The 229,759-nt window shown below is 47.3% G+C and overlaps 2 protein-coding genes, 2 long non-coding RNA genes and 1 pseudogene across 6 annotated transcripts; 2 read left to right on the top strand and 3 right to left on the bottom strand.

Moving 5' to 3' along the window:
• The first annotated feature begins 24,028 nt into the window (after positions 1-24,028).
• On the top strand, positions 24,029-38,447 carry LOC117079257. Its single transcript, XR_004435338.1, has 3 exons — positions 24,029-24,126; positions 36,541-36,640; positions 38,197-38,447. It is a non-coding gene; the product is annotated as an uncharacterized LOC117079257 (long non-coding RNA).
• A 95-nt stretch (positions 38,448-38,542) lies between these two features.
• On the bottom strand, positions 38,543-45,824 carry LOC117079258. The gene is made up of 4 exons (XR_004435339.1): positions 44,877-45,824; positions 42,263-42,339; positions 41,295-42,089; positions 38,543-40,001 (listed from the first exon to the last, which is right to left on the bottom strand). It is a non-coding gene; the product is annotated as an uncharacterized LOC117079258 (long non-coding RNA).
• A 32,534-nt stretch (positions 45,825-78,358) lies between these two features.
• On the bottom strand, positions 78,359-78,866 carry LOC117079412 (annotated as a pseudogene).
• Positions 78,867-104,085: 25,219 nt separating this feature from the next.
• On the top strand, positions 104,086-164,347 carry NDRG1 (N-myc downstream regulated 1). Of its 2 annotated transcripts, XM_033202628.1 has the most exons (16): positions 104,086-104,251; positions 117,084-117,164; positions 121,461-121,496; positions 137,284-137,389; positions 139,727-139,847; positions 142,644-142,706; positions 143,451-143,511; positions 145,043-145,129; positions 147,265-147,321; positions 150,981-151,084; positions 152,748-152,804; positions 153,592-153,643; positions 154,847-154,894; positions 157,113-157,148; positions 159,468-159,519; positions 162,398-164,347. In XM_033202628.1, exons 2-16 carry the CDS (start codon positions 117,102-117,104, stop codon positions 162,637-162,639), a joined length of 1,185 nt encoding a protein of 394 aa, XP_033058519.1. In that variant the 5' UTR covers positions 104,086-104,251; positions 117,084-117,101; the 3' UTR covers positions 162,640-164,347. The 2 variants fall into 2 exon arrangements, with proteins under 2 accessions (XP_033058519.1, XP_033058520.1); XM_033202629.1 differs by lacking the exon at positions 121,461-121,496 and having other exon boundaries at positions 104,098-104,251.
• A 10,119-nt stretch (positions 164,348-174,466) lies between these two features.
• On the bottom strand, positions 174,467-212,727 carry CCN4 (cellular communication network factor 4). 2 transcript variants are annotated; one of them, XM_033202626.1, is made up of 6 exons: positions 212,091-212,727; positions 191,125-191,404; positions 183,608-183,868; positions 181,782-181,799; positions 178,638-178,831; positions 174,467-176,786 (listed from the first exon to the last, which is right to left on the bottom strand). In XM_033202626.1, exons 1-6 carry the CDS (start codon positions 212,157-212,159, stop codon positions 176,487-176,489), a joined length of 1,122 nt encoding a protein of 373 aa, XP_033058517.1. In that variant the 5' UTR covers positions 212,160-212,727; the 3' UTR covers positions 174,467-176,486. The 2 variants fall into 2 exon arrangements, with proteins under 2 accessions (XP_033058517.1, XP_033058518.1); XM_033202627.1 differs by lacking the exon at positions 181,782-181,799.
• Positions 212,728-229,759: the final 17,032 nt, after the last annotated feature.

Here is a 229,759-nt window from a genome sequence, read left to right as displayed (position 1 = left end):
CAATGATCCTGTCAATGCTGCAGGCTGGAATCTTTGAAGCTATTCCCTGCAGGCTGAGATCTCCTGGAGGACCACTGAAGTATGAAACTTTCCAATGGTGCCTTGGGCAAGCTGAATTAAATTGGAAGCCATAGCTTCATCCAGGGAGGTGGGTCTATGTTGCCCTTGGGTTAACCCAGGAGAAGGAGATTTCAACTTCTCTAGAGGCTTCATCTACCCAACTTGTCTAGAGGCTTCATCTACCCGTTAGTGGCCTCATAGCCAAAATCAAACTCCACTAACACTTAAGCAAGCCTCTCCACTGAGCCACTCCTGGGGTTAGCCCCTCAGAGTACAGAGATGGTTATTTCCAGTTCCCAGATTTTCAGGAGCCATTGGTATACTGCAGGAGATGAGGGAGACAAATCCTGAAGTTAGGATTATATTCCAATTAGGCTGTTGAGCCCATTTGTGGATGGGGTTTTTGTTTCAGTTTTTATAGTTTTTCATTCCAAAGTCTCCATCTGATTCTTCTTTATATCTTTTACTTCTGTTAATCCAACAGCCAGGCCTTCTCTTCAGTCAGGACACTCCTGCAGAGGGCTTAATATTCTGAATATTGGCCCTGATACTTATCATGTTTACATAGTTGGATCAGAAAAAGCCTTTAAGCTACAGTCGAGTGGAGTAAAATCAATAGGTACATAAATAGCCATTTAGCAGAAAAGTGGTGATGAGGTACGTTGTAGAGGTTCTGAGTATGACGAAGACCTGGGGAAGAGAGAGAGGGATGGACGGGAGGGCGGGGGGAATTTCGAGGGTGAGTTTTGGAAGTTTTCTGGGCTGGGGGATTAATTCACGCTGAGTGTTTTGGGAGCAAACCTCCTGGTTTGCTGGGTTTTTTCCAGCTGTGTGTCAGAAAAAGTCACAGAAGGTCTTGGAGCAGGGGGTGGGAGTGCTCCAAGCTGCCATTAGCCGGGCCCTGCAAAGGACAGGTCAGCAGCAGGAGAGGCCATTGCCAGCCACGTCCGCCAAGGGAGGGAGAAGAAAAGTGACAGGAGATGAGGCACAGACAGGTGGACCAGAAGCATGGGGAGAAGGCAGGATGGGGAGATGGCTGGTCCAGCGGCAGGCCAAGGAAAAAACATGGCAGGAAGCCAGTTGGCAGGTTGAGGAGGAAACCCATTTGGATGTGCTGGGTCTGCAGAGCCTGCAGACATCCAAAGAAGATGGCAGGAAAGGGCCAGGTCCTGGAAATCTACAGCTTAAGAAAGCCTGGACAGCTGCTTCCAGAAGAGAGGTTCAGGGCTGCTAGTGGTCCCTGGCTTCTTGGCTACATCAAGACCTGGACACCCAGCTGTGTGTCTGGCCACAGCAGCTGGAAGATGAGTGGTCCCCAGCCCAAGGCGAGCCTGGCCACCATTTCCGGTTGTCTCCCACGGGCTCTGTCGGCTCCTGCTCTGGACGCTGGCCTGGCTTAGACCCTTGACCTTTGGGAGCCTTGACTTCTCATGGATACCAGTTTTTGAGTCCTTATTTGAAGGATTCCTCTATTTTGTCTACTTCCCACTTTTTCCCCTTACCCTTGACTTCCCCCTACCTCAGGCCTCCTGGACTTTGTCCCCACTGAGCCCTTGAGGAAAGACTTTCTGTGATTACCACCAGTAAAGACACACGCATGGGTATGTTTGTTGCAGCACTATCCAAAATAGCAAAGACATGGAGTCAACATAAATGCCCATCAGTGATAGACCGGATAAAGAAAATGTGGTACATATCCACTATGCAGCCATAAAAAAGAATGAGTTCATGTCCTTTGCAGGGACATCAATGGACCTGGAGGCCATTATCCTAATAAACTATCATAGGAACAGAAAGCCAAGTACCACATATTCTCACTTACAAGTGGGAGGTAAATGATGAGAACACATGGACATGTAGAGAACAACACACACTGGGGCCTTTTGGAGGGTGGAGGATGGGAGGAGGGAGGGGATCAGGAAAAATAACTAATGGGTACTGGGCTTAATACCTGAGTGATGAAATAATCTGTACAACAAACCCCCATGATACAACTTTACATGTAACAAACCACACTTGTACTCCTGAAATTAAAAGTGAAAAAGAAATAGTAGTTGCCACTTAATGAGTGCTCAGTTGGAACGTATTTCTGCCAAGCACTTTATTGCATTAGATCATTTGATCATCACAGCAGCTGTGTGAGTGAGTGAGCTCATCCCCATTAACAGATGAAGAAAACTGAGGATTCAAAGATGAACTGGGTTATTGAGGTCCTGGTCTCTGTCCTCAAAGAATTCATGTAGCAGCAGAAATAGATACATGAATACCTACAATATCATCACATTCCGAGTGAATCCAAATCCTGTGATTTTGATGTCATACAATGTAAAATGACAAAACATTCTCAGTTTGCAAAATCTGAAGTATTTCAAATTTCCCACTCCAGCCCCACCATACACGAATCATATAATTTCTTCTTTTTCATTATGATTACACTATAAGTTCTAGGGTACATGTGCACAATGTGCAGGTTTGTTACATATGTATACATGTGCCGTGTTGGTGTGCTGCACCCGTTAGTTTGTCATTTACGTTAGGTATATCTCCTAATGCTGTCCCTCCCTCCTCCCCCCACCCCACAACAGGCCCCAGTGTGTGATATTCCCCACCCTATGTCCAAGTGTTCTCATTGTTCAATTCCCACTTATCAGTGAGAACATGCAGAGTTTTGTTTTCTGTCCTTGCGATAGTTTGCTCAGAGTGATGGTTTCCAGCTTCATCCATGTCACTACAAATGACATGAACTCATCCTTTTTTATGGCTACATACTATTCTGTGATATATACGAATCACATAATTTCAAAGTTGGCACGTGGAGTGAGCTATGAGCTGTGTTTATGCTGCCCCACATGACTGTGCTGCCATAGCTGGGAACAGATATGCTCATCCCCACTCTTTGCAGCACTGATCTTGAATTAATTTCCTGTGTTTACAATTATGAGTGATCTTTACAAACGCATCTCTCCAATGATATCTTGGCAATGAGTGCTGCAGATGTGCTCTGTGCCTGTACAGGCCATTGTGGGTGGTGGGAGAGCGAGGCCATGCCTATCTGGGAAAATTGGCACTTACTGAATAATTAGTATGTATCTGCTCCTTTGCATGCATTTTCTCTTATAAACCCTTCCCTAGCCCTATGACTCAGGCATTACTGGTATTTTATAGATGGAGAAATTGCACTTCAGCTAGCGAAAATGACTAACTTGCTGTGTTGGTTTCAAAATATGTCCACAAATTCTTTGATCCTCCTTTTTTCAAAAGGTGGGGCCTTTTGAAAATTCTCCTCCATTTGAGTGTGGGCTGCCCATGGTGACTGTAATGGATAGAATATTGCAGAAGAGATGGTGTTAAAGACTGAGTTATAGGATGTGCTGGGCTTCCCCTTTGCTCTCTCTGCTGGATCTCTTATTGTGGGGATGCCAGCAGCCATGTCATGAGGACACCCACACAGCCCTATGGAGACATCCACATGGTAAGGAACTGAGGCCTTTTGCTAACAACCATGTGGATGAGCCTTCCTGGAATCCATGGTCAAGCCTCTTGTTGACTATAGCCCTAGCCAATGTCATGATTACAATCCATTCCATGAGAGATCCTGAGCCAGAATCACCCAGCTACGCTGCTCCCAAAATTCCTGACAGCTAGGAACAGTGAGATAATAAGCACTTGTTGTTTTTAGCTGGTAAGTTTCGGGATTATTTGTGACACAGCAATAGATAACTGATATACTCTTGCTAGGTCACACAGCTAGGAAGCTATGGCACTGGGGTTTCAGTTCATGTTTATAGGCCTCCGAGTTCATATCTTGATTTCTATGGCAGACAAGAGTTGCCCTTCAATATCCATTCTCCCCTTCTTTTAGAATTGCAGAATTTTTACCTAAGCAGAACACTCAGCTAAAATATACATTTCCCAGAATCCTTTGCAATCAGATCACGGGACTAAGTTCTCATTCGTGGGATGTGAGAGGAAATATTATGTGCAACTTTCTCTTTCTCCATGCGCATTATATGGAATGATGATATGATAGATGGAACTGAAGCAGCCATCTCAGATCATGAGATGTAAGTTACATATTCAGAATTCTAGAACAATGAGACAAAAGAAGCTTGAATGCTGATTACTGTAGAGTCACTGTATGAGTCCTGGGTCACTTCCCCAAACTTTTATTTCTTTTTTTTTTGAGACAGGTCTCACTCTGTTGCCCAGGCTGGAGTGCAGTGGCATGATCACAAATCACGACAGCTTTGACTTCCCAGGCTTAGGTGATTCTCCCACCTCAGCTCCCCGAGTAACTAAGACTACAGGCATGTGCCACCATGTCCGGCTAATTTTTTTTTTTTTTTGTAGAGATGGGGTTTTACCCAGTCTGGTCTTGAACTCCTGACATCAAATGATCCTCCCGGCCTCCCAAAGTGCTGGGATTACAAGTGTGAACCACCACACCTTGCCCACCTACCCAACCATTATGGGAAAGATAATTAAATTTAAATTTCTGCATTATTTAAGCCATTATTATTTTAGGACTATATGTTACAGCAGCCAAACTGATATGCTAACCAACACAATCAGTAGGTTCTGCTGACCTGTGGCAAAGTTTGCCAAAGCATTAGAGAGTAATGGAAGGGGTTCCTAAAGCTATATTGCACTCAGCATGGCATGTACTCTAAATGAACCTTTTCTCACACAAAATGTACTACCAGTTTTCAAATATACATAGGTATGACTAGTCAAGCACTAATTTATTTAGAAGTGCCACTGAATTCAAAAGTCTGCAAGAGGAGCAGATGAGAAAAATAATGTAAGAAAAGCACTTGGCATAGAACAAGCCTTCAATAAAGAGTATCACTATGAGGATATAAACAACAATGCTTCCCAATCAGCATTTGGTTCCATATGAGGGTTAACAAAGTGTATTGGTAACAAAGATAATGGAGCCACCTTACTCCAAGGACTAGGGCCACTGTACCTAGGCCTAGTTGTTATAGACATCATCTGCAAGAGGCTCTGTTGTTGCAGACATCAGCTGTTTATCTGAGATCTTCAGTAACCCACACTCACCCCAGCAAGCAGAGATCTTACAACCTGGAATCCTCCTGCTCTGTCAAAGCAGAGGTCAGACTGCTAACTGATCACTGGCATGGAATAGTCCAAGCCCATGGGGGGCCTATGGAGCAAGACCTTAGAAGACAAAGTTACAGCCTGATGGGGCTGAGGTAGAACAAGGGCAGTCCAGTATTCTCTCCACAAAGCAAAGGCAAAAATCTCAACTCCCCGGTGGTCCCTTAGATGGGGTATTCTCACCACCTGTGCAGTTTGTCCCTATGAAACCTTTGCGTTGTTAACACTAAATACTTTCTGAACTGTTTCATTGTTGTATTCTATAAGAATTTGTGAAGAATTTTTCAGGGAGGCAAAAAGAGGGTTAGTACCCCCGTTTGACACAGCAGGGACCTGACACTCAGCTTAACTGACTTGCTCCAGGTCACACAGGTCACCAGAAGGCAGAACCAGGACAAGACCTCAGGTCCCTCGCCGTTTTTCCCCGAAATCTGTTGCATTTGTCCTATCATCTATTGGCTTATATAAAGTGCAGTCAGCCAAATACAGGAGAGAAGAACCCAACCTGGGGCCCAACCCCCCTGGCTTGGTAACCTTATGGGCCATCTATGCATCACTGGATTTGGGCAAAGGCCCAAGAGAAGCTGTCCCAGTCAATTCAGGCTGCTATAACCATGTACCTTAGATTAGGTAACTTGTAAACAACCAAAATGTATCATTCATAGCCCCGGAGGCTGTGAAGTCCAAATTCAAGGCATGGGGCTGGGTGCAGCGGCTCACGCCTGTAATGCCAGCACTTTGGGAGGCCGAGGTGGGCAGATCACCTGAAGTCGGGAGTCTGAGATCAGCCTGGTCAACATGATGAACTGGTGATACTCCATATCTACTAAAAATACAAAAATTAGCCTGGCATGGTGGTATGCACCTATAGTCCCAGCTACTCAGGAGGCTGAGGCAGGAGAATTGCTTGAACTCAGGAGGTGGAGGCTGCAGTGAGCCGAGATCACACTACTGCACTCCAGCCTGGGCAACAGAGCAAGACTGTCTCCAAAAAAAAATAAAAAATACAAATAAATTAAAAAATTCAAGGCACCAGCAAATTCAGTGTCTGGTGTGGGCCCATTCCTCATCAATGGAAACTTCTTGCTGTGTCCTCACAGAGTGGAAGGGGCAAAGGGTCTCACTTGAGCCTCATTTATAAGGGAACTAATCTCATTCATGAGGTTGAAAGCATCATGATTTGATCACTTCCCAAAGGCCTTAACTTTTTTTTTTTTTTTGAGATGGAGTCTCACACTGTCGCCTGGGCTGGAGTACAATGGCATGATTTTGGCTTACTGCAACCTCTACGTCCCAGGTTCAAGAGATTCTCCTGCCTCAGCCTCCTGAGTAGCTAGAATTACAGGCACCCATCACCATACCCAGCTAATTTTTGGTATATTTAGCAGAGACGGGGTTTCACCATGTTGGCCAGGCTGGTCTCGAACTCCAGACCTCATGATTCATCCACCTCGGCTTCCCAAAGTGATGGGATTACAGGCGTGAGCCACCACACCCGGCCAGGCCTTCATTTTTAAAACTACCACATTGGGTATTAGATTCCACAATATACATTTTGTGGGGACACCAACATTTAGACCATAGCAGACACTTTGGACCCCTGAGAACTGTATAGAGTTTTGTGCCTTTTCTGATCCATATTCTTCATGTATTATTTTCTGAAAATTAAAGCAGGACCTCAGTCACCCAGGAAAAACAGAGAGAATGTTCTGTGTATGTGCCCAAACCATGACAGGTGGAAATACAAGCAAGGGGAAAGTCCACAGGCACTTGCCACCTCCAGTGGGCTAAGCATTTTATGGAAGTTATTTTATTTTATTCACTGTCTTGCAGACACCTTTTGTGTAGGTACCATTCTCTCCTCTTTCTACAACAAAAAAATGAAACTGCAAGGAGAAGTGACACAGTCAGATTCCCTAGCCACAGGTGATAGAGTTAGGATTCCAACTCAATGCCCTCTGCTTTATACCTCATGCTCTTTCTACACCAAAGTGCTGCCTGCCTACCTTTTGCTGTTTAAGGTTTAATTTCTACAGATTGACCATTCATTTTTAACCTTTATTTTGCCACCAAATTACCTAATGTTTTAATAAGAGGAAAATTTAATTGCTGTGATCTCTCTCAGTAATGACCAAGTCAAGCAGACTTTCTTAGAATGTTGGGAGGGAAAAGCAGCTAGAGCTTGTGCTCCTTCCAGTTCTTTTCTATATTATCTCAGACAGAGAGTGAGAGAGAGGGACTCATGAGAATGTGACTGACTGTGCTTTTGAGTAAGGAATATTTCCAGAAAAAGCAAACCAACATTTAGAGCAGAATTGATTTCTTCCTTTGGGTGAGAACAAGCTGCCCTCTTCCTCATCCAACTTTATTTCCAGTTATGTCTCTCAAATGACATTTTAGCCCCACCAGCATGCTTTCTTCTCCCTCCAAACATCCCTCTCCTCCCTCTGAACATTCCTCAAGTGATGCCCTGTGGCCATCACGCTGGATTCCCAGATCACCCCAAAGCTGAGTTTGTCAGAGGATAAGCCACACCTCTGCGAGATGTCCCCCAAACCCTGGATAGCAACTACGTTGAGGTCAAAGACCATGTCTTATTCATCTTTGCATCCTCAAAGCTATGCTCCTTACCTAACCAGTAGCATACACTCCACATGTGAGAAGTGTGGAGAGCCCCAAAGAGACAATCCTCAATGCCTTTATCTCCAAGTGCCTGCCTTCGTGAGTCCTACCTGTCCTTTGGGAAAGTAGACCAGTTCTCCAGTACCCAGAAGTCAGAACAGAGAGTAGCAAGTGAAGTTTCAAGAAATCAGAGTGGAACACAACGTAGGAAGAACATTCTAGCAGTTGATACTCTCTTTTTCATCAGATATGTTCAAGCAGAGATTAGTGGAACAGTTTTTAATAAAGATTACTAGCATATTCTTTCAACAAATATTTACTGCTACAAAATACAGGAAAATAGGGGTGTGGACCTCAGATTCTAATCAGAAGGATTCTGGAGCTATTGTTGGCTTTGTCTTTCTCTGTTGTCTTTGGCACATCATCTTTCAGGACCTCTCTTGCCTCATCTATAAAAGGAAGGGGTAGAGGAGACGTAAAAGGGAAAGGAGCTAGTCACCCCACTGTGGACGTCTGTGCTAAAAAATAAAAGCATTATTGGCAAGGCTATTTGTACCAATTGTCTATTGTAGCAAGGTTTACGTTAGTTGAAAAACAACTAGAAACCTTCTCAGTATAGCAATAGGACAATTATTAAATGAATTACGACGTATAATTGGCTTACCTGTATTTTCAGAGGAGACTGGACCTAAATTTTCAGGTCAGCTCTTTCACTATCATTTCTTGAAGTTCGGGTTTTCAGGGTCTTTCTGGGCTAGAGAGTTCTTTCCAGGTTATCTTGTGGCAATTTGAAAATCTGATATCAGTTTCTGCTGGGTTCCAAAGACCCAAGAGGAGCTTAGTGCTGTGTCTAGATTGCCAATGGACCCATCACAGAAGTTTAACCCAACCTTGATCCCAAAGCCTTCAAAAATGCTCACTGAAGAGAATTCCCAGGACAATTCAGGGCCTCTCATAACTTCTGCTCCGAGACATTGATAAAGAACCTTAAACTTGTTTCTCAACTCTGGTATCAAATTCCCTTCCTCTCTACCAGAAGGTTCACTCCAACAACAGGAGAAAAGAAAAATGATCTTCCAGGACATCAAAGATGGCTTACCTTACAGGTGGAGGGAGTAAGAACATTGCTATCTGTATGGAAAGAAATGATGCTAAAATGTAGATACGTGTCACTCAGCAGGTTCCCTAGGCTTGAAAGAAAACAAACACTGGGTCTAAGGGAGTTCAGAATGATCAAGAAGTGAACCATTCAAATGTGGCTGTGGTTTCTGTGTGTATCACAGATGGGATTCTTCTGCGAATGCTAGAATAGGGAATTATGGCACCGAACCAATTCAGCCAGAAAGCTTATTCTCACCCTTTTCTTTCTTGCTGACAATTTTATGTAGCAGGTTGAGAAAACTACTCTATGGTAGGATGGGCTGTATACAAATAATTTTGAAAATGAGTTCTATGATATGTTTTTCTTCTTGTTTTTTTTTCCTTCCTACCATGAAATCAGTGATGTATAAGAGACCTGTGTATGTAGTTTGAATGTATTTGAATAACCTCAGTATACTTTACATTTACTCACTGTTTTGACCCAAAGAAATACCAAAAGGACATAAGTATTCCCATGTATTTTAGAAGTCTACAGTCAGTGAGACAAAACCCAATATCGAGAATCTGATTCAAGGTCACTTGTGGGGAAAGAATGTAATGAAAACACTGGGTAGCTGGGCTAGAGCATAATAATTAGATTTTCTGGTTTTCAAAAATTTGGATACCAATAAAAGGAAACTTTGATGTGCTATTATTTTTGCAATATTCAGTATCAAATAAATGTGTGTATAGAGAAACAATAGAGTTGACATATTTGAGTAACTTTAAAAAAAATAAAATAAATTATAATGTATTCATACTATAATTGTATAGCCTAATGTTAAAAGGATTAGGTTAGAAAACTGCATACCCTGATCTGGGAATTTTATCTTGATACATATATGAGTAAGCGATGAAAAAGTATGGTATAGAGCATGATACCATTTTATACAAGTGTGTACATAAATATATCTTTGCTATGAGCATAAAGAAACGTGTAGAAAAACACAATTGTTAATGCCAGTTATGTCAAGAGGTGGGACTAGAAGGAAAAAACATGTCGTCACTTATAATTAGATTCAGGTTCCTACAACAGAAATCCCCAAAATAAGTGGTTGAAGTAAAGAGGAAGTTTGGTTTTCTCTTGTAAAGGAAGTTCAGAAATAGATGGTCCTGCACGAATACAGCTGCAGCTCTAGGTCATCACTCAGGCTCTGTCTGTCTTTCTGTTCCACTGCCCTTAACAACAGCCTTCCATCTTCAAGCCGCCTGTGGTCTAAGATGACAGCCAGTGCTTGCAATATCATGCCCAGGCAGGAGCAAGGAAGAAACAGTTTATGCCTCTTTTAGGGAGCTATCCCAGAAGTCCCACCAACCATGCCTAGCTGCAAAGGAAGCAGGGAAATGTAGTTTTATTTTAGCTGGCCACAGTAACTGTGTTATATTGTATTGTATCATGTTGTATGGTATGGTATTTGGGCAGCCCAGATAGTATAATAGTTTTATTACTAACACAGAAATGAATAATGGATGTTGGATGGCCAAATAGCATTCCCTGCCACAAAAAGGTTATCAACATTTTTTTGAAATAGACTTTGTACTGTTTAACTAAATACAATGAAATTGTTTCACAATTTAAAAAATCCAATTAGGAAAGTTTCTTAAAAGAGAGGAAAGGAAATAACTTTGTTTAAAAGCACTTATCATGAGCCAAGCTCATTTCCTGAGCATTTCACATGCAATCTCATTTCACCCTCACATAATCTCATGGAGAGGTGTGACCACTCCTTCCCTTTCACAAGAGGAGGAGCCAAGATGCAGAGGGATGACACGGCTTTCCCAAAGTCTTGTTGTCACCAAGAAGCGCAGCCAGTATTGAAATTCAGGTGTGTGTCTGATTCTAAATCCTGTGGGGGCAATCTCTAAGGTCATTTTCAGGAGGGAGGAAATAAACAACAATTCATGGATGATTCTAGAATCCCAGATTTGATGGAGGCTGTATTCCCTAACCAGATCATTAAGCTGAGAACAGGAAAGTGAATACTGGTTCTTCCCCAGCTGCCTGATCTCTGATGGACATTATCCAGTGGGTAGGCTTACCATGCCAGCCTATTTTTCTCCTTAAAATGTATTCATTTCCCAGCAACATGAATCAATCTTTCTTTCCTTTTCTTCTTCCTTCCTTCTTTGATTCCTTTTTGTTATTTTTCATGCAAACATACTTACCCATGCAGAGAAAAGGAGTTGAAATTTTTTTTAATTCTTTTTTTCTTCATTTCTTAACTAATTTAATCAAACTTCATAAGAGGAAGAAGAATAAGATCAGGGTCTTACATAAACACTGGACTCCTCTTGGATTTTCATGAGGGTGAATTTAGGAGGAAATCATGGAAGGAACCTACAGAATAATATTATCCCAATCAAGATGCTGTCTGCTGCCTGCTGTGTGGGGAAACATGAGTGCCTTGGGTATTTTCCTTAGAGCACTTTCAATTCCAGACAGGACAGAAACAGACGCAAGAAGATATTGCATTCCTTCGTCCTGAGCTAACCTGGGGCTGGATTCTTAGTCTCTCTATATCACCAGAGATACACTGTAGTCCCTGAAACGCAAGCATTCCTCAGAAATACATGAGCTCCCCTCCATGGAAAGTCTTCTCCGTATTAGATCTCTGTTTGTTCCCTCTAAATCCCAACCAAGGATGTAGTCCTCCCCTCTGGAATCCCAGAGAGGAAGGCAGAACTTCTTCCCCTCAAGGGCCCGTCAAATATTAGCACACAGCTGTCATGTCTGCCAAAGTACATTCTCTAGTGGCTTGGGAGCATGGAAAGGAGGCAGCCTGACCTGGGTTAGAATTCCAACTTTACCCCTCCCTGCCTGTGGGACCTTGGGTCAATTTCATGCCTCTCCTGATATTTCATCATCTGGCAAAAGGAGAAAGTGAAATTATGGCCTCATTTTTCCTTCTCCAGTAGAGTATAAGTCCTTCAAGGGCCAGTGAAGGTATCTTACTCATCTCTGGACCCATAAAAAATTGCTTTGAAAATTCAGAAAAAAGAATAACATTGAACAAGGAATGTTCGTCTATTAGTACCATGCAAAACGATTCCCTTAACCACAGAAGAATTGGCTACAGGCTGGCTTGCGGAAGGCAGCAGGGTAGGAGGGTTACTAGAGAACACTATGAAACCAGAAAGCCCAGGTTCAAACTCCACCCAGCTCCACTGCCTGCTAGCTGTGTGACCTTCAGCAAATTATCAGACCTCTCTGTACCAGTTTCCTCATCTACAAATGGGAATAAGAATAGTGATTATCGGGTGTGGTGGTTCATACCTATAATCACAGCACTTTGGGAGGCCGAGCGGATCACTGGAGGTCAGGAGTTCAAAACCAGTCTGGCCAACATGGTGAAACTCCGCCTTTACCAAAATATACAAAAATTAGCTGGGTGACAGAGTGAGACCCTGTCTCAAAAAAAAGAATAATGTTTATCTCACCCAGGAGTGGACTCATGCAAAGTGCTTAGAACAGTCTTAATAATAGATTCTATCATCATGGGCTGTTGTGTGTTATTATTCCTGAAACTGCTGAGGGAAGGGTGAGGTCTCGCCCTCACCACATTCTCTCCCTCACCACATTCTCTCCAGGCAATAGCCACTCCCAGAAAACATGGTGCTTCTGTGGCCAGAGCTCAGAGTTTCAAACCAGTGAGAAGTGTTGCCAGGACTCGGCCTTCACCTCCCCACTGTGCCTATGGTGGTACTTCAGGCTCAGACAAAACATCAGTTGAGTAAGGCAAACAGCCTGTCCAACCATTTTTCTCAGTGGGAAAGATGTTCTTGGAGTGGATTTTCAGCTCCTCTGGGGCTAAGTCAGGACACTTGAACTTGATGCATTTATTGAGCATTCTGGGGTGTTGGATTACGCATGGCTTTATCTCAAGAAAATCTGCCAACAGCCCTAAAGGGCAGCTCCTTTGAGGAGCTACACACTATTTATTAAACTCCTACTGAATACCACATGTTGCCTTAGGTTCTTTACATACATCACCTTCTCTCAACTGCCTCAGTTGAACATTGAATTCCATCAGTTCGATAAGTAATTATTGAACACATGTAGTACCAGTGTAGTGGGGAGGTTAAGCTGGCAGGTTCTGAAGGCATCAGCCCGGCTGTGATTTGATGGCCACCATGTCCTAACTCCATCTGGGGCATGCTGACTTCCCCTCTCCAAGCATCTGCCTTTTCATGGGTAAAATGGAGATATTAACTGGGCCAGTGAGAGTAACATGGGAAGGTCCTTGTGGGGTGCCTGGCATGCACTGGGCACTCAACAGTGCCAGTAAATGGGGTACCTGGAATGGCCCAGGCCCTGGGGAAAGGGAGGTGATGGAGTTGCCGTCTGCAGTACTTAGATGCTCAGAGTTTAGGGGGAAAGGCGGTGAAGTGAGCCCGGAATCCCAGTGCTCTCCTTTCACCAAAGAGGACCCTGAGGCTCAAAAGCCTCGGCAGCTTGCCCCAGACTACCCGCACCACCAAGTAGAGTACTAAGACCTACCCTTGGAGAGCTGTATGCTGACCCCATCTTCCCTCATGAGCCAAGCCTGAGTCCCCAGTTACACACCTTCTCCACCTATTCCTGCCCTCCTTCCCCACCCCAGAGCGGGAGCATCGCATGTGCAGAATCTGCTTGGGAGACCCTGCCTGGTTGAAGAACATATGCTTTCTGAACATGCTTCTCTCTGAGCCTGGGCGAGCCTCCAGGGTGTGTTCAAGGAACTGGAGAGGCCTTGGCACATTTGCCTTTGATAGAGGAGATGGAAAGAAATCATTTAGGCAGACAGTAAGGGCAAAAGAGTCCTCGGCAAAGTTTCCTTTTTAACAAAAAACAGCCCCCAAATCATTTCTTTTCTAACAAAGAGGAGCCTGAGAAATTGAGCTGCAAACGTAGGTGAGCAAGCTGCAAACTTGCACAGGTGAATGCCGGCAGCTGGACCAATAAAAAAAGGGCTACCTGGAAGCCAGGTATGTTCAACATGGAGGCTCCATCTTCCCTTTTCTTTGTCATCACATGCACAGCAAAGGAACAGACAACATGACACAGACCAGGCAGAAAACCCATCTGCACAGTAAAATATTAGGCTGGGGTGGCCAGCTTCTTCATGCACAATGCAAACGGCACACCTAGTCCTAACCAGTTTTTCGTGCACTATGCAAATGGCACACCTGGTCTGACCAATCTTTCGTGCCCTATGTAAATCAGACACCGCCTCCTCAAGCTCATCTATAAAACCTTCTGCATTTCACTGCCAAAGCAGCAACCCTTTTCTCCAGACCCCTCTCTCTGCAGCAGAGAGAGCTCTTACCTTTCTTTCACCTATTACACATCCACTCTGAACCTCACTTTTTGTGTGTTTGCATCTTAGTTTTCTGTGGCCTTGAGACAAAAGATCTCGGGTGTTTATCCCAGACAACGACACCATTTCACCTTAATCAGGAGGCCTTGTGTTTTGCATAGCACAGTGCTGGCAGCCCATAGCCCCACTGCTTTGCCCCATTGCTTTGGAAGAGGGAGGGGTGGGGGATGGGAAGTCTCCATCAGAAGAAAGCAGCCAGTGAGCCTGGCCTTGTGTGGGAAGCATGAGAAGGAAACTCAAGAGAAATGGATTGGGAGGCCAAGGCGGGTGGATCACGAGGTCAGGAAATCGAGACCATCCTGGCTAACACGATGAAACCCCATCTCTACCAAAAAGAACACAAAAAATTAGCCAGGTGTGATGGCTGGTGCCTGTAGTCCCAGCTACTCAGACAGAAGGCTGAGGAAGGAGAATGGTGTGAACCCAGGAGGTGGAGCTTGCAATGAGCTGAGATGGCGCCACTGCACTCCAGCCTGGGTGATAGAGCGAGACTCCATCTCAAAAAAAAAAAAAAAAAAGAGAGAGAGAGAAATGAAGAGGGATAGTTTCTAGTGTTCACTGATACTTGGGCCACATCAGTCCAAGGCTTCAGAGTGACTCAAGGATACTTACTGTGTTGGTTTTGGCAGGGAAACAGAAAAGAAGGCACAGGGGTTCTGACATCAGGACTTCCTCTAACTCCCTCAAAGTTTGCAAGCCAACTAAGTACATACATCAGTTTCTCTTTTGAGATATCTTGGCACCCAGCTTTCCTCTGCCTCTGGTCCTCACAAATCTGAACGTATGGAATGACCTGAAAGTTCTCCAGCTTTCTGATTTCCTCTGGTCATTATCCAGGCTCATGACTTCCCGGTTCTACCTCCATCCCGTCTGGACTTCAGTATGGGACCTTGGCAAGAAAGAGCCAACCCCCATGCCACCTCTAATTCCTAGCAGTATGATGCCGATGCCCTTGGGCAAGCTACCTAATTTCCCTGCATTTTAGTGGCCCCACCTGTAAAATGGGAATAACAACAGCATCTCCCTGAGCTGTTCTTTCAAAAATGAGAAAATGTGAACAGCTGGACTCTCTTGACCAAGCCATGGTCTCGGTGCTTCCTAAGAATTAAAACATTTCATCCTGAAGACAGACCCTGAGGTAGGTAGGATTGTTGCTGTCTGCATTTTACAGAGGAGGGTAATGAGGCTCAGAGAGCATAGTAGCACTTAGGTGCCAGTGGTGTGGTAGTAAAGAAAAGGATGATGGAGCTGGAAGCTTATAACTGGGACGTGCAGGTACTGATTCTTGATCTTCACCCAAGGAAGGAGGGTACGGAGCCTGGATCCTCATCCAAAGCAGGAAGGTACTGAGCCTGGATCCTCACCCAAGGCAGAAGGGTAGAGAGTCCAGGGGTCAGATTCAACCACTGTAACTGGAAAGGCATTGAGCTCTCTATGCCTCAAGCTCCTCATCTGGTGAGAAAAGTGGAGCCTTGAAGAGCTTGAAGCTAGCGGGGGACACAATCTCAAGTGTGGCTAACTAGCCCGGCCCTGAGGGACTGCTGTGAGGATTATCTGCCTAAACCCAGTATGGTGCCTGGGCTTTGTTAAGGGCTCCCTAAGGTCAGTTCAGCAGACAGGTTGTTTTTCCAAGTAGATTTGGATCCATTGAAGACCCCCCTTCTCTTTTGATCCCCAGATGCTCTCTGCACTTGGCTGGAGGAGAGATGAGCAATGCTCTGGAAGTGCTGAAGCCCCGGGCTCTTGGAGCTGCCTGCCTGAGGCTGAGCTGTGTGGGAGGAGAAGAAGAACACAAACAGCCTGGGGAGACAAACACACAAACAAACCTAGGAACAAGGGATGTGTTTGTTACTGAAAGAGAAAAGGCCCATTCAGCTCTAGGCCCTAGATGCTCAATGCTTCCTCCAGGCCTGGAGCCCAGGCAGCTGTCACATTTATCTATCCCCAAAGCCACCTGTGACCCCTGGCTGCTGCATGGGAGGTCCCTGAGCCTGCAAGGGTGGGGGTGGTGACCCTTTCCCTCAAGGCTCAGGTGTTGGCTCCTCAGGCCCTGTCCCATGGCCTCGGTGGGGTCTCCTTCTTCTTCCTCTTCCTCCACTCGGCTCTGTTCTTTTCCTTCACCTCTGAAGTCCCAGGAACAAACAATGGGGCCCTCTGGATGAAGAGAGGGCTTGAAATACTGATGGCTGGAATGGAGAGAATTATTCCAACCATCCTGGGGCGAGAAAAAGGAGAAGGCTAAGTAACATTTTTTGAGCACCTACTATGTGCATGACACACTGCTGAGTCATTTTATCTAGTACTTCCAGCCAAAAGGAGCAGAGGCTTAGAGAGCTGGAGCGGCTGGCTCTGACGGACAGTGCGTTTTCTTTCCAGGAAAAGATCCACCCTATAGGGCTGTGATGACAGGAAACAGGACGGGGAAGCATAAAGGCTACGGTGAGTGAGGGAGCAGCTGACACACAGTAGTGTTCAATAGATACTGTGCCCCCATCCTGAGTCTCTACGCATTTTGCAGAAGACTTGTTTAACGAACAGGAAAAAACAATGCTATAACTGATCCATTTACTTCATTCAACAAATATTTGCTGAGCACCTGTTATGTGCCAGAAACTGTGTAGAGGCTGAAACACATCAATGGCCGAGATGGAACCTGGGATAGTGCCCCTGCCCTCGTGCAATCTGCATTCCGGTGGAATGGCCAGGAGAGGGACCCTTGGCGGGCACCTGTCCAGCACAGCTGTGTTGAGCGCTGACTGTGTGCCCGGCTCTGTTCTCCACATGGCCTTCTTCAACCTGAGTGTCAGGCTAGGAAGCAGCACTGCCCTGGGCTGTACTGAGCCTCTGTGGGGATTTCAGAAAAGGTGCGCTTTCTTCTGACATCTGCCAGAAAAATGTCTCTCATCCGTGTGCAAATTGATAATGATAATAACAACACGAACACCAACCTCTGGGGTTGCGCAGTGAACAAACTGCCCAACTGTCCCCAACGGGGCTGCTCAGAACCACCCGGGAGCCCCTCAAACCCTGCGTGTATGTCCCTCCAGTGTTCTTCCACACACTGCAATAGCTCCCTCATGATGCATACGAATTGTGATGAATGAAAATAAGAGCTTCCACTGGCTGAAGACTCACTAAGATTCCATAAACCACTAATTTTCCAAATCCCCGATTCCATTCAGTCCCCGCATCCCCCTAGGAGGTAGCATTTATGGGTTCAGTCATATGCCCCCGATATGCATATGTTGAAGTCCTAAGCCCTGATCTCGGGATGTGACTGCATTTAGAGATGGGGTCTTTGAAGGTGTAATTAAGGTAAAATGAACTCATTAGGGTGGACCCTAATCCAGTGTGGCTGATTTCTCATAAGAAAAGATTTGAACACAAAAGGGTGCAGACCAAGTGAGGGCACAGGAAGACGATGGCCAGCTACAAGCTAAGGAAAGCGGCCTCAGAAGAAACCAGATATGTAGGGACCACCCCTTGATCTCAAACTTCTAGCCTACAGAATTGTGAGAGAATTCATTTCTTTTGTTTAAGCCACCATGTCTGTGGTACTTTATTGTGGCAGCCCTTGCAAACTAATACAGACAGATTCTATTATTTCCCCCATTTTTACCAATAAGCACACTAAGTCACTGAGACGTTATGTGCCATGTCCAAGATCACAAGCTAAGAAGTAGGTAGATGGGGTTGGAACTCGGCTCTGATTCCACACTCATGCACTTAGCCCCACTGCACTGCACAGATTTTTCTTCTTTAATCCCTTTTTGGCCCCTTCACAGGGGCATGTCTTAACTGGATCTCTGCAGGGTGAGCAGGTCAAAAGAGGGGGTTGGCACTGAGACTCTACACATCCACAAACCCTTGCCCTGGGCCAACCCTGCAGAGCCCTGGGCCGCGGGCTGTCTGCCCAGGCATCTGGGACAAGCTAAAGAAGTTCTCTACTCATTCTGTTTTATTTTCTAAACATTATTGGTCTTTGGAAGTAGTGACCTTTGAAGAAAGAAAGAAAAATTCCAGATATTCCAAAGATGGTGAGTCATCTCTGCAGTCAACCCTAGACCAGGGAAGAGCCAGACAGCAAACCTCCCAGGCTCTGCTGGCCAGAAGCACGTGGCAGCCACTGTACTCCGCCACCTCAGCTCAAGGCCGCCATAGTCAGTGTGCAAATGAGTGAATGTGGCTTGCTTCCAATATAACTTTATTTATAGATGCTAGTATCTGGATGTTGCATCATCTTCCCGTGTCACAAAATATTCTTCTTTTGATTTTTTTCAACTATTTAAAAATGTAAAAACCATTCTTAGCTTTCGATCCTTACCAAAAAGGGCTTTGGGCTGAATTTGGGTTGGGGTAGATTGTTGTATTTATCATTTCTCAGAAGCAATCTCTCAACTCTCAGAGCTGGGAAGGCCTAGTGACTGAGTGAGCCTTAGTTTGGTTTACAGATGGAGACGCAGATGCTCAGAGCTCTGGTGACTCCAGGATCATGAAGTCTTGAGGGCCATGGTTCCACCTCCAGTCTCATGCTCCAATCCCTTCTTCACACCCTGAGAACACAGGCCCCACTGGGAGAGTGAGGATGTTTCTTTCCAAAATAAACTCTAAACCCAGGGGCCCACTGGCTCAGCTCTTATCCGACAAATTTCCTGAAGCAGTCCACTACTAAGGCTGCAAGGCAGTACGTTACAGGAGGCAGAAGCTCAGAGTGGTGCAAGGTGCACAGCATGTCCTATGTACAGGTTTGTGGTGATGTCAACACAGTAACTCGGGCTGAACTCAGCCCATGCTGAGCTCTGCACAAACACCTCCTGAAGCATTAATGTATCATCACCATGAATCCCCCGGACAACCCTACAAGGTGAGTGATGTCTGTTTTACAAATAAGAAGATCAACACTCAGAGGTTAAGTCACTTCGCCAAAGACACACCCTAACAAGTGGCAGCCCAGGCCTCAAATCCAGGCCTGACTGGTTTTCTTGCTGGGTGCTCAGGGGTGACAGAACCAGGCCCCCCTCTGCCCTGCTGGCCCCAGGAGCATGTTCCTTCCTGTCAGACCACCAGGCCTTCTGTTGGGGTTGGTCACGTGGTCACCCTCGCTGTGGGACTGATGCAGGTGGCGTGTTCCTGGTGTGTTCACAGGGAAGTTTCTCAGAGAAGATGAGTCACACAGCACTCCATCACTGAGATGCCCCTACAGGCAGGAGACCCAGAAGCCAAGATGACATCACCTCCATCTTCCCTCTCTCCTGCCCAGACTGTTTAAAACTGATCCTGACAGATAAACAGTCACGTAGAAAATGGCACGCACATGGGGATGCCTGTTGTGTTGTGTCTGAAAACAACATGAAATCAACCCAGATGCCAAAAGAAGGGCTGAGTTTGATGAATGATGGTCTATCCACGTGGCAGAATGACTCACAGCCATTAAAGTGGTCCTAAGGAATATCTGTATTTATCGCCCTGGAGCAACAGTTACAGTATATCAAGAGATGAAACTGATTATAAAAAATCATGTGTCCTGTAGAATCTCATTTAAATGAACAAAGTACGTATGTGCATGGAAAGTAACTGGAGTTTGGCCGGGCATGGTGGCTCATACCTGTAATCCCAGCACTTTGGGAGGTAGAGGCAGGCAGATTACCTGAGGTCATGAGTTCAAGACCAGCCTGGTCAACATGGCAAAACCATGTTTCTACTAAAAAAAAAAAAAAAAAAAAAATTAGCTGGGTATAGTGTCAGGCGCTTGTAATCCCAGCTACTCCGGAGGCTGAGGCAGGAGAATTCCTTGAACCTGAGAGGCAGAGGTGGCAGCGTGCTGAGATTGTGCCACCGCACTCCAGCCTGACAAAGCGAGACTCTGTTCCCCACCCCGCAAAAAACATCCTGGAATTGTACACACCTAAATGTTAATACATTATTTTGGGTTTATTTGTTTATTCCTTCATTTACCCAACTAACATTTATTGAGCTAACGGCCCATTTATGTGCCAGGAAGCATACTAAATGCTAGGAACAGAGCAGTAAATACAACCAGGGGATGGGATGATCAGTGATTCTTTTATCAGACTATTTTTGCAAGCAGTTTTAAGTCCACAGCAAAACTGAGAGGAAGGCACAGAGATTTCCCATATACTACCTGCCCCTACACATGCATAGCCTCCCCCATGATCAACATCCCTCATCAGAGGATACATTGTGACAGCTGATGATCTTACAGAGACACATCATCATCATCAAAGATCACCATTTACATTAGGATTCACTCTTGGTGCTGCCCATTGCATGGGTTTTGACAAACGTATAATGATATGGATCCAGCGTTAGAGTGTCATGCAGAGTTTCACCATCCTAAGCATCCTCTGCTGTCTGCTTATTCCTCCCTCCTCCGCTCTCACCCCTGGAAACCACTGATCTTTTTACTGTCACTAGTTTTGCCTTTTTCAAAATGCCATATAGTTGGAGACATACGGTATGTAGCCTTTTCAGATTAATTGCTTTCACTTAGTAATATGCATTTCTGTTTCCTCCATATATTTTCATGGCTTGATAGCTCATTTCTTTTTAGTGCTGAATAATATCCCACTGTCTAGATGAGCCACATTCTGTTTATTCATTCACCCCCTAAAGGACATCTTAGTTGCTTCCAAGTTTTGGCAATTATGTACAAAGCTGCTACAAACATCTGCACGCAGGTTTTCATGAGGACATTTGCTTTCAATCCTTTGGGTAAACACCAAGGAGCACAATTTCTGGGTAGTGTGGTGTATTAGTTCATTTTCGCACTGCTATCAATACCTAAGATTGGATAATCTGTTAATAAAAAGAAAAAAGGTTTAATTGGCTCACAGTTCTGCAGGCTGTTCAGGAATCATAGCGGCTTCTGTTGGGGAGATCTCAGGAAACTTTTACTCACCTTTGCTGGCAAAGGGAGAGCCAGCATTTCACATGGCCAGAGCAAGAGGAAGGGAGGTGCCCAACTGTTTTAAACAATCAGATCTCATGAGAACTCACTATCGCGACAACAGCACCAAAGGGGGATGGTGTTAAACCACAAGAAATTGCCTCCTTGATCCAGTCACCTCTTACCTGGCCCCAGCATTGGGGTTACATTTCAACATGAGATTTGGGTAGGGACACAGATCCAAACCATATCATATGGTAAAACCATGTCCAGTTTTGTAAGAAACTGCCACACTGTCTTCCAACATAGCTGTACTATTTTGCATTCTTACCAACTGATATGGTTTGGCTGTGTGTCCCCACCCAAGTCTCCTCTCCAGTTGTAATCCCCACGTGTCAGGGGAGGGACCAGGTGGGAGGTGATTGGATCATGGTGGCAGTTTACCCCAAGCTGTTCTCGTAATGATCAGTGAATTCTCACGAGATCTGACGGTTTTAAAGTGTGGCACTTCCTCATTCTCCCACATACTCCCTCCTGCTGCCTTGTGAAAAACGTGCTTGCTTTCCCTTCGCCTTCCACCATGATAGTAAGCTTTCTGAGGCCTCCTAGCCACACTTCCTGGTAAGCCTGCAGAACTGTGAGTCAATTAAACCTCTTTCCTTTATAATTACCCAGTCTCAGGTGGTATTCTATTTATTTATTTATTTATCTGAGACAGAGTTTCATTCTGTTGCCCAGGTTAGAGTGCAGTGGCATGATCCCTGCTCACTGCAACCTCCGCCTCCCAGGTTCCAGCAATTCTGCCTCAGCCTCCCAATTAGCTGGGCTCACAGCTAATCTGTAAGCTGAGCTTACACCTGCCATCACGCTCAGCTAATTTTTTGTATTTTTAGTAGAGATGGGGTTTCACTATGTTGGCCAGGCTGGTTTAGAACTCCTGACCTCAAGTGATCTACCTGCCTTGGCCTCCCAGTGTGGTGGGATTACAGGTGTGAGCCACTGTGCCCAGCCTCAGGTGGTATTCTTTATACCAGCAACAAATGACAAACAACTTTTGCTCCACACATCCTCTCCAGAATTTGGTGTTGCCAGTGTTTTGGATTTTGGCTATTCTAACAGTGACATCTCATTAGACTTTAGTTTGCAAGTCTCTAATGACTTATGATGTTGAGCACTTTTTATATGCTTATTTGCCAACTGTGTGTCTCCTTTGGTGAGGTATCTGTTCAGGTCTTTTGCCCATTAAAAAAATTGTGTTGTTTCTTTATTAAATTTTAAGAGTTCTTTGTATATTTTGGATAACAGTCCTTTATCAGACATGTCTTTTGTAAATATTTTCTCCCAGCCTGTGGCTTTTCTTCTCATTCTTATAATGATAGGTGATTTTAAATTTCTTCTTCTTGATTATCTCATTTTAATAATTGTTTTGCAATACGTGTGCATCACTTGATTATTGATTATTAATCTTCTTAAAAAGCATTTAAAAGTTGAGCTCAAAGCATGGAAAGGGAAGCTTTATATGTATGCCATTTAATAATATTTACATTAACCCTGTGAGGCAAACATATACTACTCTCGTGTGTGTGTGTGTGCGCGTGCGCGTATGCGTATGTATGTGTGGGTACATGTGCATGCATGCACAGGTGCAGAAAACCAGAGTCTAGAGAGGAAAATTACCTGGCTCAAAGTCACACAGCTCGGAAGGGCCACTGGTAAATTTGAATGTGGCCCTGTCTGACCCTAGAACTTGCAGCACTCATTTTACACAGGAGCTCACTCACAGAGGAGCCAGGGCTCTGCTGGCCCCTCTGTGGCACAAGCTGCCCCTTCTAGGCCTCTGCGTCCACCACGACCAGCTTGGCATTGTCTTGCCTCTTGCATCTCATCACTTTCTTCTCAGCTCTAACTCCTAGAAATGCTTCCAGATTCTTTGCAGTGACAAGCCCAGCTTCAAATCACTGATGACTGTCTGCAGGATGAAAGGCGAAGCTAGGTGGGGTGGAGGAGAAGCAGACAGGAATGGCCAGCACAAAAAATAGGCCAGGAAGCCCCTCCCCTCCCTGCTTAGGGCAGTTCTCCCTGCTATTTCTGCCAACAGCTGGGCTAGACCGGCCTGCAGCAGGCAAACCTGCTCATCACCTTGCTCATGGCATTGAGCTGAGCTTAATGTGCCTCACCTGAGACCTCAGCTGCGCTAGCCAGATATTGTGACTTAGCAGACAATGTTCTCCTCGCTTGACACCTCTGTAAAGCCCTAGCCCAGGGCCTGGTCCCTAGCAGCCCCTGAATGCATGTCAGATGCAGGACACCCGGTGATTGACTGGCCTCACAGATGCTTCCTCACCTCCTTCCATGGGTGCCACGTTATTACGCTGCATCGTTGCTTTCTTGTTGCCACCCTTTCATTCATTCATTGAACAGAAACGTATGGAGCACCTGCTATATGCCAGGCACAATTCTAGCCTCCGAAGGTTCAGTGGTGAACAAGAAAGTCCAAAACATTCCTTCTCTTGTGGAACTTAGTTTCCAATGGAAGAAGATAGCCTTTAAGCAGAATTAAATTCGTATCTTACATAAAGCCGCATTTGAAACCCTGATCAGTGCCACAAAGGAAGAGAAATGGGAGAGAAGAACAGGGCATGAGGTGTGTGGGAGGTTTGCAATTTTAAATAAGTAATTTCTTTAAATAAGTATTTTTTTATACTGTTACCCAATAAAGCTGCTTTCAAGCCTTCTTCAAAGTTAATCGTATGTCAGTTTTTTACAAGCAGAATCACCTGACACTTTTTATTTGTTTTCCCTTTAGGGTTTTGTCCGTCTCTTAAAGCAAGTGTTCACAGAGTCATGACCAGATGGAAGATGCAGGCGGAAGCATCTTCCCTGTCACCGTTGGTATGTCTGGTTGAAACCTGCGACAAGGTATGTTTGGTGTCCTTGGTTGGCTGGGAAGCTACAGCTGTGGCTTGGAGTTAAATAGGGGGCCTCAGGCCACCAAGGGCAGAGCCATGTGGAAACCCTGTGCCCTGGAGCCTCCCGTCTGCAGTCTCTGTGTCCTCCTGTTGGGTCACCAGCCCTGGGCAGCAGCCTGTGGCACCACAGGGGACTCCTCCCACAGACCCCACCTGCTCCTCATCGTGCTCCTTTGCCTCCACAACGTTCTGCATGGGCCTTCTTGTTCCTCCACCTGGCAGTGCAGCTGCCGCCTGAGAATTCCAGGCTGTGTCCCTTCCCCTTCTTGTGCCAGGGCAGCATCTTTGCACAGCCTGGCTTTGCAACCAAGTCCTCTAACTAGTCATTCTGTTTTTCCCTCTCTGTGACTAGTGCCTGGCTATTAAGCGGCCTCCTACTGCACGCCCCCGTCCTGAGCTCACCCCAGCTGTCCCTCCCCAGGCCTCAGCAGAGCCCTCTCCTAAAGCTCCCACGGTCCCAGCTCAACACCTCCCAGTGGTTCCCAGTGCTCAGAGACTCAGGCATCACCCAAGGCGCTCAGTGACAGGAGCGTTGCTGACTCTGCACGCCCCACACACCACTCAAAGGCCACTCACATAGTAACAAAGGTCAGAGTCCAGTCCCAGACCCTCAAATGCAAACCCCAGCTCTGCTGATTTCTAACCAGGAAGCAGTGGGCAAGGAATTCAGCTTGTCTGTGTCCCCTCATCTTAGAACTTTAACACTGGTGTCCTTTTCCCTTAGGGAAGTGGATGGAATCATTGAGGTAATCTAGGCACAGCACTGGGGGGTGGACCTGCCATGTAAGCACTTGCGACTGTGACTGAAGCACAAAGTGGAAAGGGATTTGGCAGACAGTCAGGGTGGCCAGGTTCCCTGGCGTTGCCACTTCCTGGCTGTGTGTTCTTGGGCAAGTCTCTTGACCTCTCTGAAGTTCAGGTTCTTCTGGAAAGTGGAGATGTGGATCTTGGTGAGTTTTGAGAATCGAAAGAGCAGATGGAGGCTATAAACTGCTCTGCAAGTGCTAAAGCATGGTGCAAATGATGCTGTGTGTCTTGAAATATATCCGCTGTAGACAGTATTGATATGTTACATTTAAATTAAAATTAAATCAAATGAGATACTCAGTTTCTTTGTCACATGTCAAGTGCCCCATAGCCACATGTGGCCTGTGACCATCACATTGAAAGAGCACACTCAGCACTACTCATTCATTCACCGCACATTCCTAGGACAGGGGGTCCGTCCCAGCGTCAGCCACAGTGTCCTGGGGACACAGAGAGCCACCGTGCTGTCCTAGGACAACATTATGCCGCTCTGTCTCCCCCACCAGTCACCTCCCTTCCCTGTGCCTCAGTCTTCCCTCCCCTTCTGTAAATGGGCAAAAGGGGATAGAGTTTGTCAATAATCTCATTCAGCATGGCTCATGAGAGAGAAATCGCACAGTCTTTGGAGTTAGGCTGAGCTAGGTTTGAATCTCGGTTCCTTGCATAAGTCACAAACCATCTCTGAGTCTCGGTTTCCCCACTTGGCCTGGCAGGATTGCAGAGAGGATTGCAGGAGGTAGCTTTTGTGGCACCATCAGCACAGCAAACCACCAGTCCTGCATTTAATGCCTGTAGAGCGAGGTGAGGGTTGAATGGAGGCAGGAGGAACATGTGAGGTCCCCACAAAGAAGAGGAGAGAGATTGGGAGGGAGAAGCAGCGGCGGCTGGCTGGCTGCTGCAGGGGTGCACGTGGCAGGTGGCACGTTCCCTCCACCCACTGGGCTCTGCATCTGGCAAAAGGCGGGGCACAGCTGGGACAGCTTAGCTCACATGTTGCTGAGTCACCTCTGGGCCTTGAGGGATTCCTGGGAGGGGCATGAGGCGCTGCACGTCTCCATGTGGGAGGGAGATGGGAAGTGGCTTCCAGCCTCAGCCCTCCCTTGCCTTCAGCCTTCCCACTGCCCTCCTCTTCTCCAGCCTGGAGCAGCGGCCTTGGGATTGTGCCAGGCACTGACAAGCACCCATGGCCTGGATAAGCCCCAGCAGGGAAAAGACCTTGGTTTCCCAGGCCCCAGCAAAAGGCCCACTTGGGGTTTAGGAGTTGAACCCAGACCCTGCCCCAGCCCTCCTGGAGCCCAGGTCAGTGGAGGAGATAAGCCTATAATTCTACCCCAAGGTGCATGGATGTTAGGTGCCAGGCCCTGCCACCAGCAACAGTAACCCTGGGTGGGACTCTTTGCTCTCTGAGCCACAGCTTGCAGGTCTGAAAACTGGATATGAACACCTGCTCTGCCCAGTCTCTTCTGGACCTGAGAACGTGTGCTGTACAGATGGCAGGGCCTCTGTGAAGTCAGAAGCTGAGGCTCAGAGGAGGCTGATGGCTGCAGTGGGCCAGCCTGGAGCAGGGAGGGCACAGATTCTCACTGGGGAGAAGCCTGGCTTTGCCATTCAGAGGATTTGGACGCTGGAGGACTTGGGACCTCATTTAATACCCCCGGCTTAGTTTGCTTCTCCCTCTTAAGCCAAAGTGTGTGCTGAAGGTGAGAAGAGAGGATGGCTGGGAGCAGCACGGGCTTCCTGGGGGCCCAGGTGATCTGGCTTCCCCCTTACATGGCAGGTGCCTGGGTAATCTATGGAGTCATATGGTTTCGTACCTGGCTACTGTGTGTCTCCCATCTGGACCGTCAGCTGCCTGAGGGCAGGGGCCTTGAGGCCCCATTTGCAGCTGTATCCCCAATTCCTGAGCCCTCAGGAAATGTTTGTTGAATGAATAAAAGGGAGTGAATGGCAAAAGGCAGGCTGAGAGTAGGTACGACCGCACCTCGCTGCCCCAGGAGGTCTTGCGTTTCCACAGGGGTAGTAACAAGGGTTGCTGTGAGACCTCAGCTGGGCACCAGATCCCAAGGAGGTGGGTGAGAGCAGAAGGTGAGTGACAGCAGAAGGTGAGTGACAGCAGGCGAGTGACAGCAGAGATGAGTGAGGGAGTGGAAGTTTCCAGCAGCCCAAAAGCACTGAAAAAGAGAAGAGACTCATATTTTCTCCCCAGGAGGCCCCAAAGAGTAACTGTGACGTCAGGTGGGGGCAGTGCTGGTGAGGGACCCCCACCCCTGACTGCAGAGCAGGACACTGGGCCAGCTCAAAGCAGTCAGAGCTGAGGAAGGGCACGGCAGACAGGCTTGGGTCTGGCTACATGACTCCGCCTGTGCTCTGCACCTCACCACATGGGCCTTGGTTTCCTCCTCTGTCAAATGAGTGAAGATTGAGATGAATGAATATTATTAGGGCATAGAGAAGACAGCTAATTGGGTTCAAATGGCAGAGTTTTGGTGCCATGAATTATCCTTGTTATTGCTGTTTAATTGAGGAATGACTCACCCAGAGAGAAAAATGCAGTGTGTACATCTTAAGTGGACATGTGAGAATTTTTTAGATATGTATACATCATGAAGCCACCACTGAAGTCAAGACAGAGAACGTTCCCCAGCTTCGCAGACTCCTGATGCCCCTTCCTGGTCAATATACAGCCCTTCTCTGAGAAGCAGCCCCAACCTGTCTTTCCATGAGCTTGTTTTGCCTGATCTTGAACTTCCTACGAAAGGAATCCCGCAATGCCTGTGTGTCTCTTGTGTCTTCTGCCTTCTTTTCCACCAGCCCATCTCCCACACCCTCTTTCTTTGGTAAAGGGGCTTTGTTTGCCTTTGGGTCCTGCCCCTCCTTCACACTCAGTCCATCTAGTTTGGGGGACTCTCTATGTCCCCCAGCCCCATCTCCAGAGATGCACATGTGAACCAGCCTGGTGCATGAGCTTCCCATAGCTACAGTAAAAAATTGCCACAAAATTAGCAGCTTACTATACCACCTGTGTATTTTCTTTTCTTTTCTTTTCTTTTTTTTTTTTTTTTTTCAAGATGAGTTTTACTCTGTCACCCAGGCTGGAGTGCAGTGGCATGATCTCAGCTCACTGCAACCTCCGCCTCCCGGGCTCAAGTGATTCTCCTGTCTCAGCCTCCCGAGTAGCTGGGACTACAGGTGTGCCAACAGTGTATTTTCTTACAGCTCCAGACCTCAGAAGTTTGAAATGGGTTTTGCTGGATCAAGAGGTGTCAGCAAGGCCAAACTCCCTCTTGGAAGTTCTAGGAGAGAATCATTTATTCGCCCTTCCCAGCTTCTAGAGGCTGCTCACATTCCTTGCTAGAGCCATTTCCTCCATCTTCAAACCATGGCTCCAATTATGCTTCCAAAGCCACCTCTTCTTTCTCAACTTCCCCTGATAAGGACTATTGTGATTATACCAGGGCCACCCAGACAGCTGGGGAGAACATCCCCATCTCAGGATCTTCAGTTTAAATCTATCTGTAAAGACTCTTTTGCCATAGAAGGTAACGCATTCCCAGGTTTCAGGGATTAGGATGTGGACATAGGGGAAGGGGATGGTGTGTAGACATTATTCAGCCAATGAGTGCATCTGGCCATTGGGAACATTCCATCCCCCGGTCATCGTGACTGACTCTAACTGGAACATGACCCAAACCAGTCCAGTGAGAGCTGCCCCAAGGGCTTTTGCTGAAACTCTATAGTAAGTGGTAAATGGGTAGGGTACAAGCCTGAAGCTGCTGTAGGACCAAACCTTAATTATTGCTTGGGAAGTTTGCCTGACATTGAAGACAACATAAAAGAGAGTAGAGCCATGGCCCGTAGACATGGCTACATGCATGAGCACATGTGTGCACACACAGGCACACACATGCACATGCACACACACACACATGCACGTGCGCACGTGCACCACACACACATGCTATTCTAATGACAATGTCTAAATATCTGAATCCAGCCCTGCCTGAAACTCGCAGCCCTTCAGAATTTGGGGCCACATGAGCCAGAGTATTTTCCTTGTGTCTTAAGTCCATTTGAGTTGAGTTTCTGACATTTGCAATAGAAAGAGACCTTAGAAACACATACCTATGATTCTTTTCCCCCAAGCCTCTGGAATTCAAAATGAGAACTTCTCAGACTGTGGCACTAGCCACATCATCTCTGGTGCTCAGAACTTTCTGCCATGCAGTTTTAGGCTCCCTGGTTTGTGGATTTCTCCTCCACACTCCCCACTGCCAGAGCTCCTCCCTGCTCCACAGGTCACCGGATCACCCAACAAATCCCATCCGTTGGGCAAGTCCTGGCAAAAGGAGCTGCACGTCCCAGGCTGCATCCACACACCTCTGAGCTGTCAGCATGCTGCTGCAGGAAGAGAGCTACCATTGTCCTAACACCCTCCCACCTTGTGCCCCAAACTCTGCTTCCATCATTTCATTTAATCCTGGTAAGGATCCCTCTGGCTTGGGAATTACTAGTCCTGTTTCAGGGTGGAAGAAATAGGGGCTCAAAGGCCCTACTAGCCTGCTCACAGTCACACAGCCAGCTGGTGCCAAAGCCAGCCTCAGAATCTGATCTGGCCCACAGCTGGGCTCCCCATCACGTGTGGTACCAGATCCTAGGCAGGTGCAGGTTTCCACCAGTAAAGAGCCTGCTGGAAATAGCTTCTCCATGGCTGACCTGCATCAGCCACACAGGAGCCTCTCTGTGGGCCTGGAACAGGGGCACCTAGAAACAAGGCCCTGGGAAGCCAGAGCTGAGCTGGAGAAAGAGCTGCCCAGGAAGGCACATTTGAACCGCAGTCAACCCTGTTTTCACTGTGCATTTTATACACATTAAGCTTCCTCCTTCCTTTCTGCTCTTCTTCTTCCTTCTGCCCTTTCTCCTCTCTCCCTCTTCCTCCTCTTCCTTTCTCTCTTTTCCTCCTTCCTCCTCCTCCTTCTTCCTCTTCTCTTCTCTCCTCCCTCTCCCCAGCTTTCCCAGGTTATGGAAATCCCCTGCCCCCTCCCTCAGCATGTTCCCCTCCTGCCTATGCCCCCAACCTGTGGTTTGGAAACTGTCAGCCTCAACCTAGTTGTGGCTAGGAAAAGTCTGGCTAATAGAAAGAGAAGTGGTTTTTTAAATGTTTTGAAGTGAGGACAGACCGCTAGGGAGATGAGGCAGAGACCTAAATGACTGTGACCCAGGGCAGAGCGCGATAAGGTCCGGGAGATAACAGACTTGCCTCTCAAGCCAAGGTCTTGGACTTTGGGCAGCTCCAGGTCAGGGGAATGGAATGGAGACATAAACAGGTAATCAACGGTAGTTTTCCAAAAGGCCGTAATAGAGCCATGTGCAAGGTCTGCGGGAGCTAAGGGGAAACCTAAAACTCTGCCAGGGCCCACGGGAAGCCCTCTCAGAGAGGGTCCTGTGAACTGGGGCCTGCAGGAAATGCTGGAGCTTGAACAGCCAGGAAGGACACTCCAGGAGCAGCAGCTTGGGATGCACGAATGTGTCTAGAAATGGCCCAGGCACCACGTCTGTGGAATCGAGAGGCTTGGACTTCATACTTTTTGCAGCTCCATACTTTCTGGGTGGCCCTGGACACACTACCTCTGTGTCCATACAATTGGGGAGGATAATAGCCCCCTCAAAGCTACTGCTATAATAAGGGCATGGGGGCTGAGTGTGAGACGTGCGTGCATGCAGGTGAATGTGTGGCCACAAAGGTGTCTACATTTTCAATGGGACCAGCTGTCTCCCTGCAAAGGAGCGAGTTGCTAATACCAGGGCCTCCTGGGCCATGGGATGCCAGCAGAGATACCCTATAATGTCAGAATTTTCCAGAGCTCTCAGACCTCTTCATGTCTGAAGGAATGACGACAGCTAGCATTTATTGAGCACTTCCAGTATATGAGGAACTTTGTGTGCCTTATCTCTGACCCTCACAGTAACTGAATTCTCACTTTGTAGGTGAGGCACAGAGACAAGCTATGTTTCCCAGGTTGCACAGCTGGCGAGAGACAGAACTGGGAATGGAAGCCAGCCCCGTCTTTGCCTGGCACCCAGGGGCACTCAGCGAATGTTTACAGACTGATTGGCAGTGAATAAACAAGGAGATAGACACAGAATTCAGGCATTAGACCTTATGAGGTTGGAGACTGGAGGTTGACTGGTCTCGATTCTCCCTGACCATCTCTATCTTTCCACGGTCGATCCTTGATTACCTTTAGCGATAGGAGACTCAGTCTGGAAACCTGACTACCAGGCCTGGTGGGACCTGAGGGACCTTGAGGAAGGCCCCTTTCCTTTCCCATCTGAGGCATTGTGGTGTAGATCACTCCAGTTATCCGGCCCTGCCCTGTTGGAATCCGGGTGTGAGCAAACATGTTATTGTGGGCAGGGTACCTGTGGTCGAGGTTATCAAGTCAGCAGCCTGCTTTGGCCGTGGAAAGTGGGTCATGGGAGGAAGGAGAAAGTGCCTTTTGTTATCTTGCAGGTAGGGTGGAGCAGGGAGGGGAGGGTGCAAAGTGCTGAGAGGCGGGTGCAGGGCACTCATGTGCAGTCTGAGGGGCACGCAGAGGGGCCTCCGCTGGGTGCTCAGGTGGCCAAAGGCTTGGGGTTGGGGGATGGTTCAGGGAAAGCTGCCCCTGTCTCTGCCTGGCATGGAAACTTCTATAAGCTCCCTGCTATAGACAGGATGCCAACTTCCTCGCCTCTCTTCCTCCCCTTCTGCCCCTTCCCTTCTTACTTTCTCACTCTGGCAAAACCGAAATTCTGTGCCTCTTTACCCCCCACACCACAGGCACGGGGCTTCCTGTTCCCACTCCAGCTGTTGGGCTGCCTGGGACACGTCCTGTCCCCTTCTGCCCTGGTTAGTCCTCCTCTGCCTGCCACTTCCTCCAGGAAGGAACCCGGGCCTCCTCTGAGCCTCCCCATCCCCTTGGGCCTCTGTCTGTCAGAAATTTGGCTCCCTGCAACTGAACTGATGTGTGTGTGATGTCTCCCTCCCTGTGGGCTGCATCTCTCTTACTAGGGGTGGGGCTGGGCTGCCACAGTTCTCTCTGAATGACCAGTCCCTAGGCCAGTGCTCGGGAACCACTGCCAAAGTAACCCATGGACACAGAGAGCAGGGGGCCTCCACGGCTCCCACTGGGGAAGTGGTCCCTTCGCCACAGGGACCAAGACATGCGTGTCCAAGAACCACGGAGTCTCCTTGCAGACTGTGGATCTGGCCTCAGCTGGCACATACGGCATGAGAAGAAAACCAGCAGGGGAATCACAAGTTCAGGGAGCCTGTGCCAGTTTCCTGGGCTTTCCTGGCAGTGCTGTGTTTCTTGTTTAAGGTTAGAGTTTAAGGCCCAACAGCTGTGAAGTGGGAGGAAGTTGAAACCAGCTTGGCAGAGGAGATTCTACATTGCCATGGGGCAGGGGGAAGCCTCATGATGGGGACCCCTTGGACTCAACCCCTGCACATTTGCCTGTGGCTGCTGGGCAGAATGGGACCCAGGAGACATTGCTGAACATATGGCATCAAGGAAGTTGTGCTTTATGCTGCAGTTAAATTATAACTGGTTATATCGAAGTCTTGTATAATCAAAATTACCCTTGGGAAGCTTGTAAGTTGCCCATGCCACACAGTTGGGGGAAACCACACCGTGCAGGGATTGCCCATGTCTGTTCTTATTGCCTCATGACTACCTCTCTGGTCCAAGTTGTCTTCTTCCCAAGCCTGGGGTACTGCAGTCACCTCATATTTTGAGTCTTCCTGCCTCTTCCCTTTTGTCTATTTCCTGGTTGTAGCATGGAAATTACCATATACCAGGATTCCTTTTCATCCTGCACAAACTGGGCCAGCTGGTCACTCTACACCACATCTTCTCAGGTTTAAAACCAAGTCCTTTCATAGCCCCTACGACCCCATATGCACCGATGCCATCAATGCCCCATGGCCAACCTAGACTCTCTCCAACCTCATATCCACACCTTTGGCCTCACATCTTCTGCTCCAGCCCCACTGGACTCCGTGCTGGTCCTCAGTTATGCCAAGTATGTTTCTGACTCAGGGCCTTTTGCACCTGCTATTCCCTTTGCCAAGAATTTTGTTATTTTTTGAGATGGAGTCTCGCTCTGTTGCCCAGGCTGGAGTGCAGTGGTGCAATCTTGGCTCACTGCAACCTCTGCCTGCTGGGTTCAAGCGATTCTCCTGCCTCAGCCCCCCACATAGTTGGGACTACAGGTGCATACCACCACACCCAGCTAATTTTTTTGTTGTTGTTGTATTTGTTTAGTAGAGATGGGGTTTCACCATGTTGGCCAGGCTGGTCTTGAAATCCTGACCTCAAGTGATCTGCCCGCTTTAGCCTCCCAAAATGCTGGGATTACAGGCCTGAGCCACCATGCCCAGCCTGCCTAGAATTATTTCCTCCCACATATCCATATTGCTGTCTCCCTTATTTTTTTCTGGCCTTGCCTTATGTGCACCTTTATCAGTGAGGCCTCTCCTATATAAAAGAGTCCCCCTCCCTGTGAAGGGTAGTTTCCAATAGTGGCTGCCTCAAGCACCTTCCCTCCTTGTATGTGCATGCCACTCCTTATAGCAAAAGACAGCAAGGTTTTTCCCACCCTTTGACTCTGGGCTGGATTTTGACTCCATCCACCAGTACACATGGTGGAAATAACACTGTACCTGCCCATGTCTCATATTGAGAGCTTTCCCTTCCTCCCTCTTGAAATCCAGCTTCCATGTAAGAAATCTGCCACTCCTGAGACCACCATGCTATGAGGAAGCCTCAGCAAGCCTGGTGGAGAAGCCACTTGAAAAGGGATGCCCAAGAACCCCTAACTGTTCTAGCCATCTCAGGTTAGGTGCCAGACAAGTGAGAGGACATGCCCACTCAGTTGGTGCAGCACCAGCAGGCTCCACATGGAGCAGAAGAACCACTCAGCTGAGCCCAGCCCAGATGACAGAATTGCAGAAAATGATAAATTATTGTTGTTTTAAATTATTACATTTGGGGTTTGTTATGTGGCAATTGATCACTGAAACCTCCCTTCAACCTGAGTCACCAGATCTCCCTTAGTCTGCTTTATTTTTCTTCTAACTAACTTCCAACTAACAAGCTGTTTAGTTCCTTCTTTATTCCTTGTGTTTCTCGGCTCCCCCTGTTAGAATGTGTGCTCCCTAAGGACAGGGTCTTTGCCACTTTGTTCTGCCTATACCACGGCCTGGCTCATGCTTGATGTTCAACACATATTTACTGAAGAAGTGTTCAATGGCTCTGCACAGTTATACACAATACATAGCAAAAATGGTTTATGCCACATTTTATCAAAATATGCTTGGCTAAATCCTGGAGTGGCACTGGTGTTGTGAAAGGTCCCACACCATGTGAGCACTTGGGAACTGAGGGAACAGGCTCTCGTCTCTGTTTCACACCCACTGGGGGTACACTCTCATGGAGGGAAGGAAGAGCAAGCAAAACCACCCACATAATTCAAGTGGCAAGTGTGGATTATTTTCTCTTATTTTCTTCTATAGAGCAGGTACTGTTTAGGTTATTTTAATGTATGTACAATGTGTCTTCATTCTACATATGCAGATGAAAATATAGATAAGAACTTTATATGCCCAGGTATTGTACCCATCCAGCCTTCTTCCTTGGAGATTTCCTTTACTCCCAGCTTCCCTGGGTTCTTCAGTGGTAATTGTCTTCCAGGCCTGCTGGGAGGGCCAAGCTTGATGTTGATGAAAGAACTGGAGCTCCCCAATCACATGCATCACCCGGCAGCTTGTTAAAAACGCAGCTGCCCAGGTCCCACACCCTAAACATTCTGGTTTTGTATTTCTGGGGTGGAGCCTGGGAATCTGAATTTTGGACATATTCTAGGTGGTATTTCAGAGCAGTAGACTTTCGGGGGATGGGTATTCTCTCATGAATTCTAACTGTGCTTGGCGATGCTTTCATTCATTTTCTAGAGCTGCTGTAACAAACTACTACAAACTGTGTGGCTTAAAACTGCAGAAATGTATTCTCTCACAGTTCTGGAGGCTAGAAGTTTAGAAATCAATTTCACTGTGCCAAAATCAAGGTGGCTTCAGGGCTGTGCTCCCTGCAGAGGGTCTAGGGCAGAATCTGTTCCTGGCCTCTTGCAGCTTCTTGTGGCTGCTGGCACTCTACGGTATGTGGCCGCAGCACTCTGATCCCTGTATCTGTGGCCACATCGTCTTTTCTTCTCTGCCAAATTCCCTTTGCATTATAAGGACACTTGTGATGACAATTAGGGCACACTTGAATAATCCAGAATGATCTGTCCATCACAAAGTTCTTAGCTTGGCCACATCTGCAAAATCTCTTTTGCCATATAAAGCATCATTTACATGTTTAAGGGCTTAAGACCCAGATTATCTTTTGGGGCCATTACTTGGCTTAATACAACTCTTTTCCCCATTCCTCAGGAAGAACGATGGCTCAGAGAAGCTAAGTGACTTTCCCAAGGCCACACAGCTATACAGAGACCCAGTTTGAATTCACCTTCATCTACACCACAATCAATTCAAATGTGACTGAATTTATAACCCCAAGGTATTTTTGTGCAAGATTTCAAAGATCATGCAAGCTGTATATAGTGATGGGATAATTCACAGTAAAGGCTGATCGAGATCATGCATTATCAGGAAATAAAAGATATTTTCATTTTCAATAAAAGAATATGGACACCAAAAGTAATTACCCACCCACCCTCAAAAACAAAAATCATCATCATTACAAAGGGACTAATGCTTCCTACACTTGGACGAAGTGAAGGATCATATTCAGACCAGTGTGCATGTAACTGACTCTTGAGAAAGAGGTGCCTATCTCCAGGGTTCACATTTCACCCAATTCTTGCAGGGCCATGTGAAGTTACAGCTAATTTCGGTAATCACCCCATCTTAATAGCATGTTCTACAATCTTGGGCAGTGACTCAGAGAAGCAGCCAAAAATAAATAAATAAATAAATAAATAAATAAATGATAAAAAGAGAAAGAGAAAAATGCAGAAGGCTTATATACTAGCACCACTGCCCACCCCAATCAGCTCTACCTTCAAGAAAGTAAAAAAAGGTGAAATAGCCCCCTCCGTAATACTGAAGGAGGCTAAGGATTTCTGTGCCCACTTAAGACCATCTATGGTTTTCATTTTAACTTGATTTTGTCTACATAAAAATGCTGGGGGACAGATGTGTTGGTGGCATGCATGGTTTTCTGAGCCTGGCAGTCTCCAGGGCACTTGGTAGCTAACTTGAGCATGTATCTTCTATGTTCCAGAACCTACTATAATATCTCACAAAAGCTACAATGTTTTTAGCTACAAGAAACAGCATATAAATACAACAACCAGACTAAATGATGAAGGGGATTTGTTGATGTAAGATCTGAAAATTTTGGCAGTTAGAAAGGGCTTCAGGAAAGGCTTGATTCAGCATCTCCATGGCTATCATCAAGGCCCAGTTTCTTCCATGTCTCCATCGTTCCCTCCACTGTGTTGGCTTCATCCACAGGCTCATTCCCTTCTGATCACAAAGTGGCTGCCAGCAGCAGTCTGGGCTGCATTCTTCATCTTTCACATCCAGTGCGGATGAAGCATCATCATCATCTGAGGTAATACCCAAGGTTCGTTCCCTCATGCCAAGGAAATCAAGGATGTGGACGCACAAGAAGTGAGGTTAAGAGCAGATATTTAATAGGTGAAAGAAAGAGAAAAGCTCTCTCTACTGCAGAGAGTGGGGCTCCCGAGTGGGTCTTCCAGTCTGTGGCAAACTGCAGGAGGTTTTACAGATGAACTTGAGGAGGTGGTGTCTGATTTACATAGGACACAAAGGATTGGTTGTACCAGGCAGGCTATTTGCATAGCAAGGGAAGAACTGGTTTGGACTAGGTGTGCCATTTGCATAGCCTGTGAAGAAGCTGGCCGCCCCACCCTAATCTTTTATTATGCAGATGGTTTCTCTACCTGGCTGATGCCATGTTGCCTGCTTCTTCACTGTGCACGTGGAGCCTGAGGAGAATGTTTCAAGGAAGAGGGAACAAGCAAGTCAGCATCTGGAGGAACAGGGATGTGAATAGGGATGCAGGGAATCGAAGAATGATTCTGTCTTATCCCAATAAAGGGTCATTTGGGGTATTAACCTATAAACACAGACAATTAAATGGATGCATATACATACATAAATAAATACAGAAAACCCACCTATATAATTAAGGGCAGACCCCCTTTGTAGAAGGAAGTTAAATTATAGCCCCAGATAACCACCTGGAATATCTTTTCTCCTCCCCACTTCTTTTTGACATTGCTGTTTAAACCTGTCTTCCTTCCCCTCCCCCTACAGAGAAACTTGTTGTGGAGTGAATCTTCACAGGACAGTTGGTGATCAATTATCAAAGAGTTGACACCGAGGGCCAGTAGGACGGAGGCTCCATTTCAGAGGCAGTGTGGCAAGCACTTGTGGGTGCTAAGTGTTTATATCAGGCTCAGTTTTTGTACACCCAGTACTCAACGTTTCAGTGCATACCTTTGCACACCTCCTGTTCACTATGGCACGTCTTTCAGCTCACTGACCAATAGCAGAAACCTAATACTTTAAGGGAGAAGAAGAACTAAACCTGGACAATGAGTGGGGACTTTACAAAATTCCTGATGTTTCAACCCTACCACAAACAAATTAAATTGGTTTTTCTGGCAAAAAGGCTGGAACATCAGTATTAAGAGCCTCCCCATCTTCATCCTCACCCCTCCTGTGATTCTGCTGAAAAGTTAGAATTGAGAATAATGGATCTAATTCTAGAAGGTTTGCAGAGAATTTTGATGGGGTAAAAGAATTGTCCACAAGGAAATATCTGTATCTCTTCAATAAACAAAGGAGGGAGGCAAGATGATGGAGTAGGACTCCTTACAGAGAATGGCTACACAAAACTTAATCTAAAAGAACGAAGTAAAAGAGAATAGATTGCATTCATTAAATGGCTGGGTTTTAGCTGAATACAAGACTGCCAAGAATAAAGATCACACATCCCAACCTCCATTGCAGCCATCTAAGGCCATGGGATGGTTTTGGTCTGTGGTTTGTGAGCAGAAGCGAGGTGCACAGTTTCCAGGGTGAACCCTAAAAGGGAAAGGATGTCCTCTTCACACTCCTTTCCTGTTTCTCTCCTCACAGAGGCAGCACTGTGTTGCATGGCTCCAGAGAGCCCCACTCTCCTTGTGTTCCATGCAACATGCCCACGAGTTACGCATTGGGGCACCTGGCTGCAAATCATTGCCAACCCCGTGAATGAAGCAACACCATAGGGAAGGTGGAGAACTACAGAGGAAGGAGCCAGGGCCCCGACGAAACAAACATTTCTCCCAGAAATTTCCCAAGCCCAGACCGTTGCATGAAAAGAGAAATAAAATACTCTTTTGTTTCCATCACATTGTTTTCGGTCTCAGTTGGAGCAGCCGACCCTATATTGCAACAAATAGACTCAATCACCCTCATTATTAGCAAAGTCAGCTCTGCAGCAATTCTTCCCTTAAACACCACAGGGTGTTTTGGGCGTTAAAGGAAAAGCCTTAGAAAAACCTTACATTTAGAAAAACTAAATGTGACAGAATTTAATTGAGTGAAAAATGGTTCTTGAATTGGGCAATCCACAAAACAGGATAGGTTCAGAGAGGCTTCCAGGCTACCGTGTGGTCAAGGATGATTTATGGGCAGAAAAAAGAGAGTGACATATGGAAAATGGAGGTAAGGTACAGAAACAGCTGGATGGGTTCTAGCTTGGCGTTTGACTTGTTTGAACATGGTTTGAACAGTTGGCCGTCTTTGATTGGCTGAAACCCAGAGATTGGTACTAGAGTTGGTTATAGCCTGTTAACACATCCAGTTAGGTGATAGTTCACTATGTAGGAAGAAACATTTAAACTAAACTGAATTTAACATGGGTAAGACAAGGCCTTTTGTGAAAGGGCCATGAGGTTGAAGGCAACTTTCACCTCCAGAGCCCCTGCCTCCTGGATGCCCAGAGGGTCATCAGCCTGTGACGTCACATAGGATATCATCCATCCTCCTCTGAGAACCCCAGCAGGGTAAAGATATGGCAAAACCCAGACTGCTGTGTTCATCGCTGTGTACCTAGAGTCCATCAATGTACTAGCACACAGTAGGGCTCAGAGGTGCTGCTTGCTCAGTAAAGGACTGAATGAACACATTGATGGCTATAGCCAGTGAGTGATGCACCAGGAGGGTGCTCACATTCCTCCATGCTTTGGCTCCATCCGACCTATCTGCTTCCTCTACAACATCTTCTTCCTGTATGGACCAACAGCAGCAACAGCGCCTGGGGACTTGTTAGAATGCAAACTCATAGGCTGCTCTCCAGACTGCCCAAGTTGGGAGCTCTGGTGCTGGCACAGGGTGCAGTAGTCTGTGTTTTAATGCACCCATCAGGCGATTCCAATGCTCACTCGAGTTTGAGAGCCACTGCTCGCCATGACTGTTTCACCAATTGCACAGCACAGCCATTCCTTTGTTGTTCCCTCTGCCTGGGATGCCTTTCTCCCTATCTCTGCCAGTAGCAGCCTCACTCATGTTTGGAGGACTCTGAACATACCACCTCCTCTAGAAAGTATCCTCAGATCCCCCCAGTCTGGAGAAATAACTCCCTGGGGATACTCAGAGGCTGTGCTCATCTCTTCAATCCCTGGTTTATTCAGGCCAGAGCTTCCTGCCTCTCCAACTGGGATGTGAGCTCCTTTCCGCAGTACCAGGTTTTCCTCAACTCCCCAGCTCCTGGCTCCATCGGGCCAAACCCACAATGGTATTCAATAAATGCTGTTGGTTTGAATAATACCACAGAGCATCAATCTAGTCCGCGCCTAGATATAGACTCACAAAGAAGAAAGCCAGGTGGCACACAGCGATTTTTGTCACATTCTCAGGAGCAACCTCTTACAAACGCACATCTCTACTCAAATGCATTTCTGAAAAAGAAACAGATAAAATTACTCCTAACAGTGAGGAAAGGAAAAAAATTAGCATAAATCAAGCATTGCCCATCTGTCAGCACTGTCTTTGCTTTTTTCTGTCTTATTATTCCTCACCACTCAGGTGGATATGTGTAATTATTCCTCTTGAAGACGGTAATACTCAGAGATGATAAGTGACTCTCCTGATGTCACGCAGCCTAAACCCAGGCACCTGTCATTGTAATGCTCTTCCAACATGCCAGTTCATGTAAAAGGAATGGATACAGTAAGATGAGGGGGAAAAAAAGCTTTTGGGAGGCCAGGGCGGGCGGATCACAAGGTCAGGAGATCGAGACCATCCTGGCTAATGTGGTGAAACCCCGTCTCTATTAAAAATACAAAAATTAGCCAGGCACAGTGGCGGGCGCCTGTAGTCCCAGCTACTCGGGAGGCTGAGGCAGGAGAATGGTGCGAACCGGGAGGTGGAGCTTGCAGTGAGCCAAGATTACGCCACTGCTCTCCAGCCTGGGAGACAGCGAGACTCCGTGTCAGAAAAAAAAAAAAAAAAGCTTTGCAGGAATTGACTTTTTCTACCCTTGTTTATGTCATTCCCAAACTCCCATCTCTTTTACAAAGGGGCAGTTTCTGTCAATGGGAGGCGTCATGTGTAGCCGTTGCTGAGGCCAGCAGAAATGTTTGTCATTCCATAGGCTGTTTATTGGGTTGGGCCTTATCAGGTTAGACGCCAACCGGTTTAAAAGTGAGAGCCGGCCGGGCGCGGTGGCTCAAGCCTGTAATCCCAGCACTTTGGGAGGCCGAGACGGGCGGATCACGAGGTCAGGAGATCGAGACCATCCTGGCTAACACGGTGAAACCCCGTCTCTACTAAAAAATACAAAAGAAAATTAGCCGGGCGAGGTGGCGGGCGCCTGTAGTCCTAGCTACTCAGGAGGCTGAGGCAGGAGAATGGCGTGAACCCAGAAGGCGGAGCTTGCAGTGAGCTGAGATCCGGCCACAGCACTCCAGCCTGGGCGACAGAGCGAGACTCCATCTCAAAAAAAAAAAAAAGTGAGAGTCACAAAACAAGTGCTGGTGAACAGTCTGTTACTCACTTGGCATTAAGTAAACTCCAGCAACATTATAAACAGCCCAGGGGTAGACAGCCCGGGGGAAAGGACATGGACCCCGGCAGTGCCTGCCCCGACTCTGTGTTTCTGAATTCTCATGTAAACACTCCAAGCTCGTGGGTTGTGCTGCGTCATAACCTAAATGGTCAAATCTAGCATTTATACATGTCTGCCAACTCACCTGGGTTGAAAATCCACTCACAATGCCATTCTTGCGTTGTTCAGAACTTCAGTTTTCTGATTGGGCAGCTGTGATGACAGTAACAGGGTCTACCTCTGGGTGGCTGTGAGGATTTGGGATATGCATTAATGTACCTGTTCCACTGCCTGCCTTGGGGCAAACTCAGTGAATCTTCGCTGCCGATGTCTATCCAGTGCCCAGTCTGAGCTAGGGTTTTTACACATGCTGCTTCCAAATTCTCATAGCAAAACCAAGGCTGAAATGTGATTCCTGAGGCTCAGGGAGAGAACACAGAGGCAAGGCTGGCAGGTAATCGTGCCTCTTCTGACTTCACGCCACTGCTCCTTCTCTTCCAGACAAGGTCTTCAGGCCTGGTGAGAGTTGGTGTCATTTGTGGGACAAAAGAGCCCAAATCAAGCTGAGTTGAAGCAATAAATACCCTATCCTGCTTCCAGATCAAAGTCCTTATTTAAAATGCATATGCCATGCGTAGTAGGGCAAAGCCCGCCACCTCCAATGCCTCCCCTGTTCCCCCAGCAGTGCTGTGAGAGAGGTGGCAGATGCGGCATGGTGGCCCACACACACATTTGCAAGCTTGAGTTCTGATGTCAGCTCTGCTCCTTATCTTCTGTATATCCTTAGGCAAATGTCTGCACCTCTGAGTTTCCACTGTTTCCTCCCCTACAAAATGGGCAGAAGGAGAAGAACCAAGCTTCTTTGTTCTGAAGATCCACAGGTGCAGAGCAGGGCAGAGTAGACACTCAGTAATGGTGGCCACTTATCTCCCAACTCATGCTAAAGAGGGAAAAGAAAAGCAGAGATGTTAAGTGCCTTACCCAAGGATATTGGCTTAGTGAGAGGTGGGACTAGGAACTAAACCCTGGAACTGTTCCATGATAAAGCCACAACTCCAATGTCCCCATCTCACCATCTGCCAATGCTCCCACTCCCATTACACCAACCTCTACCTTTAGGAAGTTGCGAGTCTCCCAAAGAGAATAGAAGCAGCTCACAGGTGGTTGAAGTACAAGGGGAATCAAAGCACCTGCAAAAAAGGCACAAGCTGAGAGATGTGAGAGGTCTTAGGAGGGAATAATCCTAGTTTGGAGAAAGGTTCTAAGCTTCCAGGAGGAGGTGGTACAAGTGTTGGCTCTTGAATGAGCAAGGTTGGAAGTGCAGGAATGCTGGCCTGGCATGTGGGAGCCTGCCAGGGACTGGGCATTGGGATGGCCCTGGGGTAGGCCTTCGAGAGGCTGGCAAGGCTGCACTGGGAACCAAATGTGTGCTTCTCTCTCCCACCTCCCACCTCCCTCCTGGGGAATGACCCAAACCCTCACCTTCTATCCTGTGCTGAGTCCTAATGCCCTGAATTGGGAGAGAAACCAGTATCCACTGTGCAGTTCCTTGCCAGGGACACTGCTAGCTCTCCAATATAGAAACAAAATTCTTCACAGTCGCCGGGCGCGGTGGCTCAAGCCTGTAATCCCAGCACTTTGGGAGGCTGAGACGGGCGGATCACAAGGTCAGGAGATCGAGACCATCCTGGCTAACACGGTGAGACCCCGTCTCTATTAAAAATATAAAAAACTAGCCGGGCGAGGTGGCGGCGCCTGTAGTCCCAGCTACTCGGGAGGCTGAGGCAGGAGAATGGCGTGAACCCGGGAGGCGGAGCCTGCAGTGAGCTGAGATCCGGCCACTGCACTCCAGCCTGGGTGACAGAGCGAGACTCCATCTCAAAAAAAAAAAAAAAAATTCTTCACAGTCAAGGTGAGATTGGCAAAGGGAGTTACCTGAAGTCACAAGGATAGAAGGGAAAGAAGCCAGGACTCCAACTCCATTATCTCTGGTTCCCAAACTCAGCATCTTTCCATCAAAACACGCTACCTTGAAAGCCTAAGAAAGTCTTTGTATTTGGAGAAAAATAAAGCCTTGGGGCGGAATGGTAGCGCCTCCTTAAATAATGGTACAGTAGGATTATTAATTGCTTAGTAGCAAACATCTATGGAGTGTTTATTATATGCCAGGTACTCTTCTAAGGGCTTTTGATAATTTAACTTAATTCCTCACTGCTGCTGCTGTGCCCTATAAGGGAGGCACTATTATTATAATCAGCTTCTATTTCACACTAGGAAATTGACACACAGAGTTTAAGTAGCTTGCCTAAGGGCATATGGTTAATAGGATTTAAAGATTGGATTTGAGTCCAGGCAGCTGGGATCCAGCTTACAGCTCTAACTAAAATAATGTGTAAGGTTGGTCAGGCTGTGCACTGCACAAGGGCGCCTGGCCACGGGGGCACAGAAAACCTGAAATCCAGCCGGGATTCTGCTCTCTGGGGCTGCTTGGAGGAAGAGGTGCCACTGTGTAACTTACACACAAGAACTGCCAAGCCAAGCCTAGCCTCTTGGAAATGCCAGCTGCTGACTGCACCGTGGCTGTTGCTGACAGCATGATTGATTTCTCTTTTTTTTCTCCTTTTTAGATCATGACCTTCCCAAAGCCATCTAGGAGTACAGATAAAAATGCACAGTGCATGAAAACTGTGAAATGGAGTCCCACCACCAGCTATGGTGGGGAAAAGCCTTTGAACACCACCTGGCTCTGACATTCTTCCTTTAGGTGATGAAAATGAGCCCCGGAAGTCTTTGCAGGGGCCTCTGGGCAGGTATGCCACGGCGTGCAGGTCCACAACACTGACCCAGCCGGCCCTCTTCCAGGAATCAGTCCTGATGCAACTCTCAGCAACCTCTGCCGAGATCTCTGTAGAAGCATTGTTTGCAAGCACAATCAGAAACCACCCCAAAAAATTATAAAGAAGACATTGGGCAAATCGACAATGGTATGCTGAGATTTGGATTGCCAAATTGACTTTGAAGTGAAGGAGGCAGATTTGCTTGTAATAACAGTGAAAGTGATACAAGATCTACTTGAAGTGCAGAATATCATGTTCACCATGAGACACTGGTAAATAATGTTTTCATGTAAGTATATATACGTAATCATTAGGCTGAAGGCAGCAAAGAGTGTGGTTGAGTCCAAGTGTCATGGAATAAGACTGCTTGGGTGCAAACCTTGGCTCCTACACTAGCCAGGTGAGGATGGGGGAGTTACTGGACTAATTTATTTTTTTGAGACAGGGTCTTGCTCTGTCATCCAGGCTGGAGTGAAGTGGCACAATCATGGCTCACAACAGCCTCAAACTGCTGGGGTCAAGCAGTCCTCCCACTTCAGCCTCCTGAGCAGCTGGGACTACAGTCGTGCCACCACCATGCCCAGCTAATTTTTAAATTTTTCTGTGGAGATGGTATCTCTCACTATGTCACCCAGGATGGTCTTGAACTCTTGGTCTCAAGTAATCCTCCCACCTCAGCCTCTTAAAATGCTGGGATTACAAGCCTGAGCCACCATGCCTAGCCACATTTCACTTCTTGCCTCTCAGGAGTAAGGGCTCGGAGGGAGCCTGATATCCTGGGTTTGAGTCCTGGTTTGCTATTTCCTTCCTACGTGATCTGGACCAAGTGACTCATTCTGAGTGTGTCTCAATTTCTCTGCATGTACACTGGAGATGCAGATGGTACTTACCTTAGTGAGCAGTTGCATGCTGCCTTCTCAGGAGGTCTGGGGCACATGAGGCCCCAGGAGTGTTAGTTATGCTGAAGCCTGCAAGAAAATGCTGAAGAAATGCACACAGCCAACATTGGTTATCTCTGAGGAATGTTTACTGTTGGACTCACATATTTCATAGCATTTTTGAAAGTAGGAATAAGTGAGTCTTGCAATTAGGAAAAAAAATTCACGAACTGCAAAAGAATACCTTTACAAAAGGCCCTCTTGGAGAGGTAACTATGTCCTTCTAGTGCATTCCCTAGAATAAAGGGCTGGTGCACTCAAGCAGCCTGAAGGCCACTCGTCTGCGTCACCATCTCTACCCTATGGTGCACTGGGCTTTCCATTGTCATTGTTCTTACCCCTGGGGGCTGTCCCTTGATAGGTCAGCCTCTCCCACAGTCCTGGGAGCTGTCCAAGGACAGGGATTATAGCTAATTGATCCTCTCTGCATCTCTGGGTCCTGGTGCAGTGGTTGGTACACAGTAGTAGGTGCCTAATGAAGGTCTGCTGAGTACTTGAGGGATTACTGAAGGAAGTTACTTCTGTAGCCTGACAATAAACACACTCCCTTCTGACCCCTCAGGAATGCTCTTGGCACCCGTTCCCAAGTCAGGCCCTAAAAATGAACACTGTGTTAATGACACAACAAAACAAGACATTCCAGACTCAGCCTCGGGCGGCTGACTCTTGGGGCTGCCGTGCCTTTGGCCAGCAGCTGCAGAGGCTGTCCTCAGGGAGGGGATCTCCAGCCCTTCCAGTCCAGAGCCACAGCCTCCTGGGACAGGCAGCAGACCATGAAAATGAGGAGTGCAGCCGTGGCCACAGATTCACTTTGTATATTAACAGGAAGAGTTTTCCTTTCCATACATGCATCAGTGTGCCCTCCCCCAAAACAAACATAAACAAATAAGCAAAGATAAAAGAAAGAAAAGAGGCAGGACAGAGAGTGGGACATGAGAGGGAGGGAGGAATGGAGGGAGGAATGGAGGGAGAGAAAGGAAGAGAAAGAAAGGAATAGGCCGGGCGCGGTGGCTCAAGCCTGTAATCCCAGCACTTTGGGAGGCCGAGACGGGCGGATCACGAGGTCAGGAGATCGAGACCATCCTGGCTAACACGGTGAAACCCTGTCTCTACTAAAAAATACAAAAAACTACCCGAGTGAGGTAGCGGGCGCCTGTAGTCCCAGCTACTCGGGAGGCTGAGGCAGGAAAATGGCATAAACCTGGGAGGTGGAGCTTGCAGTGAGCTGAGATCCCGCCACTGCACTCCAGCCTGGGCGACACAGCGAGACTCCGTCTCAAAAAAAAAAAAAAAGAAAGAAAGAAAGGAATAAAGAGAGAGAAAAAAAAGAAAGGAGAAGAAAAGAACAAGGGAGGGAGAGAGGGAGTGAGGAAGGAAGAAAGAAAGGGAGGGAGGGAGGGAGATGTACTTTTTGTAGACAGACCCTCTATCTGACTCCCCCGACATTACTTTAGAGAGATTAAATATTAAGCTTTATTCATCTTTTGTAAGAAACACCAAGACAAGCTTGTGGACCGTATGATGCCTGCAACTTCAAAATTCCTGAAGCTCTTTTCCATTTTACAGATGAGTAAATGGAGAGGCTACAGTTTGCCCAAGGTCACTGGGAGTGAGTGAGTGTCCAGCAGAGAGATTTCTGATTTCCCAGTCCAGACCCTTCCCTCTGCTCTGGCCCCTTGAGGCCAAGGGTGTGAACACCCCAGAGGCAGGATCTGTCATGGGAGAAGCTGGGCCTATCGGCTGGCTCCTTCAGATCCCCAGTCCCACCTTTTCCCAGGACCCCACTGTCATAGTGGGAGTCCACGTGGCCTTTTTAACAGATACTGCCAAAAGCAGTGCTTCCAGCCCCAGGAGGGAGATCAGGGATGAGAGACTCAGGTTACTGCAGAGCTAGTGGGGTCGGGGAAGACTGGGGCTTCTCTGAAATTGTAGGTCAAGGGAAGGGATACTGATGCTGATGTCAGCATTGGAGCTAGACCAGTGCGACTGGGAATTTCAGTTCTTTTTCTTCTCAGTGGGGTGAATTTTGACAAGTTATAGAACCAGTCTGGGCCTCAGTATACTAAGGTCTAAAATGGGCTAACACAGAAGGCTGTATGCAAAGTCAGCTTAATATAAATGAGGCCCTAGCCCCAAGTAGGTAGTCCTTGGCACAAGAATTCTGGCTGGGCTGAACTTGGCTTTTGTAGGAGAAAATTGAGTTCTGTGGGTTTAGGAGGTAAGTCAGCATTTGGCTGTGGGTCAGCACAAGGAGAAGTTCTGCCCTTCATGTCAAGACAAAGGCCAGCTCAGGCCTTATATACTCAGCTCCCCAGATGTACAGGGCAGGGAGAGGGTTTTTTTGGGGGAAGGCTTTAGGCTAGGGTTCTTTCTAAGAACACAGGCCCAGGAAACAAGCCCTCTGGTCCTGCCTCTTCCTCAATTAGCTGTGTGACTTTGGAAAAGTCACCCAATCTCTCTGAAACCCAGTTTTCAGAACTGGGTTTTGCAGGGAAAATAGCAACTCGCAGGCTGCTTATATAGAGCAACTGGGTGTGTACAATGCTAGTGCATAGGGAGCCCATAATAAATGTGACTCCCTCCATCGGCCCAGCTCCACCAAATATTAGCTGAGGGGAAGCCCCTTCCAGGGTCTCACTTTCTCCCTGCCTGGATTCCTGTTTGTGTCCAAGTAATGTTTCCAAATGGTAGTTTTTCATGTGCCACAGTTATGATTTTTGCCATAATCCAAGTACACTTTTTAAAACTCATTCCTCTATATTTTTGAAAATTTAACGGATCCCTTTGTATAAATTGAAATATAAAAATTAAAGGAAAACCAGTGTATAGCTGTTCTAAGTGGAGAAGCAATTTGGCTGGCCTGGGTAAAAATAAACACAATCAAAAGCAAGCAAGACATTAACTTCCAGCTAGGTCCAGGTGCCTGGGGAGGTGCCCAGCCTAGAGGCTATTGTTTCTCGATTAAAAGGAGAGCAGAGGAAGCGTTAGCATCTGCCCTGGTGCGAAACTGAGGCCTGCTCCTCGATGTAACCAGAAGGATCAAAGGAACTGGGAAGAAATTTTGTCTGCTGTGGTTTGATTTTATTTAACACCTTATGCATGTGCCTCGAAAATGATGTTGGTGAACCCCAACTGCATCCCTCTAAGGCTGCTCTCTGGGATACGTAGGCCTTGGTGGTCTTGTTGGTCATTTCCTCTGTAAAAGGTGAGTGGGTCTGGGAGGGCCTCGGATGGGGTGGGGGAAAGGGGAAGGCAGAGTGGAATGGACGACATAACGGGTGTGTGGTTGGTAAGGTGGGGTAGGGACCACCTAGAGCTCAGCCCCTTCCCTAGTACGTCCCAGCTGGCAGAGTTTCCTCTCAGCAGAAGCCCATGGGTCAAGCAGAGCCTGATCCCCATCAAGTCTGTTCTGGGCGGCCATGATGCTTGGCTGAGGGCAGCAGGAAGTGAGTGGGCGTCAGGCGAAAGTCTTTCTGAAGGGCTGTAGGGTGGTGTCAATGACAGCCATAACTCACAGTAACAAGAGCGGAACAGAAATACTGAGATGCTCACATGAAGTGTGTGGTCAGGAAGCAGAAGACGACTGGGACCCTAACAGAGAAAATAACCACAACCAATGATCCAGACAATGCCTTCACTGGTGGCATAGGCATGATCTAGGAAATAAAACTGGGAGATCCACCAAATCTGTTTTTCCCCATCCTAAAGCTTGCAAGAAGCCTCCCACACAAAGTTTAAGTAACTTTTATTTTGTCACAGATGTATTTTGATGTTAAAATTGCTGCCCTTTATTGGGTCCTGACCGTTGTATGAGCTCATCTTGTTTGCCCTTCACGGCAGCCTGTGATTCGATTATGATTATCCTTACCTTATGTCTGAAGAAAGCAAGACCCCAGGATTTGATGTGACCAGCCAGGATCACACAGTCTCTAAGAGCCAGGGCTGGGATTCAAACCTCCAGGCCAAGTGTGGTGGCTCACCCCTATAATCCCAACACTTTGGGAAGCTGAGGTGGGAGGATTGCTTAAGCCCAGGAGCTCGAGACCAGCCTGGGCAGCATGGAGAAACCCCGTCTCTACATAAAATAGAAAAATTAGCTCGATTCACTGGTGCACGCCTGTAGTCCCAGCTACTTGAGAGCCTGAGTTGGGAGGATCGCTTGACTCCCAGAGGTTAGGGCTATAGCCTGGACAACAGAGCAAGACCCTGTCTCAAGAAAAAAAAAAAAAAAAGAAACGCTAATACAAATCTCCAAATCTCTGACTCCATGGTAACCTGCCACAGGATGGGAATGGAACAGGGGACTCCCATACCTGAAGGGACAAGTGTGACATGGACTTGCTTTGGTAACTTAGAGAGATAAAACTGAGAAATAAGGGTGGACATTGCTGAAAATCGAACAGAGCATCTGGGTGTTGGAATGGACTCCCTGGGAGGCACGGGAGATACCCCTACAGGGACTGGATCACCCCCACTGTGGATGTCGGGCCTAGTGCCTGGCCTGGGGGACATATATTGGATGCTCATCATCACTACCCATGAATGTGCCTCCATGGGATGCTTTCCACACGTTACTTCCCCGTCTGCCGGTGAGCTGTGCTTCCTGATTCAGATTGTACAGACTTCTTAGCAAGAGGCCAGAGACATGAAATCACCTCCCCAAAGTCACCTCACCACCGTGAGGCTGAGCAAGACTTGAATCCAGTTTTCCTTTATATCTTCTGTCTCTCAAATCCTCCATCCACCCATTTGACAGCATGACTGTCATTTCTGTCTCTAAACTTACCCCGCCCCAGCCACTTCTCCCCACCTTCCCCTTCCTGCCCTGGTCCAGCCACCATCATCTGTCCACTGGGCCACTCCAAGGGCCTCTTCTTTGTTTCAACCCTTAACCTCGTGGAAGTTGAGTTACCACACAGCAGCCATGGGGATCTTTTTCAAAAGCAAGAGTGCTTTTTCTTTTGGCTGAAAGGCTTCTGCTGGTCTCACAGCAACTTAGAATAAGGTCCAAACTCCCTCTGAGGCTCTGCAAAGCCTTCCAAGGCCCTGCCTGTTATGGATAAACTGTGTCTCCCAGAAACTCTTATGTTGAAGTCCTAAACCCCAGGACCTCAGAATGTGACTGCGTTTAGAGAGAGGGTCTTTAAAGAAGTAATTAAGATACAATGAGGCTGCTAGTGTGGGGCCTAATTCAATATGACTGTTGTCCTTATAAGAAGAGACTGGGACACATACAAACAGAGGGAAGACCCCACGAAGGCACAGGGAGAAGATGGCAAACAGGCCAAAGAGGCAGGTCTCAGAAGAAACCAGTCCTGCTGACACCTTGGACTCAGATTTCCAGCCTCCAGGATTGTGAGAAAATAAGTGTCTGTTGCTTAAGCCCCCAGTCTGTGGTACTTTTTTATAGCAACCTGAGTGGCCTAACACGCTGCCCTGAGACTTTCCCCTTGCTCTCTGCTCCAGCCACACACTGGCCTCCTCCAAGTTCCTAGTACTGACTATGAACACTCCTGCCATGAGGCCTTTGCATGGGCTGAACCCTCTGCCTGCCTTGCCCTCCTGTACACAAACAGAAAGATAACTCTGGAAGCAGGATGTGGAATGCATTAAGAGAGAAAGTTAAATGGATTTAATAAATATTCCCTTAGCACTCGCCCTGGGCCAAGCACTGAGCCAGCTCCAGAATTGCAGAGAGAGATGAAGAGGTTCCTGAGCCCCTGAGGAGGGTGCTCAGGACCCATGGAGGAGACAGACTGATTTTGACAATAGGGTGGGAGGGGTGGGATGGAGATTTTGCAGTTGGGTGAAGAACCAAAGAGGCACAAGGTATATCCCAGTCTTGGGGAGGGCAATGGACTGAATGTTTTGTGCCTCCTCCAGATTCATAGTTAAAGCCTGAATCTCAATGTGATGGTGTTTGGAGGCGAGGTGTTTGGGAGGCAATTAGGATTAGAGGAGGTCATGAGGCTGGGAGCCTTGTGATGTAACTGCCCTTATAAAAGGAGGAAGAGACACGAAATCTCTGTCTCCTCCATGTGAGGACACAGCAAGGCGGTGGCCACCTGCAAACTGAGAAGGGAGCCCTCATCAGACACCAGATCTGCCAGTGCCTTGATCTTGGACTTCCCAGCCCCCAAACTTGTGAGAAGTGAATATGTTCTTTAAGCCACCTAGTCTGTGGTATTTGTTTATGGCAACCCGGGCAGACTAAGCTGGGGAGGATAAAGCCCACAACTGGCTGTCAGGACACTGAGTTTACATCCCTATTCTACTGTGGTGACACTAGGTAGGGGTTTCCCTTCTCTGGGCCTCAGTTTCCCCATCTGTAAAGAAGAGACAATAAACCTTCCCTCTAAGCGTTTGTGCTCTGTAGAAGATTCGTTCACCTCAGCTGTTCAGTGCTGAGGGTCTGGAGAAGTTTTCTTTCCAGCAAAAGATGGATCCTGCACCTTTCAGGCTTGCAGCTGCCTGAAGACACCCCCAGACCACAGTGGTGGGGGATGGGGAGGCAGATGCAGGCAGAAATCTCACAGAGCACTTTTTCCAAGTACCTGGGGTCATCGCTGGGGCTGAGTCGTGCAGGTCTGGGGCAGCATGGGACCTACCCGTCTCCTCCCTGGTTAAATATTTGCCAACTTTGGCCCCATCTCCAGAGGAGTTCGACCAACCAGCCTAGCAAATCCATCTGGATATGGCCTTGTGTGCACGAAGGCTTAGGGCTTAGGCAGCACTTTTGTTATTTGAGTTTTTATTTAACTAGAAGAGAAAAAAAGCAGATAACTGGTTCTCTCCCTCCCATATCCCCCACCTCAATGCCCAGCCGACCTTGGCTCCTCTCAGGCCCAAGGTTGACCAGGGCTGGCCAGGTAGCCCTTGCAGAGGAAAGGGCAGCAGGTTTTTTGTTTGTTTGTTTGTTTGTTTTTTGAGACAGAGTCTTGCTTTGTCACCTAGGCTGGGGTGCAACGGCGCGACCTTGGCTCACTGCAACCTCCACCTCCCAGGTTTAAATGATTCTCATGCCTCAGCCTTCCATGTGTCAGGCGTGTGCCACCACACCACATCCAATTAATTTTTTGCATTTTTAGTAGAGACGGGGTTTCACCATGTTGGTCAGGCTGGCCTCGAACTCCTGGCCTTAAGTTATCCACCTGCCTCAGCCTCCTAAAATGCTGGGATTTCAGGCATGAGCCGGCACGCCCAGCCAAGAACAGCAGGTTCTCATGCAGAGAATGCTGGGTCAAAATTCTTGCTCTGCCACTGGGGTCGTGCATCTTTGACAATTCCCTTCACCTATCTGGGCGTTGCCCCACCCTGAGCTAATGGAGGCTCCAGGCAAGAGCCCCTTAGGTCTCCATCCTCCCTCTCCGCCCCACCACATCTCACTGTTTCCCCTGCCCTGCCACACTCACTGCAGCTCTGATGGGCTGCTCTTTCCCTTCTCAGCTTTTGAGTTTCTGTCTTAGTTGCATCTGCCCCTTCCTGATTGCCTGATGGTAGTGGCTGGACTTAGGGTTGGGCATCTGGGTTCAGGGTCGGACATCTGGGTTCAGATCCCATCTGCATCATTTTCTTGTTAGGAAAAATTACCCCACCTCTGTCAACCTTGATACTCTGTAAAATGAGGGCTGAGAATTAGATCTTCTTGGTGTTCTTAGGAGAATAAAGATGATGGTGCATGTGTTGTATTTGCATGAGCAGGAACCTAAAGACCAGCACTTCTATTAATTAGACCATCCTGTCCCCCTGCCCCCTTTCTTCCCTTCCTTCACACTAGGTTGGTTAAGATGCTGACTTCTTATTCCCCCAGAGCCATGCCTGGCTCTGCAAAGCACACATCACTGTGGGTATTTAGTGTCATGCTTGTTTGTGTTTGGCCAGAAGTGTCTAGAGGGCGGAGACCAGGTCTCATTTATCTTCCAACCCCCAGGTCAGCAAGCACTTGATCAGAGTCAGTTTCTTGTGTGAGTGAATGCATGGGTGAATGAATAAATGAATTGCCAATGACCTTTTCTGCCCTGTGAGGAAACGCTCTTGATCTTCACCAATCAATAGTGATCTGTGTCCCAGTTTCTAAGTCATGCCCTAGAAAACAATCTCTGGGCTTCAAATGCATGATACAGTGTTGAGTGGACCAGATGCTGGCAGGGTAGGGAAGGGAGGTCACAGAGGTAGTGTGGGCCAGCCTTGGCACCCTGGATGCTTCCTGCTGTGGGAAAGGAACATCACACACACGTGTCTTTTCACACCCACACATGTCTTGTCTTTCTGCCCACCCCACTAGTGGACTTACAGCACGTCCACTCAGAGTTGGCCCTGTCCCTTGGAGAGGGTCCTTAAATTACATCTGAGGGCCACCCTGCATATGTTTGTATGAATCACAAGACCTAGAGTTCAGATCCCATGAGGAAGAATACTATACCTAGGCCAGGGGGATGCAGCCACCGACCCACTTTGAAGCTCAGCTCTGGAATGGAGCAGCACCCTGTAGTACCACAAGGTTGATTGGCATCTTCTTAAGGAGCTTAATAAAATTCTAAATTATTAAAATAATAAGAGGATTCTGGGAGATTATATCTAAAAGCACAAACAGCATCACAGAAGTTTCCAAACAGATTTGTTTTTCTATTTACTGTTTCCACTTTAATTTGTTCAACCCATATTTCCCAAGGGCCTACTAGGAGCCAGGCACTGGGCTGTGCTCTGAAGATACACAGCCCAGTGAGACCCAGTCCCTTGGTGGCCAAGAGACCTCTTGGGGGAGAAGGGGATGCTGCTGAGACCGGCCCAGAGAGCAGAACTGCCCTGAGGACTCCTGTCCTGAGGCTTCTGAGTTACTGAGTACCCCTCGGGGCCAAGCTCGGGGCCATGAGCTACAGCTTTTGTCTCCTGAATTCCCACAGTTACCTCACAAGGTTGAGGGCAAATGAGTCTTCTCCATGAGGAAAATGAGGCTCGGAGAGGTTAAATAACACCCATCTTCACACAGCAAACCCACAGCCAAGTCGCCAGGAGCTCAGATCCTGACCAGTTTAACTCCAAATTCCATGTTCTTAACCCCGACATATGTGGCCCAGACAGGACGGAAGTGTTGAGTGAGGGAGGGGTCATTTACTGGTTCTCTCAGGTCCAGAGAAAATTTCACAAGAAAATGGGGCAGAGGGCAGGAATCTTATACCATTCCCAGTCCATATGACATTCTGAGTATGTGGGTATTTCTGTTGACATTTTTTGGAGGAGATTTTGGTGTGGGGTTTGGAATAAGATAGTTTTTGGTCTGAGCTTCTGCTTTGCCATTTGCTAATAGGATGACCTTGGGCAGGTGACTGAATCTATTCTAACCTCAACTTCACCTATAATGTTTAATGATAAGGATTCCTAAATGCTGGGAGTATGTCACAGATTAACTGCTATATTAGTTTGCTTGTGCTGATGTAAGACATAACACAGACTTAAACAACAGAAATTTATTTATTTTCTCACAATTCTGGAGGCTGGAAGTCCAAAATGAAGGCTTTGGCAGGATGACTTTCTTCTGAGGCCTCTCATCGTGGCTGGCAGAGGCTGCTGATAAAGACATACCTGAGACTGGGCAATTTACAAAAGAAAGAAGTTTAATGGACTTATAGTTCCACGCGGCTGGGGATGCCTCACAATCATGGCGGAAGGCAAGGAGGAGCAAGTCACATCTTACGTGGATGGTGACAGGCAAAGAGAGCTTGTGCAGGCAAACTCCCCTTTTTAAAACCATGAGATCTCATGAGATTTATTCACTGTCATGAGAACAGCACAGGAAAAACTCACCCCCATGATTCAATTATCTCCCACCAGGTCCCTCCCACAACACATAGGAATTCAAGATGAGGTTTGGGTGGGGACACAGCCAAACCATATCGGATGACTTTGGACAGGTGAGTTAATCTGTTCTAACCTCACCTCTTTCACCTATAATATGTAATAATAAGGAATTCCTGCATGCTGGGGGTATGTTAAGGATTATCTGCTATATTAGTTTGCTTGTGCTGCCGTAAAAACATACCACAGAACTAAACAACAGAAATTTAATTATTTTCTCACAATTCTGGGGGCTGGACTTTGAAATTAAGGCTTTGGCAGGGTTACTTTCTTCTGAGTCCTCTCATCGTGACTTGCAGATGGGCTGCTGATAAAGACATACCACAGACCAAATCTGGCTCTGAAAATGACCATGTCCAAGCCCAACTGGAAACCAACTGCAAGTGGATGAGGAGGCAGCAGACAATTCTAGAGGAGACAATCTTTGAGACATCTGGCTTCTCTCCACCAGTACAAAAATACAAAACAATCAAGGTGCAGGCTGGAGACATGTCTCCAGGTTAAAAGAGACTTAAAGAGCATCACACACACAATATACTGTATGAATCGTGGTTAGATCTTACCTTGATATCCAACCATGATAGTTAACTTCTGACAGTTAATACCTTCAATACATAAATCTTCATCTGTAGAATTCTTACACAATGTGAGTGTTTTGGGTTTTTAATGGTAGTTTGGTGTGTAACAAACTACCCCAAACTAGTGGCTTGAAACGACAGTTGTTTTACTTATTTGCTCTTGATTCTACAATGTGGACAGGGGATGGCAGCTCAGGTGGCTGGGGGAGGCTGGGGGACCCTTCTCTGAGATGGCTCACACACATGGCTGTCTGCAAGGAGTTCACGCAAGGCTGTTGACTTGGGCCTCAGCAGTCTTCCTCGTGGTTTCTCCATGTGGCTGCTTCGGACTTCTCACAGTCTGGGGTTGTGAAGGTAGATGGACTTGGTACATGGCTGCTGGCTTCCAACAGAGCAAAGGCAGATGCTGCCAGGCTTTCTGAAGGCTTAGCCCTGTAACTGTCCCAATGTTACATCTGCCACATTCTACCAGTTAGAGTGAGTCACCCAAGCAGCCTGGCCAGATTCAAGGGGGATGGGAACAAGGGCACACACACCAGGGGACATAGTTCATTGGAAACCCCACAGTGACATTCTGCCAGGAAAGAACTAAAGCAAAATCCCAGTGGAAAAACGGACCATGGAAATGAACAAATAATTCACACAAGAAATACAAATGACCAACACGCATGTAAAAGTATGCTCAACGGAACTAATAATTGAAGAAACACATGTTGGCATTTCACATGATTTGTCCCTGCTCAAGGATCGAACAATGTGTGACAAGGATTCAGAGGTCCCTGTTGGAGAGAAAATTTCTGCAAATCTTCTAGAGGAAAAAAATCGATCATATATATACATATATATCAAAAACTTCTAAAAACAGTGAACGTTTTGATTCAGCCATTTGTCATTTAGGACTTTCTAGAGCTATTTCATAGGAAAATACTCAGAAAAGTGCACAACATTGTTTACAATAGTAAAGGATTGGAAGGAGCTTAACCAGCCATTAATAGAAAGTGGATTAAATGAATTGCTTCATTGATTTGGTGGAATATAATGCAGGAAATATCTTAATCAATTGGGCTTTTAAGCCACTGACCTTGCTTCAGAAAATATTTGCCAACCCTTTCCAACTCATATCATTGAGATTCGAGCACCCAAATATTCATTTACTCATTAATTTCAGACATGTATTTAGTGCCACATGAGAGCAGTAATTGTGTATGATATTGTCCCTGCCTCTAAAGTGTTTTCACAGTGTTTGGCGAAAGTATTTAAAAACATTAATTATTAAGTAAGTACAATGAAAACAGAACAGCTGAATGCACATTGACACCACAATCTCTTTCATCCAGAAGTCACCAGCAAGGTCCAAAATGAGTAAAAGAGTACCTAGTTCTAGTGAGGATGAAGGATAACAAGCCCAGGAGTTGAGAATATTAATTGGCATGTCATCCTTGTCTTCCAATAGAAGCTTGGCCAAATAAACTATTATATATATGTAAAAAGGAACTCCATAACTCTGAATAGAAAATGATGTGGAACGATCTCCATGATATTGTTAAAAGAAATGAAAATATTTCTTTTTATTTTATTTCTTTTATTTGAACAGTTTGTGCAGCATGCCTCCTATTGTGTCAACAATGTAAAAGGGAAATGTCTCAAAACAGAAGAAGATGCCTGTGGGCAACAGCATCTGGAGAGTGATCCTGGGAGCTGGAAAGAAGACTCACTTTTCACTTTACAAACTCGGGCACTGTAAGGATACTTTGGGCTTGGTATGTGTGTTTTATAAAAATAACTTAATAGGACATTTTTAATGTCTCAGAGATAGTGTGTTCATGACAGTTCACCTCACTAGCATCTTTTAAATCCACTCATTTATTCATCCATTTGTCCATTGATTCAGCATTTTGGTGGCAGTCATTTTAGGAAGGAAGATATGAAGGCAGAGAAGACTAGGCCCCCACTTCCAGGACAGGATTCTCAGAGTCTAGGGGGAAGCCTGTGGGAGCAGGTGCTGAGAGGAGGAGGGTCACCCCAGAGCTGAGGAGGGCTCAAGAGACAGTGACTGACCTCAGCTAGCTGCATGGGTGCAGTGGGGGCATGGCTGGGCAGCAGGGAGGGTCCAAGAAAAGGAGCCATCTAAGCTGGGCTTTGAAAGGCACATGAACTTGGGTCAGATGAGGAAGGCCAGGCAGGAACCTTGGCATCCACCAGAGCAAACAATTAATGTTTCCAACTCAACCAACCTATTTGGCAGGAATGAGGAATTTACGAGCCAAAGGGAAGAGAGAAGGAAGGAGGCATTCAGACTGGGAGACTATGAGAGAGACTTTTTGGTTTTTCATGGAAGAAATCATACCTCGTTTTATTATTTTTTATTTGTGTTATGTTTACAAAACAAAATCTCTACCCATCTTCAGTCACATGGCAACCAAAGACCCTGCTGCTCAGAGGAGTGAATTTCATCTCTCCTCTTCCAGAGTAGCTCATCATGCTACAGGGTCCGGTCCAGGGCTGCCAGGAGGACAATGCACTCTCTCTTAGATGCTGAAATACATTTCAATGGCACAGCAGCAGGCCACTGAGAGCTTCTGGTAGGGCTTCTCAAACTTCTGTCCTTCCAGGTCCCAGTTAATATAGGGCAGTTGTAATCATAGCTGGATTCCTGGAGGTGTGAACTTGGGCAAGTCACTTTCTCTCTGAAAATCCAACATCCCAAAGCAACCAACTTTCAGGATTGGCACAAAGACTAAGGTGACAGTGTCCTATATCAGTTGCCCATCATCATCTTATATTTCAGATGCCTTACATTTATCCCCTACATGTCTGGGCAACATTCCCTACCCAAGGACTTGCTGACAGCAGCCACCCAGACTACCCTCTAATCTCCCTTTTCTCTTCTTCCTCCTATAGTATCGTTCAGATCAATCTTGCATTGACTCCCATAGCCACAGTCGTGGTTCAATTTTCATTCTCTCTCACATTATCTCCCTGACTTGGTGCTTCTGCACATAATGGAAGACATCAAGGTCTTTTGAAAACACAGATCTGACTATGTCAGCCTCCTGTTTCTAATTCCTCAATGGCTCCCAATTGCCCAAAGACCAATCATGACTCCTTGTGAGAGTATACAAGGGCCCTCCTGGCCAGCCCCTATCTACTCAGCCTCAATTCTAGATTTTCCAAACCCCGTATTTTATGCACGACAGATATGATTATTAATCATTCCTAAAACCCACCACATTTTCTCATGCTTCCATGCTTTTTCACAGGCTGTTCCCACTGCCTGGAACTACCATGCTTTCCAAACCTTCTCTTTTTTTTTTTTTTGAGACGGAGTCTCGCTCTGTCGCCCAGGCTGGAGTGCAGTGGCCGGATCTCAGCTCACTGCAAGCTCCACCTCCCGGGTTTACACCATTCTCCTGCCTTAGCCTCCCGAGTAGCTGGGACTACAGGCGCCCTTCACCTCGCCCAGCTAGTTTTTTGTATTTTTTAGTAGAGATGGGGTTTTCACCATATGAGCCAGGATGGTCTCGATCTCCTGACCTCATGATCTGCCCATCTTGACCTCCGAAAGTGCTGGGATTACAGGCTTGAGCCACCGCGCCCGGCCCAAACCTTCTCTTTATCTAGAAGTATTATGCCTCCTTGGCAATTCTCCTGACATCTATGTGCCCTGGCTGGGTGAGGTGACGCTGCTCTATACTCCCTGCCATTGTTGTCTGAGCTACCTCAGTCATCACAGTTAGCACAGAGCCTGGGCTCAGCTTTTCTCTGTATCTGCTTCCTCTGATGACCTAGTGTGGCCTAAGTGGTGCACCCAGCACGGAGCCTGGTTAGAGAGAGAATATGTTAGTCAAATGAGAGAATGCATGTCCCTGGTACTAACCCAGGGTATGAGTGACAGCCCTTCGCCTGTGTCTCAGATACAATGTGCCTTGTCTAGGAGCTTCCGTAGTATGTGGAAATGACCCACCGTCACCTTCCACTAGGAGATGATTTCTTCCAATGCAATTCCCAGACATGTGGAACAATTGGGGCTTAGCTTCCTTCCATCATTAGAATAGAATGTATTATGGTTTTCCAAAAAAACAGAACCAATAGGAAAGATATATAGATATAGATATAGATATAGATATAATTAATGAAAAGATTGTGAGGAATTGACTCATGTGGTTGTGGAGGCTGAGAATTCTCACCATCTTCTATCCACCAGCTAGAGACCCAGGAAAGTGAGTGCTGTAATTCCAGCCTGAGTCTGAAGGCCTGAGAACCAGGGAATTTGATGCTATAAGTCCCAGTCCAAGGGCAAGAGAAGATGAGATGTCCCAGCTCAACCAGGCATGTAGGAAGCAAAAGGGATGAATCTTTCCCTCCTTCCTCTACCTTTTTGTTCTATTCAGGCCCTCGATGGATTAGATGGTTCCCACCCACATTGGGAAGGGCCAGCTGCTTTACTAAGTCCCCCCACTGAAATGCTAGTCTTATCCAGAAACACCTGCACAGATACACTCAGAAAAAAAATGGTGAATAAGGGCATTAACCCCTTGGCCCAGTCAAGTTGACACAAAATTAAACCATCACACAGAAACTATCTCTTCTGAATAAATATATTTCTCGTTTCCATGGGCAAATCTACCTTTAAATTAATTTTACAGGGCTTCTGTGGGCAAAAGAACCTTAGAGTTCATCTAGTTCTGCCTCTGTGCCTGCTTTGCAGGTGGGGAAACTGAGGCTCAGAGAGCAGACTTGAGTCCCAGGGCCTGCTGCGGGGCAGAGCCAGCCTGAGCTCCTCCCAGCAAGCCTTGCTCTCCAGGAGGCGTGATTTATTCTTTCCAGGGGCTGTGGTCTTGGCCCTCCTGGGCCTGCTGCCTTGTTTTCCTGTGGCCCCTTACAGAGCTCAAAACACTCCCCTCTCAGAAATGAGATGATTGCTCTCACTTTTGCAGATGAAGAAACAGAGGCGCAAATGCAGTGTCCCAAGGTCACAAGCCAAAGACTCAAACTGAGGTCCTCTGTCTCCTCACCCAGTGCTGTTTCTTCTAAAACAAACAAACAAACAAACAAACAAACAAAAAACCCAAACCCAAACCCACTGGGATACGAGGACCAAGAAACGTAATTATTTCTAGATAATTTAAAAGAGAAAGGTGCAAGGATACTGCCTGTGTCTTAGAAGCTGGAAGAAAATACAGTTCAGAAGGCTAGGGAAGAATGATAGAGGAGCACAGGTTAACGTCTCTAAACGCTGTTTACATACCTGGAATTCCACCACACCCTCTGCCAGTGCAAGCTTCCTCTTTCTGACCCATTTATTTCCTAGAAAATAAATAAATTTATGACTCCATTCCCCTTTGTAAAGTAGATATTCTTTACTATCCGAAATCCAAATTGTAGATCCTATGATCTCCTTACATATATAATCTTAAGACGATAGATTTGATGCACTTTTACATATAAAGGAGAAATGGAATAAAAATGATTTGTAGTACATTTCTAAATATGCAGGTGCTTGGGCATGACCATACTGGAAGACATGATGAAACAATCAGATCCCCAACACGTATAAATAAGAAACCACTGGGAATGCACACTTATAAACACAGACCAACCTGAGCGTGTTTTGCTGGTGATTCAAAGACTATGAGTAGAATTGCTGTGAGTGTTGTAATTTTCCCAAATAGCAAGAAACTCTTGAAAGAACTCCAGACCAAACAAAGCACAAGCTTCTCTCAATTTACACTGTAGATGCTTCCTAGAACATTTAGGAAATATTAAGTGTGCACAAAAGCCCTTCTGAGTGCCTATGTAACATGTAGCTAGGTTCTGAGCTTAGGTCATCATAAACAACTGTTTTTCTTGCATGAATGTCCATTGGTACATTTTTTTTTTCATACCCTTAGCTTGACCTCAGTAGCACATTTTTAAGTGGGGTGGGATATGAAGTAATTTTTGTTGTACAGTAAACAAATGATGGATGCAGGGTAGGGTGGCACACCTATGTAACTCACACTAGCGAGACTGTGGTTCATACACGGTTTGGCAGGAGATGGGTAGATAAAATAATAGCTAGCAGTTGTATAATTTGTGCCAGGAGCTTTTTTTTTTTTTTTTTTTGAAACGAAGTCTCACTCTGTTGCCCAGGCTGGAGTGCAGTGGTCTGATCTTGGCTCACTGCAACCTCCGCCTCCCGGGTTCAAGCAATTCTCTGCCTCATCTGCCTCAGCCTCCTGAGTAGCTGGGATTACAGGTGCCTGCCACCACTCCTGGTTAATTTTTGTATTTTTAGTAGAGGCGAGGTTTCACCACCTTGGCCAGGCTGGTCTTGAACTCCTGACCTCGTGATCCACCTGACTTGGCCTTCCAAAGTGCTGGGATTACAGGCGTGAGCCACTGCACCTGGCTGTGTCTGAGACTTGTAAATGCTTCCTATATATTAATTTATTGATTCCTCACAACAATCCTATTAGATTGATTGCAGTGTTATTCTCATTTTACAGATATAGGAACAGAGACATGGAGAGGTTATAGGACTTTCTTGAGGTTACACAGGTAAAAGGCGTTTAGTTCAGCATGACAAATGCCCAAGAATACCTCCTACCTGCTGTCTGTAGGGGCAGTGTGGAAATTGATCATGTTCTGAGTCCACAGGAGAGGACCTAATACATACACACACACACACACACACACACACACGCATATATATGGAGAGAGAGAGAAGAGAGGTTTATTACGAGGAATGGCTCATGTGATTACGGAGCCTGAGAACTCCCATGATATGCCATGTGCAAGCCGAAGATCCAGTTTCAGTCCAAAGGCCTGGAACCAGGGGAGCCAATGATGTCAATCCTATTCTAAGGGCAGGAGAAGGTGAGAGGTGATGTTACAGCTCAAGCAGTAATGCTGTAAAAATGGGGGGAAATTCCCCATTCCTCTGCCTTGCTCTATGCAGGCCGTGGATGGACTGGATGGTGACCACCCACACTGGGGAAGGCCATCTACTTCACTGAGTCTGCTGATTCAAATGCTAATCTCATCCTAAAACACCCTCACAGACAAACTCCAAAAGAATGTTTAATCTGGGCATCTCGTGGCCCATTCAAATTGACACGTAAGACTGACGATGCCAGATCCAGTTTGGGGCCATATGTTTATTTCTGGCCAATGGACTGTGAGCAGAGTGGCTTTTGTCAGTTACAAGTCAATCTGCTGCCTCCCTTTTCTCCTGTTACAGCAGCCTTACAGGCTATGTGTCCTGATGGCAGAGGTACAGTATGCAATAGAGCTGCGTGACTCAAATCTGACTCTGATCTGAGCACCAAATAAATCTATCTTAGATTGGGGAATTTTTGTTGTTGCCTAAACTAGCTAAACTGACTAATGCAATAAAATGTATCAATCTTTACCCTGAAAAAAGAAATTTCTAGGGGTTAAATTTTAGACTTTGTGAGTAAGGTCATTTGGGGTTGGGTGGTATCAGTCAGGACACACTCTATTATGCTTCAAGAAAAAACAAAATCTCAGTGACTTTAACCAATAAAAGTTTATTTCTTACTTTCCCTATGTAACTGTCATGGAGCAGGTGAGGGTTCACACGCTTGTCCTACCTTTAGGGCCCAAGCTGGTGGGGGCACCACCATCAGGAGCATTACTGTTCAGTGTTGCAGCAGGAAAGGGGAGCCTGCAGAGTGGACACTGGAGATGCCAACTGCAGGTGCCACCAGTCACTTCTGCTCTCCATGCCTAGTCACGTGACATGGCTTCAGGGGGCCCGTCTACCTGGGGCCTTGGAGGAGAAGGGAAAATTCTACCTGGGGCCTTGGAGGAGAAGGGAAAACTATGTGGGCAGCATAATGAGAGAGTCTCAAGTCACCTAAAAGGCCACTCTGTGTTTTCTCAGCTTTCTCATTTTGACTTGAGCATTCCAGACAAGCTTCTTTAGACCAACTGCCTCCATTTCTCTAACTCTATAAGATTTCTGTGGTTGTTAGAAACCCCACAAATGTTTTTCCACCTATTGCCATCACCGTGAAGCTGTCCCCCGTGTTTGCCTCCATTGCCAGACTGTGAACTCCTCAAGGTCATGGACAGCATCTTACTCCTCTGTGTCCACATCCTTCGACAGGAGGGATGCTCAGGAAATTATTTTTGAATGAATGAGTTCTTGTTGAGAGTTGGGCAGAGGAGAATGCTTCCTGATAGCCAACACTGGAGCAACCTGGGTAGACTCAGAAACAGCTTTGAGCCACCATAGATTGAAGGATGCTGCATTCATGGGGCTGTTTTGAAAGACAATGCTGCAATTTTAGTAACAGGGGTGTGAACGAAAAGGCCAGTAGGAATGACCTTCTAACAATTAAATGTGATTTTAAACCTTCTGCAGGCCGGGCGCGGTGGCTCAAGCCTGTAATCCCATAACTTTGGGAGGCCGAGACGGGCGGATCACAAGGTCAGGAGATCGAGACCATCCTGGCTAACACGGTGAAACCCCGTCTCTACTAAAAGATACAAAAAACTAGCCAGGCGAGGTGGCAGGTGCCTGTAGTCCCAGCTACTCCGGAGGCTGAGGCAGGAGAATGGCATAAACCCGGGAGGCGGAGCTTGCAGTGAGCTGAGATCCGGCCACTGCACTCCAGCCTGGGAGACAGAGCCAGATTCCATCTCAAAAAAAAAAAAAAAAAACCTTCTGCAGTCCTGGTACCTCCCTCTCCTTACCTCTCCCTGTGCCTTGGGCAGGTCTTGCTCCTCTGCAGACGTGGATATTTTCCTGAGCAGCAAGGAAATGGGCTTACTTATCTGTGGGTGCTCTTTTAGTTTCCACCAAGCAGGAGCCAAGTTCCAAATTCTTCTACACTAAGAAGACCAGGCCAACAGCACCTTCTGAGGTATGTGAAGCTATGTGCATCTTCCCTCCCACAGTTTCTTCTCAGCTCCCTCCAGGGCTCTGAGCTCCAGGAGCTTGGCCTTATATCTAGATCTGCTCTAAGTGTGTGCTACCCCAGCGGGATCTTTGTGGCCAATGGGCCACCTCCCCTGCCTCCAGAGGGCTGTGACTATAGCTTTGCTCTGACAGGTTTTTGTTTGTTTGTTTTGTTTTTAAACTGGGACAGAATTATTTGTGTATTTATTCATTTCATGTGCAAAATATGTATCGAGTGCCCACAATATTCTAGGCAGTGTTTTATGCACAGAGGATTCTAAGACAAACATGTCCCTTTTCCTCCTGGTCTGACACTTTGCGGGGAAAGCAAGCAACAGGCCAGCTATCAAAGATAGAAACACCATCATGCTGAGTGCCATGGTGAGCATGAGACAGATTCATGCGATTGAGGTAGGATGGGGGGTAGGCATCTTTAAATAGAGGTATTGGAGAGCCCTGCCGTACAGCCAAGAGTTGACGTGAGGTCTGAAGGCCACTGTGTCTGCCACCACCTGCCACCTGGGTCCTGGTTGAGGAGGGTTGGAACGCCCAAGTTTCCCATGGAAATTAGATTTCTAAGGCAGGAGATTTGTAAGAGAAAAGAGAAAAAAAACTAACATTGGCTGAGTACTTATTATATACACATTTTAATGTGTAATTAAGTATCCTACAAAATTAATGAGGTAAAGATGAATTATGCCTTTTTAAAAACATGTTTCTGAGACAGAGTTTTGCTCTTGTTGCCCAGGCTTGAGTGTAGTGGCGCAATCTCAGCTCACTGCAACATCTGCCTCGCAGGTTCAAGCGATTCTCCTGCCTCAGCCTCCCGAGTAGCTGGGACTATAGGTGCCCTCCACCACACCTGGCTAATTTTCGTATTTTTAGTAGAGACGGAGATTCACCATTTTGACCAGGCTGGTCTCGAACTCCTGACCTCAAGTGATCCGCCTGCTTCGGCCTCCAAAAGTGCTGTGATTACAGCTGTGAGCCACCACACCTGGCCTGATTTATGCCTGTTTTTAAAGATAAGAAAACTGGAGCCTGGGTGAGCAAGTAAATTTCTCAGCTGGTCACCCAGGTGGGAAATGGGATTTGAGATATGATCTCAGTTGTCAAGGTAACACACTGAGTGCTTAATCATTAAGATCTCACTGTTGCTTTATGTGTCAGATCACTTTATTGATAACGTGAACATAGTTCTTTGTTAAGAGGGCTGCCCTATGCATTGTGAAATATTTAGCAGCATCTTTGGTCCCTACCCACCAGATGCCAATAGCCCCTCTCATCAATTATGTTAACCAAAATGTCTCCAGATATTGCCAAATATTCCCTAGGGGCAAAATCATCTTGGTTAAGAACCACTGGTCTAGAACTTTTATGACTATATCTTAGGAAATACATTTCTAATCTACGGAAGGTAAAATATGTGCCCTGCTTTCAGATGCCACCTACAATATGCTGATCACTCCAGATCAGATATTTTCCTGCTCCAGAAATATATAACCAATCATCTAATGGACATTTCCAAGGTGTTTCCGTTGCCATGTCCCCAAGGCATCTGAACTCCTCTGACACCAGGCCCACATCTCCCCTGGTGTTTCTGGTCTCTGTGAATGGCTTCTCCAGGCTCATACTTGCTCAAGCCAGAAACCCAGCGAGTCATCTTAACTTCTTCCTCTTCCTCATCTATGTCAGTCAAACAACTGAGTCATGTCATCCTTTGTCTTAGAGCTGTTCACTCTCCATTCCACTGGGACCAAGGGTTCAGTTAGGTACGAGGTAGCCAGCAGAGGGCACTTAGCCTAGGGACAGAGGGCCTGGCAGGAGCCCTAACCCACATAGATGCTGATATGGTTTAGATCTGTGTCCCTGCCCAAATTACAAGTTGAATTGTAATCCCCAGTGTTGGAGGTGGGGCCTGGTGGGAGGTAATTGGATCATGGAGGTGGATATCCGGCTTGGTACTGTCCTAGTGATGGTGAGTTCTCATGAGTTCTGGTTGTTTAAAAGTATGTGGCATGACCAGGAGCAGGAGCTCACATCTGCAATCCCAGCACTTTGGGAGGCCAAGGTGGGTGGATCACCTGAGGTTGAGAATTCAAGACCAGCCTGACTAACATGAAGAAACCCCATCTGTACTACAAATACAAAATTAGCCAGGTGTGGTGGCACATACCTGTAATACCAGCTACTTGGGAGGCTGTGACAGAAGAATCACTTCAACCTGGGAGGCAGAGGTTGCAGTGAGCTGAGATCACACCATTGCACTCCAACCTGGGGAACAAGAGTGAAGCTCTGTCTCAAAAACAAAAGCAAGCAAACAAACAAACAAAAAAGTATGTGGCACCTCCCCCACTCTCTCTTGCTATGGCTCTGGGCATGTAAGATGCACCTCCTTCCCTTTAACCTCCTACAACCATGATTGTAAGTTGTCTGAAGCCCCGCAAGAAGCAGAAGCCACTATGCTTCCTATGCAGTCTGCAAAACCATGAGCCAATTAAACCTTTTCTTTATAAATTACCTACTATCGGGTTTTTTTTTATAGCAGTGCAAGAGCTAATAGAGAAAATTGGTACCAATGAGTAAGGCATTACTAAAAAGATACCTGAATATGTTGAAGTGGCTTGAAACTCAGTAATGGACAGAGGTTGGAAGAGTTTGAAAGGCTCAGAAGAAGACAGGAAGATGAGGGAACATCCTAGAAACTTGTTGAATGGTTGCAATCTGAATGCTGATAGTAATATGAACAGAGATGGCCAGACTGATAAGGTCTCAGATGGAGATGAGGAACTTATTGGGAATTAGAGTAAAGGGCACTTTTGCTGTACCTTAGCAAAGAGTCTGGCTGCATGGTGCCCCTGCTCTAGGTATCTGTGGAATGTTGAACTTGAGAGTGATGATTTAGGGTATAGGGAAGAAATGTCTAACCAATGAAGTGTTTAGAATGTGGACTGGCTGCTTCTAACAGCTTATGTTCAGATGGATGACCAAAGAAGTGACCTGAAATTGGAACTTATATTTAAAGAAGAAGCAGAGGCTGGGCGTGATGGCTCACGCTTGTAATCCCAGCACTTTGGGAGGCCGAGGCGGGCGGATCACAAGGTCAGGAGATTGAGACCATCCTGGCTAATATGGTGAAACCCTGTCTCTACTAAAAAATACAAAAAATTAGCTGGGCGTGGTGGCGGGTGCCTGTAGTCCCAGCTACTCGGGAGGCTGAGGCAGGAGAATGGCATGAACCCAGCAGGCGGAGCTTGCAGTGAGCCGAGATTGTGCCACTGCACTCCAGACTGGGGGACAGAGCGAGACTCTGTCTCAAAAATAATAATAATAAATAAATAAATAAAAATAAAGAAGAAGCAGAGCATAAAAGTTTGAAAAACTTGCAGCCTGGCCATGTGGTACAAAAAAAAGCCCATTTACGGGGAGGAATTCAAGCAGGCTGCAGAAATTTACCTGAGTAAAAAGGAGCCCAGTGCTATTAGCCAAGACAATGGGGAGAAGGCTTCGAAGGCATTTCAGAGACCTTCATGGCAGCCCCTTCCATAACAGGCCTGGAGGCCTAGCAGTGAAGAATGGTTTTGTGGGCCACGCCCAGGGCCCTGCTGTCCTCCATAGCCTCTGGACAATGCTCCCCGCATCCTGGGAGGCCTCAGCTCAAAAGGCCCCAGATACAGCTCAGGCCACTGCTTCAGAGAGTACAAGCTGTAAGCCTTACCGACTTCTAAATGGTGTTAAGCCTGTGGGTGCACAGAATGCAAGAGTTGAGGCTTGGAAGCCTCTGCCTAGATTTCAGAGGATGTATGGAAAAGCCTGGATGTCTAGGCAGAAGTCTGCTGCAGGGATGGAGCCCTCACAGAGAACCTCTACTAGGTCAGTCAGAGGGAAATGTGGGGTTGGAGCCCCCACACAGAGTCCCCATTGGGGCACTGCCTAGTGGAGCTGTGAGAAGGGGGCCACCATTCACCAGAATAGCAGATCCACAGGCAGCTTGCACCCTGCAGCTGCAAAAGACACAGGCATTCAACATCAGTCTGTGAGAGCATCCACAGAGTCTAAACCCTGCAAAGCCACTGGAGCAGAGCTACCCAAAGCCTTAAGAGGGCACCCCTCACCAGTGTGTCCTGGATGTGAGACATAGAGTCAAAGGATATTATTTTGGTGCTTTAAGGTTTAATGACCGCCCTTCTGGGTTTCATACTTCCATGGGGCCTGTAGCTCCTTTCTTTTGGCCAATTTTTACCATTTGGAACAGAAGTATTTACCTAATGCCTATACATTCATTGTATCTTGGAAGTAACCTACCTGTTTTTGATTTTACAGGCTGATAGGTGGAATGGACTTGCCTTGTCTCAGATGAGACTTTGGAGTTAATGCTAGAATGAGTTAAGACTTTGAGGAACTCATTAGGGAGGCATGATTGTATTTTGCAATGTCAGAAGGACATGAGATTTGGAGGGGCCAGGGGTAGAATAATATGGATTAGATCTGCTTCCCTGCCTAAATCTCAAGTCAAATTGTAGCCCTTAATGTTGGAGATGTTACCTAGTGGGAGGCGACTGAATCATGAGGGCAGATTTCTCCCTTGGTCCTGTCCTCATAATAGTGAATTATTATGAGATATAGTGGTTTAAAAGTGTGTGGCACGTCACCCCTCTCTCTTGCTTCTGCGATGGCCATGTAAGCTGTGACTGCTTCCCCTGCCCCTTCCACCATGCTTGTTAAGCTTCCTGAGGCCTCCCCAGAAGTAGAAGTTTTTATGTTTCCTGTACAGGTTCCTGCAGAACTATGAACAAATTAAATTTCTTTTCTTCATAAATTACTCCCTCTCAGGTATTTATAGCAATGTGAGAACTAACTAATGCAGATGGAATTGAGGGCCAGAATACCAGCACATCTTACCTAGATGAGTGGAACTGTCCCCTCCCTGTCCTTCCTGGTCTTGCCACTCTCCTCAATCCATTGCCCATCCTGTAGCCAGAGTGACCAATATAAAGCCCCCATGTAACTAGAACATTCTGTTTATAGTCTTGCAGAAGCCCCTCACATCCTGTATCATGGAGCCCAGCTCCTCCCTGGCTCCCAGGACTTTACAAGACATGGCCTTCATCTGCTTCTCCCACTTCTCCACCCATCATTCTTCCTTTCTATAGCCATATGCAGTTTCTCAAACATACCATGCTCTTTCTCACCTCCAAGCCTTTGGGTTCATGCAGTTCTTTTTGCCCGAAATGCCCCTGCCTACAACTTTTCACTTGATTTCATAATCTCAATACCGTATAAAATTTAATAACATTCAACATTCAACTTAATTAAAGTCTCTGCCTCCATGAAAACATCTTTGATCCTCCTTGGTTCCTGCGTCCTTCCTTGGGGCACTTTGGTATTACGTGTTTACATGATGAAAGCACATACCACATGATGACCACACATGGGTATTTAAGGATAATGTGTGTGACTTACCTATTTTTGGCATTACTTTATGTTTAACCAAGAGAAAGCATTCATTCAATACTTTTAAAATAGTAATAATAATTACAATGATTTTATTTCTGAAGATGAAATTATACACTGAAACATATGGTTCCCATGCATTAGCTCAGGAATCCTCACAACCACCCTATGTGGTAGAAACTATTAAACATAATTTGTGAATATTGAGACTAACGTACTTATTTTCCTTAAATAAAAGAAGACTTGAATCTACATATTCAAAGGATACTCTGTATCAGAGAAAACTGATCCAAAGTAGTCAACACTGATAATATATGCCTATAAAGTCATTGAACTTAAGGTAAAGAAATAATTATTTGGCCAGCCAGGCAAAAAGCTCAAGTCACATATAATAAGGGGTTAAAAATCAGGCTGATTTCCTACAGGCCGCAGCAACTCAATATCAGAAGATTCAATATCAGAACGTAAAGTGGAACAACACAACACAACAATACCTTCAAGAAAAGAATGTGTGAGACAAAGATTTATACCCAGCAAGGCTGGTCTTAAAGACAAACAGGTTTAACTATGCAAGAACTCAGGAAACGTTCTCATGAGTCCTTTTTGAGGGAAAGAAGTACTGAAAGATGAACCTAACTTCAGCTCACCACAATGTCATGGAGAACTTTGACAAAAGATTGATTGTGAGCATGGATGTATTTAAATATATTTAACTGGTAAATTGAGGCTAAAACAAAGATGGAGTTTGGGTGACAGAGCTGAACACAAATACAGCCAACAAAAAATGGGATGGGAAGTATTGTAATTTTGCTGATATCTTCATCTGCAATACTTGGAAGTGTAAGAATTGTTTACGTTTGACATATCAAATAGTGGAGTTCTAAGCATAGTTAATAATTAAAAGATACTGCTAAGAAAAATAATAGTCTTAACTGAAATCTGATCGGGAGTGTGAATTTTATTATTACTTATGAGAGTGAACTAAAAGAAACTAAAGAAATAAACCAAGATGTAATTATGCAGATAGGTATTATAATAACAATATTAACTTTCCAAATGTTAAGAATCACTCACTCACACACACACACAGATCACCTGTTAAATTTTTAAACTCTTAAAATAGAAAACAGTACACAAAATCATATGACAAAAAAAGACTAAATGTTATTTGTTATATCAGTCACCGTAAATGAGTTTAGCTTGCCTATTAAAGAAAAAAGTTCCCAGATTGAGCTACAGAGAAAAACTCAACTTATAATGTATCACATTTAGACATATCAAATAAAGTTGTTCATACAAATGGAAAATGCAAAGATGTGCAACATTTGCAGGCAAAAACAACCAAGAGAAAGCAGTGGTCACAATCTTAATATCAGACAAAGTGGAATTCTTGCAAAAAAAGCATTAAATAAGACAAAATTGGAAACTTATAATACTAAAGGGTATAAGTCATGATAAAAATTAAAGTTATAAATATTGATAACTAAATATAATAGTAGTAATAGCCATAAAGTACAATTATAGGAGCTAAAAGGAGAAAGAAACAAAAACACACTGGTTATTAGGAGAATTTAATCCATTTTAGTTTAAGTCCCCGATAGATCCAAAAATTCAAATAGAGAGTTAAAAATATAATGTATAAGCTATATTTGGCATATATTTCAAATGCCGTACCCTGAAAATAGAATATATTCCTTTTTTTACTTTTTAGGTTTTTTTTTTTTTTTTTTTTGAGACAGAGTTTTGTTCTTGTTGCCCAGGCTAGAGTGCAGTGGCACGATCTCGGCTCACTTTGACTGCAACCTTCGCCTCCCAGGTTCAAGTAATTCTCCTGCCTCATCCTCCCTTTTTAAATGTTTTTGAAACATCTTCAACTGAACATACTAGGCCAAAAAGAAAACCTTAATAAATTCAAAAATGTCAAAACAATACAAACCATTTTCTGACTATAATTCAATAAGACTAGAAATTAATAATAAAACTATAGGCTCTTTTACTTGGAAACTCTGAAAAGTGTTATCTTCTAAATAACTCTTTGGTCAAAAAGGAAATACAAACCCAAACTGCAGAATGTCTAAGGAATAATGCAGCTGAACATATGGATAGAGATAAAAAGTGCTCATAGAAAAATTCATAGAGTTAAATAATTATGTAAAATTAAATAAAATAAAGAATGCATTAGACACAAAAGTTAGAAAAAGAACATTGAAATATATGACTAGAGAGAAGTAACTTTAAAGATAAAAGCAGAAAGCAAACTAATAAGTGAAACTGACATGTATTGATTTGAAAAACAATAAGATAAAATAGATGAACTATAATCCAACCTGCTTAAGAAAAAAAGGAAAAAAGATTCAATAAATAAGAAATGGTAAGTAGGAAATAATCATGAAAAGAGAGAAAATTAAAAGAATCATGAGACCACATTGCTCAACTTTCAAATAAATTTGACACACTACTACTTATAACGTACTCTTAGCCAAAAAAAGAACCTGAATTTGATCTAGCCTTCAGACAGACGAATGCAGGGGAAATAAGAACATGCTAAATGATACCTAGAGAGAAAATCAGCACATTTCAGATTATAGAAAGTCTACCAGGAAGGCCAGGTTTGGTGGCTGACGCCTATAATCCCAGCACTTTGGGAGGCTGAGGCACATGAACCACTTGAGGTAGGAGTTCAAGACCAGCCTGGCACACATGGTGAAACCCCCATTTCTATTAAAAAATACAAAAATTAGTTAGGTGTGATGGCATGCGCTTGTAGTCCCAGCTACTCAAAAGGCTGAGGCAGAAGAATCACTTGAACCTGGGAGGTGAAGGCTGCAGTGAGCCGAGATCATGCCACTGCACTCCAGCCTAGGTGACAGAGTGAGACTTCATCTCAAAAAAAAAAAAAAAAGTCTACCAGGAAGATGACTTTGTTTATTCAACAAATAAATTCTGAGGAAAGATATCTGGGAGAGGAGGAGGTGAGATTTATAGAAAAACCTATACATGAAGAGATTTAAGACACATATCCAGCAGGTGTAATTGCCTAGAGCTTATTTGGACCCTGATATCAACAAATAACTGAAGGACTTCCTGTTTAAAAAACAATACTTATGTTTTAGTGACACAGCCTGAAAGTTCTGCAAGCAAAAGAATACAATATCCCAGCATTGCTTCAAAATACTCCAGACTCAGGAGGAGGGTGGGGGGAAGTAGCGTGGGATTCCACATGCAATAGGAGTGACTGTGAACTGATAGTTGCTGGGTCCTGGGTAGCTGGAGTTCAGTATACTATTCTTTCCTAACCTTATATATGTCTAAAAATTTTCATAATACAAATAAATTTGAAAAAATGTTTGGAACCCAGGTGAAATAAAAATCTTTCCAGAAAAAAAAAATTATGAAATTTGACTCCAGAAAATAACAAAAATTCAAACTTTGTAATTACCAGAGAATAAATATAAAAAGTTGCCAGAAAGTTAACCATCTCTTCTTCCCCACCTCCCAGCAAAAGGAAAAAGATGTTTTCACAGAGGACGTCTGCCCAATCCTTAGAAGGTAAACACTTCCAACATGATTTATATTATTCTAGTACACAGAGAAAAGGGAAATTCTGTAATTCTTTCATGAAGTGAAAAACACATCAGCACCAAATATTGAGAAAGATTTCACACAAAAAAATGTCTCCCAAATAGATGTTAAAGCAAAAATTTTAAATAATATATTAGCAAATAAAATCTAGCATGACACTAAGAGAATTAAACATTATGACCCAGTAGAATTTATGCAAGAATTCAAGAATGTGTTCCATATTATACAATCTGTTCACATAATTTATTATAATTATATAAAACACAAAGGTACACTTGAACAAAGGAAATGATGTAATCTGTTCTTGGTGAGGGAAATTCAATTGTGTAACAATGTCAAATCTCTCTAGGTTGGTTTCTAAATTTAGCGTAATCCTAACAAAAATATCAAGTTTTAGTTTTGGTTTTAGAAGTAGACTAGATAGGCCAGGTGCGGTGGCTCATGCCTTTGGGAGGCTGAGGCTGAGGGATCACCTAAGGTCAGGAGTTTGAGACCAGCCTGACCAACATGGTAAAACCCCATCTCTACTAAAAATACAAAAAGAATTAGTTGGACGTGGTTGTGGGTGCCTGTAATCCCAGCTACTGGGGAGGCTGAGGCAGGAGAATTGCTTGAACCTAGGAGGTGGAGGTTGCAGTGAGCCGAGATAGCACCATTGTGCTCCAGCCTGGGTGACAGAGCAAGACTATCTCAGAAAAACAAACAAACAAACAAAAAAAGTAAACTAGATGATTCTAAAGTTTATATTGAAAACAAGGACAAATCTGAACAAAACGAACAATGACTAGGGGTCTACTCATATCAGATATTAAAATATGTCATGGAGCTCAATAATTAATGAATTTGATTAACCATTAATTAAATTAGTATTGCACTGTTACATAAATAGTCCAATGTAACAGGAGAGAAAGTTGATTAATACAATAAGATACATTCTGTAATGTAGTATAAAATAAGATAAAAGTGATATCTTAAGTCAGCAGAGAAAAGATATTCAATAAAGAATAGTAGGTCAACTGAATATCAGTCTAAACGTAGCTCACTTCATACACTAGAATAAATTCCAAACAGATAAAATAGTTAAATATAAAATTTCAAACTATAAAAATATTACAGGAAAATATGGAGTAAGAAGGCTTATTTAATTCCAGTTCAGAATCCAATATTCATAAAAGAATTGATTGATAAATTATACCATATACAATTTTTTTAAATTTCTACCTAGCATAATAAAACCATTAGCAAAATCAAAAGACAAAATCAAGCTAGGCAAAATATTTGCAAGTCATATTACAGATCAAGCTTTTAATCTTCATAATATGTAAAGAGCTCTCAGAAATACTAAAAAGAGTAGTAACAAAAAGAAAAATGGGCCAAAGATATGAATAGAAAGTTCACAGTAAAAAACATACACAGTTTTTAAAATACAGAAAGACACAACATAAGAGATAATCAAATTAAAACAATAGTGAGATACCATTTTTCATCTATCAGGTTGGTAAAAAAACTAAATATTGACCATACATTGTGTTTGTGAGGTTAGGTGGAAACTGGTAAATTGCTGGTGAGAGTGTAAATTGGTACAAACTCTATGGAGGGCAATTTTGGAATACTAGCAAAGCCATAAAAGCATATACACCCTTTGAGCCATCACTCTCATTTCTGGGAATTTATCCAACTGATAAGCTTGCTCAGTTACTAAGTGACAAATTATTGCAATATTGCTTGTAGTAAAACATCGGAAACATACATAACGTCCATCAAGAGGAGACTAAATAATCTTACTATATCCATTAAATGGCATATATGCAGATGCCAAAAAGAATAAAAATATTTTTATATGTTATAAGAGATATGGGATATATTGGTATTTGAAATAGGATGCCAGAGGTGTTTATGGTATGCTACTTTGTGTGACGGAAGTGCGTGGTGATGAGCATATACCTTTATACATGTTTGTTTTCTGTAGGAATCTCAGGAAGGTAATAAAGGTGGTTATTATGGTGGGAGTGGGGAACTCAATGGATGGCAGGCAAAAATGGAGATAAGAACTTTTCCTGTGTGCCTTTCGAAACTGCTTATTTTGTAAGCTATTGAAATGTATTTCCTATTCAAAGATACTTGATAAGCATTGAAACCTTTGCAAAGTTAGCACAAAGTCACGTGGAGATGGAGGGGTACAAGGCAGAGGTGAGGAATGGCTCCTGTGTTCCAAGGAGGAGCCTGGATAGGCCCCTCAGAGTCTCTGCTCACAAGTAAGGGGCTGGCCGACAGACCGCAGGTCGTAACACTCCCAGTTGTGCAAGAATAAGCAACCTCAGACCATCCAGGCAGCCCTGAGTCAGCACCCGGCCCTGCCTCTGCATGCAGAGAAGGGGCTTTCTCAAGGTGAGTCCATGAAGAACATGCTTCTGGCCTGAGTTGACCTGTCTGGGGCAAAACGCAGGCTTTACCAACCTTTCCCAACGGAGGACACACCCAGCTGTCTGGCGAAAGCCAAGGTTGTGTCCCACAGTCAAAGCCAAATAGAGGCCCGAGGAGGTTGTCCAGACAACCCAGCAACGGCAGAGGAACAAGAAAGCTTCCGTCAGCCATCACCTAGTCAGACTGTCCGCTCCCTTTCCTTCCTGAAAGCACAGTGTAGCCCAAGGAAAGACAGTGTGGGTTTCTGTGTTAGATAGGGAAGCAGCTTCCAGCTCTGATGCTCAACAGTTAAGGGTAACTCTGGGCAAGTCGCTTAAGCTCGTGAGAACTCAGTTTCCTAATCTACGGAATGGGTACACTTGTGCCCAACTTACAGAATTCTTGGGAGGATTAGAAATAATGCATGTAAAGTGCTTGGTATTTTGTGCTCAGTTCAGGGTAACCACACGGGACCCATGTGTTAACATATCTCTCACTTCCAGCTCTGCCTAGTGGAGACTTTCACCAGGGAGAGATCTCTGAGCAACTACCTAGCTATTATCTAGCCTCACTAGATAATTGGTTATGTTCACGTAGTCTAGGTTTAGCCAGATGGGGCAAAGGGACTAGGTCAGGAATGGCAAATACCCTGACCATGTGTACATGTCACATTTGTACACTATGTCTAGGGTAGAGATTGCTAGTCTACCGTAGACATAGCTAGTCTACCCTATGACATGGAGAATTCTTCTCAATGCCATGTTCCAGACAGCCATTGTCCATTGACTGCCGTGCAGGAGAGGTGAAATCCACTTAGTAATTCTAGATAGATATCTAAAGCCCCATCACAATCCTGCTTCCTCTGATTTCTCAGATTCTATCAAAAATGACAATAGAAAGCACTTTTAATATTTAAAGAACATTAAAATAGATTACCACTTTCACATTATTTAACATCAAAACATTTCTCTTTGATGTGATGTGGACCGGGTCAAGGGCAGAGCTTTCCCACAAGGTCCTGCTGTACCTTGAGGGACTGGCATCTGGCATGAAGTCGACCCCTGCCTGGCTCACCTTTCGTCAGGAGATTCTGTAGGACCAACCATGTTCTTCTGCACTCACACTTTTTATTTTGTTTCTTTATTTTGGAGACAAGATCTTGCTGTGTCACCTAGGCTGGAGGGCAGTGGCACAGTCACAGCTTACTGCAGCCTCAAACTCACAGGTTCAAGCAATCCTCCCTCCTTAGCCTCCTGAGTAGCTGGGACTACAGGCATGCACCACCACATCCTGCTAATTTTTTTGTATTTTTTGTGGAGACGGGGTCTCACAGGCTGGTCTCAAACTCCTGGCCTCAGTTATCCTCCCACCTTGGCTTCTCAAAGTGCTGGAATCATAGATACGAGCCACTGCACCCAGCCTACATTTACCCACTTGAAATAAACCCTGTGTATCCAGTTCACTCGGCACTAGTTCTCTAGGCTCTGCTGTGGTGGCCCTGTGGGAAAGGGAAGGGACAGAAGATATTTATTAAGTACTGACTGTTTGCTAGACAATCTATTTAATCTCTTCTTTTCAGTCATCTTTTGAGGTAGATGTTACTACCCCCATTGTACAGTGGTAAAATTAAGGCTTAGAGAGTTTAAATGGCTTCTTCCCAAGGTCTCAGAGCTAGTAAGCTGACTGAGTAAATTTCCTGCCTGTTTGAACAACAGTTATGAGGCAGAACAAATCCTCCCAAACGAAACTTGTCTGGATCTGATTTCTGTTTGTTCCTTAACTTGAAGTGTTGGAACATATTTGGGGCCATAGAGTGGTAGAGCTGTTTAATTTGGATGCACAGGGCACATGGTTTCACTATTATAGCTCGTTTTGTTTTGTTCTGATTTCTGCAGCACTGTGGAATGGTCAGCCCACATCCCTGTGGAACCACCCACCTTTCCAAAAACTCCTCCAAGCTGGTAAAGGCTGGATTGTCCAGGAAGTCCCCTACTATGCCTTATTCTTCCTGGCACCCCTCTGCTCCACTGATGAAGGTTCAGCCAGGAGTCCTGGGCTGCCCCTCAGTCAAGACCAAGCTGGCTCACGGTCACTTGTGACAGTAAGTAAAGCATCCTCATCCTCATCCTCATCATCATCCTCATCATCATCCTCATCTGACAAAAACTGATCCCACACCCCCATGCTGGGGTCTGGTGCTAAAGACAAGATCTCTGCTGAGCACACCACCACTGCCTGGGCCTCACAGTGAGCTATGCGCTTGTATTTTATATGATGTATCACCGTTTATCCACACCATGGATTATGCCAATCTCATGGGATAAATGCTATTTTTTTTGGCAGTTTTTACAGTTTTATTTAAACACAAAATGTACACATGAGCTGTCTACTCATTTTCTTTTTTGTTGTTGTTGTTTTTTTTTGAGACGGAGTCTCGCTCTGTGGCCCAGGCCGGAGTGTAGTGGCGCGATCTCAGCTCACTGCAAGCTCCGCCTCCCGGGTTCCCGCCATTCTCCCGCCTCAGCCTCCGAGTAGCTGGGACTACAGGCGCCGCCGCCACACCCGGCTAGTTTTTTTTTTTGTATTTTTAGTAGAGACGGGGTTTCACCGTGTTAGCCAGGATGGTCTCGATCTCCTGACCTCGTGATCCACCCGCCTCGGCCTCCCAAAGTGCTGGGATTACAGGCTTGAGCCACCGCGCCCGGCCTGTCTACTCATTTTCTTTGCTGCGTTGCCTGACATTAGTGTTGGTGGCTGTGATGGCTAGCTGGGCGGCTCTTTCCATGATGGCTTTGTGGTTCTTGGAGGAAACATTGTGAGCGATGTCAGCACGGGGAGATTTGTTGCAAAAATCAGCAGCACTTCCAGCTTCTTGACGTTGTGGATCAGGAACTTCCAGAAGCCACTGGGCAGTATGTGCTTTGTTTTTTGGTTGCTCCCAATGTTGGGCATCAAGATCTGGCGTTTGAACTTTCTGTGAACCCTGTTGTCAATACCTCTGGGTTCCCGTCAGTTACACTTAACTTTGACGTATCAGTCTGACTGGTGATGGATGAACTTCTTGGTTCTCTTTTTGATGATCTTGGGCTTCACAAGGGGTCTAAGGGCGGCCATGATGCTGAGGAGATGGCTGCCACCTCGTAGGCAGCACTGAGGAACAGGATAAATGCTATTATTAAACCCATTGTACGGATGAGGAAACTGAGACTCCAGAGAGTGAAGTAGCTTGTATAAGGTCATGCCCTTAGCAAGTGCATCTGGATTTACATTCTGAGCTCTTGACTAATCTACATTGCCTCTAATGGGCTCCCTCATTACAGACTTGCAGTAGTTAGATTACGTCTAATTATGAGTAATAGAAAAAAACCCAAATAACAGCCGTTTAAGCAACATAGGCGTTTACTTCTCTGTTGTGTCCAAGGCATCCCGAGGAGCTGTCTGGGCTGGTATGGAGCCCCAGAGTGTCAATTAATCAGGTTCCTTCTCTCCGTTGTTTTGTGCTGCATTGGTTTCATGCCTAAGGTCACCTTGTGGTCCACAGTAACTGCTGGAGCTCCAGCCATTGCATTTCACTCTGATTTGTTTTTTCTAAGACCAGCAGAGAGCGGGCACAAAAGAACCAGCGAGTAGGCAAGGGTAGGAGCAATACTGCAAATTTATTTTTGGTCACCTAGCTTCAGGGAAGTAGGTGGGTAGGGAGAGCTCTGTTGGCCTCCGGCAAAGGAGGCCGACAGAGTCCCCCGGTGGGGCACGGGCGTGTCGGGGGGCGTTCCGCAGGTGCGACCAGGTAAATCTTGGTCTCTTTGGATTGACGTCACCTGGCGCATGCCCGGTTGGTCTGCACCTTCTCGGGTACCGGCTGCATTTTCGCGCGCACAGGAAAAGTTGGTGAAGAAGAACCCGGAAGTGCACCATCTTGCCTCCCTTCGTCCAAACACACTCTTGCCAGTATAAAGGAAGAAACAAATTAACTTGTGTATGCTTTTTCTTGAAGCGTATTTTCTAGGTTTCAACCACTTCTAATTAGATTGCATTGGCCAAAACACAGTCACATACAAGAGAAACCGGGAAATATTTATTTGGGCTGGTTATCTGTTAAAATTTGGTGTTCTATTATGAAAGATGAAGAGGAGATTGAATACAACCCATTATTTCTTTATTTGAGACCAAAACAAGGGCTTGGGCTGGGAATTAATGTATTCATTGTTGAATAATTTATTAATTCTTAAATATGTAGAAAGGGTTTTCTCTGTGCTCATTTGATTCTCCATCCTGGGGACCCAGGGTAACTAAGACAGACACAGTCTCTGCTGCCGTGGTCTCACAGTTCATAGCCATACAGTTAGAGTCATGCCTCTGACTTGGATGCGCTTTGTGACTCCAATATACCACATCTTCCTCTGAGCGTTGGTTTTTTTATCTACAGGACTGTTGGATCCTGTAACTGATAGGGACCTTCTAGCTAGAATATTCCCTGATGAGGTGTGTCTGAGATTTAGGAGAAAGGTAGGATGATAAAGAACCTGGCTTCCATTTACTCCCTGGGGATAACAATCACTAACTTGCTGGGTTATTACTTAAATTGTGTGGGTCCCGTGGGGAAGTGCCCAGAAAGGTGCCTGGCAGAGAAGGGGGTCTTTTGTTTATCTCTCCCTGTCTCTTCTAAGGAAGAAGGAAATTCCCTGGCCATGTAAGGAGAATGCATTTGGAGCTTTGGGACATCCAGGGCATATGGGGTGCCCAGGGCTTGGAAGCTGTCAGGGGAGGTTGGAGGGTACCCACAGTCTCCCACTCATTCCCCACAGTACCCTGACTCTGGAAAATTTTCTCTAACCCTAGGGCAGAGGATCACTGCAGACTTTTTACCCAGGGTGGAAAGCCTCTCTGAGACGCAGCACATGGATTTGGGAGCCCGTCAGCCTGAATTTAAATCCTGACTCTGTCACCTACTAGCTTATAGTATGGGCTAAATTGTGTCCCACAAATTCGTAGGATGATATCCTAACCCCTAGCACCTTAGGATGTGACTGTATTGGAAGATAGGTCTTTACAGAGGTCCTCAAGTTAAAATAAGATTACTAGGGTGGCCTAATTCAATGTGACTGGTGTCCTTAGGAGAGGAGAAAACATGGCCATAGGTACAGAGGGAAGACCATCTGAAGACACACAAAGGAGACAACCATCTACAACCCAGAGAGGCCTCAGAAGAAACCAACTCTGCCAACATCTTGATCTCAGATTTCCGGGCCCCAGACCTGTGAGGGAATCAATTTCTGTTGTTTGAACCCCACAGCCTGCAGTTGTTCATTTTGGCAGCCCTAGCAAACTGCTACAAGCTCTGTGATGTGACACTTTTTTCACTTCAGCCGTCTGTGTTCACTTTCCTCATTTACAAAACTGGTAGCATAGTAACATCTCCCTCATACGAATGTTCTGAGGCTTTCAATATGGAGAGTCCTTAGAACAGGGCCTGGCACAGGATTTGCTGTCAGTCAGTATAAGCTACAATTACGATGGTGAGTACCTGTCCACCTCCTCTCCAGACCTCAAAGGCCGAGGTTCCTGTCTATGCTCCTCCCTCTAGCATTCAGTGGAATGGGACGCTGTGCTCCTAGTAGGGAACACTCCCGGACAAACCAGGTCTGAGCTAAGTCAATGCACGATGAATGAATGAATGCAGCCTCGAATGTTTACTGGAAACAGGCGTTTCAATCAATACTGGTGGATATCTCAACTGTAAATGCTTAAAGGCAGAGATAAAACTGTCTGTAGTCAGTATGGTACGTGAGTGCCTAAGGGTGAAAATAGGGGATTTCTTTTAGGGGAGAGGCAGTGATGCTAACAGTCACCTACCCAGCAGGTGAGCCAGGCCAGAGACACCTGGCCCCAGGCCAGAGGCTTACCTGCATCTTGGGAGGCTGACGCAGCTGCCTGGGGAACACGGCCGACGAGGAGGACGTGACTGAGCACGCGGGCAAGCGGGTGCAAGGTGGCAAAGCTGTCAGGGAAGCTACGGAGACACCTGTAGGGATGGGCCGCCTGGCAGAACAGCACTCTGCACTGGCATCCTGCAGAGAAGCCCCCAAATGCTGCCAGCAGAGCCAACGGGGGTTGAGCAATGCCCTCGGATAGGGGGTCACCCAGTTGCCTGGCAGGTCGCCCAAAGCAGGGCCTACCCTCCAGGCTTGGGATTGACTCCTGGGCCTGGTTTCTCCTCCTGCCCTGCCCTGGGGAACTTTATAAAAGGCTTCTCCAGCACCTACCTGCAATGAAATTTCTGTTGCTTGGATATAAGATGCATGTGAAATATTCCATTGTATTCTCCCTGCACAAATTTTAAAAGATTCTGAGCAACACACAGAGGTGTCACCTGGTACTTACTTCCCCCTGTTGCTGGGGAAACCCCTGGACAGAAGGGCCTGTCCACCCCCAGTGTACCCCATGAGGCTTTCTTCTTCCGCCTTGTCTACTGAGTTTCTATCTGAGCCCTCCCCTTCCCAACCTTCCCCGTTTTCTGGTTATGGATCCTTCAACTCTTCCACCTATTATACCACAACCCGTTCTGGGAATCTAGGAAAGCAATCACGGAATCTAGGAATACCATTGTGCCCAGAGTTGGGGGTTGGAGTCCACAAAGATATTCCGGAGAAGATGAAGTTTACACCCAGTTTTGTTGGAGGTCAAAGACAGCCACCCCAATTCAGCCTCCCATCTGCCAACGTGCCCATTCATCTCATCAACACTTATTCAACCTCTACTGTGTGTAGCCAGGCTCTGGATGCTGGGGATACACTGGAGATGTTTCTCGAAGAGCTAACCCCCACAGAGGAGAGACAGGCCTGCAAACAGAAAATGGGGCTCACACGAGACACTGCTTTTCCAAAATACCTTTTTTCAGAGTCATCATCGGGAGTGGCTGGGACACGTGGGCAGTGGAGACTTGGCCAGAGAGGCTAGCCTGGAAGGTCTCCAAAGGAGGGCCCTACAGATGTGTTTCGAGGAACAAAGTGTCCACAAACTTCCTGTGCTTGACAGGTAGAAGTTATTTGCACACACGTCCTTCCTCCACACAAATTGTATCCACCCCCCATGCGTAATTGCAGGCCTCCTCCTCCACATTGACTGCTAGAAATCATTAAAACTGTCCCTGAAAACAGAGGTAGTCTTCACCTGTTGTGCAGAGGAGTAAAGAAAGTTTTCTCCCAGTGTTTTTTGGGGAATTGTTCCATGTTACTTACTCTAGATAGAATTGTCTAGACAAATAAACCAGTAGACCAAGAGAACATTCTGCAATGATAGAAGTTTGTGCTGGCCAGTCTCAGCAGCCACTGGTCACAGGGGTTATTGAGCACCTGAAGTGTGGCTAATTTTTAATTTCATTTCCTTTGAATGAATTTAAACACACACCTGTGTGGCTGCCGGCTGTTGTATTAGACGGCGCAGGTCTAGCCATCAGGGGTTGCCCCTTCGCAGAACTGTAGCCACTGTATTATCACGGACATTTCTTCTCAAGACCTGTTTTCTACATGGCAGCTTCATGCACTGCTGCTCTGGCCCTTGCAGTGGTGCAGAGGTCCCCCAACACGGTGGGGGCGGGGGGTGGGCAGAGATCTGAGGCCACAAGTTCAGGTGTGCAGGAAATATCCATTTTTCTTACTTGTTTTAAGTCCGTGGGGACTTGCAGCCCTCATTCCGCTGGCTTAGTGGGAAATTCGGTCTCTGTCGTGAGTAGGCACCCAGCTCCCCTGCACCAATGTCAGGCAAAGTTTCACATGTTCTTTCACAGAGCGGGCAGGCATTGGGGAACTCAGGGTTTCTTTGGAGCAGGGGTTGCTGCCTGGGTACCAGTCTCTCCAGACAGGGTGGGTTGAGGACATAGCAGTCCCTCTACCTCCCCAGGGCAGGAGCAAGGGTCCCTGCTGCTATAACAGAACCCCAGACCCCGCCCCCAGCTCAGGCAAAGTGTTCTTTCTTCTCCGGCTTTAAGTTTCTCTCCTTCCCTTCTGGGATTCTTGATCAAATCTTTTCATGCCTTAAGTTCTATCAAAACAAAAGTCAAACTGTGTCTTGCTTTGGGCCCAGTCACCCTAACCTCCAGGTCAAGAGGGCTCAAATGGCCAGGTTTCTTCCCAAGAGCCCTGCTGAAAAAAATAAAAAGAAGAACCCCACTCTCTAATACTGCAACGCATTATTCTTCCACATAGGACCATCACTCTCCATGTGGAGAAAAGGGGGAAAGACCTGGAAAAGACATTTGCAGCAAAGGAACAGTTTTGTTAGGGTCTGTGGCCAGCAGGTTCCAGCGTGGCAGACTCCGAATGATACTAGTCACAATGGTGGCAGCTTCCTGAGTGCCTGAGGTGCAATCATCTCCATAAGTCCTCATGACCAGTTGGAAGTCGGCATGCCCGTTTCAAAGATGAGGAAACTGAGGTCCCAAGAGGTTAGACAACGTAGCTGAGATCTGCAAGGAATACATCCAGGTCTCTGTGCCTAGAAGCTTCAGTCCCTGCAGGCAGCCTGGAAACAGATGACGTAAATGAGTGTAAGGAGAGAGGCAAGGCAGCAATTTGCCTTGGGAATGGGGTGTCTCAGAAGTAAGAAGCTAAGCCCTCAGTCAGGAGATGAGTCAAATCATTCAGGTGACTCCGCAAACCAAGAGACCAAGCCAGCCTGGCATCCCAAACTGCTGGCCTGCTGCTAAACACGCACACCTTCTCCAGCTTCCATTAATAATCAGCCAGGAAGCCTCCCACGGTTACTCACATAATAATTAAACACACGATCACTCTTTCAGAGAGAGTCCTGGCCCACCACCACCAAGGGGGCAGGGAGAAGGTGAGATCAGCAGCAACACCCTTTCTCCCTGTGAGTAGAGGCGGTGTGGGCTGGATTGTGGTAAGACTGGATCTGCAGTCACAAGACCTGGGACCTAGAGCCAGGAACACTCTCTCTGGGTGTCAGGTTCCTCAAACTACACAGGGAGAATGTTGACTTCAAGCATTTCCCCACCAACCTTTGTATTTAGAAGGCACTTGGTTGCTTAGGAAAAAGAAACCATGGAGGTTTGGGGTCATCCAGACATGGTGGTTAGGGACAAACTTGGCCGACTGCCTGGATTTTAATCCCAGCTCTACTTACTAGCTGGGACATCTTTGGCAAATTACTTTTTTTTCCTGCCTTGGTATTTCCATTTACACAGTGGGGATGATAAAAACAGTACCCTACCTTTTGGAGATGTGTAGAATACGATTATTACATGCAAGTGGTTTATAACCATCCCTGGTACTTATATGCTGAATAAGTATTAGTTGTTCTCATTAGCCATGAACTCTTGGTTCAGAACTTCACCTGCCGGAAGCTCAGCTTACCCATTGGCAAAATGGGGATATAATAATTCCTAGAGTTGGGGTGCTAATTGCATGAAGTGATGTAGGTAAAGTCCCCGTGTAGGGTTGACATTTAGTCATGGCAAGCCCTCTCTTCTTGTTCTTTTCTTCTGAAAGTCCTTCAGGTTAACTCTGAGTTTTTATCATGGAGAGCTTCCTGGACAGGTGAGACTCAGAGAAGCCAAGAGAAGGTGGAGAAGGTGGTGGTAACAGGAAGTCGAGACAAAGAACGGAGCCAAAGGAGGGATGAGACTCCTATCATTTTTGCAGAGCTTAACTAAAGTGGGCTCTGAGTCCTGGGGAGGTCTTCCAGCAAGCAACAGTCCCCACCACATTCTGGAGGGGTGCATGGGACAAACAGCAATGGGACCACCATAGGGGGAAAAAAGGGATTCTCCAAGAACATTTCTGATAAGACGTGCTCTAGACACCATTTAATGATAGTCATTCCATATGCCTGTCCAGAGATGTTGATGGTGCTGCGTCCTCCCAGAAAGAGCAGATTCTTGGGAATCAGCCAGGCCTGTTAGTCTTCCCAGCGGTGGGACCATGGGCAAGTCACTTCACCTCTCTGAGTCTCAGTTTCCTCATGTGTAAAATAGAGATTATAATACTTGCTTCACAGGGTTGTTGCAAAATTCAGAAATGAAGCATGCAAAGTGTCAGGCCTCTGAGCCCAAGCGAAGCCATCATATCCCCTGTGACCTGCACGTATACATCCAGATGGGCTGAGGCAACTGAATATCCACAAAATAAGTGAAAATAGCCTTAACCAACGACATTCCACCCTTGTGATTTGTTTCTGCCCCACCCTAACTGATCAGTGTACTTTGTAATCTTCCCAACCTTTAACAAGGTTCTTTATAATCTCCCCCACCCTTTAGAAGGTTCTTTGTAATTCTCCCCACCCTTGAGAATGTACTTTATGAGATCCACCCCCCGCCCCCAAAACATTGCTCTTAATGCCATTGCCTATCCCCAAACCTATAAGAACTAATGATAATCCCGCCACCCTTTGCTGACTCTCTTTTTGGACTCAGCCCACCTGCACCCAGGTGAAATAAACAGCCTCGTTGCTCACACAAAGCCTGTTTGGTGGTCTCTTCACATGGTCGCGTGAGACACGAAGTATCTAGCACAGTACCTGGCATGTAATAGATGTTCAACATGTATTAGTTTATTAAAGTTAGAGTTCATAATTCTATTCCACTTCCATGTCAGCTGAGGACCATGAGGCTCAGAGAGGGGAGTGACTTAGCCCAGTTCCCAGTAGCTGCTTATTAGCACAACCAAGGACTTTGCAATGAGGTCAGGTTTGGCTTCAAGTCTAGGAGCCGATAAATGGCTCCAGATGTGGAGTGGGGAAGAGAGAGGGTAGGGTGGGATTTTTATTACTTATGGATGGACATAGAGATAGGACAAGCTCTTGAGATTATATGTTTTAATAATAGGATCTCTCACTGGTAATTCTTGGAGGACAAGTATAATTACATGACATAAATGATGTCATTTCATCAACAGAAAAGACACGCAAATGCATTGAGACAATGAGATACTTTCACCTACCGGATGAGTAAACATCCACCAGGCTGAAGGTCTGGTGAGACCCAACCCTATAAAAAGGCAATTTGCAACAATGTATCAAAAGCCTTAAAAATATGCACACCCTTTGAACCAGATATTTCCCTTCTATGACTTTACCCAAAGAAATCACTGAGAGACACAAGTAAGTATGCAGAAGTACCTGCGAGATATTCACTCCAGCAGAAACCAGAAACACTCAAAATGCCCAACAATTTGACACATTACATTAAATGAACTGTGGTTCATCCATGTGAAGAAGCAAATATTATATGTTCTTAGAAAAGATCATGTGGCCTTATGGGTGGTGGTGGTGGTCCTGGAGGGAGTCCCTGTGGAGTGGCCATGTTCTCCATCTTATCCCAGGTAGCTGCTGTATCCTTGAGAGTTCATTTTATATTTATTCTGTTATAATGTATACTTCAGTTTTACGCATGTTGTATTTTAAAATAAGAAAGTTTTTTAAAAGTGTGGTCAGATTTTTTAAAATGCAAAGATGTTCATCATGTACGGTTATGGGAAAAAAGAAGGCAGGTTATTAAAAAGTTGATATATTATGAGAGCATTGGGAAAGTCATCCACAGCATGAAGTCATCAACTGCTTGTGTCTGGTTATGACATCAGGTTTGATGAGCTTCTTGTGCGGCTCATATACTAGGCATGAGACTTGTCCCCTGAAATTTATATTAAGTTAACTAGCTTTAACATTTAGGACTTTAAGAATAGAGCAACTTTTGTTCTTAGTTGGAGAACTGTGGCCGAATATTGGAGGCAATCAAGAAAATTCAGGATCTAAGTCCACTCTACAGGTAAATAACGAGAATGTAGAAACCACGTACAGGGCTACAATCTACCAACAGGATGTATTGTAGTTTTTTCTCTTTTTTTTTGAAATGAAGTTTCACTCTTGTTGCCCAGGCCGGAGTGCAATGGCATGATCTCGGCTAACCGCAACCTCCACCTCCAGAGTTCGAGAGATTCTCCTGCCTCAGCCTCCCGAGTAGCTGGCACTACATTTCGTATTTTTAGTAGAGACAGTTACTACGCCTGGCTAATTTCGTAGTTTTAGTAGAGACAGGGTTCCTCCATGTTAGGCCAGTCTCAAATTTCTGACCTCAGATGATCTGCCCGCCTCAGCCTCCCAAAGTGCTGGGATTACCGGCGTGAGCCACCACCCCCGGCTTAGTTTTTTCTTTGGAGTCAAACTTGTTTCTCTATAGACATCCTGATTTATATCAATCAGAGTAAGACATTTGTTTTTTAGATAAGCTTAGTTTTAGCAAATCTTGTCCATGAGAATAGTGATTTGACCACATATTATTCTCAGATTACAACCTTTTGAGGGCTGGGCACGGTGGGTCACACTGGTAATCCCAGCAGTTTGGGAGCCTGAGGAGGTGGGATCACCTGAAGTCAGGAATTTGAGATCAGGCTGGCCAACATGATGAAACCCCTTCTCTACTAAAAAAATACAAAAATTAGGTGAGCGTGACAGCACACACCTGTAGTCCCAGTTACTCAGGAGGCTGAGGCAGGAGAATCACTTGAACCTGGGAGGCGGAGGTTGCAGTGAGCAGAGATCTCGCCACTGCACTCCAGCCTGGGCAGCAGAGCGAGACTCTGTCTCAAAAAAAATAAAAATAAATAAATAAATTGAAAACCAAACAAACCCTTTTGTCCCTAGGAAGCCAAACCAAGGCAGATTTCGACCTACAGTACCTCTAAACAATTTAAATACGATATTTTAGCCAAATATTGGTAATTTAACCAGTATTTTCAACTGTATCCTGTTATAAAAAGAGCTGAATCTTACTGAACTTAAGTAAACAGTTATATTTTCATAAAAAATGAGAAGACTTATGAAGAGTTTTCAAATTTTGGAAGAATCAAGTGTGCAGAGAAAAAGTAAATGTTCTCACTTTTGTTTACAAAGGTATACTTTACTAAATTGCTGCATACTCTTTTATTTATTTGTTTGTTTGTTTATTTTGAGACAGAGTCTCTCTCTGTTGCCCAGGCTCACTGAAGCCTCGAACCCCCAGGCTCAAGGGATCCTCTTGTCTCACTTCCAGAGTAGCTAGTACTACAGACAGTTGTCAGCATGCTCGACTAATTTTTGTATTTTCCATAGAGTTGGGGCTTCCGCATGTTTCCCGGGCTGGTCTCCAACAAACTCCTGGTCTCAAGCAACTGGCCTACCTTGGCCTCCTAAAGTGCTGGGATTACAGGTGTGAGCCACTGTGCCCAGCCTGCTGTAAATTATAGGTAGTTTAAGACAGAAAGTTTTCTTAAATCTGGAAGGCAAAATATTTAAATAAAGAATCAGCATTGTGGTTGGGTGTGGTGGCTCACTCCTGTAATCTCAGCACTTTGGGAGGCCAAGGCAGGCGGATCACTTGAGGCCAGGAGTTCCAGACCAGCCTGCCCAACATGGTGAAATCCCATCTCTACTAAAAATACAAAAATTAGCCAGGCGTAGTGGTGGGTGCCTTTAATCCCAGCTACTCGGGAGACTGAGGAAGGAGAGAATCGCTTGAACCTGGGAGGCAGAGGTTGCAGTGAGATCACACCACTGCAGTCCAGCCTGGTCAACAGAGTTTATAAAAACCATACTTTTTTCATTAGTTCAGTTAGTTTTATATAATTTATTTTATTGTACTTGATCTTGGCTAGTATTTTCATGAATTTATCAGGTTTTTTAAAAGTCAGAATTGAAAAAAATTTTATTTAGTCCATTGATCTTGAAGTTTCTAGAAGCTTGTATTTAAATGTACTTGTTAGAGTTTTTTTTCATGAATCTGACTACAGATGCCTTTAGAGAAGTATTTTAAATAATAACTGTAGATAACAAAAACTTAGAATAACCATGGTTAAAAACCTGATGAAAGTTTATCAGAACCAGAAATCGAAAAGGAAATTTGGTTATTTTGTGGCATACAGCATAATAACCAGAATCAAGTCTGATAAAATATTTTTAAGAGTTTTCTATAATTTTAGAACATTTATATCAATAACATACCCATATATGCAATTACAAGAAAATCTAGCATCACTTATCATTTGGCAATGTTTCTTCCCATACAATTTACAAAATAAACCTAATTATTTAATATCTCTACAAAATGAGAGATATATCCTTTCAGATTCTCCAGGGCCCCAACTGGAAAATCTCAAAGTTAATTTTAGGTCAAAATGACTTAATTTAGAACTTGGTCCTGGAAAACCCTGTCAGAGAAGTTGAAAGTTTCAAAACATTTGATCAAACAAGTTAACAGGTCACAGAAATAGTAGTCATTTATTTAACCAGTGTGACAATCAAAGACTTCACAAGCAATACAGAAAGTTACATGGATATTACAAACTGTCATGTGCGTCTGTGTGAAGAGACCACCAAACAGGCTTTGTGTGAGCAACATGGCTGTTTATTTCACCTGGGTGCAGGCGGGCTGAGTCCGAAAAGAGAGTCAGGGAAGGGAGATAAGGGTGGGGCCGTTTTATAGGATTTGGGTAGGTAAAGGAAAATTACAGTCAAAAGGGGGTTGTTCTCTGGCAGGCAGGAGTGGGGGTCACAAGGTGCTCAGTGGGGGAGCTTTTTGAGCCAGGATGAGCCAGGAAAAGGAATTTCACAAGGTAATGTCATCGCTTAAGGCAAGCACTGGCCATTTTCACTTCTTTTGTGGTGGAATGTCATCAGTTAAGGAGGGGCAGGGCATTTTCACTACTTTTGTGATTCTTCAGTTACTTCAGGCCATCTGGGCATATACGCGCAAGTCCCAGGGGATGCGATGGCTTGGCTTGGGCTCAGAGGCCTGACAGAAAACATAACCCTTATAAAGCTTAGTTTTTTAAAGTAATCAGAAAAACTAATAAAAGCAACATGAAGCACAAGAAATTACAAATTCTTTATTTTATAGGCCAGTTACCAAAAGGTAAAGAAAAAACGTACAGTGTGATTGTTTGGCATTACGGAAAGCCTGCTTAGATAATCTGTAAGTCAAACCTGGTGAAAAGGTACTTAACTTTTTTTTTTTTTTTTTTGAGGCAGAGTCTCGCTCTGTCGCCCAGACTGGAGTGCAGTGGCGCAATCTCGGCTCACTGCAAGCTCCGCCTCCCGGGTTCACGCCATTCTCCTGCCTCAGCCTCCCGAGTAGCTGGGACTACAGGCGCCCGCCACCTCGCCCGGCTAGTTTTTTGTATTTTTAGTAGAGACGGGGTTTCACCAGGTTAGCCAGGATGGTCTCGATCTCCTGACCTCGTGATCCGCCCGTCTCGGCCTCCCAAAGTGCTGGGATTACAGGCTTGAGCCACCGCGCCCGGCCGGTACTTAACTTTAATCAGGCACAAGAAAAGTATGTGTCTAAGGTTCAAGTTTACACCGTATCTTAGAAGAAGTAAACAAGAAAACTACTACCTTAAGCAGAGGAGTACATGGCTCTTAAAAAAAGTAAGTGTGTAAAATTTCCTGCTAAACGGAACAATCAAAACATACCAAGAAAAGTCAAGAGTACAGAATCAAGTTATACTGGAGGAAAATATTGCTTTTTTAGGCCTTTCAGACAAACATTTCACACTGGGCCACACCAACAGAGTTGGGACCAGAGGAAAAAGTTACTGGGGCAGACAAAAAAAGTTGAAAGACAGTGTTATCGCCCTAGCCAAGCAAAGAGATGTATCTGTTTAAGGAGAGAAAAAGGAAGAACAAAAGGCAATAATGTACGACCTGTAAATTCTGTGTTGTGAGATACAGCAAGATTGAATTGAAACCTTTTAAGAAAAAAATTCTACCTCTAGAAATGAAATTGCATTTTTAAGTGAAGAAGACAGTATTGTTAGCCTGAAACCAGGGACATTAAACGGAGACTATAAAACAAATAAAAGCTGTGGTTCAGATGATGGCTGAAAATGTTCAGAATTAAAAGTCAAAACTTGTAACTTCTTATAAATATTACTAGAGAAGATCAATATTGTAAGAACTCTTTGTAGTTATAACAGAAAACTTGTATCTGTGTGTGTGTATGTCTCAATCTTTAGAAAGACTTAAAAATAATTTTCTTTTACTTTTACTCAACTTGATTAAACGCAAGTTTATTTATTTATTTATTTTTATTTTACTTTAAGTTCTGGGATACATGTGCAGAAGGCGCAGGTTTGTTACACAGGTACATATGTGTCGTGGTGGTCTGCCGCACCTATTAACTTGTCGTCTAGGTTTTAAGCCCCAGATACATTAGGCATTTGTCCTAATGCTCTCCCTCCCCTTACCCTCATCCACCAACAGGCCCCAGGGTGTGATGTTCCCCTCCCTGCGTCCATGTGTTCTCATTGTTCAACTCCCACTTATAAATGAGAACATGCAGATTACACACACATTTTTAAAACTAAATTTATCCTTTAGGAATCTTCATGACCTGTGCAGATCTTTGACAACAGGCTTAAGTCTTTAGTTTTGTTCCACTTTTCTTTTATAAATAGCCACTCATTTTACCATAGAACAAATTTTTAAATTATTTTGAAAATTATTTTTTCTTTTTAATTTTTCTTACCAAAAATACATTTTTGTATCTGTAACAGTGGTTTTCTTTTGTTGTTGTTGTTGTTTTTACCTCTCTCTCTGTGTTACTGATTAGCTTCCTTATGTCTTGGTTTGATTTTCTTTTTAAATTCATATTTTGAAATAATCTTTAAACAACTTATGAATTAGAAAAAAAGGTTTTTTTCAATAAAAAGCATGTTTTATGTCTTCCTTATTATTTTTCTCATTTAAAAGATATTTTGCTTTTTTGGTATACTTTGTATATAGTAATATATATAAATTAATAGAATTTTAATTCTTAGTAACCTTAAATTTTAGTGAAACATAGGAAGTAAGAAAGTTGAACTTTCTGTTACACATCAATATTTTATTTTATTTTATTTTTTGAGGCGGAGTCTCGCTCTGTCGCCCGGACTGGAGTGCAGTGGCCGGATCTCAGCTCACTGCAAGCTCCACCTCCTGGGTTTACGCCATTCTCCTGCCTCAGCCTCCCGAGTAGCTGGGACTACAGGCGCCCGCCACCTCGCCCGGCTAGTTTTTGTATTTTTAGTAGAGACGGGGTTTCACCGTGTTAGCCAGGATGGTCTCGATCTCCTGACCTCGTGATCCGCCCGTCTCGGCCTCCCAAAGTGTTGGGATTACAGGCTTGAGCCACCGCGCCCGGCCACATCAATATTTTATAGATGAGAATCATTTTATAACATTAGAAACATATTTCTCCATACCATAATTTTCAAGGAGTATTAATAGACATAAATATAGTCTTTTGATAAAATTTGAAAAGCCAGGAACAAATAAATTTATGTTTAGCAATGTATGTTTTAGTATTTGATTTGAAAATGACCCAGATGCTTAATGAGTATTTATTTCTTAATTTAATATAATTTTAAGATTTAAAGTTACCAAAAAGATTTTTTGAAACTATGAAGAGTTTATAAACATTTGTGCTATTTATGTTTACCTAATTTATTTATTTTTCACAATATACTTAGATTATTTATGAAAACTGAGATATTAGACAAGGCTAGTCATTATCATACACTATTATTTTGTTAACCATTTTTATAGCCTGTGACTATCAGGTGTTTATCACCCAAGTAAGGACCTTAAAGTTAAATATTTGAGTATTTTGTGGATAACTTCAAAACTATAGCTGTTTTCATTAAATCAATACTATTAAATTAGTTTTACTTACCAAAGAGTTACATAAACAAAGATCATTCTGTTTTTAGGCTGGGTTTATAGTTTTATGACCTTAGTGTCAAACCTTGCCTATCATGTTAAAACATCTAGCAAAGACAAATATAAACTGATCTGATAACTAAACCCAGGGAAAAACATATGTTGACAATACTGAAGACATTTCTATTTTTATTTTACCAACAATTTTTAAATTATTTTATTTACCAAAAATTTATCTAAGTTTTATGAACTTAAAACCGAGTTAGTATATTTTTTATGAAATACTTAAGTACTCAAGGTTTCCTTTTAAGTCAGTTAATTAATTAATTAATTAAGGTTTTTGAATATATTTTGGTAGAAAAATATACTAACAAAATGAAAGACAGACAACACAAATACATACACGAAAGCAGATTCTCAAGCAGTAAAACATAGCAATATAAATTCACTGATTTATATAAGGACAGTTGGATCCAAATGATATTTCTGATCAAATGGAACCTGTTTTTCCGGCTACATTTTACTTTACTCAGTAGGTAATCTCATGAAGGCTGTGTATTGAAGCTTCAAGCAAAGAGGTTTTTATTGCAGTTTGATTTTTAAAAACCTCTTTTTATCTTAAATGAGCTCAGGAGTTAAATATTTAAATGTTTGTATTTTAGTTATGACTGGCTAAATTGTACAAGGGAACAATATCCAGGTGGCCTTGAATTTTAGCAACAAATTTATCTTTTTGTTTACAGGTCTGGTTTGCTTGATTAGTTGATGTGGGCAGGGAAAGTTTTAGAAAAAGATGTTTATAGTTTCGGGGTTTTTTCCTTGGCTTTTGCTGGTGTATGTGTGGCAGACTAAGCAAAATTTTTATGCTGCATGGAGAAACCTTATATTATTGCTCTGTCTCAAGACTTTGACCTGTTTGATCTGAGAACATAACTTTTATAAACAATGCTATCTTGTTCTTTCTCTTTTAGACTATCAATCTTTTAATTAACTGTTTCATCACACTAAGTGATCATAGCACAGTATGCCTAAATTTACATTTCCAAAAGGGATGACTCTTAGGCGTGCAAGGTTAGGTTGTTGGTTATCATGGAGCTGTTGTAATTTGAAAGCACTCTCTCTTTTTTAAAAGTCTTGGCTGAAGTGCCCTAAGAAAAACCTTTTACTGTTTTTGAAATTAATAGCAGTAGATTATCTTAATAACAGTGAAAAAGAGAGCAGATTTAAAGCAATCAGAGAGGAGGTAAAAAAAAGGAAAATAAAGCGAGGGAGATAAATTAGGAGATTTCACATGCTGGCATTTTATTTTAACCTTGTAGTTGCAGTTTTAAAATTTGGTACCAAGGAAAACAAGCTTGGGGAGTTCTAGTAATTCCTATAATGGCCACTGATTTAAAAATGTGCATGAGGAAAAGCCATGTAGCTGGATGGAGTCCCAGAAAACCTGGCATGCCTTAATATTTGAGAATTCTGTTTCATTTCTTATTCTCTCGAGAGCAAAGTAAATCCTATAAATCCTGACAGGGAATGTCAAGAGTTTAGACCAGTGTTTTAGATGATGGCAACCTCCCCAGTGGCTTTTAATTTGTCATCTCACATCCACCATTTAGAATGTTTACTTTTGTTCTCAGAAAATGCTCAGAAACAAGCATGGGGGAAAATAATCCAAATTATATATAGACATGCATAGCCAAACTAAAATAAACCAAAATAAAAATGTTTACAAAAATTTTAAGCCAGGCATACAGATCAAGGAAAATATTAAACCAGGTATGCAGAAGGAATCAATAGTGAATGCACCAGTAAAGGCACGCCTCACTAACAGAACATGAGTTCCATAGAAACCAGAAAAGTATACCCATCAGAAAGACAAGATCACTTTGTACTAGAAGGGACTTGTCAGAAAAAACAAAAAAGTCTCCTTTTCCCAGGAGGAATGCAAGGTCCAGGTCTCAAATAAAGTCAAAGAGCTTTTACCAAAAAAATGGGGTCTTGGCCTAATACTCACCATGGATGAAAAGATGAGCTATGGAAGAAAAGAGTTCAAAGGACTCAGATATGCTGACTGTACACCAGTCTCAAGAATCATACACTTTCTCCAAAGATTATCATGCTTCAAATCCCACTTCTGACATCAGTTATGTTATCCTAAATAATAGAGAGGGAGATTCTCTTAAAGAAAATAATATTTCTTTGAGAACGAACATTGCAATGGGAATACATGTGTAATACTAAACTATATGCATATTTAAGGAGGTTAAAAAAAAAAAAGCCAAAGACTTTTAAGGGAAAAATGAGGAGGACCACATAATTGTTTTTGATAATTATATCCTTGGCTACCAGGATTAATAAAAAGGATGGCATCAGTCTAAGGTTGGGCAGGGACTTGCCGGGAGGACACCCTTGCAGAGGTATTTTTGTGTGTGTATAAGGTTGCAATAGCCTTTGTGTAAGGTTGTGCTTTTTGTAGTCTTTTGTGATACTTCTTCTTATCTGGCATTTTTGCATGAGTACCTTGTCCTTCTGGCCTTTCCTCACTTCATTTAAACATTTTTTTTTAAACACAATTGACTCCATTTTGATTCTGACAATTTTCACAAAAGTCTATTGGTTTCTCCTCTGCATAACCTTCCTTTTTGCTTAAGAACAGGGCAGCTGTGGTTTGGTCTGTCTTGTAACTGGAAGATAACATCAACTCTTCTGTGCTGCAGCCCATCATTCCCTGTGCATATGTCTGATTTTTTTGCAGCATGCAGGGTGACTAGTCTTCCCTGTGTTGTCTAGAATTGGGGTGAATTTCCCCTCTCTTCTTGCATCTTGTCCTAGTGGGAGCCAAAATTACACATTGCTGGAATGCCTGGATGGGGTGAACGTTTCAGTCTCTTTCCAGAAAGAGGGAGCAATAGGTTCCTACACAATTAGTGCTGTTGCTGAGTTGTGGGTTAGTAGGCTACTCATCAGGAATGAATCTATGAGCCATTTAGACTCAGCTTCAGAAAGCATTGCGAGTGAACAAATAAAAGGCTTACACTTGCATTTCTAATTCTAATCACATTGAGCAGGATAATTTATTGACCAAGATGGAATGTAACTCCAGGTCCAGCAAAGGAATGTCCTACTTGAAATTTAATTGTGTACAAAAAATGCAAAGTCAGGTGTTACTATCCTGCAATCAGGTTGGGGAATAAGTTGAATGATTGCTACAAAATCCTTTTGCAATTCTTAAACCAGATCCCAGGTGATGGTGGCAGGGAATCATCAGTCAAGAGCCAGGTGGGAGATCCAGTGAGGCTAAATCTAACTTTTCTCTCAGTAAAGACAATCATTCTCTCTCAGAAAGTCACTGAGTCCCTCTATTAACAAGGTAACTGCAGCCTTGGAGGCAGGTTAAAGCTTAGAAAATGCCAAAGAACCATCCTATAGTCTAATACTGGATGAATGAGGGTAGTTTTAAGCCAATTGTGTGTATATTAGACTGAAATCTATCTTTCTTCCTTTCTTTCTTTCCTTCCTTCCTTCCTTCTCCCTTTCTCTTTCTTTCCCCTCCTCTCCCTTCCTCTCTCCATCCCTCTCTTTTCCTTCTTTCTTGCTCTGCTCCCTTCCTTCCTTCTTTCCATCTCTCTCTCTTCTTCCCTCCTCTCTCTCCTTTCCTTCCCTTTAGTTAACAAAGATCACTTCAGTCTTATCCATCCTATGTAAGGTATTGTGTTTCCAAGATAGAGGACTCATTGCCCCTCAACAACAAGTTCCACCCTGCAGAGGCAACAGCAAAGGCACAAAGACATGAAGCTGGCTGGCCTGATGGAATGAGGCAGGCAGGCAGGTTTGGCTGGAAGGTGCAGTTGGTGGTGATGGTGGTGGAGGCAGATGATCAGGTGAGGCAAAAAACATGGGTAGAGTGTGAAGGGTCAGCAATGTCAGAACAAGTGGCTGACAAGCATATAAGAAGGTGTATCAAAACTCCCCAAAACCTCTCCAAAAATGAGGAAAAATTTTCAGGGATCTGCTTTCCTCAGAGATGAGGTCCCTAATTAATTGATCTAATATGACCTGACAGCCTTGTGATTTAATCTAGAAAAAACCTGTCAGAGAACAAAGCCAAAACCAAATAAGACTGGCCTGGGTGATGCTGAGATCTAGAGACAGAGTCCTGGTGATATCAGCCCTGGATCTCCATGCTGAATCCGCTTCTCCTCTGGACCTTACTGCTGCATGAGCCCATAACTACTCCCTGCCCCTCTTCATTGCTAAAGACATTCAAAATTATATTGATGCCAGGTATACATTAATGAGTTCTTTTTGTCTTTTCTTTTTTTTTTTTTTTTTGAGATGGAATCTCACTCTGTCACCCGGCTGGAGTGCAGTGGTGCAATCTTGGCTAACTGCAACCTCCGCCTCCTGGGTTCAAGCAGTTCTCCTGCCTCAGCCTCCCGAGTAGCTGGGATTACAGGCATACGTCACCAAGCCCAGCCAGTTTTGTACTTTTTGTAGAGATGGGGTTTTGCCATATTGGCCAGGCTGGTCTCGAACTCCTGACCTCAAGTGACCTGCCTGCCTCGGCTTCCCAAAGTGCTGGAATTACAGATGTGAGCCACCACACCCGGCTACATTAAAGAATTCTAACTAATAAAAATAAAAATACAAAATACTCAGGAGATCTGAAGGTGTTAAGGTCATACACATTCATGCGGGCTTTTCCTGACTTTCCAGAGTAGGTGAGATTCTTGGGTTACATAGTCTTCACTTGCAACAATTGCAATTATATGATTATGCCATTTGTTTTGGTGTGATGTGGCTCTCATGAGGGTAGGGAATATGCTTTTCTTGTTGCTTATCTGTTTTTTCTTAGTATCGCACACAGTGCCTAGTGGGACATGAATTCTCAACAACTTTTTACTGAATTTAAAAAAAAAGAATTTCGTTGCAGGAGAATGAGAGGTTTGCTAGGGGAGCTGGTAGTTTACATGGGCCCTGGAGGATGGTGAATCAGTCAGGATGGGCTATGTTAGGCTGCAGTAACAACCTCCCTCAGAATCTTAGCAGCACATGGAAACAGGTTTTCTTTCTTTCCTGTCTACTATTACAAAATATTATAAACGGAGTAGCTTATAAATAGCAGAAATTTATTTCTCATAGTTCTGAAGGTTGGGAAGTCCCAGATCAAGGCCCTGCTGCCTGGTGAGGACCTGTTGCTCATAGACAGTCATGTTTTGACTATAATCTCACAAGGCAGAAGGGTAAAAGCATCTCTCTGGGGTCTCTTTGATAAGAGCACTGGTTCCATCCAGGAGGGCTTCACCCTTATGACCTGATATCCTTCTAGAGGCCCCACCTCCTAACACCATCACATTGAGGGTTGGCTTTCAACATGTAAATCTGTGGGGCGGTGGGGACACATACATTCCTGCCTTAGCAATTGCCATGTTGCACGTCCATTTTAGGTCAGTTGCAGGCTCTGTGTTGTGTTTCCTTCCTCCAAGCCCCAGGGAATGGAGCCTCCACCATTTGGTGTTTGGCTAGTTACAGTGGCAGGAGTCAGAAGAGCAGCTGAGTCACAGTGCTTGCAAAAGTTCCCACCCAGCAGTGACACAGGTCACTTCCACTCACCATCCATTGATGGTGCAAGTCACCCTGACATGCCTGACTTCAAGGAGGGAGCGGCAGGAAGAAGGGGAAAGGAAATGGGTGGTGATCAACCCTGCTGTGTTTCCAGGAAGAGTAAATGAGTGAAGTCACCATAGGTGAAGGGGGTGGGAAGACTCTCTAGGAGGAGAAAGCAGCTTAGTCAAAAGTTCAGAGATGTAGGTGAAGATGAATATTTTCAGGAGAAGCAGTGAGTGACTCTGGCTGGAGGAGAATGTGGGGAGGCAGACACAAGCCTGGGCTCACCGAGGAATATCCCTATGGCCACACCAGGGCTGGCGTGGTGAACTTGGCAGGCAACAGGAGCAGTGAAAGGCCTAATGAGGCAGGACCTATGATTTCGATTGATCAAGATGACAATGGAACTGGCCATGTGATCAAGGGCATGGGAGGAACAGAGAATAAAAGGGGCTGCTGCGGGACCCTACGAGTGCACTGTTGTCAGGGCTGCTCTGAGCAGCCCCTTGAGTACATCTCTCAGCAAATATGCTACAAGTACTTGCTAAATCCATGTTAGCCATATATGGGGTTGAACAGTTTCTCTCTGAAAATTCACGTCTATGCAAAACTTCAAAAGAGCCTGGTGTAGTGGTGCATGTCTGTAGTATCAGCTGCTTGGGAGGCTGAGATTGGAAGATCGATCTCTTGAGCCCAGGAGTTAGAGGCCAGCCTGGGTAACATAGCAATATTCCATCTCTAAAAAAACAAACAAACAAAAATTACCATATTTGGAAACAGGATGTTTGCAGAATATAATTAGGTAGGTTAAGATGAGAGGTCACAGAGAGACGAGAGAGGAAGGAATGTGCTGACGGAGACCGTGATTGAAGTGATGCATGTATAAGCCAAGGAGCAGCAGGGATTGCCAGGAACCACCAGGAGCCAGGAAGGGGCGAGGAAGGGTTCTTCCCTGAGACTTCAGAGGGAGCAGGTCCCTGTCCACATCTGGAGTTTTTACTTCTAGCCTACAGAACGGTGGGAGAATACATGGCTGCTGTTTTAAGCCACCCAGTTTACGGTGATTTGTTATGACAGTCCTAGGAAACTCATCCAAGCCAAGAGTGAGGAGAAACTGATTTTCTAAGGGCCAAACATTGCACAACTCTTCATTTATGTTCAAAGTAAAGGATTTATGACATATCCTGAACATAGCCTACCCTTCACCCTCATTTAGAATTGTATTCCTTTCACAGTTTTTTAAAAAAAAATTTTCATTGCTCACAACTTGATATTACAGGCCAGGCATGCTTGCAGAGAACTGGGATAATTTACTTTTACTTAAGTAAAAATCCCAGATGGCAGTCCCTCCACTTGGGATCACGAAGCAGGTAGAATCCCCTTTTCCCTCCTGACAGAGTCCAAGCAGTAACACCGAATAAGATGGGATGAGTTCAAAGAGAAACATCTGCATTTGCTCAGTTCTTCAACCAATATTTACTGAACTTCTCTATGATCAGGTGTGCAAGATGCCAGGAGGGATGGGATGAGATGATGATGATGATGATGATGGTGATGATGACAGTGAGGATGATGGTGAACACTTTAATGAGAGCTTTCTATGTGCCAGGGACTGTTATAGGCACTTTACATATATTAACACATCTATTTATCACAGTGACTCTATATTGTGTATCTTATATACAAGGAGGCAGAGGCAGGAAATGAAATAACTTGCCCAAGACCATAGAGTCTGCAAGTGGCAAAGATAAGATATAAATAATTCTCCAAGAGCAGACAGTGGTGACTTCTGGGGATAGAGAAGTGGGAAAGTGGGGGGACAAAGGCTGTGGTTTTTCCTAACAAGTTTTGAAGACTTATTTGACCAGGTTCAACAAAAACTTGACAAATACTACAAAGCAAAAGGAAGAGGAGATGAGACGAGCCTTTAGGTACAAATGCCTGTTTTGGAAAGTTTAGGGAGGAAGGGGTGACAGGAATTGGGCTGCAGTACAGGAGATGGGGACTTGGGATTAAGAGGGGATTGGTTTAGGGTGGATCATTGATTGCAGTGAATCATTACTTGTTGATTAGTTTGATCCAAAAGAAAGGGAGAGATAGATGCTGGAGGAGAGAGGGGGTTCCAAGGGAGCCCAGGACTGGAGCTGGGAAGATACTCACTTTTTAGGGACACTTTTTCATTTTGACAGACAGAAAAGATGAGGGTCTGCAGCAGTAGACCCATAAATTGTGATTGAAAGGCCTGACGGTTTCTCTCACTCATTTCCTCCATGCACAGAGAGGTGGAGTAATTTGCCCCAGGTACTACAGCTCGTAAGTGGTGAAGTTGGAGTTGGGGCCACAGACCACTGGGTTCTTCCCCATGAATCCCCGCTGCATCTTGGTCTCTCCCAACCCCGAGTACCCACGAGTTTTAAGAAAGACAGTTGGGAATAGGTGATCCCTATGGTCACATTTAGTTAGAATATTCTAGTATAAAATCTAAGGTGTTGTTAAGTAGAAATTTCCAGGGGACATTAGTCCAGAAAATCCGATCTCATCCTGTGATGGATTTGCAGCGCGTGTGCATTTACTAAGCAAATCTGATTCTACTGCTGACCAGCGAGAAAGAGGAATAATGTAAACAGTCAGTGCATTTGCACCCACATTCAGCTCTGTGAGCTTCTGCCTCCTCAGCTGGCTGGGGTGGGGGATGTGGAGGTGCATGCAGCTCCCACGTCCCAGAAAGGAGCCCCTGCATAGGGTGGGCATCCTCTATGCTTTATGTGCATCCAGGCCTGTACTAAAGACAGTCTTTCTCCTGCGGAGTGACACTTAACTAAACACGAGAAAACTACTTCATCTGGTGCTCAGTGGAAGAAAACATCCTTTTCAATGGGGAAGGAAAATTGGCTGTGTTGGGCTGAGGGAGGGGAGTGTGGAATCCAAATGGTGTCTTCCTCAGGCCTTCTCCAAGGTGATGTGGACTCTGATTTTAGAATACCATCATTTGGAAAATTGTGATCCACTGTTCAAATTCTTGCCTCCCCTCTCAGCTCTTTTCTCTTCACTCCACTCTCCTTCCTCTGTCCTCTGACTTGTTCAATGCTAATGGTCTTCCAGAAGGTTAGGCTTCCCACACAAGCCCAGCCTCCCACCAGGTATCCTCCTCGGGGTTTCAAGCTGCAAGTCTGGGCTGCTCTTAGCGTTCTGTCCTGAGGACCTCTTCTAACGGACAGGCAAGGGCCTCCCCTGGCAAAATGCCCTTCTAATTCCATGCACTAGGAGTTCCATTTGTTACTGAAGAAGTGGGCCGCCTTCCCTGCGCTTTTGAACTTGACATTCCTTATCTTGACACTCCGCACTTTTGAACTTGACACTCTTGTATCTTTAGCAGATAAAAAGCCAAAGGTGTTCACTCAATAAATCGCCACAATGAGGGAGCCTACGGGAGAATGGGTATGTGTAAGCTGGCTAAAAGAAAACAGGCACACAGACTGCTTGATCTGGGAGGGTCTTTAGACAACGTGATGGCTCCCAGAGATGCACATTTTGTTGTTGTTGTTGTTGTTCATGATCATGTCCCCAGGGTCTAGAATGATGCCTGGGCATAGTAGGTCCTTAATATAGTTAGGGAATGAATGAGTTCAGCTCAACCACGCTATATGGATGGAGAAACTGCATCTTGGGGCTGTACTATGCTATGCACCTGTAGAAAATGTCTTTGCCTTTTCAGTCCTTTCCCAGTGGCGAAGCACAGGACCCAGCTCATAAGAGCAGCTAAATTCTGTTACTTGTGGAATGACATAATAAATCAGTTTAAGGGCCTAGGGAGGCATGTGGGATGCAGAGAGGAAAGCCATGGCCCCTGCCTTAGGGACAGCATGGGTTGGCATAGAAAAGAGGTTTACAATTCAGCAGGAAGTGTGTGTGCGCACGCGCGTATGTGTCTGTGGAGGGGCAGGGAGGGTCACCTGAGCTTGCCCTGGGTCTGGTCCTGGGCTCTGGCAAATTCAACGCTGGGCAGGTAGCCTGAGGACAATGACGGTGCCAGCTGTGAGTCAGGCTTCCTTTATTCATAAAATCATGTTCCTCCATGCAGTGCTTCTCAACCTGGCTGCACGTCAGGAGCCGCCTGGGTAGCTTTGTAAAAACCCCAAATGCCCAGTTAGTTTGCACCCTCTGAGATTCTGATTAAACCTTTCTGGAGTCCATCTCTCTTTTTATTATCTACTTATTTATTTATTAATTTTGGCGGCTCCTCTGGGGCTTCTCATGTGCAGTAGGGGTTGAAAATTGCTGGTTTCTTTGGCCAGATGAGAACATGCAGGCAATAGTTACAAATAGAGCAGCAGAGCAGGACAGTGCTAAGGTTGGAAAGGGTGTGTCATTAAAGTTCAGGAAATCAGAATAGGAAGGGGTGAGAACCCTCCCATCTGGGTTTGTGGGGCAGGAGAGAGGAGCCCAGTGGGCAAGGTACAGTGAGTGTGCTTAGAACTGGGAAGATGAGGGTAAGGGGAGGCGCTGGGTGCCGGGCGGCGGTGGGCAAGATGGACGGGATTAAACTGGAGCGAGGATTTAAGCGAGAGCTTTCGCGACAAGGGTGAGAATCGGAGGGAACCTATCCAGCGAAAGCGAAGGCGGCTGCTGGGCAGGCAGCTGAATCCGGCTGGGGAGCCGAGCGGGTGAGACCCGGAGGAAGTGAAGGGAGTCGCTCAGGGCGCGGCGCTACTAGACTCTTAGAAGAAACTCTGAGGCAGAGCTAGGGGGCCTCCGCCCACACGGAGACACAAGGAAGTCCACATGCACACGCACGAGCGCGCACATGAACACGCACAAGCACACAAACGGCTCCTCCGGACAGGGCATACGCGCCCGCTGCACAGGCCGAGGACCGGGACTCGGAGGGGACTGCAGAGCCTACCCACAACCCGGGCCCTGATGCCCCTCCCGGCCGCGCCCCTACGAAGGCTTGCGCAACAGGCGGCGGCTCCAGTGGGCGCCCGCCGCACGCTGCCTCAGCCCAGCCCTACGCGCCCGGGAGGAGGGAGCGGGGAAGGGGTGTGTCCCGGCTGCGTGCGGGGACCGCGAGGGTCTGGGAGGGGCGAGGCGCGGGGGCGGGGCCGCGGTGCCTATAAAGTCGCCCTCCGCCGGGACGTAAACAAACGTCGTCTGGCTCACTGCTCGCGCTCAAGCTCGCCAGCTCAGCCTCCGCCCTCGGCTTCCGCGGGGCGCTGCGCCGCCAGCCTCAGCACCGTCCTTTCTTTTCTCCCTCGTGTTAGGTAAGCCCGCGCCTTCTTCCACCGGGCGCGACGCGGAGCAGAAAGGGGCCGCCCGTGGGGTGCCGCTGGAGCGCCGGGACCGCGCTTTGTAGCCCCTCGGAGCCCTGGAGTAAGCGCCCCGGAGCTGCAAGTGCGCGGCCACCCCTGGGCGCGGGCGCGAGGGGGCTTTGGGTGCAGACACCGCTGAAGTTGGGGGTGTTCAATTACGGAAAGGGAGGAAAAAAAGATTCCCATTCATCTCCCCGCTAGCTGTGGATATGGGGTTTTGGAGGTCCGGAAGGGGGTGATGAGACGGCCCGAAAACGCCAGGATAGCGTTTCCTGGCCTCCTCTCCGAATCCCAGCTGGCGCCGCTGGCAGGGGGTGCGCGCTGGACGTGGGTGTAGAAGGGACTAGGGGAGTGTGTGTGTGAGTGTGTGTGTTTGGGAACGGAGAGATTGAGCGCGAGTGTGTAGATGGGGATGGTAGAGGTGAGCGGCGCTGGCGAGGAGGCTGGAGAAGGGGGCGTGGGTGTGTCTGGCTCGCAGACTGGGTCGGGAACGGGCGTGGGTCCGAAAGGTTGGTGGCGCTTCAGTCCCGTAGCACACACAGGGCGGTGTGCGTGTGAGTGTAAACGTGTGTTGGGGGGAGGGTCCAGGGTGTGTCACAGTGCAACACGCGAGCGGGAGCAAGTGTCTGCGAGCGCCGCTGGGCAGGGTGCGCCCCCGGAGGAACCCGCGGTTGGAGCAGCGGCGGCGTGGGAGAAGTGGCCTGGGCGAGAGGGGTCTCGCGGACATTTGGCGGCCCCTGAGCTGGCTGGAGCTAGGAGTGGCGTCATTTTCGCCTCCGCCCACCCTCCTCGCTTTCCTCCCCTCCCCTGCCTCCGGTGCTGGCCGCTCCTGCTCTCCAGGGGGGAGAACAGCTGGAATTACTCCGACGTTCCTGGGGGATCCGCCGCGGTCTCTGATTCAGCCTCGGGAGGAGATTCGGGCTGGGCGTGGGGAATGCGGCTGGTTCTGGGGGAAACACACTGTCACCCCTCTGTCAAATTAGTAGCTGGAGCTGGAATGTAGTGGGTAGGTTCCTTACTCCCACCCCTCCCCCATACCTCCCCGCCTGTTGTCCCTGCTGTCCCTGGGGGTCCTGAACAGCAGGCCTTTGTGGCTTGGAAGTGGGAGATGCCTGGCAGCGGATGGGGGAGGCAGGGCCCTTGGTTATCTTATGCCCACCCAAGAACAACTCTTCCTCACGGACGCTGAGGCACTTCAGTTTGCTTGGTTTCTTTAAGCTACTGGGAAATACCTAAGATTCAGAGGTCAGCCAGTGGCCAGGCAGGAGGGCGGTAGACATCCTTATAATAGCCATCAGCTGCACGGGACCTTCTCCTAAGCTGTATCAAATGAGCATATCTAAATACAAACCCCCCTGTTGTTGCTGCAGAAATGCAGTTTCAAGGTGTATTTTTCAGTGTAGACTCTTCCTGTTTAGAAATTCTGGCGTCCGTATTGAGTTTCACAAATGTGATTGAAATAAGCAAGGTGCAGAGGGGGCAAACCCCAGCGCCTGTCTTGGAAGGGCTGCTATTTGATGGGGAAGACACACAGCTGGAGACAGAGACTGGTTCTGTGTGGTGTGTGTGGCGGCAGAGCCAGCCCCAGGCTGGGGTGGCACAAAGTGGGGGATGGAGGAAGGTGTAAGGGAGAGAGGGTTTTGGTGTGGATGGAAAACGGGGTGTTCCCCTGACCTGTGACTTCTTAGCTTTGCAGGACCGTGTCTCCCACGAGAATGTAAGCTGTATCTGGGCAAGGAGAAGGATTTGCCTGCCTTGCCCTGTAACCTGGCCCCTGGCCCAGTGCCTGGCAGGTGGGAGGAGTTGAAATATGCACATGGGATGAAGTGGATGGCGCTGGGTCTTCTGCCCCATTCTCTGTGAACCAGCAGGTTGAGTTTCGGGCAAGGTAATAGACTGTGCATGGGTGGAGGTGTTGGGTTTGGCTTTTGAGGGACCCTGGAGTGTCTGTTTGAGTCTCTTCTGAAGAAGTTGTTTTGGAGCAACAAGGTTTGATCATTTGGAATGGAATAAAAAAACTCACACAGGACCTAGTCCAACTTCTTCCCATTTTACAGATGGAAAATGAGGCACAGGGATGGGGAGGGATGTGCCCAGGCCGAGCTGAGCTGGAGCTCAGCTTTGTGGGAGGCTCCTGGGTGGGACTGAAGGCAGTGGAAAGGGTTCCTGACAGGATTTTGCCTGCCTGCGATGGAGGGGCAAAAGGAAATTGCATCTTCACTGAGTTTCTGGTGAGGAAACTTTTGAGGCCAAAGGGGCAGAGTGGGATGATTTTTTTTAAAGTGTAAATCAGGTAATTTTGAGAGATTAGCAAAGCCAGCCTGAAGAGCAGGGGCTTAGAGGCTGCAGCCCCCTGAGTTGACCTTTGACTGAATGGGGGCTGCCCCCCATGACAGAAGACAGATTTAACTGAGCTGAGGGCCTCCCCCCGGGGTACACTGAAACCCGCTGGCTTGAACTTGCCTTCACATGGCCCTGAAAGAAAGATGGCATTGTGTTTTTCTGATGGCCCAAAGCTGCAGTTCTTCCTTGGGACCCAACCCCAGAGAATCCCATTCCAGACGTGACTCAAAGGCCCTGTCCTGAGAGAAAGCATGATGACTCAGCATCTAAGACTCAAGCAGAGTTCAGGTTTGACTCAGCCTGGAAGGAAGGCCAGGGAGGGACACGGCATCTCTCTCCCTCCAGAACAGCCACTGTCTCCCTTCATCCGCCTTCATCCTCACAAGAACACTGCCTGGACCGTATTGCTCCATTGAGTGGATGAGGCAACCGAGGCCAGGAGAGTTTCAGGATTTGCCTGTAGCCATATGGCTCAGGTGGGAGAGCCAGACTTTGAACCGGGCAGTTGGACTTCAGAGCCTTTGTTTTTTTTCCGTGGCAACATGTTGGGGCGCCTGAAGAAATCGGGATCGAATGAAAGGGCAATCAGGAGCTCCATGCCTCAGTTTACTTTTCTGTAAAATGAGAGTAACAGACATGGCGTCATCAGGATGTGTAGCTATTAATCTGTGTAAACTGAGAACAGCACCCAGCGTGTGGAAAACAGTGTGTAGGTGTTTGTTGTCAGGAACACCCACAGAAGACATTCTCAAGGTATCTTCTTGGCAAGCAGAGTCTGGGGCCCTTTGTCCTAAACCTACCCAAGGCTGTGAAAGTGCCTGCAAATGCTTGACCTAGGTTTTGCTTTTTGCTAAGCTTATGTAGGTTGCATAATAGTGTCATGAGAACCTCTTCTGAAATGCACATTTCCATGCCCAGAATCGCAGGATTTTGCCTGCCTGCGATGGAGGGGCAAAAGGAAAATCTCCTTTTCCTTTTCCTTTTCCAGTCTCCTGCGATTCTATCTCCATCAGGGGATACCCTATTGTTTCAAAGCTCTCTTGGCTGGGTTGGGAGTGGGGTATCCTGCAGGCAGCCAGAGTTGAGTACTTCTGCTCTGGAACGCCAGGGGAGAGAAGAGAGGAAGGTGTGGCCATGCATGCCACTGTACCTTCAGGCCACACCCTGTGTCTGCAGTGCCTGGGAATTCGTGCTCAGCCAATGGCTCTTCTTTGCTACAGTGCCTTGGAGGTTCAATGCATCACCTCATCTAACTGAGGTAGAAGACATTCTTTCCACCTCTCAGGTCAGAAAATTGAGGCTCAGGCTGGTGACTCTTGTGTCCAGAGTCCAGTGAGTGGGGTTCTGGCCAAGGTGAGCCTCCTGAGCCTTTTCCACACTCCAACATTGCCCTTGGAGGCTGACCACACCCTCCAGGCCCACGTTTTGAGAATGAGTTTGGTTTCCTGGATCCACCGCAGGCTGCTGTTCCTGCGTCTCTTGATGGCTGTGTGGTGGAAGGCCTGCGTGTCCACTTGGCTTTTTACCTTTCAACTTGGAGACAGAGGCAGGCTAGGTAGCGGTCTTGGCTGAGAACTTGGCCCAGGCAGGTGTGCAGAGGGGCTGGGGACACTGAGGCCCCACAGGAAGGCGGTTGCAGAAGTAGAGGGCCATGAGTAGGTGCCAACGTGGAGCCGGGTTCTCGGGGTGGGGGCCATGTGAAAAGAAACCTGGGCTCCCTCGGGTGGAGTGTCAGCCCCAGCGCTACAGAATGGGAATGGATTACACAATCGGGGCCATAACGGGTCTCTTCCGGGGGCCATAACGGGTCTCTTCCGGGGGCCATAACGGGTCTCTTTTTGACCCAGATCTTTGACTTTCCTACCTAACATTGTTTACAGACCTGCCTACCCCCCTGCCTGCCTGGGCTCCATCTCTGACCTTTTGAGTTCAGCAGGTGTTCCTGAACTGAGATGATAGAAAATGAGGCTCCTTAACAGTCTGGGGGCCTTGAGTGCCCTCCCCAGCAGTTTAATCTTTCCTTTCTTTAAATCTGCGGGGGCTTGTCTGCAGCTATACATTTTAACTATGGGTAGAGTTCTGTTTAAAGAGAGGTGGGTGGGGGCCCAGGTCTCCATCTTGTTCTCCTGTCTTCACCCTCAGCCCCACCCCCATGGAACCTAAGAAGGTTCTGAGTAACCCTCTTCAAATGTGGATGTGATAGGGCCATTTTAGAGGTGGGTCTGTGGCCTCTCTCAGCTGGGAATGCTTACCACCTCTCCCTCCTCCTTTTTAATTGTGGGACTCTCCTCCTTTCTCCAGAAAGCCTCCTTGGCTGTCCCCTACTGGAGGGGAGGCTGGATTGGGTCCTTCCTGGGACCTGCTCATGTTCCCCATGAAACCTGAGAGCCTGTCCTTAGTAGGTATGGTGTTAGTGGTGGTGGAAAGGACACCTCCTTTGATTAAGGAAGTAACTTGGACCACCTTGCGTAGACAAGATCGGAGGACCATTCCGGAGGGTGGAAACTGCAAGACCATTCGGGAGAAGGATCCTGTTAGCGTGGCGAGCATGCCATCTCGGGACAAAGGTTTCTGTATGAGGGATCCATTTCCTCGTCCTCTGCTAACACTGGCTCCGTTTGTGTGATGTCCACAAATTATCTCAGACCATCCAGTGCAGCTCATGCCTGTCTCGCAGATTTCACAGAATAATCCTCTAAGGAGACCAGTGTCGTCCTTTGGACTAACAGTTATTCACCTCATCCCCTCAGACGGTCATCTTCTCTCTGCCAAACAAATTACTCGAACTGCCAAAACTCCACTGAGAATCTCCAGGAAGATCTCGGTTGTATTGCAGAAAAGAGGTGGGCCCTGACGAGATTCCTGACACCTCCCTCTTCCTGCTGTTGTGTTTGGGACACTCTCGCTGATCTCCCTGGTGCTGTGCTCAAGCTGAACACACAGAAGTTCAGTGTCGGCTCCAGCCCTCTGGACCCACACCCAGGGAGTGAATGCAGCTTTGGCTTGTTTGAGAGGGAGGCAGTGGGGTTCACCTTCTTAGTGATCCCTTATTCATTCCTTGAATATCAAACATCACTGATGCCTCCTGGGTTTCAGGGTCCACTGCAAAGCACAGGGGCCCTCGAGGAGTTCCTAGTGTGGTTTTGTTGTCTGTGTGACATTTGCACTGTTTCCTTGATTTTCATTGCTCTGATACATTTCCCTAACCTCTAAACTAGGGAACTTTCTTGAAGGCCCAGTGAATCCACCCATGTTGTTTGCTGAGTTGATTAGATAAGAAAGATAGTGCTTGAAGACTGCCAACTTCCTCACCCTCCCCAGGACCTTGAGTTTCAAAAGGTCCAGAAGACACCAAGAGAGCCCACGAACTGCTTTGTAGCTTGACTTCAAAATCTGTTTTGACAGAAATGACGAAGGAATGTATTCACAGTAAGGCAGGGCTATCCAGGGTCTGTCTAAGGTGATTTTCCTTGAGGTTCAGGCAGAAATGGTGCTGTTCTCGGCAATTTTCTGGGGAGGCTGCTATAGCAGTCAGTCATAGCACACATTGATTTTTTTCCCCTGCTTTTAAAATCTGTTCTGTAAAGAGCCCAATGTGCTGGAGAGAACACTGGCTTTCACGTGGCCTTGAAACCAGGCATGCTATGGAGGGTGGAATCTGGGCCAGTTGCTGTTGGTGACAATCGATGCTACACTTGTCAACAATTCCCGCCTGTCCTCCCTTTATCTGCTTCACTGAAGGCCTCCAGGGGACTGTTGTCTGCCCTCGCCCGAGGGGAGCGAGCGCCACACCTGCACCCACAGCAAACCACTGAATTTTTCACCTTTCCCTCAGCAGGGAGAAATCTAGACATGTGGCCTTTGGAAGTCAAGTGAGCGTTTGTGTTTGTTTTTGAGCCTCCGGTTACCCATCTGGGAACTGGGTATAATACCCAACCTCTCCTGGGGGAACCGTCTTGAGGAGCAAGTGAAACAGTGTGCTGAGTGAACGCTTTTCCAAAGCATTGAGTTGGCCGTCTTAGGAAGGTGCTATGGGGGAGCAGAAAACAGAACTTTCTGGGTGTGGTGAAGGGAGAAAAGTTCAAGACGCTGGTTTTACCAAAAGCTCAAACCTACTCATGGTGGCTCAGTGGCGGCTGCAGAGTGGAGGAGAGGCATGTGACTGTCCCAGCTGACCTCCACACGCTGAAAGCCTCACGATCACATGCAGCCCATCTTACAACGTGCATCTGGGCCATGGGTGGTGCTAAGGACTATGGATATATTTAGGACAATGTTGAGGTCATTTCAGCGTTCCCTTTAAGGGTGCTTTAACCTGTACCAGCTTGATGCTTGCTGGCTTGGGGCACAGATCTTAACCTCTTGGTGCCTCAGTTTCCTCATCTGTTAAATGGTGACATGCTGGCACATCCCTCCTAGGGTTTCTGTGAGGCTTAAAGGAAGTACGGGGTTTAGAACCCAGTTAGTGCTACAGATACTGTTCCTGGTGCTGTTTTTGTGGTGTCTGTGTAGGGTTATATCGTTGCCTTCCTGTGGCTGCTCTTCGTGGTGCGTGGAACCTGGAACTTCTACAACAGATCATGGATGTTTCTCTGCTGGATACCCCTTCTGCCCCACCCTGTGGGAGTTCTGGGGGCCCAGGAGAGTTTGCTCAAGAGGGTGTGCAGATGGGTGGCAGAGCTGGAGCAAGGCTCTAGTCTTAACAGACTGGAGTCTGAGGCTGGCAGAAGTGGGGGCCTTGGTCCAAGGTGCAGGGCTAATCTGGCCGGAGCTGAGCCCAGCAGGGCCTTGGTGAGACCCCGTGGCCCTTTTGTCTTTGTGAAACGCCTTCCTGCCTGGGTTTCCGTTGGCCTATAAGTTTGTTGTGGACAGCGTGATCTCCATAGACTTACACTGTGCCTACTTTACAGATGGAGAAACCAAGGCCCAGAGAGGAAGTGACTTGCTCAGAGTCATGGAATAGGAAGGTGGCAGGGTCCCCATGCCCTGATTCCTAGGCTAGTGTTCCTGCTGTCCCACTCAGGTTTTTGGGAATCACAGGCTCTGTGTGTCCCCTCAGTCCCCCAGGGGCTACTGAACAGTTCTCAAGTAGCTTCAGATTACCCAAGACGCCTGTGCCCACTGCCCCCCTAGGTTCCAGGGTCATGGGTCATCTTCTTTTGTTCCTCAGGCAGATCCTAGCCTTGACTTTGCCTGGAACTTGTGATCCAGCTCTCCACTGACTCTCCTGGGTCTGCTGGACCGGAAAGGTATTCGTGTGGCTCCTCTTGGGCCCTCGTTACTCTTTGACAGACAGTGCAGGTGGAGAGGAGGGCCCTAGTGGTGGTGCACTGGGCCTGATAATCAGAAACCTTGGTGGCAATTTGCTGAACATTTTCCATGTGTCCCTCTCCTCACTGGGACTCTAGGACTGAAACCCAGGCCGCGTCCTCACAGATGTCCTGGCATCTCCAAGGCAACCCTGAAAGGAAAGTATGCTGATGAATTAAGCAGCTGTTTGCCAGGTTCTCCCCGCCATTCTTGAATTTAAGCCGCACTGCTGATCCTTGGGAGCAGGAGTTAGCATACCCACGGACAGACAAGCAAACTGAGGCAAAGAGGTTAGATAACCAGGCATGGTGGCATATGCCCATAATCTCAGCTACTCAGGAGGCCGAAGTAGGAGGATCACTTGAACCCAGGAGTTCGAGACCAGTCTGTGCAACATAGCAAGACCCTGTCTCTCTAAAAAAAAAAAGAAGAATACATTTTTAAAAAGAGATTCGATAAATTATGCAGGATCACAGAGCTAATAAATGGTAACACCAGCTCCTGGCTACCTTTCGCTTCTCTGGCCTTCTCGGAATTCCTCCCAGGCAGGTGGATGGGAAAGGAAGAAGTGGAGATACAAGTCAGGCTGGCAGCTGTGACCCGGAGCCCTGTTTTTGGCGCTAAGCCAGGTTTTAGCTGAAGGAGACCAGCTGGAGGGATTTCCTCTGTGCTTCTTAGGGAGCAAAGATGGCCTTGGAGATGGAGACATGGTTTGTCAGTCCCAAGCCACTCCAAAGGCAGGGCAGGTGGGCTAGGAGTCAGCCCTGGGTCCCCCGCTGTGCTGCATGTGGCCCTGCCCTGCCACCCCGTCTGCTAGAGGACCACTTGGATGCTTTCTAGTGGGCCCCAATGCTCTGTGATTAGGACTTTGCAGGAGGCAGAGGGAAGGGGTAGGGACTGGAGGTCCAGCAAGGACCTCAAGCCCAGGGACAGGCTCCACCTGCCACACCTGCTAAACCATGAGGGCCTCAGGTGCCCGGCGAGAGGGAGCAGGAGTGGAGGCACCAGCCTGAGCCCCCAAACCAGGTCATGTATCACCTGCCATTTCCTGCTGGTAGAAGGAGATCACAGACACCAGAAGTCAGCGTCTTCTGCCAGAACTGGGTCCTTCCATGATTCTCAGGTGGTGACTTTGAATCCCAGAACAAGTGTTTTGGGGAGAGCGGAGTGAAGGAAGCCTGTGAACGTCGGATCTGGCTCCGCGCCAGGCCCTGTGCTGCAGCCAGCGGGGTGAGCTCAGGACAGCGGCAGCTGCTTGGGCCCAGCCGCCTCCTCTGTGAATGAAGGTGGTGGGGTGTGCGTGTGTGCGTGTGAGTGCGTGTGAGTATAAATGACTGTGAATGTGAGAGCCCATGAAAGTGAGAGTCTCAGTGTGTGAGAATGTGTGTGTGAGAATGAGTGTGTTTGTCAGAAAGTATGTATGTGTGAGTATAAGTGTGTGAGTGTGAGAATGAGTGTGAGAAGGAAAGCTTGCAAGTGTGTCAGGGTGAGAGGATGTGTGAGTGCATTTGAGAGTGTGTGTGTGCGTGCGTGCACTAGATTAAATAAGAATGTATCCAACTGACATTTTCTGGATACTGTTACCTACTAGGAATTACTAAAATCAGCTGTTCCAAAGGAGGGTGGATGTCGCACCAGGGGACATTTAGCAACGTTTGCAGATTCTTTTGCTAGTCACAGCTTGGGGTGTATGCTGTGGGCATGTGGTGGGCAGAGGCCAGGGATGCTGCTGAGCCTCGTCCCATGCTCAGGGCAGCCCCTAAGGCAGAGGCTGCTTGCGGGGCCCAAATGTCAGCGGTACTGAGCTGAGGATCTCTGTCCAGGAGGCACAGATACTGTCCTGGATGCTGTCCAGATGGCATCGTCTCTGCCCTCCAGGGGGACAGACAGGACAGTGGACACAGCCCAGACGCAGCCTGATGAGTGAGCCGGAGGGAGCGCCTGTCCCCTCAGGACTGTGAGCTCCGTGGGGGCAGGAGCTGGGTCTGTTAGCTCAAGATCCCCACGTGGGTCCCATAGCCAGTCTCATCACCAGAGCTGGTGTTATGTTTGTTCTGAGCTCCGTGTTGGGCACGTAGAACCTAGTGTAGGAAGAAACCTACACTGAATAAATCCTGAGTTTTCCAACCTGCTTCCCAGAACTCAGATGTTGTTTGAGGGCTAGCCTGGTGGCATGGGGGTTAGGGCAGATTGTAGAGAGCCAAGTCCCAGGGTGGAGTGGGGTTCAGGCCCCTTTTCCTGGCTTCAGCCGAAGCACCTTGGCTTTTTAAATATTTAAATATTTATTTTTTAACATTTTTAAATGTTGAACTTCCTTACATGATTTCCTTTGGACAAAAGCTCCAGCAAATAAAGTTTGAAAAGTTTTTTGGTTGAGGCTTCAGGGACAAGGTAAGGGTTGCTTAACGGGCCCAACTTGGGAGAACTGAGGTGAGGGAGCCGCTGTCCTCCTGCCCGGATGGTGGACCGCCAGCAGCTGGCTGGGTCACCCCGCAGAAAGCACCTTCTGCAGTCCCTGGTTCATGCGGCCTTGGTATTACAGGGCGCGGCCAACATGCAGGCTGCCTTCAGGTCTGCAGCCCCCACAGTCCCCCCAGACTAGTGCAAAGCTTTATCCAATCTTCCCGCAGACTTCAGCATCTAGGGCACTTCCTAAATGGTTCAAAATCAATGGAATCATTTGGGGAACAATAAATAATGTCACCAGACATTGCCAAATGTCCCCTAGGGGGACAACTAGGGATGAAATCACCCCTAGTTTAGATATGTCCTGTGATCATCCTCAGCAATTTTATCTCTAGACTTCCCAAAGGCCTTTAGCACTGAGGGGGCTGGGTCAGAGAAGGCCCCACCAGCTCAAAAAAGCAGATGCTCAAGAATTTGATATTTCTAGGGGACACAGCGATTTTTCAACCCATTGCCTCTTGTGGTCTGGGAAGCTAAGCTGTAGGAAGGAAAAAGGTGCCGGGTACGGTGAAGAGGTTTCACCAGACAGAGGAAACAGGGAAGGTGGACATTTCTCTCTTTTGTGTTCTGGAAAAGGAGAGAGCTGGTGGACCATATCCTAGTGTGATCATGGTTTCTGGAAGCCAAAGAGAACTGACAAAACTGGGCTGAACCACAGCATTTGTTGTCCTTTTAAATGTAGAATTTGTTTTCCAGACATTGCACTCTTGGGGTTTAGCGACAATTTAAAAGTGAATTTTACTGAAAGCGTGGCTGTTGAGCTACATTGCTCATTTATTCAGAGAGGGAGTTGCAGCCTGACTGTGCCTAGGAGAGTCTCTCATGCTGGGAGCTAGAGGTAGAGAAAAGAACAAGCTACCTGCTTGATGAAGCTCACAGATAGGACTGCTTGAACCCACCTGGGGGGACAGTGAGAGCCCCTCATCCTGGCGTGCTTTGCTGAGCGGGGTATGCTAAGAAGCTCCTGTGAAATGAGAAGTCCTTTCAGTCTCAGAATGAGGGATGGCGTTGGCAGGGCCCTGGGTTTCTGAAAGGCTCCCTAGGCTGTGTAGGCGAGGTGTCCCACAGGCCAGGGTCTTGGGACCACGAACCTGCTGAATTAGCAAGGCTAACAGACCCGGGCCTTTCATGCCTCCTGCCTCCAAGCTGGCAGCTGCCCAGGAATGCTCACAAATATAAAACCGACTTTGTTTTCAGAATGTTCTGGAGCATAGACTCCAAAGTCTGTATAAAGGCATTCTTGTGGGGCTGGTTATCTTCTGGGAAAATCATGCTGGGGCCCCAGACCAGAGCACCCCAGTGGAGAGCGGGATCCGCCCACGGAATGCCATGTGTTGGCACAAGGGATGGATCCGGGGTGGATTCAGGGTGGCCCGCACTTGCCAGCTGACCTCTGAGAGGTGTTTCACCAGGTTCTTGGGAGTTCCTGGGTCTTCTTCAGAGGAGCCCTGGGCAGGAATTTCAGAGACTTGCATTCTCTCTACCATTGCATCCAAGGGGCCTTGGGCAGTGCGGGGCCCAGGTTCCCACTCTGAAGCTGGCAGTGTGAGGGCTTTGGTCAGGCTGGTTCTCATGGCCTTTTCCATTCAGAAAGTCTGAATCTGTGAACTGGGTGGGTGGCCTGGGCTCTTCCCTCTTGTCACTTACTCCTTCACCCCCAGTCCTCTGATGCTGTCTGTAATACTTGACCTTATTCTGCATTTTTTATGCTTCACCTCAGGGATTGATGGGCATTCAATTTTTCCAACTTGACTACTGATCTATAGGAATACATGCTTATACTTCTGGTTTCTAGATTCAGCTCTTGGAAGTATGATTCATAGATATCACCACCTGCCCAAGCCATGCACCCCAGGGAGTCAGTGGCAGCATTCCGAGTGTTCCTGGGCTCTGCTTCAGTGTGGTTTTGCAGCCCCCAGTTCTGCGCCTGCCCTGTGTTAGAGCGCAGGTAACTGTGCTTGTCTGGCCCATTCCTGGTTTGGGTCCGGGAAGTGCTTTTTGCCTTGGAGGTCCTTTCTTACAAAATTGTACTATGTGTTCAAGTGCCTGCCAAACTCCTTGGATGAAGGTTTTCCTCTGCCCTCTTCTCTTTTAGCAGGTAGCTGAGAGTCCTGCACCGTGGGATGTGTATTGTGTGTGTGTGCGTGCGCACGCGTGTGCCTGTGTGTCTGTGCGTCTGCGTCACCAGCCTTCTGTTAGGGCTAACTGTGAGGCTGAAGCTTGTACTATGCCTGTACATGGTAAGCATCGTATGCGCTTGTGTTCCCGTTTCATTGTCACCCGGGCTGCCTGACTTTGGGATGAGCAATGCAGGTCCCCGTCTAGAATGCAGTGAGCTGCGTCCTAGGTATGGTGGGTGGGCCTGAACTCCGTATGGGGACCTATTTGTGAGTCTGATCCATCCATTTCTTTGGGAGGGTAGTGTCTGTGAGCCTCAGTATCCTCTCCCAGGAAATCCACTGCCCTAGGCCCAGTGGAAAGAGTGGGTTGGGTCCATGGGCCGTGGGTACAAGGGGCCTCCTCATCCCCTGCAGTGCAACACAAGGGAGGTGAAGCTGCTGGGCCGAGTACAGGCCTGGCCTTCTCGCCATTGGTCTTGGATTTGCTTCCTTCAGGAAACCTCTCTGCAGGCAGTGTTGACCTTTTGGCCTTTGTCTCTTTGCAGGCAGGTGACAGCAGGGACATGTCTCGGGAGATGCAGGACGTAGACCTCGCTGAGGTGAAGCCTTTGGTGGAAAAAGGGGAGGTGAGTGGAGATCTTCCTGGCTACCCCATCACAGGCACATGTGCACATAGATACACACAGGCCCACCGGAGCTCACACTCCACTTACGGGCATGCAAACACTGCAGAAATACACATGTACACAACATACACACATGCTGCACACACACATACACAGCATACACAGACACACATGCATGCACACATAACACATGTATCCCCTGCTTCCTTGAAATGCACAGTTGTGAGAGGCTGCTCTGGTTCAAGTCCCATAGGATTGGGGCTGGGCCCCTTGCACACTTTTCTGGGCCTTTCTGCTGTCATTTGTAATGTGAGGGCATCGAACCAGAGGTTCTCTCAGCTTTCCTGTCTCTAACATTCTGTGGTTATAGAAGATGCAACATGGGGCCCAGTTGCCCATGGGGACTGCCTGCCTCAGCTCTGATTAAAGCTGCATACCCTGGGGCCACACCATCTGGGCTTAAATCCCAGCTGTGACACTTTGCAGCTTGGTGTCCACTTGCAAACCTCTCAGTCTCTTCATGTTCTAGTTCTTCATCTGTAAAATGGTGACATTAGGACTTACCTCATGGGGCCAAGTGAGGATGGGGTGACCTAATTCATAGGGAGCAGTTAGAACTTTGCAATAGAGGAGATGGGCAATGCATAGTCGCTTTTTCACTTGCTATTATTATCTTTTTGGGCAAACCTCTTCTGTCAACAGAGCCCTTCCTGTTGGAAACAGAGGCTCCTGTCCTATAGGCTGGCCTGGCAGGGCCCATCCTGGGCTGATTGTTCTGATGATGAATGAACCTTTACATTTGCACAGTTGACATTGTGGCTTCAAAACATGTTCACATCCCAATTCCCACTGAGCCTCATAACTGCCTCTGATGATATGTCTTTTTAAAAATGTGGAAGCTTTGGTCCAAAAGTGAAGTTAGTCTAAAGCCAACTAAATGCTTTTAAAAATGATAATTACCATGCACTAACCACATCCTGCATGCCTGCTTCTCCGCCAACTGTATTTCAGCTTTGGTTCATGCAGGTCCCAGGTGCTGTGATTGTACTCATTTTGTGGAGGAGGAAGTTGAGTCTTCGGGAGGTTAATTTGTCTTCTTTGCATAGTTACAAAGTGTGGGACGTGGAATCAAACCCAGGCCAGCTGACGTTGGTGAAAAGACTGTTCATTTAATTTCTTTATGACTCTATATGTGACTGATTTGTTTTAGGTTCATAATTTCATAGACTTTTCTTTAAAAATGTGTGAGGCAACTATCTCTTTTCACCTTTTGCTGATTAAAAAAAAACACACAAAAAAAACTGGTCCTAGACAGGAAGGGGATTGGCCAAGTTCATTCAGATAGCTGGTACAACTAGAATTCGGAACCAAGCCTGGGGAAGCTACAGAATACTTGCTTATCATTCCACACTAGGAGTCTGCAAATCTTTTCTGTAAAGGGTCAGATAGTAAATATCTTAGACACTGAAGGCCACGTGATCTCTGTTGCAACCAGTCAACTTTGCCATTATAGCAAGAAAGCAGCCATAGACAGTATGTAAGTGAATGTACTTGCTGTGTTCCAGTAAAAATTTAAAACATGTGGTGAGGCAGATTGTAGTGTGCCAACCCCTACTGTATACTATGCAGGTTCTAAATCCATGTCCTCTTAACTCTGGGTCTGTGACGTAGTCTTCTGAAACAATCAAACAAAAACCTCTAGGTAGAACAAGTACGTATCACCGTATTCTTATTTCTCCCTTTTAAAAAAAACCCTGTGAAAATAGTATCCCACACTTTCCTTTATTCACTGAACATTTCTGGGGGCTCTTTTCTTTTTTTTTTTTTTTTTTTTTTTGAGACGGAGTCTCGCTCTGTCGCCCAGGCTGGAGTGCAGTGGCCGGATCTCAGCTCACTGCAAGCTCCGCCTCCCGGTTTACGCCATTCTCTCGCCTCAGCCTCCCGAGTAGCTGGGACTACAGGCGCCCGCCATCTCGCCCGGCTAATTTTTTGTATATTTTAGTGGAGACGGGGTTTCACCGTGTTAGCCAGGATGGTCTCGATCTCCTGACCTCGTGATCCGCCCGTCTCGGCCTCCCAAAGTGCTGGGATTACAGGCTTGAGCCACCGCGCCCGGCCTCTGGGGGCTCTTTTCAACATCAGTCCACAAACCATGTGCTTTTCTCTTTTTAGGTACATAGTATCCCACCTCATGTATTTGCCTAGTGCCCAGTATGTGAACACCTATGTCTTTCCAGCCTTTTGCTATTATAAACAGCGCTGCAAGAAATTCACACCCTTGTATCTTTCATGTGTGTCATTCCATACATGTGCAGATACAGCCCTAGAAAAAAGTTCTCAGAAGTGGCATCGTTGGGTCCAAGGGTGAATGCATTTAAAACAATATTTTTTATTTATTTCAGGCAGCCTACTGGAATCCTTACAACATTTTATATATGAAACACATCTCTAAGAGCTTATCCACTCAGGGTTACATGCCAGTGTATCTCTCAGTGAATATTTACCCTTTCTTTCAAGGTTTAGATGGAAATAAATTCCTTTCATTTCCTTAGATTGACTCAGCAAAGTGTTTAGAGTTGGACTGAACTATTGGGAAGTTCTTCCTTGTGTCTGTCTGCAATCTGGATTGCCACTGCACTCTGCTGACGTTTTGAAGTTTGATGCTTGTTGTACAGAATGGCTTTCTCCATTCTTTCCCACCAGTACACACTCACGTGCACATATACACACACAGGGCAATGGTATAGGTGCCAGCCACGTTTGCTTCCACTTGAATTTACCCAGAGTCCCTGATGTTCTTGCCCACAGCCCAGGGGATGTGGAGCTATTTGAATCCCCAGCACGAGGGCCTGTGTTGTCATCTAGTCTTCCAATCCCTGCCATCTAATGGGGGCTCCATTCCATCATCCTGTTCCCCTCATCACTTTTGCATTTTGCTCTGCGAAACTGTCTTCTTTTCTGGAGGTTTGTGGTGGGTGAGGCTGGGGCTCAGTTTTCACAGTGTTGGGACTCCGTCTCTGTGTCAGGAGGAGGAAAACATGCCAGCAACATCTGTTAGAAATGTTGGCCAGCCAAGACTCCAGTTGGTCCTCCGAGTCACACTTTCACCAGGCCAGAGGGGACGCGGGGCTTTTCTCTGTCTTCCTGGGCCTGTCCTGCCATGGACAACTCTGGTAAAAGATAGAATTTGGGCTGAAACTCAGATTTTTTTTTTGAGATGGAGTTTCGCTCTTGTTGCCCAGGCTGGAGTGCAATGGTGTGATCTAGGCTCACTGCAGCCTCTGCCTCCTGGGTTCAAGGAATCCTCCTGCCTCATTCTCCCGAGTAGCTGGGATTACAGACATGTGCCACCATGCCTGGCTAATTTTGTATTTTTAGTAGAGACGGGGTTTCTCCATGTTCGTCAAGCTGGTCTCGAACTCCCAACCTCGGGTGATCCACCCGCCTCGACCCTCCCAAAGTGCTGAGATTACAGGTATGAGCCACCGCACCCAGCCTGAAACTCAGAATTTTCAGATCGAGGGAAATGCTTAGAGGTCTCCACTGCTTCTTCTACTCACAAGAGATTGAAATTTGATTCAGGTCTAGATGACAGCAGCCATAGAAAAAATGTAAGGAGGACCGTGATGTGGTCAGGTTTGAGTTTTAAAAGTATAGCACACGGGTGGAGCCAGGGAGACCAGTTAATAGTCAGATATCAAATTTCTGTATCTCTCAAGCTTGTCATCAGCTTAGACCTTCAGATTTTTATCTGTCAAGGCTATTGTCAGAAAGGAATCCAGTTAATGTGTCTGCTTTTCTGCTGGACTTCTATTTTGCGATGAAAAGGAAGGTCTGGGCTGGGCGCAGTGGCTCACGTCTGTAATCCCAGCACTTTGGGAGGCCGAGGCAGGTGGATCATGAGGTCAGGAGATTGAGACCATCCTGGCTAACATGGTGAAACCCCGTCTCTGCTAAAAATACAAAAAAAAAAAAAAGCTAGGTGTGGTGGTGGGCGCCTGTAGTTCCAGCTACTTAGGAGACTGAGTCAGGAGAATGGCGTGAACACGGGAGGCGGAGCTTGCAGTGAGCCGAGATCGCACCACTACACTCCAGCCTGGGCGACAGAGCGAGACTCAGTCTCAAAAAGAAAAAAAAAAAGAAAAGGAAAGCCTGCCTTTGTGAGGAATTAGGGAGACCCCACAAAGGAGGGAGCATAGTTACAGATTCAGGGCGTAGAAAGGCCCATACGTCCCAACATTATTTCTCTTACAAAGGACACAGATGAAATTGACAATCTTTTTTATCTTTCCACAGACCATCACCAGCCTCCTACAAGAGTTTGATGTCCAGGCAAGTAGAGGATGTGGCTTTCCTTCCCCTTCCTCATCCCATCTTCTCTTTTTCCTCTTTCTTTCCATTGGTTTAAGTAGATCATTCTGCAAACGTTGTGGGCAAGGGGAGAGAAGGCAGTGGTCTCAGCTAGGTCCTCACCCTCAGCTGCTGCTCCCAGACAGAAGCTGACTTGAGTGCTGGCCAGAGAAGCAGGAACCAGTCACTTCCCATGAAAGCAGAAGACACCTCCTGTTTCAGCCCCAAATAATTGGCCAGAACGGTGGGACATGTGTGGGGAAAATGGTGTGACGCTGGGCTGGCTTGGGACCCTGTGAGGGGAGGGAACAGAAGCAAAAGCTTGATGTTCTTGGCTCTGCTTGGGAAACTGAAACCAGCCTTCTCTGTGGTTTACTGGCCCAGAACTGAAGTATCTCCATCCCCACTCAGGATTGCAGGGCGTGCCAGGGGGTGCAGCTCAGCTGTGTCCAAGAACAGGCTCTCAGGAGAACAGACTGGGCTCTCTCAGCTGAGGGCTGGGTCAGAACTTCAGGAACTCTAAGTCCTGGACTCGTTAGCCCCAAGCTCGGGTGGGTCCGGTGCTGTGCTGGGCTCTGGAGGGTGGGGCAGAAAGCCTGAGCATATGGCGAGCTTGTGGTCTCCGTGAAGAAGGACAGGCGCACTCCTGGACCAGCCAAAGGCGGCTGAGATGTTCTCACCTGAACATCTACCTGTGTGTTGCACAGGTGTCCCCAGTTTGGGACCCATTCTGTGCTCTGCATCTCACTCCTCTGTTCTATCTCCTTACCTCAAAACAACTCCACTTTTCCTCTTGAATCTCTTATTTCATGAATGCGCCCCCATCCGTCCCGAGGTGAGGAATCTTGCACTGTCTTTGGAAGGAAGGGAAAGGATGGGAGAGGGGCTGGAAGCATCGGCTGGTAGATCATCGAGGCTTTCGATACCGCCCCCAAGGTGTGTATTCTCTCCTCCTCCTGGTTGTGTCAGGCTGTCCCTAGAGATCCACCCTGACCTCAGTGTTTAAGAAGAACAAAGGGCCAGGTGCAGTGGCTCACACCCGTAGTCCCAGCACTTTGGGAGGCTAAAGCATGCAGATCACCTGAGGTCAGGAGCTCGAGGCCAGCCTGGAGAAGCCCTGTCTCTACTAAAAATACAAAAATTAGCCAGGCGTGGTGGTAAGTGCCTATAATCCCAGCTACTTGGGAGGCTGAGGCAGGAGAATCTCTTGAACCTGGGAGGCGGAGGTTGCGGTGAGCCGAGATTGCGCCATTGCACTCCAGCTTGGGGAACAAGAGTGAAACTCCATCTCAAAAAAAAAAAAAAAAAATAGAAGAAGAAGAGAGACAGCATTGAGAGCTGACTTGCCTGAGGTCACTCAGCAGTGATTGGGGAAGTGGTGCCAGACTCTGGGCCTCGCCTCTTCCAGCCCTGAGAACTTCCCTTGCTGCTTGTGTAGGTTTTAGTGATGTTGGTGAGGGCTTCCTACCCACCAAGCACTGTGCTGACAGCTTCCCAGCTAATATCTCATGTAATACCTCAATATCTCATGATAACATGAGAGGTACTATTAGCCTTATTTTTCAGATGGGTAGACTGAGGCCAGAGTGGAGGGACCGGGAGCCACACTCAGGTCTGCCTGACCAGGAAGGAAGCCCATGTTCTTCCTGCACCACTCGTGTGCTGAGGTCCGGGCTTCTCCCATCCCGTTCCTCTCTGTGTTGCAGGACGCTAGGCATGCGAAGGTGCTCCAGGAGGGTGGGAGGTGAATGCACTATCTTGAGGTTTATCAAGTCCAAGCCTTCATTTTACAGCTGGGGAACCTGAGGGACAGAGAAAAGGAGAAGTCACTCCTTCAGGGTGGCATGGTGGGGCAGCTAAGAGTTATGGCAGCGGATCCTCTTTTTCACCCTCTTGAGAATGGGGAATAATGTGCCCAGGGCAGTCAGAGCTGCAACAGATGCAGTGGCTGCAGCACCAGCACTATGGCCTTGGTTGTTTGGTTCTCTGAGCTGCGAACAGCTGGAAGTTAGTCCTAGGGGTCATCTGCTCATTCAGGGATGGGCCGGGCCACACCAGCCTCCCTCAGCCTGATCGAAGCTGCCCTTGCCAACCTTCCCTGTGGCTGAAATGTCAGCTCCTTGTGTTCCCCAGAGGAGCGGCTTGCTGGCACTGAGGTTGTATCTTCCTGCAGTGGGGATGTGATCGTCCATCCTCCTCAGGTGAAAGCCCCATTCCAGAGCCAGGAAGAGTGAACCGCAAGCCCCATGGATGCCCTTTCCTGGTGATTGACCTAGCACAAGTTGCTTCACCTCCATTTCCCCATCTGTGAAATGGAGACAGCGCTCCAGCCTTGTTAAGTGGCATTGGAGAGAGGACACTGACAAGGGCCAGCGATGTGGTGCTTCCCGCATCAGTACTGGGCCAAACATCACATACCCTGTCCACTAGCTATCGTGGGGTGTTCTCCTTAATTATTTTTGTTGTTGTGGAAAAATACACATAACATCCAATTTACCATCTTAACTACTTTTTTTTTTTTTTTTTGAGACGGAGTCTAGCTCTGTCCCCCAGGCTGGAGTGCAGTGGCCGGATCTCAGCTCACTGCAAGCTCCGCCTCCCGGGTTTACGCCATTCTCCTGCCTCAGCCTCCCAAGTAGCTGGGACTACAGGCGCCCGCCACCTCGCCCGGCTAGTTTTTTGTATTTTTTTTTAGTAGAGACAGGGTTTCACCGTGTTAGCCAGGATGGTCTTGATCTCCTGACCTTGTGATCCGCCCGTCTCGGCCTCCCAAAGTGCTGGGATTACAGGCTTGAGCCACCGCGCCCGACCATCTTAACTACTTTTAAATGTACAGTTCAGTAATATTAAGTATGTTCATATTACTGTGCAACTGTCACTATCGTCCATCTTCAGAACTTTATGTATTTTTATTTTTGTTTACACAGAGTCTTGCTCTGTCATCCAGACTAGAGTGTAGTGAGTGTAGTGGTGTGATCTTGGCTCACTGCAACCTTTGCCTCCTGGGTTCAAGCAATTCTCATGCCTCAGTCTCATGAGTGGCTGGGATTACAGGTGGCCACCACCACACTGGGCTAATTTTTGTATTTTTAGTAGAGACGGGTTTTTCCATGTTGGCCAGTCTGGTCTCAAACTCCTGGCTTCAAGTGATCTGCCTGCCTCAGCCTCCCAAAGTGCTGGAATTACAGGCTTGAGCCACCGCACCGCCAGAACTTTAAAACTTGCAGAGCTGAAACTCTGTCCCATTAAACAACTCCTCATTCTAGCTTCATGCAGTCACCCTTCAATTTTCTGTCTCTGTAATTTTGATTACTCTAAGTACCTCATATAAGGGCAGTCATATACTATATTATTATTATAAAACTGTGTTTGCATTGATTCGTTCTTTGCCAGTGTCTAGCTGGTATAGGTTAGCATCATGTCCTCAGGGTTCATCCCTGTTGTAGCAGGTGTGAGCATTTCCTTCCTTTTTAAGGCTGAATCATATTCTATTGTATGTATGACCCGCATTTTGCTTATCCATTTGTCCATTGGTGGACACTTTGGGCACTTTGGGCTACTGTGAATAATAGCCTGCTGTGAACATGCACGTATAGATATCTCTTTGAGATCCTGCTTTCAGTGTTGGGGGGCATATACCCATAAGTGGAATTGCTGGAGGTATTAGTCCATTTTCAATCTGCTATAAGGACATATCAGAAACTGGGTAATTTATAGAGAGAAAGAGGTTTCACATGACTGGGGAGGCCTCGCATTCATGGTGGAAGGTGAAGGAGGAGCAAAGGCACGTCTTACATGGCGGCAGGCACGAGCATTTTTGCAGGGGAACTGCCCTTTGTAAAACCGTGAGATCTCTTGAGACTCATTCACTATCACGAGAACAGCACAGGCAAAACCTGCCCCCATGATTCAGTTACCTCCCATTGGTTCCCTCCCACGACATGTGGGGATTATGGGAGCTACGATTCAGGATAAGATTTGGGTGGGGACACAGCCAAACCCTATCACTGGATCATATGGTTATTTTGGATTTTAAAATCTTGGTTGTCAATTCTGAGAAACCTAGAAAGCATAGTTTATTTGTTCCCTGTGAAGATAATTCCTCACATTTGTGTTTCTCTGGAAAGTCTGCAAAACACTTTTGCATTCTCCCATCTCAGGACACAGGCAACTGAGAGAACAGAGAATAGGAGTTCTTGCCCCTACTCCCAGGGAAGGTCAACCTATGTGACTCAGGCCGGGGTCGGTTAAGGAGCTGCCCCTTAGGACATCATCAAAGTGGGGACCACACAGAGAAGCCTTTGGAAGGACAGAGCAGAGGTCAGGATGAGGTCTCCCAGCATCCTGCACCAGCCTGGGCTGAGCCCTCTGAGTTAATCCCCCAAGCTGTCCTATGAGGTCGGGGCATTTTTCCCTGTTGTGCTTTCCTTTGTTTCTTTAACAAATGCCCACTTTGTGCCTGGCCTTAGTTTAGGTGCTGGGGATGCAGTGATGAGCATGACAGGCAATGACCCGTGTTTTCAGGAACCTACATTCTGGAATAATAGCTCAGTATAGCCAAGCACAGAATGCGTGCCTGGCAGCATGCCAAATGTGCCCCATGGGTGCTTACAGTGATCCTGTTCCCATCCTACGGAGAGAGAGGACCTGAAGCACAGAGAGGTTAGGGAACTTGCCTGAGATCGCAGAGCTGTAAAGGGAATCTCAAGCTGTGTGCTTCCGGGGCACATATTTGAAACCAATCCAGATTCCCTAGAAGAAGGCAAAGAAACATACAAATAAGCATATGTGAGAATTCCAGCTTCTGTAGGTCCTTTAAGAGAATAGTGAAGGGTGATACAGAGCCAGGTGATGGGAGAGGGCATGGCTGGGGTGCTGTCTTAGGTTGAGGCTTTTTTAAGTCATGACATTGCTCTGAACCTAAAAGACAGATGGAGCCAGTCACGTGACAAAGAGAAGACTGGGGTAGATCATTCCAGGCGGAGGTAACAGCACAAGCAAAGGCCTTTCTGATCTGGATTCTGAAATTTCCAAGGGCAAAAATGTGTTATTCCTGTAAGCTGTTAACAGACTCAGTGTTCCCAGTAAGTCACAATATTTGAGCTGAAATCTGAGTGTTGAATGACACTTTTTCAAGGTTGTTACCAAAAGAAAATCTTTGTATAAAATCGTATTCATTTAGATTTGGCTTCTTAGATTTGAAGGTGTTAGGGACTCATGAGATTGATGAAAGCACCCCCCAGATTTTCAGCAGTCTCCAAAATCTTGGGTGTAGGGTTGCTGTAGAATTTCCTTCAGAAGATGTGGTGCAGTATGACAGACAGAAGCTCTCTGGGGCCTGATGGGTTACAGGGCTAGGAACTGAGAAGGACAGAGCTTTGGTCAAGGGGGCTTACGGGGCTTATCAGCCTGGGGACTGGTCAGCATGCTCTGACCTCAGATTCACACAGGAGCTCCAGCAAAGTGACAGGACAGCACCTGCCTGCCATGCACTTCGGTGTCTTCTGATGAGCCAGGCCAGCACTGAAGGCCTCCCACGCGCTCTTGCTGAACCTTTGGGGACCTGTACCATCATCCTTTACAGATAAGGAAACTGAGACTTTCCCAGGGGCGGCAGCTGTGAAGTGGCCCACATTGAGCCCAGGGCTGTCTGATGCAGACAGTTCCCTCAACCGCGTTGCTTGAGTACAGCCCTGTTCCTGCAAAGGCTAATCAAGCCATTTTGGACTAGATTCTGGTTCACCTTTGCCACGTCTGCTTGTCAAAAGATCTAGCCAAGCAGATAATCTAAACAACACTTCATTGGGCTTATGTTTAGCCTACTGAGGAGGATTTGTTGTAGGACTCAAGAGTTGATGTGCCTTAATGGCAAATGGATTTTATCTATTCATTTAGTTGGTTTCTTACCTGCTTGTTAAAATAGGGCTCCCTCCTGGGCAGTTCTTCCCCCTGGGCATAGCTTCCCCCCTGGTTCAGTCTAAGGAGTCTTGAGTCGCTTTATTTTGTGTATCTGAAAGCAGTCGATGTTATTCCTTAAAAAAGAATTACTGCTTCCGCACTTTGAATAACTCAGGCAGATTCCTACTTCCTGTCCCAATGTAGTCAATAATTTAGGCTTTTTTTGGTTTGTTTTTTAAATGAATCAAAACACACACACTGAGCCCAGAGCTTGGCACTGAGGAGCTGCTGGTGGAGTCTGTGTTGAGCTGCTGGGTGGCCTGTCTCAGGAGACAGCTCGCCTGCCAGAGCAGTTGGCATCAGGCCTGATCTCTCCGTCACTGGCATCACCTTTAGGTGGTCTCTGTGTTTTGTCCTGGGTGATGTTTGGGCAAAGTGATTGGTGATTTGCATATGAGGTTCTGCCAGCGCTGTCAGGCCCCCGCCTGGCTGCCATTCCTGGAAAGATTCCGGAACCCTCAGAGCACGGGGTGGGTGGGCTGCTGGCCTAGGTGTAGGGGTTGCAGGAAGGACACGATCTGATGTGGCTCTGCTGAGAGGCCTCCGGCATCAGGTTTTAGGCAATTGTGTTTGCAAATTTGAGGAGTAGGGAGGGTGGGAGTATTTTGGGTTCCAGCTTCACCTCTTTGGCTATAATTCTAGAGTCTAAGACTTCTGCTCCAGACGGGAGCTTTGTGGAAGGCCACCTGAGGGAGGGAAGAGGAGGAAGAATAAATACTTGCATACTCATTGTCTCAGGGCTTCCCTGCCAAGGTGAGGGGTGTTGGCCTCTTTTGCAGATGAGAGACCCATTTGAAGATGTTAGAGAACTTGCCAGAGGGTGCTGTTGAGATACTCCTGGATTTAGATCCATCTACTTCCCAAAAAATGTTATAGTCATGGAAGTTGTACTGGCTGGCCTCTCTTGAGCTCTGCTGTATGTCAGATACCATGCTGGGCCCTTTCCCTGCATCTGCTCATGTGATCCTCATGAAACCGTGTTGAAGGAGGTATCCTTGCCATCCTCGTTTTATGTTGAAGATACGAGGCCCAGAAAATCTGAAGGATTTGCTCAGTGTCACGCCACAATGAGATAGATGGCGAAAGCTGATTCAGTCCGCACGTCTGGAGGCAAAGTGAATTTAACGGGTTTTGGGGAAGGGACAGCAGAGTTGACTTCATCACCCATAAATTGTATCTCGTGGGCTGGGTGACTTTCTGTGGCTTCAAATTGCTTTTTCTGTTGGATTTGCTGCTTCTAATTCCCTCCACCTGGATCTGGAGTTATTGAGACGGTTAGATTTGATTTGGTTTCCATGGGAATCTGTGTTTGTGTGCTCACCAGGGCTCTCTGAGAAGAGAGCTGATGTTACCCACGGGGCCTCGGTGTGGAGTGGTGGAGGGGCTGGGGCAGTTACCAGGGCTGGGCGGGGGCTCCGGAGGTCTGGCTCCCGTTCTGCTGCGAGGCCTCTTGTTCGGCAGAGCTGAGCTGGTCTTGGGGATGTACGATCCCATTCAGGAGGGCTGTTTTCCCTCCTCTTTTTGGAAGCAGACCAGCTCACAGGGAAAATGGAAATGGTGACCTTTTGCTAATTTCTCTCTTTCCACACAGTTGCTTCTTGTTTTCATGCCCCATGACTGAAGGTGGGCAGAGCTCAGACAGAAGCCTGGAAATCCTCAACTCACCATTTCCCAACCTCGCCCTCCCCCAGCCCTACTTCCTAGCAAAGCCACTGGGACTTAGAGCAAACCCTTCGGGTGACAGATGGTGGGAACACTCATCTGGATCAGCACAAAATGAGGCTTTGGAAAATAAACACAGTGTGCTTCTTCTGCAATTCTGCCGTGGGTTTCCTAGGAGCAGCCTCCAATAGAACAGGAGAGGTAGGGCTCATACCAGGGCCTCTGAGGTGTGTCCAGGCCAGGCTCTGCCAGGCTGACCTCACTGATCTCTTGGCGTCCCAGAAAGGGTGCAGTGAGCAGAAGCGAGTGCAGATCCAGCCCTGTCATTTGCTGCTCGCGTGTCCTTGGCCACTCGCTTGACCTCCCTGGGGCTTAGTTTCCTAATCTGTGAAACAGTGGGGAGCATTGCTGTCCCTGAGCGCACTGCAGACACTGAACGCACACAGCAGCGGGCTCAGCTCACAGGTCTTTGTCGCCCTCCCCTGCTCCATGGATGACAGGGTCTGCTCCATCTCTTCACCCTAATCCAAACAAACATGTTCTTCCTAATTCTTCTTTCCTTGGAGAACTGAGGTCTTCAGTGTGGGTTCCAGTTGCATGCTGTATTCCCAGGCTGACACCCTCTGCCCACAGCAGTCTGTTCCCTGACTCTGTGTAACTTTGTTTAATTCTCTTGACCTTATGTCAACATGAGAGAAGCCTGGGGAATGAAGTGAGAAGTGACAGACCCAGCTTGACCTCTGGAAGGTCTTCCATTGTGTGTGGCTTGCAGGGGAATCATGACTTTGGAAGCCCAAGGATCTATCTATCTTGAGTCTTAACTCTGTTATCTTGTTGGGCACCTATACTTCAGTCCCGGAGGCTATCTGTTCAATGGCTGTCGTGATATAGCACAGGAGACAAAGCTGGCTTTATTGAACTTGCTTAGTAAGTGGGTGGCTGTCTTTTTATCGTGTTCCTCCTGGCTACACCCACCTCCCCCAGTTATCTCTGGTACTTTATGTGTTCTTTACTCTTTTTTTTTTTTTTTTTTAAGACAGGGTATCCCTTTGTTGTCCAGGCTGGAGTGTAGTAGTGCAATCTCGGCTCACTGCAACTGTGACCTCCCAGGCTCAAGTGATCCTCCCACATCAGCCTCCCTAGTAGCTGGGAGCATAGGCATGAGCCACCATGCCTGGCTAATTTTATTTTTTGTAGAAAGGAGGTCTCACTATGTTGCAGACGCTGGTCTCAAACTCAAAGTTACAGGTGTGAGCCATCACACCTGACCTGTGTTTGTTACTTAATGGAATGGATCATTAAGATGAGTGACACTGCTGTGGCTGCCCCTCCTCCTCCACGGGCACAGGAGATGAACCAGGAAAATATAGAGGGAGGAGTGTATCATTTTATGAAAAGATGGTGGGGAGGGGACAGGCCCCTGACATTTTCACTTGAGCCTCTGTTCCCATGATTTACTTTTCTTGCTGCCGTGGGCCTTGACTTGATGCTGATGAGCCACAGTCAGCTTCCTGGCCTGCTCTTCCAGAGGGCACCCTGACTGGTCTGGCCATGCTTGGACCCCAAGGCTTGTCAGACTGAGGGAGGGGTCGCCCAGCCCACCAGCTGACTTAGAGCCTGGGTACGCGGTCATCCTCTTAGAGCCCGGGACGGTCGGCATCTGGCCAGGGCCTGCTGGGAAGGAGGGGATTACTGGGGGCAGTGGGGAGACAGTCACAGCTGGCCTCCAGAGCCCCTCCGGATCATCCAGAGAGTTGACTTAAGCCAGCAGGGCTGGCCCTGGCAGCTTCACACTAATCACTCTGGAGCGGTTGTCCATAACAGCTGACGTGGAGGGAAACGCCGCAGTTTGCAAAACACGATCAGGTCTGTCCCATGGTTTTAGTCTTGGGAGTATCTCAGTGGAACAGGAGGCCTTGTCATTGACCTCAGCTTTCAACTGATGGCAGGGATTGTCAGAGAAGGCTGATAACTTGGCTAGGGGCATGTGGTGGTTATAACATTAGGATAAGTATTGCTCAAAAAACAGTGCTGTAACAAGGAAATGTTTGCTATTCTTACCAGCCTAAAAAACTAACACCCCGGGCTATGAATGTCACCCAGCCCTGCTGGAGTTAGTCCTTAACAGCTTCCTGCTGTCACCTGAGCATGCGGCTTTGGTCCTCAGATTGGTAGGATGGCCACCGAACCCCCGAGCATTTCATCCATGTCCCAAATAGGATGCAGGCGGGAGGGTGAAAGGACAAGAATCAAAAGGTCAAGTTTGATCCTTTCTTAAAAACTCTCCTTGAAGCTGCAGGAATTTCTGCTGGCATCTCATTGGCCAGAACTGAACCTCCTGACCGTCCTTGGTTTCAAGGGAGTTGAATAAGGAAGGGGACCACTTTATCAGGGACTTGGCTTCTTAGTACAGCAGTTGGAATTCTATCCTCAAAAAGACGGGAACAACAGATGTTTGGGATGCCAACCAACAGAGTCTGCCATAGTTTTAAAGCTGCCAAGCCAGGATTGACAGCCAAAGAGATGAAATCTTCAAGGCATAGTGTTAGGTCCTATTTCCCCACTTGACAGCTTACAGGCGGTGTAGACCATAGTGGTAGGTGCCATGTTTGCTACTTGCCAGCATACAGGCAGTGTAGACTGTAAATCTCTAAGTGCACCCTCCAGGCCAGACTCTGTCTGTTGGAGAGCCAGCCTTTCCCTCTAGGAATTGGCGGTCTGGCTGGAGAGGCAGCTGTTACATGTATATTTGTAATTGTGGTTGTGCTGCAAAGAAGAGAACAGGGTTTGCATGGCGTGTGTATGGTGGGTAGCAGGAAGGAGGTGATGTCTGATGTCTGTGCTGAGGTATTTCCAATGCTGGCACACTTCCTCACAAAGACACACATGCCTGCAGTTTGGGGGCAGGTGCCTGTTTTAGGAGGATAGGAGCAGCAGATATTATTTCTCGATTCTGTTTGGTAGTGTAACAGCCTGTGCTGCAGGGATGGCCAGTCCTTGGAGACGCTGGGGAGGTACAAGTGTTCTGCAGTCAAATAAGTGTGGGGAATCTGACTTGCTGCATCCCCCTTTAGGGAGTCACAGTGCACGTGGCAGAGAAAGGTTTCCTTCCCCTCTTCTGCCCGGCAGAGAATGTGAAACAGGATGATAAAGAGAACAGGCTTTGGATGCAGACATCCTAATCCAAGCTTGATTCAGATCCTGCCCCACTATTCCAGCTGTGTGGCCTTGGATGAAGTCCTTAATCTCTCTCAGCCTCAGCTTTCTCATCTCTGCAGTGGTTGCTGCATGTGTTTAATGAGAAAACATGTGTGAGAGACTCAGAGCGGGCATGGGGTAAGATGCAGTGGCAGTTTATTACTGCCCCCATCTCTGCCACCACCTCTAGACTTGAGAAAGCAGCTTTCTAGACTCTTCCGAGCAGGTGAGAGGAAAGTGTGTGCAGCCAGGTTTTTGCCTTTTCGTCGTCTTGTCTGAATCAGGCCTTGTGAGCAGGGTCTTCTGTGGCCTGGTCCTGAGCTGTGGAAGAGCTGGGTGTGGGGCTCTGGATGGTGGAGGAGTTGTGTTTGTGTTGCCAGCCTTGTCCCAGCCAGAAGTTGGGGGGTCCCTGATGAGCCCCGAGACAGGCACTTTGCTCTCTCAGGCAGGAGGATGAACAGTGCACCTTGCAGTTCTGATGTTCTGGGTTCCTTGTGCTTTCTCTTTGGGAAAACATAGAAGACACGGGACGGGTTCCTCTCTCCAGAACACTGAGTGATTTATCCCGGCAGGGACAGAAGGACAGAACATTCCTTTGGGACTGAATAGGACAAAGGGCTGTGTTTGTGAGTGTTGTAATTCTCCCATTCAATCTCAGACAGTCTTCCTGACTGGCTTAGAACTGCGTGCGTGCACGTGCGTTTGTTGGTGGGTGTGTTTGTTAGGGGGGTGTGTGTGTGACTTAGGGGATGGGACTTGGGTACAGGTACAACACTTGCTTTTTTTCTCCTCCTTCTGTGTGTGCCGGGGGTCCAGGAACTGAGTGGAGGACCGATGGGGGCCAGCAGACCCTGGCACAAAGGAGCAAGGGCCCAGTGGAGAGAGTTCGAATCCCAGTTCTACCACCACAAGCCTATGACCTTGGGAGAGTCCCCTCAACTTCTTTACCTGTAAAATGGGATTGATGGGCCTCCCAGTGGCATGGAGGTCTGATACCCTGCTTTAGTCTTCATAGGCGCTTAGCAAATGTTCTCCCTCACCTCTGCTCACCTATGCCTGGGAGGCAGCCCTGCCCCTGCGTGACTTCCACCACTTCAGTTCCACTTTCTCAGATGGGGTCTTTGTCCTTCCCACCAAGGCAAGCAATATCGAAAGCCTCTTTTTTGAGTCCTGCTCAGGCTGAGGTTTGGGGCAGTGTTGAGGCAGCAGCCAGGGTCCTGACACTCCTCATGAGCTGGAGTGAAGCATTGGTGCCCTGTTAGGCTCTCACCAACCCTGGGGTCTTATCAGGAGGGAGCTGAGCATCTCATGGCCAATCCAGGAGCAGAGTGGGGAAGAGCCCAACATGGATCGATGCCCTCAGGAGATAAAGTTCCTTCCTAGTGGGTAATGCTCACCATTATCTGCCAGGATCAGATCTTTTATCCAGCAGATACCGGGTGCCCACTGAGAGCAGACAGCTGTGCAGAGGTCTGTGGACAGAGCAGCAAATGAGACCCAGGCAGCCTTTCCTTCTTGGACTTGGAAGGATAGACCCTCCAATTTAGTTCTGGTTCCATGGCTGTATATTTTAAGACCTTCAAAGAGATGAGTGAGAAATCTGCTATGCACCCGCAACCCCGGGGGCTGCCAGGGACATTCTTGATGCCAGCTGAGGTGGCATGTCCCATACCTGCCACCACATTAGCACCCTCAGCTGCCTGTGCCGGGAGTCCCCTTCCTGCCTAGTGCTGTGCTCTGGGCTCTGTGCAGGTGACTCCTCTCCCGCTATGGAGCCTGGGGTGCAGGTGGCTCTCCCAGCTCAGGGGTGAGGACCTGGAGGCTCAGAGGTTGGGGAGTGGTAGGACTTGGTGGGAACACCGCCTGCCCTGGCCTGTCTTTTAGAGGGAGCCATGTGGGCCAGCTGGGGAGACAATGAAGAATGTGCCCCCACAAACAAATAGACCTTTGTTCCCATAGTGGCTTCAGGGCCAGGCTGGGCCCAGCAGATGATCTGTGGCCCCCGCTGGAAGCTGGGCCACTGCTCCCTCATCTATGGATTTTTCCAATGCCTGTTATGGGCAGGAAAGAAGCGTTGGGCCCTGAGGGGCAGAGAGTGGGGAAGGGAGATGGGGCTGAGCTCTTTGTGCCAGGGGACTTACGGTGTTGGGAGCTAATGAAGGTGCCAGGATGACCCTGTGCTGGGCGGGCCCAGGTGCTCCCAGGGGGCTGGGCCTGGCTCTGTACAGTACATTCTTTATACATCACCACCGTCCCCTGGTAACCACTGCCGCATCTCTGTGCCATTCAGGAACAGGAAACTTCTAGGTAACCTTGAGGAGGGCGGAAACCCAGGGCAGGTGAGTAGAAGTGGCCATTGAGAAAGAGTCAGGACCACCCTCTGCAGGAGTTTAGATGAACATGGCAGGTGAGAGATTGGTCCATGAGTGAGCTGGAGTGCTTGTCTCCTTTCTGCAGAAGCATGATGGTGGCCTGGGGCTGGCTGGCTTCGGGGTTCTTCAAGTGGGTGTCGGGAACCCTTGCACTCCTCCACTGGGGAGGGGGAGGTGGTGATTTCTTGTTGGAAACTCAGTACGGAGCTTCCATACACTGCGGGGGAGCCTGGGAATTGGATGCCATTTTTCTTTATTTTTGAACCTGTTCCTCGGGTTGAGAATCGTTGATTTATGGGATTCAGGCGGCTTTCCTGGTCCCATTCCCAGCAACACCCCGGTGGGTTAAATCCTTTTTCTCCTCTTTTCTCAGAGGACCCAGAGGACCTGCAGCCCCCTGGGACCGTCTCCACTGCCCCTATTAGCTTGTGAGTTGTCACCCACTCATCCCTGCGGGGACATAGGGGACCTGGCATACAATAGGTGCCTAATGAATGTTTCTCAGATGAAATGAAACTGCCTTAAGTATCAGGGGTAAAGAAGTAGCAGAGGTGGAATCCGATCACCAGCTGGTGTGGATGGCATGTGGGTGGCTGCCATCCGGGAGTCACAGGGTGTCACTTGCGGATGGAGCAGCCGGCATTCTCTGGACTTTCAGCACCCCTAGGAGGGAGGAAGGGCCTGGCTGTTCCTGTTTTAAAGATTCAAGCTGGGGAGGAGGTGACTTGCCCCCACAGGGCACCTGAGTGGTGGGTGATCTGTCCCATCGCCTCTTCTCAAGCGTGAGTTTGTAAACATTGACTCTCCTCTGCCGCCACACGGCAGTGACCTGTATAGGTCACATTTCTGCGGGCTTCTGGAAGCAGGTTCAGCAGCATCTGGAGTGTTCTGTGTTCCACTTCACTGCCTCATTTACTCTTTGGAAAATCAGTGCAGTGTGCTGAGCTGAGTGGCCTCATGAGGCCTGAGTGTGCGCTGCTCGCGGGCGGGCCAAGTGCTGAGAAGCCTGAGGCCCCGCGGAGGTTGATTGTCTGGGGGACCCGCCTCTGTGCTGCCTGCCCACGTGACTCTGGGACACTGACTTTACTTCCTCCGCCAGCTGGGTCACTTGGCCCTGGCAGGGCTCCTGTGAGGGTGAGGACGTGGAGGGACATGGCTCAGCACTGCCTTGGCACTTGGATAGTCTCAGCAGCCTTGCCTCGCCGCTTCCCAATTGCCCTGTGGGAGCAGAGCCCAGAGTGGAGCACTTCAAAGGGGAGGTCACTGCTCACAGACGTGGAAATCACTGAAGGGAGACGAGTGACTGGGGTCCTCGGGAACTTTTGGGTGACCTTGAGGAGGGCGGAAGCCCAGGGTAGGCATGGGGTGAAGGGCGAGTGGAAGTGACGATTGAGAAAGACTCACAACCACCCTCTGCAGGAGTTTAGATGAACATGGCAGGTGAAGGGTTGGTCCAGGAGTGAACTGGGGTGCTTGGAACCAAGGCAGGGTGCCTTTTTTTTTTTTTTTGGTTATCCAGAGGAAGAAAGATGAGCAGGCCTTCAACTGTTAGGAAGATTTGGTGCGGAGAGGCACGGGGATGAGTGGGAGTAAGCTGGCTGGGGGTCGCTGGCCGAGCTGGAGAGTTGACCTTGACCAGAAGAACCACCTGGCCCAATGAGAAGGAAGGGCAGGAGGGAGAATGGGCATGATATCATTCAGAATCTTTTGGTCAACTCAACATGGCTTACATGGGATTGGAAGTTGGTGGCCCATGTAACTGAAAATCCCAGGTGGTGGATGCCATCCCTAAACCTTCTTTCACTCTTTTCTGTCCCTAGGCTGGCCATACTTTCAGGCAGGCCCTTGCCTCATGGTGACAATGTGGCTGCTGCTGCAGATCCAGCCCTCCCAGCCTTGCTCCATCAAGTCCAGTCCAGTTCCCCAATTACTAGAAATAAGTGCAGTTGGCTTTAGTTGGCCTGAGCCAACCTATGTGTTCTTACCTGATCCAGTCCTTGCAGCTGGGAGGTGGAGTGCATGAACTGGCCTTGACTTGTGAAACGTGTGGGGGGAGGTCAGCGTCAACAGAACTCTTAGGACTGAGGGTGAGAGTTGGGTGGGCTCCTGAAGGAAATTGGGGGCTGTTCTTGGAAGTGGGGAGTGAATTCTGGGTGGGGAGTGAATTCTGGGTAACCCCAAGTCACCACATGTTAGTCACAGGTACAGTAACCTGTGGGGTCAGTGGGACCTGGGGGCAAGGAAGCAAGGAAGCACAGGCTTGGTGGCCTGTTTTCCGGACGGAGCAAACAGTCCGGTGCAGAGATGGTCACGGGCAGGCCCTTTCCCCAGCATTTTGTGCATTTAACAGCACAGTCTGAGCCAGGCCTCTGTCCTCTGCTTCCTGGGAGTCCCCTCCTAGCTCTGGTCCTGGGAATGGCTTCTGGCCAGAGAGAGCTGCTGCCCGAAGCCAGGGATCTTATGGCCAGATAAGAAGTGAGCTTCCTCAAAACACAGTTGGAAACACTCTGGGTATCTTCAGCCACACGGATGCCGTGAAACCCCACATGACCAGCCCACTGTCTGCTGTGTCTCCTCAGGAGCAGGACATCGAGACTTTACATGGCTCCGTTCACGTCACGCTGTGTGGGACTCCCAAGGGAAACCGGCCTGTCATCCTCACCTACCATGACATCGGCATGAACCGTAAGTTCTGAGGAGCTCTGGTTCCCTGTCAGCCAGTTCCCAAGAGAGTGGCGGAAAAAGGCAGCCGAGAAGGGCTGGTGGCCGGGAGCTGGTGGTTTCTTTTTGCCTGGGACTTCCTGGAGCTGTTCTGGGAAGAACTCTTGCCACAGCCTGGAAAAGCCAGAAATGTGCTGCATGTGGGCACGGAGTTGTCTGTGTGCCCAGAGGCACTGGGAACACAGGGAGTTCTTTGCTATCTGTGACAGTGACTTCTATATTAATGCACACATATGGTTTCTAGTCTTTTCACAGAATTGTGCAACCGTCAGCACAGTTTTGGAACTTTTTCATCCTTCCAAAAAATCCTGTACTTTTATCTGTCACCCCACCCCCAGATGACTGACCCTTCATTGACTTTCCTTTTCTGTGAATTTGCCTATTCTGGAATTTTGTATACATTGAATCAAATAACATGTAATTTTTTTTTGTAACTGGCTTCTTTCATAATGCTTTCAAGGTTTATCCAGGCCATGCATTAGTATTTGTATTGCCTTTATTCCTTTATTGAATAATAATATTCCATTCTATGGATTTACCACACTTTATTCTTTTTTTTTTTTTTTTTGAGACAGAGTCTCACGCTGTTGCCCAGGCTGGAGTGCAGTGGTGCGATCTTGGCTCACTGTAATCCACCTCCTGGGTTCAAGCGATTCCTGTGCCTCAGCCTCTCGAGTAGCTGGGATTACAGGCACCCACCACCACGCCTGGCTAATTTTTGTTTTTTTTAGTAGAGGTGGGATTTCATCATATTGGCCAGGCTGGCCTCGAACTCCTGACCTCAGGTGATCCACCCACCTCTGCCTCCCAAAGTGCTGGGATTACAGACATGAGTCACTGGGCCTGGCCATCTATTCTTTAGTTGATGGGCATCTGGGGCATTTTCACTTTTTGGCTGTGTGAGTAACACTGCCATGAATGTTTAGACTGTGAATTCCAAGATTACCAGGAGGGTTTTCAGAGGTGGGTTCCCCATTTTTCATAGATGCGAATGGAATGGAATCTACTAAATGCTGAAATTTCATGGAGTAGAGGTGAATTCTTCTGTGAGGAATCAGAAGACACGTAGGTTTCACTGGTCCCGTAATTTTTGTGAACTTGAGTATTGCAAGCTTGCTTGATTTTTGATGATGGACTGCCTGATTTTCTTTTGTTTCTATAAAGCTTATCAATACCTTGAGGCTGGGGATGATTTCACGGAAATCCACTGAAAACCACTTTTTTACTTCATTCTCACCTTCTTTTATCTCACTTCTGCCCCTGTCTGTTTCCCTTACATCCATTTTGTACCAGGTCCATGCTAGGTATTTTGATTTACGCTATCTTATTGGACTCTGACAAGGAACTGGAATTGCGTATGGCAGCCTCTCTCCCCATTTAGAGAGGCTCATTGTTGGTTTATCATAGGCTTACCACTGTAACAAAAGATGCCAAGCCCTCTGTGGCTTAACACAATATATGTTTTATTTCTCGCTCATGTAACAGTTTAGTGGGTGTTGAGTGGGACATGTTCTATTTGGCAATTCAAGGACCCAGGCTCCTTCTAGCTTGGGGGTTTGCCATCCGCTGGAGCTGCAGAGCCTTCTGCTGGAAACTGTGCTTCTGGCAGGTAGATGGGAGAAGAGAGAAGCTTAGAGGATCTTAGAGGATCTCGGTGGCAGGTATGGTGAGGAAATGGTGACAGTCACAGGCTATTGGCCAGAAACAGATCACATGGCTGCTTCTCATTGCAAGGGAGCCTGGGAAGTACTGTCTAGCTGAGTGCCCAGGAGGAAAAGGGACAGGAAGTAGGGTGAGCAGCCCGACTTTCTTAGGCTTCAGCGGTGAGGAGACTCATCTAGGCCACATGAAAGGAAGAGGCACATCTCACCTCCCATGCTCCTCCTTGTTTGAAAATTATGTGTGTCCTGGGCCAGTACCCCAGATAGGAGGATATAGTGGGCCCAGATGGAAAGAGAGGATCAGGGGGGCAAACCCATCTCATGCCAGGGCCATCCTGACCCTGACTGACTGGAGGAGCTGCAGGAGCCAGCCTGGGAGCCCCTTCCAGCACCAACTGCAAGATTCATCTGCCAGTTCCCACTCCCTTGCCCCATGACTTACTCTTGCTTTTTATCACCAGAAGAAAGTGGGCATGGGGACAAAACCAAAAAACAAAAAACGCGAACATCTGTGTTCTTCCAGTTCACTTCCTTCTTCCGAATAGGAGTGAAACAAAATGAATGAGCTTTGCCACCGAGACACCTGATTTTTTTTCTCCTCTTACTTCTTTCTCGTCTCTCCCTCTCTGCTATTCTTCAGACAAAACCTGCTACAATCCCCTCTTCAACTACGAGGACATGCAGGAGATCACCCAGCACTTCGCCGTCTGCCACGTGGATGCCCCTGGCCAGCAGGACGGCGCAGCCTCCTTCCCCGCAGGGTGAGAGGCCTCTTGCCCTATGAGCTCTACAGCATGGAAACTGGGTGTCGGGGAGGGGTTCAGCTGCTTTGCTCTTTTAAATACTTTTTAGTTGTGGTAAAATATGAAATGTATCGTCTTAACCACTTTTTAAATTGTGGGAAGATACATAACATAAAAGTTAGCACTTCAAGCATTTTTAAGTATATAGTTCAGTGGCATTAAGGACATTCAGACATTGTTGTGCAGCCATCACCACCATCTGTCTCCAGGACTTTTTCATCTTCCTAAACTGAAACAGCATACTCATCAGATGCTACCTCCCCCTTCCCCCAGCCTTCCTGCAAGGCTGGCGTTACCATAGCTGTGCTCAGCCTGGACAGGACTGAAGTGGAGGAGGACTTGACATGACCAAATAGTGTGGTGAAAAACGTAGAAGGTTGTGGAGAAAAAAAGAGGGAGAGAAGTAACGTTGATGGATCACTTCCTGTGGGCTAGGCTTCATCATTTGTATTTAACATTGGGGTTAATCCTTATAGCTAGCTCTGTGTGGTTGGTATTGTTAGCTGCATTTTCCAGATGAACATATTGAGGCATGGAGGCATTAACTACCTTGCTCAGGGTTGCACAGCTGAGGCCGGGCACGGTGGTTCACGCCTGTAATCCCAGTACTTTGGGAGGCCGAAGTGGGCAAACCACCTGAGGTCAGGAGTTCAAGACCAGCCTGGCCAACATGGTGAAACCCTGTCTCCACTAAAAATACAAAAATTAGCCGGGCGTGGTGGCACATGGCTGTAATCCCCACCACTCGGGAGGCTGAGGCCAGAGAATTCCTTGAACCTGGGAGGCAGAGGTTGCAGTGAGCGGAGATTGTACCACTGCACTCCAGCCTGGGTGACAGAGCAAGACTCTGTCTCCAAAAAAGAAAAAAAGGTTGCACAGCTGAGAACCAGGGAGTTGGCTTTGGTCCTGTCTACTGAGACGTGTGTCCTCTTTGGAACATCAGGCTGCCTTAGTTGAGAGTGTTTACACTGCCTGGCCCTTGTCAGCCCGTGATCTGTATGGGCATGGCCTTTCAGTTTCCCCTTGTGCAATTATGGTCAAGCTTGTTGGATCCCCCAATCAGCATCATGTTGGGGAGGCAGACCTCAGAGATAATCCCTCTTGTCCCCGCACCTGACGCTCTGATTAAACCAGGGCAGGAGCAAGTTCTTTTGGGTTTAAAGTCTTCCAGAAGGGGCCTTCTTGGCATTTGTAAATAGAAATCCTTTTTTATTAGTGTTCAGAATTATCCTTAATAATTAACCTTTATCAGAGAGGAAGGGAAGGTACAGCCAACCATATGGGACCAGGACCAAAAATTAAAAGTGTATTAAAACAGTGGGACATGGTTAATTGTTAACCAGCAGATAAAGCCAGAGGTATGTCAGTAAATCTATCTTTGGTTGGACCAATTGTGTGAAAGACTTGGGGGAAAGCTGAGACTCTTAGTTCCCCCCTGGAGAAGTTTTACAAATATTCTGAGGCCTGAGCCCCACCCCCAGGAATTTGTATTCAGTTGGTCTGGATATTACAGGGTATTTTCCCCCTAGTTTACTAGGTGTTTTTTGTGTGCATCTGGTGGGACCCACTGTCAGAGTGGTGCCTGACTTGTTTCTTCCTCCTGGAGTAGGGCAGAGGAGAGTGTGGGGCTTGGGAGGGGTGAGAGGGAGTCTCCCAGGCCCTTTAAGGGTGAGCCCCCTATATCCTGAAGCTAAGACAGCAGAGCAGGGTGGGGGATCCCTGGCTGGGCTCTTCCTGGCTCTGGCTTCCACCATCTATACAGGAGGGACCTTGGGAGTAGAATTCTGCTGCTTCCTTGCCTCACACCAGCCCTGGGCAACAGGGAAGAAACAGAGGGCCCTGCAATTAAGTGGCTTCTCCAGTGTCACACCTTAGGAGCTGCTGGCTCCAAATTGAGGCGTGGCCATTTCAGAGGAGCTTCATGTCTTTGCCCCTCTTCTGCCCTGCGGCTTCTAACTCAGTGGTTCTGTTGATGTGGAGCTACACCATACGGGCTCTTCCTGGCTCTTCCCAGGGCATCTGAACACGCTGCTTCCCTGCCCACACGCTTTACTCATCAGGTTCCCATGACCCCTTCAGCGTCACTTCTTCTAAGAAGCCCTCCCTGATCACCTGATCACGGCAGGTCTCTTTCGATAGCCTTTGTTATGAGTCACACCCCCTGTTTCTGTTGACTTGAGGGCTGGCTCCTGTCCTGGTTTGCCTCTGCTTTGCTCACAAGCCCCTGCCATTACCTCACCAAGAGCCTGGCATGTGTGAGGATCAATCACTCCTTTGCGGATGGAACTCATTCATGCCTGATCTAATTCCTTCTCCCTGAGGTTGGAATTGTGAAATGCCTTCTAGTCAGTTTCTGCAACACTCTAGACCCAAAACCAGACAAACCCAGTGAGGACATGTTTCTGGCTAACCATCTACTGTTCTCGTAAGGCCAAGTGGCTTATCTCTCAGCCTCAGTGATATTTATAATCTTGCTGGGGGGAAAATCCTAGCAGCCTTCTAGAGTTATTGTGAGAACTGAATGAGCTAATAATACCCCAAAATGCATCCATGGGACCTGACGCATAGGAAGCAATTGATAGTTAGGGTGTACTGCAAGGGTCTTCTTGGAAGGAGGATGGGAAGGGACTAGACTGGGGGTTCTGGGTGCATGGGGCAGTCTGTTGCATGGCCCCCACCCTTCAAGCGTGTCCCTGTTTGGATTACCCGTTTCTCTCTGGGCGTTCACTAATGGCCTCTCTGTGTCATCCCCAGGTACATGTACCCCTCCATGGATCAGCTGGCTGAAATGCTTCCTGGAGTCCTTCAACAGTTTGGGTAAGAGCAAGGGACCAGCTCCTCCTCCGTTTGCAGAGAAGCCTGGCTTCTAGCGTCTTCCTGCCCCTTGGCTTTGATCTGGACTGACCACTAAAATTAAGCTTGCAGTTTAAAGATGAGGCAAGAAATTAGCTTGTCACTCCGTGAACACTGTTCTTCACACAGTCTCTGAGCTCTAGTCTGCCTCCTGTAACTTCAGTTTTCCTCTTGCGTGAATGTTATGTTGTGTGATGGCAGCCGCCCCACCCATTTGCTCTTGCCTCCTGTTCTTCCATTCCCTTCTCTTTCCCATGGAATGTTCTGGAATGGAGTTGCCTGAGACCTCAGCTTTTCTCTCCACACCCTCGTTTTTCCAGTGTTCATCTCTGTCTTGAGTCCTTCAAATAATGATAACTTCATGGTTCTTGCCCAATTTGTTTTCGTTCCAAGTTTTAGAATCCAAAATAAAGCTTAAGAGTGGGAAGAAATGATGCCGTAATGGGCCTTCCCGAAATGTCAGACGGTCTCTCAGAGCCTGGGTGGCGGCCAGGAGGGAAGTGAGGATAAGGGGCGCGGCTCTCCAAGGTCGGTCGCAGTCTCTGTCCAGTCCTAAAACATGGTAACCTCAGGGCTGTGCAGGCAGTCATGGCAGCATGCTCCCGCATTGCCTAGCCAGGCGGTCACCCTCAGGAAGTTCTAAGTGGGTCCTTGGAGGCTCCTGTCACTCTCTCCTTGTGTGACATGCATTTGTATTTCTGCTTCCAGGCTGAAAAGCATTATTGGCATGGGAACAGGAGCAGGCGCCTACATCCTAACTCGATTTGCCGTGAGTGCTTTGGCATTTTTTGAAAATCGCATTTTAAATAACATTTTAAGATGAAAGAAGACATTTGGAAAAAGCATTGAAAACCCAAAAGGGAAAAAGAAATGACCCGTATGCTCCACAGTTTGTGTGTGTGTGGGTGGGGGGGGGGGGGGCACATGAGTACTCATATATATATACATATATATATATGTGTGTGTGTATATATATGTAATATATATGTATATACTCACAACCTTTTCTCTTCCTCCACTCTTGAGTGATACTGGACACATTCTTTTGTCATTGACTTTGTCTGCTTAGCCATCTAGTGAGGACGCTCCTTGCTCACTGAGTACTCTGTGTGACACTGCTTTGTAACAGCTGTACAGGTTTTTGCAGTCAGGGTACTCCTGGTTCGTAACTGATTCTAAACTAGAATCAGACACAAGAAGTTTTCATGACAGTTGTCATTGTTAATTCTCTGGGCTCAGGTCAAAAGCCACTCTTCCTTTGTATCCTCACCAAGCAATTGTGTAAGAATGCAACAATACTCATTTTGTTCATCCATAGGTATTTTGACTGCCTATGATTTGCTGGGCTTTGCTAGAGGTTAGGAATACTGACATGATTCTACAACATCCATCTTACAAAAAAAAAAAAAAAAGAAATACTGACATGAATACAAAATGGTCTGGCCATATAGACTCTCAGCAAATTAAAAAATGTCTCAACTGTACCCCAGGTGTACATATCTATATCTATATATATCTGCATCACATAATGACATTTCGGTCAATGACAGACTGCATATTTGACAGTGGGTCCATAAGATTATAATGGTTCATTTTTATGGTACCATTTTTATGTTTAGATTTGCTTAGATACATCAATACTTAGCATCATGTTGCAATTCCCTGCAGTGTTCGGTAGCGTCACATGCTGTACAGGTTTGTACAGCAAACCTAGGAGCAATGCGCTGTACTATACAGCCTTGGTGAGTTGTAGACTATACCATCTGGTGTGTGTAAGTACACTCTGAGATCTTCACACGATGACAAAATCTCCTAATGATCAATTTTCTCAGAAAGTATCCCTGTTATTCAGCGATGCATAACTCTGTGTGTGTGTGTGTGTGTGTGTGTGTTTATATATTCTGAAAGTAAGTAATACAGTTGTTACTGCCACAGCTAGAGAGCATTTGTGTACCCTGTTTGATTGATGAGGTTGATGGTGTATTACATGCATTTGACAGCTGGGGAAGCTGAGCCTCCATGGGTTGAAGTGACTTGCCCAAGGCAGGTCTGCAAAGCAGTGGGCTTCCTACTTCTTTTGTACTTCCTCTTTCTCCTTCCCACTCTCTCTAGGACCCGATCCCATGTCTGCTGTTCTGGAACCTCAGTTTTGCATGGGGTGGGGCCAGGGAGCAGCAGCTTGCTCTGCTGCCCACACTGCCTTTTTCTGGGTACTTCTCTCAAGCTTCGGTTTGCCTTGGAAAGTTCCTAGTGTTTCAGATTGCTGGGATGTCTGTCTCACTTTGTGTCTTGAATCGCAGCTAAACAACCCTGAGATGGTAGAGGGCCTCGTGCTTATCAACGTGAACCCTTGTGCGGAAGGCTGGATGGACTGGGCCGCCTCCAAGGTGAGGTGGGGGCCTGTCAGGCAGACGGAGTCCCTGCAGGCAGAGGGACAGGTGCACACAGCCTCTGGCTGGGGGAGCCCTGGAGCTACGAGCTGTCTCTTTACCCACTCCTCTTTACTCGCTACTGCCCACTCCGGTTCCCTCTGCTTTGCTTAGAACAGTACACATGACCTCAGCCGTTTGCCATTCAGAAGGCTTAAATACCACCGAGCTGTCTAAGCCAGGGAAAGCACTGGGATGCAGCTCCCTGAGCCAGCTTGGATAAGCATTGCTTGGATTAGTGAGTATTAGCTGGGTACCTAACTTGTGTCAAGCTTTGGTCGAGATACTGAGCATCTTGAAGAACAAAACTTCTTGAGATGAACAAGACAAAAGCCTCTAATCTTAGGAATTCATTCACATATTATTAAAGAAAAATAAATGTCTATTTAGTGTGCCACAGCATTTTACGATAATAATTAGCTAACGTAGATTGAGAGTTTACCATGTGCTAGTTTTGTTCTACATTGCTGTGTGTGCATTACCGCAGTTAATCTTCATAGTAACTCTAGGAGGTGAGAATTTTTATCACCGTTTCAGAAGTGAGGACTCGGTGTGGCTAAGGGGATTATCCAGGGCCACATAAAGCTAGGCAGTCGAATGGGGACTGGATGCAGCTTGCTTTGACTTCGTGGTTTGTGGATCTGACCATCCTTGCCCCTGGGGCTCCTGTCTGGGGTGGGAGACAGGCAGGCCTGGCCAGCAGGGTGGGCTGCCTGGAGGAAAAGGGACCTGTGCTGTCACTTGGGAAGCTCTGCCCTGACTGGTGTCCTAAGGTTCCTTGTTTATCTTTTAAAAATTGTCATTGTGGTGTTTTTGTTTTTGTTTTTTTGCCCTGTAAAGACCTCATTGTTTGCCAAGGAGATGGGCAGGTCATTCCAGTTGAAATAGGACAAAGCTGAAGTGATCTCAGCTTTTCATTTTGCAAGTGCATTTTTGCCAAATTTTGGGTGGCTGCCAGGGACTGAGGGTTTGAAGGGGCCGTGCCTCTTGCCCCATCCCCCGCCCCGTCCTAGCCACTGTGATTTTGTGTTTGTTCTTTGAACATTCCTCCAGAATGCGGGAGCCCTTCCCTCCTGCCTGTATGACATTAGGGAGTGGAACACGCTTCTGTTTTTCATTTGATTTTCCAGCAAAGGCAGTGACATTCCAGTCCACCCGCTGTGCTTCGTGATCACTGTTCTGAGCCAGACTGGAAGGTCTGGCGGTGTCGACCACTGGCTAATGTGAAGCCTGGGGAATGTCTGCGGGGCTTTCATAGCTGTAGTATTCCCTTCCTTTTCAACCCCAGCCTTTTGAGTACCAGGCATTGGTATTAAACACTGTGATATGTGCAGTTACTTCTTGCACTCCTCACCTTGACTTTGTGGCCTTGAAGTTCCTGGCACTCCCATTTCCAGACTAGACGTCTGAGACCCAGAGGTATGCAGACTGCCCAGTGCCACACAGCTGGCCTGTGGCAGGCGAGGGCCAGCCAAAGACCCTTAGGTCTAGAGCTTCTCTGCTACTTAGTTGTGCCCAGTGCTTTGGTCAGCACACATTTATGGAGCTCCTGCTGTATCCTACCATTTATAGAGCTCCTGCTGCAAACCTAGTCACTGGGGAGAGGTAGTAAAAGAAGATTGTCAGTGTCTTTGGTAGTGTCAGTATACATAGAAAGGGGAGACTGGCTTGGAGATGAGAGAGAGGGATAGTTGGGAGCCAAGCATATCCGGGGGCATAGACGGGGGAGTTCAGTGTGTTTTTAGAAGAGGTGAATGGACGGCCCTCTTTGCTGAGGACTTAGTGAATGTTTTGAGCAGGGTAAGCTAGCAGTAGCTGGATCTTTATTCAGCGCTCATTTGCTGTGGATTTCTTGTGCATGGGCCTCTGAAAATAAGGAATTGGATATAGTCCTAGGCCCTGCATTTGGGGGGTCAGGTCCAGGAGGGAACTGGAGACAGGAACTGAGTTTCTATCAAGGGGATGTCCTTGAGGCCTGCATGCAGAGGGGAGTCTGGCAATGCCACTCTCCCCGCAGGGAAGTGGGGTTTTGCTGACTTTGTTCACTACTGTTAGCTGCTGGTTTCTAATCCACCCACTTTACTCCTCCCTAGATCTCTGGATGGACCCAAGCCCTGCCAGACATGGTGGTGTCCCACCTCTTTGGGAAGGTGAGTTGTGTGGCCTGGCATTCTGCTGTTCCTGCTGAGCGATGCGTTGTGTGGTGCTCAGCACAGGGCCCCATGTGGGGGTGGAGAGAACAAGACACAGTCAACTGGGGGCCGCCGAGCTGGTGCTCATGAGATAATGTGACATTATTCATTCATAAGCAACAAGTCATTCATTCTCTCTCTTTTTATATGTGTCTTTGAAAAATGGCTGATTGAAGTACAATTAACTGCACACATTTGAAGGGCAGAATTTGCTAAATTTGACATGTATATACATTTGTAAAACCATCACTGTAATCAGAATAACGTCTCCATCACCCCAGGAGTTTCCTTGTGCCCCTTGATGATAATCTTCTCCCTCCTCAGGCAACTTGGATCTGCATTGGCCCCTATAGATTGCTTTGCAATTCCTAGATTTTTATATAAATGGCATTATATAGTATGTACTCTTTTTTTTTTTTTGGTCTGGCTTCTTTCACTCAGCATAACCATTTTGAGATTTGTCCATGTTAATGAGTGGATCAATAGTTTATTCCTAGTCTGGGTGCAGTGCTCATTCTTGTAATCCCAGCACTTTGGGAGGCCATGGCAGGAGGATTACTTGAGCACGGGAGTTCAAGACCAGCCTGGGCAACATAGCGACACCTTGTCTCTACAAAAAAATTAAAAATTGACCAGACATGGTGGTGCATGCCTATAGTCCTAGCCGCTTGGGAGGCTGAGGCAGGAGGAGGGCTTGAGCCTAGGAGTTTGAGGTTACAGTGAGCAGTGAGCTATGATTGCCCCCTGTATTCCGCCTAGGCGACAGAGAGACCCTGTCTCTTAAAAAACAGTGTATTCCTTTTTAGTGCTGAGAAGTATATTCCCTTTTATGTATGTGCAACAGTTTGTTTTTCCATTCACCTGTTGATAAGACCTTTGGGTTGTTTCCAGTTCTGGGCTGTTACAAATCTGGTCTATAGCAAACATGTCCATGGAGTTAGCTGTGTGCTGGACTCAGTCCTAAGAGCTTCACAAGTATTAGCTATAGGACTAGGATTCCACCCAGGTGCTCTGTGACCTGTGTGATAAATTCTGTTCTCATTCCCAGTTTATGGAAGAGGAAACAGACCAGAGACGTTGAGTGACTTGTGTAGGGTCTCTGCCAGGGAGAGGTGGGGCCAGTATTTGTACCTATGAATCTGGCTTCATTCTGGCAACCACAGCAGGATGGCGGCTGCCTGTGCTGCTGCCTGGCTCTTAGATGAGCTGCTCTTCTGCAGAGTCACCCCACTGAGGGGGGTGAGCCAAGCCCCTCACAGCATGCTAGAAGTGAGCGGTCGCCATCTTAGCCCAGCCTTCCTGGCCCCAGACATTGGTTTTGTGTCTCTAGCTGGGGCCAGCTGTCCTTGGGAAGCGTATGCCGTGGGCTTGGTTGCAAGCCCAGGGTCTGGAAAACCCCTCGGTTGCCTGAAATTGCAGTGACCTGCTTTACTTATATACCAGTGTCTGCTTCTGAGCTAACATGTGTGACCATCTGACACTCCCGTGAGTCCTGGGGAAACAAGCCCCACTCTGGAGTTGGCAGGTGTACCAGGGAACAGAGGCCCCACTCTGGAGTTGGCGAGTGTTTGAGGGGAACAGAGGCCCCACTCTGGAGCTGGCAAGTGTACCGGGGAACAGAGGCTGCACTCTGGAGTTGGCGGGTACAACTGCTGGGTTTGCCCGTTGTGTTGGTTTCCTGTGGCTTCTGTAACAAATTACCACAAACAGGATGGCTTAGAACAATGAAAGTGGGCTGAGTGCGGTGGCTCACGTCTATAATCCCAGCATTTTGGGAGGCTGAGGCAAGTGGATCACCTGAGGTCAGGAGTTCGAGACGAGCCTGGCCAACATGGTAAAACCCTATCTCTACTAAAAATACAAAACTAACAGGGTGTGGTGGGCACCTGTAATCTCAGCTACTCGGGAGGCTGAGACAGGAGAATCACTTGAACCTGGGAGGCAGAGGCTGCAGTGAGCTGAGATTGCGCCATTGCACTCCAGCCTGGGTGAGACAGAGGGAGAGTCTGTCTCACACACACACCACACACACACACACACACACACGAAAAACAAAAGTGTATTCTCTCACAGCTCTGAGTCTAGAACTCTGACATCAAGTGCTGGCAGGGCCGCCCCTCTGCCACAGGCTCTAGGGGAAATTCGTCCTGGCTTCTTACTGCTCCAGGTCGTTGTCAGCATTCCTTGGCTAGTGGCTGCTCACGCCGCTCTGTGCCTCTGTCTTCACATGGTCTTCTCCTCTGTGTCTATTTCAATTCTCCCTCTCCTTCCTCTTTTAAGGATACTTTCCACTGGACTTCATCCTGGCTCATGTAATCCAGGATGATCTCATATAAAGATCCTTAATTCATTACACTTGCAAAAACCCTTTTTCCCAGCAAGTTTGCATTCCCAAGTTCAAGATATTTGACATGGAGATATCTTCTGAGGGCCACGGCTTAGCCCACCAGAGTCCTCTTTCCCCTTTTACGATTCATTCCACAGTGTGTGTGATACATTTTCCCTGTCCTGAGTGTGTAATCTGAAACTGATAGGAATTGGGAAAACTTCACAGCCACTGTCTCTGTTTCACTGGAGAAGGGATGTCACACATGGCGTTGAGCATCTGATCTGATTGTACCCCAAGTTATTTGGAGACTAGTTGGTCTGGCCATAATGTCTGAGGGTGCCCCTAGATCACTACAGTTGGTTTTGATCTGAAATCCCAGCATAATTCCTGACTGTCTTTTCCAGACTTTGCTCTTAGTAGCCAGTTGACCTCCTTGCTCCCTAAATGATCCTGGGCTGTTGGACGCAGCTCAAGCTTGACACTGGCTTTCTTTGACCCCCAACTCCAACTTCTCATCTGGTTGCCACTGGTCACATCAGACCCGTGTGTGAAACCTACAGTGTCTGCCCTTGTACAAATAACAGAGCAAACAAGTTGTTTGTCACAAATGACTTTCAAAAAGCACCCAGAGATGGGAGGCTGAGGCCGACTTCCCCAAGGCTCTGGTTGGCTGCAGTGGGAGTTGCAGTTGCCCTTCTTTTCAGCAACTTCCTGTTGCATGAGTTGGTTTTGCTTTTCAAGCGTGAAAAACTTCTTTTCAACTCTTTCTATTGGAAAATAATTACTAACATTTGCATCCAATTGTTACTGTTGGTAGAGTTGAGAACACAACCTCCATTAAGTCCTACAACCTAGTGATGTGTAGGCAACACTCTCTCTCTTCCCTTTTTTTTTTTTTTTTTTAGAGAGATGTGAGGCTCAGAAAGGTTAAAAGATTTGCCCACGAACGGGGGGGCAGTGATGAAGCTAAGTTCTGGATCCAGAGTGTCTGACTTCAAATTGAAACTCCCTAATTAATGGGTTTGGAAGGGTGGAGTGTGGCCTTTCCAGGATGGGGTGTCTTTTCTGCTCCCAGCGGATAGTGAAAGCCCTGTCTGCACCCGGGTGGGTGTGCTGCTTTCCCGAAGGGTTTTTTTTTTTTTTTAATTTTTTTTTGATCCGTTGCTGTCTTGTAGATTAGGTATTATTATCTTTATTTTGTATCCAAATAACCTGGAGAACGAGAGAGTAGTGACCAGCCCAGGGCCACAGTGCAATGAGGACCATCTTCTCACCTCTCTAAATGCAGGAAGAAATGCACAGTAACGTGGAGGTAGTCCACACCTACCGCCAGCACATCGTGAATGACATGAACCCTGGCAACCTGCACCTGTTCATCAACGCCTACAACAGGTATCAGGATGTTGTTCAGCCACATCATTGCTATTTATGAGGCGTCTTCTGTAGATCCGAAATATGGGGCAGGTGAGAGGGAGGGTATAAAATGAGTGGAAGAGGTAGGCTCTGAGTTTGAGCAAATAGATTCATACGACAGGTGTCCCCAGGAAGGACACCTGGCCTGTAAGCTGGTTCCTGGAGTTCAGCTCGTCTTGCAGGGATCTGAACAAACACGCCAGACCACTGGGGGTGCAGACGTGAGAGGGACGCAGTTGCACACTCAGAGGGTTGAACGTAAATGTGTGTGCCCACTGCTGACCTTCACAAAAGGCCAAATGTAAGAAGAGCTAAGTGAGAGACCAGCAAAGCACTCCTGGAGGCTGGGAAGAATCCAGGCAGGCTTCTGGGAGTTTGTCATTCCAAGGATAAGGAGGACCTGAACACGGCCTTTGCCTAAGGCATGGCCCTCTCAACCAGCACTAGGTGCTTATCTGGAGCTCAGCTAGGGGGCTAGGGGAGGAGAGAGCTCAGGGCCATTGGTGTCAGCCAGAGACTCTGTAATCTTCCAGAGAGCTCACTCAACCTGCTGAGCTAGCTCTGCCACGTCCCAAAACAGGAGATAGAAGTAAGCCTCATAGTGTTTATCTCTGCTCAGATGTTAATAACGTGACTTCTTGATGTTAACATTTGTAACAGAGGTTAGCATTTGCCTCCATTTACAATCCTGCCCTCATCTCAGTGGTAACATCCTCACTGTGTGACTGAAGAAACAGAAGCGCGGCCGTGCGTTCACTTAACAAACACTTCCTGAGAACTGGAGTGAGTCAGGCTTTCGTCTGGGTGCTGGAGACACAGGAGACCAGCACAACCGCAGACTCCACACTCTTAACTTGCCTGCACAGATAGCGCAGTAGTTAACTGGCCCCTCTCAAAATCCCGCTCTGAAGGTCCTGGTAGGGTGGTCATTTCCTGTTGAGGAAGCAAAGGCACAGAGAGGTCCTGTGTTCTCCCCAAGGCCACACAGCTAGAAAGTGGCAGAGCATGATTTGGATCCTGCTTGTCTAACTCCAGGCTGTGAGCTGGGAAAGAGCTTCTCATGTTGGGAGCTGCAAGATAGCAGAAAGGGTGGGTGACTGCGTGCAGGGAGGGTGGTCGGCACTGGGCCGGGCCCACACTGGGCCTCACACTAGTGCAGTGGGAAAGCACCACAGGGTTTGAGACAGGGAATGGAGAGATGAGGCCTGAGTTTTAAAGAGATAATTTGGGTGCTTTATAGAGGACTCAGAGCTGGTGAGGCTGGGACTTAAGAGGCTGCGAGAACATTTGGGAGGTGGCCCCTCTGTCAGGTGGGGGCTCTGACTAGGGGGACAGGGAAGGCAGGGGCCCTCTGTGGTGGAAGACCTGACATCTACTCCTGGAAAAAAAAGCCACACAAATATTTGTGACAAAATGAGGGGGACTCTGCTTGAAATGCATGGGTCTTGCTGTCCCTCTAACCAGGTCTGTGGGCACCAAGAGGGTGTGGAGCGCTGAAAGCCACAGGGCCTCTCGCAAGTTGGGGATGTGGGTGGTTTGCCAGCATGGCCACTGGCAGGACCTCCTGGGCTTGGCTGGGTGGGAGTGGGAGCTTTCTCCGGGGGAAGACTGCTCATGCTAATGATGCATTTGTTTCCTGCAGCCGGCGTGACCTGGAGATTGAGCGACCAATGCCAGGAACCCATACAGTCACCCTGCAGTGAGTGGCTCTTCTCTCGCCCAGCACTTGCAGTCGGGGCTGCCGCCTGTGAATGTGGCCTTGCTGGCAGGGCCTTCTTTCTGAGTGTGGCAGGACATTGTGTTAGTGAGACCTGGGTATATTCCACCCAGAGACTGAGTGATACACAGCCTGACTTGGACTTCTCCCTGCGCTGGTGGCCTCAGTTTCTAGGGTGTCTCCATGACATAGGCCTTTGATCTTGGAGAAAGATTGTTGATTGTACTTGGGACAGCATTTATTAAGCACCTACTACATCAATAACTGTGTGAGGCTTTGTTCCATGAAGCCTAGGGATGGATAGCACAGGACCCAGTCTTACAGTGCTCTGTATGTCTAGGAGGAAAAGACAGTCGTGGACAGAACTAACTGGGTTTCCACCAGTAATGATGGTGTCTTTTTGTGGCTGAGTGTGCCACGTTCTGTGACACTTGGGAACCTGGCACGTCATTGCCTTTGTCCTTCATGCTGTTCTCGTTTTGGTCTTGATTACCAGCTAAGTCCTGCTCCTCCATCCTTGAGGAGAAGATGCTTTAAAATAAAAGCATTGGGGCACAGAAGTTCCCTGGCTGAAATTCATACTAAGTTGTAAAGGACTAGTAACCAGTTTTATCCTAAGATCAAAGGAGAATGAAGTAAAAGAGCAAAGGGTGTTGGGGAAACCAAAATGACACTGTTTTAGAATGCAGGCCCCGGCCTGACAGGCCTGGGAGTGGGACAATCTTTAAAAGAACCTTGTGCTAATTCTCCGCTCTGTCCCTGACCCCAGGTGTCCTGCTCTGTTGGTGGTTGGGGACAGCTCGCCTGCGGTGGATGCCGTGGTATGTAGAAATCACAGCTGGTTTCTGTGTTTAATTCAACAGGCAAAGTCTGGTTGACTTTGTTGAAGTGGCCCTGCCTGCCCCTTCTTTCCTCTGCCCCATCAGGGCAGGCGATGTTTCTCTGAAATGCCATATTGGCCTTTGGGCAGAGGGCCCAGCCACTAGTCTGTTTCCCTGGTGGCTGCCAGCCCTGGTTGCCTGGCAGTGTCTCCTCTCCCAGGTCCTCTCACCCTCCGATCTTTGTTTATATGGGCGTGTTTGCCACTTGGCTTCCTGGCCAGGAGACTCGCCTCTTATTTGGGAAGCAGATGGATCTTTCCAAACTGATTGGTGCCTGATGAGCTGGCAGGTGAGAGAGGCACTGGGAGGCAGGGCTTAGGAAAGCTTCCTGACTCCTTTCACCCCTTAACTCCCACCTGCAACTTTGTGGCAGCAAAGAGAGGACTCTGCCTTTTAGACAACCCCACAGCTGGGGAGATGGAAGACTTAGGGGCTATGGATCAGAGTCCTGCAGTACTGCCAGGCCTTGTGCAGTGATCTTCAGAGTGACATTTGCAAATGTTCATGTAGTAAATACTTGGCATGCCTTAACAAACCATGAATTTCTTACGGGCTGACCAACTGGAGATAATCATGGGATACATCAATAGAGATACACTGTTCAGATCAAGGGAGGTGATAGTTTTACTTTAGGCATTTTGAACATCATGGGTTACATGTGGGTATTCTTCCCAATTCCGGATGCCCCTTTCTAGAGGGTCACTGACAAAATGAAGAGAGAAGCCAGCTTGGTCAGCGTGATTTTACCTGAAGAATAGTTGTTAGATCTGGGAATGTTAAAACTGTAGAATCTCTGGCAGCTGGCGGTTAAACAAGGATATTTATTTAGCAGATATTTCTGCAGTACTGTTTACATTTCAGCTACTCTTCATAACAACCCTTTGAAAAAAGATATTATCTCCATTTTATTGATGAGGAAACTGAGGCCCAAAGGAGTTATAACTTATCCAAGTTGTCACAGCTGGTAATGGCAAGGCTTGGATTTAAAGCCACATCTGCTGAATCCCAAACCCCACATACTTTCTTCTTTGCCAGCAGAAATACTGGAGTTTCTGGTGATGGCGGCAGAGTGGCAGGGAAGGGGGAGATGTTTTGACTTTGGCTTCACGTAAAGAATTAACAGATTTCCTCCCTCTTGCGCAGGTGGAGTGCAACTCGAAATTGGACCCAACAAAGACCACTCTCCTCAAGGTACAGGGAAAACAACGGGGTTTGTGTTTGTTATTTCTTAGAAACTCACGTTTTCTGCAATATTGAGTTAGGCTTGAAAAAGGCAAGGCACATGATCAGAAACCATAGAGTTGATGATTTCATCTGTTTATGAACATCTGTTTATGAACATGTTGGGTGCCGACTGGCAATCTGAGGCTGCAAAGATGAGGGATCCTTCTGTGGGACTGCAGGAATCAACAGGCTGCTGGTCTGAGGGTTTTGGGGATAGAGAGACCAGGGATGACTTGGCAGGGGCCCTCCATAGGCTGGGGCCAGGATATTCCTCCAAGAGGGGCTCTGCTTGTCACAATAGGAGAAGACGAGACGTCCCATGGCCGGGGAAGGTCAGGACTTTCTCCGGCAAGTTCATCTGAGCACATGGTGTGCTAGCTCGCTCGCAGCTGGATTTGAGGGTCTGTAGCAACCTCTACCAGTCCCTTGCCAGTTATGACTGATTGCACAATGCAAACCACCGGCTGTTTGTGGCAGCCTCGTCCGGAGATGCAGCACAAGAGTGGGAACCTTTCAGAGGGGCCTCTAAGCCCGGGTGCACCCTTGCAGGGGCAGGTGGCCAGGAGGGACCTGGGTGGAGATGAGGTGGCTCCCTTGCACTGGGGGAAGGACAAGGAAGTGGCATCTGTAGGTCACCGTGCCCTCAACTTCCCCCATAGAAGCAGAATGCCTTTGAAAGGCATGTGGGGGGTGTCCGATACTTATTGAGTGGGAGGCTGTTTTCCTGTATTGGGCTCTTTACGTAGATTTTCTTTCAAGATTCCCTCAGAAGGAAATTGCAAGATTAGAAGCTACTGGGCGTCAAGCTTGCATAATGCCGTACTTTGAGGGCGGTTGTCACAAGTATCGCAAAATGGGTGGCTTAAAGCAACAGATATTTATTCCCTTATAGTTCTGGAAGCTGAAAGTCTGAAATCAAGGTGTGGGCAAGGCCATGCTCCTTCCGTGCTGGGAGAGAATGCTGCCTGCCTCTTCCAGCTTCTGGTGGCTGCTGGCCACACTTGGTGCACCTTAGCTGGTAGATGCATTGCTCTAGTCTCTGCCTCCGTCCTCACTCAGCACTCTCCCTATTGTATCACTGCGTCTGTGTCCAAACTTCCTTCTTCTTGTAATAACATCAGCCATTAGATTGAGGGTCCACTCTAATCCAGTATGACCTCATCTTAACTTGATTGTACCTGCAAATACCCTGTTTCCAAGTGCGGCCACATGGATAGGTACTGGGGTTAGGACTTAGGTATGTCTATTTGGGGGACATAATTCAACCACACCCTACAGCAAAGGGTAGGTGGCTTGACTGAGGTCGGGTGGCCGATTTGATGGTAGATCCAGAAACAGAACTCACTCAGGCCTGATTCTGGAGACTTCCACAGCACCAGCCTCATGTGCCGAGTGCCCCGCCTGGAGGGAACATTTTGGCATCCTGTCCCTGCATGCTGGTTGGGCTGAGGGCTGCCCCAGGTCAGTGTCGCTTTGTGGCTAGTGTTGGGTGTCCAGACTTGAGGCGCCTGGGCTGTAGGATGCCCACAGCCTCACCACTCCCACGAACTCCTCCAGCCCCATTTCACCCCAGGCCACCCTCCCTACAGCCTCCCCCTGCTCCCTTGCCACCAGCCCTGCTCATGTCCAGTCTGGCTGCACGCTCTCACAGGCTGCAGTGGCCTCTTGAGGTTCAGTGATTTCACAGGGACTTTGAACATCCACCATTTAGGAAGGGTACCAGTCAGGAGCTGAATCCGGCCCGAAGACCCAAATTCAACCACTTCCTTTTGAGGGAACAAAGGGAATCTCTGAAAAGGGCCTTCTTTATCAAACCCTTTCGGGTCAGACAGATCCTGGCCTGGAACCTTGCGAGTTCCTTAAGCTCTTTCTAGCCCAGTTTCTGCCTGTAAAATGGGACAGCTGTACCTTCCATGGTTCTTGGGGAATGGAGTGAAATTATCTATGGAGCCTAGCGTAGTGCCTGGCACATAGTAAGCGGCAAGTGATGGTTGCCACCGGGACACCAGCAACCTTGCTTGGTGGGGCTGGAATGCTCCCTACCCACGGTCCACCCTGTTCCTCCTTTGTAAGGCAGGACAAGGCAGGGCAGGGCAGCGGGCAGATGGGCATCCTTTCAGAACAAACTTAGTGCAGATGGCCTTGGCTGTGGTGTTTGGCACTAACCAGCTTCCCTGTCTCCTAGATGGCGGACTGTGGCGGTCTCCCACAGATCTCCCAGGTGAGTGCCACCTTGGCTTTTGCATTACCCAGCTGTCGCCTCCCCCGGGTGGAGTGCATGTGCCTCTGTGACACCTGTTCCCTCATCGCCTTGCTGTGACATCGGATGACAGTTTGTGGACTGTTGGGAAAAGGTGCTATATAGGAGGACTCTGATCCCCTAGGAGCCATCCCCTGTGGAGTGGGTGATACTGCGGTTCACAGAGGTTGGGGGATTTGCCAAGTAGACACACCTTGGTCATCATGGATCAGAATCTAGGTGTGTCTGCCCCAAAGACCATGGGCTTCTGCTGGAGTGAAGGGCCCTGAGAAGCTCCAGCCCAGAGCAGAGGGACATGGAGGAGAGGAAGCCAAATTGTGCGTGTGTGTATGCATGTGTGTGTGCATGTGTGTTTGCAGGTGTGCATGTGTACACATGTCTGTGTGCATGTGTAAATGTGTGTGCACATGTACAAATAAACACATTGATCAATGTAATGTGTTTGCTGCGTAACCGATCCCTTCAATTTCCCCTCCTATAAAGAATCTCACCAACCTGACAAGTAAACTTCTAATCTGTTGTCTTATAATTTTATATCCTGATAGTTTTGTGTTCTGTCTTAAAATGAAGTAGAGTTTTCTGTCATCTTTTTGGTCCAAAACCTACTCTGCCTCCTTTCTTCCTCGTTTTTCCCTTTCTCTATGTAAAATGAGAACAGATGTAACCCTGGTCATAATTAAAATAATTTTCAGAGCTTCAGAGGAGTTCAACTAGCACAGGCTTCGGGGACACCAGCGCAGGGAGGAGCAATTCCTGTGTAACACTGTCGTCCTTGTGCCCTTGCAAGTTGGGTGTATGTTTACACAGGGTTTCCCCATCCTTGATTAAATTAGGTCCTTGCAATAGTACTCAGGTGGGAAGAGCAAGCATTTTATCGCAGTGTCACAGGAGAGGAAACTGAGGCCAAAAGTTGAGAGAGATTGCCCATGATTACTGGAACTAAAACTGGGCCCAGGAATTCTCATTCCCAAGCCTGTGTTCTTGGTTCTCTTCATCATCTTGATCATAGGCGTCCCTGTTCCCTGCAGCCCTGACCTGCTTCTCTTGTCCCTTTCTTCCACTGTCACACAAATTCCAGAGGGCAATTTGAGCATAGCCTCTCTTTTAAATGTCACTTGGCCCTTTGTGGAGTCCTGGCAGGAGTTGGTGGAGAGCAGGGAGGGGGTCAGCCCAGCCTCTACCAGTGCCCTCTCACTGCCTCAGGAGAATAGGACCCAGGGCACTGGATAGAACAGTTGGAATTAACTGAAGAACAGATATGCCTTGCATGTATGCCCGTGATACTTGAGCATTCACCTCCTAGTTTACATTAAATGAACTGAGAGAACTGGTAGAATTGGATGTGGTCTCAGTGTGCCATACACAGTTCACTTAAAGTAACCCAGTGAGTTGCTAATTAATTGGTTTGTCTACCCATCCAGTGAACCATCCAGCCATCATCCATTCATTCTTCTCCATATCCTTTCTTCCTTTTATTTGTCCTTCTCTTGTTCATATTTATCTTTTTTTCCTTCCTTCTGCCCACCAATTCTTTTTTTAATCCATCTATCCTTCCTCCCTCCCTTCCCTTCCCTTCCCTTCCCTTCCCTTCCCTTCCCTTCCCTTCCCTTCCCTCCCCTCCCCTCCCCTTCCTTTCGTCATCCCATCCATCCTTTTCTTTCCACCCATTCATCTATCCATCATCCCTTTTTTCAGCCAGCCTGCTATTGAGACTGATAGTGACTTGCCTCAAGAACGAGTGTTTTGAGTTTGGAGAGCCCAGGGTTAATCTGCGGGACCCACCACTTACTTATTGTGGGACCCTGAGTGGATTTACCTCTCCAAACCTGTTCAGCTATGAAATGTATCTAAGGTAGCAGTGACCTCATAAGGGGTTATCAGGAGTAAATGATTGAACGCAGCAAAGCCCCTTGCACAGGGAGTGGCTCACGATGGCGATGCTGTTATTTTCCACATGCTTGGGTTAGACATGTCCCTTTGTGGAATGTAATCTCCCTGGAGACACACAGAAATAGCTGTGATACTCTGCCCTGTATTACAGGTGAGGAAACTGGCTCAGACAGGTCCTGTAACTTGTCCAAGTTCCACAGCTGTGGGGTGAATGTCCCATCATTATCCCATAGTCTTCCTTTTACTTTTGTGTTTTGTCCTGTCAACATGTGATGGCTTTTGTCTGGAGCCAAGCTCTCAAATGAAGGTGACCACAGGCACACGCCCTGTGGCCTCGGGTGATCGGGTCCCCCAGCAACTGACTGCGTTTTCTCTGCCTGTCTCTCGCAGCCAGCCAAGCTCGCTGAGGCCTTCAAGTACTTCGTGCAGGGCATGGGATACAGTGAGTATGGCGTTCCTCGTGTGCAGTGGGTCGGGGCATGTGTCGGAATTGGAAGTGCTCTGTCCTGAGCCAGGCTTGGATGAGCAATTCTGTGTCCCCCTGGCCAGCTTCAGCTTTCTGGGAAAAAACATTTAGGTGTGTGGAGGGCACGTGGCAGCCTGGAAGGTCTAGCCTCTCATTTATACCAGTGAGGCTCATTTTTCCTCCTTTGTTGAACAGAAGTTGCTTCACACTAGGGGTTTTGGGAGGTTTAGGATGAGGCCTGTCCCTTTAAGCACCAAGACAGTGACAAACAGTGAAACAATAACAGTTTTTTAAATTTTGATCACACGTTTTAAGAGATCACCAGCTATAGTGATGATGAAGACGGTGTCAGTGATGAAAGATACACTAACACATTATTTTATCTCATTGAACTATCACAGTACTCCTTTGACATATTCTTAGCCCATCTTATCAGTGATGAAGCTGAGGCTTTGGGGATCTAAGCAGGGAGTAGAGGGCGGATCTGTGGAAGTTCTTTGAAGACCGCAAAGCTCTATGGAAGTGGCTAACAAAGTTGCTTATATTCAAGGTGGAGCATGCCACATTCAAGTCATGAACTTTGGGAAGTGGAGGATGCATTGGCAGCATCATTCAGGAACTCATTAATTCTTGCTTTGCAGTTCTCGTTGGTTAGACACATACAGCCTTTTTTTCCAGATGTGCTGTCCCAGGACTAGGACAGACCCTGGTGAGTTGTAACTCAGCTGAACAGCAGCCAGTCAGTGCTGTGGGCTTGTCAGCCATAGTCCGGCCCTGACATGACGAGTGGCTCTTCTGACGCCACTGTTGTGGAACTCTAATTTGTGTGTCCGTCCTTACTAGGAAGGTATTGAACTTCTGATCCCTTTTGCCATTTCCTTAAACTGTTTGCCCATGTAGATAGTAAGAGTATGCTTGGTAAGCTGGCTGCAGTCCTAGCCTTGGCCTCAGCCATGATTAGCTCTAGCAAGGCAGGGCTGGCAGGTTTGATTCCATGCCTCAGGCTCAGGCGGGATCCACATCCCCAGGTGCCCTCTTCCAACAGGAGCTATCTGCCAGTGGGGCTCCTGCCTTTCTAGCCTGCTTTCCCCAGCGGAAGCTGCAGGCAAAGGCTGTCACTGGAGATAGCCATGGAGAGAGCCGTGGGGCAGCCCTGCTTTACCCTGCACAGTGTGAATTGTGACTCCTGTTTGTCTTGGCCCCGCCAGGGTTTGGATTTCTGCTTTGAGAGTGTTCTGGAGAGAAAGGAAGTGAATGCTAGACCTCATCTTTCTCCCCGAATCAGCATCTATTTCCAGAAACCCAAAGCCTCCTGCAGGTCTTGGGGGGAAAAAACAGGAAGAGCTATGGTCTCAAAGGCATCAGCCAAAGAGAAGGAAAGGAACTGGTCACTGGCCTCCTGCACACTGCAGGGGGCTGGCTTAATGAACCCTTTGCACACCTGACATCAGTGCTTACTGTGTCCTTCTCATCCTCCTCAGTAGAAATCCCAGATTTGTGGGTGAAGTAGGGGCTCAGAGAAGTATGTGAGCTGCGGATGTGGCATTGACCCCAATTCTTTCTGAATTCAAAACTAGCTCTTTAAGATAGTTCAGGAAGGATTAATTCTCTTTGGGAGTGCCTGCCATCAAAAGCCCCTCCCTGTGCCTATCAGGGAGATAACATAAGCCCTGCATGCTTGGTGTGGATCAGCTGCCCCTGTTGCTGACGTCTGTGACTCCTTGTGGCCTGCTAGCCATGATGCTTCAGGTGGGTGGGACACTAGTTTCCTAAAGCTGCCCTAACAAAGCTCCACAGACTGGGTGACTGAAAACAGTAGAAATCCATTCTCTCAAAGTTCAGGAGGCCTAAAGTCCAAAATCAAGGTATGGGCAGGGCCTTGCTCCCTCCAACGGCACTATGGAAGAACCTTCCCTGCCTCTTCCTGGCTTCTGATGGCCCCAGCGATCCTTGGCTTTACATGGCTTGTGGCTGCATCACTCCAATCTCGGCCTCTGTCTTTGCATGGACTTCTCCCCTGCGTATCCCTGTGTGCTGTTTCTATAAGGGCATCACAGTCATTGGGTTTAGGGTTCCCTGTCAACCCAGGATGGTTTCATCTCGGGATCCTTAACTAATTACAGATGCAAAGACCCTATTTCCAAATAAGGTTCCCTTCTGAAGTTTCAGGTGGGTGTGAATCTTGCAGGACACTGTCTCATCCAGTACAGGTGGGCAGGATTGTTCCTCCTCATTTCACCCCATCAGCACGTGCCATGCACAAGAACATTTGAGGTCTTAGAGAAGATCCCAAAGAATAGGCAGCGCCCTTGTTAGCACCTGGGCTGACAGGCTTCTTTGGGAAAGAGAGATGACAACAAATAGCCCTGCCAGGAACTTGCCGTGTGTCCCCTCTCCCTTTCCCCACCTGTGATGTGCAGGGCCGAGCCCGGCTGACCCCAGGTGTCCTCCCTGCTCCAGTGATCATGGACAGCATGGGGTCATGGGCGTACACACAGGTGCTGATACCAGGGGTCAGTATTAACATCCCTTTACAGATGGGAACAGGGAGGCTTAGGGGGATACTCTCAAAATTGCACAGCTTTTAAGAGGTGGCAGAATTGGGGTACAGACCCAGATCTGGGTTCAAGTCACTCATGGTGTGAGTGCAGCAGTTCTTTCCCTCACCTGGGCCTCGCCGTCTCTCTCTGTGAGTGGACATGGAGAGGACGGGGGCCCAGCAGCTGGATGGCTGCAGGGATCAAGGCTTCTCTGGGGTTGGCATGTAGAAGGGCGTGTGGTTGGTGGATAGGCATGCCTGGCTCCTCACCTGGCAGTCTCCTGCCCTCTAACTGGCTGTTTCTTGTCCCCCTAGTGCCCTCGGCTAGCATGACCCGCCTGATGCGGTCCCGCACAGCCTCTGGTTCCAGCGTCACTTCTCTGGATGGCACCCGTAGCCGCTCCCACACCAGCGAGGGCACCCGCAGCCGCTCCCACACCAGCGAGGGCACCCGCAGCCGCTCCCACACCAGCGAGGGGGCCCACCTGGACATCACCCCCAACTCGGGTGCGGCCGGTAACAACGCCGGGCCCAAGTCCATGGAGGTCTCCTGCTAGGCGGCCTGCCCAGCCGCCACCCCCGGACTCTGTTCTCTGTAGCGGCCCCCTCCTCTCCAGCCCCTTTTCGCCCCCTGCCTGCCACACTGCGCCTAACTCGGTATTAATCCAAAGCTTATTTTGTAAGAGTGAGCTCTGGTGGAGACAAATGGGGTCTTATTATGTGGGTGCCCTCTCCAAAGGCGGGGTGGCAGTGGACCAAAGGAAGGAAGCAAGCATCTCTGCATTCGCATCCTCTTCCATTAACCAGTGACAAGTTGCCACTCTCCTCCCCTCCCTCAGAGACACCAAACTGCCAAAAACAAGACACGTAGCAGCGCACACTTCACAAAGCCAAGCCTAGGCTGCCCTGAGCATCCTGGTTCAAACGGGTGCCTGGTCAGAAGGCCAGCCGCCCACTTCCCGTGTCCTCTTTAACTGAGGAGAAACTGAACCAGTTTCCAGAAACAAAATCCTTTTCTCATTTCAGGAGGGGAGTAATAGTGATGTGCAGGGACCTCTTTGAAACAGGCAAAACAAGAAGGGGGAAAAGGTGGGATTTATGTTGAGGCTAGAGGCATTTGGAACAACCAATCTATGCAGTTAACTTGAAGAAACAGATTTTTAAAGTTGGTGCGTCTAGGAAGCTTTGAATGCAGAAGCAAACAAGCTTGATTTTTCTAGCATCCTCTTAATGTGCAGCAAAAGCAGGCAACGAAATCTCCTGGCTTTACAGACAAAAATGTTTCAGCAAATGTTGCGCATCATGGTTTTTGAAGGCTTTAGTTCTGCTTTCTGCCTCTTCTCCACAGCCCAACTTCCCACCCCTGATACATGAGCGAGTGATGATTCTTATTCAGGGAGAAGATCATTTAGATTTGTTTTGCATTCTTTGAAATGGAGGGAAACATTCCACAGCTGCCCTGGCTGTGATGAGTGTCCTTTCAGGGGCCGGGGTAGAAGCATTGGGGTGGGGGCGGAATTGGGGTTACTCGATGTAAGGGATTCCTTGTGGTTGTGTTGGGATCCAGTGCAGTTGTGATTTCTGTGGATCCCAGCTTGGTTCCAGGAATTTTGTGTGATTGGATTAAATCCAGTTTTCAGTCTTCGACAGCTGGGCTAGAACGTGAACTCAGTAGCTGAACCTACCTGACCGAGTCACGTTCTTGGATCCTCAGAACTCTTTACTCTTGTGGGGGTGAGGGTGGGGGTGGGAACTCGTGGGGAGCGCTGGCTGAGAAAATGTAAGGATTCTGGAATATGTATTCCATGGGACTTTCCTTCCCTCTTCTGCTTCCTCTTTTCCTGCTCCCTAACCTTTCGCCGAATGGGGCAGCACCACTGACGTTTGTGGGCGGCCAGCGCGGCTGCCAGGCTCCTGTACTACTGCCTTGTACTTTTCATTTTGGCTCACCGTGGATTTTCTCATAGGAAGTTTGGTCAGAGTGAATTGAACATTGTAAGTCAGCCGCTGGGGCCCGAGGATTTCTGGGACCCGGCGGTTGGGAGAAGGGAGTAGTCCAGCCTTCCAGGTGGCATGAGAGGCAATGACTCGTTACCTGCCGCCCATCACCTTGGAGGCCTTCCCTGGCCTTGCGCAGAAAAGTCGGGGATCGGGGCAAGAGAGGCTGAGTACAGATGGGAAACTATTGTGCACAAGTCTTTCCAGAGGAGTTTCTTAATGAGATATTTGTATTTATTTCCAGACCAATAAATTTGTAACTTTGCAGCGGCTTGTGTCTTTTTTGTGTCCCTGAGAGATTGTGTGTGTGAAACATTACAGTGCAGGGATGGCTGTTTCACTGGGGGGTTGCCCACCCTTGACACCTAGGGGGCCCCAGCCCCTCATCTCTGGAATTCTTTGCTTCAGAGCAGCACGTCCAGCAGAAATTTAAGTCAGCTGATATGTTACTTCTAATTTCCTGGTGGCCTCGTTTTCAAAAGTGGAAAGAAATGGACGAAATTAATTTTAATAATACATTTATCTCAAGATGTCTAAAATATGACCACTTCTATGAAAACTGTTGCGCAGGTATTTTGCATTCCTTTTTCATTCTGGGAACCCTAGTGTGTCTTTCACACTCACGGCCCTTTCAGACCAGCTGCACTTCAAGTGACCAGTAGCTTAGACAGTGCAGTGATAAGAGGATAAAACTTTTCATAATTTGAGGAAAACAGCTTTTTTATTTTTAACATTTATTTTTATTTTTTGAGACAATAGTCTCACTTTGTCACCGAGACTCAAGTGAAGTGGCACGATCTTGGCTCACTGCAACCTCCGCCTCCCAGGTTCAAGCAGTTCTCCTGCCTCAGCCTCCTGAGTAGCTGGGATTACAGACGTATGCCACCATGCCCAGATAATTTATTTTTATTTTTATTTTTTATTTTTAGTAGAGATGGGGTTTTGCCATGGCCAGGCTGGTCTCGAACTCCTGACCTCAAGGGATCCGTCCACCTAGGCCTCCCAGAGTGCTGGGGTTACAGGTGTGAGTCACCGTACCCAGGCTACATTTTGTTTGGATTACAAAAAAATGTATGTGGAAAGACCATTCCTTTTCTCATGCCCAATGACAACCATTGTAATGCTTGCTTTCTATTCTACATTAAAAAAAAGTTAAAAGATTTTAGTATAACCTCTTATTTTAACTATTTAAGATTAGTTTAAAATGTACAGACAGTTGCAAAGAATACAGCGAGTTGCCATATAGCCTGTACTCGGTGACCCCTGTCATTAATATCTGACGTTACTGCATACTTGTCACAACCAGGAGATCAGTTGGATGTTGCTGTTAACTAAGCCCTGAACCATATTGAGAATTCACTGGGGTTCCCCTAATGTCCTCTCTCTGTCCAGGATCCCATCCAGGACACCCCATTACATTTTGTTGTCATGCTCAGCTTCCTCTGGCTTGTAACAGTTTCTCAGATTTTCCTTTTTTTTTTTTTTGAGACGGAGTCTCGCTCTGTCGCCCAGGCTGGAGTGCAGTGGCCGGATCTCAGCTCACTGCAAGCTCCGCCTCCTGGGTTCACGCCATTCTCCTGCCTCAGCCTCCGGAGTAGCAGCGACTACAGGCGCCCGCCACCTCGCCTGGCTAGTTTTGTTTTTTGTATTTTTTAGTAGAGACGGGGTTTCACCGTGTCAGCCCGGATGGTCTCCATCTCCTGACCTCGTGATCCGCCCGTCTCGGCCTCCCAAAGTTTTTTTTTTTTTTTTTTTAACTTGAGACAGTTTCACTCTGTCGCCCAGACCAGAGTACAGTGGCGCGATCTCAGCTCACTGCAACTCCGCCTCCCAGGTTCAAGCAATTCTACCTCGCCCTCCCAAGTAACTGGGATTACAGGCACAGGCTGCCACGCCCAGCTAATTTTTTTTGTATTTTTGTAGAGATGGGTTTTCACTGTGTTGTCCAGGCTGGTCTCACAACTTCTGAGCTCAGGGAATCCACCCGCCTGGGCCTCCCAAAGTGCTAGGATTACAGGTGTGAGCCACCTCGACTGGCCAGAGTTTCCTTTTTCTTTGACAGCGTTGAGAAGCACTAGTCAGGCATTCTATTGCAGGTCTCTCCACTGAGATTTGTAGGTAGTTCTTCTCATGGTACAACTGGGGGCTGTGGGTTTTTCGGGGAAGCCCATAGAGGTGGTTTGTCCTGCTTCTTACATCATATCCAGGCCACACACTATCACTGTCGTTTATTGCCAGTGGGATTAATGGTGATGGCCTAGCTGGGGTAGTGTTTGCCAGATTTCTCCATCGTCAAGTTACCCTTTCTACTTCTCCATATTCATTCTTTGGATGCGCGAACCCCCAGAATTTGAGACAGTTCTCCGTTCATTTAGAAAGTTTATTTTGCCAAAGCTGAGGACGTGCACCTGTGACCCAGCTTCAGGAGGTGCTGAGGACGTGCACCTGTGACCCAGCTTCAGGAGGTGCTGAGGACGTGCACCTGTGACCCAGCTTCAGGAGGTGCTGAGGACGTGCACCTGTGACCCAGCTTCAGGAGGTGCTGAGGACGTGCACCTGTGACCCAGCTTCAGGAGGTCCTGACGACCTGTGACCAAGGTGGTTGGGGCACAGTTTGGTTTTATACATTTTAGGGAGACACAGACATCAATCCATACATGTAAGAACCATACAAAGGTTCCATCCAGAAGCAGGGACAACTAGAAGCAGGAAGAGGAATTCCAGGTCACAGGTAGGTGAGAGACGGTTGTATTCTTTTTATGTATGTATATATGTATTTATTATACTTTAAGCTCTAGGGTACATGTGCACACCGCATGTTCTCACTCATAGGTGGGAATTGAACAATGAGAACACTTGGACACAGGATAGTTGTATTCTTTTGAGCTTCTGATAAGCCTTTCCGAAGGAGGCAATCAGAACATGCATCTATCTCAGGGAGCAGAGGGATGACTTTGAATAGAATGGGAGGCAGGTTTGCCCTGAGCCATTTCCAACTTGACTTTCCCCTTTAGCTGAGTGATTTTGGGGACCCCAGGATTTTCCTTTCACAGAAGCAAGTCACTAAGTGTAGCCCCCGCTCAAGGACAGGCCCCCACTGAGAACAGCTCTCATGCTATTCTCTATGTTGGTTTTTCTTCACTTCCCTTGAAGAATTTCTTAGGCTTTGTAAAATGTTTAGCTGTAAACACTTTCGAAGTCTGCACCATCGTGCAACAGGTGGATATGCCGTGGTTCACAGCCCTGCTGTTTAGGATCTAGACTTGGAAGAAGGTGGGGACATCACCTCAGCACAGAAGGGCGAGAGGGCATTCCCAGCAGAGGGGCCAGTTTGGGCACCAGCACTGAGGTGGATGGTATGTGTCTTTTTTTTTTTTTTTTTTTTTAGATGGAGTTTTGCCTTTGTCACCCAGGCTGGAGTGCAATGGCATGATCTCGGCTCACTGCAACCTCCACCTTCTGGGTTCAAGCGATTCTCCTGCCTCAGCTTCTGGAGTAACTGGGGTTACAAGCATGTGCCACTACACCCAGCTAATTTTTTGTACTTTTAGTAGAGACGGGGTTTCACCATGTTGGTCAGGCAGGTCTTGAACTCCTGATCTCAGGTGATCCACCTGCCTCAGCCTCCAAAGTGCTGGGATTACAGGAGTGAGCCACTGCATCCAGCCTGTTATGTGTCTTTGTGAGGAACGTGCAGTGTAGACCTGGGCAGATGACCTTGTGAGCTGTGCGTGGCAGGTGAGCCTGGAGTGATAGTTTTTACAACTGCATCCTGTCCCAGCAGGGGCTGAGGGGAAGGCAGGGTCTTTGGGCTTCTTTGTGCCACGGATGACCCCACTGATAAGTCAGAGAAGACTTCAGACTCCTCCTCTGAAGAGTTTTAAATGCGTAAAATAAAATACATAAGACTAAAAAAGCCACTTATAGAGAAGTATAATTATCCAAATGTGACTATTGTGTGACCTAGTCACATGCACTTCTTCAGCAGTAATGTGGAAGCAGACCTCAACATCGCTGCAATTTCCAAGTCCTGTACTTTGAGCTATCTGCTGCAATTGAAATAAGAGGATTATCTGGATTACAGCTGCTGATACTATTAGGATTTGTCGCCTACATTTAGATAGAAGGAAATGCTAAGTTGCAATTAGTGGTTAGGAACAACAAAGATGCATTTTTTTTCACCATCTGAGAACAGGGCCCTCTGGATTTTATACATAGATTCTTGGAGGACCCAGGGACCCCAGGTTAAGAAGCCCTGTTTAAAGTCAGGGGAGGGAGGAGCATGTTGGCTCATGATTATTCAACAAACATAAGAAGTGCCTTTCCTACTTTGTGTCCTGTGTAAGACGGGAACTAAGATAAAGTAGGTGGTGGAGGAAATGGCGAGGAAGCATCAGAGCAGGGTGTTGTGCCAGCTTTGAGGAGTCAATGTGGCACCGAGACCTGCTGTAGTCTGGCTTCTGAGAGGAAGCAACTGTTGCAGGTGTTTACATGTATCAGTGCTATTTAGAGATACATACCCAAAGTCTGTCTGGCCAGCTGGGGATCTGATTCTGGTCTCCTAGCTGCTTGTTTTGGTTTCAAATCTTCCATTCTTGGGTTTCAGCAGCCCCTGGGAGGCCAAGTGTGTGCTGAGATTAGCATGTACAGGGTCTGTCTTTGGCCCTTTTCAGTTTCCCTAAGAAAGTCATTGGGTTGACCCCTAGATCTGGCCTAAATCCATTGGCTTACGTATTTATATTGGGCTTCTTAGGCTACGTGGAAACCCTTCGCCAGTGTCCCACATGGAATCCAAGAGCAGAAGGTGAGGCTTGGCCCTATGAGGTGGGAGACAGGATTGGGGAGGAGTTAGCCGTCTCCTTTCTAAGATCAGATTTTTCTGTAACTCTGAAGCATAAAATGGTGGCCCTAACCCAGGGGCTACCTGACCTTTTGGCTCTTGAACCAAAAACGAATCAGGTCTTTCTGTCTCTTAAGGGGAAGAATGTCATTGGTCCAGCTCTACTCAGGTGCCACTCCCTGTCTAATTAACTGTGACTGGGCTCACGTTGCTCCTGCACCCTTCCCCCCACATACATGCAGCGGCGTCTGAGTAATTGATGTCCTTGTGGCCATGAATTGGGCGTATCTGTTGCATGATTAAGTCCATTGACAGCAAAGCTCACTGTGGCAGAACATGCCCTTTCTCATCCCTGCTTTGAGAAGTGTCTGCTGAATGCCCAGTCCTCCCCAGGAGGCAGGCACCAACACGCAGAGATGGGACATCTAGCATGTGTAACACATGTCACTGTGGGTGTCCTTTTTCCTGCAAACTAGGGATTCTTTTCTTTTCTTTTCTTTTCTTTTCTTTTCTTCTCTTTCTTTTCTTTCTTTTCTTTCTTTCTTCTTTTCTTTTCTTTCTTTCTTTCTTTCTTTTTTCTGGTTCTTTCTTTTCTTTCCTTCTTTTCTTTCTTATTTTTCTTATTCTTCTTCTCTTCTTCTTTCTTCTTCTCTTCTTCTTCCCCCCTCCTCCTCCTCCTCCTCCTCTCCTTCTTCCTTCTTCTTCTTCTTCTTCTTCTTCTTCTTCTCTTCTTCTTCCTTCTTCTTCTTCTTCTTCTTCTTCTTCTTCTTTCTTCTTCTTCTTCCTCCTCCCCTTCTTCTTCTTCCTCCTCTTCTTCTTCTTCTTCCTCTTCCTCTTCCTCTTCTTCTTTTTTTTAGATGGACTCCTGCTCTGTCACCCAGGCTGGAGTGTAGTGGTATGATCTGGCCTCCCAGCAACCTCCACTTCCTAGGTTCAAGTGATTCTCCTACCTTAGCCTCCCAAGTAGCTGGGACTACAGGTGCACCACCATGCCTGGGTAATTTTTTGTATTTTCAGTAGAGGTGGGGTTTCGCCATGTTGGCCAGGCTGGTGAGATTTCTTCTGTATCAACAGGACCAGCATAGAGCAAAGCACATAACAGGAGACTTTTGTTAAATTAACAGATATATACTTTCTTTAATAATATTTAGTGTGCTTTATAGATTATTTCACCTTTTTATTATTTATTTGTGAGGATTTTCCTTGCTTCATATAGATGAGAAAACCAAGGCTCAGAGAGAATAAATCGCTTGCCCAGTCATTTCTAAAATGGATTAAATCCCTTGCTGTCTTGTTGTCTTTTAAAACCGTTCACTGAGCACATGACTCATGCCCCCACTTATTGATGTCTTGGATTGTGGAACACAGTAAATTCCGGGGACTAAGACTGTGGATGCCCGTAAGGTTGTTACTGACTGTGGCGGCTGTTTGTCCCTCCATTATTACATAGTCCCACTCGGACTTAGATGACCTGCTTTTATATCTTTCATCTGGCTTTTAATTTTTCCACCTTCTCCTCTGCTGCCGGGCTGGCCTCTGCTATCAATAAGCCTGCTTCGGGCAGCTTCCTCTCCCTTTTTACGGAATGGACTAAGAAATCTACATTGTTAGGGTTGTGTGAAAAACAAGAGCAGTGAGGTTTAGGCTAGAGATCTGGAGACATTCGTTCCAGAATAAAATACATGAAGCAGTGCACGGGCTTCGTGACAGCTTGTTTGTCTCCTCAGAAGTCATTTTTGCTCATTCCTACATTTAGAAAGAACCAGATTCAACTAGAATTTTTGGTTCTCTGAATACAGAGGATGCCTTTGCATTCCGATTTTGTCAGTAGGGGTGATGGAGAACACTGGCATCTCTGCAATGCTTTTGAAAAGAAAATGCTTCATAATGAAATGCTCTGGCCATTTCCCCTAAATCCCATTTCCCCCCCAATTCAGCCACCTGATATCCTAAAAAATTGCCCTAACATCTATACATTCATCTTAATCTGAGGCACCCACAGGACACCATGATCTAAGTTCCAATTTTGAAACCGATATGTTTCAGGATAGAGGCGTTCCTAGAAAGAATTTGTGTGACGATTATATTTTTATTGGAATGGAGCCTCCCCTTGACTTTTTATACTCTCATCATGTGTTCTGGGGTCAAGTGGATGATAGGGATTTGGCCAAGAGGTATCAAAAGAGGCATTCACTTCATCTGCCCCAGCCATCTGCACATCTGTTCACACAGCTCAGCATATGCTGTGTGCTGTGTCGGGCTTGGGAATCATAGAGAAGTAACACACCCTTCCTGCTTTAGAGAAGCTGGGTTTTAAATCAAGTGACAGCATAACATGAAAACATAAAAAGCAAAAAATTAAGGGGCTCAGCAGTCTATGGCTGAGGTAAAAGAGCATTCAACTGAGTATAGATAGTGACACTATAACTGAGTATAGATAGTGACACTATAACTGAGTATAGTTTTCTTTACATTTGCTATTTTAAATAAGGGCTAAATAAATTAAATATACACACATACACATTGACATTAATTCTTACTGCAGCCTTGCTGATTACCCCCAGTTTATGAAGAAACTCAGCTGATAATAGATGTGTTTAGTAAGTGCTTCATGTTCTAAGTTTATTAAGTGCTTAGTATTCTAAGCTCTATTTTAAAATTTTGTATGAAATATGCATCCCACTGAGGGGTAGGTACAATCATTTTCTACATCTCACAGCTGGAGAAACTGAGGCTCAGATGGGCCTAGTGAGGAAAAAAGGATATCAAGATCCATTTGAGGCCCAAAGTCAGGACTGTTTCCATTGCATCTGCACCCTTCCTTATGCTTCTTTTTCCTCCTCTTAGTTCCTAAGGCAGGTGGCAATAGATATTCCGTCCACCCATCCGATCCTTGCTTACTCAGTTCTTTACATGTGCCTGCTTCTGAGCTAGGCTCAGAGGAAGCAACTACAGTCCCTGACCTCACGGTACTCAGTCTCATTGGGGATGTAGAAAGACACTGAATATGTGAGTGAGTGAATGAATGAATGCCAAAAATTTCACTTTATATTTACATGAGGTGTCTTCCAGCCCGGATACATTGGCAGCCCTTGTCTTCTCTGAGTTCTAAACTTTGTGTTTCTAAACCCATTTCCAAACTTTTTTAGCCATTTTAATGTCACTGTATAAAGTGTCTGGGACCTCGTTTCCACCATCTGCACATTTATTGAACGTGCTCAATGCTCCATCATTGGCTCATAACAACTGCAGGTACAAGAGAAGCCACCAAATCCAGTACGTGACTTTGCCGATGGTTTATACCCTTAAGGAGAAAAGCCTTACACAGAGAACTTGAGCAATGAGACCCTTCACACTGAGCAAACACGTTCCCCACTACACAAATCACGAGAAAAACGAGGACTGTTGTGAAACATGACAGATTGCCCAAGTGCTATTTTTCTTCTATTGGAAAATTCTAAGACGTTTCCTCATGTGTAGTTTTTCAGTCACAAAAACGGCAGTAGGAATATTTAAATATTAAATCACAATTTGAAAATAGATATATACATACATATACATACACACGCAGAGATACATAGTTGACTGTTATGATTCCCAGATATGCAGGGTTATCACTGTGGCTGCTTTGCATCAAGACAAGTTTGTAAGAAGCAGTGACATAGTTCAACGTAGTAGTCAGGAGCTAGATGACTTCCCTGTAATTGCTACGGGCACACAGTACAAGGCTAGCGAGATTACAGACAATCATATCATTTGAGTCTACTATCTTTGATAACTCTGAATCATTTTCAAAGTTAAAATTGCAGCTCTTGTCAGTAAAGCGCCTCTTATAAAGGTCATGCCTTCTGATTTGGGGACAGAATAACTAGGCGCAGCACAAGAAGAGATGGCTCAGGTATCAGACTATCCTGGGTTTCCAGTCTTGGTCTGCTGTTCACTAGCTGGTAAGACCTTGAGTAAACTATTAAACTTCTGTGAGACTCAGATGATAGTGTCATTTTCTGTAGGTCTGCTGTGAAGATTAAATGAGATATGGCAGGAAAGCACCTTCCACAGGCTTGGTGTATGCTAAGCGCTCATCAAATGCTTATAATCAGGTTTAGCAAGATTTAATTTGGTGAATTCAGATCTCCCTCCCTGTTGCACACCTAAGCACACCTGAGTAATTCACTCTAAGTACTAATGTAAATTTCCTCAGCCAAGGTTAACTAACCCGTAGGGTACCTATTATTTGTCTCAGAACATATAGTTAACAAGGGACTGGAGAGGTGTGATCTATTTGGTCTATTTGAAGCCCCTTGTGGATATGATTCTCCAATAGGAGTCATTCAGGTCTTTTCTAGAGGCCTCTGTAAGAGCAAGGGCTGATAGAATAAGCTGGTGTTTGGGCTCTAACTTTTTGGGGGCTGACTTCTCAGAAAATCTGAGTCCCACATGTTCCATTTATGAAATAGTGAAGAGACGCATACTCAAAATTGCTGTAACAATTAAATAAGATAATGAACAACTTAGCATAGTGCTTGGCACCGAGTAAACACTCAATCAATGGAGATTTTTTCCATTATATGTATTATTCTTCATTTTTATTGAATCCGGCCACACCATTGCAGGGAAATTCTGACTTAGAAAGAGCTTCATTACATTGGATCCAAATTTCCTTCTCCATGACTTCAACCCACGGGTCTGAGACTTGCCCTCTGGGCTCTGCATAAGATAGTTCCATTTCTCAAAACCAGTGGCGACTGGGTTATTCTGACCACCTTCTTCCACCCATTGCCAGAATAATCCCTAGTTTCTCCAACCCGACTTCCTATGATCTTTGAAAGCTAAGTTCAGTTTCCCAAACTGAGATGCAAATTCAGTAAGAACCTAGCTCTTGGGTTTTCACTGAATTCCTTTTTTTTTTTTTTTTTTCTTTTTTTTGAGGCGGAGTCTGGCTCTGTCGCCCAGGTTGGAGTGCAGTGGCGGGATCTCAGCTCACTGCAAGCTCCGCTTCCTGGGTTTTTTACACCATTCTCCTGCCTCAGCCTCCTGAGTAGCTGGGACTACAGGCGGCCGCCACCTCGCCCGGCTAGTTTTTTTTTTGTTGTTTTTTTTTTTTGTATTTTTTAGTAGAGACGGGGTTTCACCATGTTAGCCAGGATGGTCTCGATCTCCTGACCTTGTGATCCGCCTGCCTCGGCCTCCCAAAGTGCTGGGATTACAGGCTTGAGCCACCGCGCCCGGCCTTCACTAAATTTCAAATAGAGTAAGCTGTTATCCAGCCTTGTAATTTGTAGATGGCAGGTGTTTTCACTCTAAGAAAATCTAATATGATTCACACTGACTTACAGAAGAGATCATTCATGGGGTGAATTCTCTTTATACAAGAGTTCTTGTATATGCATATACAAATATATGTATATATACACACACATTTCTTTAAAATATTAAATGTCTCTTTTGCTAAGGCACTTAATATAAAATTTTGATTGTGAAAATTATGTTTTCATGTGGCTTTGGAAGAAGAGAGCTTCGAATAAAAGTAGGAACACATGCACAGCTTCCCGTATTCATCAAGTATTTAATGAGCACCACTGTATGACTTGCACTGGACTAGGTTTTGGGGAGGTCATACTAAGGAGGACATATTCCCAGTCCTTTTCCTGTTTAGGAATCTCTCTGCACACTGCACAGAATTCCCTGTGAATAACTACACAACACTCGATATGCAGCATTGGGTAAACAGAATCATCTTTTAAATGTGTGATGAGAGCTGATTCTGATGGGAAAGAGGGGAGAAGCTATAGGGGATTTGTGGATTTTTGTGTGTCCCATGATTTTTTGATGCTTAAGAGCCTAAATTATCAGAAAATCAGATATTCTTGTCTTTTAAAAAGGAACTAGAAAGGTAATAAGAGGGAAAAATGACAGTGAAAAAAAGCCACTTATTCCAGTATGTTTTCCTATTTTCCTATTCTGACACATCTGGAAGCTCTAAAAAAAGGGGGGAAAATATGGGTTATAAAGACAGTCCAATTTCTATCTGAATCCTACTTTCCCACTCACCAACTGGGTGACTCTGGTCAAGTTTTCTCACCTCTATGAGCTTCCATTTCACATTTGTAAGGACAGAAATAATAATGGGAACTTCTCAACACTGTCGAGAAGATTCAGTGAGCTAATATATGCAAAGCACTGAAAGCAACGTCTGGCACAGAAAAGGCCCTAAATAAAAGAATTCTAACAGTAAATATTATATTTTACTAATACAATAAATAATAGCCTGATATTCATTAACAATAACCTTTTCCTTTTAGCTTCAACCTCTTCAGGTTTAAACCTTTGTTAAGTCTATTTCTGTTTCTAAACAACTGGTAAACCTCTATCTTCATACCAGGAAACTGGCCATTTGGTCAGCAGAACCAAAGGCTGTTAAATGAGTCTCTGCAATAGATGTGCCCTGAGCACCGGGGCCCTTGGACTCCCACAGCTTCCAGCTCTAGAGGCCACCCCAGGCTGCTACCAAGTGGACCCACTTCTTGGTTTGACCCACACCCCTACCTGAACCTGTCTTGGTCATTTCAGTGGGTCTGGCATGGTCTGCAGCTGGATCTGTCAAGGCTCTGTAAGAGTAGAGGAATGTTCCAGGGCACCACTCTCAGGGGCCAGACAGGCCGGTCCAGAGGCCTTACCAATTCCTATGAGCCCCAAGCCGGACAAGGGAGAAGATTCAAGGAAGAGCCTGGCCAAGTACCCAAAGCCCTGCCATTCGGCAGCTGATTCAGTGTGAGAGTCAATTGGTCCTTCTGAAATGGGCTGACCTTGTCCTGTCTCTGGAGTATTAACTGGGGGCTTTTCCCATCAATAAGAATGTTTATCAAATTTTATTTCTGACTGGGATAAACCTAATCTGTACCCTTCACAGTGTAGGGTTGAAGAGAAACTTAACCTCAACAATGCCCAGGTTAATGGATACAACTTTCCATTAAAAATCAAAATCAAGCAACTATTCACCTCACTTGGCAAATGTTCGATGACCTTGAGGTGCACACATATTTGGAATCAGGATAGTTTTGGTGTGTTGACGTCAGAATTACCCATTACAGTACCTCTTGGCAGGCTACAAATAACAGATTATTCTATTGTTCCAAATTCCATCTATCCATCTGAATGGACCCAAAGAGTCTTGTGGTTTGGCATCTAAAGAAGAAACTGGTGATATTAGAAGTCTACCTGATTCAATTTCTTGGGATTTAGGCAAGATCCAGCAGGACTTCTAGTGACTTGGAAAGGCTGGATCAGGCTTGGGTATAGTCCAGAACAGCTAGGGACAGGCATTTTTCTTTAGAGTAGATGCTGAATGATGTCAAGGAGAAAACTCATAGTATGGGCCTGAGCAGCACCATCATGGGTCTTTTGGGTGGTTAGAAGCAGAAAAGGAGGCCAAGGGTCCAGATCAGGGTAACTAGGAATGAGTAGGAAATTGACAAAATAAGGCTCAATGGTGAAAAGTTATTGACCGTAGGGCTGACTGCTTCACAGGCATTGGGTCAGTCTCCAAGACCAAAGATTTGTGCCTGCCTAGTTGGCAATTTCTGAGAAGTCAGGATAGGATTCCAAGTCAGCAAAGATGTCATTGGGATTCCTACAGCTCAGGTTGCAGAAGCAGGCATTAATCCATAGGACCTGGCGGGAGAAACCAAGCCCATCAGGACACTGGAAGGACACGTTGATGGTCTTGGACTTGTAGGGGATGCAGCACCTGCTGTCCATGCAAACTCCACAGTATTTGGGTTGATAGGAGCGTGTGCTGATGCAGCCGGCGAGGGTGAAGTTCATGGATGCCTCTGGCTGGTACACAGCCAGACACTTCTTCCCTTCCTGAAGGAAAGGAAAGGCGCTTTCAGTGGGGGTGCTCAGACAATGGACAATCACCTTCTTCCCCTGAGTCCCATTTTTCCCTCCTCACTATGTGGGAGCATTCCACCCTACTTTCAGCTTCACAGCATCCTCAAGCAAGGAGGGACAGCAACAAACACAGTGAGATCCAGTGTACTGCACAGAGGTAAATGGAGAACCACAGAGGAACATGTTTTGTTTGGGTTGTATCTCACAGCCTGCATTTTTGTATCTCTTTTGTCCTGCATTTTTGTCTTGCCTATGGCCATTCATCGTGGTTTCACCAACATGGGGAGCCTGTGTAGCTCCTTCATCCAAGCAAGTTCCCCTGTCTAGCTAGTGGCAGAACTGGCATCGGGACTCCATGCTCAGGGGACATGCTTTGCCCTAACTTCCCTGCCCACCTTTGCCTCTCGTGGTCTTTCACACACACCTTTAATATGCAATGTATTCAAATGAATTTACATTATTAAAAGGTAACTCTACCTTCCACTGGGCTATGGGCCACTTGAGATTTGCTGTTCTTTCTGTGTCTCTGTGGTATAATTCCATGCCTAGTACAGAGTAGGCACAGAGTAAACCCATTGGATTAAGGGTTCTCAGGGTCTACTGTGTACAGCACCATGCTAGATCTAGGCTGCATGGCGACATGAAGTTTGCCCAGTTTGGGAAACCCTCTGAGGGTACATAATTCTAGAAAAAAAGTGGTTAGAAATCAAAATTGCTTGGACTTGCATTATCTGGTCCAGTAATGGTAGAGCCATCTCACTCAGCTTAGGACCTTTGCTCTAATTCTTCTGCGGTTGGTACATTTTCCACGTATGTTTTCAGTTAAGAGATGTCTATGGAATGCTTACTGTATACCAAGTGCAGAAACTACAAAAGCTAGTATTACAGAGAAAAATAATCAGAGAGGAAGAAGAAGAAAGAAGAGGAGAAGAAGGAGAAGGAAGAAGAAAAATGGATCCAGTTGATCAATATGTAGATGACTGGAGAAGGTGTCTAGGGGATGAGCAGTGATGTTGGATGTCTGAAGAGGATCACAGGGAGCTGTGCTGCTTGTTTTACACCAGAGGCAACCCTGGCCTCAACATCCCTAAGAAATCATCAGCATTCCAAAAATGGAATAACTATTGAATTTTTTGTTTTTTTGCTTTGATTTTCATGTGACAAAAGGCTGACCTAAGGCATGAGTGAGGGAGACTTGAATTAGATAAATCAGATCCACTTTTAACTCTGAAGCTGGGGCTCAAGCTAATGTGGCCCAATTTTCTTTGATGCTTTATTTTAATTATCTTGGACTCTTAAAGCTGAAAGGGATTTCAGAGATCAACTCCAGTATCTTAATGATGAGGGAGTGGGGGCTCCGTGATGAGCAGAGATTGGCCACAGTCACATGCAATTAATGCAAGTAGACATTTGACTCTAGGGGTCATGAGCCTCATTTAGTGCTCCCTATATCACCCAGTGTGGCTGCTCTGTGTGAGTGGGTTGGCATGGGAGTGAAGGGAGGATAGAAATTGGTAAGGATCCCGCAGAATCATTATAGAAGACCACTCCTGAGGGTCCCTGAGGTTTTCCTGGAGTGATCCTGATTCTAATAATATGATGCCCACCAAAGCTTCCATTGAGTGAAATTCACAGTGCACCAATCTGGTGACCTGCATTATCCCAAATAGCTGTTACACTAGATCTACTAAGTGAGCTTAACTGTTCCCACTTTACAATATTCTCACTTTACAAATGCTTCGCACGAGGAAGTTCAGGAGCCAGACTCAAACCCAGATTTGTCTGCTTGTGAAGTCCAGACGTCCACCCCTGCTCTGGACCCACCTTAATGAGTGTACGGATGTCCACATCGCATGGCCGCAGGTTGCAGAGGCGGCTTTCTTGCTCAGGCCAGCACTGGGCATTAACATTGGAGATCCGAGTGGAGACCCCCAGGCCGCAGCTGGTGGAACAAGGGCTCCAGGGGCTTGTGTAGGCTATACAGTTCCTGTGCCACGGCTCTATCTCACCCACAGCATCTGTGTGTGGGGACCAGAATCTGCATGAGTCTACAACTCCCACCAGCCCCCAACCCTCACCTTCACCACACTAAGGTCTGGGGTCCCCAGAACTCAGGGGAACAGAGAGAAATTGGCTGTCCCTCCCCACAGGACAGCAAGTTGGCTTCTAACCAGCAAAGGTACCCAGGGAGTGGAGGACATGTTCTGAGCTCCTTGTATTTTTCTGATCAAGAGAGGCAGTGTGGAAGCATGGGAGGAAACCCATCTTTATTTTTTATTTTATTTTATTTATTTTTTTTGAGACGGAGTCTTGCTCTGTCGCCCAGGCTGGAGTGCAGTGGCCGGATCTCAGCTCACTGCAAGCTCCGCCTCCCGGGTTTACGCCATTCTCCTGCCTCAGCCTCCCGAGTAGCTGGGACCATAGGTGCCCGCCACCTCGCCCGGCTAGTTTTTTGTATTTTTTAGTAGAGACGGGGTTTCACCGTGTTAGCCAGGATGGTCTCGATCTCCTGACCTCGTGATCCGCCTGTCTTGGCCTCCCAAAGTGCTGGGATTACAGGCTTGAGCCACCGCGCCCGGCCTTTTTTTTTTTTTTTTTTTTTGAGACGGAGTTTCGCTCTGTCGCCCAGGCTGGAGTGCAGTGGCCGGATCTCAGCTCACTGCAAGCTCCGCCTCCCGGGTTTACGCCATGGAAACCCATCTTTAGAGACAGGTGGACCCAAGTTCAAATTCTGCTCTACCACCTACAAGCTGTGTGATCTTAGATAACCCACCCTGGGCCTGTCTCCCTATTAGAACAATAACAGCTGCCTATGGGGCTGGCAACACAATAATAGGGCTTAGATTCTTACTGAGTATGCATCAAACATCTTGCTAGGTGCTGGGAATAGGACTTATTTTATTATTGTTACTATTATTTGAGACGGAGTTGCTCAGGCTGGAGTGCAATGGTGCGATTTTGGCCCACCGCAACCTCTGCATTCTGGGCTTTAAGTTATTCTCCTGTTTATCCTCCTAAGTAGTTGGGATTACAGGCATGGGCCACCATGCCCAGCTAACTTTGTATTTTTGGTAGAGGTGAGGTTTCACCATGTTGGTCGGGCTGGTCTTGAACTCCTGAGCTTAGGTGATCTGCCCACCTCGGCCTCCCAAAGTGTTGAGATTACAGGTATGAGCCACCACACCTGGCCGGAAATAAGACTTTTAAAAGACGTTCTCCTGCCTCTGCAGAGATAAAGTTTACTTGGAGGAAGTTCAAAGGCAAGTAGCTACATCCTAGCACCTAACATTTTGTTTCAGTGATGCCGAGGGCGTAATGGCTAAGAGGGCATACAGGCTTCTTTGGGAGGCCAAGACAGGTGGATCACTTGAGGTCAGGAGTTTTGAGACTAGCGTGGCCAACATGGTGAAACCCCATCTCTACTAAAAAAATACACGAACCAGCTGGGTGTGGTGGCATGTGCCTGTAATCCCAGCTACTCAGGAGGTTCAGTCATAAGAATTGCTTGCATCTGGAAGGCAGAGGTTTCAGTGAGCTGAGATCACACCCCTGCACTCCAGCCTGGTCTAAAAAGCAAGACTCTGTTCAAAAATAAATAAAAAAAAAAGGAAAAAGAGGACATACAGGCTTCAACTGGCAGCACTGCTACTTGCTGGCTATGTAATTTCCAATAAGCTAGCTCACACCTCCTTTCCTCAGGATCCCCACCTGCAGATGAGGTTAGCTACAGCATCTCTTTCCCGTACTGTGATAGAAAAGACAACTTTACGCCTATGAAAGCACCCAAGCTGTCCCTGGCCTTTAGTAAGCTAAAGCCTTTAGTTAATGTGAGTCTGTGTGGTCATTTGACTACCAGCCAACTCAACTACCCACTCTTGAATGGTCCTATTGATGCACGTATCTCCCGCATCTAGAAGATGGTAGGTGCTCTCTAACCATCTGAAAAATGGAAAACGGTAGTGAGCTCAATACCAAAGCAGGTTAAAAGCTGTTAAGAAAGAGAACTGCCCACAGAAAGATGGAACAAGATGCAGAGGAGAGGAGGCCTGTCCCATCCAAACACACATGTGCATGAGGAGAGGAGGGAACAGGCAGAGAGGGAAGGGATGGAAAGACAGATGGAAGCTCAGAGAAAAGAGAGAGAAAGAAGGAGAGGAGGAGAGAGAAAAAGAGTTTGTGTGTGAGAGAAAGAAACAGAGGGAAGGTAATAAAAGTAATAAAAAGAATGAAGGGAGGGAAAGAGAGGGGAAAAGATAAACACAGAAAAGAAGAGAAATGTGACCAGGATTAGGAGAAAGAGGAAAGGTAAGTCAGTTTCTCCAAGCTTATAGGTGTGCAGAGAATATTGATGAATGAATGCAGGAATCACTGAGTGAGAGAGGGAGAGACTTGAAATGGGAGGCATCCAAGGACAGGAGAGGGAGGGCTGGCAGGAATTGGAGCTTGGGAGGCAGTGGGGAGGGATTTCCCCAGGAGGATAAAAGCTTTGGTTTTTTGGTCGCCTCTGCTAGGCAGGGGCTCTTCTTGTGCTCAGTCAGAACGGGGTCACTGGGCCACACACAATGGACAGACAGCTTCTGCTTCCCTGCTTCCCCCGTGACCCTCAATGGGCCCTGCTGGGGAGGTGGTGGTGGGACAGCTGCCTTGCTGCCCTGGGGCTCCTGGGGACAAAACTGTCCTCCACACCTCCTCCTATCCACACAGGACTGCTTCTCCACCTGGCAATTTTGTCTCTTAGGGTGCATTTGGCAATGTCTGGAGGTGATTTTGATTGTCACACCTCTGAGGGAGAGGGTGCTACTGGCATCTAGTGGGTAGAGCCCAGGGATTAGATTGCTGGGATTTAGTAGCCATGCATTAGATTGCTACTAAACATCCTCCAATGCACATGACAACTCCACCACAAAGAATTCTCTCATCCAAGATGTTGACAGTGCCGAGCTTGAGAAGTCCTGCCCCCAATCGTACCTGAGCAGTCTTCAGCATCTATAATTAAAAAAAAAAAAAACCACCAATACCCTTAGAACTCTCACTCTATTGCCATTTTTCCACTGCTCTCTACTGCTTGCCTGGTAAGCATTTTCCTCTAGAAATGTCCTCATCTGCTGCCTGCCATGGCATCAGATGCTCCTGGTTTTCTTCATACATCCCAACCCTTCTCTTGATTTCCCCACGCCTCCTCTTATCCTTTTCACCCTTCAAATGTCAGCATTCCCAGACCTCTGCCTCAGGCCCCGTCTGTCTCACTCTGCATGTTATCCTCAGGCCATCCCAGCCATCACCACCAGCAGCACCAAGCAGATGACTTCAGAGCTCTCCTATTTCCTCTCCTTCCTCCTCATAAAGAGAAACTGGAATCTCCTCTTAAGATCCCGTGGACAGGGCACTCTGCCTTAAATTCAGTCTGTTTCAAACTAAGTAGATCTCTCTTGGCCCGAATGTGCTCCTTCTCTTGTATTTGATCCTAGGCAATGGCAAGCCCCAGGAGTCAGCCTCTGGCTCTCTTTCTTCTTCACCCCATGCATTAAATTGACATTAAGACCTTCATTCTCACTGAAGAAATGCCTCTTGTGCCTGTTCCTTCTTCGCTGCCTCTACTCCCACTACCCTAGTTCAGATCCTTATTAGCCCATCCATCTATCCACCCACCCATCCATCCATCCATCCACCCATCCGCCATCCATCTATTAACTGATCCATCCATCATTCACCTATTTGCCCATCATCTATCCATCCAATTATCCATTTACTTATACATCCATCTATCTATTTATCCATCCATCCATCCATCCATCCACCCATCCGCCATCCATCTATTAATCCACCCATTCATTCATCACCCATCCATCCATCATCTATCCATCCAATTATCCATTTACTTATACATCCATCTATCTATTCATTCATCCATCCATTTATCAATTCACCCATTCATCTATCCATCCTCTACCCACCCATCTATTTATACACCTATCCATCAATTCATCTGTCAACTCATCAATCCACCCATCTATTCATACATCCACCTATCTATTTATCCATCCATCTATTAATCCACCCATTCATTCATCACCCATCCATCCATCATCTATCCATCAACTCATCCATCTATTTATACATTCATGTATCTATTTATCCATCCATGTCTTCACCAATCCATCCATCCACCCACCTATCTATTCATCCATCTATTTATTCATCCATCCATCTACCCACCCACCAGTATGACAAACATTAACTGGGTACATGCTAAGTGTATGGCACTGAGCTAGATTCCAGTAAGCAGCAGTGAAACAATTGGGCCCCTCCCCACCCTCCTTTTCCAGGGCTTCCTCTTATCTGGTTTACCTGGCTGAAATCTCACCTGCCCACCCATCTTCATAGCAAGGCGGAAGCCTCAAGTCATCATGAAGCTTCTACTAGACCCATCTGCTCTTGCTCATGCCTCCTCTCCTCAGGTACCCACACACCTACCCTTCTTCCACCACCCATCCCTAACGCTTTAGTAGGATAATAATGGATTGCACTTTTAGGGCTTTTAGGACTTTTAGGGCTTTACAAAGCACTCCTCATTTTATGCTGGGAGGATCCCATAGGACAGACTAGACAGACAGGATTATTTCTGTTTTACAGATGGGGCAGTACGGTCTCAGGGGAGGTATGACTTTCTCAAGGTCACAAAGCTAGTACGTAGTGGACCGGGGAATGAGTCATTCTATGGTGGTCAGAGCTCCAGGAGGGTCCACAATCCATTTGTAGGGTCCCGCCCCCAGCCCAAGCGGGCCCACACCCACCGAAGGCTCCTGTGTCACGGGGTGCGGTCTTGCGTGGCCTCCTGGCGTCGTCCTCACACATCCACTGCTCACAGCAGTGGCCGGGTATGCTCACGCGCCGCGGGTGGGGGCACCAGAGACGCGGGGGGCGCACTCGGAGGCACAGTGGTGTGCAGCCCACCGCACCGTTGATGCATGTGCAGTTGTACTTGCAGTTAGGCTGGAAGGACTGGCCATTGTTGTAGCGCACCCCATCCAGGACGCAGCCCACACCGACCACCTCTGCAAACACAGGCTGCGGGTCAGGTCCAGTGGCCTTGATGCCCCTGGCCGGCCCAGCTGCCTTTATAGGGGCTCCATGTGGACCACACCCCAATCCCTGGGATGGCTACCAGCATGGGGGAGGAACAGAGGCACAAAGGCAAAGGCAGGGAGGTGTGAGAGTGCACAGGGCAGGGCTGAGTGTTTGGTGGGACTTCAGCAGAGGGAGTGCGGGAGTTCCTTTATAGCTTCAGCCAGCACCTAGGGAGTGGAAGGATGAAGGATCCCGAGGGACTCAGGTGGCTCGCTGCCTGCAGGGTCCCCAGCACCAGGCACAAAGCCTGGTACTGACAAATACCTGCCGTTAGGGCTCGTGGTTCTGAAGGTGACCAACTTGTAAAGAAAAGCCAGAACACTTCCAAACACGTGTTCCATTCATTCCGTACACATTTATGGAGCCTTCCAGGTGCTGGGGACTCAATAGTGGACGAAACAGACAAAAGTCATGCCCTCAAAGAGCTTATGCTGTGGAAAGGTCATATGGAATGTTGGTGGTCACAAGTGTCCAGGAGAAAAGTGGAGCAGGGAGGGGGAGTTGGGAGTGGGGAGACAGTTGCAAATTTATTAATAACCCTTTCCCTGTTTAGAAAAAAAGTTCAGCTAGCTGCCAGAGCTCATTTAATTTTATATAAACATGCTTTTTGAGGTTGAAGCAAATCTGACTGATTTTCGATGTAAAAATAAAATAGAAAAACTGTTTCTTGGAGTTCTTTCTAAACAGAACTAACATCGGAATTGTCTGAATCATCAGAATAATCTATTTCAGAAAAATCAGATTCATCAAGTGAATCCCGGCCAACTGTTGAAGAACAATTATGTGTAGGAATGCTAGGTTTTCTAGGATTTGACATTTTCAGTGATCGAGAATTACGACATTTTGTAAATGGAAAGACCACTACTAAAAACACAATGCTGTAAATAGATTGATATCTTTTGTTTTTCAAAGTTGGTATTCCAGAATGATGTGAATAGAATAATAAAAGTGAGATATTTTGTGGCAAAGTTATTTTGGGGTAAATGCTGCAGCCTCTAGTGCTGCTGGTGAGTATTCTCAGTGCAAACAGGAATAGGGTTACATTACGTGGATGGGGAAGGCCTCACTGGGTGAGGATGCTCAGAAAAGCCTGAAGGGGGTGAGGAAGTAAGCCCACCCAGGGGTTGGAGGAGGAGTTTTCCAGGTAGCGGGGGGCCCACTTAAGTAAAAAGACCTGGGCTGGGAGCAAGCCTGGGCTGTGGGAGAGGTCTGAGGAGGGGAGACAAGAAGGAAAAGGGAAGGAGAGGAGGTCAGAGAAGGCTTCTTTGTAGGCTCAGAGGAAGGTGCAAAGCTGTTAGAGCCTAGCACATAGTAGGTGCTCAGTAAGAAACTGCTGAATGAATGACAGAAAGTACGCTTTGCAAGAACACTCATGGTGCTGAGTTGAGGACAGATCAGAGGGCAAAGGTAGCATGGGGGACCACCCTGAGACCCAGGTGAGAGGGAGCAGTCTGAAGCCAGAAAGAGAAGAGCTCGGCTTCCAGACAGATTTGGAAGGACAGCTGCCAGGACTTGCTGACAGAGGGGCTGTGCAGGGGAGAGGAGAGGAGTCAAGAAGGAAGAAGATGCTCTGTCATCCTTGGACAAGCAGGGTTTGGGCTGGGTGGACTCAAGTGTTCTCCATTATATGCGAGATGCCTGCTTGACAACCGAGTGGCTATGTGGAGTTAGTTATGCCAGTTTGGAGTTCCAGGGAGAGTTGGGGACTTCTGGGCCAGATGTCACCCTTGACACCATGCTCTCTCAGGAGGACAGCTTCTGGAAATACAGGCAGAGAGCTCCGGACATCATGAGTGACCACCCAAGGAGGAGCAGTTTGGAATCTGCTGTGGGCCAACAGTTCTGTCTTTTAGGGACTGCCTAAAGGTGGCTATTAATAATAATAATAATCAAACTATCTAGCAGGCATGATTTTCGAAGTACTGTCTCTGTTATTGGATACTGGGAAACCCAAAGCCAGTTGGGTTTCCTTCACCACCTCCTATCTAATCTCAGATCTGCAGTGCAGGTGTGATCTGGTTAGCTCTCCTCTTACTGAGGCACTTTCAGGAATTCAAGTCAACTTGCTCTGCCATAGGGGCTTTCCCTCCCTTCCCACACCTCCCATGGACTGTCAGTCCCACTCTCAACAGGGACAGTGGGTCACACCTTGTTGTAGCTCTGTTTGTGTTTGCTGCCTCACCTATGTGTGTTGTGTGAAGAATCAGTGGAGGGATGGATGGATGGGAGCTGGGTGAGCTCTACTCTTTATTGTGCATTATATTACTTATCTTATTCTATACAGAAACACTATCACATTATCATCTTTGTCTTTATATATAGCAAAACAAAGTCTCAGCAAAGTGAAGACGCGTCGCGTCCAAGGTGACCACAGTGGGAAGCAGAATCCCGGTTTGTGTGAACCTTGCTGTGGCTACTGTTTTTCTTGGGGTGCAGTTATCCATGCAGGAGGTCAGAAAGGAAAGATGCTAACATCAACTGACCCTCTGATCTAGTGCCAGGCACCATCTGATACATTATCTCACTCAGTTCTCCCGATGACTTCATGAAGAGAGTTTTATTTTTCTCCTTTGATGGACAGGAAAGCTCTCAGAGAGGTTAAATGATTCATTTGTTCAAGGTCACAAAACTGGTGAATGATACAGCTGGGACTCAAACTCAGGGGACCTGACTCCACAGCCCATTTCCTGCCACCAGACACCAGTGAAGGAGGGGACAGAGGAAGGCAAAAAAAGCAGAGGAAGTGCTGGGTGAATCACTGATCTTTGCATTCTGAGTCACCCTGCCTCTGCCTGCACGCTGTCTCTCCAGGAAGAGAGTGTGTGTGTGTGTGTGTGTGTGTGTGTGTGTGTGTGTGTAGAAGGGAGTGGGCTAAGCCCGGGACTCTGCCCCTGTATGTGGAGACTTTGGAGGGAGAGGTCAGTGCTGGATGCCTGGAGTCCCCAGTACAGTGGTTCTCCCCACCAACTGCACACGGGAACCCCAGGGGAACCTGGGGAGCTTTTAAAAACTGTGATGCTCATGCCAGGCCTCAGAATACGGGGGTGGGCCTGGGTGTCAGTATATTTCCTTTGTTGATCTCCGTAGTTTTCATCTTTATTTTTATTTTTTGATCTCCATATTGTTAAAGTTCCCCAGGTGAATCCTGTTTGCAGCTAAGGTTGAAAACCACTGCATCTAGATGGGCTCCAGTCTCTCTCCTTGGAGCTTTGGGTGGGGAAGTGAGGTGCTGCTACTGGCTCTGACCAGCCTGCCCACCACAGGCCAGTGGGATGAATGATGGCTGCAGATGGTCTTGTCAGCCAACTCATTCACTTTCCAACTAATCAAAGGCGAGATGGTGAAGCCAGTTGTGTTTCCTTCACCACCTGTTATCTAATCTCAGATCTGCAGTAGAGGTGTGATCTAGTTAGCGCTCCTCTTACTGAGGCACTTTCAGGAATTCAAATCAACTTGCTCTGCCATCAGGGCTTTCCCTCCCTTCCCACACCTCCCATGGACTGTCAGTCCCACTCTCAACAGGGACAGTGGGTCACACCTTGTTGTAGCTTGTCTGTGTTTGCTGCCTCACCTATGTGTATTGTGTGAAGAATCAGTGGAGGGATGGATGGATGGGAGCTGGGGTGAGTGCTACCCTTTATTCAGCTCCTGCCATGTAGCAGGCACTTGACATTCCAACCACCCAGAGATATAAACTTTGTCACATTTTCCTTGAAGAAGAAACTGAAACTTAAAAGGTTCAGTAGCTTGCCTAAAGTCATAGCACTAGTGAGTGATAATGATGCTGGGATTCCAGCTCAGTTGTCTAGGTCCAAAGAGCCTGCATGAGTTTACTACTCCCTCACTCTTCACTATGGGGGATCTAGGCCCATACTAGAAGAGAAGGGAGTAGACCTGCTCCCTCCTCTAAAGGTGGCTGTGAATAAGACTGAGGTAACTTTCCTCGCAAGCCAAGCCAAAGAGCAGTCAATCACCTTTTTTTTTTTTTTTTTGCATTTCCGTATTTATTCTGCAACAACCATGTGGAGTTGGTTTTATCAAGCTCCTTAAGCGATGTGCACGTGGTCACGTAGCTAGCAAGTGGCAGAGGCAGGATCTAAAACCCAAGTCTGTCAGCCTGTAAATATCATAATCCTTCCACCAAACCACACTGCCCTCAGGCCTGACCCAGCTTCATTTAAACGTTGAGTAGTGTTTGTGCAACTGAAATAGCCAAACGATGTAACTCAGAGGTCACCCTCTGCCCACAGACGTATTTAGTTTGGCCCACAGCATGGTTTTAAAAATATTTTTGAATGTATTGCCAATGTTTACAAATCATACACAAATCCATATATCTGGATTCTCTTGAAAACTAAGCATGCCGAACAAGACCTAGCTTTTTTCTGCTTGGCCACAGTGGCTGGGCCCAGTAGGGTGATCTCTGAGAGCCAGGGCTTGCACACACCAGATTGCCATTGTACCCATCATACTCTGTTTGAGTTATATGAGCCAGGGTTGCGATTGCTCATTTTTATTACCTGCCTTGTTCTGGTCTAATTACATGCAAATCTTCAAGGACAGAATTAGCCTGTCCTGGGAACTGTCCATTGGCTTAGCTGACCATTTGCAGAAAGACTGTTTCTTAGAGGAACCCTTTGTTCTGTTTACCCTCTGGCCCAGAGGGGTATTCTTTTGCAGACCCCACACTCTCTTCTTTCCTGCATTAGGGTCTCATGAATTCAGACACTATGGTATCACTTCTGGGAATATGTTCAATAGAGCACTAGTGAGTTGTGTGTGTGTGCACGTGTGGGCACATATATGTGTGTGATGTGTATATGTATAACTGTGTGTGTGTGTGTGTGTGTAGTGTAATGGATGGGTGAGAAACTATCTGAATGAAAAAATTTAGTATTAAATACATTTTAAAAATTTATTATGAAGCTTATGATAGCTCTCTTTTGGAATTTGGCAATGGACATGAACATTTGAAGCCTCTGAGAATTTCTATAGCTCCTGGTTAGTTTCTTTTATCTCAATGCTTGCAAAACTTCATGACCAGGGAACCACTGGGAAGTGTAACATCTATTACAATCTCCTTTGCCCTACAGTTTTTGTTTTTTTAAAATAAAAGAAAAGGAAGTACACAGAAGCCTATGGTGTTGGGAAGTTAAGTGGCTGTACTGGGTCAAGGCAGGACCTAAGATGCAGAGATTGGGGGTGAGAAGGACAGGGAAGGGGTTTTCCAGGCCACCAGTGGGGAAGGCAGGCAGGACAGGCAGTTTCTGGGTTCACACAATCTTTGGATCCATGACAGAACATCTATAAATGAGTGGTGCCTGACAGATGACAAGATCTCAGTACAGCTTTAGAGATTAGTGCAGTGGTAGTGAACAGAATTATCTTTTTAATGACCTTGAAGAAGAGTTTTCACAGGGGGAATAAATTATGAGACAGGCTTATATAACTGGAGGGGTTCTAGTGTGAGAAGTCCAGGCCAGGTTTCCCTACCTGGGCTATGGGGAGGGAACAGATGACTGACAGTATATTAGCAGCAATTCTTGAACTTCAGCATGCATGAGAATCACCTGGGAGTCTTGTTAAAGGAATGGATGCTCATTCCCACTTCCAGGGACTCTAATTCAACAAGTCTGGGGTGGGGCTCAGGAATAACATTTACAACCAACACATCAGATGATTCTGAGCAGGTGATGCTGCAAATTCTCTTTGAATATACCTTTTATGTGGCTGCTCATGAGTTGCAGTAAAAGAAGAAAAATTAGAAAGATGGGAGAAGTGGGATGGTTATTCACAGAAAGACAAAGACACAAGGATTGGTGTGAAAGTTGAAGCATGAACCAATGATAAAAGAGAAGAAACTGTCATAAATTAACCATGAGGTTCAGATAAAATAAAATTGTCTGACTGCAAATGACGTGCATAACCCTCATTGACAATCCACCTCAAAAAATATAATGGTTAGCTGAGGATGAGAGACTATATTGTGTGTGACTATGTGATAGGGTGTATATGGAGTCATAGTTAAGGGGAAGGCTTGATTCAGCACTAAGGGAAGAAGGGAATTTTTGGGTTTATGAGACTTTGTGGAAGTTTTCAGAAGTTAGGCTGCTGCATCATAATACCTAGTTACCTCTCTGAATCTGATGAGTCATGTATTTTGGGTAATGCTTACACAGTTCAAGGGAATACAAGCCCAGACAGAAGCAGGAGGTCAGAAAGTTTCATAAAGGAGGTGTCTTGGAACAAAAAAGGACAGAATACCCATGATGGAGCACTTGAAGACAAAAGAAAACAACAACCAACAACAACAACAACCACCTCCAAACAGGAGGATATCATAATAGACCAAAAATAAAGAAAAAGCAAAGGCCATTAGAAAGTCCAGGAAAAACAAAAAGCATCATAAGGAAGGAAATTCAGACAAGTACATGATCTCATACTGCAGTGAACAATATTTACATAGTCATAATACTATAAATACTGATGATTGTATAACCAAAAATCATGGCAATGTTATTTGGAAGGTAGGGATATATCAGGTGGTACTGAGGAGCTAAATCATCAACTATCTTAGAATATTAATAGATTATAGAAAATTGATATTTCAAGGCAATTAAGATACAGCAGAAGGCGTATTTTATAGTAGTAGCTATCAGAAGAAATAACTAGAAAATTAAAGTGACTGTAGTAACTGAGAAATGTAGGTAGCTGGTGGGAAGGGATGACTGCAGGCTACTGGTTTTCATTCTTTCAAGGCTACTGGATTTTTAAAACCATATTGTTTTAATTTACAATATTACCAAAATATTTGGAGTTCTATAGTATGCTGGTGTGTCCTGGTAGGCCATGGGCATTCGTTGAAAGGTCCTACCACTAAGAGAATAAAACCAGGCTTAGGTATTTCATGGCCTCTCCCTCTTCCTTGGGGACAGCCATGAATGTGCTTCTAGGACTGAGAATAAAGCAAGAAGCAAAGTTCTGGAGGCGAGATGAGTGCAGGCATCCTTCCCTCCCCTTCCCAGGTAGGGCCCAGCCTCTGGCCTCTGACCATGGGGTGTATCTCCTGCTGAACAGAAGCCTGGCCAGGTGAAAGGCTGTAGGGGTGCCAAGGGAGGGGGGTTTGGGGCCAGAGCTGGGGGTGCTAAGGGGCTGGTCAGAAGGTATGGAGGGACTCACTTACGTGCACACACTCCTATTGCGTACCTCGGGTGGTCCCCGCTGTAGTCACAGTAGAGGCCCCGGTGGGGGTCACAGATGGCAGCCTCTGTGCAGTTGTCCCCAAGCTGCTGAGCACACATCTTACAGCATTCACAGCCATCTGTGATGAGGCTGACCCCCAGCGGGCAGCGGGGTGGGGACGGCGGGCACTCACATGGCCACTTGCAGAATTGGGGGCGTGAGGAGGTGTCCTCCAGTGGAGCTGGGGTAAAGTTCATGGTCGTAGGGGCTGGAGAGAGGGCCTGCAGGGGAAAGGCAGAGGGGAAGGAGGGCTACTGAGGCAGGGATTTCAATGCCCGAACGGACCTACCATTGCATTCCTGTCTTCATACTGTTCAAAAAGTTTTCAGAAAATGATTTTTTCTATCATGCTTTTGATAGCCAAACATCTCCTTTATTCTCAATAAAACAAATAGAACAGAGGAGCCCAACATGCAGTGAAGTTAAACCAATTGCCCGAATCCCTCTGCTGGTCAGCGGCGGGGCCCCAATTCCACCTCAGCACCTGCTCCTTTCCTTTCTTGAGTGATTGTCCCTGCAGCCCCGAGGTAAATGAGGTGGCCTCACTTTACAGGGAGGAAGCCGAGGCCCTGAGCAGGTGGAAGCTGGCTGTGACTCATGTGGCTGTGCGGGGCTCAGATCCCATGTCTCTTCTCTGAGGACCTGCAGGGCCAGTTCCGTCACTCATCAAGAGTTCTTAAGGCCTCTCTGAGTCAGAAGACTCCTATTTAGCACCAGTTTCGGCCCGCTGACCTTTTATTATTTTTTTCCCCTCTGAGTATCCGGAAAGGGCTGGCGTGGTGCAACGGCAGGTGTTCAGTTTTAGAGCTCCTGGCAGCTGCATGGGCCCCAGCCCTTGAGGAGTGAGTGCGCTTCCTTTGCCAGCACCAGCCCTGCATGGAGGAGCCCTTTTATTTTGTTCTCAGGGCAATGAGACCCCCCCACCCAACACACACACACTCCATGCTACCAACCGGCATTCCTCCCTAGCATCCCCATTCCCATCCCCCGGCCAACAGCTTCATCTTTATTTTGGCAAATATGATGAACATAACAACAGGCCAGCTGGGAAGGGAAACCAAGGCCCAAAGAGCTGCCCAGGCCCGAGGAATGGCAGATGGAGATGCCCGGGTGTCTGAGTGCAGAAGCTCCAGGCTGCCACTATTTCCAGCTCCCATCACCTGCCGTCCCATCTGGTTGCCCCCCTGAATCCCATCTGTGCCCTTTGCTCTATCTCAAAGGAGACCTGGGCCTACGAGAAGAAGAGAATCGCCTGAGGACACAGGAGCGGGGACTAGAGCCAGGCTTTGAGTCAGTCCTCCTACTCCTGGGCAGGCCATGGAGCATCCTGCCCAGCATTTCCCATTGTTGACGCCTGAGTTCCGAAGTAAGCAGGGAGAAAGCACGGCTTCTGTGGGGCTGGGGCAGGGGGCTGGCTGGGCTCTGGGTTGCTTCCTCCATCTGGAAGCAGAGGAGCCTGCTTTGTGGGGTTACAGATCTGCTTTCCACTCTGAACACCAGGTTCCGGTGCTGAGCTATTCAGACAAATTCTTTCCTCCTTTACAGGGGAGGAAAGCAAGACCCAAAGAGACAGATGGACACTCCCAGGATGACACAGTTCATAGCAAGGCCAAGGTGCAAATTCGTCTCCTAATTCTCATTGCAACAGCTTTTACTTTTGCCTCCTCTGGGTTCTTTCATTCACTCAACAAACATTTGCAGAGGTAGGTCATAGTCTCTCTTAAGTTTTAGGCATTTGGAGATAAGTTTTAAAAGTCCCTATGATTAGGGAATCCACAGCTTATGGGAGAGGCAAGTATTAGAGGTGAGTTACTACAGCTCGAGGGATTTACTATGCAAAGTGCTGGGCATCCCAAGAAGGAATGGAAGCTCTCTGAACACCAGGGCAGTAATTGCTCTGCCCAGGAGAGTGGGGTCCACTCTTGCACCTTGAAGGACCAGGGATGAGGAAAGTGGTTCAGATGAATTTCTGAATTAGTCTGTCTAGGCTTTGAGCCTGGCACATAATAAATGTAGTAAATATTGATGCGATAAATAAAGCCCTTGCAAGTCAACAGACAAAATCCAACTTTAAGCTTGTTTTCAGGACTTGGTCAAATCCACTCTTTCCCTACTTCAAGGCCGCTCTGATCAGTTTCCTGTGGCTGAGAGGCCCTCCTATCTTTTTAACCTGGGGCCCCTTTCTCTGGGGGAATCTCCTGACTCGCTGATCTGCGTGTGCCTGGCTTTCCCTTAAGTCGCTAGGCAGCCTCAGAAATTAGATATTTGTTGGTTAGATTTGGATTAGATTTGGCCTGGATTAGATTTGGATTAGATTAGACCTGGCCCTGCAGGTCCTCATAGAAGAGACATGGGATCTGAGCCCCGCACAGCCACATGAGTCACAGCCAGCTTCCACCTGCTCAGGGCCTCGGCTCCCTCCCTGTAAAGTGAGGCCACCTCACTTACCTCAGGGCTGCAGACACAATCACTCAAGAAAGGAAAGGAGCAGGCGCTGAGGTGGAATTGGGGCCCCGCCACTGACCAGCAGAGGGATTCGGGCAAGTTTGGAGGTTAATGCCTGTGAACTCCATGAGGTGAGGGCAGGGTGGGGCAGGCCCCCACAGAGTGCCTGCCCAGTGCCAGTCTTCACTGGGGACATATGGGTGGCTTCTCTGTTATGGCCCAGACAGACACCAGAATGGCAAAAAATATCTTGCCTGCAGCCCCCTGCAGGGAGGAAGGCTCTGTGGGCCATGTGGCCTCGGAAGGCCTTCCTGGTGGGGAACAGAGAGCTCTTGGGGTTGGTAGTGCTGGGTGGCATTCACCTAGGAGGCACTAGTTAGTCTGCCCTTGTCTGTGTTTCCTCAAAAACACAACAGGATGCAAGGAAACCCCTACATTTCCAAATCAGTAAACACACACACACACACACACACCTCCTTTTGACTTTGGGGAGAGACGTTTCCTTGTTAGGCCATGAGTCTAGAAGCCTCAGAGCCTCATGAGCACTAGCAGACCATCTCTGAGAGCCACACTCAGGACATGCTGTTGGCAGAGTAAATAAAGATGCCCTCGCCTCCAGGAAGCCTTCCCTGCCCTTGCCTCTCTCACTGGAATGTGAACTTGGAAAGGGCAGAGCCTGGGCCTTGCATCTCTTGTGCACAGGGCACACAGTAGGGCTTCCTATGTGTTGAATGGTGAAATGGATGGATGGGGGATTGTCAGCTAAAAGGGCTTTGATATCTTTGATATTCAAGGCATCATGTACCGGAACTTCTCCTCTGGGCACTAAGTTTGAGTGTCAAGAAAAGAACATGCAACCTGAAACAGTCCGACAGAAGTTCTTTCCATGTGGCCTTGGAACAGTATCTTCATCTTTCTGAGCCTCAGCATTCCCATCTGTGATATGGGCACAATCACGCTCCCCTCTCTTTGGGGCCAGTTGGAAGGGTGAAGGGGCATTGTGGATGTGGCAACACTAGGTAGGGCCTGGCACATGTCACATGGCACACAGAAGTCTGTCTCCTCTTACACCCATTTGGTTGTGCGTCCTCCCTGACCCCACTGTGCCCAGAACAGAGCTGGGGATCTGGACACTTTGAGCTGAGCTGGAAAGGGCTGGAATCGGGTGGGTATCCCACTCCTGGGATCACTATCCATCCTGTCTACATCCCAAGTTAAAGATGCCCAGAAGGAAGCTTCCTTTCTGAGTGCCTGGAGGTTCCAGGGCACACAGCTGGTTAGGGGAAGCTGCAGAGAAGTCCTCCCTTGGACAGGGGAGGCCCTTATGACATCCCTGGGCAGAGGAGGGAAGTGCTGTGGGCAGTCAGCTGAGCCAGCCTTTGCAGTTGGCACCATCTAGTGGTAGAAAACCTCCCAGACTCAGGCCAGGGGAGAAGGTGCTGGACAAGATCTGTGCAGGGGAAAAACCTCTGGACCTCAGGGCCTGAGGACTGCTGGGTTTGGTGTGTGAGCCTCTGAGCGCCAGCTGCCTTGTCCAGTATTGACACATACCTAGGGTATGTCCAGCATGGACACATACTTAGGGTATGTGTCTGCAGGCCACTAGTGAGTCCAGACTCCTGATAATCGATCAAGCCTCACCTCTCTGTGTGAGCAAGAGGGAAAGCAGATGACTGGCACGAGGGCGGTTTCCGCCCTCCAGCACTGACAGTTTAGCTGGGGATGTGCACACTGACTGAGTCATTCTAGGGACAGAGGATTCTTAAATCCCTGCTATGCACAGGCTTTGTGCCAGGCTGGGAGGAGATGAAGGCGCATAAGACAGAGCACCTGACTGGCTCTCCACCTAGCGAGGCCAATAGACAAATAAATAATGATTGCAATTCAGTGCAATCAATGCTATAATGATGGTGTCCACTCATTTATTCATTCTCCCTTTCATTTGTTTATTCAACACCTCTGTAGTCAGCTTTTATTTTGTGTCAGGTGCAGCACTAGGTGCTGGGGATGCAGTGTGAGAACCAAGCAGACCTGCCTGTGGGATGACAGGGTAGTGGCTGGGCTGTGTGTGTGCTAGGGCTAAAGAGGGCTTCCCAAGACAGGAGGTGTTGGGAGTGGGTTTTGAAGAGGGGGTGGGAATAGATCAGTGAGGAAGGAGGAGAGGGTATCCAATGCACAAGGACTCTCAGGTACACAGGCACTGAGCTGGCAATGTGTGCCAGGGCCTGGGGCCTGGAGGGCCTGGAGAGCCTGGTGTAGGGTGCAGGGTGCAGGCAGGAGGAGGTGAAGGCTAGGAAGGATGAGAATGGGTTCAAGGCACAGCATACATCAAGGAAGATCTCGAATGCCTTGCTTTGGGCTGAGGTCTAAAAGAATGGTTTGTTGAAGGATTTTAGCAGGAGGATAGCAGGGTTAGACTTGTGTTTTAGAAACACCACACTGCATCCAGTCCAGCCTTTGTCACTGTTCATGTCACTCTGGGAGTTCACTTTCTGAGCCTGTCTTCTCCTCTGTAAAATGGCATTGCTACCATTGCTTAGCTCCCAAATGACTGGAAGTGAGCATCAAATGAGGTCACAGCTGGAATTCCTCCTGCTAGTCCATCTATTGCAAAACATCACTCCGATGACCACTGGGCGACAGTCTTGCCCGAGCCCTCAGTGACTGGCTGATCTCATTTGTCTTCTGCACAGTGACTGGTATTATTATTCTCATTTAACAGAGCAGTAAAGTGGCTTGCCCAGGCCCAACATCTAGTAAGCGACAGAACTTGGATTTGAATCTAGATCGGTTTCAGTTCACGTTTTTCCCACTACTGTACATGAGGGAGAATTTTCTGATGAAAAAAAAAAAAAAAGCTGAAAGGTAGTGAGTGTACCATCAGTGGAGGTAATCAAGAAGCAGCTAGACAATTATTTGGGCTGGCAGTTGTAGAGGGACATCAAGCCTCACAAAGCCTGACATATAGTAGGTGTCAATAAGCATCTGTTGATAGGATGAATAAACGAGTGCATGTTCATTTCCCCAACGAAGCCGTCCTCCCTTGAAGGTAGAAACCACATGCCGCCCATCTGTTCCCCTTCATGCACAAACTCACAGGCCCTTACAATCAACATACCTAAGATTTGAGTGAGGGCTCATACTGGGGTAACATCTGGGACATGTATGTGCGCTGACATTGAATGCTTGGTCTGGGGCCTCTCTGGGGGTGTCTCTGTTGGTCCAGAACACCAACACATCCTAAAGAAAACGTGTAGCACCTCTGGGTCAGATCTGTCACTCCGTAAGTAATCCAGCTGTATCATTCCAGCCTCTAATACCCTGATTTGGCTGCTGGTGGGACTCCCATGCCACACCTGTGGTGCCCTGCAATGAAGAAGCCCTGGAGCTCGGGCCCCTAAGCCACACCTGGCCCTTATCTTTAGTGGACAATGAGAGTATGGCCTTTGTCAAATTAAAAACGATAAACCCATTTCTGTGTAAGCAATAGGTATTTGTGCAAAACAAATACCTATTTGCTTGACTTGCCTGGGTTTTGGAGAGAGAGGTAATTAGTAGAAAATGAACGTTTAGAGGAATCTCTTCGCAGCTAAACAATAGAAAAAAAAAAAAGGCCAGCACATTTCCCCAGAGGTTTCTGTTGGATCTCACAAACAGTACTTTCCTTCTGGGGGCTGGGGCTCATCCTCGAACCCCAGGATGCTTGCTTGGGCCCCGGGACCCTCTGAGGTTTCTACCAGGGTCTCATTTTTCTTGGGGTTGGAACCTATTCTTGTTTTCCCCAGCCATAGGCAGGAGCCTGTCCCATAACCTGTCCTGTAGAGTCCCCAGAGAGCCCTGGCTGCTATCTTCTTATCCACCATGAACCACCTGAGCTGGGGTGACTGGGACCATTCTGCAGAAAGAGAAAATGATCTTTGCAAACACACTGTCATATGGAGCCTGCATCATTCTGTCCAACAACAGAAGCCAAGAAGGCAAAAAGGAGAAAAGATCGTAAGTCAAGGAGAGTGTTGTTTAGGAAAGGCCAGAGGAGGGCGAAAAACAAAACAAAACAAAAAACAGCCTTGGTATTTCCAAATTGCAGATGTTCACATAAAAGTCTCTTTTATGATGTACTTCTGGAAACAGACTGTAGATACCACTGCGTTTATGGGGAAGACACAGGTGGTGGCCACTCCGCGATGCTTCCGCAGGCAAGATGCCCAGGGCTTGCTCAGGCACAGCCTGGTCCTGCTCAGTTCTGCCTGCTGCAGCCTCTGAGCCCACCTGGCCCCACCTACCCCACTAAGACTCCTCCTGCCATGCCTCTCCCTCCTCAGCAACCCCTCCTAACTACTCAGGTACTATGATGTTGATTTCCAAACTTTACTGCAAAGTACAACCACCCTGGGGCTTTAATGGACACTCTACTCAGAGATCCCAACCTAAGGGACCTGGGAGGAGCCTGGGCATTGAGATTGTTTCCAGATGGTTCTGAATGTCCCAAAGTTTCAGAATCACCGGCCTGTGAAACTTGTTAAAATACAGATTCCTGGGCCAGGCATGTGGTTCACACCTGTAATCCTAGTACTTTGGGAGGCTGAGGCGGGTGGATCACTTGAGGTCAAGGAGTTCGAGATCAGCCTGGTCAACATGGCAAAACCCTGTCTGTACTGAAAATACAAACATTAGCTGGATGTAGTGGCACATGCCTATAGTTCCAGCTGCTCAGGAGGCTGAGAGGAGAACTGCTTGAACCCAGGAGGCAGAGGTTGTAGTGAGCAGAGATTGTACCACTGCACTGCAGCCTAGGTGACAGAGTGGACAAACCCGATTCCTAGATCCCTCTTTGAATATTCGCCTTAAGTTTCTCTAGACTGAAGGCTGGAATCCGTAGTTTGACCAGCAACCCTTGGGGATTTTTACAGAAATAGGAACCACTGCCTTAGAACACTGGGCAGGAATAAAGGGAAAGTGTGGGGATTTTAGACCATCTTCCTTTTTTAACATCTGACTTTTGTACAACCCACACCCATGTGCATTATCCACCCACACCACTAAGCAGCTTTCACACCACAGTTCACGCAGACCTGCAGAACATACCTACCGCGTTCTGTGATTCATCAGGGCGACACAATTGCTCTGTAAGCAGGTCTTGTATAGTTAAATGAAAATGGTGTATTTTATCCTTGATATTTTGTTAAAATGACTGAAAAACGGGAGAAAACCAAAAGGAGTATCTCCCGATGATAAGACCCCTAAGTCCTTAACTCCACTGGACAAACAGGGTTATCAGTAGGCAGGTGAACAGGGATGAAGCGATCCCTTCAATCATACTTATTGGACAAACTTAAGCTGATTAAAATTGGGAAGGAAAAAAAATAAAGCCCCTGTAGGAAATGTTTCATATGTATTTTTGAGAAAACATTTCAAGGTGAGTGGTAACTTATTATGATGTATTTCAGCTCTTTGGAAGTTGACTTGGGAAGAGGCAAGTCTATAGTTTGACCTTTGCATATCAGTTTTACTTCATTTTTACAAAAATGCTTAGCAATAGGCATAGGAGCAGAAAGCGGGAGGCTAGCAGCGGTGCGATGGACTGCCCAGGATACCTGAAACGTCCCATTTGATGAAGGAGACAGGTCCCATTCTCTTCTAAGAGTGTGTGCAGTTTACCGGTGAACAGGGCATGGGATTTGCAGAAAGAGCATGTCATCTGCAGTGAGGGGGCCCCACTTGACAATCCCGCAACCTCCTGCCACTCCCAGCTTTGGAATCTGGAGCCGTGCTCATCTGCTCTGAGCTTGTTTAGTCATTTGTAAAATGACAGTGATGTCAACATCCTTCAGCAGCCCTAATGAGCAGTTATTCATGTCATCCCTAGTTCACAGATGAGGAAAGTGAAGTTCCAAGAGCTTAAGAATCTTGCTCAAGATCTCGCAGCTGGAAAGTGGTCTGTTGCCCCAGAGTGTCCCTCCAGAGCCCTTACTTGTAACCACCTTGCTGCACGGCTCCCTCATTCATTCATTCATGCCTCCACCCGCCCATCACACATGAGTACCAACCGTCTACGATGTGCCTGCTGTTCAGATGAACAAGGCAGGGTCCTCACCCCCTGGGAGGATAGCAGTGGAGTTGAGTCCAGGTTGCCAAGGGCCCCCAAAAGAGGAGTGAGGAGCCCTTGTGGGGCTTCTCAGGGACGGGTTGTCCTTTCCCGCCTCCTGGGTGCCCGGCACTGAGCCTGGGACACCCTGGGCAAGTGCTCCGTGAGCAGTGTGGACGGTCAGAGGCCTTGGCTTGCCTGGTTTGGGAGGCCGCACCTAGCTACTCCACTAGGGGGCAGGGTTGAGGCAGGAATGGCCGGAGCCATCCCCAGCTGGCCCCGGGGGCTTTCAGGACAGCGTTGTCCTGCTGGAAGCAGTTTCTGTTCACTGCTTTGCTGAAGAGAGAAGCCCTGGGGGCTGTGAGAGAATGCAGGCCTGGCCGGTGCCCATGTCTTCCCCACGCTTGTTTCAAAGGGCTTCGGGTACCTCTGAGTCAGCCACAGGTAACAAACACCTCTTTTCCCAACACCTCTGGCTCGTGCACCCCTAGGCACCTGTACCCCGGGCCCTGGTGGGGGCTCCCCTTCAAGTGGGGCCTGGGACAGTGGTCCTGGGTCGATCACCTTCTTTGAAAGCTCTTAGCTCCAAACCCGTGAAAGGTGCCTGAGCCAGGTACATTGCCCTCCTTCCCCCACCGCACTGCCCAGAATCTTCCAAGGGTGGTTTCCAGAAAGTTGTTGGCCAGGCCGCATGTTATGGGATGTAGAAGGTTTTTGAGATTTTCTGCTAACTGGTTTTATAAACATGCAGGCGGGGGAAGTCAACTTTACATGAAGAGGGTACAAGGGGCAAGAGGCCAGGTTTTTTTCCAAATAACGAGTCCTCGTTCATGTGTTCACTCATGCATTCACTCATTTGTCAATCTATATATAAAGCATCTACTAAGTCCCACATGCAGTGCCCAGTGTCAGGGACAAAGCCTCCGAGAACATCCAGCCTCCAAGGAGACAGGAACGTAAAACAGGCAACCGCAGTATAAAGGTCAAAAACTACAGCCTGAGGGCCATAGACGGTTCATGACATTTTTATAAGGGCCTGCCCACTGTATGATAACCCTGTTTGTCCAGGGAGGTGAAGAAATCAAGGGTCTTTTCATCGGGAGCTACTCCGTTTGGTTTTCTCCCATTTTCAGTCGTTTTAACAAAACATCAAGGGTAAAATACATCATTTTCATTTAACTGCATAAGACCTGCCTACTGAGCAGGGGAAAGAATGCTGAATGTTCTCACAGTTTTAGAGAGTAGTGAGAAAACCACAACAAAAAATACTGAATACAGTACACAAATTTAAACCGTGTTCTTTGCTAGAGACATATTTAAATATTCACACAAGTTAAGAGAATAATATAACGAACCTACATATGCATCGGCAGCTTTGATAATTACCAACACTTAGTTGATCTTGTTTCTTCTATTGTCCCCACACATGTACGGTTTTTTTGTTGTTGTTGTTTTGTTTTTGAGACTGACTCTTGCTCTGTCTTCTAGGCTGGAGTGCAGTGGCATGATCTTGTCTCACTGCAACCTCTGCCTCCAGAGTTCAAGTCATTTTTGTTCTTCAGCCTCCCAAGTAGCTGGGAGTACAGGTGTACACCCGGCTAATTTTTGTATTTTTTAGTAGAGACGGGGTTTCACCATGTTAGCCAAGCTGGTCTCGAGCTCCTGACCTCAAGTGATCCACCCACCTCAGCCTCCCAAAGTGCTAGGATTACAGGCATGAGCCATCATGGCTGACTGTATGCTTTTTTATTCTTGAAAATTTAGCGAATCCTAGACATCCTGAGATTTTTACCTGAAATTCTCTAGTATGTCTCTAAATTGTGAGGAATTTTTAGGAAAAATGTAACCCCATGCAATTATCACACCAATAAATTTGTTACAATTTTGTAACTCTCTAGTTAATACCCAGTCCACATTCAAATTGCACTGTCCCAAATAATTTTTTTAACAGATGGTTTCTTTGAATCAAGATCATCTACATTTTAAGTAAGTAATTTAGTCCTCGTGATTATCCTACGAAGCAGGCTGCTTTTATTATTAGTTTCCTCATTTTTTAGATGAGTAAACCGAGTCACAAAAAGGTAAAGGTCAGATAAATTTTCCAAAGCCCCTAGCAAATGGCAACGTTGAGATTTGAACCTTAGCCCTGGGACTCAAAGCCTCCATTTCTTAAGGCTTCACACCTAAGGCCACCCTATAAGGTAACTCAGCATAGTCTAGGTAAGGACTACGAGGGTGAGATGAAGAGGGGAAAGGGCCTTGGGGGTGGGAGTAGGAGCAGAGAGGGCTTCCTAGAGGAGCAGGCATTTGCACTGAATCCTAAAGGATGAGTGGAAATTGACGAGAGGGCGGGCAGAGAAGGCATTGAAGCTGGGGATGTACATGAGCAGGGGTGTGCAGGTAGAAGCAACATGGCATGACATGGGATGACCAGTGGGCCATGTTGCTAGGGCTTAGTGTTCAAGGACATGGAGATGGCAGTCGGGGCCCAGGACAGAGGATGCTTACTCTCTCCCTTGGGGAAGACAGTGGTCTTTCCTGAAGTCTGTTTCCTGATCATCAAAACAACCCCATGAGGTCAGCACTGATGGCCCCAATTTGACAAATGGGGAAACTGAGACCCAAAAATGTTGCGACACAACAAGAAAATAACACAGTCAGCTGTTTTGACTCCAGGTCCCGTCCTCCTCCAGCGACCTCTAAGACACTCTGTTTTTGCCCACTGTCCAGTTCATTCGAATAACCAAACGTAACCCAGGGCCTTTCATGTCCCAGGCCTGGGCTTGGCGGTGGCTATATGGGTTGACCACAGAGGGGCCCAGTCATGGAGCCACAGTGAACACAGACATGGGTGGAAGAATGAAGCTCTTTGCTATCATTAAGCTGAGGCTTGTTCCACCTACAAGGGTGGAGTGGGGTAGTGGGGATCATCTTCCAGTCTCCTGAGCTCCTTCCCTGGAGGGGAGAAGCCCTGGGCTCCATTCCTCATGCTGAAGCTGGTGGCCTTGGACAAGTCACTTTCTCTGTAACAAGAGCAGGCTGGGATGAAGGGATCGCTGTGGGCCTTCCACATCTGACAGTGATTCGTGGATCAGGGAAATAAAGAGGGGATAACGTCTATCTGTCCTCCCTCCATCACCCAGAGCACGACTCCATCTCCCTTCCCTCCTCCTGCATTGGGTCCCTTGGCTCAGATGGGGACAAACAGAACTGGCCTAAGGGACTGACACACAAGTACACCCCAGGGAGCTGGTCTGGGCAGCCTGCTTGGGGCACATGGTGGTGTTCTGAACCTTGGATGCCATGGAAGTGCGTAAAACTCTCTGTGCCTCAGTTTTCTCCTCTTTAAAATGAGGCTAATAGGAGCTCCTGCCACACAGGGCTCTCGCAAGTGTCAGATGAGACCTGTGGGAAGGGGCTCACCGTGGGCCTTGACTCACATTAAGGGCTGGCTCTTTGATCATCTGAGAGCCAAAGTTTGCAAGTATCAGGACTTGGTCACTGGAGCACGGGGCCAGAAACAGTTGTCAAGGAAGTCAGTCAACTGGCATGTGTGCCTGTGTGTGCGTGTGTGTGTGTGTGTGTATGTAGGGGACAGATTTAAATACAAATAGCATGGCTGGGAAGACAGGTGGCTGCAGTCTCACTCCATGCAATACCTACCAGCTCAGTTGTCCATGAGCTCCCAAAAGGACCATGAGGCAACACTGTCTAATCTCAAAGCACCTTGACATTTTCTGTCTAATTATGGCTCCTCCAAGCCCCTTCTCAACACATGCTCCACACCCAACCTCTTTCTTAGTCCTCTTTCTTAGTCCTAAGGTCTCTGTGACCTGGGCATTTACATCCATTTTACAGATGAGACACTGAGGCCCAGGAAATGTCAGGGCTTGGGGCTGGGATGTGCTAGAGCTGGCTCTTGACCCAGGCTGTATGCTGCCCGCCTCTTCTTCACCACGCACTACCCTGCCTGGAGCACAAGCATGGGCAGAGGGGCGTTCTTCTTGTTTCCCTTTTCAGATAAAGACACTGAGGCTCAAAGATGCTGCGGAGACCCCGGTCTCCTGACTCCTCATTCTGTGCTCCAGAACCAAGCCCTGGAGCTGCTGCTTGCCATTCAGTCCTCTTAGCAGTTGGATCCAGGCCCTCTTGTCAGATTCCCTCCCGTTCCTCCCCAGCATGAAGCTTCCACTTAAAAAAAATCAGGGGTGTTCCCTCCCTGCCTCCTCCATCTCCTATACACATATTCTCTCCAGCCCACACCAGGTCTGGTTCTCGCTTTAATTCATTCTGTCAGGAAGTACATCGTGAAAACTTGCAATGTGCAGGCATAGACGGTGACAGAGCAATGGAACAGGCAGGGTGTATGGGCAAGCCTGGCAGAGGACACAGCATGTGCAAAGGCCCTGGGGCCTGAGAGCACAGGTGGTCAGGGAGCCACAAAGGGCTTGGCTTTGCAGGAGGGTGGGGGGAGGAGGGAGGGTGGCTCAAACACAGGGCAAGGCCAGCAGAGAGTCCCAGCTGGGTGATGTGTTTCCTTCCATGTGGGCAAGAACAGGAACCCATGGGTGCCATAGGAGGACGTCGACAGCTCCATTTGGGGAGGCCACCATTTCAGATGGCTTCAATTTCATGAATCAGAGAAGGATGAGGGAGGCATTTCAGAGCGAAGGAATAGCTTGGCCATGTGCACAGAGGTGGAACTCAGGAGTATTTGACAGCGAGGTTCATGAAGTAGAAAAGAAAGTGAATGGGAGGAGAACCAAAGGAAGAGGCTGGGAAAACAGGCTTGTGTAGGAAGAGCAGGAAGAGAGCCTAATTGGGAAACCACTGAGATGGTGGGACCCCTCGGACATCAAGGTGCTGATGTGATTTTCAGTTTTATGAGGATGCTGTGGGCCAGGAACTCAGCTACACTTTGAGGGTTGACAAAAGAGACGTGGGCTGAAAGGAGAATATTTCTGGACACTGTAAGAGGGACAAAGCACATCTAAACAGACATTTAGAGCAAGGGACACACATTTTGGGTGCCGACAACCCCTTTCTAGAGAAGCAGCAGCGTGAGCTCCCTGCTGCTTGTTAAGTGGTGGATCTGCCTGATGGATGAATGAGTGGACTCTCGGAATATACAGTGGCTCCAGCTGGAAGCCAGCTTGGGGATCAAGTCCAATCTCCTCACTTTCAAGATGAGAAAATGAGCACAGAGAAGGCAAGTAGCTTGCCTAAAGCCACACAGCAGGGACTATTTCCCTCTGGTCTTCTAGCTGTCTAGGCGAGGAGTCTATTGTTCTGCTCTGAGGGCAGGGGTATGAGTCCCTCCTCTCTCAGGATGTTCCCCTACTCTTAAAGTTATCCCCCTCCATCCCCTCCCAGCTATGGGCAGGCTCATAGCACACATGCCTTTCTCCACTCCCAGACTCAAAGCAGGATTCCTAGAGGTGCAGGGTGGACCCCTCCCTTCCTTTCCTTTGGGCCTGGGCTCTCGTTTTCTCTCACCGCACCCTCCACCCCTAATCAAGACTTAGCAGATCCACACTCAAATCCCCAAGCCTGAACTTGCCTCCAGATTGGAGTCCGTGGGGTGGGCGGGCTCAGATTTTATCGCATCCCCTGGAATGCCCATCATTCACATTTGCGAGGCAGTCTCTTCTCCCTTGACTCTGTCTCTCTTCCTTCTTTCACAGAGAGGAGGAGGAGGAGGGGAGCTGACTGGTTAATGGAATGTCAGAGCTGGGGGAGAGACTAGAGTCTATCCCAGTCACTGATGTTTGAAATCAAGTGTACACAAGAAGCATCAGGGTGCTGGTTAGTGTGCAGATGCGTGAGGGTGAGATCTTTCTAGGAATTCTAGTTCAGGGTTCCAGAACATGTTTTTCACCATCTCCCATGTTCTCTGAGCTTCCCCCTCTGAGTCCTAAACATACCCCTTTCTGCTAATATAAACATCTGTTCCACACTGGAATCATCCTCCAGTTTAAACACAGAGAGGCCACTCACCACCACACCTCCAGAAACTAGAAGTGGCTGGGCATATACTTGAGACTGTTGGGGTCCATGAAAAAGAAAACAGGCTCAGAAACTCACAGTTGGCATTGAGGGACCATGTCATCCTGACTCAGGTTAGTAAGACATGCCTCACCTACAGGCACCATCATCATCATCATCATCTTCATCATCATCATAATCATTTCTTTCTCCTACACAATAACCCAAAAGTGTTCATTGACCCTCTAAGTGTGCCAGGTAAGCTGGCCAGGCTATGGAATCTGTGGTATCTTTAGAACACATGCCCGGCATTGAATCAGGGCAGCCCGCCCATCAGCCTGCCGGTCAGCCTGCCCCTCCTCCCAGCCACCTGGCCTGAGGTCTTTATAGACCCCTGCTCACTGAATTGGGCCTTGCCTGCAGCTGGTGCATCCACCCAAGCTGGAATCCACCATCCTGCTATTGGAACAATGGAATCCTCCCCTTGGGTGTTCTGGGGTCTTATATGCTTTGTTTCTGCTTCATTCAACACCCCTGAGAAGCCAATAGTACTAATATTAATATATTCCTTTATACAGAGATGATCCTGGCTCAGAAAAGCTGGGCTACTTGCCTGAGGGTGCACAGCCCGTTAGTGGAGACGCTGGGATTAGAACCCTCGGCATTTCTCCCTCCCCACCTGTTATCACAGCCTTAGGCACACTTGTGTCTTTCTAGGCCAGCACTGTCTAGTAAAATACAATGAGAGCCATAGACGAAATTTTACATTTTCTAGTAGCAGTATTACAAAGTAATAAGAAACAGATGAAATTTAGTGGAATAATAGATTTTGTTTAACCCAGTATATTCAAAACATTATCATTTCAATATGGAGTTAATATAAAAATTATTAATGGGAATATTGTGCTCCTGCATTCATACCATGTCTCTGGAATCAATGGTGTATCTCACGCTTCCGGAACATCTCAGCTGGGACCAGCCTCATTTCAAGTGCTGAGTGGCCTCCTGCCGCACGTGGCTACTGACTGGCCCTTGCTGGTCTAGATTACAGCAACACCCCTGCCTCATAGGTGTGTGCAAAAGGGCACTGTGCCCACAGTAGAGTGGGCACATGCTCAGTGTGAACCCTTGCCATCATCCATATCACAGGGATGCAGGGCCCACCACAGTGTCCTTGAATGGGGGGACAGCTGTGCTGAAGGCTTGCCTTGAAACCCCCACAGTGACCCTGCCGGGCTCGCTTTGCTTCCTGGCTGTGGTTGGCACCCTTCTCAGCCCCTCCCAGGAACCCACCTGCTTTGCCATCCTTGCTCCCATATCAGAGCCCACCTCCCTTGGAGTTTGCCTCCCTGCTGCCCAGAGGATGGCTGAGGTTCCTGGGAAGATCCCTGGGTTGCTGTTTATACAAAGCCAAGGGCAGCCTCCTGGCATGTAGGTGCTTTGCTGGCACAGGGCAGGAGCCTTTTCTAAAACCTTGGGGGTGGCGTTGGCGGTGGGGGGGGGGGCTTGCTGTGGAGCCAAGAGTGCCACCCAGCCCACAAGGCCAGCAGTGCTGCCCAGCCCACAAGGTAGCATTTTGTCTCTCAAGGAGCTGGTTGGGTGGAGGCCTGTTCCCGTGCCCACTCCTTCTCCAAATGCCATGCCGAGGGGGAAATGCCTTTCAGTGCCGTGCTCGTGCCAGCATCCAAGATAAAATGTGGGCTGGAGGGGCCCTGAGCTGACAGCAGGGTGTTCAGGGAGCACAAGGAGGTTCTGGGTGGGAAGTTGGGGGTGTGGGGCCTGGATGGGGTTCGAAATCTTCACTCAGATTCCAACTCTAAACAGGAGGTGTGAAAAGACATATTGTTCACATTCTCTGTTTTCTAAAGGGGATATTTTGCCATATATTGGACCCACATTATTCTGCAGTTGCTTCTGGAAGTAGAGAATGAGTTTGTGTCTCACACCCAAACACAAGGTTCACACACACACACACACACCCCACACCACACACGCACACCACACACACACACCACATACACACTCAATACACACACACCACAAACGTGCACACACCACACACAAGCACCAAGCACACCACACACACAAGCACACCACGTACACACTCAATACACACCACACACATACACACCACACATACACACACCACACCACACACACACCACATACGCACTCAACACACACACCACACACATACACAGACATCACACACACACCACACACACAAGCACCACGCACAGAAACACACCATATACACACTCAATACACACACACCACACACACAAACACACCACACACACACACCACACACAAACACACCACACACACACACCACATACACACAAACACACCACACACACACTCAACACAAACACCACACACTCACACACACCACACACACACAAACACACCACATACACACTCAACACAAACACCACACACACACACCACACATACACAAACACCACACACACATCACACACATACACACACACCACACACACACAAACACACCACATACACACTCAACACAAACACCACACACTCACACACACCACACACATACCACACACACCACACACACATGTACCACACACACACAAACACACCACACACACACTCAACACAAACACCACACACATACACACACACCACACACATACACACACACCACACACACACAAACACACCACATACACACTCAACACAAACACCACACACTCACACACACCACACACATACACACACCACACACACATGTACCACACACACACCACACACAACAAACACCACACACACACACACACATACACACACACCACACACACACAAACACACCACATACACACTCAACACAAACACCACACACTCACACACACCACACACATACCACACACACCACACACACATGTACCACACACACACCACACACAACAAACACCACACACACACACCACACATCCCCCCCACACACCCCAGGCACATACCCCACACACACACCACACACACACCACACACACAGCACACCACCCCCCCACACACACCACACACACCACACACACCCCCACACATACCACACACACCCTTCACACACACACCACACACACCACACCCACACACCACACCCCCCACCAGACATGCACACACACACCCCATGCACATACCACACACACACACCACACACACCACACAAAAACCCCACACACACCCCACACACACCCCACACACACTCCCCCCACACCACCCCCCCACACACCATACAGGCACACACATATACACATCACACACGCACCCCCCCACACACCACACACCCACACACACACACCACACACATACCACACACACACCCACACACACACCACACACACAGTGTAGCTGTGCACATCCCACATGCGTTGATACGGGAGGGAGGATGTGGGTCTCACCTGTAGACCTATACATAGACCACCACAGGCCTAATGCTTGCCCAGGAATGCATCATGCAGCATTCGTTTGCTGAATTACACGCTTCTGAGAGCTTTTCCTCAGTCACATTTTCACGTTCAGCAGCAGGGAGCTTGGTGTGATGAGACTGTTAGTCCGATTAACAAATGAGGAAAGTGAGGTCTGAGGTGGCAATAGGACTTATTGAGGCCGACAAGGCCAGTGGTGGAGCCTAATTCCAGCCCCTCTACTCTGGCTGACATTGCCCCTGTCACCTGTCCCGCAAGCCAGTAAGCTCTGTCGGGGCAGGGACAACATGCTCCTGGTTTCTGCACAAGTACTTGGACCAGGGAGGCAGGAGGCTCCATTACCAAGAGCTGGACCAAGGTTCAAATGTCAGTTCCCCTGACTACCGGCTGTGTGACCTTTGACAAATTAACCTCTCCGAGTCTCAGTTTTCGCATCTGTGAAGGGGGATAATTGCACTTGTAAATAATATTGTTACGGGAATTGTAGAATGTGCCTAATAAATGTTGGATGAACTGAGGTAGGTCTTATACATGTGTTGGCCCAGTACTTGCTAAAGCACATTAAACGGAGTCCCTTTCTCTTAGCACATGGTGGATACACTCAATAAATGCAGAAGAAAAGAATAAAGAGATGAAAACATAAGTTATATCTGCCATACACCTTCAGCACAGATTAAATTCCCAAATACACTCGGCTGTTCCTGAGATCACTTGGGTGCCGTCCTCCTCCGCTGATCTCCTCCTGGACTGCCATCTTCCTCCTTCCACTGCAGAACCTTTCCAGAACGCTTTCATATCTCCCAGAGAAGTCCCCCTCGTAACTCTACTTCCTCAAAGTTTTCTTGGCAATTCTCATATACATTTTCTTCTATATGAACATTTACAACCATTTTTTCCATTAAGATCTCACTGGGACCCTGGTTGGACATGTGCTCCCCTTGCATATTAATTTGGGAGGATGGCCATGTATGGAATTTGGCTGTGAAATGAGGCTGGTTTCCGAGTGGAGTCCAGCTCGTTTCTATCAGTCTCACAGCCCACACAGCAAGCAGGGCTTTCAGGATGCCCTGAGAACTCTAGTGCTGTGCACACCTTTGTCCCAGAAGCATCTAAATCATGAAACAAGCATGGGGTGGCTGGTCTGGGTTCCCCAGGCAGGGGCTGCCTAGAAAAGAGGTACCCTGTGCTGGTCCCGGGAGCCTTCCCTCCATCCTGCTGCCTGGGTCCCTCCACATGCTCTGCTCCTTTGCTGGTCTCTTCTGACTGAGTCCTTGGCTCTGTCCTTTACTCCTCCTCAGCCCCGGCTGTTCTGGGAGCTGACTGGGGCTCCAGTATACTTGGACTCATGCGTAAACCTCTCGCCTCCTCTGCCCACTCAGACTTGGGCTTCTCTCAAACTCTTACCTTTTCTCCGTGCACTCCCTGCACTCCCAGACATGGCAACCTGCAAAGCTGTACCCAAATAAAGGTGCAGCCATACCCAGAGCCGAAATAAAGACCGACTTAGCTCCTTCTGGGCACTCCTGTAGGACATGGTCAGCTTCCCCTAAGTAGGAATGGTTAGAATTTGGCATCAAAAGATCTAAATTTGGGCCCTGGCCACTTCTTAATGAGGAGATCCTGGGCAAGTCCTTTACTTGCTCTGACTTTCCATTTCTTTCATTTGTGAAATGGAGCTGATAACTTTCTGGTGAGGTGGTTCTGAACCAACTACAGGCCAGCACCATGCCAGGCATGAGGATTTAACCATAGATGAGACAGACTCACCCCCAGCCGTCATTACACACAGGAAGGTATTGCGAGGAATTCCCATTTCCCAGCTCTCGGTTTGCTGTCGGCTCTGGGCCTCAGTTCTGGCTGAAGCAGACACAGTCTGGTTCTGGCAAGTGGCTTAACCCCAACACTCGGTTTCCTCATCTGTGAAGGGGGCTTCTTAATCCCCAAGGAAGCCATTAGTGTCAGCTGGGGATAAACACCCTCTTGCCATCACCCCTCTGTCTCTCTAGGCTGTTCTGCCAGGAGCAAGTCCTGCCCTCGACTGTGGAATCTGGGGCTCAGAAGCTGCCAGGTGCCCACCTCCTGCCCTCCTTGTGCTGCCTGCCTCTGCCTTTCCCTCACCATGCCTGGCCCTAGCAGGCTGGCTCTACATGGTCATGTGTGACTCCCCTGGCTTTTGGAGGTGCAGACCTTTGTCCCTTCTCCTTAGTGTACCCTGGGGTGCAGGTAGAAGAGAGAGAGAGAGAGCCTGGGGTACCCCATCACCCCCACCCTGGAACAGCAGGCTTCATAGGCAGGACCCAAGTGTGGATACTCTACAGACTGCAAAGGGCTGTGCAGACTGGAGGTGACAGCAGTTGGGGTGAGGCATCGCCCTGGGCACTGTTCGCTCAGTAAGGAGCTTTTGTTGAAAGCTGGCATTTTTCTTTCCGTTTTTTTTTTTTTTTTTTTTTTTTGCTTTTTGCTTTTTCCATCTCCCATCCTCATAGTATCTCCAATGCTTGGCGTCTTGGAGTTTTCAAACTCAGAGACTCGAGAAGTCTCCTAACAACTTCCTCGCTTTACACTGCTCTGGGAGGGTGAGTGACCCAGCCAAGGCCACACAGCCAGGTTAGGCAAAGACAGGTCTGGAGCCCGGGCCCCTGACTCCCAGTTCTGCTGAGGGTCCCATTCTTTCTGCACTGTTTCAGGTGGGGAGAGAGGGCAGGCTGGACCTGTGTAGCTTGTTTCCCCAAGTGTCGCACCATCCTCCTCACCCTGCCAGCTTCAGCCAACCTGAGCAGTTGACTCCTCACCCGGGGCTCTGCCCTTGCCCTTTAAGTGGCCACCTTCCTGCCCCAAACCTTCCCAGCCCTTTTCATCCTTCCCACCAACCCCCATACAGCAGGACCCAGTGGGGAAGGCAGCTGGGTGTCCCTCTGAGCCCCTCCAGGCAGGACTCACCGTGGCCAGGACGCTGCTGGCGGCTGCTGCTGTCACTGCTGCCAGCATCCAGGGCAGGAACCACCTCATGCCTGGACGTCAGTGGCACAGGCATCGACCGAGCAGCCCAGAGGATCCGACCACCTCTCGGGGGAGCTGGGCCCAGACTGTCCGGCCCATCAGGAGCAGCAGATATGCCTCTTCCGCAGCCCTTGGGGGGTTTTATTAAAGCAAGATCTGACGTCAGGGTGAAGGACAAACCCTGCATTTTCCTCTGAAAAAACTTTTCCTGCCTCTCTTTTTTTTTTTTTTCTTTCTTCCCTCTGTCCCCACCTCCAGCCTGAACTTGGCCAGCCTCCCCAGCTCTGACAGTTCTTAAAGGGAAAGTTACAAGGCTATGACTTCACACTAGGGCGTGAAATTCTCACAGAGGAGCTGGGGTCATCCTGCCTAGGTCTTTCACTACCATAGGGAGCGGGGAGCGTGGGAGGGTGCAGGATGGCGGCAGAGACACTATTACTCCAGGCAGGCGGGTGTGTGGGCTTTGAGAGGGCTCCCAGTGGAAAATCAACTCCCTGTCATTTCTTTAGGCTGCTCCTACTTCTGGTTTTCTTTTTTCTTTTCTTTTCTTTTCCTTTTTTTTTTTTTTTTTGAGACAGAGTCTTGCTCTGTCGGCCAGGCTGGAGTGCAGTGGTGCGATCTCTGCTCACTGCAACCTCTGTCTCCCGTGCTCAAGCAATTCTCCTGCCTCAGCTTCCAGAGTAGCTGAGATTACAGGCATGTGCCACCACGCCCAGCTAATTTTTGTACTTTTAGTAGAGGCGAGGTTTCACCATGTTGGCCAGGTTGGTCTCAAACTCCTTACCTCAGGTAATCTGCCCACCTTGGCCTCCCAAAGTGCTGGGATTACGGGTGTGAGGCACTGATCCCGACCCTACTTCTGGTTTTCATTTGCCCTCTTGCATTCCCCTCTCCCTAGCTGCAAGTGAAAGAGGACGGCTTTCAGTCCACCCATCTAGAAATGATAGGAATTCACAAATAAAATGAGCTCTGAGGCTCAGGTTACAGCATCACCTTCATGACACGTGAAAGCCACAGTAACGCATTTGCTGTTTTCCTTCTCTGCTCATTGGTCAGAGGCCGTTTGGTGCTGGAGCTGTCCCCATGTGTCTCTGGATGCTGGTTATCCCTGGGGGGTTGGGATTCCTGGCCTGCACCCTTGTTGCACTGCTGCCACTGAGTCTCTTCCTTGGGCAAGAAAGGAGATGAGATGTCTTCTGTGGGCTGTCCTAGTCCAGCCCTGTGCTCCCCATGGGGACCACTGCCACAGCCTCCTGACTGACACCAAGCCTCCCTGCCCACCCTCTGCCATCCACACATCTCAGAGCAATCCTTGAACTAGCATCATGTACAGATCACCTTCTGTATACAATTGTCCAAAGCCTGCCCATCACACGGCACAGAATCCCCAGTTCTGGCGTGGCCCCTGGGCCAGCCAGCTCCCTGCACACTTCTTCTCTGCCTCTCGTGCACCATGCCCAACCACAATGGCCTCCTTGCAGCTGCTCTCGCACCTTGGCAAGTTCTCAGCATCTCCAGGTCAGTAGGAATGCTCGACACTGCAGTTTAAATGACAGTTACTCCTTCTCTTGTCTTTTCCTGTATCTTATTAACAAAGGATGCTGAAGCATGAGTGGCTGCTTGGAGGTAGCAGCAGGCTTGTGTTCATGAAAGGGGTTTATGATCCCTATAGACATGGCCCCAGAAGAAATGGTGCTGATGATTTCTCCATTTATTGACCTAGGGATGGGCCTCTGATCCAATTCTGGCCAATAAGACATAAGGGAAACCTGCTAGGGTCTTCTAGAAAAGATTCCCTTCCTCACGAAGAGAATGACCGTCTACTCATTCTTTTCTTTCCTTGTGTGCAAACGTGATGGTTGGAGCTGCAGCAGCCATTTTGGGTATATGAGGCACAAGCCTGAGAATGAAAAGTCAACAAACTGAGGATGGCAGAGCAGAAGCAAAAAAAAAAAAGGTCTGAGTCGTTGGGACTTCATGTTGTTACTGGAACCACCATTCAGACTTCTCATTACATGAAATAATTTGGCCGGGCACAATGGCTCACACCTGTAATCCCAGCACTTTGGGAGGCTGAGACAGGCAGATCAAGAGGTCAGGAGATCGAGACCATCCTGGCTAATACGGTGAAACTCCGTCTCTACTAAAAATACAAAAAATTAGCCAGGCGTGGCGGCGGGCACCTGTAGTCCCAGCTACTTGGGAGGCTGAGGCAGGAGAATGATGTGAATCCAGGAGGCAGAGCTTGCAGTGAGCCAAGATTGCTCCACTGTACTCCAGCCTGGGCGACTGAGTGAAACTCCGTCTCAAAAAAAAAAAAATAATAATAATAATAATTTAATATTTTATTGCTTAAACTGTAGTTAGCCTGATTTTTCATTTCTTGGAGTAAAGTTGTATACCAATTAATACATGAGGATTATTAAAATCATATATGTAAAATTAAAGGGCAGGGTATGTGGGGGGCACGTAAGGACTGCCCAATAAATGTCAGTCATTTTCTTCTCATTAACTTATTGAAGCTCTTAAAAACAAATCCCAGGCCAGGTGCGGTGGCTCACACCTGTAATCCCAGCACTCTGGGAGGCTGAGGCGGGTGGATCACAAGGTCAGGAGATCGAGACCATCCTGGCTAACGTGGTGAAACCCCATCTCTACTAAAAATATAGCAAATTAGCCAGGCATGGTGGCAGGCACCTGTAGTCCCAGCTACTTGGGAGGCTGAGGCAGGAGAACAGCCTGAACCCCGGAGGCAGAGGTTGCAGTGAGCTGAGATCATGCCACTGCACTGCAGCCTAGGCAACAGAGTGAGATTCTTTCTCAAAAACAAACAAACAAAAAACACAAATCCCAGGAGGCCAGCATTGTTGACAGGTGTCATTAATAAATAACCCAAGGTGTTAGGGGCCAATCTAGGTTCACTTACCTTGCGATGAACACTAAGTATGAACAGGCTCTGTGCTGTAAAGCATCTCATGACTACAAGGCAGACAGTGTTATGAAATAGGTGGAACAAATCTCAGAGATGCTAGATGGTTTCAGAGCACATGTGTGAGTAGTAGATCTGAGGCTGAAACTAAAGTCTCTTAACCTCGGACAAGGCACAGAGTCAGGAATAGACATTTCCAAGTCAGATTGACCTGCCAAAGCCTCTCGATGTTAAGTGTAACAAGAGCCTGCAGAGCTGGAACCCACTGAACTCCACCATCAGTTTTAGGAAATTCGATTGTCTCGAGCAATTGAAGCAGATATCCCAAAACATGATCACAGTGCTGACCATTTCACCTGCGGGTGAAACCTCACATGACCCGGTGGGCCTCATGGGCACCTGCCGTTCTTCCGTGTCAGTGAAACTGAAAAGAAATGGCCCAGTGAGCTGGACAGGATGGTGGATTTGGAGGCGAAATGCCGAGGGTGCCCCCCAGCTCTTCCATTTAGTGGGGGGGCCTGGACAATCAGTAACCTCAGTTTTGTTTGTTTAAAGAAATGGTGTTAGTGTCTACCAGATGAGGTCCTCAGGAGGCCGGAAGGGGATAATTGGTGTGTCCCCGCTTTCCTAATTAGAGGAGCCAGAATGGGCTACAGCCTAGGCTCTATGATTGGGTTGTGGTGTGTTCATCCCCACAAGAGCTGGGCAAACCCTAAGCATCTGGCCAGTGGACCAGAACAATAGTTGCCGTGTTCCAGGTGACATTGTCTCACCAAATCCTCATCTCAGTTCATTTTCACAACCAGTCTCCCATTAGACATTGTTATCCCCATTCGATAGATGAGGAAACTGAGGCATGGAGAGATGAGTAACATTTCCCTGCCATTCGGCTAGTACATGGCAAAATTGTGATCAGAACGCAGATCTGTGTAGCTTCAAACAATTTTTTCCCCAAGTAAACCCAGCTTCCTCATGTGTTGAACAGATAAATGAATAAATAAGGAATGAACGAATTCAGTAGATGATGGATGGATGGACAGAAGGATGGATGCGCTCAAGTGTGGGGAGATCCTGTTCCATTTCCCAGGACCTCCCGAGACAGTCTTCTGCAAGGATATCCCCCAGTTCTAATCATTTCATCTAAATCGGCCCTCCAGACTGGTCTCTAGCTCAGTCACCTGATTTCTTCCTTCATGGTTCTAGCTGTGTGTGCCATTGTTTGTTTATTGAGTATTGATCATTTCCCTCATAGATTTTGAGGTCCAAGGGTGAGACCAGGCCCACATCTCCCTATCTATCCTGTATCCCCAGCATCAGTACAAAGCCCGGCATGCAGAGGGTACTTCACACATATTTTTTAGCGAATGACCAAATGAACCAATGAAGAAGCAGATGAATGAGGTGGTGAAGGGATGTGTGGGTTGAAGAATGAAGGGAAGAAGGAGGGAATACTTGGAGGAGAAGACAAATGTGTCCACACATGCTCCTCGAGAGCCAAACTCTACTCCTTCAAGGTGCCGAGAGGAACACAAAGCCCATTTCAGGTCTCCAGGACCCATTTATGGAGGAAGCATCAAGGGGTAAATGAAAGACGGAGGTGGCCGCCGTCCTGGCTGAGCCCAGGTAGGAGTGTGTGGGTTGCAGGGCCTGGAGGTGATCTTCTGCCTTTTCTCCAGGTGTCAGGCCCATAGGCATCATACAGGATGACTTATTTTCATTGTCAATGGTGATTTATTGGTACCAGTGCTGCAGAGGGTTCATGGCATGCTGCCAAGGCTACATAGGGTCCCTCTCTGAACAGGGTCCCCTCTGAACTTAATTTATCCATGTACTCCCTTGATCCTAATTCCCCATGCCTCTCCTCAGCTCCCCACAGACAACAGGATCTGCATCCCTGAACTTGGATGATTTGTCTGCATGTGTCCTTGTAAACACACAGTGAGGTTGTTCACTCAATAATCATGTATAGAGTGTGCTAAGCACATAATACTATGTGCTAAGTGCCTTTGAGGTAGGTGCTCAAACCATGTCCTCCTTATATTTGAGGAAATCAAGGCACGAAAGACTTAAGGAACTGGCTCCAGGTCACACAGCTAGCAGGCATCCGACTACAGACTCAAGCCAGAGAGTGGGCTCCTGAGTCCTGCGCCTTTGTGGGTTTTTAATATAGGTAGGTGGTGGGTGCTACAGCCTCCTTCCATTTTTCTTCTTTTCCACTAAGTTCTATGCTTTTCAGATCTGGCAACCCCTTCCTAGTGAGTGGCTCCTGACTGCTGCCTTGGTTTCCCCAGTGTGACCTCATCCCATCCGCCATGAGGGGCCCTCAAGTTCCCTCTGCCTCCCACCAGCAGACCCAGCCACTGCTCCTGCTCCTCAGGCCTATTAAGGAATTCCTCTGGGATTCAGGGCTCATCTGTTAGTTGCCACCTTGGCTGATGTCATTCTCATGTGGCTGATGGTTCAACGCTGTCTACACAGGCCTGGGTTGAACTTCTACCTCCTGCTACTTACTGCTATGTGCCCTGGGAGAAGTCACATAAACTCTCTGTGTTCTGGTTTCCTTGTCTATAAAGTGGAGAAGTGGAGGTGAGAGAGGTACTGATCACTCTCAACTGCTCCTAGCACTGAGTAAGAGATGTAGAAGGATTTATTACACAGCTTAGCACATGGTATGTGCTCAATAAAACCCCTCATCTTGGATGCATATTCTTGTCACTTGCCCTTGCACCTTGAGGGCAGGATCTGGCCTGGGTCACTTCTGTGTCCCGCATTTGGGCCTGGCACACTGTAGGTGCTTCTGATGTGTGTGGCAAGGACAGGGGAGCCCATGGTGGGGACATTGTTTGGTCTCCGGCCTGCATTCAACCTTGCACTGGAGGTGAGGCCTTGCACTTCCTCCTCTCTGGGACTGGGCTCCCTGCATCCAGCTCCAAACAGGGCTTCCAGGCATGTCCTGCAGCAGATCTCTCAGGGCAGCTGTAAATAAATTCCAAAGAAGGGCTGGTGGAGGGGTCTCAAGAACAGAGGCCAGGCAAGAGCATTCCTATACCAAACAGTAAGACCGCCTTGACCACTGCCAGATGCACAGAAGATTCCAAAGGCTGTCTCCAGACCAGGCACCCCAAAGGCCCCCGCAGCTCCCATCTGCACCAGATTTACTCATAGCCTATTTGTTTGTCGTTTGTTTGTCCCATGAACATGCACGGAGCCCACACTGTACAGGAGGCAAGATGCCCATTCCTGGGTGACTCAGATGCACACAAAGCATTTCTGCTGAACCAGTGCGGCTGCTCTGGGAAAAGCAGAGGAGGGTGGTGGTGGGTTCTTCTCAGACCTTTGCCTCCTGGCAGTGCAGGCATGACGACCCAAGTGAGGATCTGCCTCTCTTCCTGGGGCTCAAGCAAGAATGGAGGAACCACTGAAGGGGTATCCTCGAAACCAGAGCTGCCTAGAGGCCAGAGGGGCAAAGGTGTGTCCCTTATGCTCCATCTTAGACAGCTAGGTCTACTCTGGGAGGCTGGCGGCACCAAGAAACCCCTGACTGGCTCCACTTCTTGCCACTCAGGTCCTGAGACCCAGCTTATTTGGGCAGAAACTCACCCATAGCTCCAGTCTTGGCCACAGGTGAGGTCTCCCAAGCCTCTAGAGCTTTGGTGTCAGGCTGGCCTCTGCTAAATATACAAAGAAACCCTTGCCACATTGCATGACAGCTGTGAGATCATGGAAAGGCCACTCTCCTCTCTGAGCCTCAGTCTTCCTCTCTGTTTAATGGGGGTAATGATAATATTGACATCCTAGGGTTGTGATGGGGACTAGTTTAGAACTTAGCTTATGATAGAAGCTGAATACAGAGTTACTATTTTTTTTTTTTTTGCTTTTTGTCACAGGGGCTCAGCCTGTGTTCCCAACCTGGTCCATGTTGATTGCAACCCCCATCCCTGGGTCGTCTGCCTGTAACATGGCTGTGAGCTGGTATAGTTGTCTCAGTTCACCCCCTTCCTTGTCTTCACCAGTAAAAGCCCACAGTTCTCTATGTTCTCAGGGTGCATATTTCTGCTGGTATCTTGAGTAAGACTAATTTGTGGTGTGTGCGGATGAGGAAAGAGAGGTGGAAAGGATGCGACAAAGAAAGAAGTGCCACCTGGTCTTAACTTGCTCCCGGATGGTCCCTGGCAGCCTGGGATCTTCCTGGGGGGCCAACTCAGCTCACTTAAGCTTCAAAACCCGATGCAAGTCTGGGCGCAGTGGCTCATGACTGTAATCCCAGCACTTTGGGAGGCCGAGGCAGAAGAATCATTTGAGGCCAGGAGTTCGAGACCATGAGCCTGGCCAACATGGTGAAACGCTGTCTCTACTAAAAATGCAAAAATTAGCCAGGTGTAGTGGTGCACATCTGTAACCCCAGCTACTGGGGAGGCTGAGGCAGGAGAATTGCTTGCACTCAGGAGGCAGAGGTTGCAGTGAGCAGAGATCGCACCACTAAACTCCAGCCTGAGGGACAGAGTAAGACCTTGTCTCAAAATAAAATAAATAAAAAATAAAAACAAAAACAAACAAAAAACCAAAAAAATCCAATGCAATGACTTCCTAATGCATGCAAGGCACAGGGCCAGACCACAGGGCACACAGAGATGAAAGGGCATTGTTTGGCCCTGGTGGCTCACGGCAGGAGCCTCACATCCAGAGGGGAATCTGTGTGTCATCCAGAGACCCCTTCCCACCCCAGACTAGCAGAGTCTCTGGGGGCCCTTGACTTGGAGCATCCCTGGGGTCTCAGGCCTTCAGACCAGGACAGAGATCCTCACAGCTCTTCTGCCCCATGGGCAATCCCTGAGACAGACAGGTAGTTCGGCTTATTCTTCTTTTAAAAACTATTTATTAGTCCAAGACAGGAGAGTTGCTTGAGACCAGGAGTTCAAGACCAGCCTGGGAAACGTGGCAAGACCACATCTCTACAAAAAAATGAAAGAGTTAGCCTGGCATGATGGTGTGCACTTGTAGTCTTAGCTACTCGGGAGGCTCAGGCAGGAGAATTGCTTGAGCCCCAGAGGTCGAGGCTGCATTGAGCTACGATCACGCCACTGCACTCTAGTCCAGGTGACACAGTGACACACTGTGTCTAAAAAAAGAGTACTATTTATTAAAGTATAACTTACATTAAAATGCACACATCTTAAGTGTACAGCTTGATACATTTTATACATGATTTATGAGAACTTCGGTGTTCACCACTCACCCAGTTCAAGATAGGGAATTTCCCTCATGCCTCCCTCCCTGCAAATTGATACCCGTCCCCACAAATCACGATGATGACTTCTATCACCCTAGATTCACGTTGTCTCTTCTTGAACTTCACACAGACAGAAGCGTACAGTACATGCTCTTTTACATTTAGCTTCTATTCCTCAACATGGTGCCCGTGAGAGTCATTGGTGCGGCTGCTCCAGCCACAGTAGTTTGGGTTTTCAGGGCTGCAGTGGGAGAGTTCACTCCTGCGGCCCAGTTCTGGTATGCAGTGAGACCTCAGACTCTAGCCTTGGGACTTTGCCCTTTCCTCTGCTGTGGGGGACTTAACCGGGGCTCTGTGTCCAGCTTTCACCCCTGTTACCCCAGGACCTGGGCTCCAGCCACACAGATCCCCAGCCGGATGTGAGGCTCCTGCTGTGGGCCACCACGGCCACATCATGCCCTTTCATCTCTGTGTGAGCTGTGGTCTGGCCCCATGACTTGCATGCAGTAGGTGTTCCATAGATGTTCAATGTAAGAATAAATCCTGCTCACCCTCTTTTGTAAAGAGGATGGTGCCATCTATCTCATGGGGTTCTTGAGAGTTTTAAGTCACAGAAAGTGTGCACCTCTCTGTGTCTCACATCCCTGTGAAGAGAGCACCACTGGCTACTTTTAGAATACGTGCTGGGGGCTCCAGCAAACCCTCTTCCTCGGGTTTTGATTCTTTAATGCAGAGCCACAGATGAGGCAGGTGTTAACATCCTCCCCATTTTACAGAGGCAGAAACAGTGTTTCTGGGTTCACCTTTGGGCTCACGGAGGTAAGTAACTGTTCAGTCATGTGCCAGGCAGGGGCCGGGATCAGATCCTTGACTGTGGTGATGCCTTTGCGCAGGTGTGGGCCTCTCTGAGTGAGAAGCACTCAGGGTTCCAGAGTCTGCCAAGTGTTCCGAGGAGGAGCAGAGTGTGGTTTGGAGTGTTTGGCAGGCTTGGTGGAAGATCTGGGTGCACGTGGGCTTGGAGGCTGCACTGGTTTGGGTTGGCAGCGAGCAGGAAGCAGGCATTCCGGGCTTGGAAGCAGTGAGCAGCTGCCATGCGACTCTGCCATGGGAAAGGGAGTGATATTGTGCTTGTCCTGGGTGTTGAGCGTTTCCAAAGCAGCCGTGGAGAAAACGGCAGAGAAGCAGTTTCAAAGCCAGCCTGTGCCAGGAGCCTAGAGTGACCCCAGCCCCTGAACCATACCTAGGGAGCCATCTAGGGGCCTGGGGGGGAGGGGCAGTGATGAGAATGTCTTCATTCTTGAGTTCCTAGGGCTTAGCAGCTGGCCCACAACAAATGCAGCACATTGTGGAATGGACGTCCTCAAAGCCCTAGTGCATAGAATTCACCTGGAAGCTTTTAAAACATACAAATTCCCAGGACTGTGACCCAGAGGTTCTGAGTCAGTGTGTCTGGTAAGGGTTTGCAAATTTGCTTTTAAACAAACACCTCCGGGTGAGTCAGAGAAAGAGCATCCTTGGAGCCTGCTCTGAGAAATAAGGCAGAATGGAAAAGCGTGTGCTGTGGATCCAGGCAGGTTGGGATCTGACTCTACTTCCTGCCAGTGTTTCATTACAGAGGAACTATTTTCCTTTCCTGAGCCTCAGATTTCCCGTCTGTAAAATGGGCTGATAACATGTTCCACAGCAGGCTGTGGGGATGAAATGAGGCAACTGGATGAATTTCCTGGGGCTACCATAATGATTTCCATACACTCAGAGGCTTAAAACAACAGAAACTTGCTTTCTCACAGATCTGGAGGGTAGAAATCAGAAATCGGGGGTTGTCTGGGCAGCATGCTCTCTGAGGGCTCTAGAGGAGACCCTTGCCTTGCCTCTTCCAACTCCTCATAGTTCCAGGGGGTCTTGGCTTGTGGTTGCATCACTCTAATCTTTGCCTTGGTCCCACCTTTTCTCTGTCCTCAATGTGTGTCTCTTATAAGGATGCTTGCCATTGGATTTAGAATCCACCCAGATAATCCAGGATGATCTCACATCAAGATTTTAAACTTAATCCCATCTGCAAAGAATTCTTTCCCAAATAAAGTCACGTGCCCAGGTTCTGGAGGTTAGGATGTAGATATATCTTTTTGGGGCCACCATTCATCCTATTATGGCAACATATATGAAAACTCTGAGGACAATGTCAGGGACATAATAGATCCTCAGTACATATCAATCTCCTCCATCTGCCATTTCTTGTTTATCTGTTATTAAGTCCTGTCATCCCTACCTTAAAATGCACAATTTGATCATTTATCACCTATACTGTCACCATGTAGGCATTGTGACCTACACCCAGCAGGGACAGTGTCACCCCAGGAGAGTGGCCACCCTGAGAGAGCTGAGTGGCTTCTCTCATGACTGAGGAACCTGCGGAGGCTGGATTCATAGGTTCAGGGCAGTGGCCATGGTGGAACTCAGAGCCTCACCTGATAAAGGGATGGAGCCTCGCTGGTCCTCAGGGAAATCAGGATTATAAGAGTCAGCCCAACTGCCCAACAGTTCCTGAGGAGCAAACAGTGGCAAATGGTTCCTGAAATTGGGCAAATCAGTGACCCCTCTCGGCATCAGAACCCCATCTATGTGCTGAAGAAGAGGCCACCGCTCTCTGCACCTTCGCGGCCACATAGCTGTCTATTTGAATGACTCATGTCTACTGTAGATGCAGGAATGGTTCAGAGAAAAGGAAGACTAGGAAAGACTCCAGCAGAAAGTGGGGTTTTCTAGATCTGAGAAACCAATTTCCTTAACCTTGTACCCCAGACCATCTTGGACTACCTCCTGCCTCTTTTCCCACCACATCTTCTTCTCCTTCCTCTCAGCTCAGATAAGCCTGGCCAACCCAGAGTTCCCACAGGACCAGTCTCTGCCTATGTCCTGACTCTTCCCACAATGCCCTTCACCACGTGCTTTTCTGTAAACCCTTACTCATCTTTCAAGATTCTGCTCAGAGCTTTTGTCCTCCAGGAAGCTTCTGTATCACTCAGGATTCCATGAGACAGGAAGAGTCACCATAAGGGGATACTGGATTCCACTTATTCCACATGGCAATTTATTTATGAAATGTATTCCATATGGGAATTTCGGGCTTACATAAATGGGAAACTGGGGCAGTGAAGATCTAGGAGGAGAGAGTAGGGGTGGAGTCAGAGAACAGTCATTAATCAGCCCACTGAATTTTTATTTTAATTTTGCTGCCCATTTCAGTACCCACACCCTCCTGATCTCTTGCAGATTCCAGTCTGGGACTTCATTGTCTTCAGTGAATTCAAGGAACCCAGTGAATTTAGGAGCACATCCTACTGTAAGCACCAGTTTGCAGAGGATGACCCCAGCAGAGGCCTTCACAATTGCTGGTGCTGCCTTCACCAGTGTGTTCCAAAGACTTGGGAAAAGGAGTGTCCTCTGAACCTTCCTGGGGGTTATAACTCAGCTGTAGGTGAACAGATGGTATGAAAACTCATGCTAGCAATCTGGCCTCCCTAAGTCCATTATGGAACACCAAAGAAGTTCAGTATCTCAAACTTATTCCATAGTGGCCACTTTGAGGTCCAGGTTTCAGTGAAGCTACCATACAAACTGTTAGAACTATTCCCAGTTGTCTGAGCTGACTGATGCATTAAATCCAGGATCTCTAGCTAGTGAGCCCATGTCAATAGATATGGCCTGTGCCAACATTGTGTTCCTTTTACCCTGATCCAACATTCTTAGGATTTATTTAAATTCATATGCTCCAAGTGTCCATTGATGCAAATTAGCAAAATTTTGTAGGTGGTATATTATATCCCCTGGTGCTGCTGAAGATTGCATCTGGTGATAAGTCTAGATGAAATCAGAGGCCACCGTGATTCAGAATCTATAGTCACTTGGCCCATTCAGGGAGATCATAAAGCTGATGTGCTGTACACACAACATGGAGATCTGACCCCTGGACCCCTGCCATACTCACACACCTGTGGGATTTGAATGTGCTTGAGCCACTGGAATGGCACCCTGGCTTTCTGCATGCGCTCTCGCCAAATTCCCTTAAGTCAACCATAAGTGCAAATTCTCCAAGGACTGGCAAGTGGACGTGGGGTGAGGCGGGGTGGAGGTTAGACGGGCCTTGACTCAACCCAGCAGAGTGTGGGCTGAGGTCTGGGGAAGTCTGGTGGCCACTGGGTTTGTGTTTTCTCCACAGAGCCATGGGGAGCATGTTCTGGGTTGACAAACGGCAGGTCTGTGGCAGGGCTGTGACAAACCACTCTCTTCCCTGAGCAATGATGCTCAGAGTGCCTCAACATTAGGGGTTAGTCGCCATAAACTCTGAATTTGGCCAAGAGCTCTTGAGTTTTGAACACTTAGAAGGTCTAAGAGTCAGACAGCATCCGAGGCTTGGAGTCTTTTCCTGCCAAGGCCATCTGGGATTTTTGGACATGGCTATGATCTCTCCCCAGTTCCTCTGTGCAGCATTGTTTTCTGGGTTAGGGTCATTGAGTGCTGGATGCCCTCAAAATTCTTCCTAGCTGTGTGTCCAGCTTCCATGTCACAGATAAGATGCTGATGTTACTGCGATTAAGCTACCTGATGGCCTCCTGTCCCTCAGCACAAGCCTAGACACTTGCCTCTCTAGTGTCTACTCTCTCACCACTGTTAGTGTCTACTCTCTCACTACTGTTAGCATAAGGTGAGTCAATTTAACTCAACAAGTTTTAGCAGACCCAACTGTCCATGCTGGTACGGAAGGGATGCAAACATGAACAAAGTGACAAGCTCAGGTCCCAGCCATTCCAGGGCCATGGGGGATCACAGCAGGTCCACACACAACTTCTCCATATGGCAGATTGGGGTGGACCAAGGAGAGAAAACCTAGAAAAGTCATGGAAGGGCCATAAAAGGCATATAAAGGATGAATAGGACTCCGGTCTCTGGGTAAGGGGATATGAAGGCACTCAAATTTTAGGTGGAGGAAACAATGTAGCATTTATCAAGCTGTTTGTATGTACCAGGTGTCATTTAAAGCACCTTACACGTAGTCATTCACTAATCTTCGCCATGAAACAAAACACAGCTTTCCTTCTTTTAGCTCTATTTGATATGCGAGAGAACAGAGGTGCAGAAAAATCAAATCACCTGCCCCAAGTTCCATGGCTGGAAAATGGCTCAGAGTTCGCTCCTCAACTCTATTGCAGTCTAGCTTTCTATAATGCTGATGGTGAATCTCCCATTTATCATACACAGTTCACTGAGCACCTACTATGTGCCAGACACTGGAAGGACCTGGGATTACAGTGGTCAAATAATTATGGTCTTGGTCCCCAAGGACGGTAATATACAAGCAAATAGTCAAGTTCAATCCTGTGCCATAGGATTACAGTTGAGACAAGCCCAAGAATTATGAGAATACAGGGAAGACCCTTCACTCAGCCAGAGGTAGCCATGGGGTATGAAGCCAGAGGTGGGTGAGAGTTTGCAGATGAAGGCAGCTGAGACTTGAAGCATAGAATTAAGTTCGGTGGAGAAAACAATTGTGGCTTTCCAGGCAGAAGGAAGAGTAGGTGGTCCACGGCCAGAAAAAGTGCCATTTGATTGTGGGGCCAAAGGAGTTCAGCCTGGCTGGGCAGGACACTCTGGGAAGAGGGAAGATAAGAGAACCACAAAGGGATCAGATCCTAAAACCCCTGTGAAAAATTGTGGCATCCCTCTGGGGGTTATGGGAGTCACTGAAAGTTGTCAACAGGAGGCTAATGTCAGATCTTCTAGAATATTCCCTATGGCTACCTCACGGAAGGGGCATGGTGCGGAGAGGGTTGACATCTGTGAGTCCAGGTAGGAGGCTCTTCCTGGTAGGGTTTGGAAATGGATTGGAAACGGCAAGGGTGGCTGGGGCTCAGACCACATGAGAGAATTAGTGAAATAGAGGCTCCAATTCAAAAGGAGACGGTGTCAGGACAGAAGTGGACTTCATCCTCTGGATGGTGGGATCTCCAAGGGCCACTGTGCAGGAACACAATGAGCGATGGATGAATGAAGTCATGAATGCAGGATTGGATGAATGGATGGGTTGACTGGTCATGTTGGAAAGAAAGAACAGAAGTGGGGAGACAGCCTAATGGCCTCTGTACTTCCATATTTCCCAGGATAACAGCCTGGAGAGGTGACAGCTGATGAAAGCACACCTGTAACCATTGCTGAGTTGATTGACTTAAGAATCTGAACATTCTGCCCACATGGGCTCAAGGCTACATCTGTGAGAAAAGTAGGTGTCAGTGGAGAGTGAGAGAAAAGATGAATAGCTCAGTTAACTGTCTAACAGCGTGCTTGGTGCTAGATACAGTTGGGGAACAAGTCACCAATGGCGCATGTCCTCATGGAATGCACAGCGCGTGGAGGAATGATGGGAGCAGAGATTCGCTGTTGAAACCCAAGGCAGAGTTGGAGACAGATGACTTATCTTTATTGGGTTTCCATCATAATTCCAAATGTCATGATCCTGAAGGTTGAAATTCGAAAGGATCAAAATCCTTACAGATAGAAATCTCTAATGCGTACATCCCTAAGGTCTAAAATTCCTAATATCTAAAAGACTAAAAATCACAATCACAGGATAACTGCATGGTGTTATGTGGAACTATTGCCTTGTTATTGTCTTTGTCTGGAAATTAAGTGTGGTGTAAGGAGATGTGTATGGATGACAAGCTGACAAGGGGTGAACGTAATTTTAGGTGCCAATCTGACTGGATTAAGGAATACCTAGAAACCTGGTAAAGCCTTATTTGGGAGTGTGTCTGTGAGGATATTTCCAGAGATTGATGCGCGAGCCTGAGTGGACAGGTAAGAAAGATCTGCCCTCAGCGTTGGTAGGAGCCTGGAGGGAAGAAATATAGAGGGGTTATTGATCTCTTTCAGGGCTGAAACGAATTTTTCTTCTGCTGTCTTGGAGATCAGAACTCCAGGCTCGCTGGCCTTTGGACTCCATGACTTACATCAGGGGCCCCACTGGTCCTAAGGATTTTAGACTTAGAATGCAAGTTACACCATCAGCCTCCCCAGTTCTGAACATATAAACCTTGAAGCTTCCTCGATAAATGAAGACATTTTCTTTTTGAACATGTGCATTTATGAAAGACAAAATTTCTCCAGATCTCAGCTCTGGGCAACCACCTATATAGCAGTGACCCACTGTGGTTTTTGATTTATCTCATCAAAAGACTTAGGTTGTTCATTATGATATTTCAGTTGACCACAGTTATAAAGCTGGGTGCATACAATTACCAACCATAATGATAGACATTTTTACATTTTGCTTTTTTACAGATTTCTTTACAAATATGGCTCATCTGCTCATAAACATTATACCGTGAGAATGTCATTAATATACCTGTTTATGTTTGCAAAGATATGCATGTTTTGACGGCTTATTTTGTTGTGTAAAGTGGCCTATGAAGTGTTGTCATGTTTTTATGTTTCTCAAATAAATCTCCTTTTATTTATTTTTATGTTTGTAGAGATAGGGTCTCTCTCTGTTGCCCAGGTTGGTTCTGAGCTTCTGGCCTCAAGTGATCCTCCCACTTCAGCTTTCCAAAAGCGCTGGGATTATAGGCATGAGCTACTACACCCAGAATAAATCTCCTAAAAATGTAAATAAGTGTCTTTAAAATACTTTTAAAATTTTTTTAAGAATTATATTTTTGGGATTTTGCTGTTTTGAAGATGATGGCATTCAGGATTGTGTCTTGGGGACTGCGATTGGCTTCTCTCCTTATACAAGTTTCCTGCAGCTTTGAATGCTTTTAGGTTTTCTCATGTCCAGTGTTTCTCCTCCATATAGGTTTCCCCAAGCCTCTAGCCAGAGGTTTCTCTCCTTTTGATTCTTGTAGCATTTTGGTTTTCTCTGTACAGTTCAAATGACAGTTACAGATTTCATACCTAAAATATACATGTGTCCCACATGTATTATAGTTATTTGGATATACAGTCAATTCTCTCAACAGATCATGACTGATTTGGGGACAGAAAAAGGTTTCATTCACCTGTGTATACCCTGTGCTGTATGTCTGATCCGTGTTCAGTTAAGTGTTAACAGGAAGGAAGAGGGGAATGGAAAGAGGAAGAGAGGGGGCAGAAAGGAAAGGGGAAAAGGAACAGAAAGCATAAATAGCAGCAATAAGTAAAAAAAAATAAATTGGGAAAATAAATATATGGATAAATGAATGAATGGATGATGGATGGATGGTGGATGGATGGGTGGATGGGTGGATGGATCGGTGGATGTTTATATGGACAGATGAATAGTGAGTACATGGATGTGTAAATGAAGGAACACAGATCTGGGAAACTGAAAAAGATCAAATTCTGAGGTTTGTAAACCAGGGGATGGCAGGGCCTGCTCTGGGATCTATGCTCTGGGGGTCTCGGAGAATGAGAGGGTCACTTGGCTGCTAGTTTGAGGACCCAGGCTTAGAGGCTGACTCCTGACTGAATTTATGAGTATTTCTACTTATGAGTCTGTGTGTGCACAAAGACAGTAGGGAGGACCTCAGTGTTGCTGCTTACGTGCTCCTGGAGCAAACTGCATAACCTGTCAGCACTCAGTTTCTCTTTCTGTTAAATGGGCACACAGTGCTCATCACCTGGGTGTGCAGCCTCCGTGTGAGCAATGACCTGTGCACCTCACCCACTGCTGGCTCCCTGGTGCCCAGCATGGTGCCTGGTATAGAGTCCTTTTGCCTTCCTTTTGGGTCCAGCAGATGCGGTGTTTGGGTTCTGCAGCATACTTGGGTACTGCCTCACTGTGGATACCTGGGCTGGTCCCTTACCCTCTGGACCTGTTTCCTGTTCTGTAAACTGAGGGGTTGGACAGACTCTCGAGAAGACCTTCTGTCTCCGGCTCTCCCTGACTTCGCTGCAATCCTCAGGTGCCTTCCCTAAGTTGAGGGGAATCAGGGACAGCCTCTTATCTGACTGTGGCCTTTGGCTGGGAGGCACCAAAGGTACCTGATCCATTTGCCTTTGCAGATTCCTGGGGCGTCTTTGGCTCTGAGTGGGCAGCCTTTCCAGGGGAGTGCCAGGTCTGCATTGTCCCCAGTCTGCACGCCTCTCCAGGGCACAATGCTTCCTGTCTTTCCTTTTCCAGATCTGGGTTAGATAAATTGTCTGCTTTCTTCTCCTTTCTTCTTTTCTATGAGTTTCAACAAATTCTGCCCCAGACAAAGCTGCCGGGTCAGTGGCATTTGTCAACAAGTTGAGCTCAATGTGATCTTCCACAGGAACAACAGATGAGACTAGTTTCCAAAACAACTCACCCCACCCACAGGCTCACTCAGCAGATGTGGCAGGTTCGTGAGTATGAGGTGTGTGGTGTGGGGAGTGGGGACTCAGGCTCAGGGCTGGGCACCTGGGGCTTGAAGAGAAGTTAGGCTTAAACTGAAC

This window comes from Trachypithecus francoisi, unplaced genomic scaffold (assembly GCF_009764315.1).
Source record: "Trachypithecus francoisi isolate TF-2019V2 unplaced genomic scaffold, Tfra_2.0 Lachesis_group7, whole genome shotgun sequence".
Lineage (NCBI taxonomy): Eukaryota > Metazoa > Chordata > Mammalia > Primates > Cercopithecidae > Trachypithecus > Trachypithecus francoisi.
This window is presented reverse-complemented; position numbering and strand designations above follow the sequence as displayed.

Bases quoted from the DNA above. Each gene is read 5' to 3' on its own strand.
- NDRG1 (XM_033202628.1), top strand. From the start codon at position 117,102: ATGTCTCGGGAGATGCAGGACGTAGACCTCGCTGAGGTGAAGCCTTTG. The intron at 137,390-139,726 runs GTAAGTTCTGAG...GCTATTCTTCAG, and splicing joins CCATGACATCGGCATGAACC to ACAAAACCTGCTACAATCCC. The intron at 139,848-142,643 runs GTGAGAGGCCTC...TGTCATCCCCAG, and splicing joins GCAGCCTCCTTCCCCGCAGG to GTACATGTACCCCTCCATGG.
- CCN4 (XM_033202626.1), bottom strand. From the start codon at position 212,159: ATGAGGTGGTTCCTGCCCTGGATGCTGGCAGCAGTGACAGCAGCAGCC. The intron at 191,405-212,090 runs GTGAGTCCTGCC...TTTCCCCTGCAG, and splicing joins CCAGCAGCGTCCTGGCCACG to GCCCTCTCTCCAGCCCCTAC. The intron at 183,869-191,124 runs GTAAGTGAGTCC...CTGTGTTTGCAG, and splicing joins CGCAATAGGAGTGTGTGCAC to AGGTGGTCGGTGTGGGCTGC.